Source organism: Haliotis rubra, unplaced genomic scaffold (genome assembly GCF_003918875.1).
Source record: "Haliotis rubra isolate DU_JTF1 unplaced genomic scaffold, ASM391887v1 Scf286, whole genome shotgun sequence".
Classification (NCBI taxonomy): Eukaryota; Metazoa; Mollusca; class Gastropoda; order Lepetellida; family Haliotidae; genus Haliotis; species Haliotis rubra.
This window is the reverse complement of record NW_025766953.1, coordinates 576239-864596: the sequence shown is the minus strand read 5'-3', so window position 1 is coordinate 864596 and position 288358 is coordinate 576239. Positions and strand designations below refer to the sequence as shown.

The window sequence follows — 288358 nt, the reverse complement described above, 5'->3', positions numbered from 1 at the left end:
CCGATCCCTACTGGTGTAAGTGTTAATCTGTTAATCCAGCCAATTGTCTTAAGTCTACTCCCGTCAGCCAAACAGGATAGCATATACGTTAATAAATATGTTTGGACATCATGTGAATCAGAGGGCTGGTGAATGAATGACTGATACACCACTGTGGATAATTGAAAGCAGATGTGACGTTAAGGAGAATTGGCCACCTCAGTCACACGTTATGGCCGAGTGTACATTCTGTACAGATTGGTGGCTGATCTTGGTTAATAGATTTGCATGTTTATGGTCACTGTTGGGATTGTATATATGGTGGGAAGTAGATCAATAACACATCATGAAGAAATCTACGTTCCTGACAGAATGTTTTCCATCACAAGGGATAAGTATTTTAATGTCAAAAACAGTGAAGGATCTTTTTAATGTTAATTATCATTTAATTATTGAATTCTTAAAAGAAATAGAATACATTTTCATGATATGTTTTGTATATAGATCTACATTTTATTAATGGTAGTTTAAATTAGCAACTTAGATTGAATTGTTAGTGGCTGTATCCTCACAGGGGTTAAAGTTTTGTAAAATTATTGTCCTCCTGTGGGGGTACGTACGTCCCAAAACATTCAAGATAATTTATACTTCCCACATTTTTAAACGTAGTGTTTTTGTAATTTTAAATGATGGCTAGATTTGACTACAGTCGCCAGCACCTGAGGGCATGATGTGAATCCAGCTAGGGTCCATGTAGGTAGCAAAGGTACTGTAAGTCCCCATGGACCCTAATATGGTGATCTATCTTCAGCTGTTGGCGATCTATAACCCGTGTTTTATATTGTACTATCTTCTTCAATTAAAATATTTTAGATTTACCTTCCAGTTTTATATTCATATCTGTGATACTCTAGGATTTTTACTGTTCGACTGATTTACTCTTTAAAATGTTTTCATTTTTATTGTATAAATTGTTTTCGGCTGAGATATTGCCGATGTGACGTTAAATATTAACTCACTCACTCCTGACAGAATGCTTTGGGCTAATCAAGTGGAACTGGCATATTTTAGTGTCTACGATCCTTCATATATGGGGTGGTGACTGTTAGCCATCCAATAACACATCTACATTCCTAACAGATTGCTGGTTATTGGGGATAATCTTGCGAGACAGATCACGTCTACGATGAAGACTTCATGTATGGGAAATAGAAATGCCAATAGCATATCCACATTACTGACAGATTGGTGGCTGTCTTAGGAGGGTCTGACAGAATATGTCAAACGATGTCATCGTGACCCGTCATGTTGCGTGGTTAATCTAATGAGATGGCCAAGGCATCAACAGAATTGTCAAAAATGGATGTCGACAGGGCGATGTTCCATACCGGGATAAGATTACAGGTGACAAAACCCTTTTCACATTCATAGGAGTCACTATCAATTAACTACGCGGATTCACATTGGTTTTCACACCTCAATGAGTGAGTGAGTTTAGTTTTACGCCGCACTCAGCAATATTCCAGCTATATGGCGGCGGTCTGTAAATAATCGAGTCTGGACCAGACAATCCAGTGATCAACAGCATGAGCATCGATCTGCGCAATTGGGAACCGATGACATGTGTCAACCAAGTCAGCGAGCCTGACCACCCGATCCCGTTAGTCGCCTTTTACGACAAGCATAGTCGCCTTTTATGACAAGAATGGGTTGCTGAAGACCTATTCTACCCCGGATCTTCACGGTTCCATACCTCAATGAACCGAAAGAAATATATAGTCAATCCTTATAATACCACCATAGAAACACTTATATGAATTAAATCACACAGAAATAACGAGATTGATCAACATTCCAGGCGAAGGAGAACCGATGGACCGAGTTGAAAAAATGAAATAAAATCCGAACACATGTCACTTGTTTATCACAGGGGAGCGAAATAAAACATGCCAGCAATCCTGCAAGAACTGTACGTATGTCGTTTCATTCCCTCCCGGGTGCAGCTGCCGAAATGGGGTTTGAGCCATTATGAATGTGTGTGAATATATGTGGTTCATGGGTCACTGCATGTTGAAATCCATCTAGACAAATGCCAGATTTAACATACAATGAAGTACATTTATCACATTACAACATATAGAGAGACTTTTTGCCGCAAAAACACTTCACCTCTCATGCGTGGTAAATATAACATCGAAAAGCCTGTTAATGTTCAAATAGAGTGTGCCGCTAAATGAACATCTCCTGCGCTGGTTCGTGAAGGGTATCACAACAGTTCAAAGAAAGTTACTTAAATGGAACATTATCTGTGCTGTCCTTAGATATAATAGGAAAACGGACTTTGATTTAATGGTCACTCTCAGCGATATATTGCCTAACAGGGAAAGTGTACCACCGTGAGTATGAACTCCCGCTGAATGGGAGAGACACTGAACCTGCTCTGCAGAATAAGTATTTAGTGACGGGCATGTTGTATTGATTAGTGTGTCGATGGGTGTAGACACATGGGTTACTGGACATGTGTAAGGTCATGCCTGCATACCTGTACCCCGCTGCGACTGTATGCCTCCAATGACGAGATCACGTGTTCACTCAAGTGTATTGGAAAACAGGTCACAGATATCGGCAAACACAAGCTTCGAAAGGTGCATTTAGTCTTTTCACTTTCCGAATAATAAATGCCCTATTGTCGTTTTATGAAGTGACATTCAATAACATTACCCCAAACGTGTCTGAGAAAAGGGCAATAACACATAGAATGTGCACTTACATATTTCATTACATTTGCAAAATCATCATTGGTGCAGTTGGGTCTTAAAATCGATCATTAAGCTAAGCCAACATCTGTATCGCTTTTGCTCTTTACATTTGACGCAAGATATGCTTCTAAAGGCCTGCGACGTTGTATCTTGTATGGTTTTACTTAAGGGGTACACTGAGCCCAAGATAGGAGTTTGGGAAATGTTGCTGACATCTGATACAATTTGGCGACTTTCTCGTGGATCTATCACACATGAGTACGTCATTCCTTTTGGCGATTTCTGGAACATATTTTGCCGGAACAGAACGTAAATCTGGCGCTTGAAATCAAAATTGGGACTGAGTGTCTTCTTTGAGTTCCACTGGTTTAGCCTTTCGTATCTCTCTTTCGAGTGAGATCGAAGAAACATGAACATTTTATTCTTCAAATACATTAAATTAATACCGGTGTAACCATGAAGCAAAAACTTAAACGGTTTACTGAAGGTAATATACTCTTTATTCCAATAAACACTGTGTATACAACTGTGTTTACTAGGTGCACATGTTTGTTTTGATTAATTCGCAACTTACATACGAAAATCATTGTATGGCATGTGTGTGTGTAATTTATGGCATATTTTAGTCTGGTTATAGGCATCTGATAGATTGTTATGGCAGATATTCAGAAAGATTATAAGCAGATTTTGTGATGTCATATTGTCAGTATACAGCTGATGTTATCGAACAGTCTCCTGTTTCTTAGGACTGTGTAATCGACTGTGTTACCCTGACACTGTCAGCTCACCAAAACATGTACATGTACAGGCTTTTCTATTGATCATTACAGTCATCTGCCCATCATTTTGTGTATAAAGCAGAGACCTCTTTGTTTATGGATGATTGTGAAAGTGTTCAAATCTTTCGAAAACCAAATGATATTTTCAATAAATGCTGAGTTACAGCGCCTCATGAGCCGGTTTAAGAACGTAGTGGAATGGGAAGACCACATCACTGAAGACGTCCAAGTTACTACTGCGACTGATTATTATATGGTATCACAAATACAGGGAAAGGCAAGTCTGCAAATACACAAGGTACAAGTAAAAAAGGATTTGCATCCGGCATCAGTTGTGTCACAGAGGTCAAATTTGGAAATGTCCTCAACATTCCACAAAACCTGAAATCTTTACTGAGGCCTTGAATGTAACGCTGATCAAACAACGTTTGATGAAGAGTTCTGTGAAGCTCTTTGAAATCTTCGTACACGTAGACAGGGCATGCTTGATTGTGCATCAAAAGTTTGAAATGTAGATACATAGCCTTGAGCTGCTGATATGATGCTCAGCATAAAAGGAAAGTTGAAATCGTCTCTCTTGTCGTTCAATCTTGTGGATAGTATTTTGTCAGTGTGAATCTTTCTGACTGCTCAATATAAAACATACGGCAGGATGGCTTGTCGCCTTTATGTCTCGTTAATGCCGGTAAATCTGTGAAAGGAAGGGGAGTGACTATTTTGGGGTTATTGATCGTGATCAGGTCAGTGGTATACTTAAAACCTCTTGGCCACATTCCCCTGTATATATTTTGACAAAGCACCATTATTTTCATTTTTTTCACATAGAATCTTGAACCGAGAAGTACTAATTATTCTCCACGGGCACCACATTTAATAACAAATACCCCATAAATATCACCGCTTTTTGTGACAAATACTCTGTGAATACCACCACGTCTATTGACAAATGCCCTATGAATAACACCACCTTTTGTGATAAACGCTCTTTAAATACCAACCACGATTTGTTTAAAATTCAACTGATACGACATAATATAGCTGGGTTTCCAAAGTTGTAAAAAAGCAATCAAGTCCTTGAGATTTTGAGAACCCACAGAGAAGTAAGTCAAAATATTTTCAACACTTTCTGTGAATGTAAAGAAAGTCCTCCTTTGATTGCTTTTATGATAATGATTGACCTTAAAGAGAGAGATTTTCTGCGCATTTGATAAATTTATTGCATTTAAATGGACGTGTATTCGTACAGGATACACAACATCTAATGTTTCCCATAGACTTCTTAACGTTATATTTTTTAAAAACCATCCATTCCATGCACACGTGAGTACAGTCTGGACTTTATACTACAATAAAAACACAAATTCCGGCTAACTTATCCTCAAGATCCTGTCCACATGGTGCGTTAACTGTTTTCTCTCTGCAGCACTATCCATCCTATTGACAGTGGACACGACATAGCCACAACCTCATTTCAAAAACAAAGAGCGAACGAGAAAGGAATACGACCGCCATCTTGTTATTTCCAGACAAACTTCCGGTTTGACAGAAGCCTTGCTGACCTTGGTTACCTTGGTTGCCTTGCGTTGCACGAAGGAGACCACAGCGAAAGGCTAGTGTAACGTGGTCGTCATTGAAAACTGTAAGTTCCGATATTGGTGGGATAATTGTGTTCTCACTAATCAGGGATGTAGCATCCGTACACCTTAGACCGTCGTCATGAAGTCCGTTTTACGGTCACTGTCCGGAATAATGTAATGGAATTCTAAACAGATTTTAAATTGTCCTTCCAATTTCACTGACTCCAGTTGCCATGGGAAGCAAAAGCATAAATACGTATTTATGACACTGTGGAATTATTCATTTTCAGATTAAGAGCCACATTAACCTACATTCCATCGCAAGGGGGTCTCTGCGTTGTAGTTCCGTTACAGCAGTTCGGATATCAATAATGAGATATCCCTGTTTTTGGTACTCAGGCTGTACACAACGTCTCTGTAATGCAGTGAAGCGCACACAACATCATCATTTTATATCAAACGTTGTGGTACTATTATTATTGTCGCCAGATAAAGTTGAAGATTTTAGTCCAGGTATTGAGGTACATATTTAGTAACAAAAGTCAATTTATATTTTATGACAATGAAACAGAGAGAACAGGGAGAACTTAACCTACTACGTGCAAAAGAAGGTACACACTTGGAAACTAACACCATCGAGTAACAGTGATTAAGAAACACATCTATAATTTCCCGTGTCGAAGAATGATATATGATGTTAGAGCATATCCTGAAGACTAAATAAGACACAAAACATCTTCAGTGTGGGTCCTCTTTAAAGTTGAAGGTCAAACCAGATCTGTTCATCTTCTGTCTATTTAAGCATTAAAAATCTCCACATTTACCCCTAGATCACAGGCAGATGAAAACGTGTAACCGTTTTGTATCAGTAGAATTCAGGTGGTAATAGGTCTTGCGTCCCCTAGTGTATATCCATCTATCGTAGCGCCTTGAGCTTTGGTATTCGATACCATTGGCGACTGTCCAAATATTTGCTAATTCATTATCATGTTTTCTTTCGTCATTGTGGTTTGAAATCGGTAATCGTGGCTTCGACCATGTGTTGCAGAAACCATTTGTTTCATTCGTTAAAAAGCCAAAGGTACGATGTCAAGGGGCACATTTCTCACTCTTGAGAAAACTATAAAAAAATGAAATTAGGAGCAAAGTACAGCCAATCAATTTGTTAAAGCACCCTTGCCAACGTCAGTGAAGAGCACTCACACGCACTTAAATGTCTAGCCACCAGCTGAATGCTATACTTCGCACAGTTTGATTGCGTTTGTATATTCTCCCACAATAACTCGTGTCATTACTCGTCGTTATTTGTTAAGCTATGTTTGTTTTCATGTTCAATTGTTACTAATGCCATGGTTTGAGGCTTGGGTAACGCTTGGTCAATTATTGAACATTTCATTCACAATCATACTTATGATTTTGTCAGAAACACAAGGATGCTCTCTAAACCTAATGTTAAAATCAGAAACGTTTACCATAAGATTGTTATCTGAACTAAAAATATCGATGAAGCTTTGGATACAGGCACTCGTAATTTTCTCTTGAGCTTGCCAGACAATCTTATTTTATTACAAGAATGACTCAGTCATCGTTTCAAAACGCCAATTGACGTGCTGATTGTAAATAGATTTGTCCATTTAACAACCCCAAATGGCAATATGACAAAAGTGTGCCAAAGACCACTGTGGGCGTTTTCATGACACACAAACCTGTCCTCATGACAGACAGCTATCAGACTTGGAGGGATGGGCGTTGTGTTCACTTCCTCAATCGGCGTCCATCATCGTTGTAATTTGACGGTAGTTACGAGGGGGACAAAAAGCATCTATATCACATGTGGCCCCGCAAAATGTAATTTGCAGAAGTGACATAACCACACCAGATCAATAAGCTACCATTACTGAATATCATCAACTTTGCCACTGCAATCATTTTGTAGACAATCTCATTTCGCACTTATCTAAATGACAAACGTTATACAGATGTGAGTTTGAACATGCGGAAAAGCATTTTGAATTTAGTTAAGTGTTTTTGTTGTCTTTATTTTGTCAATTGCGGTTGGTCGGATGTGTTGTGCTGTGCATAGTGCAGAATTGATTAAAACTGAATGCCACATTGTGAGTGAGTGAGTGAGTGAGTTAAATTTTACGCCGCACTCAGCAATATTCCAGCTATATGGCGGCTGTCTGTAAATAATCGAGTCTGGACCAGACAACCCAGTGATCAACAGCATGAGCCACATTGTGCACGTTGAATCACCGTCATATATATTCCTGGGAGTGGGGCTTGTCACTACGGAGGTAAGATGAGGGGATGTTTAAAAACCAATTCCTTACTGAATCACGACAGTCATCCAAACACTAACACTACCCAGAACTATTGTGTTACACTCATCGTTATAGATTCTCAACATGCGGAACCGCTTTCTCGTGAAAATATCTTGTAAATGGCCTTAAAGTGGCGTAAAATTATATGCCCTCTTTTACAGATATAAACAATATAAACGGCCTACAATTTGTACTTTCCCACTCATACTTGAAGCAGTTTGAAATGTGGACATACTCGATGATTATTGGTACATAAATAACAACATATCTATAAAGAGAAAGCCGAATTTTTTTTACCATGTGCATGGACTTTATACAGATGTGACCTCATATATGTTGTTGTAGATATGATAGAAACAAAAGAGACTGTGTCAAAATAACGTTTAACTTTTGAAATATCAGAGCCATTAATTTTTTATCGAACCACCGGCTAATTTTGAAGAATTTTGAATTGCAGATGTCAAGGGGGAAACAGACTTCCATATCACACTCATTCACATAATCAATCTACTTTCCTCAAATGTTGCTCTTGAAAAATGATGATGAAATCAATCTGGTCATATCATGGCTTGTCTCTGACTGATGAATCCCTTCCTGGCGAAGAAGAGGAAGTCAAGTCACGTGGCTAAGGGAAGACACTGACAGTACAGATTACCCCTAAGTGACACGTCTTCAGTTCAAGCTATTGTTTCGACAAAGCAAGATACCTCTGAAGCTTGGAAATACGGGCTAGGTTTGGAAGACTTCGAGATAAAAGTCAAAATGGATTTTAAACATGAAAGGAGAACTTGTAATGAAGGGAATTAAATGAAAAAACTTAACACAGCACGGCGACTTCGAAATGCAATCCCCACAACTTCGGGGAGAGCTTGGCACAATTAGATGTCTGTCATTATTAATGCTCCTGTATGACGGAATGGTTCTGATCCCTGCTGGAGGTAGTTGCCATACTGAAAGTGAAAACACGACCCTTCTGTCGACACTGACCTTAACAGTCTGAGCACCGTGAAGGTGTTCGATTGACAATTGATAATTACAGTGACATCAGCAATATTGAGGTCTCCGTAAATGGAAAACGATGGATTCCGGTCAAATGGAATGGTGTACTATTTTCATGAATCTTTTACTTCTGCTATGGTTGTAAATGTTATTTTGCAAGTAATCTGTTATTGCAAAGGTTTTGTATCATTACCAAACAGTAATCATAAACATTGAAGCAACACAAAGTAATCATCACAGAAGTGCAGAGATATGGCCCAGGTTTATCCTATGTCGTTATGCGTTCGATCTATTCAGTGATGCCTTAAAGCATACTGTACAATTGCATTTGTATCGAGTTGCATATTAAGCGTCAATTCGTTTTTGGACAGTGGATACATTTTGCAGATGAAGCCAAGCCTTATGCACAATCAATATTGTTTGAATTCAGACGATTATACAATATGTGTGTTCACCATGTGATTTGTTAAAAGTACTTTAATCTTAAGTACGGAGGTTAAGAATATACAAACAGTACGTGGAACTCATTGTCAAGTAACCAGTACTGCATTGTGAACATACAGGTCGTTCAGTGTCTTCAGTGAATTTCCCTGACTTGCTTGACATGTTCACCTTAAAATCAACCATATACTTCAATTTCCATTACAGTCGTATGAATGCTTTATCTCGAAAATGCATGATGGAGAATTGTAGTTATAGGGAAGTTTTAAGTTTGGAATAATGTGTCTTTAATAGCTCGAAGTACGTTTAGACATATAATCTTGGATGAAAATATCCTAAAGACGTTTGATGATAGATACAAAACAGTGTCCATTGCCAGTTTCTTACGACCTCCAAGCGGAAGAACATCTGCTGGAAGAGACGAAGGAAGTATGAATATCAGTTATTAGAGAACATATTGCCTGTCTATGAAGAAACAACTGAATAATATCAACATCTGTATAACGTTTGTCATCTGTTGCAATTTAGATAAGTGCGAAATGAGATTGTCTGCAAAATGATTGCAGTGGCAAAGTTGATGATATTCAGTAATGATATCTTATTGAAAAAAATGCGATTGTCGAAATTGCATTCGAAAGGCGATAATTTGAAAAAGAGATTCGATTACTTGTCCCACTTAGTTTGGCAGGGCTCCCAGTGGTTGTGTGTCAGCACTGGAGATGAACTCGGCTATGTAGTTGTAGCTGCTCGGCTGTGGTCTATATGTTAGACTGCAGGATATGCGCCTGTCACCATCATCATCATCATCATCATCGTCATCGTCGTCGTCGTCGTTGTCGTCATCATCAGAAATATATCTTCGGGGAGATTGCAATGGAAAATAGTTCCGAGGAAAAACTCTGCTCATAATGCATGTAGGTTTCCAAACTGCATCCGAAAGATCAAATCAAAAGATCTGGGTCACACTTCAACAACCGTTCCCTGATGGAGTGGATTGTTGCTCATGCTTTCGGTCACTGATTTTTGTGATGTTGTTGATATTATTTGGTGTGGTGTAAATCACGTATTCTTCTTCATCATTGGCACCCGTGAAGAGCCACCTCCTCGTGATGGGTGCTGGGTAACGCTAAGAGCTCTTCAACCCCCTGTGTGGATCCGGGGGCATATTTGGTCCACCAACATGTTTGCCGTGCGTTGCTCCCCTGTGTCGGTGGAGGACGGGAGCCTGGTGGTTGAGGGCACTGCTTCAGGGAACAGTGTTCCTTTGCCCAATACACCACTTCGCTCCATACTTCACCTAGACGGGTGGTTGAATGGGCCAGGTTCAATCAATCGGCTGGTCATGTCGAGCCCTGTGCATCACTTGCATTTGCACAAATTACATTATGAGCTCTATTTTCGACTTTAGGTCTTGGCTCGTTTTGATTATAAATCATCACTCGATTTTGAAATATGTCCCATTTAAATTGCCTAGAGTCTTATGCCCAGAAGGCGATATCTCATGGGCTAATCTGGTAGATTGATTAACTGTTTAATCTTTTTGCTCGAGTATATCATCCCAGTATCCTTGGCGCTGCAAGTCGGAGATCCACTTGTATATGGCATTGTCTTTATGACACTCCGTGGTGGGTGGGGAGTTGGGATGATGAATCTTTTATACATCAACATGGATCTCGAAACACCCTTGAAAAACCCCATCAACTTGACAATGATCATATTACTAATGAAGGCTGTGGACCTCGTTAAAAAGTTGAATACTGGCCGAGATTTCTAGTTCTAGAATCTCCAGACAGGCAACCCATAAAACTGAACCCATTTGCGATTTCAAAAGGAGTGTATTGAATAGCAGGAGATGTTAAGAATATCAAACGTATGAGATCCGGGTCACTTCTAACTGAATGTGCCAAAAGACAGCAAGCTACCAACTTACTAGCTGTTGATACATTGGCTGGACTTTCTGTTTCAGTATCTGTCCACAGGAACCTTAATTCAAGCAAAGGCACTGTAAAAGGACCGTGATCAATCCCTAGATGATATGTCTGAGCTTGACATAGTTTGTGAGTTAAAAGATCAAGGTGTGACACATGTGAAACGTTTTACTCGGCGTCAAAACTCAGAAATAATTCAAACGAACACCTACTTGTTTTCTTTCGTCATGCGTTATCCAGATATAAAACTGACTCTTTTCGATAAAATGAAACGGGTAGAGTATCAAATGGTTCCGATGATCCCATCAAACTTTATAATAAGTTTGGATCACTTGAAGGGATGGATGTTTCAGAGAGCATCCCTCAGAGAACAACAAGTTTGTCGCCAAAACGTAATGGGCGAGCGAGATCTCCAGTTAATCCACCTAAGAGATGAATAGTTCTCAACCTTTGATTCAGTGGAATTGTAGAGGACTGAAGAAAAACTTCAACGAAATACAATTACTCATACAAGATCTTAAACCGTCAGCATTATGTCTCCAAGAGACATATCTTAAAAATACAGATAACTTTAATCTGAAACAGTATAGTGATTATCATTCCTTTTCTCCTCTAGGAGATAAAGCTACTGGAGGCGCTTCTATTTTGGTTCATCAGAGCGTCAAACATAGCCCTGTCACTCTAATTACGGATTTGCAAACTGTTGCTGTTCGTCTGACTTTGCACATGGTGCTGACATTGCATATACCTCCCTCTTCAAATTCTCAACAACTAAATCTTCAAAATCTGTATGATCACCTTCCGAAGCCATGTCTCATTGTGGGTCATCTTAACTGACACAACCCGCTTTGGGGAAGTGTCAACACAAATACTAAAGGTAAAATCATCGAGGAATTCATATCCTATAATAATGTATGTACTTTCAATGACGATTCAGCCACTTATTTACATCCAGCTACGGGAACATATTCTTCCCCGGATCTATCACTTGCTGATTCCATTTTATATAATGAATTTGAATGGATGGTCCATGATGACCTATGTGGGAGTGATCACTTCCCCACCACTCTCAAAACAATCAACCCTGGTGATGATCCACCTTTATCAAGACGGCACTTCGCCAGGGCTGATTGGTCATTGTATAAAACACTATGTACTGAACACTTAAAACATGATGTTTTTGCGAACAGCGAAGATCCTATACAGTCGTTTACAGATATACTCAATGACATTGCTGACCAAAGTATACCCAAGTCCTCTACAATTCCACATATTCGTAAACCATGGTTTACTAATGAGTGTAAACAGGCTAGAACGTGTAGGAAGAAAGCTGAATTTTTTTTCGCAAACATCCTACAGTCCATAATTTAAATGCCAAGGCTCGACGCACTTTTAAACAGACTAAGCGTCAGTCTTGGAGGAACTATGTTTCCAAAAGTAATTCACGCACACCTCTTTCAAAGGTGTGGAACATGATTCAACAAATAAAGGGCAAAGGTTCCAAATCAACTGTCAACCATCTGAAGGAAGGTGACTATTTATTAACTGAAACTCTCGCCAATCATTCTTCGTCGTCAAATTACGTCCCAAAATTTCAAAAATATCAGAAACAACAAGAGAAGAAGAGAATACATTTAAACTCCGACAATGGCGAAGACAAATGATTATTTTCATTACATGAGCTCCACACTGCCCTTGAGCAAGCTCATGATACAGCATCATGGGGTGATAATATACACTACTATCAGCTCTTGAAGCATTTGCCTGAATCATGTTTAGAAATCCTTTTAGAATTTTTTGATCAAATATGGACTTCAGGGAATTTCCCAACTTCGTGGCGTAATGCTGTTGTTGTCCCTATTCCAAAGCCTGGCCGGGATCATACTGATCCATCTAATGACAGACCAATGTCTTTAACGAGTTGTGTTTGTAAAACCATGGAACGAATGGTAAATAATATATTAACATGGTATTTGAAACCAATAACCTTATTACAAATATTCAATGTGGTTTAAGGAAAAATCGTAGTACCATTGATCATTTGGTACGACTAGAATCCTTTGTTAAAAATGCAACAGTAAATAACAACATGCAGTATCGATATTCTTTGATCTCGAGAAAGCGTACGATACCACCTGGAAGCATGGCATTTTAAAGGTTTGACATGATTTTGGTTTGAGGGGTCGTTTAGCTCTTTTTACATCACAGTTTTTATGAGACAGGCAGTTTCAAGTCCGAGTGGGTTCAACCCTGTCTGACCATTACAATCAGGATCAGGGTGTCCCACAAGGAAGTATTTTGTCTGTCACATTGTTTAGCATTAAGATCAACAGTTTATCCAAGGTTTTAAACGATTCAATCGATGGATCAGTTTTATGGATGATTTTAATATTTCTTGTCGTGGTAAGAATATGCATACTATTGAACGGCAACTGCAGTTGTGCCTTGAAAGCGGCTTTAAATTTTTTAAAGTAAAAAACTAATTACCTACACTTTTGTAGAAAATATAAACCTCATAAGGACCCAGAACTATCTGTAAATGGCACTCCCATCAAAGCTGAAAAGGAGGCCGAGTTCTTGGGCCTAATTTTCGACTCACATTTAACTTTTCTTCCGCGTATCAAATATCTAAAAAATATATGCCTGAAGGCGCTTGACTTGTTGAAAGTCGTTTCCATCCAGGTTTTATTCCTCAAAATGTTTCACTTTTTATTGTATAAATTGTTTTCGTCACGATATGGCTGAGATATTGCCGATGTGACGTTAAATATTAACTCACTAACTCACTCACTTCATCATTATCCTTATAATCTGCATCCGCTTCATTGCTTCCTCTTCCTTAGCATCTCTAGTAAGTAACTAAGTAAGCAAGCAAACACTGAATATTGGCTTGACACATTGAATACTAGAGGTGTTGATGATCGTTTCTGCTTTGTCTAGACTCGCTGAGTGCGTATGACGGAATGACTTAATCCCAAAGACAATATTCAGGTGTAAACGGAAACTAACTATAGATATTTGTAGTCTAATAAAGGTTTGCCGCAGTGTGATTCATTGTTTGAGCTCGATTTTGTGGAGCCTGGTTTCGAATCGATTTTGTTCTCTTGTTCATCTGGGATGCCCTGAATTGTCTTCCTTCAGCATTATGGATATACGAAGTATTGATCATAAGATGGTAATATCTATTTAACTGAAAACTGAGAATAAAAAGGAGATTCATGTATAATATGTTTCTCATCTCCAATTCCATTAAGGTTATTTAGTAAACATATTCTCCAATTCCCAGGCGTGCCGGTGTGTCGAATAACTGGAATTAAATGACAATGTAAGGAACGTCTAAATGTTGCTATAGCATGTCCATACCTTTTCCAACAATACCATACGTGCTTTACATAATACAGTAATGTATCGGAGGAAGATAAAGATTGACATGAATATCGGTATTCAATGTATAGCAACATCAACGTAAAAGAAATGTAAATGGGATCAGCCATATTTACCATGTACAATAGCATTTGGTGTTTTTGACTTATAGATTATAGAACATCTTACAAATTTACATAAACCCCACACGTCTACCCCTTTTTAGTAATATCTGACTTATTTTCATATCACTTTCAAGAATACGGTCTAGCCTTCTTCTCCAAGTACGTATTCCCACACGTATCTATGTCGAGTGAAGATTCATTAGGTTAGATAGTGAATTAGGTACACAAATATTGACTGTTCTTTATCCTTCCCGCTACCCTGTTCGTACCTTATTCATTGTATTGAAGGAAAACAGAAGTCTTTGTGAACGTGAATAATTTGCTGAAACCACTGGATACATCCTTGTGTGTAGGAACTATGACACAAACTGACAATGACCTTGGAAATGTCCATGTTATGGCGTAAGGTTGAATAATAATTCGAGATATGTTGACAATATATCTGAAGAATGTTTAAAACGTTCCGACCAAATGTTATCAGTTCCGGGTGAATAAGTGTCTTGTAGAACTTGAATGCCCTCAATAATTTCATGTTTGTGATAGATGTGTCCAGATTGTCTTAGTGCGTGACTGATTCGCTGAACCATTGGCGGAGGTAGTAGTAGCAGGAATAGCAGCAGTAGTGGTCGTAGTTTAGACGTAGTAGTAGTATTAGTAGAAGAAGTAGTATTAGTATTAGTATTAGTATTAGTAGTATTAGTATTAGTAGTATCATTATTATTATTATTATTAGTAGTAGTAGTAGTAGAAGCTGTTGTAGAAGAAATTTTACCTTGCCCAAGAATTTGGATGCAGCATGTATAAATGTATAATGTATACATGGCGAGTGATATTTTTCTTCTTGCTTCGCAGGACAATTGGATTTATGCCAGGGCGACGATGAGGTTCACGGACATCCACATTCATTTTCGGCAACGCTTTTGACGTCCTACACCTTAACTTGGCTTGATGATGAAAAGGCATGTCGTTTCCATACAAACAGTAACGTTAAAAAAAAGTGACAATATATTGTCAACACACCTTTCCACTGACCGGTTTTTGTCGCCGGCTCCGTCAACCACCCTTAGAGCGTCCAATCAATATGTTGCAGAACCAAGGACGAAAAATGTCATTCAAACGAAATAGAGACAGAGGGGGATATGGGCGAGGGAGAGGTGGGGTGAGGGTGAAAACAGGCACGGAGAGAGCGGGGAAGGCAGACTCAGACAGGAAGATGGTGGGGTGATCAGCGTCAATAAGGGAAAAGGCACGAAAGTTCAATTCTTCCAAACATATTTGTAAAATATTTGTATAAATATCAGATATGTAAGCTCGTGAACATTCACTGTATCTTTGGGGCCCGGTCATATTTGATCCAATTTGGTGGTATTGAGTGAGTAAGTCAGTATAGTTTTACGCCGCACTCAGCAATATTCCAGCAAATGGCGGCGGTCTGTAAATAATCGAATCTAGACCAGACAATCCATTGATCAACGGCATGACCATCGATCAATTGGGAACCGATGGCATGTGTCAACCGAGCGTGACCACCCGATGCCGTTAGTCGCCTCTTACGACAAGCACGGATTACTGAAGATCAATTCTAACCCGGATCTTCACGGGTCTCGTGGTATTGGATTCTTAACGAGAAAATATACTGATTCTTTATCTGCCCTTTTTGAACTGGTGCACAGTCTATTCGACATTTTTCTTTATAATGAAGCAACTAATGAAGGTCTGGCTTTCTGCCGGAGGTTACAACACAAAAAAAATGTGTTCTTTCCAATGGATCTGTGGAAACGCGATGTGGATGAAACAGATATACTCAACAGTTCTTTGCACAAGACATACCATGCAGAGTAAGCAGAAGAACTAAATGGATCGCATTACAGTGTACAGAGAGTTATTTGCCACAAAAACATCTCTTCAGTAATGTGTGAGATCTAACATCAAAAAGCTTCTAGATGTACACAGAGAGCGTCTGGCAAGAGGATCATCCCCAAACCCTATGTAAGGGTATCACGACTCAACCACAGTTCAAAGAGTGTGATTTAGACAGAATAACATGAATAGAAGGCCGAGACTTTCCCTGACAAAGGACTGTCGTGATGTAATTATCAGTCTCTCCGCTTTATTACCTAAGTGGGAAAGAGGTCTGTGACCATCTTCCATATCTTCAGTCAATGGGAGAGATATCACACATGCTGTGAAGATTGTGTATTAAACAGCGCCTTAATTGTATTGATGTATGTGTCGAATCGTCTAGACATATGTGATACTAGACATGTTTAAGATCAGGCTTGTATTGCTGTGCTCTGCTGCGACAGTATGACTTCAATGGCTTAACCCAGAGTGTACGATCAAGAGTATTGTACAACCGATTGTTGGCATTAGACCGGACATATCATTTCCAGATTTTTCTTTCTAATTCACGACACGATCTAATTCCTAGGAACGTTTAAGTGTGTCTGGAATGCAAGTTTCACTACGATGCGATTGTTGCTCAGCAGTCCTCGTTAATGATCGGTATTATTCGGTGTATTTCGTGAAGCGTCGTGGTCGTTAACTTTGTCTTGCTCCCCAGGATTTATTCACATCCAAAGATGATCATTAGTTAGTGAATGAGAGAGTGAGTTAAATTTATAGTCAAATATCGTGACTAAAACAAGTTACAAGTTCATGATAAATATAGTTGGATTATAAAAACCTGCCAACGAAGGATGGTAAATACAACTAAAATATCACAGAAACAGAATTTAAATCACAAATATATTCTTGAGGACTTAGATGCTCATTAAATCCAATTTGCTCAATGATGTCGCAGTCGTTCGTTTATTCACGATCAAGCAAGATAAAATATGAGCCAATTATTTTTCTTATAGAACTTTCAACAAAATACATGTAATTGAAGGAGAAGCTTCCGTTAGTGTGACTCAAAGACGGTATACATGCAACTTTAAATGTGTGTTTTTTGGTTGGTTTTGTTTAGATAGGCTTCTTATACTTTTGCAGTATACTAATTGCAGGACAAGGTGAAGTATTCTTGATTTCGTTTTTTAAGGCACAGTTACACAGTTCTTGGACAAACTTCCCCAGGAACTGGTACTTACGTTGTTTTGAACTTTGAAGTAGAACTTTGCAATATGCTTAGCACTATTTTTTTATGCTTATCAGTCATGGGAACAACCTTGAACAACATCAGATGTAATAAAGAAGTTTAACAGATACAAAAGCAGTTGTTAAATAGTTTGCTGTTGTCTTTAAATTACAGATAGTTACTCTGTGGGTCTGTATAAAGCGAACACTATTCAACCAATGCAGCCTGTTTTCTTAGCGCTGCTTTTTTTCTGTTGACAGATTCTCAGTAAATGTTTGCCTTATTGATTTGCTGTGCAAAGAAATACTTCACTCCTAGTTTTACCCCAGGCCTCACGCCTAATATTATTGTTATACTTTGTATCTGTATAAAGCGAACACTGTTCCACCAATGAATCTTGTTTGATCTCCAACAAGAAAGACAAGAACATGCCTTTATCAACTCTTCGAGTTCAAAATGTACCACTTTGAAAGTGTTTGATATTTACAATATCGGCACGGTTCTTCACATTGAGTTTCTGACATTCAACTGTGCTATTTAGTGAATACCTAACGTGGTCAAAAGGCATCATGTTGACTGCGATTTGATGCAAAAACCTGTGGACGTACAAGGATGCATCCTCATCGGAACATGAATCATGGCAGAGTTACGTAGTTTGACCCCGTCATCCAAAGGTTCCGCCAAATCAGTATGACGGTAGCTTTGTATCTCGGAGAGGGAACTGATATCTCCGTGATATCGCATTGTGAACTTGTCAGTGACAAATCCATGTACAGCTTCAGATGAAACAATCCTGATCCGGAAACCCCTGATAAATTTATTGTAATCACAAGTTGAAAACGCTATTGCTTTAGTAATATTATTGTAGTTTGTCAAGTCTTGCTGGACGACTTCAAGACTCAATAGTCTTTGATTGGAATACGGTTTAAAAATAAGGTCTTTCATAACCAGAATTATGGCATTTAAAAAGTCATTGTATTCAGCGGGAAAACCCAAAATAACACTTTGTTTATTGAAAGCTTTCTAAGCTGTTCTAATGTCTGCAACATTGTTATCTAATTTTGAATATCATTCCATAAATAGTTGACATGTTTACAATACCAGAATAAGTGGTTGACAATCTAATTCTTTACATTTAGTACCCACTGGAGACTGTTTATATCCTTCTTGAAAAGATATTTTTCAACAAGAAGGACCCTCTTTATTATTCTGTACTGAGTGAGTACCATCTGTACATCTAAATGATATTTCGTTAATATGTCTCCAGTCTAAAGCTTCGGAACTATCTTTTTATACCATTTGACGTTAGCTGAAGTCACCTTAAACTTAGTCTAATAACACGTTAAAGAAGTGTTTTGATCCCTTTACACCAACATGGAGATGGGAAATATTATATGGTAAGATTGGCTGACTTCTTGGCAAAGCATTTTCTTCAACAAGACAGTTCAAATAAACCTTCAGTTGAGTTGGGTTTTACGTCACATCGGCATTATTCCAGCCATATAGTGACGAGAACAAGTTTGCATTGTAAGTACGTACTCGGAATGAGTTTTATTTCAAAAGCATATATTCATTACATTGTCATTTAAAAACCGAAAAAGTCATAGCACCAAATTTATAAGCAGGCAATTCGTTAGTCACATAACACAGTTACAATTTTTAGATACAGATCAACTTCCCTCAGGTAGTTCACTATCAGATGAGCGCTCACGCGGGAGAACAGATCTTTCAGATTTGCTGCATCATAATGTGAGTCCCTTGCAGACGACAGGTCCACACAGTCAAGCAGAATATGCTTGATGGTGAAAACCTCATCGCAGGCGACACACATGGGGGGTCCATCCCCATCCGACTTAAGCAGATAGTCATATGTAAAGCCAATACGACATCGTCGTAAAATTACTCATCGCGTCTTGACTGACAACCCAAGTAGGTATAACGAATTGTTGGCTTCAATTCATACAGTTTATTTCTTCCTACTTGAGTGTCCCACCTTTTTTGCATGAGGTCCCGTGTATAGCTTTTGATAGTGGGTTTGAAATCACTGTATGGTATCAGCAGTGGAGATAAGGACTTGTCAAGAGCTGCTTTAGCTGCAGCATCGGCTTTTGTGTTACCTGCTATGCCGACGTGACCCTGAAACCAGCAGAGGACGATGTCACATTGGAGTGATTCTGCTGTTTAATGTAGGTCAATGCTGAGAAGATAGCTTTGGCCTCGGCAGTGAAAATGGAACTGTTGTCGGGAATCCTAGAGGAGACTGTCTTGGATCCAATGACTGTAGCACTGGCAACTTGGCCCTCATCCTTGGATCCGTCTGTGAAAATGGATCTATGGGTGTCATACTTGGAACGTAACTGATTTGTTGCGGACTTTTTGAGTTTAGTGAGGGTAAGATCGACCTGTGGTTTCACCATTTGCCAGGGTGGTGAAGACGGGAGTCGGTAAGGTGCTATGATATTGAGATCAATTTTAGCTGCGCCCATGATTATGCAGGGCTTTGGGAGTTGATCATAGAAGTTCTGAAGATCTGATAGGTGGACAGTTGAGGAGGGCGGAAGATAGAGTAAACATAGTGTAAACCCTATGTTCAGAGTCATACGGACAGCAACAGTTTGTAAGTTGGTGTTAAGTGGAACAGGGCTATGGAGGATGCCCGGCTTCACCAGGATAGAAGTGCCTCCTGTAGCATTTACACCGGGAGGAGAAAAGGAGTGGTAGGAACTGTACCGACGGATGTCAAATTTATCAGTCCTTTTTAGGTAGGTTTCTTGGAGACAAAACGCGGATGGTTTGAAGTCTTGAATCAATAACTGTAATTCGTTATAATTTTTCTTAAGTCCTCTGCAATTCCATTGAATCATGTTTTGTGGATTCATGGTGCTTCCACTGGTGACATGTCACGTGAACGTGAGAAAGCGTTTGATGAACTCCTATTGGTGTCAGGTGGAGATGAAGTGACCTCCATATCCAGAGGGCCAAAGGAGTTATGGACCTCGACGGGGACCTCTGAAGGAGAGGTGGCCTTTGGTTTTGTGTTTGGCAGTTGCTCAAGCTGCTTTGTCTCCCTAGCCTCTTTTCCCTTTTTTGCGCGCAGTTTCTGTTTCTGGTTTTGGCATTGTTCTGGTGTTTGTGATTCAGAAGTTTTGACTTTTGGCTTTGGAGATGGAGTGGCTGAGATGGGATGAGTTGTGTTGAGTTGAGTTGGCTGAGAAGACATGACCCATGTCAGTTCGGTCTGACATGAGATAGTTGCAGTAGTGATAGAAAGACGGGAGACAGCAGAAGAGTAGGTGATGGTGGAAGGGGCTGCAGTTAAACTTGCAACCCTCTTCTTAGCTTCATGAAAGGAGACATTTTCTTTGTGCTTGATCTTTAGGATCTCGGATTCGCGTTGCCACACTGGACAAAACTTGGAAGAGGCCATATGGTTACCACCGCAGTTTGTGCACTTCACTTCCTCAGTACAGTCATTGCCCTCATGCTTGTCACCACAGCGGTAACAAACAGCAGAGGAACAACAGGACTTGGATCCATGTCCAAACTTTTGGCAGTTGTAGCACCGGAGCGGATTTGGGACATACACCTCCACACCAATGCTACAATAACCAGCTCTAATCGAGTCAGGAATCTTTGCTGTATTTTGAGGAGATTCAAGGATTGTTGTCTCCGAGTACATTCTATCAGGAGAGAATCAGATCGGAGCTTTGTAACATTGGCTACCTCTCCGCAGATACAAGCGATACCTTTGGAGATTGCAAATGGATTCAGTTGCAAAGGTTGCTTGTCACAAGCTTCAATGATCAGGAAGCGTGGCCAGTAGTCGGGTCGGAAGGGCGTACTTTCGTCAGACGAGTTGTTGTCGGAATCCATGTGTCTTCGTTTTGAACCGGAGTATTGGGAAGCCATGTCGTAAGGAATGTGGTTCGGCATCCCCTCTCCCCACCCACCATGGAGTGTCAACAAGGACGATCTTATATTGCAGCGGATCTCCAAGCTGCAAAGACCGGGGATAAGGGGGTGTTATACTCCAGCAAATTTGAGATAAAATGCTGTAGCTATCAACCAGATTAAAGGTCAGGATGGTTCGGTCCATGACAATCAATTGGAGATAGACGTACAGAAATCGGAGGTCAGCATCACCAGATTTGCCCATGAGCCACCGCCTTCTGTGCATGGGTCTGCAAGGCTAATTTGTTTTGGTAGAATATCAGTTAACATTTTGAACATGGCCAAAAGTGTTATGTATTACCAAATTTTGTATAAACATTCCATGCACAGGGCAAGGCGTGCCAAGCCGATTGGTAGAATCGGGCCTATTCTACCACCCGTCTAGGCAAAGTTAGGGTCGAAGTGGTGTGTTGGATTATTGAACACTATTGCCGGTTCCGTCATCCTCAACCACCAGACTCCCTTCCTCTGCCGACACAGGAACGCAACCCACGGCAAACGGGTTGCCCAATTTGGTCGCCTCTTACAACCAGCAATGGGGTGCTGTGGACCTATTCGACCCCCGCCATTGGCGTTACCCAGCACCCACCACGAGGAGGTTGCTCTTCAAGGGTGCCAAAATAAACCTTCAAAGCATTTCTAAGTGCATAAAAATATAGTGGATTGCATTTAATATTGTACGTATTTCTGAACTCCAGAAGAGATACAAGCTTGCCTTCAGTGTTGACAAAGTCATATATAAATTTTACTCCCGCTTCATACCATTCCCGAAAAAATATCGATTTGTTTTCTATTTTTACATTGTCATTGTACCACATTACTACGAATAAACATCTGATCGGGTTTTCCCAGTTTTACAAAGGTATACACTCCACGCAAGAAGAATATCTATCCTTAATGCATTATTAATTTTTGATAACACACAATCCTTAACATGCACTGCATCCATTTAAAAAATGTTACCAGGGTTGACAGTATTCATAACGAAAAGTAACATAACTATTTTGTAAATTCAAAAGTCTTTTAACCCAAGAAAGTTTTTGAGCATATATATATATATTCTATACTCTATATACTTTAATACCACCATCTGGAATATTACAAATAATCCTTTCCCCTTTAACTCTCGTTTATCACTCCATATAAATAGGAAACATATTGTCTGAAAATTATTAATTATAGCATTTGCTGACATTGATATCGTTGCAAAGAGATGATTAGGTTTTGGTATCAGTAGTCTTCCCAGAGGTGTTAGAATTTTACACATCCATAATATCATTAAGTTATCAATCTCTTTAAATTTCACTTCATAATTATTATTTATCATATTTTCTAAAGATACATCAAAGTTTACCCCTAACAGTTTTAATGATTCAGCCCAAACCGCTTTTACATTCTTTGCATATTTTCAATCTACTTTCTTTATCCAATCCAAATCAGCTTTGTCTTATCAATATTTACTATCAGTATACCTTAACATATTGTGCAACAATTTAAATGTCTTTGTCACCTTTGAGCCAAATGTCTTACTGGCATTACTCAGTTTTGTTCAAATGTAATGAACGTGTGATATGTGTTAGTTACGCATTTGAGAAATATTTAAACTTTGTCCACTGACCTTTGAACCTCGAAATATGTTACCGTGGAACATGTCAGCAGACAAACGTTTTTGTCAACTCTAATATTAAGTGAACATCCTTCGAAGAGTACAACAGTGATTCAAAGGAATAGACTCCGGCTTTATGTGAAGTGATGGTCACAGATCAAACAGCTGATGTCTGAAGTCAGCACCACGTTAGGCATTCCACCCACATCAAGCAGCCATGATGTGAAGTTCAAAGCCGTGTTAATGCACTCGCTCAATTATTCGGAGAATCTATGCATTCTATAGCAATGATTTAATTATTCAGGAGCCGTGCCCCCAAAACAGTGTTAATGTTTTAGACGCTAAGTGAGTTATCGTGAACAGTACGTATATTTTACTAAGCAATATAATGGATCACAGGAGTACAAACCATCATCCCACTCAACACTCACAGTCCGTTTAGGTTTACAGATGGCAAATATATGTCAAAATGTCTGAAACAATACCGCTGACTCATACAGGTTTCAAAGACACATTTTCCTACACTGAAACATTCCTTTCAAAATATTCGAAATGAATGAAATTCTGATTGTCGATATGTAAACACATGCAACAGAACTCATTAAAGGTCTAGTCTGGAATTCATCGACCTAATTATGTCGTAATTCAGATAAAGTAATTGTTACAATTTTTTAAAATCAAAGACATCAGATGAAAAGCCTTTATTCAAGACTAAAGCGTACATTTATTGAAATCTCTCTACCCACCGCGTTAACCCGTAATTGATTCCTAATTCAAACCGGCGCACTCGCTCTTTCCACTTACTACAGACCAGCGGTAGGTAATCAAAGAGAAATTCATTGGCGAGATGAAGGAGTGAAACCCTTTTGACTCGGTGGGATTCTGGTGTTACTAAACACCTTGCGTTTCTGGTGTCAAGCCAACAAGCCTAGCGCCTGGTGCTGTGAACGTCTTTGATACTAACGATTGACCTGAAGTATGCAAATCATTTATAGTGTTTTCATTATGACAATGTGGTATAAATCGGAATTTATTGCCTACAATGGCTGTGACTTGCCAAAACTTTAGATGGTCTTGGTGAAGTGAAGCAGTTTTGCGCATTTAGCAAAATGCTGAAAAGCATCATACTTGGAAGACAGCCTAGAACACCGACTGGTAAAAAGTGCCATTGAAAGATTGCTGTTGGCAAACAAGAACATGCATCGTGACTTTAATGATTAGTTACTGGTGGAAGGTCCAATTAGATTACGTTAAACTCCGCTCAGTGACTCGGGATTCATATTCGCCGTTGATAATTCAGACCACAGTCATTAACATTTGTGGACACACTCGAATGTGTGGTTGTCTGCATCATGTATATTGAGTATTCACCTCAATACTTCTGACAGAAACTACAGAAGGGTGCTCTCTAAGCCCAAGCTATGTAAACTGTAAAACGTTATTTACTCAGTCATTTTCTAACGTAGACATATCAAGAGGTTTATAATGTTGCTTTATGCAGCTGAAAGTATATACCGTCCATCTGACGACATGCGATTTGTTGCCCACACCTAAACGTGAATTAAAATATTTTGTTCCAAGATGACAGATATGAGAACAAGAAAAGATCGCCTTAACGTGTGGCCTCGCAAAATGTAATTTGTGGAAATGACACAACTCTGCTGATCGATAGGATATCATTATTGAATATTGCCAACTATTGCCAGTGCAATCATTTTGCAGGCGATTTTATTTCTCTATGATATAACTTGTTATAGAAGTGAGCTTGAACATGCATCGAAAAATACTTTTGAATTAACTAGAGGGTTTGGTCTGATGAATTGAGGAATAGAGTTGGTTTGATGTGTTTTATCATGCAAATACTATTGTGATTGCATGTGCCGGGTGTTGTGTGTCTGGAACCAGCGTCAGATTATCCTCCATCCAAACTCCATACTATGGAGCGGCATTGCTTTCTCGCCTTCATTTAAAGCCGCGAGATAAAGCGAGACGAGAAAGCGCATACGCAGGGCGGGAAAATGATAGGAGACGAGAAAGCGATTTGTATATGTCACTTTGGTATAGCGTCTTGCTATCTCGTTTGTAGCTCTTTTGCATCCGTAATTCAACGTGATAAAGCGACGTCCCAAATCATACAGATTGTCCTATTATCGACAGACAACTCATCAAGGTACATAAAGTGAGTGAGTGAGCGGGTTTAGTTTAACGCCGTTTTAGCAAGATTGCAGCAATATCACGGCGGGGGACACCAGAAATGGGCTTCACACACTGTACCCATGTGGGGAATCGGTCCATAACAGCCCTGGGGTGGGTTCAAATGTGTCGCAGTACGTTTGCAATACAGTAGCAGCGTACATCAAATATTCACTCACGAACTCACTCATGCATTATGCCTATCACCCACGGAGGTTAATTATGTATACGTGTATTTCGTTCGATTTCCATGGTGGTTTTGATTCGCTTTTTGCTGTTTGGTTACTTTTATGAATTTGTTTGCTCGGCCGGTAATTTGTACGGTTAATATTGTTTAAACATTAATTTTAATTAATTAATTGGAGAAAACTGTGTAATTACTTTGTAAACGTTCATTGTGTCAGAAAACATATTTGTGTGACTATCGTCTTATCATTTTTGTGGGAGATATATACATGAGGCAGTATGGGTTACACAGCTCTATAATGGCAGGGGTCACCACAACCCTGTGGTCATTCAAACCAAGTTCCTAAGCGTGTCACTTCCCCACCGCCCCAGTATATCATAACTATTTTGAGTGAGTGAGTGAGTGAGTTAGTATTTAACGTCACATCGGCAATATCTCAGCCATATCGTGACGAAAACAATTTATACAATATAAATGACAACATTATAAAGAGTAAAATCTGTCGACGATGGACAGTAAAAATCCTAGAGTATCACAGATATGAATATAAAACTAGAATGTAAATCTAAAACATTTTAATTGAAGAAGACAGTACAATATAAAACACGGGCCACAGATAGCCAACAACTGAAGGTAGATCACCATACTAGGAACCATGGGGACTTACAGTACATTTGCTTCCTGCATGGACCTTAGCTGGATTTACACCATCCCTTCAGCTATTGGCAATTTTAGAGAATTTAGCCATAAATTAAAATAACATATATGCTACGATTAAAATTAGTGTTATGTTGAAATTAACTATATTGGGACTTCCGTACCCATAACTATTTTGAAGAATGAATCCTGATATGTGTGGTCATAACGATTCGTCATATGGTTATTGTTTTGGAACTGTTCCTGTTATCAAAGTAAACAGAACACAGGCTAAACCACATTCTGTAACAAAATCAGTATAGAATTTACATTTCAAAGTTAATTCAGTGGTGCGTAATACCATCATGGTTTGCCTAACATTCATTCACTTGACAAGGCGTACTTCGTACGAGTCTGTCAATGGCGATTTGTTGCAGTCTGTCCCATTCCTCTTGCAGCGCCTTGCCATGTGTAGAGGCATATGATGTTGACAACACATCTTCCTATCATGTCCCACACGATTTTATTCCGACAAGGTCTTGGCTCTTTGCTGGCATGCTATGAACGTTGTCCTGCGGATGATTCGTACACAGAGAGCGTTATCGTCCCAAAAGACAAAAGGTCAACCCACGTGCCTTGCAAAACGCACAAGAAAGGATGTCAGTGTGATGCCATCCAACTGCACAACCAATCCACCGTCAAAACCTTTATAACATGGCAGGTGGACATTGGCTTGACGTTCTTTAAGGTTGTGCAAAGGGAATCAGGATTCATCTGAAAATATTATCCGCGAACTGCTACAACAACGCCAATTTCAACGTTGTGCAAACCAATGGTGTCTGCAGTCGGTATGAACTGGAGATTAACAACATGTAGACGATCTACAATCCAGCCCGTAACTCTTGCTCTATTAGTCTGATAATCGTTTACGACAGGATGATTTGCTGTTTGAGTTCGATATTGTGGAGCCTGGTTTCGAATAAGTCGATTTTGTACTCTTGTTCATTTGGGATGCTCTGAATTGGGTCTTTCATTATGTTATCATCGAGTTCGAACTTTCCTTAATTGTATTTGTCATAAACGGGCATAGTATTTGAACGTTTTTCAGCGAGTTTTTGGATTAATTTCTATAAGCATTGTTGATCGTCGTAATAAGTGAATTCTTCAAACATGTTTTCTTAAGAAATCTGGTAATCCATATTCCAGTATCTTTCGAAAAGTATTTTTAAAATTTTACAGGAAAGCAGTTTATTATACTTCATTCATATGAATCGGTTCGTATTATCTATGTACGGTTGCAATATCTAATTTAGGAGTATCTGATATAACGTGTCGTTCCTTTCTAGTTTGGTTCTCGCTAGTGTGTCTGAGGCCAATAATCCCGTTATTTCATTTCCATCATCGGTAATAGTTTTTGTATGTAAGTATATTCGTTTATATAAGTTCGTTTATTCCAAATTGCACAAATAGTTTGCTGATTATTCTCCTTAATTTTACCATTTAATTTGATTTCTTAGAGAAATGTCTAAAAATACTTTGCAGATTCGTCAATGTCTTTGACTAAGTAACTATAAAATGATTGTTGGCATGCGACAGTTTCTCGCAGGACGCTTTAACAAGTAAAAAAGAACCTAACTTGCTTTTTATCTACAACCTGACCGTATTCATCAACATTCTGGATTCAACAGCAAGACATTCGACAGGGATGCATCCTGGACACTCGAGTGTACTAAGACACGCTGAAGGGTCCATCACATATTGCTCCCACTACTTACTTGACCCACTCTATTACCTTATGTGCTTCAATATATTTTGTTCATTGCTCATTGATCTTGTGTGTCAACTTATAGATCGCACAATTTACTTCTGTTCGAAATTTGTTGATTTTGTATCCCGTTTCCATTTGGAAACCAGCTCCTAACACTGTAATCTAGAAGTTATCTGAAGCTTACCTATCTCTACGTTTTGAGAGTCAGTCAGGGGTTTCCTGTATCTTGTCAGTATCTTGCTCTGGCCGCGAGTCATGACATCCACCTATCAACAGGAAAGGGAATCATCAATCAGACACGAGTCGTGATTGGACAAGATTGATTCCATCACCATTTGACCAGAACACCATCATGAGGGAAGCAACTCAAGGAAGGGATGGAATGAGCGAGATGGGTGTCGTGTTCATGCTCCATCACATTGATTGTTTAAGGGTCAAGATATCACACAAAATCAGTTGACCTAATATCACATGGGTTTGGAATGTACGTCTATGGGCTTTGAGAAAACAGTTTCATCCTTATCACCCCAGAAAGACGGGATTTACTAATTACATCAAACTTAAACAAACAAACAAGTTTATAAAGGTATTGCCGGCTATACTTGGTCTTCGACTAGAGTGATACGGATAAAGTTAATGTGTGTGAACTTTATAGTCAGCCCTGGCGTAAATCGTTTACTTCTGTCCTCAGAATCGAGCTGAAACAAATCACTCGTCATGTTTATACAGTACAACCAGAAATTATTGAGAATTTAAGATTGTAATTTATATATTTTTTCACTCATTACTCACGTATTAAATGTGAATATTAGCAGAACATAACTCCAGATTCAAAGACAGGTGAACAGTTAGTATTTTGTCAAGTCACCATGGGCAGCAATGCAGGCTTCAATGCGGCGGGGCATACTACTGATCAATGAAGTTAGAAAGTTGTGGTCCATGCTGTCCCAATATCGGACCACCTCTTCTTTCATTTCAGCAATATTTGTCAGATTTTTCTTCTTGACACTTTCTTTCATAAGTCCCCAAACATTTTCTATTGGATTTAGGTCAGGGCTATAGCTTAGCCAATCTAATAATGTCATATTTTGGGTCCGAAACCAGGCCTGTGAATGCTTTGAACGATGTTTTGGGTCGATGTCCTGCTGGAAAATCCAAAAATTTCCACAGAACACGCGAGCAGATGGAAGTAAATGTCCCTCGAGAATATCTGTGTACCGCTCACTGTTCATATTCGCTTCAAATACACAGAGGGGCGTTGCCCCTAACACAGATACGCCTCCCAACACGTTAAATTTCGGACTGTCCTTTGGGCGCTGATACAAAGGTTTTTCAGTTTGTTTGGTCCAGAATTTCAGTGTATTAGGAAACAGCCACACAGAACTTTCATCTGAGAAGATCACATTGATCCAGTTACAATTTCTATGCTGTAAGCACCAGTTCAACCTTCGCTCCTTTTGTTCAGGTTTCATGATCGGTGATGGAATTCCTCGACTTTTCTGCCAACCCATTGCATGCAGCTCAGTTCTAATTGTCTCCTTACAGACAGCCACAGTCCCTCTATCAATCATATCCAGCCTTAAGTTTTCTAAACTCCTTCGTTTGTTTTTAGAAACAAGAATACCAAGCCGCCTCCTGTCACCGACAGTCAATTTTCTGGGCCTACCAGCGCCTCTCTGGTGATCAATGCCATATCCATTTGCAATATTTTTCAAAACATGATAAACCGTGGACAAAGGGATGCCTGTTCGACTTGAAATCACTTCAGCTGATCTGATGTCCTTGTTATAATACTCTAAAATGAACTTCCTCTTCTCTAAATCATCCATATTGAGGATCACTGAAAATGTCGTCTGCTAGCAAGTAAACAAAGGGGGATAACTCTTCACAAACTAATTAAAAAGGATTAACGGAGTTGTCTCTCTTGAATGAAACCAAGGACTTGATAGCTAGTCAAGGTTGTTTATACTAGAAATCCAATTAAACATATTACTAAAATTCTCAATAATTTCTGGTCATACTATATATGTTGCATCCACATGCATCTTAGGCAAGATATGTTTACTACTACTTTTGCCACCACTATTATTACGTCGACTACTGCTATGGTTTGATCAATTTAGGGACCGTTCATAATTTATGGCTATGGGGGTGGGTGGGGATGGGGATGGGTATGATGTTGTGGGGAGGTAAGGGGTCTTCAATCTTTACTGGCAAGCCAGGGATTCAGTTCGTGTACACATTTGAACCCACCCTGGGTGTTTTATGGGCCTTGATGAGTTAATAGGGCAATCTTTATGATTTGGGACTTCGCTTTTTCACGTTGAATTACGGGTGCAAAAAAGCGACAAAGCTATAACACGAGATAAGAAGACAATATACCAAAATGATATACAAAAGTCGCTTTCTCGTCTCCTATCATTTTCCCGCCCTGCTTATGCCCCCCTCTCGTCTGGCACTATCGCTTTCTCGTGGCGTTGATTGAAGGCGAGAAAGCGATGCCCCTTCTCGGCCACCATACTATGGAGTTTGGATGAAGGATAATCTGACGCTGGTTCCAGACACACTACACCCGGCACATGCAATCACAATAGTGTTTGCATGATAATACACAGCAAACCAACTCTATTCCCCAATTCATCAGACCAAACCTTCTTGTTAATTCAAAAGTATATTTGATGCATGTTCAAACTCACATTTGTAACAAGTAACATCAAGGAGAAATAAAATCGCCTGCAAAATGAATGCAATGGCAATAGTTGGGAATATTCAATAATGATATCATATTGATCTGCAGAGTTGTGTCATTTCCACAAATTACATTTTGCGAAGCCACACGTTAAAGCGACATTTTCTCGTTCTCGATCTCGTATCTGTCATCTTGTAATAAAATATTTTAAATCACGTTTAGGTGTGGGCAACAAATCGCATGTCGTCAGATGACATGATTTTATACTTGTATACTTCCTGCAGTATAAAGCAACATTTTAAAACCATGTTGGAAAATGACTGAGTAAATAACGTATTACAGTAACTGTTTACATACATGTAGCTTGGGCTTAGAGAGAACCCTTCTGTAGTTTCTGTCTGAAGTATTGAGGTGAATACTCAATACACATCATAATGCAGACATCCACACATTCGAAGTCTCGTGCCATGTTATCTGTAACAAATGAGCATCGCAAGTCCATAAATGTTAATGAACGTGGTCTGAATTATCACCGGCGAATATGAACCCCGAGTCACTGAGCGGAGTTTAACGTAATCTAATTGGACCTTCCACCAGTAACTAGTCATTAAAGTCACAATGCATGTTCTTGTTTGCCAACAGCAAGCTCTCAATGACACTTTTTACCAGTCGGTGTGCTGGACCGTCTTCCAAGTATGATGCTTTTCAGTGTTTTGCTCAATGCGTAAATCTGCTTCACTTAACCAAGAGCATCTTATGTTTTGGCGAATCGATCAAATACACGTCACAGCAATACATTCCGATTTCAAACCACAGAGTTATGATGAAAATACGATAATGATTTGCATACATCAGGTCAATCATTAGTGTCAAAGACGTTCACAGCACAAGGCGCTAGGCTTGTTGGCTTGACACCAGAAACGCAAGGTGTTTAGTAACACCAGAATCCCACTGAGTCAAAAGGGTTTCACTCCTTCATCTCGCCAATGAATTGTCTCTCTTTGATTACCTACCGCTGGTCTGTAGTAAGTGGAAAGAGCGAGTGCGCCGGTTTGAATTAGGAATCCATTACGGGTTCCCACGGTGGGTAGAGAGATTTCAATAAATGTTTGCTTTAGTCTTGAATAAAGGCTTTTGATGATGTCATTGACTTCAAAAAATTGTTAACAATTACTTTATCTGAATTACGACATAATTACGTCGATAAATTCCAGACTAGACGTTTAAAGAGTTCTGGTCCATATATTTACATATCGACAAGCGGAATTTCATTCATTTCGAATATTTTAGAAGGAATGTTTCAGTGTACGAAAATGTGTCTTTGAAACTTGAATTAGTCAGTGGTATTATTACAAGCATTTTGACATATATTTGCCATCTGTTAATCTAAACGGACTGTGAATGTTGAGTGGGATGATGGTTTGTACTCTTAGTGAAATAAACGTACTGTTCACGATAACTCACTTAGCGTCTAAAACATTAACACTGTTTTGGTGCACGGCTCCTGAATAATGAAATCATTGCTATAGAATGCATACATTCTCCGAATAATTGAGCGAGTGCATTAACACGGCTTTGAACTCCACATCATGGCTGCTTGATGTGGGTGGAATGCCTAACGTGATGCTCACTGTTGATATTGGGCGGAGCACGGTGGATGAACTTCAGACATCAGCTGTTTGATCTGTGACCATCACTCTTTGCAGTTTCATGCTCCAGCTCATATAAAGCCGAAGTCTATTCCTTTGAATGTCTGTTTTACACTTCGAAGGATGTTCCTTTAACAGAAGGGTTGACATGTAAACGTTAACCTGTTGAAATGCCCCACAGTGGTTCAAGTGTCAACGTTAAAATATATCTCAAACGGAACATATGCGTAACTGACGCATATTACATTTGAAAAAAATGAGTAATGCCAGTAAGACGTGTAGCTTAGGGTATAGTAAAAGTGACAACGACATTTAAAATGTCTGCACATTTATCAAAATACAATTACATTTTCAGCACAGCTAACAAAGAAATAACCACGCCTAGATGTTCACTTGGGCAAATCGCACAAATTGACAATGCGATATCACGAAGAAATCACGGAAATATGAGTTTCCTCTTCGAGACACTAAGCAACCGACCATACTGATTTGGCGGCACCTTTGGATGAGGGGGATCAAATCGCAGTCAACATGATGCCACTTGACCACGTTATGTATTCACTAAATAGCACAGCCTAATGTCAGAAACACAATACGAAGAACTGTGCCGATGAGGTAAATATCCAACTCTTTCAAAGTAGTACTAAGTATAACAATAATATTAGGCGTAAGCTAAGCATATTGTAAAGTGCTACTACAAAATTCAAAACAAAGTAGCTACCGGTTCCTGGGGAAATTTGTAAAAAACCCTGTGCAGCTGAACTTTACATACGAACTCAAGAACACCTCACCTTGTTCTGCAATTAGGTCAAACGTATAAGAAGCCGCTCTTACACCCCCACCACAAAACAAAACAAATCACATTTCAAGTTGCATGTATACTTGCATGTATACTTAACGGAAGCTTCTGACCTTCATTTACATGTATTTGTTTTAAAAGTTCCATTAAGAAAATGGGTACATCTTTTATCTTGCTTGATCTTGAAAAAATGAATGACAGCAATGTATTTCAAATGTACATTGAACGAATTAGCATCTAAGTCTACCACAATTTATTCGTAGTATATCTGTGATTTTAAATGATGGTAGAGTACAATCGCCAACGGCTGAAGGGATGCTGTTCATCCTGCTAGGGTCAATGCAGGTATCAACAGCACTGTCCCCATGGTCCCTAGTAAGGTGTTTTACCTTCAGTTGCTAGTGAATATTCTACAGTCCATTTTTATATTGTATTGTTCTGAGAGAAATCATATTGTAGAGACTGGTGCTAGCTTTAAATTACGTTTCTGTGAAATTCTAGTTGTTTGTATCATCCTTCGTCGACAGGTTTCTATTACTTAACTTATTTATCCTTAATTTGTAACTTGTTTCAGTCACGAAATACTGCCGATGCGACTATACGTTTTAACTCATTCACTCACACACTAACTAATGAGCATCGTGAGATGTGAATGAATCCTGGGGATGAAGACGACGTTAACGATCACGACACTTCACGAAATACACCGAATAATACCGATCATTAACGAGGACTGCTGAGCAACAATCGCATCGTAGTGAAACTTGCATTCCAGACACACTTAAACGTTCCTAGGAATTAGATCGTGTCGTGAATTAGAAAGAAAAATCAGGAAATGATATGTCCGGTCTAATGCTAACAATCGGTTGTAGCATACTCTTGATCGTACACTCTGGGTTTAGCCATTGAAGTCATACTGTCGCAGCAGAGCACAGCAATACAAGCCTGATCTTAAACATGTCTAGTATCACATATGTCTAGACGATTCGACACATACATCAATACAATTAAGGCGCTGTTTAATACACAATCTTCACAGCATGTGTGATATCTCTCCCATTGACTGAAGATATGGAAGATGGTCACAGACCTCTTTCCCACTTAGGTAATAAAGCGGAGACACTGATAATTACATCACGGCAGTCCTTTGTCAGGGAAAGTCTCGGGCCTCTATTCATGTTGTTCTGTCTAAATCACACTCTTTGAACTGTGGTTGAGTCGTGATACTCTTACATAGGGCTGGGGATGATCCTCTTGCCAGCTGCTCTCGGTGTACATCTAGAAGCTTTTTGATGTTAGATCTCACACATTACTGAAGAAATGTTTTTGTGGCAAATAACTCTCTGTACACTGTAATACGATTCATTTAGTTCTTCTGCTTACTCTGCATGGTATGTCTTGTGCAAAGAACTGTAAAGTATATCTGTTTCATCCCCATCGCGTTTCCACAGATCCATTGGACAGAACACATTTTTTTGGTGTTGTCACCTCCAGCAGAAAGCAAGACCTTCATTAGTTGCTTCATTATAAAGAAAAATGTCGAATAGACTGTGCACCAGTTCAAAAGGGCAGGTAAAGATACATTTGTTGGTCAAGAGTTTCGTGATATTTTATCTTTATTTTATGCTGATGATCTGTGTTGGTTTGATGATAGTGTGATTGGTCTATAGAGAAAAATAGATGTATTGGAGCAGTTTAGTATCAAATGGGGTTTGGATGTCAATTTAGATAAGACTGAAATTTTATTTTTTAGAAATGGTGGCAAGTTACGGTTTTCTGAAAAATGGATGTTTGGCAATAAAACTATTAAGACATCGACCTATTATAATTATCTTGGGTTAACGTTGTTTAACAGGTTATGTTGGTCAAAGGGTATTGAAGTTCTTGTTCAAAAAGCATCAAAAGCCCTAGTATCCGTTAAATAATTAGAGCGTAAGTTTCAGAATATTTCTTCTTTAGTTTTATTCAAGATATTTGATGCTCAGATTAAGCCAATCTTACTCTATTCTAGTGAAGTGTGTGGTCATTCAAAGTTTGAATGCATCGAGCGTTTTCATGTTAAGTTTTGTAAATATGTTATTGGTGTAGGTAGTTATGTCTCTAATGTTGCTGCACTTGGTGAATGTGGATGATATGGCTTATTTGTCGATTGTCATAAAAGATATATTCAGTATTGGTTAAAGTTGTTATCAATGCCTAATCATAGATTTCCTAAGCAAAGCTATCTTCTGTGTAAATCTTTACACGACTGCAATCTTGTTACATGGGCTTCAAAGGTTAAAATATTACTGTTCTCTTATGGTTTTGGATTTGTTTGGATCTCTGAGGAAGTTGGTAATTGTTCTTTATTTCTTAGTAAGTTTGTGCAAAGGGTTAAAGATTGCCACCAACAAGATTGGTTTTCTAAAGTTTGTGAATAAAATAAGTTATGTTTCTATCAAGAATATAAATCTCTACTGACAGTTGAATATTATTTATCCACTCTAAAGGATCGCGAACATAGAAGGCTTTTATTTTTTGCTAAGATCTGGGGAATTGCCTTTAATGATAAACGTTGGTAGACGTTGTGGTATTGTTCGCAATGAACGATTTTGTAATTTATGTATGAATGGATGTATAGAAGATGAATACCATTTTCTGTTAATATGTAAAGTTTATTCCATTTTAAGACAAAAGTATATTCCTGAAAATGTCTGGAAACATCCCTCTATTTAAAAATTTAACATGTTATTAAGTTGTGACAAAGTGAATATCCTAATTAACTTAGCAAAATTTGTAAAAGAAGCTTTAAGGTTAAGTAGTACTTAAAAGGTGTCTCTAACCATTTTGTCACTTGCATTATTATTTTGTGAGTTTTTGTACTTGGGCCTATGGCCTTTATACGGAATAAACGTTTGAATTTGAATTGAACACATCTTTTTTGGTGCTGTAACCTCCAGAAGGAAACCACATCTTTAATATAAGCTTCATTTATACACAAAGAAAATGTCTAACAGACTATTCACCAGTTCAAAAAGGGCAGATAAGGAATCAGTATAGATTCTCGTTGTAGAATCCAATAGCATGAGGTGGGTTCAAATCTGACCCTAAAGGTAAAATATATCTGAAGTTACCGTGTCAAATATTTTGGGAAGAATTGAACTTTCGCGTTTTCTCTTGTATTGAAGCTCTCCCCCTTTTTCTTTTACCCTCTCTCTGCCTCTATCTCCCCTCTCTTCCTGTCTTTCTTCCAACCCTCACCCCATCCACTCCCTCTTCCCCTCTCCTCTGTCTCTCTTTTGTTTGAATGTCATTTTTCGCACTTAACCCTTGGTTCCGCAACATATTGAATGGATGATCACATGGTGGTTGAAGGAATCGTCGAAAAAATACTGGTCAGTAGCAGATGTGTTTACAATATATTGTCACGAACATCCTTTTTATACAAAACGAGCTATTATCATAGTTTTTTACGTTACGATTTGTATGCAAACGACTTGCCTTTGTTAACTGTTGTCACCATCATCAACGGATTTAAAGTTAAGGTTAAGGTGAAGGTGAATGTGATTTTGTCTGAGCATTAGTCGCGATATGTCGTGTATATCCTCATTTTCTGTGTATTTGAAGCTTCGAAGGAAACTTGAGGCGACCAATGGTGATCTGCGGAGAGCGATGTCTGAACCTGCCTTCCCTGCCCCCTGTCCCTGTCTGCGAGGAAGGAATAATCAGTCTTTGGAACAGATTGATTTCATCGCCATTTGACCAGAGCAGCAGCTTGAGACATTAGATTGATGGGGCGGACGGAGGGGATGTCAGGTACATCCTCTTATACTTTGACACGTTCCCTGTTAAGGCCAGATAGAAAAGTAACTAAAACATTATACTAAATGTTGTTGGATTCGCATTTGATAAGGTAAAGTTTAATATAGACGAAACACAACAACGATTAAGAATATTGGCAATTTCGGAGTGTGTCCCGAAGATGTTTAAGAATATATTACGCCGTGCTGACCATTCGAAGTTTGAATATCTTAAAGTTGATAAAGTTGTACACAATGATATCGGTTATGCAATATCAAATCATACAAGAACGCAACTTACTGCTTTGCCTCTATATGTATAGTGCACATTTAGTTATTGATTGAGGTTAAGTTTCAGATGAATGTACAGCTGAAGCATGTTGATGTTCATGTGTTTCCATAATCTTGGTACTATTGCAATTTGGGAATAATTACCATGGATATAAACCATGATATTTTCTTGAAGTGTGTACCTCTATGGATATTTTTATTATTACATTTGAGAAGATGAATTAGAAGTTCGCAAGGGACTGAAAACACATTATCAATCTTGGCATAATTTGTTTTTGTGTGATCTGACTTAGGACCTAAGTAAGTGCGGATTAATTCAATCAGGAGCGCAAATGCGTTTTTTCGACAAAAGCCTTGAAGTGTCACATTCCTGGGTACGACACTGATTTCGATTTAGCTGAAATTGGTGGGCTAAATTGTAAGTAAGAACAGTTTATCATTCTCCGTGTTACAAAAGCATCACAACACTGTTGCAAATCCAGATAGAATCAAGCATAACTCATGAATATGAATCATTTATGATGACAACATGTCTGAAGGGTATTGTCATATACAGTGATAGCCAACACAGGAACCACAATTCCTTGCGTTCCACGGAAGTGCCACGCACCACGTGCACTTTGACTCACTTTGAGGTCAATGGTTAATAGTGTTTGTTCACATACGATTACGACAGGAGTTATTCCTCGTGGTTTAATTAATTCCAGTTCCTCCATAACAATTACCTACTAGACGAATCATGTACCTGCAGACAACATGATCCGATATGGTAATCATGATTGTCACGCAAGGAAAAGTAATCTTGATTGATTTGCGCAATGTAGTGTATGACAGTGCTTGCTTGAGATTGGTACATCGTGCCATGGCTAGCAAGAACCTGTGTTTATAAACATCATAAAAGATGTATTATACAGTTACAAATGGGCCATTTGAACTTCTATGCTTAAACTGGAATTATAACCGTCCTTGAATTTCAGTTTGCTTGAACTGGGTCAAGGCTTTCAGGACATGAAAACCTAAATATTTCTATTGAATCAAATTAGATGCACCTTCTCACCAATCTGGATAAACGTGCCAATTCATTCCTTCTCACCGGTCAGGTTAGTGTGTATTCTGTTCATGGAATATATATACACTCCCCACCCCACCCCCCCCTCCCCAAAGCTTTTGAAGTAATATTCGCCAAAACGTCACCAAGAAAGTATCCAAATCAAAATACACGTGCACGTAAGCGGAAAAGCATGCAGTATCGATCACTGTGAAAAGGCAAACGTTGTGTTTCATTTTGCCTAGGACCTCTATGTACATTCGGGTTTCTCACTTGCGTCATCGTCTTGCCACAGCCGTGGAGACTTCTCGTTTGAGAAGATGTTTCGTCCAAACTGTAAGGAATCGATTGCGTGAAGTAGGGATTCGACCAAGAAGGCCAGTGGTCGCCCCTGTTTTGAGAGACTTCCGTCGGCGCAATCGCTTGCTGTGGTGTCGTAGAGTCCGGAACTGGAACCTTAGAAACTGGAGGCGAGTCTTTTTCACCGGCGAGATGGACGACAGTGTGTTTACCGAAAGATGAACGTTTCGTCCCTAATTGCATTGGACAGGTCGACAGATTCGGTGGTGAAAGTGTCATGGTGTGGGATAACATATCCAGCACACAAAGATCTGATTTACTGGTACCCTTGAAGGTCCAGGTTTGAATTGGTCTTCAGTAACCCATGCTTGTCGTAAGAGGCGACTAACGGGATCGGGTGGTCAGGCTCGCCGGCTTGATTGACACTTGTCATCGGTTCCCAATTCCGCTGATCGATGCTCATGTTGTTGATCACTGGGTTGTCTGGTGATCCAGATTATTTACAGACCGCCGCCATATAGCTGGCATATTGCTGAGTGCGGCGTAAAACTAAACTCACTCACTCACTGATTTACTGGTGGTTCAGGGGAATTTGACAGCAAATCGGTACATCAACGAAGTCCTTGCACGTCACATGCTTCACATGATGTGTGGTGAAGATACATAAAATAGGAATTGAGCGAAATCTATTTTAGGTCAACTATAAATGAAGCGGAAACAGATTGTTAATTATAAATATGATATTACAACAATAACAACTTACATCGTGTGGGGACACAAGTCATTGTGCTGTGTTCCGTTTTTTCTTACTGTTACTGTGATCTATCTACGGCTATGATCTGAATAATGTTAAATTAATGTTTCTGCTCTACAATGTTTACATGTCTACATACATTTACATATATGACTTATAGTTTGGTTGTGTTTAAAAATGTAAATGGTCATGTGTTTTTGTCAGGAAAAATGTGATTAGAAAGAGATTGCTATCGGTTAGGAACTGTAACTATCATTAACAAACATCTTAACTATTTTGGACTCCGCTTTATTGCGAGGTCTGTAAATTCGTAATCAAACTGTCCGAAGCATCAACATCCAACTAGTAGCTAGCCATTTCAGTCACTTTTAACACTCTGGATTGACATAGTCTAGCACACTTGGGTACTTTTCCCCAAATCGATCTAATGTACTTTCGCCTCAATTTACTGTTATTCAGTGTTTTGCTCAAGGATGAGAAATATCTCCCATGACGCGGATCCGTTTCTTCCCTTTGCGATCGCCCAATGTTTCCAAAACACATGTGATGGTTCTAAACCATTGTGGCACAAAGAAAATACGGTAATTGATTTACAAATATTAGGTCAGTCTTCAGTTGCATCGACTGTCACAGCAATGGGCAATGCGACTGTGTACTTTACACCATGAAACACGAGGCTTAGGAACACCGGAATTCTACTGAGACTTAGCGGTTTTATTTCTCCATCTCGCTAATGAATTGCTTCCTTTTGTTTACCTGCCCGTAGTCTTGAGAGTATTTCTGGAATCCTTTAATGCTTAGGTAGGAACAAGAGACTAGGAGACCGCCGGTTTGAGTTAGAATCTATGACTGAAAAGTCCTAGACAGATGGTCGTTTTAGTATTTATTGCCATGTCTTGAATACGTCGTTGAACAATATGGCTTCAAACTATTTCAGGAACCTCGATCAAGTTATAAGTATGATGGTTTGCAATATGAAATTATTACGTCTTCAATGCCTAGGTTGCTCAAAATTTTCATGCTGTTGTCCATTGGAACAGAAAAACATAATGCTACATGTTACTTACGAAAAACGTTACATTTGAAAAAGCAAAACAAAGAAAACCGTCAACAGGTGGAATCATGTACCCCACTGTAACTGATGACAAAAGTAACAATGGTTGACGGTGAGTGTTTATGACCTCTGGGTTCATGACCTTGATCCAAATAAATATAAACAAAAGTAAATTTTCCTTGAATACGTTAATCACTGTGACGGAAGCGAAATGAAAGCTGGAAATTGAAATGATGGCGGAGTGTGTAAGGTAGCCGGCATCCATGACAAGAAAGATCACATTCAATTATCACATTATCAACACTGGAACTGATAGTCTTTCTGGTACAGAGTCGGGCAACCATTGTCATCGACGTTTCGGTCAAACCGGAAGTTCGTCTGGAAATAACAAGATGGCAGCGAAATTATTTCTTGCAAACAGACTGATGTTCTTGAGATATGGAAGTGGTTATTTCGTGCACATTGGCAACAGACTAAACGGCCCTGTAGACAAGAGACGGAAAAACTACGAACATGAAGAACGTTAGTAAGAAATGTTACAAGAAATGCCAAACACACTATAGAAACTCGGCTATAGCGATGACCAGAAATGGATAATGGGAATTCGGTGAAGTTTAGAATTGCTAAACGTAGCTGACCTTTATGTGTGTGTGTGTATGTATGTGTGCGTGTGCGTGTGTGCGCGCGCGCTCGCGCGCGTGTGTGTGTGTGTACGTGTGTGCGTGCGTGCGCGTGCGTGCATGTAAGCATACTTCATATTCAACGGTTGCATCCAATAGCGTCCAGTAACGCATTGGTCACCTTTGGTATTTCGGAAATACATGGTTACCCTGTCATGAAACATTAGTGTCATAACTGATGTTCAGGTGATTGATATTAGTTTCACTACAGTTTTCAAGTCCAAATGAGTCTTTTTCGACAAATAATTGAGACAGCATACGTTCACGTTTAATATTCGAAGATCCCTCGCAATTCTACTATACCCCAAATATAGAGTTGGATATTTGTGTAAGTTATAGAGTTACTAGGTTGGGATTATCTGACAATCCTACAAGTCGAGGTGTTCGCCTTTTTGGTATCTCACATGTTGATTAAAGGTTTTAGACCTAGACTGGAAACTGGCATTATGTTTCAATTTATGTTTTCTGGTTTCTAGCTTTACAAACGTTAAGGACAGAATGTTTTGTATTAGACAATGTATTGTGAATTAACCTCAAATGTATTGCTTACAAACATGAACTCAATAACGACATACGAAAACAATTACTTGAAATGGCTGAAGATTCAGTTATGTTTTTTTCTGACGAGAAGACCTTTCTAAACATCGGTATATTCATATCTCACTATATTTATGTTTCAAGCCACAGTACGTCAGAGATATCGTTGGCGATTCAGTGATTGTATTTCAAAGTGTCCAGATACTCCTCGTTAAAATTGAAAATTTTATCAAATTATATCTTAGAGACAAGAATACCTTAAATTACAAATGCCTTTGATTTGAGATTAAGGCGCACACAAAATAGTGATTTTTAGTTACACCAAACCAAAACTACACATTGTCGCAACAAACATGGCACCTGTATGCGTTTAAAGGTGAGTTATTTAACATATATAAAGGGAGCGAAATTGTGGCATTATAACAATTTAATGTAAGGTTTTGGTCTTTAGCACTAATAAAAAAAATATTTTATCATAAATGCTGACAACAACGTGTGTCTTTGTTAACATTTGCAAAGGCTGACTACATATTCAGGTTAGCTACCGATTACTCTCACCATTTTTATAAACACAGAGAAAACAAAAAAGGCCCGTGTGTCTTGTACTTGACATAATCTACAGGAACCGCCAACATAAAACCAGAACAAAAACTGGTGGATTTTTCGTTCCTACATCCAAATCACGCCTACACAGTGGTTGACGGTTTGAAATAGAAACAGATGACTAACATTTCAAAGCAACTGTGACCCACATTCAAAAGTGGACATGACTTACATACTTAGCTATCCTTGACCAACCATGACATTGAACCAGGAAAGGATGTACTCCGAAACGATGTGCTCCTCATAATATAGAAGTTGACATCCATTAACACTCTCTTCCTTATTGAACCAGGAAGTCATTACTATGGAGCTCAAACAAGCGGTCTGGTATTTTCTGTAAAAATAAAACGTCTCTTCGACTTCAGGTCAACATACCGAGCCATGAAATCATCAAATGAAAACAACACTGAGATACATTGTGTGGTTATCCAGTCACAACACGCATACAGCAAAGCCCATGGGCAAAACACATAATGAGTCTTAGAACTATATGCGTTACTTCCCCGTAACTAGTTGAAGGCAAATAGGATTGTTGTGTTCCATGGAGTACTACTTGACCTTATATGATGGTCCCTCTTCAAGATCGACATTATTGAGCATTATTCTGATCACGGTGCGATTCTAATAAACAGACATTGCATTGTATGTTTTGTATCAGTGTTCTCGGTATAGAAGATATCATATGGTGAGTGAGTTGGCGTATACACTGCATTTTAGCATTATTCCTGTCAGACCACGTCTTCAGATCTTGACCTTTCAAATATTTCTCTGTGGAAAAGTAAGCCTGACAAATAAGAGTACATACGGAGTAGACAGGTACCCATCATTTATCATGTTACGAATAGAATCCCCGAGAACATTCACAGATCGAACTCAAAACAAATTTAATTAACTTTGTAAATATAACACTTTGCTGTCGGATGTACACCATAGACGCGAGTTATATACTACATGTACTTTATCATAGATGCCTGCAACACATTATCTTGTACCAAGTTTTCAACACTAACATATTGTTCTTCTTACATTAAGGAAGCATTGTCATTGCGTTCTTTATACATATGAATCTGATTGTCAAATGCCACTATCTTATAATTACACATGTTTATTTGTATTGTACGTGGGCCTAAGGCCTTGTTACGAAATAAACGTGATTGCAGTAAATAATCCGGACCAGACCGTAAAGTGTCGGCCCCATTTAAGTTACACAATCACATTGAAATAGAAACTGGCTGAGTAATATATACTAGGCACATAAAGAAACTGTGCATACACAAATTAAAAATCTAAATTTATCAAACCTGTGTAGACACATAAGGCTTTAAACTCAGAGATTAGTGACCTGTATCCAACATGCATGCACGTGCCACGTTCCGTGACGTCAGTGGGTTCGTCCTTGAGACGTGCAATACGTTGTTTGGAAAGTTCAACCCCTGCCCTTGCGATCGTTCAAAAAAGTAAACGGGTATTGAAACGCATAGCATGCCAAGGCTCACGTCTGCACAACGTCATGAGGCCATTGGGATGGTCCGTGGGGGAATGTCTCAACGACAAGTGGCTGCACATTTCCACTGCCACCGGAACACCATTTCTGCACTGGTGAGACGCTACCAGAACACAAATGACGTCATCGATAGGCCACGTTCTGGACGTCCACATGTAACAACGCCAAGACAAGACAGATGGATAAGGGTGACCCATCTTCGCCACAGGCTTCAGACTGCAGTGATGACTGTCAGAACCACCCCAGGACTTCGCCGTATCCACCCCAACACAGTTCGACAACGTTTACGTCATCACGGGATCAGACCACGACGTCCCGCCATACGGCCTATCCTGACATAACGTCATCGACAAGCTCGCCGAATGTGGTGCCGAAATCATGTCCGCAGACCCTTGTTTTGGTGGAGAAATGTTGTTTTTACAGATGAGTCCAGGTTTAACATTTCCCATAGTGATGGACGTCAACGTGCCTATAGACGCGTGGGAGAACGTTATGCATAGGCCTGTGTCTTGGAGAGAAATCGCTTTGGTGGTGGTTCCTTGATGATTCTGGGTGGAATAACAGCACGCCAAAGAACTCCTTTGGTGATTGTTCAGGGCAACTTAACTGGTGTGGGCTACAGGGATCAGATTCTTCGACCTGTGGCAATTCCTTTTCTTCAACGTCATGGCCCTGGGTTAACATTCCAACAGGACAATGCCCGCCCTCATACGGCAAGGGTTGCTATGGATTTCTTGCAACACCACAACGTTGACTTACTGCCTTGGCCTGCAAATTCACCGGATCTCTCCCCGGCAGAGCATGTTTGGGACGACATGGATCGACGTCTACGCCGTCTTCCTCATCCGCCAGATAACGTCCTTGACCTTGCAACAGAACTTGAGAGAATCTGGCGTGACATTCCACAAGCCTTCCTTGCACGTTTGATAGGCTCTATGCGTCGTCGATGCACTGCTGTTCTCAATGCCGATGGTGGACATACCCGTTATTGAGCTTGTGACATGGTCGTTTGACCCCTGTCCCGCTTGTGGACTCGTGACGTCATTGTGATTGACTTTTCAATTGAAATTCTCCCGACTTGTTATGGTCTCATGATCCCTCCATTAAAGTTTATATGTACCTTTGACATTGTTATCGTACTTATCAACTGGGATAATATTTTGACAATGCACAGTTTCTTTATGTGCCTAATATACATTTGCTTTTGACCAACATGCTGGTTGGAATGAATTCTATTTTTCTGCAAAGATATATCTTTTATTTATGAATGTTGGCAAATGTCTGCTCTTCCTAGCTATTTAATATTTCAATGATAATGTAAAAATAATATTACATTTCCTAAAGCCATGCAACTTCATTATAGTTGAATCTGAAAGGAAATCGGACTGACTTAATAGAATCATTCGACTATGACAAATATACATGACGATACACTCGGTTTTGCAGACTCTTCTCCCATGAGCCATTCATTTGCTGTGACAAATTTGCCTCTGGAAGTAACACATGACGATACACTCGGTTTTGCAGACTCTTCTCCCATGAGCCATTGCATACTTCCAGTTAATATTTGCTGAAACACTAAAACAGTTCCATTATAATTTTTTTATAAATATATGAACTTTCCCATTTATGGTGATTTTTTTATTCACACATAGTGTCACAAATCGACAAAATAACCTTGATGGCATGGTTACAATTATTTCGGTTACTACTGTCAGATATTCAAAACAAAAATGTGAAAACCCTCAGCCATATGAATATTCATCATGAAGCAATTATTTATCAAATTATGTAAACATTATTTTAGAGGTGATATATAAAAACTGGTTGTTGGACAACATTTATTACACTTTGTACTAGATGTCTTGGAGTGAGCGAACAATGTACTATGATCTAAAGCATGAGTGTTACTTAGTTCTTGGTTATATTACAAATATTCTGCCAATAATGTAACTGGCATTCCATATCCACTATACAGTTAGACCAATATGTCTTAAAATAATGGAAAAGAATAATGTGTACTGGCTATTGTGCTACGAACCAGTGTTGTAATCTTACAGCAAATAAAAACAAAGAATTTCATTTTTCAACAAAATTCCATGTCATGTAGAACATGCCCATGCCATTGATTAAGTGTAACTTTTCATTGGAAAGCATGTTTTGTCATGGAAACTGAGTAGGGTAACCTGTTTAAACTGTTGACACACTGAACCGTTTGATTCCCCACATGTGTGCAAAGTGTGAAGCCCACAGGATTATGTTGTTGGAATAATGTTGACATCAAGATATTATTGATGCATTATACCAGATACCTGCCTGTCATATTTATATTTTTTAGACTTTCACCTCTCCGGGCTGACAATAAAATCCACTGTAAGATATCAAATGCAATCAAACGATTAACAATCTGCACTGCACATGTCAACTCCACCCTTATTGTGCTGTGCCATGCAGAAAAACAATACCAGCCTTTAAATGATGCCATTAAACAAAGAAATCCATGTAACAAACTTACCTCGACTAATGAATGGGCCAGCCTGAAGACGACGCTGTGACAACTCTGCATCTGTTTGGCAAATATTCACGTGCTGTTCATGCAACATTGCCTTAGTGCTTTAGCAGTCCATAGTCTGTTACATGGCATAGGTTTATGATTCACACAGCCAGTGTCGAGTATGATTATCCACGGCATACCCCATGTAACAGTGTTATCGCCATTGCCGAAAAACGTTGTTTGTCACCGGAAGTACTAAACAACGTAATCTCTCGCGAAGTGCCGTGACCTACTTACGGGCCCTATTGCTAAAAGCGGCGTAAAACCAAACTCAGTCAGTCAGTAAGTAATGCTATCAGCATTTGGATTAGTCTTTGGGTCAGTCTGCATAACAGGCGTAATTCGGGTTCTGATGATGAAGATTCCGTGCCAATTGGCTTTTACATCAAATTTAGATTTTTCCTACACTAATTATATAACCACAAGACGTGTGATCGCATATTCGCCATCAGGTAAATGTCAGAAACACAAGTGAAGAACAATCCCACAAAGAAAGAACAATCCCACGAAGAACAATCCCATATGCATGAGTGCTACAGTTTTACGGATCTTAGGATTTCAGTTTAGAAAAAAGAAGTTATTATTCGTCACATATTTTTTGTGTGAAAAAAGACACTTTGAATTGCGTATATGGCATTGACAACCATTTGTTGTTGGCATCTTCGGCTTGTGGTGTTCGCGTTCACAAATGGTGGATGGACAAGATACTAGTCTGTAAATATACCTGGAGTAAACAATTTTGACAGCTTCCGTCCCTGTTGCATACCTAAAAATACAACGTCATCTAAAATGATGAACATATGTAATTAGGAATGTTATCATGAAAATTAAGACAGCTGCAAAACGTTTTTAGTTGAGGTCCTCGTTTGAATACTATGGCGTTACAGGTACCTACTACAAATGCATGGCGCTCGAACCTTTCAAAATAGGAAAACTGTAATTACAATGTGCCGCTTGTCTTAGTGAAACGTCTATCACAGTTGATCAGTCTGATCTCACGTCATTTACCTTAAGTATGCTGAGAAAACTCTCTGTGAAATCATGGACTTATAATTCTGTGAAATCTCTGTGAAAGTTTGTGATAGAACATTTAGGCAAGACTTTGGCATCCCAACTGGCCACCGCCTGTGCCACAAAACAATCACTCCTTTGACTCCATGATCCAGTCAGCTAAGGCAACGCCATCCCTCAAAGACAATCGGTCGTATATCAACGTCGATACACTGTTGACAAGCAGGGACCAATCTGGCTTACAAAGATGGTATCATATCAGCAGCCAACAACACGTAATCCAATCCAACTGAAAGTTACGCAACTCAATACAGTCATGTTCATCGTAATCAAACCTATTCAGATTCCACAGATGAACTGGTGAATTATTTGCCTTTTATGGTTACATTTTCCATAGGTTATATCAAGTATCGCTACTTCATGAAGGGATGGTGGGGGCGTGATTGTCTTCTAATAGATAATCAAGTACCTGTTTGATTGACACAAAATACATATGCCTTTCATTTTCGGAAAAAGAACACTTTCTTTCTTGCAGACAATATGACAGTGTTTATAGATATTAAAGTTTTGTAGCTTTTGTGTTAAAAGAAATTTGAAATCAAGCCTTCACATTGGCATTTCTGCTACAATTATGACAGGGTGACTTTCCATGTTTGGCTGGACGTGGTAAAAACAGTACATCATCCAGAATACATGCACCCAAAATTAGATCAACTGAGATGTCTCACACAGAACACATGTGTGCAACTGATTACAACAATTTTTTTCTAAGGCTTTTCAAACAATATGTCTACATTTAGAACATAAAGATTGCCTTTTTCAACATAAAACATAGTTTTGGGCGCCGTGTTGGTGCCTTAAGGTTTTCTTGTGATTATACTGTAATTAAGAACTAACAATAGCCTTAGATTCTGTAGCACTATACGCCGAGTGCAGCTTTTGGTACAGCGCCGTTCACGGCACAAAGACATTCAAGCCAAACACTACATGAAGACATTATATTTCTGCCGCAAGTTCTTTCCAGATGAATATCACAAAATAATCTAACAATACAATGATTTCAATATCTGTTGTAAAACATGTCTTATTTAATTTATGGGGGCAATTCATAACTCTCTTGACACAGAGGAACACAATAGTTCTGACAATACCAATTATCTATTTTTCTTCATAATCTATCATGTTTGAGAGTTTAGTTTAACGCCACTTTTGTGGGTTTTGTGTTATGTGTGTCATAACGGAGAAAATCCCAAGTGACGCAGCCGTTTTGGATTCGAACCACGATGAATAAAACCAGCAAATTACACGACTTGACTTTCAGTGTCCTACTTCTCTCCACCACTACCCTCGAATTCCAACAACTCAGAACATAGCTGGTTGCTTTGCCTTTGTATTAAAACCATCTCCTTCTCCAAACCCTGCTACTCCTTCAGGAACAATTGAAATATGTCACCCCTCTCTCTTATCTCATAGGCTAATTGGCAGGTAGCCTATCGAGACAACTGAAAGTATTACATGTCTGTCTTTGTAGGCTGTGCTAATCCGATTGCCACAGAAATAGCAACTTCCTCATACGTCTCTCATTCCTTAAATATTTGCTTCCCTTTTAGAGCCAGAATTAACTATAGTCGTGGTAGCTTTGTCTGCAGGACAATTAAGAATACAAAACCAGTTTCCACGATTAAAAGTATTAAAACTTTAGATCCGAATAAAACATGCACAACTTGAGTGAGTGATTTCTTGTGTGTACCCATGGATAACAATGTATGTTGCTTTTCCAGAATATGTGAGAGTATATCTTGTGAGTCTTTTCTGATGGATATTAGTAACAGCAGATCGAAAGGTTTGTAGATTTGAGTGACCTTCCTTGGTTGTTTACGGTGAAACCCTGTCCCAGAGCTTGACACGCTTGTTACCATCTTGGTGTATAGAACTCCGTTGTGAAGAGCTGTTTTACAGTTGACGATTTACTTCCTTCGATCGGACGCCTTCTTCGAACTTGTACTTGCCCTGTACGAACGGGATACCCATCGGAAAGACCAGCTTCCATGAAAGACTGATTCACGGATTCAGGATCTTTCACGACATTCGGTTGCGACAAAGTCTGGACATTAGTATTTCAATACAACTTGTTACGTAGTCATTGATCTTAAAATAGATGACTGATTTCACAGTGTGGTTCTTTTAGAACCGATTCCTGGCTTAACTTCATGTTTCAACCTTGGAATCATTAGCTACAGAGGGGACACCAAGAACTGAAGCTTGACATTAAGTACTCACTTGATCGAAACGGGGGACAACCATCGGAACAACGTGAGTCTGGCAACCATTTTGGCACCCGGCATTTTATAATTATTTCCCATTGAACCAGAATCTCGCAACGAAAAGTGTTCTAATGAAGTTACCATGAACGTCCATTTTGACACAGTCATAAACATTCAGTGCCTACCTGAAACACTTCACAACATAATGCATGTCATGAGATCTCAGAACATGGACCAAAAAGGACTTTATTAAGTTATCAGTGATTTACAACATGTGAAGGTAAAACTCGGTCATAGCAGAGTAACAAGTGCCAGACAACGGAAGCTATAAGTAGATACGTTCATTGTATCGAAGGAGCATAATCATTTGTTTTATAACAGAGCAGGAAGAGCCTCTAACAAGTTGATATCTATTGTTTACAAACCTAGACATGTGAATGAAATAACTTTTGTTCATAGAAACCCTGACAAACATTTCAATATTGGGCCAAACGTACGTGCTGAAGATACCCTTGACCTCTTAGAAACCTGCACTGGAAAATAATGTGATTACATGTACTTTTTCCATGTTGCGAATCACTGCAACATCCCTTGGGTCTACGGTCATCAACACTACCATGACCTGTGGCGGCTGTCAGATCATGAGATGAAGTTACTGAAGAGTTACAGTTTTTCACAAAACCAGTCATAAACATTGATGGACACGTTCTTCACTTGGCACTGACCGGAGAGTGATATCACGGAAAGACACATTTACCATTACTGAAAGCCCAGATCATGGATTTGTTAGGGATGTCAGATATAACCAGACATAAACAGTGATGGAAACGTTTTTCATTGAAACATGGAAACACTCAGCCTGGTCACCCAATGTGACCAGTCACTGACCACTGTGTGCATATGTTAAAGCTTAAATGGTAACTGCGTTTCCAGGACAGCCATAATGATCATGAACCCTGATAATTAAGGGGTGTAACTCCAGGTGTTCATGCTATATCCGGCGTGTCTTCTGTTAGCGAACACTTGACCTTGAGTGTGGTTTAATGAGTTACAGCAAAAGATCGTATCTTCATTGTAATCCGTCTCTCCATCCGGAAAAAAATCACAAAACATAAATCGCCCATCGTCATCATCAGAAATGTTTGTCTGAGCAGCAATGAAAAAATGTACTACATCCTTACATTATATTTAATCTTTAGTAGAGGAAGCGTAGAGTATACACAATGTACTTTAGAGAACCTTCAAAGTAGAATGTCATCAGAACTTTATTGTTACCATGTATGCTTATGTTTTCTGGAAGGTCTTAATAACTATTTTACGTATTTGAATGATACGATGCTCAGATATTCATATCACGTTTATGTCTGGCGATTCTATAAATCTACAAATCTGATAGACATTTGGTGTCAGTATTGATTTCCATTCAGCTGTTCAATAAAATTTAGGCAGATTCTCGAGACTGGTTAATTATTCTATATAACCGACCCACTCCCAGGCATGTGGAAACGCGGGTAAGTGTGAAGCAGATGCACCAAAACTACCACGAAATCAGTGATTGATAACATGCTCAACGATCATAGAGATCAGGATTCGATAACACACCATCAACCACTTCCCCAAGTCAGACATTACAATCCATTCAGACGTCTCATATGACAACGAAGTCAACGTTAGAACAAACCAAACATTACAGGTCTTGTTTCTTAACTTGGGTGACCAAAAACTATAATATTTTGTACAAGATAAAGCCAGACGGTTTGCGGGAACGCTTGTTCCAGAAACCACAGTACAATGTGTGTTAGATCAAGAGGTATCGGGAGTGGGCGAAGGCTTACGACTCTACCATCAAAGTCATACCTTTTCCTGCTATAAGGTTGAATTTAATCAAACTTCATTCAGAAAAAATATAAGATGTACCCTAAATTGCTTTGGTGAACGACAACATAAATAATTCTCAATGCAATTATATTTCAATACGGCTGCCATTAAGTAGTTAAATAAAAAATGGTCGTTTTGACAACTCCCGCGGGGAGAGAAGAGGATATCACGGACAGATATCAAATACTTCACAACACTGACACTTATCGATAATCAACGAGAGTTACTTAAAGAACAAACATGTCTTTATGGAAACATCTAGCTTTATATTCTTCTTCTCAGACACCTCTCAGTGTCTGCAGTGAAGATATCGAATATGTCACTTCATTAAACGACATAAAGGAACACCTATCATCGCATAATGGGGTGGCACTATTTTCACAAGGATGCATTACCCTGCTAATGCCTGTAATCGGTTTTCCAATACACTTGAGATAATACTTTGGACTTAGCCATTGAAGTAATACGCTCGCAGCGGGGTATGGCAATAGGGGTCTGACCTTAAGCATGAAGCTTGTCTTATATACCATGAGTCTGGAAACTTCACGACATAGATCAATACAATTTACACGCTGACGGATACTTTCTCTGCACAGCAGGTATCGCTGCCATTCAATGGCCACACGATAGATGAAGTATTTTTATAGTACTCTGACCCTCTGTGACAATAATCGTTGAGACTGATCATTAAACCAAGACGGTCCTTTTTCTTGTTGAATCTTGAGCTTTCATTCGTGTTCTTAATCACACTCTTTGAACTTGGGTTGAGTCTAGATACTCTTCACGCATCAATGTTGATGGTGATCCTCAAGCCAGACGTTGTATGTGAACATTTAGAAGCATTTTGATGTTGTATTTCACACATATTATGGGAGAAGTGTTTCTGTGGGATATTGGGCTTCCATAATGTTGTCTATATGCTCTGATGTAAGATATTTACTTCTTTATCTATTTCATCAGCCATCTATCTTGACGTACTTCTACGTGCTGGGAGGATGGCTTTCTTTCTTGGTCCTGTTACAGTTGCAACGGGAATAAGTTTTGATTTGCTACAAAGATCCAAACAGTTTACCAGTGAACGATATTGTAAACAGCTTTAGTTTCAATAGGTGCTACATTATATTCGCATAAATTTGGACTTTTTAGCATTCAGTCATGTGGAACGTCCTAAATGTCAAGGAAACAATTCAAACATTAAGAAATCAACAACTGTGATTTGAACCTTAGATACCATCGATGTTGTGTGGTTTGGTTTGGACCGGACTATTTACCTACTTTGAGATGTTGCACGTGACTAGGTGTCCAAGGTGATATGGAACGTAGATGTAGTGTAGGTGTAGTAGATGGGTGTAGATATTCCATCCCATCGGCACTATTACGGTCATTCAGTAATACTTTGGTAAAACGCACTAGCACTTGACATCTTCAACCTAAAGTTTACAAGGATATGTGGATGCACAAAACAATAACTACAGAAGCTTACCCCAGAGTGTGTTCAGATATCACACCTATGTCGGTTGACGGTCTTCCAGCTTGATCAGTTAGTAAATAGTAATTATAAATGTCTTGGGTGTAAATAACACAAGTTATCAGATCAGGGGCAGAGGTATTATTCATGTCATTAGACTGTGACGTAAAGGAAAGCAATGATGTCAAATTTTCATTGCAATTATTTGTTCATATCTTTATCTCACCCAAACGATATCCTTGCGGATGCCGGTGTGGGCGATGAGGAAATATGTTTGACATTACATTCTTATTCAAATACTGAAAGCTATGACGGGATTGTTTGTTCTGTCAAGGAAACAAAACGTCCCTGTACCAGGTAGGGAATATATGAAATGATATCATCAACACAGCGCACATCTCGGCATTTATGGGGGCACAGGGAAAGTCTACCCTGGCCACGGCACCGCAATACGCAGGGGGGAGTTGTGTCCCTTTGGCAAGCAAGACCCCGTGAATGTTGGTACGGGTTCCGATTCTGCCTCCTAATAAGTTTAGGTCATTGGTTTCTCAAAAACGCCGATATCACTTTGGGCTATCCTCCCATATCCTCCCATATCGATACGACTACTATATGGGCTACTATACTAGCCACATAGAGAAACTGTGCACACAGAAAATTCCATCAGAATTGGAATACAACACAGAAAAGACAACATGATGTAGACACTTTATAAGCTGAAGTATCGGGCCTCAACAATATGTCAAAAGAACATGAACAATATCCGTAACGATGACGTCAGAAGCTCAAAATTGAGTCGAAGTCACAAAGTCAATAACGGGTATGACCATCATGCGCGTGAAGCACAGCAGTGCATCGACGACGCATAGAGGCTACCAAATTTTCCAAATGAAAGCCTGGGGAATGGTTTGGGACGTGGTCTCTGCCGTCTGGAACCTGTGTCTGATATGAGTCACCCGAATCCATCTGTCCTGTCTTGGCGTCGTTACTCGGGGACGCCCAGAACGTGGGTGGTCGGCAACGTCAATACTGTTTCCCTAACGCCTGACCAATGCAGATATCGTGTTACGATGGCATTGGAAATGTGCTGCCACCTGTTGTTGGCTCATGCCTGCTCGAACCACTCCAATGGCTTCATGACGTTGAGCACATGTTAATCTTGGCATGATGTGCATGTGACTTTTCATGTGAATTTGTGAACGTTTGAATGACCAAAGATCAAGCTTTCGACAGTGACATCAATTTCTGAGTTTCACATGTTGTGTGCAGCTGCACAGGCTGCACGTGCAGTAACACATTGCAAGTCCATAGACGTCACGTCGCCTGGCACCTGCATGAGCGGTTGATTGTCTCCAATACTTGCTATGTTCACACCTTTATTTATGCATAAAGACGCTGTCTGCCTATCTTTATATTTTCTGTGTGTACAGTTTCTTTATGTGGCCAGTATATATAGGCCACTGATCAAAACTGAGTTAAACCCAACTCAATCACTTCACTTTTATATCAACAGTGAAATGTCCAAAGGCACAGATATTGTTTTTGTTTCAAACTTCGGTGCCTCAATTACCTCCAACAGCGATCAGCATGATTTCATTTCAGCCAAAACAAAAAACAAAAAATACAAAACAGAAAAAATACACACTTAACAAATCTTAGATGTCTAATTGTGCCAGGATCTTTCGCTGATATAGGAATTGCACATCGGAGTTTGGCGTTTTTATAGCGATGACCTCCTCCTATCTAATCCCCTTCCCAAATAGACAGTACTGCTTTCATGTTTAAGAAGGACCAAGTTTACTAATGTTGAGTCGAACTAATCCTGTATGAAGTAATCACGAGGGCAACTCTAATCTGGAAGTCATCTGAACCTCATCTGCCATTTCAATTTTTTAGAAGTATCCTGGTTAGTAGAAGATTGAACTAAACTTGAGTCACCCAGGGGTAATCTGTAGTGGTCCATATCTTCTCCTGCCCACGTGACATGACTGCCCCCTGTTGGAGAGAAGGGGAATCATCAATCAAACACGAGCCTTGATTGGACCAGATTGATTTCATCGCCATTTGACCAGCGCGCCATCTCGAGGGAAGAGATTGATGAAAGAAAGGAGGGAAGAAAGGAGTGTCTGGTTCATCCATCCTGCTTTGGCAAATTCTGGGATGACAGATTTGTAGCCATGTTTGTGTTTATCGAGTATGATTTATTCTAAGCTGCTTGTAATCATAAAAAGAGGTACAAATGATTTGATAACCAGTTCTTCATGATGCCAATGTTATAATTTGATGCCACTTTGAGATCGATATCGTGTCTTGGGTTACCTCTCAATCAATTAGCTCCAGTATTTCTGATCAGTAAGCCACGGAAACAAATCACACGAGAAAATCAAAGATAATATCTTAATACATTTATGTTAGTTATTGACATTTGCAGTTTATATAAGCAGTACGAAGCAGGTTCAAGGATAATTTTTATGCTAATTGACGAATTAGAAATAACGATCCTGAAATTAACTCATTTGTCCTGATTTAAGATCCGGGCAGGCATGCACGTTTGCCTACTTCAGAAATTGTCAGGTTTCCCCAATAAAATGCTGCTTCTGGTAAAGTTAGAGTGTGACTGAATTGGTTAATGAGAGGCTGGGTGGCTGGATGGGTGGTCCGATTCAATTGGGTGGTGACTGAGGGATATTATGATTGAGCGGTTTAGTGTTCTGGCAGATATGTTCTAAGAGGAGAGTGAAGGAGGTTGACATCGATGGTAAAATGAGTGGATGGTTGCGTGTGTGAAGCATGGAGTATTGGTGCATATTGATAGGCGAGTGAAACAACGTCTAGATATGTTTGTGGGCTACGCGAGTGATCATATCATGCAGATGTTTTAAAGAAAAGTCCACGAGGGCTCAGGGGTTAGTGAATGAGGATATTCATGTACTGTCAATTCATTTACGTGTTTTTTCTTTTAGTTTGATATTTTATGAAAGTTGCCACTTGTGGTCTTAAGATGGATTGAATGCCTGCATTAGGTAACAATGAATAGGAGTAGCCTTGTTTCATGGACGGACCTTTAGTTAGGCGAATATCGTCTGACCCTGTAAGGCACTTCACTAGGTCAACCTCGCTCAACAGCTTGAAGCTGCTGGGTGCACGTTATTGCGATAGATTTTACCTCGATGTTTACATATTTGCATTTGGAACACAACGAAGTATTTCAATGAAAACATTTGGCACCGTATTGATTTCTCGCCTCATCTATATATTATAATTGCCCTATTATTTTTCAACGAACCAGATCAAGATGATCTTATTATATAATCATACTCGTATTAAACTGTAATAAACATAACTTTCAAAACTAGGCAGGACATAACTTAATTATCGTCTTTCTGTATATAAAGCCATATCAACTTGACAACAAGGCATACTATCTTATCACTATTACTGATTGATCCATTGCGATGTTTATCTTGATAAGCCGAACCATATGAGACCGCCTCCGTGGTGTAGTGGTTGGAGCGTCCGCCCGGAGAGCGGAAGATCGCTTGTTCGATCCCCGACCACGTCATACCAAAAGACGTTAAAATATGGTACTAGTTGGTCCCTGCCTGGCGCTCGGCATTTATGGGTACAACAAGGACTGGTCGGCTTGGAGTCAGTATAATGTGTCTGAGTGGGGTATTCATGCTTCACTGAGGCATGGTACCTCAGTGGGCTAGCACTATAAAACCAGCTTCAGCCTGGGCTAGTACAAGCAGCCACACATACGCATACACACGCATGCACGTCGTCATATGAGCGAAATATTCTCCAGCGCGACGTTAAACCCAATTTCACCTCACCTCATGGAACCATATTAGGAATCCATATTTATGTAAATGCCTTAAAAGTGATCTTAACGTGGAAGTCGGGATATTTCAACAATGAATGTCAGTACTAATTAATGAACACGTCTTTTGTTCTTTTCATTCCTAAGATGCTTCGCCAAAAGATCAAAAGCGCCAGCAGTACTTCATCTTTACGTCACACCGAAATGACGTCACTATTACATTCACGTCAGTTGTCATTGCCTTGTACAGTCTCCTCCGGTGCGATGAAACCTGTTTCATGGTTGCAGTTGCATCAGTCGGTTAAGATCGCTGGTAGAAACATTACCTTCAACGTTTTCGACAAAAACATATACCTCATAAATTGACTCACAATTAAACAGCGACACGGCAACAAGGCTTAAGTCCACAGCCCCACAATGCATCTGTGGAATATCACTTTACTAGTCAGCTAATCTAGACGTACTAATCTAATCTTACATTGGAAGTAAAATGAAAGGTTCATATTGTCCCATGTGGTATACGAAAATCACAAATTTAACTGAACTAGTGAAGAGAAGATGTTTAACGTGAACGTAAACAGTCTTAACATTTTATCATTTGTTTTATTGGTAACTTGTATTATAACGTAGGGGGAAGACTCGTCGATAGAACAGCACATCAGTTAGCCCAGAACAAGGATTGTTAGTTTAGGTTACCTTACAACATTGTTTTCTATACAGTATACACTGAAGCCTCGTTAATCCGGACGGTTGCGTTTCTCAGCAAATTCGTCCGGATTGCGATTAGTCCGGACTACTGAATCAAGACCCAAGTTCAAGCAAGAGTTGCTTCCCTTACTATTACAAAAACGACACGAATCTGGATAAAACAAATAAGCATTTAATGTAAAGCTTATGAAACAATGAATAGCAAGCACAACAATAATCTATAGTCATAGCAAAAAGTTGTTTGTGTTCGTTTAACCTTCCTCATTGAATTCATCACATGAATAATTTTACCGAGTGACATCCGCATGTTGATCCGACGTGTCTGATCACGTCCTTCCACAGCACAGGTGCGGTAATGTCTAACAAGCGATCTATTGTAGTATGCCTTGAATGCCGAATTATTCCTGCATCCATCGGTTGAATATGAGACGTGGTATTTGGTCACGTTTCGCAAAGTTAGCGAAGCACACTTGTGACTTGCAGCGTTGTTGAGAAGCAAAATCACTTTAAGTCCACGTGACCGCATCTGTCTGTCAAAGAACATTAACCAATCGCAAAATAGCTCACTTGTCATCCACGCCTTTGTATTGTGGTGTCAATCAAAGTGTAAATGTACAGCATCTTCAGTCGGGATATTTTAATGTCTAATTATTTGTTTTGCGCCTCAGATTAACCATCTGTAATGATCAATTCTGGCCTCTCAGAAAAGAAATACGGTTCGCTTTACCCTTATGCTTGAACTATAGCTATCTCGTGGGGTATGTCATGGAAAAATTGGTATAGTGGTTTAATAGTTGCTTTGAATAGATCATGTATTACTTATGTCATAGCCAGCTAGCTCTGTGTGGAGGAAAGCCTCTTGTAATACAGGTCCTATATACTGTTAATCATGAAATTAATACGTCACGAATTTAATGCGAGTGCGTGGGTCTAGTCTAAAATGCGTAACTAATCCTTGAACGTCTTAGGAAACTAGACCATCTTTACCAAGATTGTCAAGCAATCTCCCCTTAACATGCAAAACTAGCTGTGGAATCTAAAACAGAAACACCATGGCCAGCCCGCTAACCAAGGCGACGATATAACACAGTAAAGAGCGGCACGTCTTCCATGTCACTAAAGTGTTAGTTCCTATAATTGGAAGGTAGCCTATATGTAGACAGTCACAAACATTACTTGTCTGTCACTGATAATCCGCAGTCGCAGAAATGCTATATATACTTAGATATAAGCTTTTTTGTCAGAGTTATTGGTTGCAATTGGTTGATCCTGACACACATTCTGTAGAAGAACTAACATCCCAGCAAAGTTTTAATCAAGAAATAAAACAAAATATACATTCAACAGAGTTTCGTTGCTTTTGGAAAAAATTGACTGACGACGAGTCAAGCGCGAGTGTTCACCTTTACAAGCGAACATCATAAGTTAATTATTCCTACCTTGAATGCAGATCAACATTGCATTTGGGTTGTTAACATATGTGGTGCTGACTCAAGTTGTGACCCAAACATGCAATTGCATTTTCAAGTTGCATGACAAAACCCATCAAACCAATCCAATTCCTTAACAAATGGGACCAACACTTATTTCTCCGATTATTAAATCAAGATTGCCATCACTTGCACGTTCGATCAATGAGAACTGAAATAGTCTGCACAATGATTGCAGTGCCAGCAGCTGAATTATGTCATGTTTTCAAATTAGATATTTTTGAGGGGACATGAAGGATGTTTTTCGCCCTCTGAGCCATCATCTTGTGGCAAGCGCTCGTTGTGCTCATTATGTTGTTGGTATCTGACAGGAAATGGCAGCACAACAGCCACCATTCAACGTCTTGCAATAAACACCTATCTCCTGACACCGCATCGTTTACAACAGATTTTGTCTCGCACTTGCCAGAGTTAACTTGATATGACCCCTATGCTTATGCTTGTTTTCGGAAATATATATTATTAATTAACTCTGCAAAAGCCATTTTGATACTTTCACTTTACAGAAAAGGTTTTCAGACTCTTGATGTTGCTATGTTAGAAATATATTGAATATTCGCAATTCGTGCGAAAACAATAGACTTAGTGTTGTTTTTGAGATTCCGTTTATACTGCATCTAGCTATAGCTCCTGACTAAAGCATGACGGTGATAATGAATGAAGTGCTCAAAGAACGACCTATATCCAACTACTCCAAGCCTGACATTTGCATTTAAATAGAAACGGAACAAGAATTATGCCAGTTTGACTTTGGACTTAAAAACGATCTTGATTGAAAATATTCTTTTTGAAAAATATTCCTTCCATGCTTGAAGTTCAATGAATAGTAACTCTTTTATTGCATATGTTTTCTCATGATATATTTCAGTGCCAGGAACTATGTCTCATTTTCAGTACTTCAACATGCATAATTCAGAGGCTTCTTGGGACGCATTTTCCTTGTCTTAACACTGCTCCTCTGCAAACCCACCAAATGTGTTCGTGTCCTTGAGTTCACAGCGACTTTGACACTCAGTGAACATTCCCATGGGCGCCAGTGTTGGTCCCCTTCTTGCAGATCTTATCCTCATGAATATGACTTGTCCAAGATGTTTCTGATATCGCTCTGTACCCACCAAATAACCAATTCTTTCACCCTATTTACCAACCTGAACAAGAAATAAGGAGGATAGTAAAGAACCCTCCTCATTTGAATATTTACATCTATGTCTAAAGACATAACACTCTCTAAAAGCCTGTGTAAGATGAGGGAAGACTTCAACTTTCCAGTGGTCAGTTTTTCCTTCGTCTCGAAGAATATTTGTGCAGATCCAGCTCTTCCTATCTTCATTTCACATAACTCCTTTGGAGATCTTCCGACTCTTGCTCAAAAACTGTTTGATCAGGGTTTCAACATTCAAAGTCTCGATAAAGTTTTCACAAAATTAAAATCCCAGAGAAAACTAAACTCTTTGAACCTACATCAAGATTTTCACAGCAGTGACATGGAATTAGAAATGGATAATTATGGTGTAATGCTGCTACGTAACACCGAGAACACAATTATCACATTACCAACATTGCCCTAATAGTTATATCGATCTATCGATCTGTAGTAAGTTTGAGCCACCGATGTCAGCAAAGGCTTCTGTCGAACCGGAAGTTCGTCTGGAAATAACAAGATGGCGACGGTATTCTAATCTTGTCAAACGATCGATGTTTTTTCAGAAGAGGAGTTATTCGTGACCACTGGCAATAGCTAGATGATCCTGAAGACAGGAGACGGACAAGGACTCATATATGCAGGAAATATATACTATTAAAAAAGAAACGCATAACCCAGAATTCTGTTGCGAACATTTTGTACAACTCGTCCACAATAGACTTTAGTACATGAATTTTTAAATCAGTTTAGAAAAAGGAAATGTCTATACAACCAAGTGGATAATTCTAGATAGCGGAGACGTTGAGCGCGATGGTGACGACGTAGCACGATCCCGACGTCGGGTCTCCTGGCTCTCATGCTCAGTCCAGTCTCTCTCAACCTGTTCCGTACTGTTTGACCGGATATCCTCCGAAGTCCAGGCACCCTGGCTGATGTGCTCTCACCCGTGGCAGTACGATCACGCAAATGTAGTACCCGGATGTACCGATCTTGGGCTGCAGTGGTGACTCGAGGTCTGCCTGTACGGGGAGGGTCATTTGTAATGTCTGTTTGGTTGTAACGAACTGCAAACCGTGATATCGTGCTCAGACTAACATTCAGACACCTGGCAACAGAAGATGCATTTTTTCAAGCGTGCATTCTTTCAATGGCCATGTTCTATGTTGTAGCGTCAAGACGTGGCGTAGTGATTTGACCTTGAAACCCAAAACGAATGACGATTTCCGAAAGTAATCTGGATTTTTATAGCCAGACAGTGCATGGTCTTTGCTGCACTGGATTTATGTTGCGTTGTGGCGATGCCTTTTCAATGCTTGTAAGAAATCTCCAAAACAATTCAACATTTTCAGGTAAAGTCGATTTTTTACATGTGCAATTGTGTAAAATTATGTTATTAACTTTGTTACATATTTTGACGATTGTTTGAACACAATAGGTAATTAATAGATTTTTGAAAATACAAAACGCCTATGCGTTTCTTTATATTTTGTATAGCATAATATTTAACGTAAGTCATAGATTTATATACACTGTGAATGTCACTGTACACATTGAATCGTCAGTGTTGGGAACATGCTACCCATGGGATTAGAACCTGACCTTCAATGATACTTTGACATTTGAACCAATGTGCGAATTAATCATTTGGCGTTTTTCACGAGAGGAATATATTCCAAAACAAATATTTGATTTTGAATTGAAAGATGGATTGGTTAAAGAGAAGGGGTTCTGGTCAATCGAAAGTCCCCAGTGATTCAAGTCCTTCAAACATCATCCCATTTGATGGGTATACAGGATATTCTTTCTAATTACATTTAAATTCTATTGGAACGTTACAACATGACGTGATGGTTTGTCCCAGGTATTTCTGTAAAGTTCAATATTCATGTTTTTAGAAACGAATAATGCAACGTTTAAAATATGTCTGTATGATATGTCCATGGCAGATCTGTCACAAAGTAAATATTGTTACAGTTTAATAATATAGTTTCAAGAAAGATGTAAGTCATTGATGGTACCAGACATGAGGAAATTTAGAAATGATGCCCAGGATTGACATGGCAACAGGATAATGCCCGAACTAACACGGCTCGGGTTGCGTTTCGTTAACAGCACAATGTTCAGGTACAGCCTTGTTTCGTTTTCCCTATTAGAGAGAATGTAGTTTTCCCGATTTGAAGATCTGGATTGCTTGCAATCGCATGAGTTATGTAAGTTTGTGAGAGAAACTGTGGCCAACATTTCAAACTGACAACATGTCAGTCTCCATGATATAGGAACAGGAAGTGATTACATGTAGCCTCAACCATACGACCTTTCCTTTCAGTTCCGAATTACTGAAACGTCACTTGGATGGCAGATCATCAGCTCTGACCATGACCTTTAGCCGCTATCAGATTCTGTGATGACTTTACCGAGATATATTGTGTCATTACCCAGTCATAACACACAAGCAGTGCTTAGTGTCACGGCCTGGCCGAAGAGATAAACAACGATGGACACTTTATTTACTGACCACTGGCCTGAGTGCTCCCGAAAGCCTGATTACCATACATCAACCCAGAGGTCAGAACATGCTAATTGTTGGTTTGAATAGCTGGCACTCTCTTACTAGAGCAAGTGTCTGAATGGAGATGATGTTGTTCTTGAACTACAGGATTCAAAAGACAAATGGAAGAAACATTATGATGTTTACTGTTTGATTGGGAAAACTCCCACTTGTTGGTATTCTCAATCATTGATCACGTCTTGGTCCACTGTTCGCATGATTGGTCATGCAAATAAGCTGTTTTGCATCAATACTCCCGTTGTAGAAGAGGATGGATACGAATGAAGCCTTATACATTGTTTTCAGCAATATCTCAGAGGGAATTCGCATGTCTGAAATTAAAACTGGGTCGATTACATGTGATCCCGTCCCTCCGTCACATTCTATGTTGGGGAAACCTGGGAAAGATGTCTCAGCAATAAATATTTATGTACCACCTTTTCTTTAGCCAAAAAATCATTAATGCCACCGTATATGACAACACACTACAAGCCAGGGTACACACTTGCGCTCTCGAATCTGACGTCGACTCATCCACGAAGTACTTGCTATATCATGGCAAAGACGACTCTTTACAATATTGCACCAGCTTCAGTATTTAATCTAAGAGGCACTGACGATACCATTAAGAAAATATATGGATATGTAATTGAGTGCACAATATTGGGTACTCGTGAAGACCCAGGTTAGAACTGATCTTCAGTAACCCATGCTTGTCGTAAGAGGCGACTAACGGGATCGGGTGGTCAAGCCTGGTTGACACATGCCATCTTATCCCAATTGCGTAGATCGATGCTCATGCTGTTGGTCACTGGATTGTCTGCTCCAGACTCGGTTATTGACAGACCACCGCCATATAGCTGGAATATTGCTGAGTGTGGCGCAATGTGGCGTTAAACAACAAACAAACAAACTACAATATTTGGAGGGACATTGCTTTATAACATGTCCAGTCATTAACACCATCGGTTCCCAGGACACTCAACCAGCCAATGTAACCACAAAATGACCACCATGTAACTACCCAATGCCAGTGCCAGTCATGTGTTACTAGCATCAGTCAAATGGTATATGTGTTTCCCATTGCCATTGTGAGTGAGTGAGTTTTACGCCGCTTTTGCAATTTTCTTGTAATACCAGGGGCACCTGAAAAGGGCAAACGCTTTCATCATCAGTCTACTTTTTTCAGCAAATTGTGTGAAGGTCGGATGCTACTGATAGAGCAGGACATGGTTAACCCTCCTCGCGAACATCTAGTGTCACCACTGAGTTTCAGTGGTCATATAATTTTCACAACTATTTTGCCATTTACGTCTGCCATTGTAATCTGTCTAAAGCCTGCTTTTCCTCTGGCATTGACGTTTGTAAATCACCCGTCGCGACGTCCTCCGTTACCGAGCACGATACATTGAGAACGGTGTAATGGGCTACAGGAAGCCACCAAACCTTCATTGCGTGCTACGTCCTCGAAAAGTGTCACAATGGAAATATTCAAAATAAACTTCCTCCTGAGCTACCGAAAAAGAAATATTTTACCGTGTTTTGCACCAAAAAAATCTAATTTGAAAAATGCATTTAGTAAAGTCTTCTTTAACGAAACACATCAGTCTATGAGAGTGAGTGTGTGAGTTTAGTTTTACGCCGCTTTTAGCAATATTCCAGAAATATCACGCGGGGAACACCAGAAATGGGCTTCACACATTGTACCCATGTGGGGAATCGAACCCGTGTCTTCTACGAGACGAGCGAACGCTTTAACCACTGGGCTACCTGGTGGTTATACGGGTCGGACGTGTATTTGCAGTGCTCCCTGAAAGTGCTTGAAAAGTGCCCTAAACGTAAGTCAGGACTTGTAATTTCACTCCAAAAACGTGTACAAGTGTATGCAAGTACGATGGGATGTGATAACGAAACATTTCGAGCCAGAATTGGATGCTTTTTAAGCGTATTGATGGCCTTAATGTCGGTGAGAGCGAGACGAGCCGCCATCCGAGTTCATGGGCTGCACGTGCCCGCGGGACTTAGACTCTATCTTCACATGGTCCTGCTCTTGTCGTTGCTACTCGTCCTTTCCAACGATATTGAGTCAAACCAGGTCCACGAAGACAAACAACTATCGAGGGAGAGGTTTGTGATTCCGAAACATTAAAAGAAATGAGGGATATGAGACGGGAGACACAGAAAAATTTTGAAAAACTTTTCGGTCAAATAAACAAATTAGAACAGGATGTGGTTACATTCACAGAAGAAAACGAGGAACTGAAAACAACTGTGAAACGTTTAACAAATAAAATTGACCATCTGGACAATAACTCAAGACAGAACAACATAATACTGTACAACATCAAAGAGACATCTGGAGAATCAAACGAAGACGTTACAAATAAAGTTCTCGATGTTATAGAGAACAAAATGAGTATCACAGACATAAAAGAATTTGACCGTGTCGTTCGCCTTCCTTCGAAGTCACGTGGTGCCAGACCGGTGCTACTTACCTCGACGGAAAGTAACCTCAACTTCCGTCACAGGATTATAAAGGATTTTACAGTCGCCAAACTTCTTAAAGGACACGGTATCTCCATTTTACGATTTCACAGAAAAGTACGGTCTACCAGGTAAAACTCAAAGGATTCATGACCAAGGCCAGGAACGAAGGTAAATTCTCTACTCTTAAAGGTGATAAAATCCAAATTGAAAACAAACTTTATCGACTAAACGATACTGAAGATGAATTAGTTCTGTTAAAAACATTCCCTCTTCGATCTCCTAATATTGAAACCTTGAAGTAGAATGCCAGTTGTTCTTAATTGTCACCAAAATGGTGCCGTTAGACACTGAATCTTAGGATTAAACTAATTAGAGTCACGTTTAATTCAGTTTGATTTTTAAATGGAAATGTGAACTATGCTTAGACATAAAGCAATAAAACAGTTATATTCTCTGGCAGTTTGATTCGTGAATCAGCTGATGCTGTTACATTATATGACAGCAATCTGCGTGACCCGAATATTGGTTTATGGCCCAAACAAATAAATAAAATGTTCAGGTTTTGCTGCACACAAATAAGAGTTCACCGCCAAACTTTGTATTTCGTGTCTCGACAATTGACAGATACTGATATTTTTAAATGAGTGTCGTGTTCAAACAATGAAATATCCATGTGCAATTTATTAACTCAACACAATATATTAAGACATTAAAAATATATGAATTATATTATGTTATGTATAGGACCGAGGACAACTGGTATGAGTTAAGGACTACACTGCTCTTTATTCATGTGCCACATAGTAAACTTTCAATCGATGTCGGACTTCCTTAGCAACACTGGCACACAATGTCATTTAGAAAATTACCAAATGTAACAGATGTTATATTTGGGGTTACCCTTTACAGTAAAGTACAGATTCTAGTACTTTTGGGGGTTGAGTCCCATCCGGGATTCGAACCCACATACTCGCAAAGGCAGCCACCTTATCACTATCACACTGCAGTCTAAACCACATTGTGGAAAGGGAATGAAAAATACATAGATCGATTGAATTAGGTTCATTGACACAGATAGTCATTTCTTACACAGAGGGTGTGGTCATTGGTCACTGATCACAACATCGCTGTACGGATTATAAGAGGATGGTTTATATACGGATTGTGTATTATGTCTTCATGTTTAGTGTGTATGTATTATTTCCTAGCTTCCTTTAAAGCATGCATCAGGTTATGTGAAGTCTGGACTGCGTGCAAGGCATGGCAAGGTGGAGATGCTCTTCTGTTGGAAGTGATCGGTAACACCGAGAGAATTATGTGCTCTTGTGTTGCCCTACTGACACCAACAACGACGGGTGCCTCCAGGATGCCGTCACGGTAGTACTGCCCAGTCACCCGTCCGTGAATAACATGTAAAGGTGTTCTGCCAGTCACAGAGATCCCACCACACATCATTACAGAGCCCCCTAGAACTCCTGCAATGATGCCCAGGATTGACATGGCAACAGGATAATGCCCGAACGAACACGGCTCGATTGCTCTGGATTGTTCAGGTACAGCCTTGGCCTGCATATTTACCAGATCTTTCCCACATGTATATGTATGGGATATAATGGAACAACATCTACGCCGTGTACAAAATACGCCAAATAACGTTAGTGTGGCAGCAGGGTTGCAGAGAATATTTTTATAATCATGAACGAACGGTATGCAAAATTCTTCTAAAGGAATATATTATAAACTTCTGAAGCGCTCTCCCAAATTTGAACAATACTTATTATGTTCTGATTATATTTCTAAACCGATCCTTAAATTTAGAACATGCAACCATAAACATCCCATAGAAACTGGGAGATGGCAAAATACCCCAAACGAACACACATTTTGTAACTTATGTGATTCACATTTGATTGGGGACGGGTTTCACTATTTATTCAAATGTAATTATCTTGCAGACATACGTAAATCATAGATAAAGGAACCTTGTTGTTCCTGGACGAATTTGTCAATGTTCCGCCAACTTGTTTCAAGTAAAATATCTACCCTTAAAATGTATTCAAGTCCATTAAGATTGTTTGTTAACACTGTATAATTTAGTCATCTTATTGTACATTTTGTATATATTCTGTTGCTATACTCATGCACCACCGATGGTGGATTACGTTCAGTAATAAACGAGTGAGGATGTTGGCAAGCCATTCCACAAGCCTGCAATGCCCACTGCTGTTCTCGTTGCTGCAGATTAACATTCCCGTTATTGACCCCTGCTCCGCATTTGGAATCGTAACGTCAGTGTAAATAGCATAAAACATGCTGTTCTGTCGTGTTCTTATGATCTGAATATACACCTAGTACAGTTAACATGGACACATTTCATTGTTGTTATATTTTATAATTAAGATTGTTATACTTTTACGATACATACTTTCATCTTGTGGCAAGTATATGTAAGCGACACGAATGTGGGAGCAGAAATCCTCGATTGGGGTTGTTTGTCAACCCAAGGGACAAGCCAAGGTAATTGTCTCGATTAACAAACTTTAATACAACGGATTAACATTTCAACTAGCAAACTTGATAAGACTCTCGGGATAAGGTGCAAACTTTACACTTGAGCTTGTTTTATATACAAGAAAGACCAAAGTGTGTATTTAGTTACTGTTTGAAAACCCGAGCTAATAACACTATTATGAGTGAGTGAGTCTAGTTGTACGCCGCACACAGCATTGTATATGCTGGCGTTCTGTAAATAATCGAGTCTGGACCAGACAATCCTGTAATGAACAGCATGACCATCGAGCTACACAATTGGGATACGATGACATGTGTCAAACAAGTCAGCGAGCCTGACCACCCGATCCCGTTGGTCGCCTCTTACGACAAGCATGGGTTCCTGAAGATCAATTCTAACCCGGATCTTCACGGGTAAGCAACACCTATTTAAGGGTGAGGTCCGTCTGCATGCATCTCGTCACGGGTATGGTTATAAGACATACTGAAAACTCTCGACCTGAAGATTCTGGAAATGGTGGGGGACGTCATTTGCACAGAGAAAGACTGCGATGCGTGAAGATCCCGGTTAAAATTGACCTTCAGCAACTTCAGGGGTGGACATAACCCATTGCCCGACGCCCGAGTCCAGTGTTTTTTTCTGTCGGGCAAGCAAATTTGTATATCACACTGTACCGGTGTCCAGTTGATATTCCAATGTTAATTATGTTGTTTATTGAAAAAGTCAACAAGAAAAGAGCCGGTATAGTGGAAAAATTGTCAGGGCAAGTGATTTTACATGTGCCACTGTATCGGAGTACACTAGCAATTTTAAAGTTATTTCCACCCCTGGCAACCTCTGTTTATCGAGTGGTCAGGTTCTCTGACTTGGTTTACACATGTCATCGTATCCCCATTGCGTACATAACGATGCACATGATGCCAATCACTGGATTTATAAAAACCCAATCAAACAAAAGACCAAGAGATACGGCGCCTTTCATTTCCGCGTCAGTTTGATCTTGTTACTTTCGAAACTGTAAAAGAAAGATAAAAACCTGAGTTCCCACTTTTGATTTGAAAGCCTATGAAGCTCTTGTCATATTTCGGTATGTTTTACGTGAACCGCAAGGTTATTACTTTCTCACAAAAACAATATGTGGTTTCGTTGGGGTATAGAAGAGTCACCTGAGATCATCGATAAAAAACGGTTTCTTCGACTACGGCTATTACACGCGACTGTTGTCATAAAAGCCCTTCTATTAATAGGGCGATCAGTGCACGGTATTTTCTATTTAAGAACAGTTTTCATGTTGAATTGCTTATGAATAATTTACAAGATAATTAAAACAAAAATATCAAAGCCCCATTCTACAATACATGACCCTCGAGAGCGCGAATCTGTTTCATGTTTACTCGGGAATGATTCTAATCAACTCTGCACTGTTTCTCCCCAAGCGAGAGAGTGAGACTATCGAAATAATTCACACATTTCACGAACTCGACTACAACACATCTGAAGACTAAACACGATAAAACATGATCACATGTTAACCTAATGGCTCGAGAGACCGCACATGTCACTGTGTGGAGAAGAGCTCTTCTACCGGAAGCGATCAATGAGCCGGTTGTCTCCCTTGTGTAAATACTCTAGTCACTTCGATTCAGACGGATATGGTCAGGATTCAGGTTGATAAACTACGACGGCATAAACGACAAGTTAAACTTGGAACGTGATCTGTTCACCGTGAGTTCGTATAATGAGAGCAGATCGATTCTCTCCAAATAAGAGCATATATTTAAAGGAAAGCGGGAGATAATACCGGCATGTTTGTATTGGTACGTTTGCGCATAGTAAATGTGATATCCGGTTAATTTGTGGGAACGGAAACTAGCCATATCGCACAGCTAATGTTTGACGCTTGATTTGATCCCGAAACAGCATCAGAGACAAACTGGTCTTGAAATGACGGAAAAAGTCGGCTGACTCAGAATATCGATGACAATGACCAAGCATAACGTAATTGAAGAATTAATTATCTACTTGCAACAAATGCATATTATAGGGTGGAAAGACGTGAGTTGCTAGTATTATTGTAATAATAATGCTAAAAATAATAAAAAAGATAACAACAAAGCAACGACGACATTGACGACGACGACGACCACGATGATGATGATGATGATATATCCAATTAAAAATCACTTCCCGTTGCGAATCAGATTGACAAGATAGCGTATGCCGGAATGATTTATTCGTTATATTCTGAATTAGCCTGTTATGGGCCAGCAAGTACTGACTATGTCTGCCCCTCCGCCTGTCTAAATGTCAATCAAAGTCACTGTTGTGTGAATTCACTTTCTTTGATAGGATTTCGTTGGAAAACACAAACCCCCTTTGATGATGCAATATTGTTCTTTAACACCTCAAAGGTTACAATCATAGTGCGGAGACCATGCATCTCAGTCCCACATCGTACTATCACTTAGGCTGTGGTGTGTGGGAAGATCAATACGCGACAACTGTAGGTTCCACCAGCTAGTATTGAGTAAACGATCCATTCATATCATTCCCATAGCTATTTAGCCCTTCACGCCCAATGGCATCTGATTCGGTCGGTAATTGAGCCTTGTTTCTCTCTGGCTTTGATGTTATATATTTTCTTCAACGCCACTTTAAACCATGTGTTAGTAATAACACGTCCTGTCCCTAAGGGGGAACATACAGTGCTGGGTCGTACTGACTACATGTGTATTAGCTTGAAGAGATTTCACATTGTGTATTTTGCGGGCTTCTAACTCCTCCAGATCCGTTGCCAAAATCTGATTAAGCAGATATGATATGCATGTATGTATGTATGTTGAATCTCGACTGATTGGTACTGGATGGTGTCCCCCACCGTAATGTTGCTGGAATATTGCTAAAAGCGGCGTAAAACCGAACTCACTCACGGATTGGTACTGAGAAAAATATAGACGTGCCTAGAAAACACATACATTTCCTGTCGGTCTGTGATCAACGTGATCACTGGTACTAAGTTAATTAATCAATTGGTTAGTGTGATGACAATGTGTGTATAGATATGTAGTTAAACATTTCTTTTGATTGTTGAGTCCGTTAAACCTCACTCTTGATCTTTTGGTAGCACGTTTATGAGCATGACTTTTTATTGTGCGAGTGAAGTTTCCAGTTGCAAGAACCACCTTCGGCAGTTCGAGACAAAAGGGTAAATTTGTACTCATTAGGGCTTAATTCGTCTCAACCGAGTTCGAGGCATTGGGGTTCGACTGTTTATATAAAAAGGGATAATATTTGGACTTCAACAAAAAATGACGAAAGGCGTATTCGTTACTAAATGTCAGTTCTCTCATTAGATACATTTCATACTAAAAACAGCGAACGAATTGTTGGTTTTTTTATACTATTATTTATTTTTTTTTAGAATTGTTCATGTTGAACTATTAGAAGAAAACCTGAGGGACTTCTTGATCACGCAAATAAGCCGTACCTGTACATTTAGCGGTGTTAGAAGATCAAAACATGGAAGAGCAGAACAAAGTCTGATCCTTATTTGTATCGATACATCTTATTATTTTCAAAACAACGACGAAAGGATTGTTCATATCTTCAATTTCCCTGTGGGCCAAAATGACCTCTTCATGTCTCTCTCTTACTTCGTGTTGTTACCCATCCGAGCCCTCTTATGTCCCACATCAACACCAGATACAGCTTTAACATTTTCACGTCGTCAGAAGGTGATGTGTTCATTGTCTTATATACAGCCAATTAACTTAATCACTACTTCATAAACTATCTAGGAGTGGATCAATACATCTCTCACTCTATTTGATTTCTCTCTGTAAACAGTGAATCCATTTCATGTTGTTTATATAGTACATATGCACGATATACTTATTCTGGAGTTCTGTTTACACGGCGTATCCATAAAGTGAATGATTGAACGCCTTTACTATTGCGAGTAATAACCTGTTTGTGGTTTGAATGAAATAATACGTTCCAGAAGATGTTCGCCAAAGGTTATATACATCATAAACGTCAGCTAGATTGGTAAGATATGTATTGCAGAGAGTTTCGTTCCTTCCTAGTCAAAGGGATACTCGTGCACGTCTGTGCGTGATCATTTTCCTAACACATTGCGGCGATGAGATGTTTCTTGCTGTACAACATTCACTACAGTCATTGATCTTAGAACCTCAGACGACCACTTCAGTTATTCCCCTTAGACCAATATATGGAGAGTAATTAACTCAACAAGGAACTGACATTACACAAGTCGATCAATATGAATCATTGAAGAAGCAGTTTGCGCGTAGAGAGGCGGGAGAAGTGTATCGTCAGAACCAGTCAGCGACATCTCCCATCTTCCATCTCTCTGATTGGTCGGTTTCTTCCTGTGATGGCTCCAGATCTGGGCAACGTGCGAAGACGAATTGTGTCCTCCGCAACAGCCCATCAAAACTAGTTACTCCTTCGGAGTACATAGTGATTCAGATATTAAACAGTGGCTTGACTACATCGCACTGAACTGAAAGTCACCAACTAGCCTCATGCTTTTAAGTGTTTTGTTTGTTCTTCTAACCAAGTTGCAAAGTTTGTTCTGTGTTCGGACAGCCCGGATACCTTGTCTTAAAGGACTTCAGAAGATGCTATTCCCCTGTAACACTTGGGATTGTGTAATCATATTGTGACCATTTCACTCGTTGCTGTATGGATTAAGGCCGAAAGAAATCATGTGTTGAACGGTTAGCTGATCTCTGGTCAATGAGGCCTCGAGGTACCACAGCCGTTATTCATGATCTGGATCATTTTATACTTTTGTAGCGTGTACATTCGAGACAGGGATTTTATCAACGTCAGGATGTAAATCCTCTCTGAGCTTGTACAGTTCACTTCCGGAACATTTCGGGACGATGATCCACAGAATGTTGCCAGTTCCCCACCTCGACATCACATAATGGCAATAGGATGGAAACATGGCGTCTTTTTACATTTTCTTCTTCTTCTTTACATGAAAAACATTCGCGAGGTTTTTTGCACAGGGGCTAGCTCTCACAAACCTTACGAAGTCCCTTACGTTCTGTCGCCGACCAAACTATCCTCGCTATACACGGACGCTATTGATAAGATCTACTTAAACAAGCCCTCCGGAACACATGAAGCGCATCCTCGTCATCATCGTATGTTCAGTAAAAAGTTTCACAGCGGGAAAATTAAAGATTGGAATATCCAGAAGGAGTTAGCAGCTGACGATGTTTTGTATATTGGTGGTTTGTTTGAATTGAGCGGAGCCACCAACGCTGAGAACGGTCTTTCCGAACTGCGAGCAGCACAGCTTGCCGTGAAACATATCAATGAGTATGGTGTTGTCCCCGGATTCAATTTGGAGCTACTTTATAAAGATACAAAGGTAAGATGGTCAACAAATGATGCTGTTTAAATGTTGATGTTGGTGATGTGGTGTCTCGCCCTAACCTTTGTGTATCCTACTTGGATGATGGAAACCCGTGACTTGTCTATTCTACAGTTGTCATTGTCATTGAAACCCGTGACATATCTATTCACCTCTTATTGTCATGGTCTATTCACCTCTTATTGTCATCCGTGAATTGTGAAGTGTCGTTTCGACATATTTTCTCATCGAAACCAAGATGCATCTATTCGACCTGCAGTGTCCATTCTAGTGCTATGTCATGGAAACCCGTGAAGTGTCTGTTCGACCTATTTTCTCATAGAAATCCGTGACGTGTCTTTTCTTATACCGACACAGAAACCCATTCGCGCGTCGTGTCGGTTATATCGAGGCGCTTCAGTCCGGATTTCCATTGACCTCAATGTCGACTATGACTTTCTGTATCTCGAAATAAAGGCTATTATGGACTTCGAGAAATGTGTCCACTTTATGAGTACGTTTATATCTTATCTTTTGTCTGTAACTTGTATAATAATATATCCTTTATCTAACATTTATCTACCCTTTGTCCATCTATCTGCCGCTCTATTATAATAACACACTACCATGTATCTACCATATATACCCATCCTCAGTATACCACCTATGTTTCGCGGCAGCACAGATATAATCTCACTCAATCACGTCTTTAGTCACTTACAAACGATAAGGAGACAATACTTTCATTTCATCCCTCTCACTATACGGGTTAAATAGACGCGAGACGATCTGAAAGGTCTTGGTAACCAGCATTGTTGTGTTATTCTCCCTTTACGAAGAAATATACGACATGACAGATTCCTCCTACAGCTTACATGAGCTACAAGATGAATGTCAGGTGTGTCTACCACATATTTTAGTAACCAGCGTCCATCTCGGACAATGTGAGAGTAGGACAAATGTAGCTAAATCCATTTTCATTACCAACAGACATGAGCGTATGATCTTTGGACGGGAGGCTATCTATCTTATTTAGTATGAAAGGAAACTGCCATTGCCCTCTTTGTTTAGCTATCAGTGCTAATGTGCCAAATACTGACTAAATGGCCCAGCTTTTTGTCAATTACAAACTGTCTCCCATCCATCACGCATAAAGGTCAATATCTGTAAGGGACGCTCCTTCTCAAGTGGGAACATTGTAACCGAGGTCAGGTGTTCAAGAAGCTTCTGAAAGCAATACCTCGTTCTTAACGGCGATTATGATTGACATGTAAGTCTCGCAGACACAAAGTGTACATGGACATGCTAGGGGATGGTCGTCATCGACGTTAATTATACGTCATGTAAACTTATACTTTGCTCAGAGATTTGCATTAGCATCAGGTAACAGCAACGTCTACAGACTCTCTGGTTGTGCGTGTACTTAGCTCATAACTAACAACGTCATCTCACACGTAGACTGGGTTCTGTCTAGCTCAGTGTCAACGAATTCCAATGATCGGACCAGTTATTGTAGCGTTGACGTCAGTTGCGTGTTTCCGCTTTAACAGATTGGGTTTGCATGGTCATAGAACATAATGACACGTTCTTTGAATGATGATGGGAATGGTACTGATGACGATATTCGTTCATCTCGTCCATGGATATGACGTTGTCAAAGGAATGAGTGCGTGAATATTCCAGCAATATGACAGTGGAGGAAATGGGCTTCACACATTGTAGCCATGTGGGGAATGGAACCCGTGCAAACGGGCGAACACTTTAACCACTAGGCTACTCCACCTCGAAAAGAAGCTACAAGACTGACGAGGAAGTGATGATGTTATTCATTTCTTATTCTATTAATAGTAGATATCAAGCCCCAATGACAAAATATCAGTATTTTATAATAATCACATAAACACCTTTAACACTTTATTATTTGAGTTAAACACCTGATCGAACACTTAATGTATTCCATTTATTTGTCATCATCATTTAGTAAACACTACTTTAATATCACACCTGGACCACCGTTGCAAAGGCATTATCGCTTGAACACAATCATACTATTTCCAATGCTAAATCGTGCACGGTTTTGATAATGTCGTTGGATACAATAAGACTTTTCCCCTTGTTCGTCAGAATTTGGACACCATCACTTCCTCTGCAGTAGGTTTACATCATCACTTCCTCGTCTGTACGCTGACATCATCACTCCATCAGTCGGTCATTTTAACATCACTTCTTCACCAGTCCGTCATTTTTATCATCATCAATTCCACATCAGTATCATCATCATGTTCACCAGTGCACTGACTTCATCATTCCGTCAGTCGGTCATTTTGACATCATCATTTCTTCATCAGTCCGTCATTTTATCATCATCATTCCACATCAGTATGTTTCTTCATCAGTAGAAATCATCCGGCTACGCATTTTCATCATCACATCAATTCCACATCAGTATCATCAGTTGGAAAAGTTAACATCATCACTTACTCGTCAGTACGCTGACATCATCACTAACGTCGTTAGTCGGTCATTTTAACATCATCACCTCGTCAGTCAGTCATGTTTAACATCACTTCTTCATCCAGTCCGTCATTTTATCATCATCAATTCCACATCAGTATGTTGACCATATCACTACCTCATCAGTTGGAAAAGTTAACATCATCACTTCCTCGTCAGTACGCTGACATCATCATTCCGTTAGTCGGTCATTTTAACATCATCACTTCGTCAGTCATCATGTTCATCATCACTTTTCATCAGTCCGTCATTTTATCATCATCCACATCAGTATGTTCACATAATCACTTCCTCGTCTGTACGCTGACATCATCATTCCATCAGTCGGTCATTGTAAAACCGAACTCACTCACGGATTGGTACTGAGAAAAATATAGACGTGCTACTGAGAAAAATATAGAAAACACATACATTTCCTGTCGGTCTGTGATCAACGTGATCACTGGTACTAAGTTAATTAATCAATTGGTTAGTGTGTGATGACAATGTGTGTATAGATATGTAGTTAAACATTTCTTTTTGATTGTTGAGTCCGTTAAACCCTCACTCTTGATCTTTGGTAGCACGTTTATGAGCATGACTTTTTATTGCGCGAGTGAAGTTTCCAGTTGCAAGAACCACCTTCGGCAGTTCGAGACAAAAGGGTAAATTTGTACTCATTAGCGCTTAATTCGTCTCAACCGGGTTCGAGGCATTGGGGTCCGACTGTTTATATAAAAAGGGATAATATTTGGACTTCAGCAAAAAATGACGAAAGGCGTATTCGTTACTAAATGTTAGTTCTCTCATTAGATACGTTTCATACTAAAACAGCGAAAGAATTGTTTGGGGTTTTATTATAATTATTTAAAAAAAAATAGAAATTTGTTCATGTTGAACTATTAGAAGAAAACCTGAGGGACTTCTTGATCACGCAAATAAGCCGTACCTGTACATTTAGCGGTGTTAGAAGATCAAAACATAAAAGAGCAGAACAAAGTCTGATCCTTATTTTGTATCAATACATCTTATTATTTTCAAAACAACGACGAAAGGATTGTTCATATCTTCAATTTCCTGTGGGCCAAAATGACCTCTTTTCATGTCTCTTACTTCGTGTTGTTACCCATCCGAGCCCCTTATGTCCCCCACATCAACACCAGATACAGCTTTAACATTTTCACGTCGTCAGAAGGTGATGTGTTCATTGTCTTATATACAGCCAATTAACTTAATCACTACTTCATAAACTATCTAGGAGTGGATCATCACATCTCTCACTCTATTTGATTTCTCTGTAAACATGTAAATCCATTTCATGTTGTTTATATAGTACATATGCACGATATACTTATTCTGGAGTTCTGTTTACACGGCGTATCCATAAAGTGAATGATTGAACGCCTTTACTATTGCGAGTAATAACCTTTTTGTGGTTTGAATGAAATAATACGTTCCAGAAGATGTTCGCCAAAGGTTATATACATCATAAACGTCAGCTAGATTGGTAAAGATATGTATTGCAGAGAAGTTTCGTTGTTCCTTCCTAGTCAAAGGGATACTCGTGCACGTCTGTGCGTGATCATTTTCCTAACACATTTGCGGCGATGAGATGTTTCTTGCTGTACAACATTCACTACAGTCATTGATCTTAGAACCTCAGACGACCACTTCAGTTATTCCCCTTAGACCAATATATGGAGAGTAATTAACTCAACAAGGAACTGACATTACACAAGTCGATCAATATGAATCATTGAAGAAGCAGTTTGCGCGTAGAGAGGCGGGAGAAGTGTATCGTCAGAACCAGTCAGCGACATCTCCCATCTTCCATCTCTCTGATTGGTCGGTTTCTTCCTGTGATGGCTCCAGATCTGGGCAACGTGCGAAGACGAATTGTGTCCTCCGCAACAGCCCATCAAAACTAGTTACTCCTTCGGAGTACATAGTGATTCAGATATTAAACAGTGGCTTGACTACATCGCACTGAACTGAAAGTCACCAACTAGCCCTCATGCTTTTTAAGTGTTTTGTTTGTTCTTCTAACCAAGTTGCAAAGTTTGTTCTGTGTTCGGACAGCCCGGATACCTTGTCTTAAAGGACTTCAGAAGATGCTATTCCCCTGTAACACTTGGGATTGTGTAATCATATTGTGACCATTTCACTCGTTGCTGTATGGATTAAGGCCGAAAGAAATCATGTGTTGAACGGTTAGCTGATCTCTGGTCAATGAGGGGCCTCGAGGTACCACAGCCGTTATTCATGATCTGGATCATTTTATACTTTTGTAGCGTGTACATTCGAGACAGGGATTTTATCAACGTCAGGATGTAATCCTCTCTGAGCTTGTACAGTTCACTTCCGGAACATTTCGGGACGATGATCCACAGAATGTTGCCAGTTCCCCACCTCGACATCACATAATGGCAATAGGATGGAAACATGGCGTCTTTTTACATTTTCTTCTTCTTCTTTACATGAAAAACATTCGCGAGGTTTTTTGCACAGGGGCTAGCTCTCACAAACCTTACGAAGTCCCTTACGTTCTGTCGCCGACCAAACTATCCTCGCTATACACGGACGCTATTGATAAGATCTACTTAAACAAGCCCTCCGGAACACATGAAGCGCATCCTCGTCATCATCGTATGTTCAGTAAAAAGTTTCACAGCGGGAAAATTAAAGATTGGAATATCCAGAAGGAGTTAGCAGCTGACGATGTTTTGTATATTGGTGGTTTGTTTGAATTGAGCGGAGCCACCAACGCTGAGAACGGTCTTTCCGAACTGCGAGCAGCACAGCTTGCCGTGAAACATATCAATGAGTATGGTGTTGTCCCCGGATTCAATTTGGAGCTACTTTATAAAGATACAAAGGTAAGATGGTCAACAAATGATGCTGTTTAAATGTTGATGTTGGTGATGTGGTGTCTCGCCCTAACCTTTGTGTATCCTACTTGGATGATGGAAACCCGTGACTTGTCTATTCTACAGTTGCCATTGTCATTGAAACCCGTGACATATCTATTCACCTCTTATTGTCATGGAAACCCGTGACTTGTCTATTCACCTCTTATTGTCATTGAAACCCGTGACATATCTATTCACCTCTTATTGTCATGGAAACCCGTGAAGTGTCGTTTCGACATATTTTCTCATCGAAATCCAAGATGCATCTATTCGACCTGCAGTGTCCATTCTAGTGCTATGTCATGGAAACCCGTGAAGTGTCTGTTCGACCTATTTTCTCATAGAAATCCGTGACGTGTCTTTTCTTATACCGACACAGAAACCCATTCGCGCGTCGTGTCGGTTATATCGAGGCGCTTCAGTCCGGATTTCCATTGACCTCAATGTCGACTATGACTTTCTGTATCTCGAAATTAAGGCTATTATGGACTTCGAGAAATGTGTCCACTTTATGAGTACGTTTATATCTTATCTTTTGTCTGTAACTTGTATAATTATATATCCTTTATCTAACATTTATCTACCCTTTGTCCATCTATCTGCCGCTCTATTATAATAACACACTACCATGTATCTACCATATATACCCATCCTCAAGTATACCACCTATGTTTCGCGGCAGCACGATATAAACTCACTCACTCACGTCTTTAGTCACTTACAAACGATAAGGAGACAATACTTTCATTTCATCCCTCTCACTATACGGGTTAAATAGACGCGAGACGATCTGAAAGGTCTTGGTAACCAACATTGTTGTGTTATTCTCCCTTTACGAAGAAATATACGACATGACAGATTCCTCCTACAGCTTACATGAGCTACAAGATGATTGTCAGGTGTGTCTACCACATATTTTAGTAACCAGCGTCCACCTCGGACAATGTGAGAGGAGGACAAATGCAGCTAAATCCATTTTCATTACCAACAGACATGAGCGTATGATCTTTGGACGGGAGGCTATCTATCTTATTTAGTATGAAAGGAAACTGCCATTGCCCTCTTTGTTTAGCTATCAGTGCTAATGTGCCAAATACTAACTAAATGGCCAAGCTTTTTGTCAATTACAAACTGTCTCCCATCCATCACGCATAAAGGTCAATATCTGTAAGCGACGCTCCTTCTCAAGTGGGAACATTGTAACCGAGGTCAGGTGTTCAAGAAGCTTCTGAAAGCAATACCTTGTTCTTAACGGCGATTATGATTGACATGTAAGTCTCGCAGACACAAAGTGTGCATGGACATGCTAGGGGATGGTCGTCATCGACGTTAATTATACGTCATGTAAACTTATACTTTGCTGAGAGATTTGCATTAGCATCAGGTAACAGCAACGTCTACAGACTCTCTGGTGGTGCGTGTACTTAGCTCATAACTAACAACGTCATCTCACACGTAGACTGGGTTCTGTCTAGCTCAGTGTCAGCGAATTCCAATGATCGGACCAGTTATTGTAGCGTTGACGTCAGTTGCGTGTTTCCGCTTTAACAGATTGGGTTGTATACTCATAGAACATAATGACACGTTCTTTGAATGATGATGGGAATGGTACTGATGACGATATTCGTTCATCTCGTCCATGGAAATGACGTTGTCAAAGGAGTGAGTGCGTGAATATTCCAGCAATATCACAGTGGAGGATACCAGAAATGGGATTCACACATTGTAGCCATGTGGGGAATGGAACCCGTGCAAACGGGCGAACGCTTTAACCATTAGGCTACTCCACCTCGAAAAGAAGCTACAAGACTGACGAGGAAGTGATGATGTTATTCATTTCTTATTCTATTAATAATAGATATCACGCCCCAATGACAAAATATCATTATTTTAAAATAATCACATTAACACCTTCATCACTTTATCATTTGAGTTAAACACTTGATCGAACACTTAATGTATTCCTTTTATTTGTCATCAACATTTAGTAAACATTACTTTAATATCACATCTGGACCACCGTTGCAAAAGCATTATCGCTTGAACACAATCATACTATTACCAATGCTAAATCGTCCACGTTTTTGATAATGTCGTTGGATACAAAAAGACTTTTCCCCTTGTTCGTCAGAATTTGGACACCATCACTTCCTGTGCAGTAGGTTTACATCATCACTTCCTCGACCGTACGCTGACATGATCGCTCCATCAGTCGGTCATTTTAACATCATCACTTCTTCACCAGTATGTCATTTTTATAATCATCAATTCCACATCAGTATGTTCACATCATCACTTTCTCACCAGTGCACTGACTTCATCATTCCATCAGTCGGTCATTTTAACATCATCATTTCTTCATCAGTCCGTCATTTTTATCATCATCAATTCCACATCAGTATGTTCACATCCACTTCCTCATCAGTAGTTGACATCATCATTCCATCAGTCGGTCATTTTAACAACATCACTTCATATCATTTTACAATCAACCTCATCAGTTGGAAAAGTTAACATCATCACTTACTCGTCAGTACGCTGACATCATCACTACGTCGTTAGTCGGTCATTTTAACATCATCACTACCTCGTCAGTCAGTCATGTTAACATCATCACTTCTTCATCAGTCCGTCATTTTTATCATCATCAATTCCACATCAGTATGTTGACCATATCACTACCTCATCAGTTGGAAAAGTTAACATCATCACTTACTCGTCAGTACGCTGACATCATCACTACATCGTTAGTCGGTCATTTTAACATCATCACTACCTCGTCAGTCAGTCATGTTAACATCATCACTTCTTCATCAGTCCGTCATTTTTATCATCATCAATTCCACATCAGTATGTTCACATAATCACTTCCTCGTCTGTACGCTGACATCATCATTCCATCAGTCGGTCATTTTAACATCATCACTTCTTCATCAGTCCGTTATTTTTATCATCATCAATTCCACATCAGTATGTTCACATTACACATCGTCATCAGTAGTTGAAATCATCACGGCTACGCTGTATCTTTACGGTAACATCACTAATGCATTTAATTTACCACTTTACAAACAAATAAAAATAAAAACAAATGGCTGTGAATAATTGTTTTCATTAGCTTCTTCATGACACATCACCCTCACCTGTACACATGTACCCCACCCACAAGCCAGATTTTCAGACATGAAACAAAAAAATACTCCCCCACAACACATGAAACGCCCTCACGTCTTCCCTCCTTGTTGGCATAACGTCTCTCTTTGTCTTCCCTCCTCAGCGTCACGTCTCACACTGTTGTCCATACATTGATTTTCACGTATGCCTCTTTATATGTAAACACTAGCTGATAATAGATCCGTTGACTGCTGTATGTTGCGGCGCTGGTACTATATTTAAACACTGATAGACGTCTTAACGATCTCTCCCTGAAGAGAGTTTCTTTCAGAGAGGATTATTTTGAGAGATAATGGTTAGAAAAAGGATTTGTAACTTTTATTCCCAAGTGCTGTTGACTGCAATACACCGTGGGCACTCGTATCTAATTCTTCGTATTCTATAAGGATATATATAAGTTGTGAAAATATACTTACTGTGCGAAAAATGTGACAGCGATTTGTCAAAATTGCGCGATTAAAACATTCGAATTATTTAGCCAGCAGAACAAACTAAATTGTTATATCTCACATGAGAAGGTTGGATATTAAATACCGATTATATTGAACGGATAAACAGCACTGCTTTTTGGGAGTGGAAGGCAAATACGGAGTTTTTCTTGCCCCAAAGTTATCACTGACGACAGAACTCACAAAGTAAAGAATACAGCATAACGTTGACATCATTACTACCTCATCTGTCGGTCATTTTCAACATCATCACTTCCTCATCTGTCGGTCATTATAACATCATCACTTCCTCATCTGTCGGTCATTATAACATCATCACTTCCTCATCTGTCGGTCATTATAACATCATCACTTCCTCATCTGTCGGTCATTATAACATCATTACTACCTCATCTGTCGGTCATTATAACATCATCATTATCTGTCGGTCATTATAACATCATTACTTCCTCATCTGTCGGTCATTATAACATCATCACTTCCTCATCTGTCGGTCATTATAACATCATCACTTCCTCATCTGTCGGTCATTATAACATCATCACTTACTCATCTTCCTCATCTGTCCGGTCATTATAACATCATTCACCACCTCCCCGTCAGTTCGCCGACATATCCTTCCTCATCTGTCGGTCATTTTATAACATCATCACATTCCTCCATCTGTCGGTCATTTTAACATCACCACCTCCCCGTCAGTTCTGACATCATCACTTCCTCATCCGGTTACATCATCACTCCTCCGTCAGTTCGCCGACATCATCACTTCCTCATCTGTCGGTCATTTTAACATCACCACCTCCCCGTTAGTTCGCTGACATCATCACTGCATCGTTAGTCGGTTATTTTACTTTATTTTTACCGTGTTAATTTTAAGCTATATCGTATGAATGAGTCATGAATCCTGAGTTGCTTCGGTTTACGTATGTTTGGGAAGATTGACGGGTCCGTACTATCGAGATGTCGCTATAGGTGGTCTGCACCACCTACAGGTAGTTCCAATCACAACCAGCTGTTGTGTATATTGTGTGAGGATGTGCGCGACGTCAGTCACTGAGCAGGACGTCGGAAATGACACCCACAGTCATCGTGAGGTCAGCGTCACACCAAGGTCACGGTAACTTGTGACGTCGTGTGCATGTGTTAACTTTATCTGAGCTATGGAGATAAGCCGTTTTGCTTATGATACAGGATTTTCAGAAATTGTTATAAAACGAGTGTAATTGTCTTAAACCGAACTTTAAGAACTTTCTTTTTCACTTTTGTTTCAAAGCAACCCAGGAAAATGTCATGTATTACTAGCGAAAGGACCCCGTTCGGGTTTCAGTGTAGAACAGGTCCCCAAGCAGCCTATGCTGGTCGGTGGGTGCTACTAATAATTTATGGATCGGGTGGGCAGGATCGTGACTTGGTTGAAAGATGTTATCGCACCCTAGGCAATACTCCAGCAATATCACGGCGGGATTAAATGGCGTCACAAACAAACCCGGTCTTTGGTGTGACTGGCGAACACTTTAACCACTAGGCTACTTTCAGCGCCGCTCACTCTCAAACGAATCTCTATGAATGCAATTATTGACGTGATAACGGACACCCAGTCGTTGTTGTAACCGGCTTCCACCTGGTGTTAACCGTATTATTTGATACCTCCAGATTTAATACAAAACTGAAGCCCCTTAACCTTTTATCCAAAAACGTCAGCCACATTCCACCATTATCTAAGTTATTAATGAAACACATACTACTGGTATAAAAACTAATCGAACTCGTCCAGAATACCAATCCCGTTGATAACCATCTGTTATCGGGTACTGTGTCATTAATGTACACTTGTAAGTCTGAGCGTGTAGGTTCTTATTAACTGCTTAGAGTTAAATTACGTTTTACGCTTGCTTCCATTCTGGACTGGGTTGATATATATTAGATATTCTAACAACTCTGCAAAAATAGTTTTATAACGATTTCGTTGAAAGACAAATAACGTTTCACAAAAATGCAATCTCAGTAGTAATGAGGGGGTTGTGTTAGCGTTACTAAACTTCTTTACGAAATCAAAATAAGTACGAAAATGAGAATATAAGCGAAATATGCAAATTGTCTTGACATGCCATGGAAAAAGTACAATTTTGATCTAACACCTTGATCTCCCATTACAATCAGGTGTCATGGTATTTTGTATTTACCTTAGTTACAGGGGATAACGGCGCACGTATGGGCATCATAAATCACCCTCAAACACCCGGTGTCAATAGTGTTTCGCATTGGTTTTCAGACCTAGCATTTTATGAGTTAATTCTTTCCGTTTGATAAGATGCCGATGCATATTGAGTGTAGATTGCAGCTGTCTCCACATCATTGATGTTGGAAATTACAGTACGGCGACGTAGCACGTAATGCGTTAGAGGACACCATGGTCGTATTGTTGGATTAATGCTATTACCGTCACAATACCGTGGCAGGTTACACATTACTTCCACGGTGCTGCGTTTCAATGGTTATTTTTTACTGTTGTTAACGCCGACATTCGTACATTTATTACGTCTGGGGGCGCAATCATTTGTCAGTGATCAGGTATTTAAAGTAGATTTATCGATCAAACTAAATTTAGATAATACTCCTGAAATTTTTTCTCACTTGAACATGTAGGGCACATTTAGTGGACTCGTGTACTCTTGATGTACTGCGGCAATATGGCGAGCGTCTTGTCAGTTGTCAGACATATTATGAAAGCATGGTGTTTTTATATTACCTTATTCCGTCAAGAATAAATGGAATTATACATTTTGCAGTCTGTAAATATTTATTGATGCCAACAGTATTATTCTGTTTGATACTAAGGGGCGGTGAGGTAGCCTAGAGGTTAAAGCGTTCGATCGTCACGCCAAAGACTCGGGTTCGATTCCCCACATGGGTACAATGTGTGAAGTTCATTTCTGGTGTCCCCGGTCGTGATATTGCTGGAATATTGCTAAAAGCGGCGTTAAACCTAACTCATTCACTCACTTAATGAAAACATATAAGTGATATGAGTAACGTTGAAAGGAGTGATAAATACTCGAATACGAATTAGAGACAAGCGGACTACTGGTCATAATTCACCGAAATGCATTGTCGTAATCGCTATTTCATTAAAAAGGTGTTTGAATTAACGAACCTTTGCTTATTTCACTATCAACGAATTTCCTCTAACCCGACATCGATATGTCTGACGTTTATTTTAAAGAATTTGAATGGCTAATTGTCTCCTGGATTTCTTGTGGAAATCGATGATTGTATTGGAGACACCGTGAATATTTACGCAAGGTCAAATGCATGAAGGTCAAGTTTCTGACTTCTCAAGTCACCGCGCTGTCGTAATTCCCATGGGAATACTTTCGTAACTGTCAATAAAGAGTTCCTTGTTCGACCATAATATATTTTCTGAAGCAATATCCCACAGTAAGTGCATTGGTCGATCGATCGATCTCTAACCACCTATACAGTGTTTTAGGACACACCAAGCAAACATGGCGAGATTGGTATCAAGGGTGCTTGGTTTAACAAATGCCAATATCACATACATGAAGGTCGATATGATCTGTTAGTGTGGTCAAACGCTCGTGTTATCTTTGTAACATAGACCTGTAACATGGTCTTGTTGTTTGAGCATCACTTGACATTTCATCCTCTTGTCATAAGCAGAGAGCGAAAAGGACAAAACGCATATTGGAGAGCGTAGTGTTTGAAGAAGGTATCTTTCAAATCTGAGGGCCACGAATAGCGAGAGCCGTAGTTCGTAGACTTGAAAATGGCGTTGTTTTGTCAAAACCTGCATTATATTCATGTATCTGTAAATCACAACGTGTTAGCCTGGTAACGATTTATCGATCTATCGATGAATCAGAAACCATCCAGTGGCAATGGATTGAGGTAAAATATCCGAAGTTTCAATCAATGCCATGTATGACATCAATTGTACTGAAAGACGTAATGATTTCGAAAATATATTCACTTTTCAGTTTTTTTCAATCCAGATTATACCCACATGCATTCTGAAAACGCTGATTTCACAACAGACAATTATAAGAGGTGCCTTCCTCTTGATCAACACCGTTAAAAGAAGTCGCTTGAATCGCGGACCTATAGGCCTACTATTCCAGCAGTTACTATTCCAGATATCTATATCCAGGGTATAGTGGTTTAATTATCATACTACTATTGCAGTAGTAACAAACCGCTTGGTATTTTAGATACTCTTGGGCAAAAGAAAGTATACTAAATTGGATGTGACAAACCATTTATGGACGTTATCAAAAGTAAACGTTACTTAGCTGAAAACAATCGCCACGATGCCCCAAACAAGCACAACTATGTTACACTTTATAATCATTCAACCATTTTTGGCTCGTTGCATGTGTGCCACCATCAAGCATCGTGCTTCTTAACTTTGCTCGGCTGTTTATGTTTCTCATTCTACATGTATAAAAAGGTCTCGTTCGAGTTCCTCGATTCATCATTCGTTTTTATCTGTCTTCGTAATTTCGCTGATTTTGGTATAAGGCAACAATGCAGTAGCACCTGCACAACACGTGCTGTGCAATCAATAAACGTCATGCTTCTACTAACTGTTAATCCGGTGATATTTGTAATCGTTGCTGTAATGGTGCATATCGCAATTGTTATTTGTGACAAGAAAAGATCAATGAAGATGTGGAATATATTTAACGTTGGTTGGGTGGCAGTCGGAACTGACGTCGAGCCACTGATCAAGTGATTGAAGACAAAGCTATTGAGGCAAAAGACAAATATTTGTCCCCAGGCTCATACAGCGCCCACAGCACCGGAACCAATCATTGCTACTTTAGCTCCATGTAATATCTTTTCTGACATGGTTAGGTTTATAATCATGTTTGATCATGCAACGCATGAACCATTGCAGGGGAGACTGCTGTAAACTATGTAAGTCTGGCAAGGCCTTGGTCTGCCAAATGCGATTGGTGACAGTCTCGGGTCATAAACCATGGCGAATAGGTTAATCTGCTATGAATTTTAACGGTTTCTAGATCGGCTCATCCAGAATTAGCCATTCCTTAGTAATTTGTTGCAATTGCTTGGTGTATTTATATGTTGTGTCAGGGATTGACGCACACCTTTGTATCTGTGCGAAGAACAAGCAGAAATAGCAATGAGTGATTGTGGTTCTACGCATCTCATTACAGACATTATAGCGCCATATCACGGATGGGGCAACAACAATTGATGCCATTCATTTCTCCCCAAGGGGAATAAAAATTAGGTCTTAGAAAGAATAATTTTAGTCATACAGATTTGAGGTAAGAATGGTACCGTTACATGGAGTGGAGGTGGAGTGGTATCTGGCATCATTTTCTGCCTAAAATAAAAGAATGAAAATATCCTTTATGCCGCAATCAGCGATGATCGATCAATGCAGCCTGCAAAAAGTGTACATTGACCAGACAAACCAGCGGTTCACTTAAATGTGCCACACTGTGTATTTGGGCATAGCCTTATATTCCTATGTGGATAACCCTTATTTTGACAAGGTCCTTTATAATGGAGTGTGTCAACCTAGGGCTAACCTTTGAGGTCAATTTACGAGGTAAACCTCGAAGGTCAGTCTTTAAGACGACCTTTGAGGATCGCTATGAGTCATTCAACCTACGACCTTGTAAAATAATACAAGCAGTTCAGGATATACCATGTTGTCACTTGCCCTTTCTATAATGCAACTCAAGATCTCCCACTGTTTTTTAATCTCGCACCTCACAGGGGCTCGTTTTAACGTCAAAAACGTTTCAAAGTTCCTTGGTCGCTGGTACTGTTTCTTGTAAATTTACATAATTGTACGAGACTATGCGTTGGTCTGTCGTGCATGGTTACTAGTCACTATGAAATTCATTGGTCTTGAGGTTCTAAGGAAGGTCGTTTACTGTTAATTAACAGTATTGAGGTGATTCCAACGTCGTGACCATTACCCATTTACAAGAATACCTCGCCCAGCAGGTGACGGGGCTTGGAAAGTGACGCCCTCTGAATGGCGGTTGGTAATAAAACATCAAGCAATATGACCCGTTGTAAAAAGCTTTAGACCTAACTGCACTTAGAACAGCGTACGTCTTCAGCATACAGTGGACTCTGTGTAATCCAACACTCACTGGGACAGGGAAATATGTCGGAGTATACAGAGTGTCGGATAAATTAATGTCTCCTTGCTTGAATACTTTTCAAACAGCACCATACATTGTAACTGGCTTATATCATGGAATTAATGCATAATAGTTATTTTCTTGGTAAATAAAGGAAATAAAACAAATTCTGTATTTACATGTTCATGTATATTATTGGATTTTTTATCTTCAGTACAATATTCATACATGTACAACTATCACAATCATATTCACACTTTCATGAAAACGGCCATTCATCCTATGCTTGACAAAACATACCTAGGTCCTCACACTGGCCACTCAGCTTGTAAAAACAAAGGTACAGGCGTTCTCACACTGCTAATTACCTCCCAATTAGCAGGTGCTGGGACCAAAGACACCACCAGTAACAGGATGTTAATTGTCAACTGGCCATTGACAGGTTGATTGTCTATTTTAGTCCAATATGTGGAGAGGATGTCGGATTGTACAGAATAATAGTGTCATTGGGACAAGAAAATGGTGTCGGAATTCGGAATGTACAAATGTCGGATAATTCAATGTATAAATGATGATAATATAGAAGAACGCTGCCGGAACCAAAAAAATATGTCGGAATTCACATATTGTCGGATAATTCAGATGTCGGATTATACAGAGTCCACTGTATTTAACACAGGGCCGCCACACTAGAATGTATCGTGTCCACACAATGAACGAATGAAGTTAAGTGCTGCTAGTATTTCAGTAGTCTGGGCGGTACCTCATATTTCGTGGAATTCGTGTAATGGACCTGCGTCATTTTTTGTTACCTCCAGCGTCATGATGACGCACCGACATACGACAGAAATATTGTTAAACCCAAACTCTCTCATGGACTGTTGCCAGAAGGTTAGCTAATCTGGAAGGCACCGCAGTTTTAGGTATCACCAGAACTAAATTAGAGAGTGAGTGAAGGTTTAACAAAATCCGTGCAATATCACGGCGTGAGACACCGGAAATCCGGAATCGAATCGAATCGGCGTCACGAACAAACGCTTTAACCACAAGGCTACCCAACAGCCCACTAGATGATTAAGGTGGTTTGCCGCTCTCAGCAATATTCCAGCTATATGGCGGCGGTCTGTAAAAACATCGAGTCTGGACCAGACAATCCAGTGATTAACATCATGAACATGCAGTTGGGATACGATGACATGGTCAACCAAGTCAGCAAGCCTGACCACCGATCCCGTTAGTCACCGCTTACGACAAGCATGGGCTATTGGTGAATATCCTCACGAACCCCCACCAGATGAACATTTAGTTAACTTGTATCACACTTAAAGCTGCAATGGTGGAACGTTGGCCGCACGCGTCAGAAGAGGTCGACCCATCTCCTGTAGTGCTATCTACAGAGTGGATGCATCCATGCTTCCGGGCCTGTAATTAGATGCGTTATCAGAAGCAACGTCGTTACCCGCGTCCCTATTACCCCCTACCTCAATACATCTTCCTGTCTCATACTCCCCTCACTTATGACCCCTCCAAATGTCTTGTATGTTACCCCATGTCGCCCGACAAAATATCTCCAATCAATCTGAAAATCGTCAGAAGAAAAGTTACCAGTCCCGTAACACCAGCTTCTGTTTCCATTGTGGACGTATTATCTGCATAGAAACTCATCGGATTCTCTGGACAATGTATGATTACATACAATGGCTGTGCGGGCAAATATGCACCCATCCTTATCAGAGACAGATAACTAATTCTGTTTCAATACCAAGATGTGATTTATTTTCAATTCTCGCGAGATCTCATCTAAGTCTCGTGTCGTCGCGCGCCGATCCTAAGGCAATCGAGTGAAAAGATATCAGGGAAAAGTGTGATATCTCTATTATGGCAATAACTAACGGCTTTCTTTTCATCTCCCACAGCTCGCTCTGTTACACCCCGTCTGGGAGAGGGGAAGGGACAGTTTTTTAACTTCCCTTGGGTTGCATGGATTTGATTATATTATAGATTGAAATTAAATTTCCCGTCGCTCTCAATATTTCTCATGGCTTAAGGGAAGTAGGATTGAACATTTGCACAGTATGTTTGTACCGATATTGCGAAGCATTATGCTGATGATGCAGGAAAAGGCACTGTTCATACAATCTGACTGACATGATGGTCAACGATTCCAGGGCAACTGCACTTCATTTGCACACATAAATTAATTCCTGTGTGAATAAAACAACAATATTTTGAAGGCACAGAAGCAAGTTTAATCAGAAAGTGTTTGCCTTTGATGTGTGTGCAAGAAGTGTGATGTAGTGACCTACATTAACTTCATTGCAATACGACATCGTCATGGGTGAAACTGTAAAAACAAGACAGAGTAAATAATATATTCCGATCAGATTCAGTTCATTTTAACTTGGTCTGGTTACAGTAGTTCTCTAAAGGTCGCCAAATAGCACATTACGTAAGTAACGGTGTCACAACACAATATATAATATATAATTGGTGTGATAAAGTCACATGTCATATACATATGCATAATATGATCCATTATGCAGATACAATACTGGCTGTCGGCATATTGACCACCTGGGTCGAAAATGCATATCAGCCATATCAGCCCTGCGGCCGAAAATTCACTTAAGCCGTATTGCCCGGCTACTGAACTGGTACGGAATGAATACACGCAAACGCTCGAAACTTCAATAGACGGAACCTAGTTACGTCCCTTGACCTTGTACATGATAAAAAGGTTATAACATGACAGTTTTCCTTTCGCCAGTCATATCCTCCCGAGACTACCACATCAGCCCTCGGCCTGACTGTCATGTAATAGCATCTTAATGTAAGACCAAAAATAATATCACATCAGACGTGGCAACTTGTAAACACACACCATTTGTAGGTCAGTGCGAGTGTCTGTTTCCTCTCAATAATCGGTTTTATGCCATAAAGCTGATTGATAAGCAATGGGCATGATTCACCGGACAGATCAGCACTAAATTCTTGCATATTTCCCCTAGTACACAGCAGGTAAGCGATTCATAACATATTGACAATCACCGCTTCATCGTCGCTAATATTCAGTAATACCTCTGTGAGACAAACTGAAAGGTTCAGATTCTTAGTGACCTTTCAACTATTATGTTTTAAATGTATGCTTCTGTCTCGATTTATGTTATGAATGCGCTACAGTTCCAAACTTGAAAGAACACATCGTATAGGTTCGATCCTTATCCGAGTGATATTGACCATTTAATGACGTCATCTCACTGAACGGATTAGTTGCGTGACTACATAAACACTGAACAGGTTTCTTTGAACAGCTTACACATTTCTTTACAACCGATCCTAAACCACTGAAACTATTCTTTGTTTGGTCCATCGCTCTATATCAACACACCCAGACCAAGTCCAATAAGCTAAAACATAATCGCTTCCTATAAGACACCCTTTGAAGAAACAATCCACCATTTTTATAACCACAAAGACGATATTATTCCTTACACCGATCCTTTAACAGATCAATAGAATTCTTCACGTCCCCTCCAGTTCTTGATTTACCAGCAAACGCCGCTTACCAAGCTTTCCAAAGGATTAAAACGGTTGGCTTCCGAGTGTTTCCGACGTATACAATCTGTACCATATGAAACGGATGCTCCATCATGTGATATGAGAGAACGGTTGATCAATATCTAGTGTCCGAGGATACAAGCACTCTGCTCTCCAATGCCCACAACATCAAAGCCTATGACAGTATTGACAAACCCTTGCACGATTCTTCTTGGTTTACATGTGGCTGCAGTACTTTGGGAACATTGGCATGTATAGGTAGTCTGACAAGGAATTGTCCGTACTTACCGACGTTGGCTGTTTGCGGTGTTTATTTCCACTTTGGTATCTAATAGGCATAAATACCCAATCAATATGCTTGAAATATAGTGATCGCAGACGTTTAGAAACTGCCATGCAAATTAAATATGCACTTAAAATCTGGTTTTGACTCTAAAATGTTAACGTCATTTAAACGTTACTATTCTGAAAACGGTCGCCAAAACAACTCAAGAACAGCACCATCCATTAACAATGTTTCGTTTGTTTCACCTTTGGCCGCTATCAAATACGGGTGCATTCTTTGTGTCGTTTTTTTTGTATTGATAAAAGTTATACAGATAAAACAGAAACAGTGAGTTAAAATGTAAACCTAGGTCGACAGTAAGTAATTCTGTGACTGAGGTATGAATAGGCTAGAAAGTAGAGGATGGAGTTGAGACCAAGAGACTCGGGATCTCGTGAAATCATGGCTTCAGTGCACTATCATGATTAGATAAGGTGAAGAAATATGACTTCTGTGACCGATTGGCTTGAGTTGTGTGTCATCGTAGCCGATCACCAGTGTGCTTTGGTGCACTTACACTGGTAACAAAGGAAAACTTACTCACTCATTCACAATGGCGAGTTAAACATTTGTCTCATACACACACACGCGCGCGCGCATGGACACATGCACATACTCACGCACGCACGCACACACGCACATGCACGCACACACTCTCATGCAAACTCACGTGACCACACAAAAGCAAGGGCATTCAACAATAACGCCAATTCCACAGACATTAGCTCCAAAGGCGACTGCAGTGATCTTAGCTGCTTGAAGTGCCCTTGTATTTGAGAGCGATACCTGATTGTGTGGAAACACCACACTTCATCGCTTAAATGTTCCTTCTTCAAAGCCGGTTCACACACTGCGAGAGCCCTTGCATCCACAAATCTGTCGATATATGTCTTGCCAAGGGATATCATCATCGGCAATGGTCACACTGAACATGGTTCGTTAGTTCCTAAGTATTTCATTTAGTTTCACTACGGGAGAAGACTAGAGCCGTTATATGCTTGACCATGTTGAACGCCCAATGGCATCCAAACTGTTGATGAGCTGTAATTCGTGATTTGGAAATGATGCTTCTTCTTTGCCTGATATTGGTTGTATTTGCGATGCTTTGCAAGTAGTAGAACCGAGCATGCTAATCATTTCGAGAACACCTGCCATCAGCACCGAGTTTCGGTGATCCTGACATGAATTTTAATCACTGTTTATCACCCTGACTTTTAGATCATACCATTCCCCGCCTGCTTTACAAAAAGGATTAAAAGTTTACGACTCATTGTCGATCTTTTCTCCTTCAGTTGAGCCGCCATCATAGAATTGGAATACTCTTCAAATTCAACTCACTACAAAAAGCACAATCCATGTAAACATATGCCCCTCCATTAAAGGTTCCTAAATCTAAGAATACGCACAGACCCGTAATCAATAAGAACACTTAACATCAAGGTCGAAATTCTGGAATTAATCTTTAGCGAGAAATAAATTCAGTGTTGTACACGTTTGCAAAACAAGCAGTTAGGGTCAAGTTAGTTTGTTCAAATATGCCGTACTAAAATAAATAAGAATCGATAGGTTGACGAGCCGGAGAGGTATTGTTAACAACCAACCACCAGTGCGGTATGAGTGTTTTCTTAAGGTCGAGATATAATCCATATAACCGTTTCTCATAAGTCGAAATCTCATCAGAGATTGGATATTACAGCTATGAGCAGAAATTGCGCGAACGTTGCCGGAAATAAAGTGACATTATTGGAATTATTTTCTAGGTTGTCCGAGGTAATCTTCTGGCTGGTCAGGGCACCTTAATGTTATCACATCCTTATGTTAGAGTCAGTGAAAGCAGCGGACGGAATCTTCAGTCGTTTACGTGACGCATCTATAGCTAAATACGGCTACCGACCTTGTCTGCCTGTACGGTTCTCGCGTAGAGTAAACTTCAAAGTTGCTGTTGGTCAGTGGTGTAATCCACGACAGCGCCCCCAGACAAGAAATATCGATATCTATATAGAGAAATTGTGTTTGATACTGTCCTAAGTACTCTGTACTCGATCTTTGTCGTGATTTCCTCGACTTAACCTGAAACAGTTCATTCATATCGTGACTGTATATGTTACACAATGGCGTGCATTTGGCAGGTCGTGTGCCCAGTGCGTACTATGTGCATTACAGCTTGCATGCAGTGGACAAACATCTATCTGAATGAAAATAATTCTCCAAATATTTCACGAAATGGGCAACCAGTTTGCTCATTTCTCGCAATAGCAAGTAATTGTTCTTCCCAAAGCACGTAATTGAAATTGGTATTGTACATGTTTTGTTTTCAATAAAGTACACTCTACTATTAAGTGAATATAGACGGTGGGGTAACCCAGTGGTTAAAGCGTTCGCTCGTCGCGCCGAAGACCCGGGTTGGATTCCCCACATGGGTACAATGTGTGATGCCCATTTCTGGTGTCTCCCGCCATGATATTGCTGGAATATTGCTAAAAGCGGCGTTAAACCACACTCACTCACTCACTCACTATTAAGTGAATACAAATGTAAACTGTAATAAATAACAACCAAACAAATTTGTGATCCTGTATGTTGGCCTTCTTATCTGACAATATCTTCTCACCACCATGGAGAGTTCCTCTGTGTGTGTCTACTACTGTTTCCTTTGTGACCATGCACTTGCCGTCCTTTTTCGTCACTTTGGCAAGTCCATCAATAGAAACAAGCGAATACTGAGTCAAGAAGTGGTATCCTTGTTTGGCATTGCTTGTCCAGTCTTCCATCGCTTGAGAAAGTCAATGACTTTCTGTTCATATTAGGAGGACCACAATCAAATACGTAATCATGCACAATCGCATGTGAGAAATAACATATTTTGCCAGAACTTATACTTATATTTAACTATAAAATACCTAATGTACTGCAATGGTTCTTGTTGTACGTAGGTCGTGTAACCTTAATGCATGAGACCCCTGAAGATCCGGGTTAGAATTGGTCTTCAGTAACCCATGGTTGTCTTACGAGGCGACTAACGGGATAGGGTGGTCAGGCTCGCTGACTTGGTTGACACATGTCATCATATCCCAATTGATAGAACGATGTTCACACTGTTGATCACCGGATTGTCTGGTTCACACTAGTGCTGGTATTGGCATAAAACCTGTGACACGATACATCACGATACTAAAATTTTAATCACGACGATATATTGCCAAAGTATTGTGCACTGAAGCTGCGATTTAAGAAATACACTTCGCTCTACCACCATGTATAGTGTAATAAAACACACTTTTGCCCTGAACTATTATAGTTAAAGCACGAGGACGCTTGCGTCCGAGTGCTTTAACGTTATAATAGTTCAGGGCGGAAGTGTGTTTTATTACACTATACATGGTGGTAGGGCGAAGGGTATTTCTTTTCTAAGATGCCAAACTTAATACTTTCTAAAGATAATTACGATTAATTTAAGGCAGAAAACAAACAACGGTGTCGGTGACCTAAATTAAGAATCCTCGCACAGGGCCAACTGGCGCGCTGTTCTATTGATGTGTCTGCCCCCTACGTTTAGACGAACGTTACCAGAAAAAAACAAATGATAACAGTTAGATGACGGTTTCCGTTCGGATTAAATATCTTCTCTGAATTATTTTAATTACATCTGTCATTAACGTAAACCATATGGGGCAATATGAACGTTTTCTTTCTACTACCAGCGTAAGTTTAGATCAGTACATCCAGAGGAAGTTGAGTAGTCAAGCGACATTCCACAATTGCATTGTGGGAATGTAAACATTGCGAACGTTACCGTGTCGCTGAAAACTTGTGAGTCGAAATGACACATTTTAACCGTCGTAAAACATAAACGTAATGTTTCCACCAGTGATGTTAGCTGCGTGAAGCAACTGCAAACCAAGAAACTGGGTGCAACGGTGCAGTTTACTGTAGGAGGCCGTACGAGGCGATGACAACTGACATGCATCGTGACGTCCCTTACATTGTGACGTAATGTAAAATGGTTCGATTACGAGGGGGCACACTACAATGTCGCAGTGACGGGACAACGTCATTCAATTGTTACGTCATCACAAAACTATACCTTTATTGTCTGATAATGTCTTGTTTTTTCGATTGTTCTAACCGCTAGGCATCTTAGAAACGATACGAATCCCGATACAAGGGTGGCGATACGATACGTATCACGGTACTGAAATCTTTAATTCTAACACCAACTATAAAACACCTTAAGATAAAAACAAAACTATTTGAAAGTATTTAGTCAAATTCAGACAGCGTTTTTCAATGTTCATTCGGAAATGAGATAATTAAGTTTATACACGGACTTTGTGAATGTTAATACAGTTCCTGACGCAAGAATTTCCGAGACTAATGAAGCGAAAATAAGCATGCATATATTTTAATCATCAAACAAAAGTAGGTCTTTCTTGTCAGATATCGCGATTCGGCAATATTCAAAGTGAAACATCGATGTATCGTGGCTCATTTTAAGTATCGCATCGGGATATACGGCAATGTAAAACTTTGTATCGATTCACTGTATCGGCGGCCCATGGATCAATGCATCGATGTGTATCGATGAATCGTCACACCACTAGTTCACACTCAATTATTTACAAACCGCTGCCATATAGCTAGAATATTGCTGAGTACGGCGTTAAACAACCAACCAACCATCTTAATGTATGATGGCTTGTTGTCGCGAGGAACTTGTACCATCTCATAGAACATGATATTACATATTTAAAACTGGACTTGGCTTTCCAATTACAAACAAAAAATTGAAATGGAACTCGTTTTCATTAAAAAAGGGATATAAGATCTTCCCAGATAACCACAGATATAGCACAGTGTGTCAAACTCTAATATGGGGAATTGTGGTAGTTCTATTTTCAATACAACCGACAACCAAGGGAGATCCCTCAGGATTGAAAGCCTGTACTGGAATACCGATCTGTAAGTGCTCTAATGTTACGATTGTGTCACTATATTCCTTCAGATGTTGTTAATGGCACAGTGGGAGGCTCGATTCCTAACATCGAAATCGGCTTAAACCTGGACTTGCTTACTCTACTAATTATGCTCAGTTTTCTCTTTCACTTAATCCAAAGTTGCGTCACTTAGCTGCTGCTTTCCACCCACGTTCAACTAATTAGCGTGATTTAATCAAAATACTAGAATCTGCGGAAAGATCTACTCTTTTACTATAGTTTACCATTTCCTCTATTTTATTCCATCATTGAAAGTTGTGTCCCTTGGCGATCAGGATCCGCTTCGTGCGCGCCCCTGTGTTGCTATTTCTCATTTCAACTGACATGCAGTGATAAATTGTTAGAATCGACTTCAAACCCTCGTTCCTGGTTCAACCATTAATAATATATACGTGTCGGGTACTGTGAGCCATAATCATACACTGCATCTTCATCACCGATCTCTCAATCACGAGTTGCATCAGATATATGTGTATTGCAGACATAGATCACGATGGTGTTTGTTTTTCTCTTGATTAATGACGTCTTACACGTCAACGATGTTGCTGCACGTTTAATATTGATGGATTGCACACCGATTGCATCTCAACAGACACATCAAATGTAAACGCAGGTCAAAAGTCTGTTCAGAAGTTAGCCTTTTCAATGAAACAGGGGACGGAAGTACGTGGTCACGTCTCAAGTCTCGCCATGATCTCATATAAAGTACTGCATTCCTCACAACTTGTGATACATAATTCAATATCAACCCACAAATCTTTTCTGTACTAAAGAAACGCAAATATATTCATCTCGATAGTGTTGCGATTAATACATATAAAATAACATTTATGAAGGAGAGAAATGAAATTATCATTGACATGTTTTATGGCAAATGTCACACATACCATAATTGTCTGTAACTTGTATTTCTCAACCATATACCTGTCATTCAAAATTAGATAAAGAAATATGAATTGGTTTCAACCGAGTCATCCATATCTGTTCCAGATCCTCGGAATGGCTTAGTACGATTTAATTACAATCTCATCAACCCTCCCCCAGCAAGTGCCCGGATATTGCCCGAAGCAACCCCTTGTAACCTCTCTCCCATTTATGTGAGGAGAACTCTGAACTACACATTTACGTTACAGGGATATAGCCATGGGCCAGAGTTTTATGCCTTCGGTTTAAGAGGGACACTTAAATGATCGCTCAATTTACAGAGGTCGATCATGGAAACATTTTCAGATTTGATTCAGTTTGATAGAAGATGTGTAAATTTACGGCAGAGGATGAATCTGTCATTGTCTCACATGTTATAACTTTCCATTAACAATGATGCGCCTCGTGGAGGTCCACGGAGGTCTATTCTACACAAGTATCTAATCTCCTAATGCTCCAGTCCTTTCGCTGAAGGTCAATGTCAATGTCAGAACTGATGTTGAAAGGCCTGAAGCAATTTGGACTATGCAATAATTTGGTCCCTGTTGGGAAATATGAAATATTTGGGGAAACTTTGTCAACTCGACATATTGTTATAAAGATTAAGTTTACTATCCAGGGCCTAGATTTTGGTAGCTATCTTAGCGCTAAGATAGTCGTATGTTCATGTATGGCACTTACGACTATCTAAGCGTTAAGAGAGCTTCGAAAATCTAGGCCCAGAGGTTCGGAAATCTAGGCCCAAACATATATGTAAATCCATCTTATCGTTCAAGTTTAAATACAGACTAAGGTCTATCGTAACAGTAGAAGACCTTGTGGATAGGACCCTTAAAATTATGGTCTCATTTTAGCAGTTTACATATCTGGGATGACTCGATGCATTGTCAATGATCCGTATTACGTCGATTACATGAGGTTTCACAAGATTAAAATATGTCATTGTCGAAACATACCCCAGAAAACTATGAAGCAAACCGATTCATTTCACAGTGCCAGTTTTAATAAGAATTCTACCAGTGTTCCAGCAAGTTGGTTAATAAATAATGGAACACACGATCCTGATACACGATCTTATTGCTGTTACAAAAAAGCAATAATGTGTTTGAAAGAAACATCTGCATCTAATGTACTAGTCATTTATTCACAGCGCCTTCTCACAGCTGACAATTTCCATAGGACCTGTAACGATAAACAGACTCTAACACAGCATTATTTAGACAATGTTTGTGAACTCGGTTACCACTGGAGGTAATTACAAGTAAACGTCCCACCTGCTACTCATGTCTTAACAAAATGTAATTGCTCATTTTCAAAACGGAACGTTTAGAGCAATGAAGTGTATGCATATTCATGAAATGCCATCATTCAATGTTTTTTCCAACACTGGAGACCTGTCATCAATGGCACAAAAGCCTTCATTCTGCTCGTTCTTGTAATTTGTTAGAATTAAGGAATCATCATGCAACCAGCATTAATCACTTTGGCGAATTGAACAAAACGTATGTTCAAATAGAACTGTTTCAGCTAGTATTAAATGCCAATGAATTCGTGTATAGTGTGTGTGTCGATTCATTTCTATTTCACAGGCAATGCGTGAATCGCTATATGGCTGCAATGATACAAGTGCGGTGTAACTGTTACTCATCACTCATTGAGTGAATCTCCTGTCAGCAACTATAGCGAAACGTGTATGATAAAGATGACTATAATTTTAAAAAACCCGACATTCATTATCCAAACATTCAAGCTGCAACATATGCTGAAAGTCTTCTTTAGGCTACACCTATGTCTACATGTTATTATCTAATATTAGTCTTCATTAAAAACGATTCAATTGTCGATACATTTATAGACAATAATTTGCCTTGTTCCATGAAGATCAATACATAAATGTCAAGGAAAAATATCTACCTTGTGAAACAGTGTATGCTTTCACAATCTCGCACTAATAGCTAATTTCACACTGATTGTAGTGCACGCCACGGTAAGTTTAGTTATGTAATTGTCAGAGCTTACAACAATTCCAATGAAGGTCTATTCGTTTCTAAATCACACTTGCATTTACTTGATTGCTCTTTGTGATGAATGTACGCGACTCACGAACGCCGAATTCCCAATTCCCATATCCAAACAATGTCCATCAACGAACATACAAGCTCTGATGCTAACAATATTTCACTTGCCGAAACTAGAGGTCCCAGCTGTGATGCTCGACAACTGATGCTATGGGTAGCCTTCCCCTTCTGTGTTGTGTTCGATAACAGAACTGAAAGATTCCCTGTGACTAGTAACTGTGGATCTTAATGACTGTCGTTAAGCTAATGGCATCGCTAAGTTTAGTATTGTTTCCGTTGTGACAGAGAAGAAGATTGGTGTCTGTTGATTATGAATTGGCCAATTTGCTTTATGTGATCTATGTTAATTGACCTGCATTATCTCATGCATGATCAAGAGATCATATGCTAAATATGTTATATTGGCAACGCATAGGTCGACGATGAATATGGTGTATTCAATCGACCTAGGTATTAAATTCAGCTTTCACTTGGTGCGAAATATTAATAATGAGTGTTGGACGAAACGCGATGTCTTAACCCTTCTGAATCGCTGGTGATAAGGTGCGGAGTAGATCTGACGTGGGTTTCATTAATCTGAGAGAAGCACATCATGATGGATGTCCAAGGCATTTGTACTTTGGTGAAACCCACAAGGACGGGCAGAAGAGAGATAAACCAGCAGTCATAATCAGGACCACTCCTGGATTCGAAAGCACAATCTTAAGATTCCTGCAAGCCTCCGGAACACGACGCACAGAACCTCACACGTACAAGAAGGCAGCAGTTGCGGCAGTATTGTTTTCTACTAATACAACATTGATATAAATTATGATTAGTCTTGATTAGGGGAGTACATAACTCTTCATCATTAAACACCAGAAACGCACTGACAACGATCTCTAAAAACAGAAATCGTCTCCATAATGAATTCTTGCTTTTCCTGTGTTCCAAATTGCATTACTCTGAGAATGTCGTGATGTCCATCTGACGTTGACGTTCCAGTGTCATCAATCACTCAGGTACAAGCAGAAAATACGGTGATCCGAATCCGGATTCGTTTCCGTTTGGTGATTTTAGACTTCACATAAATCGTCAGAGGACATGGGGAAAATGTCACCGATGTCCACCCCAACCTTTGTTTGTGAAGCAATTAGTCGTTGGACTGATTGCATGGAAGCCAGCAGTGACCTTTCCCATTGTACATCCTTCTACCTACGCCGTCGTTATAGCCCTTACGTTGGTAGCTCATTATCACCCCGACCATCACGTACCTTTTTATCGCTACGAATAGTTTCTTCTCCTTAACTGTATCTTCACGGTGTCTTTGAAGTCTGCCAATTAGTGAGTATATATTTTGCTAATGTTTTTTTTTGAAGGATACGCACAAAAACATAGTTTGAAGGAAAGAGCATTTTTTTCATGTCCCGAAGGCAGTCTATTTTGACTCGTCGTCAATGTCTCATGTGGTTTTGCTATAGTCAGCCGTTCTCTACAATAGATTATGTATTGTTTCTTACAACGAGTCTTGTTCTCTGCTACATGTGTTGTACCTTACAACAAGCATTGTTCTCTACTACATGAATTGTTCCTTACAACAAGCATTGTTCTCTACTACATGTGTTGTTCCTTACAACAAGCATTGTTCTCTACTACATGAATTGTACCTTACAACAAGCATTGTTCTCTTCTACATGAATTGTACCTTACAACAAGCATTGTTCTCTTCTACATGAATTGTTCCATACAACAAGCATTGTTCTCTTCTACATGAATTGTTCCATACAACAAGCCTTGTTCTCTTCTACATGAATTGTTCCATACAACAGGCATTGCTCTCTTCTACATGAATTGTTCCATACAACAAGCATTGTTCTCTTCTACATGAATTGTTCCATACAACAAGCATTGTTCTCTTCTACATGAATTGTTCCTTACAACAAGCATTGTTCTCTTCTACATGAATTGTTCCATACAACAAGCATTGTTCTCTTCTACATGAATTGTTCCTTACAACAAGCATTGTTCTCTTCTACATGAATTGTTCCATACAACAAGCATTGTTCTCTTCTACATGAATTGTTCCATACAACAAGCATTGTTCTCTTCTGCATGAATTGTTCCATACAACAAGCATTGCTCTCTCTTCTGCATGAATTGTTCCATACAACAAGCATTGTTCTCTTCTGCATGAATTGTTCCATACAACAAGCATTGTTCTCTTCTGCATTGTTCCATACAACAAGCATTGTCTCTTCTACATACATACAACAAGCATTGTTCTCTTCTACATGAATTGTTCCATACAACAGGCATTGTTCTCTTCTACATGAATTGTTCCATACAACAAGCATTGTTCTCTTCTACATGAATTGTTCCATACAACAAGCATTGTTCTCTTCTACATGAATTGTTCCATACAACAAGCATTGTTCTCTTCTCTTCTACATGAATTGTTCCATACAACAAGCATTGTTCTCTTCTACATGAATTGTTCCATACAACAAGCATTGTTCTCTACATGAATTCTACATGAATTGTTCCATACAACAGGCATTGTTCTCTTCTACATGAATTGTTCCATACAACAAGCATTGTTCTCTTCTACATGAATTGTTCCATACAACAAGCATTGTTCTCTTCTACATGAATTGTTCCATACAACAAGCATTGTTCTCTTCTACATGAATTGTTCCATACAACTACAAGCATTGTTCTCTTCTACATGAATTGTTCCATACAACAAGCATTGTTCTCTTCTACATGAATTGTTCCATACAACAAGCATTGTTCTCTTCTACATGAATTGTTCCATACAACAAGCATTGCTCTCTTCTGCATGAATTGTTCCATACAACAAGCATTGTTCTCTTCTACATGAATTGTTCCATACAACAAGCATTGTTCTCTTCTGCATGAATTGTTCCATACAACAAGCATTGTTCTCTTCTGCATGAATTGTTCCATACAACAAGCATTGTTCTCTTCTACATGAATTGTTCCTTACAACAAGCATTGCTCTCTTCTGCATGAATTGTTCCATACAACAAGCATTGTTCTCTTCTACATGAATTGTTCCATACAACAAGCATTGTTCTCTTCTACATGAATTGTTCCATACAACAAGCATTGTTCTCTTCTACATGAATTGTTCCATACAACAAGCATTGTTCTCTTCTACATGAATTGTTCCATACAACAAGCATTGTTCTCTTCTGCATGAATTGTTCCATACAACAAGCATTGTTCTCTTCTGCATGAATTGTTCCATGAATTGTTCCAACAAGCATTGTTCTCTTCTACATGAATTGTTCCATACAACAAGCATTGTTCTCTTCTACATGAATTGTTCCATACAACAAGCATTGTTCTCTTCTGCATGAATTGTTCCATACAACAAGCATTGTTCTCTTCTGCATGAATTGTTCCATACAACAAGCATTGTTCTCTTCTGCATGAATTGTTCCTTACAACAAGCATTGTTCTCTTCTACATGAATTGTTCCATACAACAAGCATTGTTCTCTCTTCTACATGAATTGTTCCATACAACAAGCATTGTTCTCTTCTACATGAATTGTTCCATACAACAAGCATTGTTCTCTTCTACATGAATTGTTCCATACAACAAGCATTGTTCTCTCTACATGAATTGTTCCTTACAACAAGCATTGTTCTCTTCTGCATGAATTGTTCCATACAACAAGCGCATTGTTCTCTTCTGCATGAATTGTTCCATACAACAAGCATTGTTCTCTTCTACATGAATTGTTCCATACAACAAGCATTGTTCTCTTCTACATGAATTGTTCCATACAACAAGCATTGTTCTCTTCTGCATGGATTGTTCCTTACAACAAGCATTGTTCTCTTCTACATGAATTGTTCCATACAACAAGCATTGTTCTCTTCTACATGAATTGTTCCATACAACAAGCATTGTTCTCTTCTACAACATGAATTGTTCCATACAACAAGCATTGTTCTCTTGAATTGTTCCTGTTCCATACAACAAGCATTGTTCTCTTCTACATGAATTGTTCCATACAACAAGCATTGTTCTCTTCTGCATGAATTGTTCCATACAACAAGCATTGTTCTCTACATGAATTGTTCTACATGAATTGTTCCATACAACAAGCATTGTTCTCTTCTACATGAATTGTTCCATACAACAAGCATTGTTCTCTCTTCTGCATGAATTGTTCCATACAACAAGCATTGTTCTCTACTACATGAATTGTTCCATACAACAAGCATTGTTCTCTTCTACATGAATTGTTCCATACAACAAGCATTGTTCTCTTTTTCATGAATTGTACCTTACAACCATCATTGTTCTCTTCTACATGTATTGTTCCTTACAACAAGCATTGTTCTCTTCTACATGAATTGTTCCTTACAACAAGCATTGTTCTCTTCTACATGAATTGTTCCATACAACAAGCATTGTTCTCTACTACATGAATTGTACCTTACAACAAGCATTGTTCTCTTCTACATGAATTGTTCCATACAACAAGCATTGTTCTCTTCTACATTAATTGTTCCATGCAAAAAGCATTGTTATCTACTACATGAATTGTACCTTACAAAAAGCATTGTTCCCTGCTACATGAATTGCTCCTTACAACAAGCATTGTTCTTTACAACATGAATTGTTCCTTACAACAAGCATTGTTCTTTACAACATGAATTATTCCTTACCACAAGCAATGTAACTTGTAAGATGCTCTGCTCATTACAATGTGTTATGTTCCTTACAAAATGCTCTAATACTTACAAAATGCTGTGTTCCTAACACTATGCCTTGTTGTTTACAACATACAGTGTTCCTGACAAAATACATTGAGCCTTAATGGACATCAGTATCGCTCCGTATTTTAAATCCCCAACCAGCAAACGGCTATGACAGTTCAAGTCAGCATGACCAGACACCGGCTGTTTTATGACAGATCTGCATATTACAATGCCAATAACTCGATCAGTCATTGGGGCGTTATGCCACCAGACTATTGAATACATTAATGGGGCTGAGGCGTATGCGTCCAAGTCGCAGGTGCACTATTACCATAATTAGCTGATTAAACTGCCTGTGATTTGTATTTACACCCAATTACACCATGTCGAGAAATGCAGACTTCGAGTGACATCAAGAAGCCGCCAGAACATCCATATGGAACGAACTTCATCTGTGACTACATATTCCATTCAGAGAACTTTCTGACATCTTGAATGCAGCTTAACATAATAGATGGTGCGACCAACATACCTCCATATCCTGTAACTGTGATATATACTCATGCTAATAATGGTTGTCACCCCCTTCAATTTTTTTAATTGGAGAGGGGGTGTGGGTTGGGAGGGGGGTGACAACCATTATTGGCATGATTATATGTAAGAATATCAATACCCAAGAGCATAATCGTCCTTACTACAGGCAAGATGTCCACACTCGAACCAGTCATCATTCATAAAGAAACAGCTCACATTCATCGACAAGTTACTTAGAAATCTATTTCTAGACTAGAGTCTGACACTAGACAATGTGAGTCTGCAGGTTGAGAAAATACAAAAGTTCATTCTACAAGAATAGAACGATTGTACAGAAATAGTCCCACATGTCATTGTATATGTTATTGACATTTTCCAACGTAAGCCGGAACCGTTTTGGATGAACACGCCCATGTAACTCACGCACACCTGGATACGTAATGAAACTTCTTTCAGTAAGTGAAGTTTTTCAGAGAGCCAATGGGCAATGTGCAGGTTGATGTTTTTTTGTGTATGGCTATTTTGTACTAGTTTCCGTAATGGTGAAAAAGTTTATTGTGGTAACAGTCATGCAACATATTGATAGAACTTACTTGTGAGCTCGAATCAATCAACCATGCCCTGCGCAATAGAATTACTTGTATGTGGGTAGCTTTTGATAGTTCGTGTATTTATACAGTATCGGCATGGAAACAATAAGGTTCTGGGAGAAGGAGGGAAAGCTTGTGTGCTTTAAATATCGAGTAATATTTCCCGTCTGGGATTGACTGTTCTAGCTTATCATATTGTTTGTGTTATATAAGCATACCGTTTATAAATCTGTGAGGGAGGATACACTTACGGAAAACTTATGGATCGGGAGGCGAGAATATGGCTTATGTTTGGAGACAGTAATCAATTCTCACAACAGCATCTAAGCTTCGCAACTAAGAAAGTGAGTGAGGGAGTTGGGTTTTACGCCGCTTTTAGCAATATTCTAGCACTATCACGGTGGGGAACATCAGAATAGCGCTTCACACAGTGTGTCCATGTGGGGAATCGAACCCGGGCCTTCGGCATGACAAACGAACGCTTTAACCACTAGGCCACACCATCGCCCCTAGTAAGTGAGTGAATAATGCAGCTTTAGAAAGTATTTGTTATGATTGATCGAATGGCCTCAACACTGCATGTTGAAGTTAGACGATTATAAATCCCGAACCCCTTCACTTTTCATACCATGACGTGAGATAAGGACGAACACACATTTAATAAACACCCCACGTAAATTGATATACCGTATTCTTCCGCCAGCCTTAGATGTCCCGAGATCCTTGATTAGTAAAGGGTTGGTTGATGCAACAATATGCAGTATTAATCACATCACAAACTTTTAAAGTTTATTGATAAAGGTTTCATATCATTTCGTTGCAATTATAAAGCAATATACGTTTTAGAAAAAAATATTTTGCTTTTGAAGTATGACCTGTAATCAATATCTCCGGCGACCATGGATTTGAAGCGTTAACTAACTAAACTATATTTTCCCGTTAGGAAATGTTCGTGTGAAGTCTGTCTTGTGTGCGCCGACTTAGTTGGGTAGTACGGCTATTTTGGAATCAGTGGTAAATGGCAGGACGTCACGCAACGGTAACAATTGCAGACATTATCACCGTACTCGGGAAATGGTTCTTGGCACACCGGACTGGTGATTACCAGGTTGGCAGGGACCATCGCCAGTGTTGGAACAGTCGCTCCTTTCACCAGTACTTTAAGTAATCACTTCCAACACTGGTATCTCTATGTGCGTAGTCTTCATGGATTTGAACTCTGTTATTAAGTTACGAGAGTTTATTTGATGATGTTAATTAAATTCGTAATAAGAAGCATATATAGTGACGTTTGCGTTTTTAAAAGGTCCAGAGACAAGGAGAGTTGTAATTCCAAAGAAACTACGTGAACAAAGTGAGAGTTTGTTTAAAAGGGTACCGAACAACAAACGAAAACAAACCCAACAAAACTGATAAATAAGCCAACAAAGACCCCAAACAAACAGCAAGAACAAAACACAAGCAGTTTGGACATTTTGTTATACTGTAACGTAACTGAATGTAGCTTCAGGCATAGCATGGATGTTTTTCATTGATCATTAAAAACGCTGATTGCTGCAACATACGTATTGCCACTTTCATCAAGAATACTAGCGGACTATTACATCTGCACGTATTTTCACTTCATGGCACCATGCGTTTGAGAATAGTATTAAGCTCACGTCATTGACATTGCTTATATTCTTCAATGCCTTCATTATCATAGAGGCATGAGCTTGATATTTTCTGAATTGCTCTGTTTAACGGTTAAGTATGTTAAGATAAACCGAAGTCAACAGAAAACGATGTCACATCGCTAGTTCAATGTGGTGATTACCTCGTTGTAGCAATGTGCTCATGGTGCCCTGAGCGGAAGAGTTATGATGGCCTGTCTGCACATTCTACAGGTTGGGGTGCTGGAATGACTATTGCAACTACTGTCCGATGCACTTCACCCTTTGCGCGCAACAATATTCACGTTGTAATAACGTTAGGTTTCCATATAGTACATATTGTAACAATTAGTGCATGTATACTACGTCATGATGAACCAGGTACACACCAGTACATACGACTTGACTTCAGTCATGACTTCATACATCACCAGGCGACGTCGCAATATCCCCAAACCGAAATGCACATTTTATTAGGAATATGTATAAAAATATTTACGACAATTAGACTTTCGTTCTATTATCTATCAATACTACATATGGTCAATAATGTTCATCCGAGTGTCACCGACATGACATTCCGTGAACCAATCTTGGATATATTAGCCATATCATTTTATTGCCGGAAAATGTTCCACCACAACGGGTATTTGATCTCCTTGAGTCCTGTAGGCGTCTTCCGACACCACATCACCCCAGCTGACACCTGAAACTGAGTCCTCGTGGGTACGTATCTACTGCCTGGCGTCCCTGACTGATTTCCAGGCCAAAGGCTACGGATGCAAGACAATTCCCAAAGTCCAACTCATACCGAGCAGAAGCGGAAGGGGGATCTCACGCGCCGCTAGAGGGCAGGTCAGAGAGAAACTCAGGTATCTTTGTCGCCACAGCGGACTCTAGCTGTTTAAAATGGCGGCATGATCGACTTCTGACGACACACCAACTTCCGTTTGACATCCTCTGAGGACAATGGACTATTAGCAAGAGATTGCTCGCAATAATTTCTGCTTCAAGTACATGATTGATTATATTAATTATAAACTCGTGAGACATTTGGATCCGCAGTGCACGTCCGGGGTCTCCATTATAAAGATTCATATTTGGGTTCACTGGTTCTAGGCACTTTAAGTAGGTTTAGGCATCTTAGAAGCCTTCCGATTCTTTGACTTGGAATATTGATATCTAGACAGTTAAGGTTTAAGTACTGCTGTGACGATTTCTTTGCACTGGCATTGTATATAGCAGGGAAAACATAGATTCGATCTCCTACGTTGTGATAATAAATCACAGGCAATCCATGCGTACGTTTCTATTCGATCTGAGTAGAGCCAATGATAAGTCACCCCCATACAACGTATTAACGTATTTGATATTACAATTTCTCAGTAAAGTACAGATTGTATTGTTAGGTTGATCCCGGCCCGGGATTCGAACCAACACTCTCAGAGTCAAGCATCTCTAAGCACATAAAGTCAGCAATCAAACCCACTGCGCCTTCGCAGCTTCCACAAAACGTAAATCTCCACACAGGTTCAGGATGAGGAATGAGATTCCTATCACCTTCCTAAAAGTAAGATAATGCTACATAGTTTGGGGTCCCATCAGGAAGGTTTTCCTTTACTAAATTCCCGTCATATATGAAGCGTGTATGTAAACCTTATATTGTATGACCCAGCAAAAGGGTGACCTTAAATTCCATCTCTGATCTGTATCAGACTCGTGTCATTTTGACCATTATCTTTGATTTGTGCAGGGACGGTTCATAGTGGAATGGTTCCTACTGATTATTGGCTTCAAAATGAAACATGGAAAGGAGACGGCACTAAACCTACAGAGCGAGCATCACGTCGCCATGTTAATATTGTTCTGTTCACAGAACCTTGCTGTGATTCATATATAATACTCATCTCATAAATATAAGCAATAAACCCCTTAATGTTCCATGATCAGAAGAAGTCCCAAACCACTGTACGAGAGTGGATATATCATTACACAGCATGAAGACCCTGTGGACATCTTATAAATAATAATTTGATTCGTTGATAAATGCATCAGTTTTTGTTACATTGATACGGCTTCGAAGCCTCACACTACAGTAAATATCTTTCACATACTTAATAAAACCAAAGATATTAACAAGTTTAGTACCTCATATCAAGTTTAAAATACATTTTGCTGCATCGTTGTGTTATCTCGGGATTAGTCTACAAATCGAATTCCATTTAGACACTTTTATTACGTTCAATTTTCAAAATCCTTATCACTCAATACATCACCTATGCTTAGATTTCGAGTCGCATTATACTTAAAGCGTCTTTTTATTCAAAACTCGAGTTATTCAGGAACGTATGAGTACTTCACTTCAGGATCGCTGGCACTTTAATGACATTTACCGTTATCTATGACCAAATAAAATGTACTTTAACCATATGACGTGTTCAATACATGAAAGGAATATGTGGTGGTATGAAACATAAACGAACCAGGCAATATAAACAGAAGCCTCACAAATATATTACAATAAAGATAACATCGGTACAGCCTGGATTGTCGGGTTATCCCACGGGAGATAAATAGGCAGGTTTATTTCAACACGTGGGATAATGTAACATGGCTTATTAAAGAAACACCCCGAGATTTTTACCCGAAAACCTTTTCCTTACGTAAAAATCGCAAAAAGATAATAAAAATAATAAAAAGTTCCTTGATAAGCTATTGGTCTCTTATATCGTGAAATGTAATGCTATCTCCTGCCTCGCTGACAAAAACTTGTCGGGCCCCCATACAACCGTAATCGGGCCGTGACTGATTGGGATGATGAAAAGTATGATATGTTTCGGATTACACTTTCTCGGTAAAGTGAGTGAGTGAGTGAGTGAGTGAGTGAGTTTAGTTTTGCGTCGCACTCAGCAATATTCCAGCTATATGGCGGCGGTCTGTAAATAGTCAAGTCTGGACCAGGCAACCCAGTAAACAACATCATGAACATCGATCTACGCAATTGGGATACGATGATATGTGTCAACCAAGCCAGCGTGCCTGATCCCGTTAGTCGCATCGTACGACAAGCATGGGTTACTGAAGATAAACATATTAACCCGGACCTTCACGGGTACGGTAAAGTACATATTCTAGAACGGTTTAGGTTTGAGTCCCATCCGTGTCATCGTATCCAAATTGCGTGGATGGATGCTTATGATGCTGATCACTGGATTGCCTGGTTCACACTCGATTATTTACAGACCGCCGCCATATAGCTGGAATATTGCTGAGTGAGGCGTTAATCGACAAACCAACCAACCAACCATGCGTGAGTACTTGTATGACTACCACAATAGACTGGCACCATTGCACACACAACTAGCGAACCGCCTCCGTGGTGTAGTGGTCAGAGCGTCCGCCCGGAGAGCGGAAGGTCGCGGGTTCGACCCCGACCGCGTCATACCAAAAGACGTTAAAATATGGTACTTGTTGGTCCCTGCCTGGCGCTCGGCATTAATGGGTACAACAAGGACTGGTCGGCTCGGAGTCAGTATAATGTGTCTGAGTGGGGTATTCATGCTTCACTGCGGCATGGTATCTCAGTGGGCTAGCACTATAAAACCAGCTGGGCTAGAACAAGCAGCCGCACATACACATACACCCGCATGCACGTCGTCATGTGAGCGAAATATTCTCAAACACGACGTTAAACCCAATTTCACCTCACCTCACAACTAGCGGAATAAAATAGGTTCTCCAAAGGAGACGTGTCATGACCGCATGTATTCTCACAATTGTCAGCAGTAAACATTATCAGACAAGAATGGTCTCTTTAAGACTACCATAGTGAGTCATTTACAAGACAATACATTCGCATCGAGCACAGGACGTCTAATGGCCGCGTGAACATGGTTGGGGGAATTTCCAACGTTGCTAAAATGAATCTGTGGCGGTTACAAGGGTTAGTCACCAATGATCAATTGACCGATCAGTGAAAGGTGATTATGAAGACGTGTCAAATCGATGATGAGGTAGGGGGCATGGGTTGATGTACCCTCAATGTTTGTTTATGTTCCCTGAGCTCGAAGGGTGAGGGGAACATAAACAAACATCGAGGGTACACCACACAACACGACACCCCGAAGGGCGAGGGGAACATAAACAAACATCGAGGGTACATCAACCCATGGGCCCCGAGGGACCAGTGAACAACGTATTTATCTTACCGAACACCTTAATGTTAATTTTGAGTTGTTTGAAGCACGGGTATAACTCTTTTTGTAGCCATCGCTAGATTTTGCTGACAAGAAAAACAGATTTAGAGTTATCTCCCTCCATCGATTTGCATTCGCAAAACATCGGTAATTTCCGTACATCATACGTGATTCAATGTTATTCGAGATATAGAATTACTACCACGAAGTACCAAATGAATTGCCATTGACAGCGGGGTACATTGAAATGTTACTCGCTTGTAAGCTGTGTACATTGAAAATAGTAGAAGAGCGCTCAGCCAATAAGAAAGCGACATTAACGTGTGAGGTAAGATAAAGATTGCTGCAGACTGTCACTGTCAATTTAAGCACTGATCTAGTCAGTAGTTTTGGTGTGCATTTCTTCACGTTGCATTAAAATTGATTCTCGTGGGTGTTCGAAGCCAGTATTGTGCTTCAGGGCCATGCAGAAAACTATCTGACTGTTCCCAGTATATACAACAACCACTGAGTTCAAAATTATACGGTCAAACTGATCCGAAAAAACCTTCTATATTCGAGGTGCTCGGAAATGTTTCGGCATCTTTTACGAATGTTGAAGTAGTCCGTCAATTTGTATGCCATTTGAAGAAAACTGTCTCTTGGAAAATGTATAAAACGTTAAAATGTGTCGTTCATACGCTTATGAATTATCAATTTCTCTTTTCACAAATTACTTTTTCAATGTAAAACGCAATAGGTAAATCTATGTATTGAACACTAAGATTATAGCGAGGGGGAGGGTAACATGTTGCTAAAGCGCGACAGTTTCTGTGTCGTAACGTGGTCCGTTTATCCTGGGTGCGAACCCCGGTGTCATCGACGTAGCCGTGATTGTTGACTTCACCCGACGGATGAACATTTTTGACTGTATCACTAGAACTTTCAACAGCATGAAAGCGATACAATGTCTCCATGTGATGACTTCATAACAGGATAACACAAGATTCAGTTTTGGTATTTTGTCTGACATTAAATCATTTTACAGTGATGTTACGTAAAACATCACACTTGCCTCAAACAGTGAGTGAGTGAGTTGAGGTTTACGCCGCATTTAGCAATATTCCAGCAATATCACGGCTGGGGACACCAGAAATGGGCTTCATACATCGTACGAATGTGGGCAATCAAACCCGGGCATTCAGCGTGACGAACGAACTCTTTCCCCACTAGGCTACCCCACCGCCCCTCAAACAACACATAGCGTTATGTTTCTCATTTCCTCAACTTATTATCTGTCGACCTAATTGCAGATCGTCCGACCTACAATACGCTCTTAATACACCATATCCCCCAAACACTGTCTCGTATGGTTGATCCACACTTACAAGTCACATGGAATTTGTGTGCAGAGCGGACACAAGTAAAACATATCTGATGTCCTAGTTGTTAAGTAGGGACATAGGAACCGTAGGACATCTTTATCCAACCAGTCCTGACGTTTCAAGCCTGTGTCGCCCCTTCATCAGATCCAAGGATCCCCTGAGAATTGTAAGTAATTCCCGGGCATTTGCAACTTGATATGTCAGACTGATTGTTGATATTGGTTCTTCTGACCCAGACAAGGGACTACGGCATGTAATCTAATTACCAGATTTCTGTCGCCAAGTGTCTCATTCCACTGGACGTGCAACAGCTTCTGCTTCTGCCAATTCTGGTCAGACAACGCCAACATTTGATGTTTCTCGTATGTGAAGCACTTGGTGATTGTATAACACTGACGGCATGAATCACATATGTCATCGATGTCAATAAGCTCATATATATGTAAAATAGTTTGTCACGATTAAATAATGGTAGTAACGCTCCTACAGAGAATAAACATTCCAAAGCCAGTGAAAACAGAATAAATTGCGGTCGAACAAAACAGGCACGTTTCCTTTGTCTGTTGGAAACCTCTTCATTTAGGGTTTGTTGGTGCTGGTAGGACAAACTGTGCTAATGTAGAAGTTTTTATAGCGACATCGCCATGCCTTTCTGAGGTTCTGGTCCTTTCCTAATACAAGAAGTAATATACGGGGTAGTAGAGGAGTAAAATGACCACTCCATTAAGCGTCTGTTATTAATCTTGCTGATGGATTTTGCACTCGTGGAAGATGCGAAGATTAATCGTCATAACGTAGAAATGTGAATTGAAGCCATCGAACCCACAAGTGTGCCTAATATTGTTTATTTTATTCTATGAATATGGAAACCGGAAACTCAGCAAATTGATTTAGCATGCTCAACCATAACCATGTGTGTTTGGAATATCATGTCATGGTTCTGAAGAGAAGCCCAAAGGCAATGTTGCATAATGCACGAAACATTCAATATGTTTCCTTTAAAAAGAAAACAATTAAGATACAAAAATCCCACAACATCAAAATGTTATCGTGTACAATATTAGCATATGTATTAGAATGTAAAATTTGCTGCTCGGAAAATTGATACTTTTGCATAACACGGCTCATCGTTTCTACATTGAAGACACAATAATGCATATGTCAGTGTCTGAAATACATTATGGTAAAGGTGGATCCCATCATTAGCGAATGATTGTTTACTGTTCCATAGAGCCAATTATGACCATTCTGTTTCCGAAATATCTCGGCAGTATCGCTAATTGAGTTGTTGTCATCGGTTATACGTGTGCCCTCCCCGCCTTGCAAATATAGGACATCCGCTATGGTTGTATATGGTGGTAATCGCAGTCTATATGCCAGGGTTATTAGCAACAGAGCTCCAGGGCCGCTTCATGCGACTACAGTAAGTGGTGGAGGGGTGTTCATGTTAACTACGGAATCAAGACGCCTCACTCTGGGGCATACGCTTCTGAAGTGATACACTGTTTTGATGGTATTTTCAGATGAAGTTGTAATTCATTTTGGACGCATTTGGGTGTTGTTGACATACTATACCCAAAATATACCAATTCTATCAGACTATCAATGAGGTGTTATTTTGATGGGGCTGAATCACGAATAACATCATCTTTATAGACGCTACTCGCTACAGGGATGCATGTCATCATCTTTGATGAAGGTCCCAAACAAGCGCTGCAGCTAGATATAGTTGATGACGTACAACAGTGACTGGCATGATGCACTTAAATAATTAGTATTCCATCTACTACGTCTAAAGCAACATCTACTACAGCATATTTTTACTACCTCATCTATTTCGGATACTACTCGGTTAATTTTACAGCTACCGTTGCTGCAATTACATCTTCGGACGCTGCTACCACCCCTTCTGCCACTGCTGCTACAACTTATTTATAACCTCAGATTCTACAGCACCACCACAACCACCACCACCACCACCACCAACAACAACAACAACAACAACAACAACAACAACAACAACAACAACAACTACTACTACAACAACAACTACTACTACTACTACTACTACTACTACTACTACTGCTGCTGCTACTACTGCATCCCCCAGAACTAGGTATTTAGTACCTCACCTACTACTACTACTACTTCTACAAGAATAACAACTACTACTGCTACCTACTAATTACCTGCTAACCCACTACTACTACTACTACTACTACTACTACTACTACTACTTAGCAAAATACACTTCAACAAATAATGATTTTCGTAAGAAGCGTTTAACGGGATCGGGTGGTCCGGCTTTCTGAATTGGTTGACGCATGTCGTATCCCAGTTGACTGATGCTCATGCTGTTGATCACTGGATTGTCTGGTCCAGACTCGAGTATTTACTTATTTACAGATCACAGATAACTGGAATATTGCAACATACAAACGTACTGCTACTACTGCTACTGATTCCGTGAAGGTCCGGGTTAGAATTGATCTTCAGTAACCCATGCTTGTCGTACAAGGCGACTAACGGGATCGGGTGTTCCGGCTCGGTGACTGGGTTGACACATGTAATAGTATCCCAATTGCGTAGATCGATGTTCATGCTGTTGATCCCTGGATTGTGTGGTCCAGACTCGATTATATACAGACCGCCGCCATATAGCTGGAATATTGCTGAGTGCGGCGTAAAACTAAACTCACTCATTCACTCACTACTACCAGTACCACTACTACTACTACTACTACTACTACTACTACTACTACTACTACTACTTCTAAAGCGTTCGCTCGTCACGCCGAATTCTCGGGTTCGATTCCCCCCTGATATTGCTGGAATATTGCTTAAAGCGGGGTAAAACTAAGCTCACTCACTGATAATAATAATAATAATAATCCTACCATTGCTGCTGCTGAACAGTATTGCAGGAATGCTTCGGCGTGTCCGCGTGACGTCGAAGGACGCACGACGTAATGCATGCCCTTGACTTTTACCACGGCGGAGAGACACACGCTGCTGACAAACCTCAAAGCACCATCAGGGCGAACCCACGATCAAAGGTTTCTGGTGCGCCCAAGGGACGAATCGCTGCAGCTAATTCCTCCGCCTTTGACCACTGGGCCAAGTGTGCCCCCTCGCTACTATCGCGCCTCCTACTAATTATGAAGATGTGAATTTCAATAATAACAATAACGATTTTACCGACATCAATAATTGCCACATATTCTGGTGAATATCTTTTCAGTGAGTAGTTGTTTTGGGATTTTGACTGTCACTTATTTGTCAGTGGTAACTTGCAGCGGTGGTTCACTGTATTTGTGAATGTATACAACGATCGGGTAACCCAAGGAAGACTTAAATATATTTTATGATTAGAGTACAGAGGCCTGCAGTTAGGGGCACGATGTGCACAAGGTACTTAAAGACCTGTATTTAGATGCAACGTGACAGAATCCTTGCATACCATCACCAGAGAGCACATCAACATTTGCTACTGATGATTGCAACAACTTCATGCACTTGAAACTGAGTCAACACAGCGTCACATTTCAAAGGGAGATGGACTCGCATGGACCAACGTTTTGATCAGCTACCCAATAACATGCAAGTGGTCGACAGTGTTCTGCCACACAGCGAACAGACATTTTTTTCTGATTGCAGCAAGACGTCATCACTCCGTGCCTGCCACCATGCTCAGAAATGACCCGCGGAACTGTTGCCTTACTTTTCTACTCAGTTTCGTAGGGCTGGCCTCGGAGACGCACTTGTATCCCACTGACAAAGGCAGACATGTTTTAAATGGGATGAAGTTCACGTCAATCGCACAAAGCAGGATTGCGCTTCAGTACTTTTCACTGATGAAATACTGTCTCGTCTTCACAAACTGTCGTGCACGAGTGGAAATTTCAGCATTCCAACGCATACCTGACGACCATGGAGAGATTTCTGTCATTTGCAGGATACGATGGAGGTGTATACTACAGGGGTGACATTGAGGATGCATACGTGATCGGTGCAATCATACACCGAACTACCATGGAACCATGGACGACAATCCACGACCCCATCGTGAAAAGGTTGTATATGGCTACTAAGAGCAGAAGACCGTTGTTCGCATGGAGTGACCAGTCCGATCATCTGATCTGAAACTTATCGAATACATGCAGAACGAGCTGCAAGTCGACGCCCTGTCTTTCTAGCAATTCGACAGGAATCCGACAATGTCCTTACTTGGCAGCCACCCAGGCGCTTAGGAATATGAGTGAGTGAGTTCAAAGTTTACATCACATCGGCATTTTTTCGGCCATATACTGACGAGAAACATTTGGTTTAACTATAAGAAGCATAGGAATATGATACACTGTTCCATACCGTGATCGCATCACATGGATCGTTGTTGTTTCCTTGGACGTTGAACGTCTTGTGTGATCTTTTCCACGTTTCAACTTTGGTCAGAGACTTTCATGTTGGAATCATCTTTAGTGACATAAAGACTGGTGTAAATGACAACGGACTTTGGTCCATTACAATTATCGTTTTGCAATGTGGTTATTTTAGCACAATTTGACGTATACTTCTTCACGTACTGTTCCTTGGCAAATTGAAAGGTGTAGTTAGCATCCATTTCTGTCACCTTCACAGTGCTGGAAACATGCATTGACGAGATAAAAGAATGGATGACATCCCATTATCTAAAGCTGAATGGAGACAAAACCGAGTTTCTTATCATAATGCCCAAACCATTCGTGTCATGACATTGTATTACCAGATTTCCACATCGGCAACCATAAGATCAGCCCAAGCAAACAGGCCCGAAATCTCGGTGTCATTTTCGATGCAAACATGACACTTGAGTCTCACATAAAGTCTGTCTGCAGGAAATCTTATTTTCATATCCGCAACATTGCCTTGGTACGAAAGTACATGAACAAAAGAACCGCCATCTCCTTCGTCCATGCCTGTGTGTTGTCACGCATTGACTACTGTAACTCACTCTTGCGAGGTTTGCCATCATGTCTGATCAAGAAGTTACTAGTTGTACAAAACTCACCAGCCCGATTCGCAACAAGAACAGCGAGACATGATCACATCACACCAGTTCTCCAACATCTACACTGGTTGCCAGTGCCACAGCGGATCAAATACAAAGTTGTCCTGCTTGTCTTCAACAGTCTCCACAATCAAGCCCCTCAGTATCTCTCCAGCATGATAACCAAATATCAACCTGTAAGATCTCTTCGATCCTCTCACCAGTTTCTCCTTCAGCCACCTGCACTAAAAACCAGTCGCCTCATCAGCCGTTGTTTTCAAACTGCCGGACCAAACTTGTGGAATCAACTCCCACAACCCCTGAGATCTAACCATGACCTGGACTCATTCAAATCACAGCTAAACACTCATTACTTCCGTGAAGCATACACCAACTAACTTTCCATCAGAGTCTCAAGCGCTGCAGAGCAGTTTATTTCTGGATATGGCGCTATATAAGTTTTTCCATAGATAGATAGATAGTTAGTTAGTAACCCTATGTACCATCAGACTTCTACTAAGAGTACTACAGAATACTACATCGCCAGACCCGTGAAGGTCCGGGTTAGAATATTGATCTTTAGTAACCCATGCTTGTCGTAAGAGGCGACTAACGGGATCGGGTGGTCAGGCTCACTGACTTGGTTGACACATGTCATCGGTTCCAAATTGGGCAGATCGATGCCCATGCTGTTGATCACTGGATTGTCTCGTCCAGACTCGATTATTTACAGACCGCCGCCATATAGCTTCATTATTGCTGAGTGTGGCGTTAAACTAAACTCACTCACTCACTCACTACATCGCCACTACAATTACTCTATCTACTACAACCACTACTAAGTTGTTCCCTCCGTTTGACTTCATTTGAGACCGACGAACTGCTCACTAACACAAAATCTAACAAATGCAACAAAAGGAAACTTTGCATAGTCTGGTAGAACAGCCAGGTGTGCGAGGTGTACGTGTGAAATTGAAATTTCACTGCACACGCTTGTCGATTACCTGGCTGTTCTACCAGCAAGTGGTCCCCCTCCTAAGATATAGCGAAAAGTGACAGCAAAATAATGATCGTTTGTTAAACAACATTTTTATTCGGGTGTCCAAAGTCATGAGACAACTCATCAGAGTTGGTCTGTCGATTTCATGTGACAGCAAAATTTGTTTTTGTTGCAATTATTAGATTAGTTAGTGAGCAATTGATCGGTCTCAAATGAAATCAAACGGACTGTAGCTACCATCATCGTCACCAGAAGAAGAAGAATCATACGTATTTAAGCATTCCGAAGACTGGGGAAAAACTATTTTAAAAATTCACGTTATAAAATCCCCAAACCACAACGCATGCAATGCCAATCTGCAGCCCCGACGATGACTGACCTGTCCCGCTGTCTAACAACCTGCCTGTACGGGGTCCATCATTTCAATCATTCACCCTTCGGATGCCCACCGTTAGCGTAAGTGCGAAATACGTCGGGTGATATAATGAAGTCGTCAGACAGGTGGGTTAGGATGAGTTAATCACAAATATGTCAAACATGATAAACTGCCTTATACATGATCGATACATTCACAGAGTAAGCACTTCATGGAATCCTGCGGATTACACGCCATACAATCGTTTTAACACTATAACACCTACATGATTACTCCGAGTGTGAGGGCGAGAGCCTAATTACATGTCCACACGGAGTACATACAAGCTGACGTCCATGATTGATGACAAGTCAACTGGGTGGAAGGGGATTTTTTGACATATACCTAAATCTTATCTGCAAGGTCTAGACGCTATCTTATTAAATATCGTTCCTAATCTGCAGTTATGTATGTTTGGATAAATCTCCCGGAGGAATCGATGAGAAAAGGCCACTGGTTTTCAAAATGATCCCAAACCTCTAAGCACTTACATATTACTTCCAGAATTATGGTATGAAACAGTTCGAAAAGTGAGACCATCCAATAAGACCCTTATAGGCTTATAATGACTTACTGGATCTCAAGCTACAGATCTCACATTGAATATATATTCTTTTGAGTACTGATCAGATTCAATTAAAATGACAACAAATAATATTAATAGTGGTAATGATAATATTTTGAAGAAGGCGGCGATGATGTGAACGGCATGGTGGTAATAATTATAATGATTATGGAGTTGATATTGATGATAATCATCATCGTCAAACATTGTGAACCATAAAACAATGTTTGATCGATCCACGTGATAAGACCCGTCTCACTTCCCCTTTTGTATAGCGATAACCCGGTTCTTGGCAGCCTGAGGGGATCTATGTGTGATAAAACACGGTGCGTTTGCCATATGGTAGGATTTCCTTGTCGCCAGATTGTATCATCATTGCTGTATAAATATTTCATACCAAACGACGTCATTTTCCGGCTTGATACCATTGTTATCGTGAATTGTTATCGTGATCTGTGCTTTGTTATGTACATAGTGGCGTGCCACGCTGAAATATTGGCAGATTTGTCTTACTGATGTAGATTATCGTCTCCATTGCTGGGCCCACCTTCAGGAAGCGGTTTTAAGTGAATGATTGCGGCTTTAAGAATTCCTTACTAAACCCGATTCCCATTCTAGGTTAATTCCAATTATGAATCTTTGAACACACAATGCCATTAGAAAGTGGTCAAATGTAACATATGTTATATATGGGATTACACTTTCTTAGTAAAGTACAGATTATAGTACTTTTGATGGGTTGAGTCCCTACCGGGATTCGAACCAACACCCTCAGAGTCAGGCACCTAATCGCCAGCACACAAAGTCAGCCGCCTAACCCGCTCAGCCACCGAGGCTTCCACAATTATAAATCTTTGCTTATCAGCAAACATCAAGGAACAACTTCGACTAGGCTTGCCTTATACGCCAAGACGACACGCCCTGTTCAAAGCGACATTAAACCAAACTCACTCACTCACTGGTGAAACAAGAGGGACTAATGTATTTTCGCCTGGGACCCGTGAAGATCCGCGTTAGAATTGATCTTCAGCAAGCCATGTTTATCGATATCTAGCAATTCCAAGGGAAGAACGTGTTTGTCAGTTGTGTAACTCACCTGCGGCTGGTGACGAGTTTCACTACTTACTGAAGTGCGAGGCTCTTCATCAACAGCGGGTGCAGCTGATTAATAGTTATTATTATGTCTGGCCAAATTTGATAAAATTTAAAAAACTAATGTCAACAAAAAGTCTTAGAGAACTGAAAAACTTATCCAAATTTATAAATGTTATCTTCAAAAAGTTTATATCCATCAAGACTTTTCGTTTAATGCATTTAGTCTTAGAATTTATAATCATGTATGTATGTACAGTTCTTATATACTCTATATCAATAATCGAGTAATATATTTGTACACAAATAGCAATGTATATAGCCGTCATGTGCCTTTTAACCATATGTTAATATATATGTATTCTCATGTACTATCGTTGGTGGCGTTAATGGGTGAATAAAATGAAAATGGTATACCTTAAGAGGCGACTAACGGGATCAGGTGGTCAGATTCGCTGACCTGATGCATGCCATAATCCCAGTTGCTTAGATCGATGCTGATGGTGCCAATCACTGGATGGTCTGGTCCAGACTTAATTATTGACAGACCGTGGCCATATAGCTGGAAAAATGTGCGAGGCTTTAAAAACAAAATAACCAAACAATATTCGCCTGACGCAAACTTCATCCTCCCGTCAACCTATTATTTGCCCATACTCGTCAATCAAGCTGAACCTGCCATCAGAAGATACAACGGCCGGTTCCATGGTGCCGCCGTCACCCCTGGTATCATTCCTGATCAGGAGAGATCCTCAGTACAAAATATCTGTTGTGAGAGGCCATTAGACTTGGAGGCTAATTGCATATCAGTGTTCTGGATGGCCTGAGTCGAGGTGACGGGGTTTGAGGGTGGGGAGAGCGAGTGAGTGAGTATGGTTTTACGCCGCTTTTAGCAATATTCCAGCAATATCACGGCGGGTGACATCAGAAATGGGCTTCACACATTGTACCCATGTGGGGAATCGAACCCGGGTCTTCCGCGTGACGGGCGAAGGCATTAACCATTAGGCTACCTCACCTAATGGAAAGAGAGAAGGGGTGGGGATGTGTGTGTATGTTATTTCATTCATCATGAATCATATAATGGATCGTACAGTTCTTCGTTGGTGATAGTCCTACTTTCAGTCATGATCTAGAATCAACACATTTATATTGTTATGGTTCATTCATATTGGTCACTAGAATCTAAACACAGCTTTGTTAGCTTTGTGTAGCGGTTTCATTATAATCCCGAGCTCGGCAACATTTATACCTCGTGGCAGTTTTACACGGGTCAACAGTCCAAACTGAAGGCGTGTCTCGTATATATGTAACACGAGCAAGAACAATTTGAACAATTGATTTTACATTTGCCTTATCTTCCACGCTGCAGGGTGTGATTGATTGCCAGCTAATTAGGTCTTTGATCGTCTTTTCTGTACAGTTCCCTTCGAAAATAATCCCCATCGACACAGATGATGTCGCTTATTCCTGTTGTATACGGGCTCCTATACGCCGCCAACATGACCCTCTAGTATACCATTCTAGAGGATGTTTGCTTTGAGGAGTAGTGTACTTCATAATTAGGATGTGTGATTAGATATTCTTCTTTTCTTTAAGGTTTACAAAAACCCAATCATGGAGAAATGAAACCAGTTGGCATTCCGATCGCTGTTTTTGCAATCTTGATTTCCCTTGTTGAGGATTTAATCAAACGTCTTTGTTGCGTACAAAAATGTTTAATCTGCATTTATTGCATTTCATTGACGAATTGAATTGGAAAATGAAATTGATATCTTCGTGTGTAATATCTATATACGTATAGACGCTCTTTCATTCAATGACTTTAATTATATCATTTTTTTATAGTAGGTTATCCAAGTAATTTCATAATTGTCATTGTATTATGTATTATAGTTAAATATGTATATGTATGTAACTCCTTGTATATGGGCCGGAGGCCTTGAATACAATAAACTTGACTTGACTTGACTATAGTATGTAACAGAACCTAACATATTCATAATCAAGTATACGTATATATTTGGGGTATGAATATGTTCAGTTTGAATATACCAAATCTTAAGTTCATATATATGTTGTCATCTGTCATCCACATTGTTTTGTTTGTGAGAAAAATATATTTCACCAGAAGAATATAACGAGGAAAAAATGCATGTCTTCTAGGGCGACTGACATTTTCTCGTCCTGTAACGATAAGCAGAAAATATCGCATAAACCTTTTGTGAGCCTCAAACTAGGGTAATAATGTTTATTAATATATATAATATTAATATTTATTCTTACTAAAAACACAGTCACCAACATAAATTAAACCCCTTTAGTTTTTTCTGAAACTTAAACACAATAGCCACAACCTCAAAGGTCATGACACACGTGTGTTTGATTCGAAGATGAAATATCGTTGCTTCAGATGAAGGACATGTAAACATGCCGTCATGATACGCCCATTACCACTCACTGATGTATTGATCTTCTGACAAAGTCCGCTGGTGTAACTGTTCTATGCCAAAGAGATCCTTTTGAAATATTTGTAAGCACTGAAAAACCGCCTTATCACCACACGTGCCCTTTATTTGGGTTTGCTTGGAAATTCTCGATGTGGCTTGTGAGCGCTAAAGGGCAAATACCATTGACAGAACATTCCCATAAAGGCTTGACAAACCGGATCTAACCGTTTACGATGACAGCTGGCTTAGGCAAATTGTTTGAGAGTAAACTAATGGCTTACTTGCCGAATTATACTCAATGAGGCTTTACGTGATAATGAAAAATTAATAGAGACAATCACGTCAAAGCTTTGACGTTGTATGAGTGAAATGTATATGAATTGAAATTGAGGTCAACGACCATCTGTTTTAGTCGATAAATGCGCTATACGTATTTGGAGTTATCATTGACAGTGTTTGCAATAGTTTAAAACATATTGCGATAATATTGTCTTGGTATATATCGCATTTTAAATGTTATTGTGTAAATGTCCTTGCATTGTTTGCCGTTTGATGTTTATGGGCAATGGGTATTTGGGGAATGTTCAACTGACGATTTGTGGAGGTAAACTTCGGAATAACAGGAATGTGGAAGAGTAGGACTGGTTTCATTTCTCTCGTGTCTATTGATAATGGAAATAGTGAAACATGGCGTCTTGTTATATTAACGTCAGCCCGTGGGCAACTGGAAAATCATCATATCTCTATATTTTTAGTGAAAGGATTCTATTCCGTAAAATAATTTTGGAGAATACATCAATACGCCTTTAGAAGGACTCGGTTAATGATACACTGTAGCTCATGTTTTCAAGAATCACGGGCTCTTTGATGTCACTCAGAATTAATTTACGTTGTAATGTGTTCAAATATAGTTGCGCTATTTGTAGAGCGAGATTGTTTTGTCGTAATATTGTGCACTTTTACGTTCATGGAGATGATATTGAAGCTGTAATCGTAGGACGAATCTAATTAGAAAGCGGCCAGAACCAACAAACAAATGAAGTCACGAACGTTGACAATGGCAAGATGATATCACGCATCCAGACAATTCAGTTCTTATGGTAGAACAGTAAAGATCAGAAATAATTGGCATTCGATGTTTTTAAACGTATTCGACTTAATAAAAGTCAAATAGGCAAGGAGATGCGTTAAATGTCAAACGAAAAGTGAATTATTTCACATTTTGCAACAGGTCGTGAATTTCTAACGACAAAAGTTAACGTGTGTAGCTGTGACGTCACTGCGGTTTAAACTCGTTTCAGTACGCCATAGCGTTGTATGACGTTGTCAGGTGAACGTTATCGCATTTTAGATTGATCAGTGAGGTAAAAATGTATGTGTGGGCCAATTTTCAGTATTTATCCCTCAAGGCGGTAGACATCACCGTATTTTCTTTCTTATAGACTGGCGTTTATACTCCGTTTGTTGTTAAAACAACAGGCGGTGGCGTAGCCTACTGGTAAAAGTGTTCGCTCGTCACGCCGATTCCCCACATGGGTACAATGTGTGAAGGCCATTTCTGGTTCCCCCCGTCGTGATATTGCTGGAATATTGCTAAATTTCAATATTCACTCACTCACTTTTAAAACAACAGAAACCAAATATATATCTCACTCGATGGTGATATATCAGTGTAACGGGCCTTAAGTTTTCTCAATGATTCACAATTGTGTCAGTAAATCTTTTACAAAGTTTGTGAATGTCAAATCCAAATTTTAAGCTTACAAGCTTTTTTTTGTACAGCTTATAAACCGTATTTGTAGGCAAAGCTGTTAACATGATGAGAAACTTCTGAATATTCCACTATAGTTAAGTAAACAGTTTTCCTTGTAGTGAATGCGTCCGTTTACCTCGGCTCCCTTGTGTCAGTATTGAAATATTGCTGACTGCGGTGTAAAACAACATTCACTAGCTTCACCTCGCATGAGATACCCTTCAAATTTAAGGTTAAACTATAATGGCTGTATCTATGTATCGATACGGTTTCACATGACGGTATTTACTTTGCTAAAATCACTATCATCACATCATTACACACAAGCCACATTAGGGCAGTTACACCATTGGCTTAGTACAGTGCACATGTATCTATTTGTGCAACTGTAAGAAGAAGACGCTTTAACCACTAGAGTGTTGTAAACAAGGGTCTAAACTAAATAACATACAACAGGTAGGAAACGTGATCACATATACACAATGTTTTGTCAAAATATCTACAAACACGTGAATTTATCAAACATACATTTCCGTAAACAATATATATATTATAAATCAACATTCATTGTTACCGATAAAACGACGCAAGAGAAAAATATCCAACTTTCGGGCGAATGAACCTGTAACTTCGGTTCGCGGGCTTCTTCTGGTATTGACCAGTGCGAGGGCTGACCACAAGCCAAACAAGACTTTTAACATACGATGGCCAGTATCGATCTGGGCGTCGTGATAGGAAATTATCTTTCTCAATATCTTCACTACCCTCCACGCCCAAGGGAGCAGGTTTGACCAACCATTTAATGAATTGGGATGGTTTAATAGGATCACTCCCTTTATGCCCGTTGTCTTGGGGCCATGGTATCCTCTACAACCTTTCACGGACAAGATAACGTGAGAATAACTTCTCAGGTTCTTGTAACAAACAATACGCCACTTATATAATGATGTACACCTTCACCAAGCACACAGTCAGTTATTACAAAACGTGTCATGAATGCGATTCTCGTGATAGCAGGTATCTACCGGCTCGCAACATCAGTCGACGAGGTATCTGATTTTAACGTTGGTAGAGACAATCTGTATCCGCGTAATTGGCAAAGTTAGGGATCACTTTTACTGACCCGCGTTCGTAGGAAACCATTGCTTTGATGTTGATGGTGTTTAACGGCCACCACATGACCAAGATGTGTATAATAGGAACATAGCATAGTTGCTTGTCTGTGAGATGGAATTCAAAAGAAAATAATGCAATGTACATCGTGATAGCCATATTTGTGGAAGTCATAGCCGGTGATAGCCACATTAGCTGTACCTATTAGTCTCTGATAGAACGGCCTCATTGGGTGCCAAAAAGGTGCGAAATGGTCATGGATTCCAGAGTTTATACACATCGGGATGCGGTATAAATACCTATACACCTTTCCTTAGCGGCTGGGTGTTCGAGATTTAACGGTAAGACAGGGATTTATTGGTAGTTCATTTTAACACCGTGACAATGTTATAACGTGAATCTGTCGGTGGACTACCATAGACTTGGTAAATGCTCCTTCCCAGTAATGGAAGGAGATGATGCACGTTTAGAGATGATAAACGGGTTATCCCAAACTTATTCAAACAGTAAACCGAACATTTTGTGATACGTCGCGTTGCCTTCATTTCGTTGGGGTGAATATATTTACTACCCAGACTGCCTTGATTCAGGTGACAGGAAACAGGTTATATATGTTGAAAAAACTCAGCTTCAGCCTCTGCTGTCTACCTTCCACAACTCCAGAGGTGCAAAAGAGCATTCCCTTTCTATGAAGATTACAAAGAGCCTCATAAGACTCTTGCTGAAGCGTTGTGGATCGTGGGAATAATGTTCAAGTCGGACTTTCGCACTTGTTTTATGATACACACGTGGAGGACATATCCACGCTTGAGACATTAGAAACCCAAAACATGTCCAATGAAAGATTATTTTTTTCTAAACAATTGTTCCTGTCCTTTTAGGTGAAAGGTGAAATGCCTTCACATGTGTTTGTGAAGGGGGCTTCTGGTAGAGCGGGATAAGCTAACATCTTCGAGAACACCTGATGTGCGTCAGATCTCGTAATGTCCTCCACATATCCACCATAAAACTTGAATGTCCTCATCAAACACGCGTGAAGGTTTTATTGGTTTCGTTTACTTTTACTAGGTGGGAACATCATCAGAGAAATTAAGTCAGATCATAGAATTCGCTTAATGTTTAAATTTGGTCATTCCGAGAAGACATGTTTACTCTTATGCACAATGAAACAGACCAGCAAGGGAGAGGGGCCCATTGGAATGTCCTGTCCCAAACTTTTACAGAAATCTTGACCATGAGGAAGTCGAATATTTCAAATAATATTTTGTCATGACATTTCAGATGATGTTTGCTTTCAATTTTAACAAATCAGTTGCAAACCCTTTCTCAGTTCATTTGAAGGGCATTCCGAAATACACGAAGACACACATATCTGTCACTACTTTCGGAGGTAAGAAGGACGATCTCTGGATTGTTGGAATGGCTACATGGCAGTGATGGTGTCAGGGGGGTTACGAAATTGTCACGAGCTTGAAAGGAGCTTGTTTCAAGGGTTGTATGTTGATTAGGATGATATGGGTGCACAGTTATCTTTTGGGGGAAATATTATACTGGACTGCAAGAATCAATATAGGACAAAGGCTATTAATCTGGATATTTCAACTGTTCACCATATTATGCGGCTCCTAAAATAACGTAACGTACTACATGTGTATTTGCATTTCACAATATATCATCTTCGTGTATGTACTGCCCACGTTTCGGTGTAAAATCTTTATTTGATTACATGTCTAATGACAAAAATGTAATGGACCAATTCTCAAAAATGAATACGAAGTACAAGCATCGCATTGCTATATGACAATATGGTTTAATTGTAAACCTGAAAAGACAAAAATCTTAATTTCTCACTACTTCAACAATATATCAATATAACGACATCTCCGTAAATTAGGTCATGGACGCATGTGGGCTTACTCTATGTGAGTTACATCTGAAAGTTACACTCAAAATTTGAATTAATACATAAGCCATCAAAACGTTACGAGGCTGATGATGCTATCCTAAAGTCCAACAAATAACTATGATAATCGGGTTAAACACATCACCATCGAATATCCATTTCTTGTTATATTTGTTAGCCACCGACAAACGTTTTCAATTTATAATTCGATTGGCTGCCGGTCCAGGTGTCATGCAGGGTTGATGTCTTGCCCATGTTTCCTTAAAGGAGAATCCGAACGAAAAAACACATTTGATATATTTTAAAGGATATTATAAAAGACACATTCCGTTATTAAAATTGGAGAAAAAGTTTGTAAAATAGCAATAAAAACACAAAATACGTACTCGTATTTCCGCCTTTTACGGAAACACCCGACAGTTAATGAGCTAAGATTTCAAAGAAAAACACATCATCTGTTTTATGACGTTGTAAATTCATGTAATACATACATACTCCTTCCATAGTCTCAGGATACGATGTATGTCTGAGAATAACGTTTGTCTACATTTAATAAGTTCAGGTTTACCTGGAAGTAATTTTATTCATGCAGTGTGTCTGAGACTACGTTTCATCAGCATCTACTGAGTATATCTAAGGAAAGAATCGCGTATTGTCTTCGTCTTGTGCTTTCTCACTGCCGCAGGGGTCATTGGAACTGTTTCGTGTTTGCTGTAGGTTATCACATGAATAATGATTATCATAGGGATAATGAAATACATAGCTACGGTTTTCATTTTGCAGCAGTGACACCGGTGGATCCCCGTCTGCAGGCAGTAATTGTGTGCTAATGTGTTCTATATCTATTATATAGCATTGTCTCGGAGAAACAAAATACCTTCATCCTTTGAGTCCATCATTGGCAAGTTACGAAGATTAGGAATTAATATGAGAAAGTGCATCAATATGTACTTGATGGTGTATTGATGCATGGCAAGCAAATTTACAAAGGCAATTTTGAGATAGGTGTGCAGCGAGTACGCACACCAGTTGGTACTTCTCCATAAAGAATTGTACAGAGCACAGAGTTATCGAAATGTTCGCTTTACAGGTTTCTATTCATGTGTTATTGGGGACACAATTTATAGAAATGAAGTAAAAGGACAGGTCAGTGAGTGGCGCATGGGCGTATTGGGGTTAACGTCGCTTTTAGCAATATTCCACCAATATCACGACGGGGGACACCAGAAATGGGCTTCACACATTGTACCCATGGGGATCCGGATCTTCACGTTTTTCATTCCAGAGGAAACTAACTCCTGTTTCTCATATTGAAGTACGTATTCTATTTATCTTTATATTCGTTTCAAGAAGGAATGATGCTCTTACTGTCAAAACTTCACAGAAAATTATCTGAAAAGGATTGGTGTTGTCGTGATGTAACGTTATCAATCTATGCCGTGACGAACGCTAGATAACGTCATTTTCGATCGAATGCAGCGTTCTGACATTAAGTCACATTCAATGGAATAATTCAGTACACTTCTAAATGCGCAGATGCAAATCTCGGAAAGTCATTACACTCGATCGTTTAACCCTTGTGTGTGAAATTGCTGAAGTAATCCATGGACCTCATGATGGGGATAACACTAAATATCCCTACTCTTCTTATACAAACAGTTTTGGCTCAGTAATTACAGTGAACAGACATAACCGTAATGGTTGGAATATGTTGATCTCCCATGTAATACCGAATGGAAGCTGATCCATTAAATGGACACCATTAAATGGAATGAATTTGTAGTTTTTAAAGACAGAAATCCATACAAATCCATGAATAAACTGTAAAACGGATATCCACCTTTGGTTCTAAAAATACAAAAGAATAATCGTCTCAGGTTTGGAAGACAGTGAACAACGTTTATATGCAAATATCACTGAAACTAACGATGTGTGTTAGGAAACACCCCGAGCCAGCCCTTGAACGAGTTTTACGCCGCTTTTAGCAATATCCCAGCAATATCACGGCGGGGGACACCAGAAATGGGCTTCACATATTGTAACTATGTGGGGAATCGAACCCGGGTCTTCGGCGTGACTAGCGAACGCTTTAACCACTTTTTACCCCACTGCCCCGTCGGCTAATGAAGAAGTGGTATTATTTACAGTAGATATGATACTTAACAGCGTGCATTTATCAAGAGGCATCACGATGCTTGTATATCATCACTACAGGCAAAGAAACTCACATGCATCAGCTTGTGTGTGACGACCACTTTGAGGCTGGTACATGGTGGGTATCATCGTGACTCCTACACACTGGTAGCGTGTAATGGTATGTGAGATTAATATACCTAATAAAATTCGAGACGGTGGACAGTGGCTCTTGAAACGTTGAATCAAACATAAAGGCTGCAACTGGCGCCCCGATAAGCGACAAGAAAGTTTTCACTCTTTCGGAATGAGTAAGTAAGTGTTGTTCCATACCGCACTCGGAAATATACCTTAGATGTATCATGGTGGTCTTTCAGTGACTGGGGCCGTGGAGTAGTCTAATGGTTAAAGCGTTCGCTCGTCACGCCGATGACTCGGGTTCGATTCCCCACATGATTACAATGCGTGAAGCCCATTTCTGGTGTCCCCTGCCGTGATACCGCTGGAATAATGCTAAAAGCGGTGTAAAACCATACTCACTCCCTTTCAATGTCAACCTAGTGGTTGATAGTACGAGCATCACTGGCAATCGACCCTCCTTGGGATTCCAAACACTGATACCCGAGGTGTCTCCTTGTGAGCTAACGCTGTCGCACCGTGACTGTCAGTGGGTGGTAATGATGGCTCCTATTTTCATGCAGAGAGGTATCCTTGATAAAAGTCGGATCTGTGATTGTGCTGTGCCTCTAATAACAATGGATATGTAACATGAATTGAAATTATTATCAAATCTCAATTCATGAGTACCTGTGATGATCCGGGTTTGAATTTGTCTTCAGCAACCCATGATGAGGCAACTAGCAGGACCTTTGGTCAGGCTCGCTGACTTGGTTGACACATGTCATCGTATCCCAATTGTGTAGACCGATCCTCAGAATATTGATCATCGGAATATTGGTCCAGCCTCGATCGCCGCAAAATAACTGTAATACTGCGGAGTTAGGCAACAAACAAACAAACAAACAAACAAACTCAATACATGAGACCTTTAACACCGAAATGCATTCCATTCCTGCAACGATTACCAATACACCCTTCACATACTTCAGTAATAATACAATATAGTATGTACCTCAGTGCTTTCTTTATAAGTACGATTCTATTCCTCACAATATGTTTCTTTCTATTACTCTATCCAAATGATATACATTTTCAAAAGAAAAAACACAACGTCTTTGACAATGAATGTAAACATCAATGAAACCCAAAGTCACGAAAAATGTGTCAGTGCAGATAGTTCCAATGGATACATGTGTTTAATTGTCTCGAGTACAGTGTTAGTGTTTTCAGTTTTTGCCTTCCTCTGTTGCCTTCAAAGGTTTCTGTGGTGGTAATGTAAAAAAATACCTTTGGATGAAAATTGCTTGGTTTGGAATTAAAATCATGGAAAAAGCACACAGAAAACCTGGATAGAATCGGGACTTTGGTCCCAAGGCGCCAAGAATCTCTAGTAATTTTTAATTTGAATGACGAAATGAGTGCAGGCAATATCGAAATGCACTAGAAGCATAGGCGGCAAAAGATCGCTGTCATTTTCTAATTTAATGATCGATACTTCTCTTCGACGGTTATTATAGGTGAACTCGTCGTAGTCTCGTTCGACTGGTATTCTTATCACGAGGTTTGCCACTCAGGGAAATCAGTGTATTTATTTAATTGCATTTGTATCGAGACAGAATGACCAATAAACTCCCCTAATGCACACCAAACCCTCGAAAGGTTACTCAATACTTATTAGGTTATCGCGATATTGTTTCGCAAATTGGATGAAATGATAGTTTCTCCCAGCAGATACAGTCGTACTTCATGAGTAATCAACGCAGGAACCTCCCCAAAACAATTAATCAACAGAGGGATTCTGTAACAACCCTATATAGAAATCAAGTATAAGACATAAATTAATTTCTGGTACGACCAGTGTTGTGTGAGATGCCATTGTGATGGCCCCTGTCTCTAAATCACGAGCTAATACTTCGCCATTAGAGTCAATGGTCCATTTAAAGCTGGACAGGCCAGCAGTATAACCAATTCCAGCCTTTAAAAGATGTCTGGTGTGTATGAATAGGGTTTGAACTAGGTACCACTTCCACGGACAAAGAACATCCTTCGATTGACCTAACATAGCAAAAGAGTTAATTTGATCCCCGATAACTTTGCCAGCAAGGAGAAGAGGTTTATTCGATTGGGTATCCAGGACAAGGCCATTGAAACGTAAGGTCGCCACTATATCACAGTGGATTGGACATTGGCCAGTGTTCCTCCTGACAGATGAACAAAACCTTCTTATGGACCTGTATGGATGAGAGGATGAAAGAAAGCTTGGGGTGGGGACAGACAGCAGCGAATGTAGGTACAGAGATTGGTTGGTTGGTTTGTTGTTCAACGCCGCACTCAACAATATTCCAGCTATATGGCGGAGGTCTGTAAACAATCAAGTCTGGACCAGGCAATCTAGTGATCAACATCATCAGCATCGACCTTCGCAACTGGGATACGATGACATGTGTCAACCAAGTCAGCGAGCCTGACCACTCGATCCCGTAAATCGCCGTAGGTACAAAGACAAAGGAGTCGGACGTTCCTGAACCATGAGAAGAAGTTGACGGTGGGATGACAGCAGATTCTGTCTTTGATACAGTTAATCATTTGCACATTCTTGTAACATTATTTGGAAGTGGCTTACATTGCCTTGGACATTATGGTAGCTCTCAAGTGCACATTGTCTCCGTGTAGCTATTGTATAATACAGGAGTGTCCTACATTTCGTGTCTGAATGTATATATAATGTCTTCCAAATGTTCTCAACTCACATTGAGTGTTGGAATATCTTGGATTGTGCGTCAGTTTCATGCTGATTCAGATTTCGTATCTATGTGCAATCAATAAACATCTGGTTTTCGTTAAGAGCGAAGGTTTATGATTAATATGTATTCATCAATCGTAAGCTTTCGTTTCAGAATGAGTAAGACTCTTTCAGATTCTTTGTACAAGTTGATCAAATTATGTTTATGATTCATAAACGATCAGCTTTTGAAACAAAATTAGGAATAAATGTACTTTTAGCTCTGTACAGTTAGGGATCTGTAATTTAATTGTAGTTATTTTGAAAGTTGGATCAGCCAGTATCAGTTGAAAAACATGAATGTGAATGTACTCGAACTCTTTAGAAGAATATATTCAATTCAAGTCAACTGAACATAGGCATTAACTCTTTTGAATATAGTTTTTAAAATCTTTCCAGACAATTCTGGAGATTGCTTAAAACAACATAACGCTGACTATTGGCAGCATGGTAACTATGACAACGGCACCATATGTTGGTGACATATTCTACGTTACGGCAGGGCCATGCGTGTTATATTCAAATTCAATTTTAATTTCACTTTTTAAATGTTCTACAAACATATTTAAGGCGTATTAACCAGACTGAACAAGTGGCCAGGTTCCTTACATCTGGCCTATGGATCCCTTATAGAAAAAATAGGAGGATAATTATTTTGGTCCGACCTGATTGCATTGTATTCACGTTCATGAAGGGCCAGGGGATCCTTTCAAAGAACACGGTCGATTACTTTAAAGGAACATTTAAGTCTTTCAATACTTTTTCCCTGACACAATTAGTACAGATTTCGCGATCCGGCAAAGACCGTGCAATTCGATATGGACATCTATTTAAAATGTGCCTGTTCAAAGAATGTATTTTATCTCGGAAGACGCTTTTCCTCCAGTCGGTAATTTGCCACGATTCAGACCGCTGTGCCCGTGGTTAGACCTGTGTTTGTAAAGGATCGCTTTTCACTGGCTTGTTCATCCGGGCAAGAGAGGTCTTTTTGATTGGACGATACGGTATGAAGAAGATTGTTCCGTGTCGTGCTAAGTCAACACCACTAGGGCACTCGTCTTTTAGATTCAAAACCGTTTTCTTGAAGGTAAATGTTTACCAAAGCGACTGGTAAAATTTTGAAAGCACGAACGGCTGGTTTCATTTCTCTAAATCCTTTTGGCTTTGAACAATTTCTCGACAACGTCATGTTCGTGGATGAAATGAGATGGCTATAGAATTTCTTATTGCATCATGGTTACTTCCTACTAGGCAAATGTGAAGAAACCCCAAGACGGTAGCTAAAAAACAAAACGAATATGACTTGTTCAGTAACATGATTCACAGGTATTGTCAAGGCCTTGGAATCGTCATCTCATTAACGTCAACTCTAAAAGGATTCTGTGTTGGAACACTGGAGGGGTCAGTCACCTTAGGCATCTTGCCCTGCGCACGGTTACTTCCCTTGGTCGTGAGGAGATCCCTTCATCGTTTGTTCGAACCCATGTTCGCCCCGATCCGTACCCAGTGTTTCATCAGAGTGGTACTTTTTAGAGTCTTGACTACCATTCCGAAGCTAATTGAATTATGGACTGAATTAGTATAATCAGCGGCCTCAAATCCATCCCTCTGACAGATTGTCATATGAAATAGATATATTGGCTCTGTTAGTATTTTGAGGATTCAAATTATGTTATACCCGTGAAGATCCGGGTTAGAATTGATCTTCAGTAACCCATGCTTGTCGTAAGAGGCGACTAACGGGATCGGGTGGTCAGGTTCGCTGACTTGGTTGAAACATGTCATCGGTTCCCAAATGCGTAGATCAATGTTCATGCTGTTGATCACTGGGTTGTCTGGTCCAGACTCGATTATTTACAGACCGCCGACATATAGATGGAATATTGCTGAGTGCGGCGTAAAACTAAACTCACTCACTCACATTATGTTAACTGTTGTCTCGACATATCTGCGTTCGTTACTTCGTCTACAGGACATTTTGGCACCTTAGAACTGATTATGATCCAAGACATATGCATAATCTGTAGATTCATCTGTGTTTTATATTTTAACTCGGGCCGCAGTTGGCCCAGTGTTATAAGGCGCTGCAAGATGCCGGTTGCATAGACCTGCATCCCCCTAGATAAATAGGATGCACCGGTCGTGGGTTCGAATTCCCGATTCGTGATCCGTAAACACAATACCTCTATGTTTTCACTCAAATAATTGTATCAGGGAGTTATCTCAATTCGCTGTGAGTTGTGCTCCTTAGGGCTTAAGAAGCTGGTGATGTTGTGCATGCACGCAGGTATCTCAGCACTTATTCCAGGTGGTAAGACCTGTATTGCATTCCTCCCGAATCCTCTGACACACCGAGTCCAACTCAAAACTCAAACACACATTCACGATCGTATGGCTCTGTGCCTCCAGCCAGCAATAACTTTACACACCGTGATTAAATTGGAAACACAAGTCTTAAACACTGGTCCTAAAGACTCTGTATTCCACACACGCTCACAACCATCCCTTCAGACCCATCACAACTGTAAATATCCTGCTTTAATGACAGTATTGTTCTTGATGCTGGTAAAATTCTGTTTGTTTGAAAGCTTTGTAACATTATTGTTCCTAAAAGATAGTAAGCATATTTACGTGCGTCCCTGGCTGTTGAGTGTAAGTGAATTATCTTGTTCCTCTGCGGAATCAGTCAAGGGTTTGGACGCATCTTCTCAGAAAAGCTAATGTAACTCACAGATGCAACACATGTTATATTTGGAGAGCAATATGATGGAAGATGCTGGTCACAATAAAGTGAATCATCTTTTGAAGGAATAAAATAACCGACAGAGAGGAGACAAAAAGATTAATGATATTTTTGTTTGAAAGCTATATGAAGAAAAATAAGACGACGTATTGTCGAGCCATGAATTGGCAAGACATTTGCATGGAACGTTTGTTGAGGTTTCTTTGGGGTTGTAGGTGTAGGGAAATGTGCGCCAACATGTTCATGACTTTAACACAAGTACCGCTAAACTAATATGACCATTTTAAGAACATTGGTTGACGTTCTTCACGCAGCCAAAGATACATTCTCTTTAGCGCCACACTAAACAAAATTCTAGCTAAATGGCAACGGTCTGTAAATAATCGGATCTAGACAAGACCATACAGTGTTGATAATGTGAGCAACGATTTGTCGATTAACCAGGTGAGTGAGAGTGAGTGAATATTGTTTAACGCCGCATAAGCGATTTTGCAGCTATTCGCGGCGAGAGACCGGGTCACCAAGCCTCGCCTATCCGAAACATTCGGTCACCTCATACGACCAACTCCAACCCGAAATGTCCAAACAAGTTTTAGGTATACCCGCCATGACATTGCTGGCAATAACAACAGCGTATTTCCACACACATTCATTTACCCACTGGAACTATATAGTTAACCATACAGTTGTGAACCTCCTGGTTACAATAGGTATTCAGCAACTCATGGTTGTGACACGTCATCTTATCCCAAGATCGTAGATAGGTGGTTATGGCGTCAATCACTGGACTGTCTGGTCCAGAATGTAGTATTGACAAACCGCCGTCACATAACTTGGAAAGTGATGACTGAGGCGTTAAACAATCAACAAACACAAGTCCTGTCCCTAAACAAGTAAACAGTTTCTTGTGGCCTAACGTCTAATCAGGCGCATGCCTGTTTTTGGCTGCATGGTGCTTAATATGATATTTAAAATTTCTCATCTATTTTGATAGAATTATGGCTTGATCTTAACAGAAGATAATTAGTTTCCTTAAATTATGGAAGATGTCAATACGTCCCCTTGGGTCCTAGCCTCATATTACCAAGACTGAACACAACAAACAAACTGATCAGCCTCAACAATCACCGCAGTGATTTGATTAGTAATAGAGCACTTTAAAGATCACGGTTCCAAGCTAAGGCATGAAGTGAGGTTTGGTTTTAGAACTTTGAAACATGTCGTATTTTTAAGATGGTTCACCTCTTTTACACTCGAGTTCTTGATGCAATCTACCATTAATATTTTGTAGTGCAGTCAACGTCATGGGTCAAACAGTTAATGTTATTATTTTTATGACTGTCGGTTTCAATTAATACGGTGTTTGCATTATGATGACATGAAATATGAACATTTATTTGAACGTTGTTAGAACGTGTGTATGATTATACACGATATGAGAAACAAAGAACTAAAATAGTTTTGAAGAACAAAATATTTCAAAGACGTTTTGTGCTTGGCTAACAATGAATTCCAAACTCTTGATTTAATAAAGTGTTATTACATAAATTTAGTTGAATTATAAATTTATGAGATTTATATATTGAATACAATGCCATTGTATTGTGCTCATTATAAGATATTCTTGCCCGAAAATTAAATAATTCTAAAATTGATTGGTTTTCTTTAAAGATTGATTCGGTTTTATGAATAACCCCCTGTATTAAACCGTCTGCGTACAGCCTCAAAGAAATCGTGATTGATTACTCTCCCGACAGGCATTTTTTGAAATACAATCATGATCTGGATAGATTAGGAAAACATTGTAACCGAAGACACTGGCGCCGAAAGAAATATTATTTTTCCTCCTTGAGGATGCTTACTCGCAAGTGCCCAACAATTTTGAGCCAGTGCCTTGAAACAGTGGCAAGAGACAAATGTATGAGGCAATAATCTGCGAGGGGCATTTCGATCACGAGCGGAGGACGAGAGATGTTTTATTTATGTCCTTAATGTGCCATAACATACCACATCAAAGTTATATAATAACCACATTATGTGCATTGGTAATAAAACCGTTATTACAATAGCTCACGAACTGAAATATAACTGCAATAAATTAAGATGACCATTTTGTTTTAAATGTTTGGTGAACCTTTTGTGGCCCTAAGATGCAACTCGTTACATTTGGAAACTATTTATATTACACCCTTGCAGTATAACAATATAAAACGGTTTGGTAATGGAATTTATTTCGTGCACAAGCTGCCAACTAGCTAGCCTGAGCAGATTCTTTTATTTACAGAGCGCCAGGATATACATGGAATATTAAGCACTCTCTGAATAATTTCTAACTGTGTACGGTAATGTTGCCTTCAATCATCATCATCATCATCATCATCATCATCACAGCGTAAGCCTAAAAGATGCCAGCCGATTGAATCGATAACCGATTATCGTTTCGACGATAACCGTCGTTTCATTGTGTCATCACCTGAGTGTTGAGCTTACTTTATTACCCTGCTGACTGAATCGATAACCGATCATCAGTCTTGACGATAACCGTCATTTCATTGTACTATCGCCTAAGTGTTGATCTTGCTCTATTATCCAGTGCACTATATTTTATTTCTGTTATGGTAAATATTCTGGTCTGTTATCTCATTCGCCACAATAACTTCTATTACAAATAAAGTGTCGGGTTTTTATCCCGAATTCTTTCATTTAATCGAAATGGAACAGCGACCTGGGTCCGTTTAGGTCTTTCTGGTTTATGAAGCTGACACGCCCTGCAATGAGGATCAATGCAAAGGTTAGCTAATTCATTCGCACCAAAACATCTGGCATGGCAGCCTCGAATAGTACACGGAAGTATGCGTTGTGATGGATACCCTTGTGTTGCCGTATGGCATTTACGTTTGAAGTTTGTACCAATTTTAACTATTTTAAGCGTTAAACATTGAACTATCATTTCTATGCAAAAGTGCTATTAATTAATTTAGAGACATCTAATATGTTCGAAGATAGCCCCTTAAGTTTTATAGGGTTGGGTAAACGTGAACAACCCAGATCTATTGGAATATCGATATGATTCCCTGACAGACTATGTCGATCAGTTTTGAAGCTGATGTATGTATGATCGAAGTTTGTTTTTTTAATTGTGTCGTATCCGACATCCGAAAGCTAATCATGTTTATTTGACAATCAAGTAGAAATGATGGCGGTAGATATTAATCCATGTCCATAATACTTCCTGGTCTGAGAGGATCAGAAGGTGTTCTGTTGATTGACCAGGGTACAAGGTTGAAATGACACTGGTCAAGTCAGTCGAGGAATTTTTGGACACTATCAGCAAAGTAATTAAAGAATTGTTGACTGGTATTTTGTGTGAATATAATCTCACTGTGTTCCGAAACACGGAAATGACATGCTGAAAATCCCCTTGCCAAACTAGGGTCAACAACTGGTCAAGGCAGTTGGATGAAGAAGATCTCTTCTTATATTAGGGTTGTAATTATGACAGATGCTTTAGAAGTATTAATTTGTTTACGGAAGAGGCGACATGTATGATCCAGCTCTGTTATTGCAGCATGCTTATAGATGGAGACAACCGTCATGTGTAGCACAGTCGTGTAGTGGTTAGCAAGCTGGCCTCTCGCGCCAAAGGCCCGGGTTCGAATCGTTGGTGGAGACACCAAAATATGTGACCTGAGTCTCATACTGTGTTGTGTCCCTGGGCAAGGCACTTCGTCCACATTGCAGTCAGTCCACCAAGCTGTTTAACATGGGTACCTGAGAAGCGGATATATGGACCTATACAGTCGCGCGAGGCTCTCATATTTTAGTAGCTGCTTTGAATTCCTTCAGGGTAATAATGTAACGTCAGAGAACAGCATTGCGTTGGATCCTAGTTGCAAAATTAGCATTATTATGATTATATTTATAAATCTCTACCAAAATAAGAGTAGAGTGTATGATATCGTAGACTTGTGTTTCTGAATCACTGTCTAAAATGCTGAAATCTGTCGAAAAGACGCGCGTATTCTGAACGGTGGCAAATCAAACCCGATTCTGTACAATCAAACACGGGAACATAAGACACAGGTTAAAATAAGGTTTGGTTGTTGTTTAACGCCCCAATATTCCAGCTATATGGCGGCGGTCTGTAAACAATCGAGTCTGGACCAGACAATCCAGTGATCCACAGAATGAGAATCGATTTGCGCAATTTGGAACCGATGACATGTGTCAACCAAACCAGCGAGCCTGACCACCCGTTCCCGTTAGTCGCCTCTTACGACAAGCATGGGTTACCGAATGTTCATTCTAACCCGGACAGGGCGATGGGGTAGCCTAATGGTTAAAGCGTTGGCTCGTCACGCCGAAGACCCGGGTTCGAATCTCCACATGGGAACAATGTGTGAAGCCCATTTCTGGTGTCCCCCACCGTGATGTTGCTGGAATATTGCTAAAAGCGGCGTAAAACCAAACTCAGTCAGTCTAACCCGGACCTTCACGGGTCAGTCATGATAAGAGCAAAAATGTGAAATTGAAACCACGATCGTAGGCTTCTGACACACCAAGCTGATTAAACACAGTAAATTTCAGAAGGTTCGACGACAGAGTATAAAGAAAATTAATAAATGTCATGTCAATAAAAAGTATTTGTAAAATATTGTGTAAAATTGACGGGAAAAGTTCACACGTGTTTGATATTCGAGCTACGTTATAGTGAGACCATATACATGCGCCATTATTTTAGTTTTCAATGCAAAATGTTTTGATGTCATTTTTCAATGCACGTGTTGAACTTAAAAGAACACCGTGTTTGGAGTTGATGTTGCTTTGAATTGGCAAGGTTTGGAAAGCAAGGTTTGGTAAGATGTTTGGCATTTAGAAGTTGGTAGGGTAATACACACTTGATATTGATGTGCAACTTCTTTATTATTTACACACGACGTTTCAGGGCTAATACTTGCCCCTTCATCAGGTGAATGACAGTCAATAGTTACAGAGGTATGTATAGTATGTACAGGAAGCCACATAGTTGTTTTTACAAACGTATATATAGTACGTACAGGAAGCCACGGAGTTGTTTTTGTAACAGATTGGTGAGGGGATTAAGTTAAATACATACTGTTTGTACAACATGTTTACATAGAGTGAATGACCACAGATGGAAGCCAGTAATGGATATACAGTGATAGAGATTAGGTGATTTAGATGTACAATAATAGAAATTAGGCGATTGGATGTACAGCATGTTTTGGTAAACACTATTGTTTGAGGGAAATTAGTTAATGCACCAAGGATTGGGAAGGAAGACTTCCTGGTCCCTATTCAACTCCGGTTTGGAACGTTTGATGTGGATAGCTTCCATTAATTTCCGTTTGCGCCAATTGTTAATGTTGACGGCTAAGATTTCTGTGTGTTGCCAGTTGATGGTATGGTCAGTGTTCAGAAAGAGCTGATTTTAAGTCTGATTTGTTGACAGATGTTTTGTGCTCTTTTATCCGAGTGGCAATAGGTCTGCCAGTATCACCAATGTAAGTGTCACCACAGTTACATTCCAATTTGTAGACACATCCTGTTGGGTTAGGAGTGATGTTGCAGCTGCCTTTGCCATTGGCTTGTAGTAAAGTTTTCAGTGTTCTACCGGATGTAAATGTGGTGTCAGTTCTGGCCGTTTTCTTCAGTAGTCTGCTGAGTTGATGGCTGATGGATCCCACATAGGGGATGTTAATAAGGATCCAGTGAACATTATCAAACACTGTATGGTCTTGTCTACATCCGATTATTTACGGACCGTTGCCATTTAGCTGCGTCAAATCGTTGCTCACATTATCAAACACTGTATGGTCTTGTCTACATCCGATTATTTACAGACCGTTGCCATTTAGCAAATCGTTGCGTCAAATCGTTGCTCACATTATCAACACTGTATGGTCTTGTCTAGATCCGATTATTTACAGACCGTTGCCATTTAGCCGCGTCAAATCGTTGCTCACATTATCAAACACTGTATGGTCTTGTCTACATCCGATTATTTACAGACCGTTGCCATTTAGCCGCGTCAAATCGTTGCTCACATTATCAAACACTGTATGGTCTTGTCTAGATCCGATTATTTACAGACCGTTGCCATTTAACCGCGTCAAATCGTTGCTCACATTATCAAACACTGTATGGTCTTGTCTAGATCCGATTATTTACAGACCGTTGCCATTTAACCGCGTCAAATCGTTGCTCACATTATCAAACACTGTATGGTCTTGTCTAGATCCGATTATTTACAGACCGTTGCCATTTAGCCGCGTCAAATCGTTGACCTCATTATCAAACACTGTATGGTCTTGTCTACATCCGATTATTTACAGACCGTTGCCATTTAGCCGCGTCAAATCGTTGCTCACATTATCAAACACTGTATGGTCTTGTCTACATCCGATTATTTACAGACCGTTGCCATTTAGCCGCGTCAAATCGTTGCTCACATTATCAAACACTGTATGGTCTTGTCTACATCCGATTATTTACAGACCGTTGCCATTTAGCCGCGTCAAATCGTTGCTCACATTATCAAACACTGTATGGTCTTGTCTAGATCCGATTATTTTACAGACCGTTGCCATTTAGCTAGAATTTTGTTAGTGTGGCGCTAAAACAGAATGTATCTTTGGCTGCGTGAAGAATATCAACCAATGTTCTTAAAATGGTCATATTAGTTTAGCGGTACTTGTGTTAAAGTCATGAACATGTTTGCGCACATTTCCCTACATCCACAACCCAAAGAAACCTCAACAAACGTTCAATGCAAATGTCTTGCCAATTCATGGCTCGACAATATGCCGTCTTATTTTTCTTCGTATAGCTTTCAAACAAAAATATCATTAATCTTTTTGTCTCCTCTCTGTCGGTTATTTTATTCCTTCAAAAGATGATACACTTTATTGTGACCAGCATCTTCCATCATATTGCTCTCCAAATATAACATGTGTTGCATCTGTGAGTTACATTAGCTTTTCTGAGAAGATGCGTCCAAACCCTTGACTGATTCCGCAGAGGAACAAGATAATTCACTTACACTCAACAGCCAGGGACGCACGTAAATATGCTTACTATCTTTCAGGAACAATAATGTTACAAAGCTTTCGAACAAACAGAATTTTACCAGCGTCAAGAACAATACTGTCATTAGAGCAGGATATTTACAGTTGTGATGGGTCTGAAAGGATGGGTGTGAGCGTGTGTGGAATACAGAGTCTTTAAGACCAGTGGCATGTCGGCGAGTGAGTAACTTGTGTTTCCAATTTAATCACGGTGTGTAAAGTTATTGCTGGCTGGAGGCACAGAGCCATACGATCGTGAATGTGTGTTTGAGTTTTGAGTTGGACTCGGTGTGTCAGAGGATTCGGGAGGAATGCAATACAGGTCTTACCACCTGGAATAAGTGCTGAGATACCTGCGTGCATACACACCATCATCAGCTTCTTGAAGCCCTAAGGAGCACGACTCACAACGAATTGAGATAACTCCCTGATACAATTATTTGAGTGAAAACATAGAGGTATTGTGTTTACGGATCACGAATCGGGAATTCGAACCCACGACCGGTGCATCCTATTTATCTAGGGGATGCAGGTCTATGCAACCGGCATCTTGCAGCGCCTTAGAACACTGGGTCAACTGCGGCCCGAGTTAGAATTTAAAACACAGATGAATCTACAGATTATGCATATGTCTTGGATCACAATCAGTTCTAAGGTGCCAAATGTCCTGTAGACGAAGTAACGAACGCAGATATGTCGAGACAACAATTAACATAATTTGAGTAAGTTTAGTTTTACGCCGCACCCAGCAATATTCCAGCTATATGTCGGCGGTCTGTAAATAATCGAGTCTGGACCAGACAATCCAGTGATCAATAGCATGAGCATCGATCTGCACAATTGGGAATCGATGACATGTGTCAACCAAGTCTGACCACCCGATCCCGTTAGTCGCCTCTTACGACAAGCATGGGTGAAGGTTCATTCTAACCCGGACCTTTACGGGTAAGACATGATTAGAGCAAAAAATGTGAATTTGAAACCACGATCTTAGACTTCTGACACACCAAGCTGAGTAAATTTTCGAAGGTTTGACGGTTGAGCATTAGCCAAAGAAAATTAATAAATGTCATGTCAATAGAAAGTATATGTAATATATTGTGCAAAAATGACGGGAAAAGTTCACACGTGTTTGATATACGAGCTACGTTATAGTGAAACCATATACATGCGCCATTATTTCAGTTTTCAATGCAAAATGTTTTGATGTCATTTCAATGCACATGTAGAATTTAAAAGAACACCGTGTTTGGAGTTGATGTTGCTTTGAATTGGCAAGGTTTGGAAAGCAAGGTTTGGTAAGTCCGACAGATCTGTTTTATTTAGTAAGGCATGTACATAGAGGTGGATGACCATTTGGAGGCCTTAGCCAAAGTCAGATAACCAAAGTGTGAAGATGGAGCGTTTCCTGGACCAGTGATGCATTTGTGTGATTACAGCGACAATCAGTCATTGTCTCTGTCAGTTGCATATCGCTACCAACTTCAAATAAAACTGGGGCGGTGTGGTAGCCTTCGCTCGTCACGTGGAAGACCCGGATTCGATTCCCCATATGGGTACAATGTGTGAAGCCCTTTTCTGGTGTCCCCCACCGTGAAAGCGGCGTAAAACTAAACTCATTCACTCGGATAAACGCCACAATATTTTCGTTGCGTTTCAGAATTAATTGTTCACTTGTGACATCATCCAAGACTTGATAATAAAATTATATTCGGGTGAGTTACAATTGACATTTCTTCACATCTATCGATTTGCCCATACTGCATGAGTAATGCAGTGTAATTTATCTGGCTGATCTGCCACACACACTGATAAAGAATCCAAGATTTAGTATTGTCTATGGAACTATAACGTCATATGATGTCTTGAGGATGTATGCAACAAATCATTGTCAAGAGCCTCACTAGTTCAATTCAGTCGCACAAGGTACATGCGAGTGAATTATTTGAAATCAGAAACCACTTTTGATGCTCTATTTCAACAAGACTGAGTGATTAACGTCAATCACACGCAATGACATCAAACGGGGATTGTTGTAAACAAATTACGAATATATAATGCCATTTCTGTTATTGGAATGCTAATTTGGAAACATTAGATAAGAACGAAATGCTACCAAAACCAGAAATACTTAATTAAACATGTCTGTCACGAGAAATACTTTCAACCGTAATCTACTTATTCTGTAAGTATCCAACGGAAGACGGGAATACATCTTGAAATAAAATCCTTTTCCTACATACGTCCTACTGAAATCCGATATATCCATTCTTCGCAAGAACGGGATAATGATCACAGATGATATATTGCTGTACAAAAATAGATGGGACGTCCTTTCACATTTCCAAATGTCGTGTATCTTCATATGACAAGAGGTTTCCTCCTGATAACATACAAGATTAATTTGTTACGCGGAGAAAAGGTGCGTTCCTAATAATCAATGACGAGCGAGTCAAGAATTCTCAAAAAGTGTTCACAGATTGTTTGCAATGAAAGAAACTTATCAAAATGAGTCAACATGGCCAGTGTTCCATGTTGACATACAGTCTGACTTGTTTCGCCAAGCCTGTCCCCCGTTTCGGTGGCTTTCCAGTTATTGTAAAAGCAGCCTGGGTATTATCGGAACATATGTATCACGTGAATCATCCAACATCACTGATATGTTGACTTAAGACAGTGTTATAAACGCCGAGAGGTCCATCAAAGCCACAACTGACCAAACCTGGACTATCGCTACCTCAAATAAATATTTAGACGCCCGAAGCTCTTTCAGAGAACACAAGATCATGGTGGCGTTGAAGGATAAACATTTGCTTAGGAATGACCATGACTGTGGAGGAACAGAAGAATCTCGACGATTTGATCATGAATCAGAAATGCTCTCACACAGAAGAAGTCCTGAGCTGTTATTGGACGGGGAATCTGGCGTATGTCATCATCAGGTCAGTTCAGCATCTCATCAACCAGAAAGAGTTATTCATTTGACACTGAGGATTTAGCGTCTGTTTTTGGTGGTAGCTTATTTGACCACAGACTCCATAGTCATCCAGTTCAGCTTAAATATTTTTAAAGTGCACCTCGTTTAAACCGGACCGTACTGTCCACAGTAAAGTCGTTACGGACCTCAAAAGCACTACGATTGCCGTTCACTGAATAATTTAAAATAATGAGTGAGTGAGTGAGTATAGTTTTACGCCGCTTTTAGCAATATTCCAGCAATATCGCGGCCGGGGGACACCAGAAATGGGCTTCACACATTGTACCCATATGGTGAATCGAACCCGGGTCTTCGACAGGACGAGCGAACGCTTTAACCACAAGGCCACCCCATCGCCCACTTTAACACAACATTCCCGCGCAACACTGTTGATCAGCACCGACCTACACTGCTAAACTGTAGGATTAACGAATGAATGAAGTAGAATTTAGGGTGATCTGGACCACAAAAGGTCTGCTTTATTTATACTCCGTCTGATGTACATACTCCATGGACACACTTTATGGGATTAATAATTCATGGATGATGAGCAATGTCCCTTTGATAGATAAGGACGTTACCGGCAGTAAGTTAGGGCTCAAGAAAACCAGCTCCTAACTGACAGGGCTTCATTGCAGGCTATTCCTTTTGATGTGCTGCATTAGAATAGATCACGATTGACCTTCGTTTATTTCATTTTAACCTGTCACAATATACACATCGACAAGACATAATTAAGAAAATGGGAAACAAAACACACAGAAATGTGAATACGTTGTAAAGATCGTGTTTCTGGAAGGGTGAGTGAGTGAGTTTAGTTTTAAGCCGCTTTTAGCGATATTCCAGCATATTCCGGGGGGAAACCAGAAATTGGTTTTACACATTGTACCCATGTGGGGAATCAAACCCGGGTCATTGGCGTGACGAGCGAACACTTTAACCACTAGGCTACCCCACCACCTCTTTTCTTGAAGAGGTTTTAGCTGTGAAGCATAATAAGTAAAAGCGACCACAACATTTTCATAATCATGAGCTAATCTCTTCTCAAAGCAGGGTGCCTTCGGACTATATGATTCCAATATCAGGAAGAACTGACCCCTGAACATTCGGGTTAGAATTGGTCTTCAGCAACCCATACTTGTTGTAAGAGGAGACTAACTGGATCGGGTGGTCAGGTTCGCTGATCGATGCTCACGTGGATCTTTGTCCAGACTGGAATATTTACAGACCGCCGCCATTTGACCATTTTCTACTTGTACAACAATGTATTTACTGCTATTGTACGATGTTGGATAATTTGGTAACCCTTTTATCATGTATTTGTAGACACCCGTATAACGATGTTAATTCATTTTAACAAAAAGTTGAGTTAGAAATTTAATTACATCCATGTTGAAAATGTGAACCCCATAGGGATTTCGGTTAAGCTTGAGGGTCACCAGCAGCATGATTATGCTTTTGAGGGACGACTTAATGGATTGTACAGTCAGACTCCGTAACGTCAGTGGTTAAATGCATGCCACCCTATCCCTTAGTTGTGGATCGATGCACATGGAGTTCATCATCACCTTGTCTGGTTCAGACTGTTGTCATATTGCTGAATTTGTTGTTGAGTCTCGGATCAAACGACAAACAAACAATGAAAATACATGTATTTATTTCATGACAATAAAGCTTCATTAGTTGTTATCTTGCCTCACACATAAATGTCGTTTTCTGATTGGCTGAGCGCTCTTCTATTATTTTCAATGTACCCCGCTTACAAGCGAGTAACATTTTCTATGTACTCCGCTGGGAATGCCGAACTCATTTGGAACTTCGTAGTAGTAATTCTTTATCTCGAATAACATTGAATCACGTATGATGTACGGAAATTACCGATGTTTTGCGAATGCAAATATATGGAAGGGAGATAACTCTAAATTTGTTTTTCTTGTCTTGACGTCTGGTACTCCATACTATCACCCGACACATGTGCTTCAAACAGTTCAAAGTTGAGGTTGTTCGGTAAGATAAATACATTGTTCACTGGTCCCTCGGGGGCCATGGGTTGGTGTACCCTCGATGTTTCCCTATGTTCCCCTCGCCCTTCGGGCTCAGGGAACACAAACAAACATCGAGGGTACATCAGCCCATGTCCCTCTCGAGAACAGTGAACAACTTATAGTGTGAAATGGTTCATGTTAGTGATCTGGACAATGGTCAGTGTGTGACGCCGATGAGAAATTGTGTGATTGAATGTCTCTGGGGGATTAAAAAAAAACTGTACATATCTTCTACTTTCGGATTTTTATTTACCGAAAAGCCAATTGAAATGAATCAGTTATTGTGAGAGACTCTTTGAATATACCATTTGAAGATAGAAATTAATTTCATGTTGTCATAGATCTATCTTCTCTTTGACCGTTTATCATTATCATTAAATATTTTCATGACGAATTGCCGTGTTTGAGTGAAAGTTTACAATACAAAATCTCAAATCCACAATTCCAGCTGTTTTGTGGCTGTCGACTACTATTTAAGCTGATTGACTTGGGCCGTGTTACCTTCAACCCGATTTGTTTCTGGAAATTGTTTGCCTTTTTTCAATCATGATTAGATTCGAAACTTAAAGCCATTTAGCGATTGATGAAAGTTCGACGTTGAATTATTTTGTTTGTTTTGTTTAACGCCAGTCTCATGAATTAGCCAGCTATAAAGGTGCGGTCAGCAAGCATTCCAGTGATTGATACAGTGAGCAAGAAGTAAGAAGGGTGCCAGGCAATCCGTACAATAACGAAGCCTGACTAATCGTATAAAGTTTATATTACTACAATCACTGGTTGCAGAAGACAAATTCAAACACAGGCTCTTCACGGGCCACATCACAAGAAGGAACGTCGTTTGTTTCTGTGTTTCAACATACTGATTGTCCAAGGGGCACTCCGACCCAGTGGCCTAAGGCCTTACTGTCATCGGTTACGTTGTTTGTACTGCTGACTGGAAGGAGGGTAAATCGATTTATCGCGAAATATGTCGATATGGCTTTTTTTGTGATCGCAACTACTGATTTCCTTTTAATATGATGCACTATCACCTGTGTATTTCACATTTCCTTAAAGACGTCTTAAGGCGCTATATTCCATGTGTATAGTTATTATATTTATCGATCCATGATGATCGGGGTTAGAATGGGTCTTCATGAGTGTCGAAAGAGTGACCATCGAGATCGGGCTTGCTGACCTGGTTGATTTTTGTAATCTCATCCCAGCTGCGTCGATCGGTGCTTATGCTATCAATCACTGAATTGGTGTAGATTATTTACAGACCGCCGTCATACAGCTGGAACTTTGAATCAAACAACAAGCAAACAAATATTGTACCTATCAGGATATCGTGGTCATTGCATGGTCCGGATCATAGAGTCTGTACACCATACCCTTGCTCGTGTGTTTAACTACTTGTCACTGTAATCTTTCATCCGTGAAGCTGACTGACCGTCATTTAACTGGAACGTGAAGTAACTGAAAGACTGTTCAAAGTGCCCAACTGATGTAAACTAGAAATGGTTCAAACCGACTCTGAATTCAGCTCAATGACTAACGTAGTAAGATTGTGAATGCGTATCAAGGTATGAAGACATCGCCTCGGGATCGCTTTGCTAGCATACCTAACGTTATCATATTCTAGAGACATTTGTTTTGGATAGTAGTTCAACGAAACTTATGAACAAATGTCTTGTGTTGGTTCCACGATCGCAGAACGACCAGAGTCGTTATCTCTTGGCATCTGTGGGACGTGAGAGAGCTGTCAGCTTGATCAATACACTGCTCCCACTGCCGATACTCAACACCTCATTCTCAGCCAACATTAAATCTGATAGCGCTGGACAAACTTGCAACGTAGTTCAGCTCATGGACGTAAATTGGTCTGGTCGCTTTCCCCATTCCATCTTTTACAGAACTATGCACAAAGTAAAAGTGTGCATCTCTGAAACCAGTTTTTGTCTGTGTCCTTTCCAGCCCGGATCAGGTCTTTCCGGAATTCCGTACTCTACAAGGGTTGGTAACGCTTACACGAACCAAACATATTTACTGTCATTTTGATTTATAATACAAGCGACCAAACCATACTAATACACATGCGAAATCTTTACAAAACGCTGAATCCTTGTTACGATATAGACTCTATCACGAGAATGTGTTTAGACATCACTATCAATTAGAGATGATATTTGAGCTGCACTAGTTACAAAAAGTTACAAAAAGTTCAAATGGAAATTAGGTGTTCACCAAAACACAACTCAAAATACGGAACTGCATTATTCAGTGGTTCCAATGAAACATTTACCATAGTTTTGTTTTCTTTGTTATTCCAGACACATTTGGAGTTTTGTGGGTTTTTTCTAGACAACAAGGGCGGATAACTCTCAAAACACTTTCTGTTGGCGTCATTCCAACTTGCTCATTAGCTGAATTAAGCATTTTTACCTTGAAAGGGGCAGGTAACTCTTAACACCATTTCTGTCGGTGTCATTACACTACCTTCGTATTAGGTCAGTGCCGGATTGTCGTATCCGGCAAGGGCGGGTAACTCTTAACACAGTTTCTGTCGACCTCATTTTCCAACCATATTGGGCCAACAACGTATTTTTGTACCCGGCAACACAGACTAGTGCCAGGTACAATACTTTCCAGCTCTCACTTCAGGTCATAACCAGATAATTGTACACGATAAAGGGAAAGGACTCTAACGTCAAGCACCGAAGTGATATCACGGTTCTATGTATAAAGCTCAGCTGGAGAAAGTCCGATTGGGCAAGATGTGAAAGTGAAAATCCAACAAAAACAGGTATGAAAGAATAAAGAAACCCAGTTCCCTTACTAATCATCATCTTGACATTAAATATTAGCGCCATCTAAACTCTATGGAAACAATATCTGGCTATGATTACACAATCCCAGATATAACATATGTTGAATATCTGGTTAACAGTCACTTGTATCACAGACTGATGGGGTGAGACGGTTTGGTTAGAATTCCAAAACAATATGTGTGGAAATGTATTTGTACTCTTAGCATACACAAGAATAGGAGGGTGGCACCAAAATTGAAGGTCACGGAATAAAAGAGGGTTATGAGTGAATTCTTCAGGATTGACCGACTCATGTTTTAAACATGGAAAAAATCACTTTAATTGCTTTTGCAACATGAGCTCGAATATTCCTTCGCAGTAATAACTGTTTTCCTATGATTGATGTGCACGGATCTCTACACAACCATTTCAAATGTTCATATGCCCAAAAGCTCAAATGCTCGACCAGACTTTTCAGTCATCAAAATTACATTCGTTGCATTTATAACATAATCTGTATATCGCTTCAGTTGGGACATGTATTAGATATAGTGTCAAACGGAGATAAATATCACTGTAACGCCAGACTTGGAACAAGATGTATTGATTGAAAAGAAGATTAAATCATTATGTTCTTTTATGATGTGTTTTGTTGAACCGTTTGTTCGGAAAAGATCATTTGCAGTTATCACTGACTAACGCTCGGCCGATAGACGAACCTTTTTGTTGTCCTTTGGTCTCTAATTTCTTGTAAATTACAGACTTCTGACCAAAATGGCTTTCCTAAATCGGTTATTGCTCGCAGGATCAATCTTTTACACTTTCATTTGTCTAATTTTCACTTTTCTATTATTTTTTGCCTCAAACTACCGGAAATGACAAACTAATAACGCCAATTCAAAGAAAATTGCTTAAGTGAATTTGTAATGATTTTAAATCATTTGAGTGGCAAGCGCGATGTCAAGGGAGAGAATAATTTGTCTTCATCCGCGGCTTCAGATGGTGCCACGCTGTTCTGCCGCTCCTGATAGTCAAATCACCATGGAATTGCATCCCTAAAGCAGTTAGCGGATTAGCTGCCAAAGTATGTCTTATGATGTTGATGCATGGCTATTTCAGTAATAAAAATACTAAAGTTTTAATGAACCGTAAATATCACGAAAAACACCCCGTGACACGATCATGCGACATTGTCACGGTATTTATCTGTTTAAAAACATCTTGTCAATGATTGAATCTTACGAAAATTCTTTCCTGAAAGAGAACTCAAATACGGTGATAACGTCAGACCAAAGCTGTGTTTTTTACTTTAATAAATATGCTTAAAACTTTACATGTCGTTAAACATTTCCATTAAAACAGTTCGACACTGATATTAACCAGTCGTAAGAGGCGACTATCGGGATCGGGTGGTCAGGTTCACTGACTTGGTTGACATTGGTTTCTATATAATTGAATATTGCGGAGTGCGGCTTTAAACAACAAGCAAACAAACAAATGATGTTAGTAGGTATTGAGTGTTGTTTTGTTGCTTGGAATGGTTAAGTTAACTGGTCTAGTCCGGATACAAACCGTTTATCCATGTTTATTCAACCTGTTAGGCGGTCATGGATGGAACCAAAATGTCAGTCCAAATCCATGACAGCGATACAGGTCACAGTGTTTGTGAAAGGTGAAAACACAAATGCAAATTTGAAGACATGATACATGTACTTTTTGAATTGACATGTTTCACGGTTTTGGAAATATTTTCTTAGTGTTTGTACTAGGGCTGGGACGGGTTATGATTTGGCCCCGGTACCCGTCTCAATACCGGACCCGTTATGATCATGCGACTAATAGATTAAACAATGGAACATATAGAGCTCTCATAACATACGAATTATACGAAACGAGTGTCCTTCCTATGGTATCTGACCGAGCGAAAGCGAGGTCAGAAACCATAGGAAGGTCACGAGTTTCGTATAATTCGTATGTTATGAGACCGAGTGTGGTATTTTATTTATTACCCACGTCTTGCATGCACTGAATTGACAAAATAGCGTATTTTTTTATTGTTATGGTTTCAAACCGAAACCGGTTTCATAAAGAGGTTGCGGAAGAATGTTGTTCTGTAGTACACTTTTTGTATGATGTCACACTGTAATGACGTCATTACGCCTTGCTCGTCTGCCCCTTGGTAACCGACGTCACGATGCATGTCAGTTGTCATCGCCTCGTACAACCTCCTACATATAGCACCCCGTTTCCTAGTTTGCAGTTGCTTCACTCGGCTAACATCACTAGTGGAAACTTGGCGTTTATGTTTTTCGACACCTATAATGTCTCAGTTCGACTCACAATTAAACAGTGATACGGCAACGTTCGCAATGTTTACATTCCCACAATGCATATAAGTTGTAGAATGAATGAATTCACGTGTTTGTTATGAATGACAAGGTACTTCCGTCACAACTTGACCTAGCTGAGAGGTCATCGGTTATCCAATCAAATCGTTAGCATCTCAGGTCAAGTCGTTAAGACACAGGTCAACGAGATACGACACTCGTGTGACGTACAAGATTAGTATGCAACTACCCATACATTGACCACGTGGGTAATAAGTTATTCTTCCATGATTATAAGGTTGTATTGTTTTTCAAGATTTAAACATTATTTACAGTCACCTGTCTTGAATACTATACATGGTTAAGATATTGAAAAACTCGAAATTTTATCCTCCGAGCTGAGGAATATATTGCCACTTCTTACAAATGATGTGAGGAAATAACATAACGGGTATCAGTGTAGGGTAATAAAGGGTGGAGTACCCGGGTAGAAAGTTTGGACCCGTCCCAGCCCTAGCTGGTACTAATCGTCCTTACGAAACCTGTGGGTGTTCAAATACCAGAAAGTATTTAGGGAGAACAAAATTCAGACAATATGATCGCTTATGCAGAGTTTCCTCATTTAATGTCAATATTGTAGATTTGATCTTCAGCAACCAATGCTTGTCGTAGGAAGCGACTAACGGGATCGGGTGGTCAGGCTCGCTGTCCTGCTTCACAATTAACACCGTATTACAATTTCATAAATCGATGCTGATGGTGTTAATCACTGGATTGCCTAGTCCAGACTAGATCATTTACAGACCGACGTCATGTAGCTGGAGTGAGTGAGTGAATATGGTTTTACGCCGCTTTTAGCAATATTCCAGCCACATCACGGCGGGGGACACCAGAAATGGGCTTCACACATTGTACCCGTGTGGGGAATCGAACCCGGGCCTTCGGCGTGACGAGCGAATGCTTTAACCACTAGGCTACACCACCGCCCCTCATAGAGCGGGAGAATTGCTGAGTGCGGCCTTTAACGACAAACACAAACCTTGACATTACCCGTTCTGTACATGTGTTGAATAAAATAATGTATGTACTGTTCCAGATCCTGATCGTATGAGACATTTCCTCACATTACTTATTTATGTGTTTTAATGTGTTTGATGGACCATAGCACATGAACATGTGCAATATGTGTTTACTTGAACTGATATTTAGAATTGGCACTTAATTTTTAACTAATACCATTCACCAAACAGATTATATATTCCTATCTCATATTTTTAAAACACATTTAAGCCATTATTTAAACAAGATAATACATTATTCCTCCGTGACATAACCCATTAAGAAATTCGTAATGTTTTTGGACTTATTCGCCGAAGTTATCTCAGGCCTAGTTTCGATTTTTGTACATAAGTGCTGTTAAAGTGGTAGCGTCTCCACGGTTTTAACACAACAAACATATTTGAAATCGAAATTGCTTTTCCATTCCAACAAAACTCCGACTTCTACGACACAATCACAAACATCAATCAGAAAGTCCAGTGTGGAAGTGTTAGTATCGATCAGCTTCAGATCGATCACACTAGTAAAGAGGCTTTCTCTGTCCATCTATCACGCCCTCTGATTTACTGTTAGAAATCATGTAAATAATATCATTAGGGAGTTTTTTGTCCAAAATTGTGATTATTATAGTAAGAGTTGCATAATAGTCTAATGGCCACAAAACATATCGATAGCAAGGTCAATATTTTAATTCTGAAAGGGATTAGCAAACGGTGATTCCAGCAACCAGGGAATTAATCTCTTTTTGTGTGTTTCAACATGTAGTTTATGCTTGTATGCGTTCGTGCAAGTGAATTAGAACGTGCATAAGTAACTAAGTTTTTTAAAGAATACATGTGCATCACTTGAGAGCTCTGTGGTTCTATCGCGTTACTTGAATGCAACGACTATGAATACGAAATTCTCCGTTGATAATTACAAACTCATTCATAGCCAAAAAGACTGATTGCTTCGCCAAAAATCATTGCTTAAGTGTTCTACTTAGAGGCTTGTGTTATAACCTTGACATAATTATTCGTGACCCATTTACCTGGCTATCGACGTCGACCTGTTTTAGTATTCAGTGAATGAGATTACATTTTAAAATTATTCCGCAGTCGTTGCCTTGAAGGATGTAGAGTGATGATATCGATCAATTCCGTGAGATATATGTGCCTTACATGTGATATTCATGAAATATGTCATTCTCTTCACGCATTCGAATTTGTCAATTTACTCGTTATCACCTGACCTTTGAGCTCATCATGTATTAACGTACAATGTATATACATGTATATGGCTATTGATCGACTTTGACCTTTGTTTAACTATAGATTGATTAAACAAAATTGTTAAATATTTGAATCTGTCGATGTTATCAACGTGAAGTAAACTGGACCATTCCGAATCCATGACCTTTGTCTTACTTATCACGGGGCTTTAGGACGACCCTAAATCTCCAAACCCTAAACCAAAAACCCAAACCGAAACTCAATCCCAAATCCAAACACCAAAACCTAAAGCAATACCAAAACCAAACAAACCCGAACCAAAACCAAAACCAAACCAAATCATAATCCTTAACCAAAACCTTAAACCATAAACTAAACCCAAACCCAAACTAAACCAAACCATAGCCCAAAACCTAAACCAAAACCCCAAAGCATAGCCCCAAACCTAAACCAAAACCCCACACCAAACCAAACCATAGCCCAAAACCTAAACCATAACCCCGAACAAAACCAAACCATAGCCCAAAACCTAAACCAAAACCCCAAACCATAGCCCAAAACCTAAACCAAAACCCCAAACCAAACCAAAGCATAGCCCAAAACCAAAACCAAAACCCCAAACCATAGCCCAAAACCTAAACCAAAACCCCAAACCAAACCAAAACCAGGCCCCAAACTAAACCAAAACCCCGAACCAAACCAAATGAAACAAAACCAAAACCCAACGCACACCATACCCAGTCCAAACCAACCATAACCCTGAACCAATCCAAACCAATCCATAACTCCAAAACCAAACCCCAAACCAAACCAAACCAAAAACCCGAACCGAACAAAACAAAGCCATAACCCAAAACCAAAACCAATACAAAGCCCCAAACAAACCAAAACCTCGAACCAAAATAATGAAATCAAAACCAAAACCCAACCGAAAACCGAGCCCAGCCATGTCCAACCCAGTCCAACCCAACCAATCAGCTGGCAAAAGACCTGTGTGTGTATATAAGAGTTTTGGCCAGCACCATCATGCTGACATCAGTCCACCACCAACTGTGGTCATTACATGGGATCTTTGACCTCAGCAGTAATTTCCGATTCAGGCGGTAGTCGATATTGCCTCGCTATGACGTGGAAGTGTCTAAATATCAACTTTGGTCAAATTCAATTAATGTTTATTCTAAGTAATTGCCCTGAAGCGATTGCCAGAGCTTTCCTAGACTTTTACGTGACATTTGACCTTCATAGATTTATATTAGCTTGAACAGATGTGACTGGTTATCTAACTGGCTTTGACATTCGCAGTCTACGGCCAAATCTACATCAATCTGTTATCCGAACAGCATACGACACTCCGGAAGCCCGTGGTCATCGGTCAAAGGCAGAGCTATTGACTGTACTGGGTTGCCTCCCTTTGTTATTCCAATCCAAGATTCGCTTTCATCATGTTCCACTATTCAGTACAAAGGCTGTGTCCGTTTGTTTTAACAAAGTGGTAATCCCCACGACCCCACTGTGACTTTCCTTGTTCAACGTTTGACTGGTCAGTGAGTGGCATCCAATACATTATCACCCTTGTATTGAAATAGCTTTCTTGTCTCGGGTAATGCGACATCTGTAAATTAGTTTGCTGGCCTAGTGGTTAACGTGCAGTCACAAGTCATTCCTAGCAATTCTAAACAGAAAGAAAAACAGGAGCACAAGTCAGCAGCAAGAAGTGCTAAATCCTTCTTATTTAAGTCATTGAAATTTGACGGAGGAGTTCTCTCCAATGACGAGAGCGTTTTACATAGATAGCGAGACTGGTCAATGGCCTTTATTGTTCTTGTCACGCTACCCTTGAAGATGAAGACAACCGGAGATAGTTGCCTGTGTTGACTGTGCTTACATCTGCTGTACTTTGGACTATTTCCGTGCTTCAGTAAATTCAATAGCTTCAAGATGAAATATATTTCACTTATGACACGCAAACGAAGAAACAAATATTAAATCATGAAGGGTATTGATTTTGGTTATTAATATAGATGATTTTTACATTTTGAAATATCAAGGGTCGTATGATTTTAGTACGAATGGGAAATTTAATTAATCTGCTGACCATCTTCATATCACTCAATGGAATATGACACTAATGAAATATGTTTTTTCTCTGAAAAAAACTGAAGTGAACGGGAAACCGTTTTCAAAGGCTTTCGCAGTTTCACGTTGCCCTTGTCCCACATCGGATCTAAAATAGGTTTTCTGATGTTGATAGCAGTATCGCAATCCGAGATATGATCACACTGCCATCACCATCTGTATAACCATAAGGTACATTCCAAATATGACCGCCAGCGTCGCTGCTGTAATGTTCATAAATGGTTATCCCTATTACCTAATTCGTTATCATCATTTTTATTCATTATATATTTAGTTCCTATTGTGTTATATCTGCCGTAATAAATATACGTTATATCGAAGTATGCCTTTTTGCAGTCAGAATCATGCTCTATGTAACTGGCATTTTTGTACTTGGCATCATATACATTTGAGTTCCTTGTTAGTGTAATTTCAAACATCTTCACTTCTTTAAAACAATTGTTACATTATGTAATTTCAGGGGGTTTAAAATGACCTTGTAAAGATCACTGCCTCTTTTTAAAAGGGCAATAACCGCCATCTGCCTTATGACATTTTCACGACTTCTTCTCACACGAAAAACTAAATGTGGAACTACTTTTGAATTTGAATGACTTTTCAACCATCTTGCACTTGAAAAAAATCATGACCATTAACCCTCAAAGAAGAAAAAATACACATAGCTCGTTTTAAAGTCAATTTCAATCCTATGTAAATTATTTTCAATTACGCAAGGTGTATTACAGCACCGCCTTACGTCATAGTTCACAGTCGTTAAATAAGCCACGCCATGGGCTTCCAACAACCTTGAAATCCAACTGTAAACGAAGTCGGTATCGATTCTCTTAAAGGAGCTTACAGCTACGAGATCTACGCAAGAGAAGTGAAGTCACGGATGTGCTACTTGTTATCTGCTTACTGCCGGTACGTGACAAACACATTGGTTAAGAACGTGACAATCACGCTTGATGATGCTGTGACACGGGTACAGTATTGAATCACACAATATACTGTATGTTCATACATAGAGATTATTATATGAGTGCCCATGTCATACACGAGTGCCTAAATGTTGGTATTTCCCGAGCGAGAGCGAGGGACATACCGATATTTAGGCACGTGTCGTAAGCATAGTATGATATGGGCACGAATATAATATTCTATTTATTACCTAAGTCGTCAAATTGAGGAAAATAAACCCAAATCTACTTTAAAACATAGGCTGGCTACCCGCCGTCTCCGCATATAGAACGCAACGTCACAGAAGAAACGTGACGTCATAGCATTGCTCATGACGTCACGTCATCATGACAAAGTGATATTTTGCCCTAGGGCATCGTATGAAAAATATGAACCCCGATATTTTTGCCCTCGTAGTTAATAAAAGTTAATATTGTGAAGAAAACGACTGAAAAGTCTGTGGAGTCTGACCACCCGACCCAGTTAGTGTCGCCTCTTACGACAAGCCTGGGTTGCAGAAAACCAGTTCCAAACCGGCTGAAATGTACTTAGTCCCATAGGCGCGGTGGGAAAGCCTAGTGGTCAAAGCGTTAGTTCGTCACGCCGAAGACCTGAGTTCGATTCCCCACATGGGTACAATGTGTGAAGCCTACATGTCTCTGGTCTCCCCCGCCGCGATATTGATGGAATATTGCTAAAAACGGCGTAAAACTAACCGGCCAAAGTAAGTGTCTATATTTGCTGGTGGTCATGACAGTTTTAGCTTTCGGAAGATTGATTAAAGGTCACATGCAGTTACATAGGGCAACTCTTTTCACACACAACATGCTTAAACATCAGTCAGCACAAAATACAGGCGATACCCATGTCGTGCACGAGCTTAAAGAGTAGCGCGAACTTGAGGCACATGTTGTGTACTTACCGGTGTTTCTTAAAAGCAATGTCATTATTTGTGTGTGATATAGATACACTGTCAAGTGTGGCACGAACACAGCAAACAAGGTGAGCTCCTTGTCGTGCACGACCTTTTCGTGGTACTAACACTGAAAAACTAGGCGAGGTCCTTGTTGTCCACGAGCTTTTCGTGGCACTGTAAGTTAACACTGCAAATTAGGTGAGTTCCTTGTCGTGCACGAGCTTTTCGTGGCACTAACACTGCAAACCAGGTGAGCTCCTAGGCGTGCATGATCTTAGCGTGACGCAAGAACTGCAACACTGGTGAGTCGTGCATGAGTTTGTCGTTCTACAGTTTGTATCAATTTATTGCACAATCATAACCCTTGTAATATAACGTCATATGAGGTTCCTTGTCTGCCTCCCTTACTCATCAAATACCAAATTGAATTCTAATATCTTTAAACCTTTCATTTTGAAATGCTTAACAACCATATTGTATGCCAGAACACAGCGATCGTTATTCTGACTGTATTTTTCCCCCAATAAACATTTCAAGTCAATCTTCTTTCGCAAAGTTTCCTGTCCAGTTTAGCACCCAAAAGACATTACCCTAAGTTGTCTTTGCAGTGTCCTTTATCGTTTCGAAGACCACGTATACCTTCGAGACCAACATCACACAGAAAACATCCACATAATCCCAGACGCCGAAATAGATTAATCATTGCAGTTTTCAAACTAGTGAAATGACGTCACGTGACGGGCACAGCTAGGGGCTCCATTTTCGCTTGTGTTTGAACTGGTCAAGACAAAAGTCGTATAATTTCTGAACAAGCAAGTGTTAGGTTAGCTCCTGGGCGTTGCAAGAAGAAACACTGAACTAATCACATCAGTCGTCAAGCACTCACGTCAAGGGAACGCTTGTAATACATTTGGCAAATAAATTCGATTGGAATGGTTCTTCGTGCCGAGGTTTTCGTATTTGTGGTGAACCCCTTGTGTGGACGGACAGATACCTTGTGTAATGGCGATGCGGTCTTTGTGATAAGGAATAGCGGCTCGCAATTATTTTACTCGCGGCATTTACGATCGATTGCCTTTGGAAGTGTATCTACTCTATCTACACGCAGGGGCAACGTTTATCCCTTGGACCACCCAATAGGGAATGCCGGGTCAGAACAAGCACCAATTAGCCCCTCAAACGTGTAAAGTGTTCAAATAGTCACACGTTTGACCAGACTGGTTGTACATGGACACCGACGGCGTGGATCGTCGCGCATGATATCAACCACTAGATGGCATGGCCCAGATTCGATAATGGACACGTAGTGGAAATGTGGCAGGAACATATCATGTGGCTTAAAGGAGTGAGTGAGTTTAGTTTAACGTCGCACTCAGCAATATTCCAGCTATATGGCAGCGGTCTGTAAATGATCGAGTCTGGACCAGACAATCCAGTGATCAACAGCATGAGCATCGATCTGCGCAATCGGGAACCGATGACATGTTTCAACCAAGTCAGCGATCCTGACCACCTGATCCAGTTAGTCGCCTCTTACCTGGGTTAAAGGAACACTCATTCAGTTGGTCCAACATTAATGGGTACAACAAGGACTGGTCGGCTCGGAGTCAGTATTATGTGTCTGAGTGGGGTATTCATGGTTCACTGCGGCATGGTATCTCAGGGGGCTAGCACTATAAAACCAGGTTAAGTCTGGGCTAGTACAAGCAGCCGCACATACACATACACACGCATGCACGTCGTCATATGAGCGAAATATTCTCAAGCACGAGGTTAAACCGAATTTCACCTCACCTCACCTCACCTCACCTCACCTCAGTTGGTCCATGTCTTGTTTGTTTGTCTACCGCACTCAGCAATATTCCAGCTTCGTGGCGGCGATCTGTAAATAATCGAGTCTGGACCAGACAATCCAGTGATCAACATCTACGCAATTGGGATACGATGACATGTTTCAACCAAGTCGATCCCGTTAGTCGCCTCAAGCTTACGCTACGCATGGGTTCTGAAGACCAATTCTAAAACCCGGATTTTCACGACCGTTGGTCAAGGTCGTTGTTGCAATGGATGTTTGAGGGATAGATGGCGTGATTTAGCTACCTCAAGAATAATTCTCCTTACCTGGCCATATCTGGATTTATATAGCAAGAAGCATTTCAGAAGAGTGAGTGAGTATGATTTTACGCCGTTTTAGCAATATTTCGGCAATATCACGGCGTGGACACCAGAAATGGGCGTCACACGTTGCACCCACGTAGGGAATCGAACCAGGGTCTTCGACGTGACGAGCGAACACTTTAACCACTTGGCCACAGTCCTGCATTTCAAGAACTATTTCGTTATAACGAAATAGGCAAGACATGATATCAGCATAATGACTTTTTAAAACAAATGGTTTTCTGTTTGGCAATATGTTTAATAAGCAGATTTCGAACGTACAACAACAACAACTTGCAATTAAAGAATTTATACTCCTAACATCAAGCACTGGGATTCAGGATTAACACTGTTTCCGCTAAAATATCTCTATTCAAACTTCAGCATTTCTTATAACTGAACAGTCTTTTAATATCTCGCGTTCATACTTTAAGTGTTTATGTCGTAAGATCCGGAGTTTTAAAGTCAAAGTTTTTCAAGAAGTCCAAGAATTTTACCCATGTGAGGACGGTTCATCTCAAATGTGTCCTGAGATTGATTACAACCCATCGTGCAATATCAATAAATAAGTATTTAAAAATTGTTCAAACTATGGTTGATTAAAGTTTTAACTTCCCATTTATCGGACAAGACAGATTTTCTCCTCAGATAAACACGCCAATTCATCACGAGGCGCTCCCCTGCAGATGATTGGCTTTGTGATTCCGCCACACGGCCAGCACAATCAGAACACAAAAACGTGTTCAGTGTTGTCCTTTGCTGCTCACATCAGTTCATATTACACAAAGTTGATGTATTATGGCAAACAAGATTTGAGCTCCCATTTGTCTGCAATTTCCAAGTTTTGTTGATCATGAAAACATGTTTACTGATGTTCTCGTTATAGGTTTCAGGAAAGTCGTATGAAGTTTGATGGCCGGAAATGTTACTTTGAATATGCTTTTATGGTGTTTTCAACGGGCTGCCGAAGAAAGTGTCACCAATTATATGTTTACAATGAATCCTTCATCATCCGTATACGTGTTATATTTGTACAGCGAGGATACAGCTTTTTTGAAGAATGGGTGCATTTTGTGATCACAACATGTGCCGAATGATTGGAAGCAATTTGCGTTTGGAACTCTGGTTGTTAGTGGTTATATAACCAAACGATGATTTAGTTATAGCGTTGTAGACGGCCCTACCAATCACCTATATGACTTTAAAATGTATAAATATTTGGAAGGCAAAATAAAACCCATACTTCAACAATATTTCGGTGCGGTACAGCGTGTCAGCTTACTAAGGATACAGACTCAAAGTTGTCGCTTGTCGAAAACATTCGACACTTTGGTGACACCCTCAAGCCTTGTCATGGTGTAAATAGACTTTGGTTAGACTCATTCTTTGAGTGAGTGAGTGTGTGAGTTTGGTTTTACGCTGATTTTAGCAATATTCCAGCAATATCACGGCTGGGGACACTTGAAATGGGCTTCACAGATTGTACTCATCTGGGGAATCGAACCCGCGTCTTCAGCGTAACAAACTGAGATTTGTGGAGCGTACCCTTGCTATTTAGGAATACTTGAAGTGAGCTGCTGTACCTAGGGACACTTGAAAAATACAATTATATGACTGTTTAAATGACGTGATGAATATTTACATAAACTGAATTTAATGAAAACAGTTTATCAAATCAGATATTAAGACTTATTTTCCATATTTTCTACCATTTTTTAAAAAACTGGCGAAGGGTGCTTCTATTCATGATTACCTGATCCAACGTTTCTTTGCGATGTTCTGTATGCGCCACTGAATGTTTCCTATTGTTCCAGTGTGACCCCGGTATTGGAACTGATGCCTTCTATGACCTGATATACCGGAAGCCGAAGATGACAATGGTTATGGGGAGCGCCTGCACTGAGGTCACTAAGATACTAGCCGAAATAGTGCCTTACTGGAATCTCATTCTTGTAAGTATAATGAAAGTCTCACACAAAACGAGCATGAATACATGACACGTCTTTATGGATAACAACTTTTTCATTCTTTACACGACGTTTCAGAGCTAATTCTTGCTCTTTCCTGCTGAATGCTGAGTGCACAGAGTGAATACTTATAGATAAAACATGTTTACACAACGCAAGGTAGGAGATTGTACAACGATAACAATAATGATGAAAGATCAGGAATTAGCTCTGAAACGTGGAATAAAGAATAAAAAGAAGTTGTTATCCATACAAACGTGTCATGTATTCACACAAAACAGTAAAGACACACACATGTTTACACAACGGCAACACCATCACATCGGGTAAATGAATTCGGATATTGTAATGTATCATTAACAACTAAAAACCGAAAGTCACGTGAACCTCAAAGAAATAATATATACTTATGATGTACACATCGGGATTACATTTTGGTTCGGTCTATGGTTTGAATCGCTGACTCTATCAAACAAATGTTTATATTACAAACATTTTAAAGCGCAAATAAGTTTGGAGTGGTACCTCTCTCAGATAACAGTGACTGAGTAAAGAAGTTCCCAGTTGCATTATCACGTTTTGATGTTCATCTGCTGATTTATTTATAGAAACTGGACGCGTTACTAATATATCCAGAGAGACTATGCCAACTATGTGATTTAAATACTGTTGAGGATGAGTACCATTTCCTTCTTGTTTGTCTACTGTACTCAGATCTTAGATGAAAATATTTAACCAAATCATTTTTTATAGATATCCAAACGTTATTAAATTTATATCATTACTAACAAGTACACACATTTTAATACTTCAGAATTTATCAATGTTTATATTCTATGCAACATTACAAAGAAAGAAAAATAAAATTATTTTTGAAAAAACGTAAAAAGTTACTACTCGGGCGATTATATATGTATGTATGCTTTATGTACTATAGGCCTGTGGCCTCTTCAGTAGGAAATAAAGTTTGAGTAATATAGTTTGGTCTATCATATATCTGTAATTATAATCTGCGTTGTTCCCGTAGTTTACTATGGGTTCAAACTCAGGAGCAGCAGTCACTAGTATTTGTTTCAATAACCTGATTAAATATTATCGCAATTGTTCTTAAGGATACCCATGACTGGTATCGTGAGATCGTTGTTGTCGGAGTCCACTTATAATGCGTTATAAATTACGGGGTACTCATTTGTACAAATTATGGCACAGCTGGAATCGACAACAACTAAAATCTCCTTTCCACGATAATTACAGAGGCTCCCAAATGTTCAGTGGTTGTGTAAAAAATCCATCGTTTTACCAACGGCTCAGTGATAAGACTGTAATTTTGCATTCGAGATTGCCTCTGAGCGGAGGTGCCATTATAATGATACAAGTAGAACGAAATGACTACTTTCATATTGATTGCCTTGGAGCTTTCTGAGACCAATGCATACTTAAGGAAAAAGGAACTGTAATCGTATAGATGTATTAGTAACAGAAAATAGTCATTTTAATGACGGAACGATGCGTCAAAGAAATATCTCTGAAATGTTGTTTGCACCAAGCACATATATAATCGAAAAGTTGAATCAAGGTGAGATTTAAATGAATATTGCTGTGCTCAAATATATTCCTCAGATACAGATGATACAGATATGGTTCTGAATTCATTAAGGTTTGGAGGGGGGCGGTGGGGTAGCCTAGTGGTTAAAGCGTTCGCTCGTCACGCCGAAGACCCGGGTTCGATTCCCTACATGGGTACTATGTGTGAAGCCCATTTCTGGTGTCCCTCGCCGTGATATTGCTGGAATATTGCTAAAAGCGGCGTAAAACTAAACTCACTCACTCACTCATTAAAATTTGGTGACTAACCAGATGTTATGGTAAAGATCTTGGTTGATGTATGTCATCATATCTGGTTTCTGTAGATAGATCCTCATGATGTAAAACACTGTCCGATCCAGACTCAATTATTCACCCACTACCGCGGAACATTGCTAACTTCCGCGTTAAACAACAAAACAATCCTAAACACTGGTTATTGCGACGTTACACACTTCTAGAACGCCGCCTTGTGGAAGCTCATTGTAACCTGTGGTAAGGACTGACGCCTGATGGAACTGACAGACATTCGATGGAAGTCACACAATGACATATAGAATGAAAATCACAAATGATGGAACTGGTGAAACTGACAGGCACCCATGGAACTTGCAGACGCCTGATGGAACAGATCGACTCTCGGAAGTTGGTGTACATGATGGAAATGACAGATGCCTGATGCAACTAAAGATGTTCTCGCTTGACAGACGCTTGACAGACCACTTTATAGAACCGATAGACGCCAGAACGTCTCCATGTGGGAGCATGCACATATTTAAATATATAGATACCTAAGTGAACTACCCGTGAAGATCCGGGTTATAATTGGTCTTCAGCAACACATGCTGGTTCTATTAAGAGGCAACGATTTGATCGGGTGGTCAGGATGGCTGATTCGTTCACACGTGTCATCGTATCCCTATTGTGTAGATCGATGCTCATGATGTTGATCACTGGATTGTCTGGTCCAGATTCGATTATTTACAGACCGTCGCCATATAGCTGGATTATTGCTGAGTGCGGCGTTAAACAACGGCCAATGAAATGAAATGAAACATTATGGAACTGACACGTATATGCTGGACGAAACTGGAGGATACCGGATGGAAATGGTATATACCTACAAAATAATATTAAATAAAATACATATTGTACTCCTAATTATACAGATACCTTGTTCCTAGTAATACCAAATCGGTTCAGGCGACAACATTCACTGGCACTGAGTTGAATATGCATTTGTAACCGTTGTAACGTAGGTTTGAATGACAGATTCATAACGGTTGGAACCTTTGGTCTGTCAACCCTGATAGTTGGTTTCTCCGACGTGTAACCGTCTAAGACTTGCCTCACTTCGGAATTCCATCCTGACTTAAGACTACGGCGTGACATAACTGCAAGAAAAACAAACTTCAAAAAGCAAACAAACTCACTACTCCACTGCACAAACCTATCACACTGTGTTGTTCAAGCAGAGAATGGCGGCAACAAACGTACAACACTTACAATACTTAATGCTACAAAACCAAGTCGAGACATTCCTCGTTTAAAGTCTGTGAAGAAATACAAGTAATGAAATTTCAGAGCTGTCATTTGGTTGTACCAAACAATGATTGCGTAAAGGCAAATCCAAACTAATTAGATTGAAAGCGTTAGGTAGACACGCTCCCCCTGATGTGTGTTGTCGATTTCCTTTCAACACTCAATCTTTAATTTCAATCCTGACAAGGAATCAGCATTGCTATTGGCTTTGCAACAATCACTCCGTCTTGAGACTGTTGTGGAGGAGAAAATAATTGGCCGTTGACAGTAGGTCGCGAGAGGTCCTCGTGAGTCAAGTAGATACTTTCCACTACCTCCCTCAGCCTCAGGGACCAGTTTCACTGAGAACCAGGGTGTCCAATAGAGCATGCCTCATACGAAATTCGGGGCGGTGGGGGCAGCCCAGTGGTTAAAGCGTCGCTCGTCACGCCGAAGACCTGGGTTCGATTCCGCACATGGTACAATCGCCGTGATATTGCTGGAATATTGCTAAAAGCGGCGTGAATGTAAACTCACTCACTAATGACAAATCCCGGTACTGAATTACGCAAGATCATCTTTGAACGACCCCAATTGTGTGTATAATATAGTTTTTGCAGCTTGAGTTTTTATATTCGTTGAATTTGACAGTTGTCATGTCCGTGGGTACAATGCGTGAAGCCCATTTCTGGTGTCCCCCGCCTTGATATTGCTGGAATATTGCTGAAAGCGGCGTAAAACCATTTCCGGAAATAAATACGCTAATGTTGACATGATGTGGATATTCATGTTCAAGTGTAGTCAAACACACTTATGTCGAACTTACGTTTGTCTCGAAGTAAACTCAGAAAACCTCTGTTGTGTCGAACACGAAAAAGTTACGTAGGTCCCTTCAACTTCGACCCCACGGTGTTAGGTAGTATGGCATTGTCTATACAAGTGTTAATTGTGTCCGTTAAGAAAAATGAACTAAAAGAAAAGTATATCAGGGAGTTGTGTAAACGGGAAACTTGAGATCAAGTTAGATTTTGAATTCACAATGCTATTTAGGACGTAGTCAAATGTAACACATGGTATGTTTGAGATTACACTTTCTCAGTAAAGTACAGATTCTAGAACTTTTGCTGGGTTGAGGCCCATTCGGGATCGTGCCTCAGAGTTAGGCACCTAATCAGCAGCACACAAAGTCAGCCGTCATGGAGCCGTGCCATTTACACTGACCAGAGGTGTTAAGGTAGTGCTTCGCAACAGGGGTAATACAGAGAACAACCGTGCAAACAGCTGATGATGTCATTGTGATTGCTAATAACTTACCTGAATGTAGAGTTATAGTGAAGGTGGTGGTGGTGGTGGAATTGGGTTTAACGTCGTGCTTGAGAATATTTCGCTCATATGACGACGTGCATGCGTGTGTATGTGTATGTGCGGGTGCTTGTACTAGCCCAGACTTAAGCTGGTTTTATAGTGCTAGCCCAATGAGATACCATGCCGCATGAATACCCCACTCAGACACATTATACTGACTCCAAGCCGACCAGTCCTTGATGTACCCATTAATGCCGAGCGCCAGGCAGGGACCAACAAGTACCATATTTTAACGTGTTTTGGTATGACGCAGTCGGGGATCGAACCCGCGACCTTCCGCACTCCGGGCGGACGCTCTAACCACTACACCACGGAAGCGGTCTTATAGTAAAGGGGAGGTAAAGGTGATGACTACTGAAATCATCTTTGAATACCGGCTTTGTTGTTAAGAGACCACATTACTTACGCTTATAGAAAATAATCCTTGATAACGCATCATAGTAACACAAATAAATGTATTACATAACTGTGGTTGTCCAAAAGACATAGCACATCATTTACCCGTGAGACCGTTATTCTGACCGTCCCGTGAAACATATGTGAATGGTAATTTAACTGTCATACATCAAACACTACACACACAGTTTCCATGTTCGAGAAAACAATGTCACATTAGTATACGATGATTCGTAGCAGCCTGCTCCAAGCCTCGCCCGTTTGCTTATTCGGATAAATGGAAATCGCAGACACAAATTGATCGCTGTAGAGAGTCACGTCCCTTTGGAACGCCAGAATCCTACGATCGCACGTTAGAACTGTCCTGGTCATGGCTGCGAGTTTGTCAGCACCAACATGGTAAACATCTAAGAACCGGCATCATTTCCAGCTTCCCTCCACACGCGGTAATATAAATAGAATGATGATCAAAGTGGCCACGTACCCAACTCACTCACTACCAAATGGTAATCGAGTGTACGTAGTTGGAGCTCAGTGCTTGTTTTCTATGCATTCAGGATCTGGTTTGCTTTCAACTGACTGGTCTCTGTGACGTCATCAGTATATTGCTGACCCTGGCATAAAATAACAGTAACTTCCTCATAATTCAGTACCGGTAACCTTTAATCGATCTTATCGTTCATCGGAAGTCAGTCCTTATTTTGTGAGTCGTCACAAGGATAAGGTAGCTTTGTGAAGCAAGACCGACAAGGTATAGTTTTGCGTTCCCTGGTCTGTTTCCTTAATTTGTAGAAAAAAACACAGCTCCGGGGTTATGTTTGGCTATACGTCATACTAACTCCTGGGAGTCTCATATCAAGTGAACCAGGAAGTCATCTGTAGTTTGAGGCAGCCGTGGTGTCAGTATTAGACGTGACGTCATAAAGAGTGCCGGTACATCTTTACATTAAACCACTTGGTTCAGCAGGTTGGTATTCTTTGTAACTACCCTGTATATGCACAATATGCTGAGTTTGGCGATCCGATTTAGATGAAAGGGGATAAGCTTTGATTCATATGTGAAGTAAAGCGCTACATGTACGTGTTCTTGTGTAAAATTTGTTTATGATTAATCGGCTTCTCCTATCAAAGAAAAATTGCCTATTTGGAAGAAGTAACTGAAAGATTACTTTTATATCTCTCAAAGATTTAATGGTGAGCTTTTTAACAAGGCCAATATTCACTACTGAGAATATCACAGTCCTACAAGTATGCATCCAAACCTTGTTCAACTCTGTTAACCATTATTTGTAGATGATAACATGACAATAGACCTTAACAGATATAAACATTCTTCATTATACCTACGAGGATGGTTTAATAACAAACATGGTGTCACATCCTCTCACATCATCTCAGAATGGGATTTCGATAATATTTATTGATCTCGTTTGATAGAACAATCTTTTCTGATGCAACCATAAATAAAATATAAAAAGATAACTGTCAGCAAACTTATTTCATGTGGTCCACCGCCTTGTCAAAGTAATACAGGAGTTGTACGATGCTACTCCGCAAGAGGAGATGTAAGGCCGCAGTGTAAGCATATTACATTTTGCTAGACAAGGTTTATTACATTTGGCGCAGAGACAGAGACACCGCTTAGTCAATACCGCAACATGACATTGGTGGGGACGAGCTGTGCACAGGTAATGACATCAGAGGTTCCGGAAATGGTAAGGTAGACGGCTCACTTTGGTGTCAAGCCTCCAGCTGTGTCAAGATGATGATGGTATGTTTTAGTAATAAGCGACAAGGGTGTCCATATGTTGCAGTATACATCAGTTGTCTCTCCCTCGTGTCACTGGAAGTGGGTTGCAGGTGAAACAGAGACCTGGTTCTTCTGGGTTGAAAAGTGGACTCTTTGACATTTCTTCAGAAATTGGATTACTGCTTCTTGCTTCTGTGTTGAATATGGAGTTACTGGAATCTTGCGTCATCGAGAAGACGTTGTGAAATGACGACTTTGTAAGATAACTGATTTTCGACTATATAACACAGAGAGAGGGACATAACGAGTTTGGAGAGTGTTTGTTTGTTGTTGAATATTGTACTGAGCATATTGCCGGTTGTATGACGCAGTTTATAATCGATTCTGAATCAGACATCCAGTGACTGATATAATGAGCATTGTCTTAGATTGCCGATGTACGATGACACGCAATAGACGAACGCCCCGAGTAAGGTTATATGACTTTCCTGTCGCCTCCTTGCATGTGTAACATTCCAAATTCAAAAGTCTAACTCCAAATTTCCCAATGACTGTTTGAACGCACCGTTCTTGTACACAGTCGTATCCCAAGTCGTAAGCTTGTCGTTCCCTACACGTGGCAAGATCGGCTGACTCAATTCCGAGACTAAATTGTGATCCCTGATCTACCAGAGACAGGCTGTAACCTGGGTGTGTGGTTAGATCAGCTGACACCATAAGTGAGGTGAGGTGAAATGGGGTTTAACGTCGTACTTAAAAATGTTTCGCTCACATGTCGACGTGCATGCGTGCGTATGTGTGGCTGATTGTACTAGCCCAGTCTTAAGCTGGTTCTATAGTGCTAGCCCAGTGAGATACCATGCCGCAGTTAAGCATGAATACCCCACTCAGACACATTATACTGACTCCGAGCCGACCAGTCCTTGTTGTACCCATTAATGCCGAGCGCTAGGCAGGGACCAACAAGTACCATACCTTAACGTCTTTTGGTATGACGCAGTCGGGGATCGAACCCGCGACCTTCCGCTCTCCGGGCGGACGCTCTAACCACTACACCACGGAGGCGGTCGCTGACACCATAAACTGAAATACGAATTATTATTCTCCATAGTTTCATCTCACCATGTGTCACTGACTGAGTGAGGCTGGGTGGTCGTTTATCACATTTGTGAAGTCTGGGATAACAAAATTGTTCTGAGAACCAACAATGCCTAAACATTACGATCATCAGATCCTGGCACGGAATTGACACGTAACTCCATCGAGCAAGTTCCGGCACAGACCACCAGGTCTCCGTTCCCAAACACACATCTAACGCTGCCATGAATGACTGCAAATAATGTGCAGAAAATATACAGAAAAAAAACAAAACGTTAGTGTGTATGGATTTACGCTGCTTTTAACAATATTCCAGCAATGTAGGCTTCACACATGTAGAGACATGTAGGCTTCACACATTGTACCCATGTGGGGAATGGAACCCGGGTCTTCGGCGTGACGAGAGGACGCCTTAACCACTAGGCTACCTCACCGCCCCCAATAAAACGAATATATGAGGCCATTTATAAAGGCGAAATAAAATAAACGAAAATATAGTTTTGGATGTATTTGATATCGGTGCCATTCTTGTTCTTTGGGACTTACGCATGCAGTGTTTCAACAACTGTTGTCAGCCCAGTATCGTTTTGATAACGCTTGAAATTCTCGATCAATTCCAATTATTTAAGTGGATTCTTTCTTTTGCCTGGCAGTTTACGTGTTCCTCTGACGTCATTGTCAAAGTATGAAATGCCATGTCTATTACTTCAAGTTTATTCCCCCACTTCATCAGTCTCGATATTGTGTAATTCTCGACCGTATGAAGATTACTCGAGACATTTGTTTGATGACAGTCTGGGCGGCTGTTCAAGCGTGTTGATCCCATTACTGTATCCCCGATGCACTGCAAGCAACACGGTGCTTTCAAACCCAATCAAAGGCTGTTTGATTCTGTGTGATTTGTAGATATTTAATCTCGACATGTATCGTCTACCCCTTCTGAAACGAGTTCGCTGGTAAGTGTCAAAGTGTGCTGGAGAGGAGACGCCTTATTAACAATCACGGCCAATAACGGCGACGTTAGTCTTACCTTCAGAGCCTGGAATAGAATATGCCCCTTTCACTGACCACCGTGGTTTCATGTCTGAAAGTTATAATTGAACTTTCAATCCTGTGGTGCATGTTTTAATCCATTTCACTACACGATGAAGACATCTAGGGAAAGTGTCACATTCTTGCACAGATATCGACGCGAACTGTCACCCGTGTCTAACGTTTTAACTGATTATTTTCTTTTTAAAACTTTTCAATGTTACATTTACAACCCCAATAACTAGAGATGTATAATTAAGATACACGGAACAGTTCGAGTTTTTGAACTTTTGGAGAATTATGAGCTTTTCCGTGATGAAAGTTTCACGGTTTCTCTGTACGTGTAATAAAAATCACTTTATTCAATATAATAAGTTGAACAGTCACATAAAAACATGCTCTCAAAAACTTTTAAACGGACATTTTTCGCTCCTTGATCACTAATGTAATCTGTTACTTGATGTCCAAAACTTGAAAGTTGCAAGTTGACGAAAAACGCCAGATCTCACGATCAGTCATTTAAATGCTTTCGATTAATTTCGAGACAGATTTTTTTTCAGTTTCACCAACTGAGGAATTCTATTGGACCAGAAATTATCTTGATCAAACTTGTCTTCTTCAACTCGGTATGAAAATGAGCCCAGAGAATCACTGAGAGTGTTTCCGTATCATTCCAGCTGTTGACATCCTCAAAGAGAGTCCCCGTTAAACACAGTTTTGACTGACAGAAAACGTGCAGATATCTAATCTCCAACTTCATCTTGAGGAATTAATTTTTTAATCGGATATTGGGCTTTTGAGCTGATCCCTAAGAGTACAGAAGATCACACGCATGCGCTGTTCATGGTTACCAAGCAGCCATTGTGTATCGTTTGTCCAGTCATTCTTCACTCATTCCCAGTTCACGCGCTTAGGCGTGACATAGATATGATAAATTTCCAATTAATGTTTAAGAATGTAACAAAAACAATATAAATGGCATACATCTATCGATCATACAGCAGAAGATACAAAGTAGACGTTCTCAGAGAACTACGTTCAGGATCTCAGGACTGAACCTTGTTGTAGCCGTCCCTTTAATGTCTTTGTTCCTTTCGTATGCCAAATGTGCCCTTGATTACTAGTTTCACTGGTTGAAGTGGCCAGCCATAGTATTTCGTTTTATAAGCAGGATGTGTTTTTTTGCATCCCACGTCACCCACAGTGCCAACGTCGAAACTCCGGCGTCTCGAATCTCACTGGAAACCAATGGAAATCGGGCACAAGCTTGATCAGTAGAAAACATGTTACCGGGTCAATTCATCACATGAGTGTTAAAAAAATGAAATGGTCCGGACCTGTGTTGAGATTAGTCAGTTGGATAAATCTGTCAAGAGAATTCGTCGTGGTTTTTTTGATAGATTTTCTCAAATGCGAATCGAATGATGTTATTTATCTGTTTGAACCCGGATGTTAACGTTAAAGGTTCCAGATACGTTTCTCTTAAGCGCATTCCATGGAAGTGTGCATTGGTGCAGAAAAGCCGATCGAACGCTTTTAAATTCCAATAACGTGACTTACACAATGGAGCTTTTCGAATCAACCGACCGATATATGAATGAATCACTAAAACACACACTTCGCATCGGCAGTGGAATTATGCTAATATTGCTTTGGGGGTTACATAGGCACGTTCAGTGATGAAATGAGTCTATGGGCTAATGCTCGTTGTTGAACGCTTGAAGTTATTACTATATTGCATTTTGTTGCAAAATTGCCGTGACTTACACGTATGAAGCTTTTAATATCAGACATAGTGTCATTTCAAACGCTTTTGATCTGCTTTTGCTGGCTTTTGTAAAATTGTTAAAACTTTGTTATTTGACTTGGAAACTGAAACTTTAGAATGTGACTTTTTTGAGTGGCATGTTTAGAAGTTGGATGATCAGATAAGTATAAAACTTTCTGGATGAACAACTTCCGAATAAAGAAGTTGTTCATCCATAAAGTTTTGTCTTTATTTAGAATGTGAGTTGTAAACTTGAAACTGTTGGGTATATAGGTACACTTAACATCTAGTTTGTTCAGGGTTTTTGTCTTTTACGGGGGTAATCAAGATTATACTACCCGTGGCAGCACACGAATGAAGTACTAATTAATTTTAAATTGTGTAACCAACAATGTTTCCAACAAAATGATCCGTGAAGAATCGGGTTGGAATTGATCTTCAGTAACCTATGCTCATCTTAAGAGACAACCAGCGGATCGGGTGGTCAGGCTCGCTGACTTGGTTGACACATGTCATCGTATCCCAATTGCGTAGATCGATGCTCATGCTGATCACTCGGTTGTCTGGTCCAAACTCGATTATTTACAGACCGCCGCCATATAGCTGCAATATTGCTGAGCGCGGCGTAAAACTAAACTCACTCCAACAAAGTGATATCATTGACGATGAACGAAAACTGAACATTGTGCTAAAACTATGTAACGCTTCATCTCTTGTAGATATCCCATGCTGCCACGTCACCTGCTTTGAGCGAAAGAGAGAAATATAATACGTTCTTCCGCCTTGCGCCAGGGGATTCTTCTCTCAATCCTGCTCGGCGCATGCTCATTCAATACTTCCGGTGGAATACAGTTGCTACACTGTACGAAGATAAAGAAATATATTCACTTGTAAGTAGAAACGGCTTGTATTTATAGTATCCATAGCATATATAAACATATTAATATCAAAGGGAGGGAATGGTGGGTGAGAAACATATTTTGAATAAGGTGGAACATGAAATATTTTCAGTTATCAATTGCACACAAAGGAAACACAATTTGAAGTGACAGGTAACATGAGACACTGTTTCTCTGAAACTAGGACAATAAATATCTGACACCGATATACATAATAGTTTCGAGAAATTGAGCGAGTGAACTGGGTTTTACGCTTTTAGCAATATTCCAGCAATATCACAGCAGGGGACACCAGAAATGGGCTTCAGACATTTCACTCATGTGCGGAATCGAACCCGGATCTTTCAGGTAACATGCCAACGCTTTAACCACTTGGCTACCCCTGAGCAACGTTGAGTGAAATTAAACTTCAGGGCACTGTTAGTGACAGCCCTTTCCCTTTTAACATAATCTCATTTGACATTTAACGCAACATACTTCATTCTGTGGTGGAGAATATTTGTATGTAGCTTCGTCATTCACAAGTGAAAAACAACCCTTTCCTCTAAAAAACAAAACAGATAAACAAAACGAAACAAAACAAAACAATAAACAACATTATCTCATAACGGTTTCATGTTCAATGCGACAAACACATAACCCAGTGTACATTAAGAAACACGTGAGATGTTAACTTAATAATCTCCTCTAATGTATCTCTAAGAATATTTTGACATATGGCATTAACGAATCATATTTAACACGAACGTCATGATGGGCGATGAGCGAGGTTGTGTGTGTCGCATGTTGGTATCAGATACCTTGGATGGCCATACGTGTAGGGCTGATCTTGTTAGGCAGACATCTATAGCGTTTATGTATAGTTCTCATCTATCAAGTGCTGACTGACATGAGATTAGTAAAGATAATCGTGAGAGATTCCTTTGCTTCCAATTAGCCGGACAACATGGTCATCCCGTGGTGGTGACCGCTCGGACACCGTTGCTTGTTAGGCCGCAAGGTCATTAACCGGTGATGTATTCCTACTGGGAGTGATTTACATCAAAGGTGATATCCTGAAATCTCGAAGACTTGAGTCACGAAGGACCGAACAGGTTCAGGGTATATACTTATAGTTATTCTTATATTCTTTAGCTGATTTGTTTAATATACATACAGGCACAAACACACTACCCATCTGTTGTCTTTTGCAAATATTTCGATCCTGGTTGATACGAACATGACATATTGGATAATTTAGCTCGATCATGTATTCAAGGAACTGCGGCGGTTAAGATGTTCCAGGCAATTTATCTGTAAAACGTTTGCAATTTTTACATATAATGTGGGTATCTAGGTTGAACTGGGGAAATCTGCCTCTGAAATATAGAAAGGTTAATATAAGATACATTCTAATGTGAGATACAGTTGGCACTGACACGAGAATGCATGTGATTCTGGTAGTGGTGATGGTGGTGTAAGACACTGTAACAGGAAATAGATGATACCTTGGTTCCAACACATATAAACAATGCCACCATTACGTCACAGCATATGGCAGCTTTATGTGGGTACAAAGGCAAGAGGGACGAAGGCCATGGACGCATGCCACATTGCTGAAACCATGAACCTATACAGCGACTTGACCTGGGTGCCGTTGTACAAATCAACCTTAGCGCTACGTCAGTCGTAAGTCTGTGTTAGGGTATGGGAGTTACGATCACCTTAGCGCTACGGTCGCTTTGTACAACGGCACCCAGGACAATAACTGCTAAGTCCAAGATCTGTTTAGGTCTGTTCCAGTCGACTCTGTTCACTAACAAACCTCAGCTTAGTGGACATACCGTACATCCAACAGCGCCTTAGAAACAGAAATACTTAATACGGAGACTAGCATACATATAAAAACAGCACTGAGATATCGTTTCGCCACTGGCCATCTGTAGCCAATGTTGTTGGGACGGATGGTGCGCATGCAACAAATACGTCATAGGTACTTCTGAGTATGGTCGAAGAGATATCATGAGCCTGAAAATCAAAATGTTAAATGTGATAAATAACTGTTAGTTGAAACAAAACTTTACATGTTACTGTCAAAGGTACTGATTCATTTACCAAGTATACCACATCATTGTATCATGGTCCTAGTTCATAATATAGGGACTCAGGGTTAGCTTATCTAAATGTGGAAAATCCAACAGAAATGATTCTATTTCATAGATATAACACGTCATACTTTAATTCTGGAAACTCAAAGTCCAGAAACTCTCCGCACTGTGGCCAGTTTCTGAGAAAGGATTCTACAAACTTCAACAAAATCCATGAACATATGCTAAGGATGAAAAAATAAATTTGTTTTTCGAAATTTCAAAATTTAAACGACCTCGTCCATGAGCGAGAATATTTTCTTTTGCTCAAAATGAATGTGTTTTTTTCGTGTTTTTGAGGTTGTAAATGAATGAAAACATGTTTATATGTATCATGACACAAAATTTAATTATTTCGCAAGTATCATCACTAGTTTTAGAGATGAATATATGTTAATTCATTCTGCCTTGGGACTGAGACTGAAGGTCTTTTATACCACGAGACAAACACGAACAGCGTAGGAATGTTGACCCAGTTAGTCTTAGCGCTGGGATTGTCAACATGTTAGCATGGAGTGTGTTTTGTCGACTTTAGCCCGGAGGAAGCTAAATCAATTACAAATCACTTCTTCATCACCTTGGGTTTGTTTTCCAGGCAATGGACGATATCGGTGACGTGTTCGACAACCACAACATCTCTACCGTCGCTGCTCTGTCCTTCACGTCGAAGAACGAAGTGCCTCAAAAAATGAAGAGGTTGAAAGTAGGTTTCATTGCTTTGGGTGTTTACTGACACAGAAATTAATGGATTTAAAGTGAGGCGGCGTTTGAAAACATGCGAATAGGTCAGTGAATAGTGTCAGCCTCTTACAAGGAGGTCATTGACATACAGAGTATCAGACGCTGAATATAAACAGACATGATGTAGTGGTGTGAGTTCCAGCGCGAAGGGTTCAGGTCACGAATCAGTTGAAGTTAAGCAACGTCGACCTCGGAGAGTCCTTGGATGGGTGACCGTGTTTGGCAGCTTGACTCCTGAGAGTTTCTAGGACATCAGTGCTGCCACACAACGAAGCACGTGTGATAAATGTGGTCTCACCTTAGGATAGTGAGTTTGTTCAAATTTGCCTCTGTTCACCCAGCAGTAAATGGGTACCCGGTGGGATAAGTCATATGTGACATAACCCTCTAGCGCCTTACAGGCAGCTTGGGTTATCCGGGTTAATAATAATCAGATTGTAGCGCTTTGAGCGTGCCCCTCCGTGGTGAAGAATTCAGCGAATTACAAATGCCGTTATTATTATTAATGTCAATGTCTTACAACAAGCTTAAGGTCATTGGCAGGACGGAATGCATGATACACGCAAAAATGTTCCTGTGCATCTTGTCAGTGTCTTACGAGAAGGTCATTGACATACAGAATATCACTTTCATACAAACTGTTACTGTCATACGTTATGTCAATACTTCACAAAGAGGTCTATTATACACAAAGTGTCATTTTCAAGCAAGATATTTAAAAAAATGCTCATTTCAGTGTTTTACAACACGAAAATGCCACATAAAATATCTGTTATATATACTCCAAAATCATACCGACATTTTCTATGGAAAGATGTCTTAAAACCTAAAACCTGACAATGTCATTCAAAGAAAACCGTCTAGTGACTAGCAAACATTGTCCTCCTTCTTAAAAGGGGCTGTGCTGCAGTACTATTTTTAAGAACTGCCACGTCGTTTTCAATTACGCAAACGCACTTCAAATATTGTCTAGCACATCGCTGTTTACTGTCACACATATGTAATAATACGTAATAATATAAATAGGCTTTCTTTTAGACTTACTCTATATCTGGCATTCCATCCGCTGAATCAGCAATGAGTCTACACCGTGCATTATTACCTACCTCAATAAAACTGGTGTTATGAACAAATAACGATCAGACCGACATAACGCCCCAATTTGGTAGAATCAGTTTGATTTGTACTGAAACTTAAACAGAGATTACTCGACTGAAAATAAGTAGAGGATGTTTTGCCGCCTTATCATTGCACTAATCCTTCCATAGATGAATTATCTCAGCATCTGTAATCAGTGGACCCGACGGTTATTAAAAGTGTATTTATATATGTGAATAGAAACCTACCCAGGTAAGCTCCTTTCTGAAAAATATGTATAGAAACACCGCACTATACGCCTCATTGTATGAGTAGCACTGCGGGTCGTGTAGCCTCGAATGCAAATAAACTTGTCACTTGTCTAAGTAGAGATGTGTTTATGTGCTATTCATATGAATACCTGTACGCAATGTGATAAATGTGTCTGACGTTTTCAGACTCTCGACGTCCGGATCTTGATCGGAGGATTTTCGCAGTCTTCTGCGAGGCAAGTGTTCTGTGAGGTTTGTCTTGGTTTACAAAGATATCAGTACTTTCTAATACACACCACCCTTTCCTCTGTGTGACATGTTGACAGTTTACGATAGCTGAGTGAGTGAGTGAGTTATGTTTAAGACCGTTTTCAACATTCAGTGCTATTAAGTCGTGTCAGTATGAAAATAGAATGTAGCGCACGTTTAACGTACGACTACTTGAAGAGCTGACAAACACCTGATTCCGGGTTGGGCATATCGGGGAATCTAAACCCGCAACTAGCAGATCCTGGAACGCCCAAGGGAGGCAACTCCACCTAGCCTATTTTTGCGGCCTTGGAGTTGTGTATCCTGGCCACAGCTGAATACCTGTACAATATGTTTAAACTCTGTATTGAAGAAAGTTATGAACACTCTACATTAAGGATGTCTTGTCCGGATATACCAGGGTTAGGTTTTAGATGCTCAAATGTAATAAGATTAAAGCAACGTAAAGTCACGTGTCTTGTCCCCCGAGTACTGTATATTTGCCGTACTCTGCCCCTGACTGATATACAGAGGTCTCAATGATTGTTTTATGCCGCTCTGAGCAATATATATTCCAGCTGTGTCCTTTGAATAGGCACACCAGATGTTGACTAAATGGAAATAATCCACAAAGTCTGGGAACGATGACACAAACAGTCACCCATTTTGACCACCCGATCCCCATTTTGATTGGCTATTACGCCAACTCCACCCAGTAATTATATGCACTGGATTTATATCTGCGAGTATATAGGTAGTGTCACATTACAGCATAATCAATTTCTACTGGTTGTATATATTATAACTGAGGGGCAAAAGAAACTCTACCGGCTTAACGGATAACAACTTTTTGGTTTTAAATCCCCCGAGATGTCTTTTGCCCCATATCGAACAGTTTGCTCCCTACTTTTTTGTTGAATGTTGACATAACTGAGTACGCGAAAAGAGGGAACAGCTGGAAAATTAAATAACTATTGCCTTAAACATTTCATGAATCTTATATTCTGTATTAAAGTCAGATAAATGATACTTTGCTGCCATCAGTAATATCGATATACTTGTGATGTGAAAGTTGGGGATAATCAGAAATCGGCTTCACACTTTGCACATAAAGTTATCCCCACCCCCAGTTGAAATAAGTAAAGATGACGGAGAAAGAAAAATGTTTTGGCAGTTTGCAGAAATAAACAGAAATAAACGTATGTTTTTGCTTGATACAGGCCTACAAGCTGGGCATGTACGGTCACCGCTACGTGTGGCTTCTCGTCGGGAGCTTCCTAGACACATGGTGGAACAGCACAGACATCAGCGGCTGCACACGACAACAACTACGGGAAGCAGCGGAGGGATACATCATCGTGTCCAGCCTCAACAACCTCATGGGCGATACCATGTCTGTGGCTAATCTGGTAGGAATCTGTCCATAATAATAATATTCATACTGGCTGACTTAGAGGTCCATCCATGGTATAACCCAGAATATGTACAGGGTGTCATGGAAAGTGACCATTCTAAAAATCTTTGGAATAGGATGGCTTATATACTGCAGCCTCTGACATATCCAGTCCAACGAACCGGAAGTTATCGATATTCAATTTTGGATGTTATCGTTTTGATAACACCAATGAAAATATGTATATCATTGAGTTCTCTGTCCACCCCTACAAAAATATAATTTAAGATTCAGATTTGGATCTCACTTTCGAAATGTCACGCTTGCATCTCAAGTACAAAATTGTCAATTCACCACAAACTTGTCCAATTCACCATTGTTCTTGGTGGCTTAGGTTTGGTACTTCCCAGACGAGCCTCACCAGCCTGGCTGTGATCCCTTTGCTTGATATATATTTTCTAATTAATAATAATGGCGATGATGATAAAATGATAGCTGCTTGTTTGTCCGTCGACGGAATCTTTCAAATGACTTCATTCACATGATAGTCGTATCCTTCGGGTTACCCAGTCACAGATGAAAGGCCTCATCTCCATCTTCAGTTGAGAACTAGGTTAAGGGCAAACCAAATCCAATAAAGACAATAACCGGATGGTTTGTGCAATTGATTAGTCGTAATGAAGCACTGAATGTAGCAAACTTGATCATAGATTCCTGATATCCGACAAGACCTCCACTGCATCTGGACCAGCGAGATGTTCCTTTATTTGTTCAAGAGCATCACTCAGTACTGCGCCATTGCGCAGGAGGTCTTATGCATTATTCGCGTCATCACACTTCAGTTGGTGTATTACAATCTCACACGCATCTATGATTTCCCTCATGCTATGAGATCCGCTTCCTGGTTCTCATGTCCTCAGCGGGCAGTGTTTCTTCTGCAGCTTCTCACATATCAAAGACAGTAATATCTTCCATGTCCGTGATAGTTCTGAAACAACAGACCATATAATAATGGCGTGAAATACCGAAGTGTGTGATGTACACTATGCAACAGAAGATGCGTCAGGAACAGTTCCCAGTGCACATGCAGGCGTGTGAGGTTTAAACCCTACAGGCTTCATTCGATAAGGACAACAAAGGCTTCAGCAGCGAATGTCTTCACTTGGAAGATAGAAATTAATAAGTTGATATTTGGAACTCGGTTAATGATGCCTTTAGGGTGCCCATAGTTTGACGTCTACACTTCCGTGTTGATATAAAACGTTTTAAGGGGTTATAGCTTGGGGATGGGGGTATGAAAAAAGGTGTAACGAAGGAAGGGGTGTTGATAATATTTATATTTTTTTATCATTAGATTGTTCATATTCATCTTGTATAAATGTGAACGTTTATTTAGGTACTTATCATTTATTACAGGGTGCGAGCAGAATGCGATAAAGACTAAGACAGACTTCTCTCACTCCCTCTATAATAAATGACCTAGACTAACGCTTAGTCCCTGACTATATATAATTGTGATAGTAACAAATAGACCCATTAAAGTAGAAAAGGAGCCCCATAGAGTTGGGACATTGAACCTAGGGAAATCTAGACTTGCTTCATTTAAGGCTTTAGCATTGCTGGGAGGGTTATGCAGTAGGGAAAATAATGTGGTTCAAGGACAATGAGATCAGACTCTACATGAATGACTACTTTATATTTGATATTCTCTTTGAAGGTAGTTTGTATTAACATAAAACAGGAATGCGAGCAAGGGGACCTGTGCCTTCGTCTTATGCCACCTGATATGCACATACAAAGAGATACGCCGTTATAAAACAGTATACATCCTCCTGTTGAGCCCAATATAACGAGATAGCTCTCAGTAGCTCTGACATTCCACTTACGTCGCAATACACTCCGAGACATTATCGCACGGCTTATTATGATAACATTCCAACATATTTCCCCATGTGTACCACTCCAGAATTGTTTGACTGTGTTTCTAGACAACAGGGGAGTTTCAGCGCGAGTACTGGGAGAACAACGGGTCCGCGCCAATGAGCATGTATGCCAGCACAACCTACGACACCATGTGGACGATAGCGTTAACACTGAGGGCGACTCTTGAACGTGCTGACACTGGCAACGACAGCCTCCCCGACCTCAGACAGCTGAACTACTCCGACATGCGCCCTGTCAAGGACGCCTTCATGAAAACCATTGACGACCTTGGCTTTGTCGGAGTCTCGGTAGGTTTGGGTATGGGTGCGTATGCGTGCGTGCGTGTGTGTGAGTGAGTGTCTTCCCTCTTTGCTAGATATATATTAATTTTTCTTATCCATAATAATAGCGATGATGATAAAATTGATAAAAATAGCTGCTTGTTTGTCCCTAGATGGTCATGTTTCAAATGACTTCATTCGCATCACAATTGTAGCCTTCGGGATACCCAATCACAGATGAAAGGCCCCATGTTAATCTTTAGTTAAGAACTAGTTTAAGAGCAAACCGAATCCAATAAAGACAATACCCGGATGGTTTGTGCCATTGATTAGTCGTAATGAAGCCCTGAATGTAGCAAACTTTATCATAGATTCCTGATATCCGATAACACCTCCACTCTGTGTGTGTGTGCTAAAAAATTAATCAAAATGGTTAATTGGTATTTGATACGAATATCTTATTTTGTGTTGGTCCTTAATGTAGGTGTGTTTCCAGATTGTTTCTACCTTATAATGTTCTGATAGTCTTTTCTTTTTTATGTGGTCAAATCAATTTTTTCTAGGATTTACTTTCTTTTGGCCGACTGTTAGATGTGGCTGTGGTCGTGGTTGCAGGCTAGGATGTGGTAAACAAGGTTGTTTATGTGGAGCTGGGTGTGGATTATTAACATAGAATGGGAGGTTTTACGCCGCTTTAAAAAAACAATCCCACAATATCACGGCGGGGGACACCAGTAATGGGCTACAGACATTGTACCTGAGTGGGTAATCGAACCCGGGCCTTCGGTGTGGCGAGCGAACGCTTTAACCACTAGGCTAACCCCGCCCCATATAATGTAGAATTTAATGTAGAATTGAATGCGAGTGTTTATGAGAGTTTTAATGTGAATACTCGCGTGTATTCCATCAGTCAAAACTGGCAATCTGTCAGGTGAAAGATCAGACTTTATATATTCCTACAAAACTGCTTGTTTCTTTTGAAATATACAGCAAGGACCCAGCGCGCTCATCAATACAACTTAACGCAGCCCAACCTCCTGCATTGCTGGACATTTAATCAGTGTGGGCACTCAACCCTACCTCAAAGAATAACCAAATGATCATAAGATCCCTGTATTTTGCAAATTGATCAAAACAATAATTATCTTATGGAAATCGCTCTTACAAAAACCGACTATATATCAAGGATACCTTTCTTCAACAAAAAGTAAAATCCAGACAAGCGTGCATTATTTTGCGTGCAAATAAAAAACATCTGAGAAATGAAAGCCTTTGTTAGCATGTTCCTCAGCCGTGTAATCGGCGCATGTCTGCACCGGTGAATAAGATCTTATATACCATTCCAGTTTTATATTTTTAACAACTATCTTTTTTATCTCACAGGGCCCCGTCTCCTTCAAAGGCTCCGACAGAGAGAGTATAGCAGTCATCTATCAAAACCAAGGTAATTGTCAATACCAATGATACGGGATCCATGCCATTATAGGAGAAATGTGTTATGCAATATCGACTTGTGTCTTACGATGAAATCATCTGAACAAAACACCGCGGCAGGAAGACTGAGCGTGGCTGTTAAGCGCTCCAGTACGCTGCAGGTTTCACAATAGATTATAGATTATTTTCAAACTGACCCAGAAGCATTAAAAAAACCCCAACTTTATTGCGCTCTCTTGGGCGCCTATCACTAATTCGTTCATCTTCCATGCATCCCTAATCTTCTCTCTGTGTATGTACATGTGAGTGAGCGAGTTGAATTTTACGCCGCTTTTAGCGATATTCCAGTAATATCACGGCGGGGGACACCAGAAATGGGCTTCACACATTGTACCCATGTGGGGAATCGAACCGGGTCTTCGGCGTGACGAGCGAACGCTTTAACCACTAGACTACCCCACCGAACCGTATGTACATGTACTTGCATGTGTGATGTTAACAGCCGTACGGGGGATTCTGGCAAAGTCACGAACTAAAATAGCTTACAGATGTACATATATGCTCGTCATTAAGTTTAACTCATCTGAGCGAATGGAAGGGGAACTAAATCGCGTTTTCGTTGCGTAACAGTTTTGTCGTTCTTTTTGAAGTTTTCTGTTAATGTGTAGTTTTTAGTACTGCAGCCAGCGTCTTTTAGGCTACATATGTCCTGTTTACGTTTTATGTATTATTTGTTATCTTGTAAAATAAAATGAATGCTTTGGTTGTTTGCTGTTTAGAGCCACTTTGAGCTATATTCCGGCTACGGGACAATCGTCTGATTGATTCATTGAGTTTAATTTTACGCCGCACTCAGCAATATTCCAGCTATATGGCAGCGGTCTGCAAGTTTTGGTTGATTGATTGATTGAGTTTAGTTTAGTTTAGTTTTACGCCGCACTCAGCAATATTCCAGCTATTGGCAGTGGTCTGTAAATAATCGAGTCTGGACAAGACAATCCAGTGATCAACAGCATGAGCATCGATCTACGCAAATGGGATACGGTGACATGCACCAACCAGGTCAGCGAGCCTGACCACCCGATCCCGTTAGTCGCCTAGTATGACAAGCATGGTTTACTGAAGATCAGTTCTAACCCGGATAGTGTGCAGGTGGTTTGGGCTCTGAAATGTGTTTACTGTTATGATAGGTCAAGCCCATATGTACATTTGGTTTCGTCACATCCGAATTGCGTCTGTTCGATACATGAGCGATTCCATGGTTAACCTGATGAGTCTCGTAACATGTATGTAACTTTGATGTACAATAATTGGGTGATATTATTACATGTACATATAACTGACGTGAGAATAAATATTCAACCTCATTGCAATTTAAATCATACAATCGTAATGGTTTAATAGCTCTGTTCAGCATTCACGTATCCTACACGCAGCAGAAAGAAAACGTCTTTTTGGATACATGTTTTACTGTTCATTTGTACACGAGCTGATCTGTCATAACGGTATACAAAGAGTATATATCACACTGAAAGTTCAAGAACAGCCCAGTCTTTGTTATCCCCTGTTATCTGAAACGGTGGATATAGTAATCAGCTTGATGGCCCTTATGTCCGTCCACGTTCATTTTTCGTCCGGATCATATCTGTAATAGTTACTCTCTCATGAAATCCCCGGGGGGTCAGCTGAAGCATTTTGCTACTGAAAAAACTTTTATTTTTTTCTGTTTCCATTTGAACAAGGTGGACTTTGACGAGGTTCATAGTGGTGTGTTTGTACTAATTGGAATTTGGTTTGAAACTTTGCACACTGAGACACCCCATTGTCAGCGTGTGTCTATTGCTATTTACGGAATTTATTTTTGTTCGTTTCCATGGCAATATGTTTAACTCTGTTAATGGCGTTGGGCTTGTCCGGACCATATCCCCAAATCGACTTGATTTGCACACACGAGATCAGGGTGCCGTTGTACAAAACGATCTTAGCGCTAAGGTGACCGTAACTCCCATACCATAACATAGACTTAAGGTAGTGTTAGCGCTAAGGTTGTTTTGTACAACGGTACCCAGATTGCCAATTGGTATCATTCACTGTATTATTAGTTTTCGATTTTCTGTCCATGGAAACAAGACTGCTTATGTTATCATAACTGTACATCACATTTTTGCATATTTGTATAAAACATTTCTCGTCACTATATGGCTGAAATATTGCCGATGTGACGTTAAATATTCACTCACTCACTCACTCACATTTTTGCAATTTTATTCATATTTATATCCATGTAATTGTAACAAATCACAATGTATTGTAGCAACTGTGTGACGACCGCTAAAACATATCTTTAAGACAAAAACGACCTGACATGCAAAATGAAAAGTTCTGAATCCTAATCGTTTTGTTCTGAGAGCTAAATAACCACTCTTCTATACGGATAGGCAGATTATATTGAAATTCCCTCATCAAGCTGGACAGATCATCCGAGACTTTATGTAACAATCAGAAAAGTTCTTCTTTCGAATTTACGGGGGCGATGGGAGTGGGACTTCCATCTGATGATGCCTCTTGTGTTGCATCTGATGATGATTCTTGTATCTGTACGTCTTGTCACAACAAATTAAACATAGTAATTTGGGAGAATGTATGGTGGTTAACTTCTTCCGAGTAGTATATTTAATTAAGGTACAGCATAAAAGATCACATACCAGTATATAATAGTTGTATGAAAATAGGTTTGGGATTAACTTTGAAAGTGTTTATTTTAGATGGTAACTTTACACGTGTGGCAGTCCTAGAACCCAACAGTGACGAGCTGGACTTTAACTGCAATCAGTGCCGTGACATCAACTGGCAAGGTTAGTACACGTTACGCACTGTTCGTAAACTGTCACGGACATTTTCAAGGTTAGTACACGCTACGCACTGTTCGTAAACTGTCACGGACGTTTTCAAGGTAAGTACACGCTATGCACTGTTCGTAAACTGTCACAGACTTTTTCCAGGTTAGTACACGCTATGCACTGTTCGTAAACTGTCACGGACATTTTAAAGGTTAGTACATGCTACGCACTGTTCGTAAACTGTCACGGACGTTTTCAAGGTAAGTACACGCTACGCACTGTTCGTAAACTGTCACGGACGTTTTCCAGGTTAGTACACGCTATGCACTGTTCGTAAACTGTCACAGACTTTTTCAAGGTTGTTACAAGCTACGTACTGTTCGTATACTGTCATATATGTATTAAAGGTTAATACAAGTTTCTCACAGTTCGTAGACATTTTCGAGATTAGTACATGATGTGTACAGCTCGTAGACGGTCACATATATTTCTAGGTTAGTACAAGCTACACACCTTTCGTAAACTGTCACAGACTTTGTAATCGACTTTATCACTCAATTCAGGGGATATGAAAACAAGGGAGGTGGAGCTGGATTTATTCTTTCATTTGCAATATTGCATTAATATTGCCACAAACGTACAAATATCTAGGTCAGGGGTGATAGGTTGTACACGATATTAAGTAATGGTTATTCTTGTTTATTGACAATCATATGACGTCATTATTGTGACGCATCGATCTCCATTGAAATATACAGCATACAACTGCGTTACTGAGTCTCTCGGTCTGCAACTTGACTGATTGGGTGCATTGCGTGAGTAAAGTCATTACGTTGCCGCTCTTCAGGGGATGATTCTAATTAAATCTATTGCCTTGCTTGGAAAGAATACACCCAGGCGCAAAGGCCAATGACTGATCCAATGATTGTGTGAAGCAGCGCTGCTTTGCTTACCTAAACAGGCTTTCTTTGAAACCAATCATCGCGCAGTCTATGGGTAAAACTTACGCCTGAGACCGAATCTTAATGTGTCGTCTTTAAACATTTTAAAGATTTGGTACTGCACTGGTATAATGAACAACGTCGAGTTGCTGTATAGAGTTGTTTCCCTTTGCTGCCATGATCTTGATATATTTCTTGAACTAACGGTAAAAAGTCTCATTATAAACATTTTTTCCCAGGTCATACGAAGACGGTGGATGATTTAAGTTTGCATTTATTTAGTTATTTAGACACAAAAACACGCACCCAACCCCCTTACACCAAAACCCACCGACTGTTAAGAGCGGTCTACAATCCAAAATTACACATTTTTTGTGAGTGCCAGCATTTTTTTAAACTGGTTACTTTAACAGTTATCCTCACTTGTCTGTCTTCCCACAGGTGGGCGTGTCCCACGGGACAAGAAGATCGTGTGGCTGAGCCAGAAGACCATCGATCCACTGTTCTTCTACGTGTCGTGCGTCCTGTGTGGCTTTGGAGTCATAGCCGCCATTTTGTTTCTCACGTTTAATCTCCACCACAGGAAACTCCGGTAAGTAGGGCAGGCTCATCTGTACAGTTCTGTACACTGTACAGACAGTCGAATGTCGTGCCCGATGCGACCCAAGCGTCAATGGCGCTACAGGTTGCAGTTCCTATAACGGACCAGATTATATATCTAAGTTTGTCTCCATCATACATGTGGACGTGGATTTTATTTAAGTGGTGAATGTCATTTCGAGCTTTCCTTCCGCACTTAGCAATATTCCAGCAATATGGCGGCGGCCTGTACATAATCGAGTCTGGACCAGACAATTCAGTCATCAACATCATGAGCATCGATCTACGCAATCAGGAACCGATGACATGTCATCCACATCAGCGAGCCTGACCACCCGATCCCGTTAGTCGCCTCTTACGTCAAGCATGAGTTGCTTAAGACCTATTCTATGACTACACGTTTTGCAAAGATGTTGTCTGGTAGCAGCAAGACGTCCTTTTATACTGTTATAATGGTACAACGTGGTGGTCGGTACTGTGTAACCCAGACTATCTCGAATTCTATTTGAATGTATCTTATCTAACATCTCTATTTACATACGTTGCCGTGTGTGCCTTTTATTGTATTCATCTCTTTTCCATGAATGTATGTATGCCAGTTACTGCAGGCTATATGGGCACGGGTGTCCTGGCTGTGCAGGCTAAATCCCACTTCACCCCGTTTATGTTTGTTAACACCATACACGTGCTCTCGGGTTTCATCAAAGTACTAAAACCTCTGGAGCCCCGTTTCCCAAAGGGGTCGCTGTGCTACGAATGTCATAACCCCTATACATAGATTTGACAGTCCTAGGGTTGAAAGCGTTTTATGAAGCCGGTCCCTGAGGCATGCATCGCTTCGGGCTGATTTTGTCACCCCTAGGGTAAAAATAGACTAGTCCACTAGCTTAGACATGACGCAGCAAGGCTTGAGTGTAGTGGAAGGGGCATACGCGAACGTCTGAATCTGGAAAGACTTCTTGGATGGCACAAATAACAGCAACCTCAAAGTCAGTTGACAGTTCTACTCCAAATGTGGTCAATCTCAATGTCTTGAGAATGTTGAATTGACGCACATATACTTCTCTAGACTTCTTGTTTCATGTTAACAATTCAATTCATCTTTCCAATGCTCTTGAAACATATTCTCAGACGAGCTCAGTATTTTCAAAGAGGTGTTATACCGTCCCTATTCGCCTACAGTACTTAGTGAAGGCGAGTTGGGATGTAGGCGTATTGCAAAGTATCGAAATGAGAACCAACCGGTCAAAGGGTTCATCACGGGCGGATACAGCTTTTTGAGAAAGAGGGGGCGGTGGTAGGGGTGGGTCACACTCTTAAGAAAGGAGGGGTGCACACCTCATTTTCACGAGTTTCAATGATCATTTAATAAACTTTCAGGACAAAACAATAGGGGGTGGGGTGTGTGTGTGTGTGTGTGTGCCTATGTTTATTATGACGTAAGTCAGCAAGACATCCTTGTTTACTAACTGGCAGCAGTGTTTAAAGTTAAACCATCTGTAAATAATGTTGCTATTCTGAAATATGTTTTATGCAATTGATTTTAAATACAAGTTTGAGTTTATGACATGTTTGTAGATATAACAACTGGTTCAGTTCACGATATGGTGCCACCGTAAATTTAACTCTCATCTGTGACGATACGCTATGGAACTAAATGAACAACCTCATAATGAAAGTGCGTACAAACAACATTCAAAGGTTTTTCAATTCAACTGTTCACCTATTACTTTCTTTGAAATTCTATTGATTTCTGTATTAACACAAAATACCTCTATAATTGTCTTTAACTTCCTAAAACTTGAAAAACCGTCAGTTCAACTTCACATTTGATAATTGGTCTAATGGATACATTGCTAAACGTTCAATTACTGTTTGCGGCCGACTCGTATATTTGCCTAAAACGCCATTAATAAAACTCAAACAGAATGATTTGTTAAAGAAGAGCATGATAATCTGTCATACGGAGACATTCGGTGCGGATGTTCCTATCTGATTAATGAAAACCAGCAAAACTGATTGAATGGAAAACTCTCTTTCCTTGTTTTTGTCGCCCCTCAGTGTCAGAACAGCTCCTTGTCACACTCCACTGCGGCTAAGCTAAAACAATTGCAAAATAAAAGTGATTTTACTGATCGGATTGAAACATGTACGTGTTTAAATTACAATGATTGATACCTCTTCTTCACTCTATCGCCCATAAACACACAGTATAATCATCTTCACGCATCTTGTCTGTTCATTAAACATCAACGCGCTGGGAACAAAAAGCGAAACAGTTACTTGGCGTAGTGATTAACTTTGTGAAAGAAGACGATCTTCTTTCGAGGTTTTGTTACATGCTGGCCTTCAATGGCAGAACCGAATAATTTCAAATTACATTCCGTTAAAAACAGGATCAAAGAAATTAGAGATTCCCTTGTTATGCTGGAATCGAGTTTTCCATGGATGTGACTAACCGCTATTCCTCTGCTGGTCTGAAGGTATGTACGCTGGGCGATAGCACCGCGTTATGGATTATTGATCATTAGAGATGCAATTCTCAGGTCTCTCTGTAATCAAATCACTATAGGCTTAACAGACCCGAAGAACGTGATTTCCCACAACGCAAAACAATCGTGTTAACTACCATCAGAGTTTTGTATTTGAAAAAGGAGTATTTTCAAATCACTTCTCAAAATCACACGCATATGAAATCAAATTGATGAGACGGGGTTTGGCGCTATCAGAAATTTTCTTTGATTGAATTGGCCATGTTAAAGGATATAATTCTCTCGAGAGTACTGGCATAGGAACCTTTCTTATACAATGTTTATATTAGCATCTAACAATGTTGACTAAGATGAGATATTAGATAGTTTAGACTCCGACCTGGCACGCCTTGCACGTGCACAGTCGGCACGAGGTCAGCGAGACCCGTTGAGAGTTCTTGGAAGACTTGATAAGGCTGATCATTATCACAGCGCTTGACCAACCATCTTTCCTCCATTCGGTGCACATTTTACAAAAGAAAGAACATTAATCATATTTAGTTGCGTCCATCGCTGACATTTTCAAATTACCTTTTGAAAGCCGTAGCGCTTATGATTAATGGCGGACTTGCACGCATTTTGAAATTGGCTAAAACTGTCCTTTAGGGTATATGTTGCAAGGAACAGAAAACACGAATAATCCCCGACATGTCTGGTACCGTGGTCAGGGCCGTTAGTTTTAATTATCTAGAAATATGCTAGCATGACAAAAACGTCTTTTGTCAAGAATTCTCAGTTGTTACGTTTCTTCTCAGAGTTAATTGTGGTGTATGAATCTGAAAGCTTGAACTCTCTGTACATTTGGACAGAATTCTAAATTCTTAAAATTCACAGGCATCATTATTAAACGCCCATATAACGACTCACGGCGCAGGGCAGTGATGGCAGCAAAACGTGTACTGTGGTGAAAAGAAGCGACGGGAGAGACAAAAGTGACACGCATAAATGAATAATTCTGAACACTGCAGCTTTTGGTAATGGTTGATAATGGCTGGAAACAGGTGCGTTAAATTCACTATTAGCGATAAATCAAGACGACCTTTTCACACCTTTAAGGTTCGGAAGTATAAAAACGCACACTGAATATCGTGAGCGAAATCCTTCCATTGACCAAGGAATGACACGCGCTTCGGTAGAGTTGGTAATCAAAATGCAATTTGAAGTTCATACATGCAAATTCCAATGGTGTTTCTTTATAATGACCACTCTAGTGGTGTATGCCTTGTGCAAGGCAGTCGGCATACGTCAAGCTAGCACAAACCTATAATGTTTTCTTGGAAGAACATACAATAATTATTGCATATTTTCTACACACGAATTTGGCAAAACGTTACATCGTTGCACTGGCGACTGAGAATGGATACTGTCTGTTTCGGATACTAGAACGGAAAACAATGGGAGCGTACATTAGTGCGGTGGGTCCAATTTATGTTTTCATATAAACCCTGTAAGTAACTGTAGTTGTAATACGGAATGGGAGATACTGCGTTTCCATTGCCCCTTCCGTCTGGTGCCAACATTGATCTGAGCATATGGATATCTGTGCATGTCTTGACCATGTTTTCTTGTTTCCAGTTACATCAAGTTATCTAGCCCCAAACTTAACAACGTAGCTGTGGCTGGCTGCATCCTCGTCTACTCGGCCGTCATCCTCCTCGGCATGGACGACGCCACACTGGACTGGCACATCTTTCCCTTTGTGTGTACGGTACGTCGCGACTGTAGATTCCTATCTTCTCTTTGTGTGTACGGAGCATCATGGCTATTTCCTTTCCCCTTTATGTGTACGGTGCGTCACGTCTGTTTTTTTTCTTTCTTTTCGTTGAAACCGTAAAGTTCCTAGTTAGAACTGACCTTCAGTAACCCATGCTTGTGGTGAGACGCGACTAATGGGATCGGGTGGTCAGGCTCGACGACTTGGTTGTCTGGTCAAGAACATGTACAGACCGCTGCCATAGAGCTGGAATGTTGCCCAGTGCGCCATTAAACAACAATCAATCAATCAATCTTTCTGTGTGTAGCTACGTCTTAAACTTGTCAGGCATTACACCACTCATCCCCACCACCACCACCCCAGCAGCGTTCGAAATAATCGCCGGCCCGGAGGCGCAGCGTCAGTTGTTATTGTATCGGGCCGGCAGTTTCAAATATTTGCAGGCCCTTGAAGCCTTCAGTAAATTATCTGTCAATGTTTTCTTTTTTTTCCAACTTGAATATGGAATCTGGTATTTCAGCGCTTTGCGCGTAGGAATGTCAACACCAGTCTTTAACAAATAAAAACGTCTTTTAGCGCCATAGGCTTCGCTAACTGAAACAGTGTGAAACTGTGTACAGTGTAGTCTATTTTGTATTTAATGGTTTGATTTTAACAAAATGGGCCTGCAGATTTCACTCAGGGCCTGTAGATTTTAAGCCTTCAGGCGGCGGCAGGCCCTGATAGCCAACGGGCAAATTAAGGTATTGCAAACACTGCACCCCAGCCCACATTCTACCGTCACTTTTGTATTAGAACTTCATTCGCCTACCTGCTCTTCCCTTTTCTGTGTACTGGGCATCATAACTGCATTTACATGTATGACAAGGTACTTCAGCTGCTTCTACCTCCTAACTGTTTACTTCACTATACAATCAAGTTCTCAAAATGACGATTCAGTTATGACGAGGTAAACAAGATGATTCTATACAATGTTGGAGATTACGAGTCGTTACGTATTCAGCACATGAAGAATTACTGAATACGCCCTCATACCCTCAGGCTGAGAGTGACATCACCGACTCCATCAACGTGTACATGTATACAAGACATGCCAGATGCTTCATTATCAAGAAGAGCCCGTTCTCATGTATCAATGTGCAAACTCCTCCACACTGTCTGGTGTAAGTCATCCATCTCTGTATACAGTCCAATTATGATGTCAGGTCCACAGTTGACATGTCATGACGCCCCCGGAAGGAGGCACTGTGGGCCTCGCCTGTATATGTGTCGACATGTATGTACGCCTACATAAGTCTACATGATTGTCCAAGTCTCCCAAGAGAGTCTGTCCGAGCTGCATCAGGAAATGTACTTCGCAATCTGTTTTTGGATCACTCATGATCATTCATGAACTTACTGGCATATTGAATGGGTGCCCTTCTCGAAGCCGTTACTCAATTTTCTATTAAGCAAGGTGTCACGTGTCTGTAAATGTGTCATGTGTCTGTTAAAACTGAGGCATGATTTTTCATTGGATAAGCACTATAACCTTAAATATACCGGAAGTAAGAGCGGTGTCCTTAGGGATGTTTCGTAGTTGGCTCTCTTTCTCAATGTTTTTGATTATGTGAATCCGTTCTGCACTGCATTTGGTTTTCATTATCACCACTGACCTACAAAATCAAATTCTAATTTGCCCCAAGGCGGGATATGGTGATCATGCTGTTCTTCTGCGTGTCTGCACTACGTATGTAGCTATGGGGATTCACAGTGTAGAAATGAGCCGGTTAGTCAATTCAAGAATCAAATATCATGGGTTTGAAACCAAACTTCGTACTCAGGATTATCTTTGGTTTATCAACGCCATGTCAATATTCCTGACTTATTCAACACATACACATATCCTGATCCTAATTTCTTATAGTTGTTGCTCAAATAAACATAGACTGTATTATGCAAATTTGCGTAACATCGTACAAATGTACAGACACACCCCATGTCTGCGCAGTTAACCGTTATTGTCGAATTACACGTCTTGACTGCAAGCACTCTTACATTTTAATCCTTCTCTTTAATTGGTTTCCATGTGACTACACCCGTGAAGATTCAGGTTAGCATTGGTCTTCAGTAACCCATGTTTGTCGTAAGAGGTGACTAACGGGATCGGGTGGTCAGGCTCGTTGACTTTGTTGACACATGTCATCGTATCCCAATTGCGTATAGATTGATGCTCTTGCTGTTGACCACTGGATTGTCTGGTCTAAACCCGATCATTTACAACAGACCGTGGCCATATAGCCTGACTGTTGTTGAGTGCGGCTTTAAAGAACAAAAACAAACACACAAAAACCAAATAAACTCATGTGACCATTTCTGATTTCTCTGCCGAACCGCTCTAAACTACCTTAGTCGGGTCAGCGCACGGAGACGCGCTGTCGAACCGCAACGTCGAAGCGTGCCCCGTTGACAGGCGTTAATTGAAGCGCACGTATAAATCTCAACTGCATCGCCCATCCATCAATTTATGACTTTTTTATCACGTCAGTCAACAGTGGCGATGAGTTTATAAACTACCCCAATAGCATGTCTAGACCAATATCAGTCTACGTCCAATTAATGTCAGCGAGTTGTCAACACCGCTGTTCCATGTCGTTTCGGATAAAACAATGTAAACACTCACACAAGTGAAAGGGATAAAATATTTGCACTATGGTATATTTTATTTATTCATAGTCTGGCGCTGAATACTGTCAGATTATACATTCACACTTGCACGAATATGGCACTTTGTGGTTTTTGGTGCTGCTAGTGGCTATTTTTACCACGCTTTTATGTGAACGTTACCACTAGAGTGTTTGATGTAGGGATTTCTGGACTAAATAACTGAATTCTCCAAAAGGACGCGTCATTGAATTGCAATAATTTGCGTTAGGATGTCCGGCGCTAGTTCGCTCTAAAAGGCAATATAAATATTTTATGACATACATTCACGTTACATTGGCCTGTCTTTGATTTGCCTCAGAAACACGACCGCGTTTATGGAGCAATGTAAATGTTTCCTTGCATTTGAAGAAAATCGAAGACAGGTGATGGTTTATAATGAAGCATGAATGACATAATTTTAATCATACAATTATCTCATCATTTAACACCACATAAATATTTGCAGGTTTGGTTTGACATTTGGGTCACGGATAGCACTCTGGTTGAAGGCAATGACACTAGCCAAACACAATTGTCTCCCTTAGCTTTGTCAGGATCCGTCCGTCGTGGATGTGAATCTCGTATTCAGCTAATCATAATTTATGGGCCTTCAGAATAGCACTGTAATCGTTGTTTCACATCTAAGGTGCATACGTGGAAGAGCAGACACTCGGGGCTGTCATGAGTGAGTGAGTGAGGTGGGTTTTACGCCGCTTTTAGCAATATTCCAGCAATATCACGGCGGGGCACAACAGGCGGGCCTATCATGACATACCACTCAAATATTGTAAACTTTCTGGTTGTTGAATAAAGCTTGAGGATCTTTCAGTTTAGTCCGAATAGTCTTTGACAGACAAAAAGAAAAACGACATCACTGAAGATATGGTTCTGTATTATAAAAGACAGATTTGATGGTTTCGACTTTCAAATTTTGAAGTTACCATTAACGTATGTATTTCTGTCTTCAGACACGAGCGTTTCTTCTAGCTGCTGGTTTTTCCTTGGCGTTTGGTGCCATGTTTGCCAAGACCTACAGAGTACATCAGATCTTCACCAGAGCCAACAGCGGACTCGTCAAGAGCAAGGTAAAACCCTAATTACATTTGACATTGTCGAGTGTCCGACACGACTTCGACAAGACAAGTCTCACCGACTGTGATGATTGAGGTATTTTGGTTCATAATTTGTCTCGGTTGTCGTCGTCACACCAAATAATAGATGATGGTTGAGATGACATGACTGTACAGTGTTACTATCCCGAACTGTGTCCGAAGGAAAACATCTCCAGTACCCCATGTTTAAAGTTTGATTACCTCACTTATTAAAATGGGAATCGGATGTTGATTTGGTGTTTTCTCATCACAACAGTCACAGGTTCACCTGGTCCAGTTCCTGTCATTGCATGCCATGGTATATCTGCAAAAGCTCTTTGGCATAAAACATTATACATGCTCGCGTATATTTTGTCTTTATGTGAAATAATTAAGACAAACCGAGGATTTGTTGGAGATAAAAGATCAAATCTTTGAAGGGCTTTTAGAAGTGGAACACATAAGAAAAGCAAGATTTATGGATGTCAAGGTTTTTGTTGAGACAATAAAGAAGCTGACATCCATAAATCTTGCTTTTCTGATCCATGAGGGGTCCATAAAGGGTCAAAGAATGGAAGGTCAAAGTTCAGTTCTTCGCGGCAAAACATCCAACTTCGATTCCCATTGATAGTGTGGACATATTCTTGGTGTATCCCGCGATGGTCTTGATTGTGAACGATAAAAAAGATTCAGCGTAATAACCACTAAACAAACAATCACGGAACATTATCATGTAATGTTATCATGTAATGAACGTTATCATGTAATGTAATCATGTAATGAACGTTATCATGTAATGTAATCATGTAATGAACGTTATCATGTAATGTAACGCTAGTTATTTCGAAGAAGTTTATTGTTTTGAACATTATTTTAGACGCATTTTTGCTCTGGGAAGATTAAAGTATTAAGAACACCGTTGCTTTTGTTGTACTGTTAATGATATTACAGTGGGACTGTTGAGCATCATGTTGTGTATGTTTCAGCTGCTTCAAGACAAGCATCTGCTGTTCATTATTGGAGCCCTCCTTATAGTTGATTCTGCGGTTGTTTTTGTTTGGGTGCTGGTGGACCCAATGGAGCGGCGTATCACCAACCTTACACAAGAGGTACGTGGCTATCTACCGTTTTCGTTTGTTTGTTGTTTAACGCTGAGGAAGGAGTGAGTTTAGTTTTACGCCGCACTCCGCAATATTCGAGTTATATGGCGGCGGTCTGTAAATATTCTACTCTGGACCAGACAATCCGGTGATCCACATGATCAACAGTCAGGCTATATGGCCACGGTCTGTTGTAAATAATCGGGTTTAGACCAGACAATCCAGTGGTCAACAGCAAGAACATCAATCTTCGCAGTTGGGATACGATGACATGTGTCAACCAAGTCAGCAAGCATGACCACCCGATCCCGTTAGTCGCCTCTTACGACAAGCATGGCTTACAGAAGACCAATTCTAACCCGGATCCTTACGGGTCGCCTGTCAACCGACTCACAGACTAAAAGGGTCAGGTCTTGTATCGTTTCAAAATTGGTTTGCGTTGTCCATATTTGATTATTTTAACAGGTCATATCAAATCCGACTTCACTTACTATGTTTCATGAAAAGCGTTTGGGACCGGAAAGCCGTGCCGGAATACGGAATAGACAGGTGCCGGTTTAGACAGTGTTTTAAAGATCATAATATCGCTGTGAAATTGCAGAACTAAAGTTTTATACCGGTTTGACAGTGTGCCGGATTAGACAGATGCCGGTGTCGGCAGGTTTCACTGCATTCTTTTTTTTCTCATATCCTAATTCTTGCTTGTGACCATTCCTTATACCACACATCTTAACTTGACATATATACTCTTTAAATATCCACATATACATAAACCTAATCACATACTTCACGAATGATTATTATTAATAAACAAATGTTCCTAAACTTCGACCTGCGGGAAAGTTACCATTAGTTTCGATTACAACCCAAATTACACATAGTCTGTTTCAGATGATACCAAATACTCGATGTGTGCGTGTCTTTAAGCACATATTAGTCGAACAAAAACCCAATATGCGTGCTAAATGCATTATAAGTTTGATGGATCGTTCAGCGAAGGCCGTGAATCAGCCCCATTTTTATCAAAACCTCATTGACCTTTTTGCACTTGGACAAGAACATGACGTCAGCTCAACTGTACCAATACAGCATAATGGCTTAGAGATCGTTGCTCAGCTTACAATACACATCAGGAATGATCCCAATGAATCGATATTCGCCGTCTGAAAGGGTGAAGGAGCATTGACGGAGATTACCGATATATTCATCGGGACATGCACGATCTTACATAATGTGGACAAAACGTAATGTTTACGATGTGGAGAACATGTTCTGTCCATTTAGGTTCCAGAGCACCAGACAGTGAGATCTAGCATTAATCTGACCACCTACAGTTATCATTGTACAAGCACAGCTCCCTTCCCAGACATAGCGGTCTCATCTTTCAAACCTTCTGAACTTTACGTTCCATAAATTTAACCTTAAGTCCATTTTTGTATTAACCTGGCAATGGGCCCCGTCCCACAGAGCGATCTTAGCACTACACTGATCATAAATCTGTGTTAACGAATTTAACGATAAACTTAGCGCTAAGATCGTTTTGTGGAACTGGTCCTGGTTTTGTTAATTATGCAATCAATCTGTATACATTTATACAATATATATGTAATAGTATATATAACGATGTGTTTACCGACATTCTCTGTATTTATTTGTGCTGTGCAGCCTGCTTGGTTGTATTTGTTGATTACGTTCAATTAAATTGTTTATGTTATAAAGTTGAGATTAAATTTTAATTTTGTGTTTAAAGAGTCAGTATGCAAATAAATGAATAATATATGTGTGTCTATTGGATAGGCCATGCCTGGTTTTGTCTCAAAACAGGCAAACAATTAGACTGCTTATATTATTGTAGTGGAATTATAAACCACTGTGGTTCAGGACAATGTTAGCCTTCTTAGAGTGAGTCAGTGAGTGAGTATGGTTTTACGCCGCTTTTAGCAATATTCCAGCAATATCACGGCGGGGGACGAAGAAAATGGGCTTCACACATTGTACCCATGTGGGGAATCGAACCCAGGTCTTCAGCGTGACGACCCAACGCTTTAACCACTAGGCTAACCCACCGCCCCCTTCATAGACGTACCAGGCTGTTCGGAGGTACACATCTCAGTCGTGTAGGAGTGGAGGTAGCCTTGTGGTTTAAGTGTTCGCTCGTCACACCGAAGGCCCGGTTTTGATTCCCCACACGGGTGCAATTTCTGGAGTGATGCTGGAATATTGCTAAAGCGGCGTAAAACACGACCCACTCACTCAAATTCACTCACTCTTACTGACCCACTCACTCATCCTGACCCACTCACTCTGCCTGACCCACTCACTCATCCTGACCCACTCACTCATCCTGACCCACTCACTCATCCTGACCCACTCACTCTTCCTGACCCACTCACTCATCCTGACCCACTCACTCTTCCTGACCCACTCACTCATCCTGACCCACTCACTCTTCCTGACCCACTCACTCTTCCTGACCCACTCACTCATCCTGACCCACTCACTCTTCCTGACCCACTCAAGATCCGCTGATCTTGATGAAGCATTCATCCTGTTTATGAACCTTGTCAGTGTGGGTTCGTTGGTTTTGTCTGTTATAATATTCCGATCTACTTGTGTCTCTCCTCCACCGCATGAGTGAAACACAGAGATATGTACTTAAATGAAACTCGAACGAATGTCATCAAAGAGCTTGCTTACTGTAACATTGTCCATTACACATACAAATATGTGCATTGAATGCCATAATAACATAATAACATGAACTCATGGGGTTTCTAAACGTTCAAATGGTATATCTATGGTATAGTGTTCATCGTATGTATTGACGTCTGAATCGGCCTAATTACAGTATATTACTGACTGGTTGAGTGGCCCAACAAGATTCCAGCGCTCACAATCAAGCATGTAATGGCAAGTATTGTATAACAGATAATCGAAGTTTCAATACCCTGAAGGTTCTTACGATCCAATTTCTTGAGTATATTAGAACATGAAAGACGCATTACAAATGTAACGATATCTGACAGAGGCGACGTGTAAACGCTGAGAAAATAGAATTCGACGTCTTCATCTTGAGAACAATGCAGATACTGACACCATTTTTCTGTCCATTGACCCGTAGACAGCGTGGGGTTTTGTCTAGTACACCGTCTAACATCACCATTCACAGCACCAGGTGCTGATGAGAGGCAGATGCCTCACAAGAGAGTTTCAAAACACTTTTTACTCCAACCGTGTTTGCTCAGCCTCGGCTTAAGATTTAATCAGCACTGAAACGCCAAGAGTTGAATCCTACAAATTGATTTCAGTTTGGCTTCCGACTCTTGGTGCCTCCGATTAGGGGTCCATTACGTCAAGGGCTCACTCCCAGGTCGCTCAGAGTTGGAAGCTGGAATTGTGTCAACATCCTTATTTCGTTTTAGATTTTTTGCCAATAAAGCCAATTTAGAAATCTAAATGACCTTCTTGGACATGAAAGCCCCCATCGTGGGATCCACGTGCTTGGCCCGAATGCAGCCAGTGATGACCAGATCACTCAATGGCCATTACAAACAAACCTCTCCTTTAGACCCTCAGGATGAGCTTGGGAAACATGCGCCAATGTTTGTGTAGAAGTGCCTTCTACTAGACGAAAAGGCCACGATTATAAATATCAACACCTGGCAAATTGGCCCAATGGCTTCCGTTGGTTGTCTTTCAGCTTTCTTTGATAAGAACATTGCTCTTTGGAACGGAGTAATATCAGACGAGGGGTTGTTCCAGGAGGGATAGTCATAATGTAATATTATATGCACAGTCCACATGGTGATACGTTTCGGGTTTTCTGTGTGGGAAGGAAGAAAGTACTGTGGACATTTAGCTCATTGTCAATCCATACGTGACATTTGTTTCAAAGGTCTGATAGAAAATAATGATAAGAAAGAAACGCACAGTAGACAAGCTCGCCAGGGATCAACATTTCATTACATTAATTCACAAATCTATATATCGTGTAAAATGAGAATCGGATGGCTACAACGGTTGTAGGTTCATGATCTTATTAGAATGAATGGTCGTCTCGGAGGAATTCCTCACAGCTGGGTCGGTATTATTGGTGTACCGTACCCACTACCTCTTAGTGGTACCCGTGAATTCAGCTGCTGTCGTAGAGACGAAAAACGGAACCGGGTTGTCAGGCACGCTGCATGTCATTGTTTCCCAATTGCGTAGATCGATGTTCACCATGTCAATCACGGGATTGTTCGGTCCAGACTCGATTATAGCTGGAATATTGTTGAGTGCTGCGTTAAACAAAACTAAAAGAGCTCCGTAAAAATGTTCAAACTAACCTACAGACCGTGCGACCTTTCAAGCGGCTCATTTCGCAGCTTTTAGGTGTGGCAGATTCTGTGTTCCTGGGTTTGAATCCCAGTTCGTCCTCATCCTGTTTCCAGGTTAATCAGTACCGTGTCTTTGCTCGTTCGTTTCATGTAAAAATCACGTCTAAGATCTGCATAACTTCCTCAAACATCAAACTGACAAATTATGATTGAACACAAATTCAAATTGTTACTCACAATTACGATCTCGTACTTGCAATTGGTCTGTCCACGTATGGACATTACAGGTAATTCAAAACCACGGTCCCATTCAACGAGGTTATCTACATACGACAATTGCAGGCCTATGTTAAAGTATAAAAGTTCCGAACACCTTACAGCCGAACGGGGCACTCAAAGCACAAAATGTTAGTCAAATCAGAACACAAAACAAGTTTTGGTTAGGTGTTTGAGTCACATCCCCTGGTTATAGCTAAATCCTGAAAATTGTACAAAGTGAATAGCGAAAAACTTATTTAGTCCTTCATATATTTCAAAACAGAATCAAATAATATCCACTGACTAATGTTTCAGGCATCCCAGGATGACGAAGATCTCCTGTATCTCCACCAGCTGACCACATGCCACTCCCACCACCTGGAGAAGTGGATGGGAGGATTCTACGCATACAAGGGCTTGCTTCTCATCTTCGGGGTTTATATGGCTTGGGAGACCCGGAACGTCAAGATACCCGCCCTCAACGACTCGCAGTACATCGGCATGAACGTGTACAACGTCGTCATCATGAGCATCAGCGTCGTCGTGCTGTCCAACATCCTCTCCAACCAGCCCACACTCGCCTATGCCATGGAGTCATCTCTCATGTTTCTGTCCACGACAGTAACGCTGTGTTTACTCTTTGTACCCAAGGTGAGACCCAGGGCGCTTGGGGGTAGGGTAACGAAAAAACAATTGAATACAAGAATATATATTCTCCAAAATATAGAAACTATAAGTGAGCTCGACAACAGATTCGAGTCAAGGTACCTTTATCGACTGGAATGCAAAACGGTCAGTGATAATAATAATAATTATTATTATTGGATATTTATATAGTGCACATATCCACGCACATGCTCAAGGCGCTGGTAGTTTTTTCCTTCGATCATTGGATGTCAATCTCAACGGCACATCTTATTATCAATCTCAAATCCCTGGGGAGCATAAAACTCTTGCAGCCACTAGGCGCACCAAGTTATTGCGGCTTTCCCATCCATACTAGGTACCCATAATAGCAATGAGTGTCTGGCATTTGAGAACCCAGTTTGTTCGACTAGGCACAGTCTACTATGGCCATTACGGAGTTTTGTTTCAAACGTTATTCCAAAATGAAACTGCGTAAATTTAACCTTTTATTTTCCTCTTTTAAATAACTGAATCACATTCCAATACAAACCATTGTCATTGTTAAGCAATTTGATATTGTTGATGTATATGCCACTATGATCGATTAGGAATTTCATTTATTTCGCTTAAATGAATCTTTTCCATCAAATCTGCTCTTCAAAACAAATAATCTTTCATTGCATGACATATTTATTACAAACGTATGAAAGAAAAGGTAGTCTTTAACTTTTGAGTAAACGTAGTTATAATTTATATTCACTAAATAAATCGTCTGAAGAATATGAAAGTCTCATGAAAGGTCATCAATGTTTTCGGTACTTGTTTGATATACACGATTTTCTTGAAAGTGTTGTCTGATCATCTCAGGCTGGTCAAGGCCTCGGCCTAGATTTTCGAAGCTCTGTTAGCGCTAAGATAGTCGTAAGTGCCATACATTAACATTAACTTACATTATCTTAGCGCTGAGATAGCTTCGAAAATCTAGGCCCTGATCAGTGTCTGAGCTGAACCTTTGACCACCGTTTTCTTTCCGTAAATTAAATGTGTGTTTTCATGTATGAACAGATCTATGTCATCGTGTCGTCCAAAGGAAACCCGGTCATCGCGTCCTCCGGGATCCTTGTGGAAGCCAACACAAGGCGGTTCGTGTTTGACGACCGGAAGGAGATTTACTACCGGGCGGAAGTACAGAACCGGGTGTACAAACGGGAGATGATAGAGGTAAACACTGGACCCGGTCTGTGTGTGTTATAGTCTCGTCTGATGAATGTTTGCCAACAACACACTGGCTCAATTTGATATGTGCTTGGTTTCATTCGGTCATCCTGATGTGAGTTAGATTTTCAGAAAGTCGAGAAAATGTATCACATGTTCATTTGGTTGCTTAAGCTGATTGTGTCAGGTATATATGTTTAATCAGTTGGAATGTACTTTCAGTGGTGTATCATTTTTCAATAATAAAGCAGCGACGGAAAATAGTAGTCCCCTGCTCCCAAATTAATCCCTCGAAAGATAGTGGTGAAGGTACTTATTCTCCTTACCGAAGATCCGGGCTGATAAAGAAAACCGTAATCATTCACTGACCTTATGACTGAAACCAGTGACACTCAAAGCACAATTCATCCCAAGAAACAAACAAACAATAAAAATATACTGAGGGAAACAAATAAGGGAACAACCCTTCATGGTGTTCCTTTATTTTCATATTTCCTCCCGCATCGCTATTCAAAGCTGCTGATCGAAACCGGAAAATATTAAAGGAACGCCTTATTTGTTTCTCTCAGTATAATTTTTAATATTTAAAAAGTAGCAACAAATTCGCACTTGCTATCGGTTGACATCACGACAAACTCGCTAGAATTTTAACACTCCCGCTGTTCAGTCGTTCAGACTTAATGTGATTCACACAACACGTATTAGAAACTATCTTGGGCGATGATTTGTTTCCCCATAATGCAAAATGATATATACGTGACTCAGTGGTTTCAACCATCTCATTATATATATCCTGCCCGGGGGGTTGTAGTCTTACATATCTCTGGTATTTGACAGTAGGTCAAAGAATCTATATTTGACAGCCTTTTATCTTCTCAGGTTACCCCAAGAGCGAAATCAGAAATAAAATTCACATTCTCGGCATTAGCCTTCAATGGTTTCGTCTTATTTTCCCTCAAGCCTCTATCCAATGGCTGTCTGGTGCAGGGTAATTAGTCTGTCACGTCAACAACTTGTAATTTAATTTGCGTTTATATAATGCTTCTTTCGAATGTCGTGGAAATGGTGCAGTGATAATGAATTGTTCAGGTTGAGAAATATGTCGGCTTCTTTCAAGTGATCAGCTTCAGAACTGTTCAAGATGTTTCGAGATGCATTGCTGTAAGCATTCAGACGTTAATGGGAGAGCTTGAAGCTAATGCGCAATAGTATGTACATATATTGCAGTTATATATACATGTACAAATGATATACTCCAGGGACAGCGAACAAACACCGGCAACTGGTAATACTATCATGAAAGTTGCAGTGGTTCCTCGTTAAATGGATTTCTTGTGTTCCCGCCTGATATTGCTGGAATATTGCTAAAGCGGCGTAAAACCATACTCACTGGTATAAATGGAAACCCTGCAGAATATGTATCGAGTGTACTATTGTTCGTAGCAAGCACAGTGTTGATGTTGTACCGAGGAGACAAATAACCCGAAGTCCCAACTGATATGTCAGGATACTGATGTTGGACTTTTTGAAAGGCTTCGCTGTAAACAATCTTATTGTCGTTGGTGATAACGATTCCAATGGTTTGTCGTGAGTTCCAACACTTTTATGCACGGTTAGAGACATCATGTTGGTAGGAGGAAATGTTTTACTACAATATCATCATAATCTGAATATACAAGTTTTGATAAAAGCACTGGCTTGTCAGACCAAATGCCAAGGTCCAGTTCTTCAAATGGGTTAGTGTGTGTGGCCTACTTCTGGCGTTCCCCGCCGTGATCATGTTGGAAAAGTGTCGAAAATAGCCCTCATACTCACCAACATAACAGTTATATAAAAATTGCCTGAAGGATTGAGGTCGCTTTGACCTATTCCGTTATGGAGCAATCGTGCGAATCACCTGATCATAACTCATTTTCGGCGTGATTTTATTTCTGACTTAAATGATAGTTTGGTGTATATGTCATCATAATGGTTGGGGAATTGGACAATGGAACTTTTGCTAATTGTACTTAAAACATCCTACCCATGTGAGGACTTCGGATCCTGCGTTACCAGGGAACGCTTTGACAACCTGACAAACCCAACATCCCAATGAAATAAGGGAAACATGTTTATTCAGTTTCTGTTTAGGAACACAAGGTACCATGGTCCTAAACTTGTAATGTCAAATCGTTACTATTTTCTACGTATCATATCTGATTAAACTCTCAGACAGAGTTGATGGATGGTCACACAAACGTTGTCCGCCCACCATGCTCCTTTGTCTGACCAGAGACCTGGATGACCTTGACTAGGCTTAATGGGATGAACTCGTACTTATTTTTGTACACATTGGAACAGACATTTCCATTAACTCTGTGACGTTTAGTAATCTATTACATATGGCCTTTATATTGGTTCAATCATTTCAGCATAGACAAATATCGGTATGTTAGTTCCTGCTCTCTGTTTTGTATCACAGTGGCTCGTGTTGTGCGTCAATATTAGAACGCTACGGAGAGAGTACTTAGCATTACTTTAGATTGGTATATACACGAGGTACATAAACAGATGTCATGATTGGCTTTGTTGACCAAAGTTAATTTAAAAAAAACAAAACAAAACCTCAAGGCCAGAGAATAACCAGTCTCTATATAATCGGTCGATTCCATTTGGGGAATGTAAACGACCTCGAAACTTATGAAGCAAACAGGGCCATCGTATTGCCCGTCTGTGTTCTCATTTACCGGCTGTCCATATTGTACACTGAGAGGCGAAAGAAAGCAGAACAAGTTTATTTTTATGTAATTGAAAATCGGAAGAACATTTGTTGAATTTGATTATGTCTGTTTAGCTATCACTCACTATTGCGAAATGTAATCTGTAGCTTGGAATATTTTGTGTAAAAATAAATTGGTTCAATGAAGTAAGATATGAATTTGCAGCCAAACGACCCCTACCATATTTGAAATGTCGTAAGAAAGGAAATTAATAGATTTTCGAAAATGAAATGTCTGGGATTCTCATCATCATTTGCGCATTTCGCGAATATTTTTTTAATACTTTTTACACGTTTTACTCCAAGTTATATGGAAAAAATACCCAATGTTGAATAAGCCCAAGCATAATTCAATTTTAGGGTGTAATATTTCTAACTTAATATGTTTTCCGGCTTTCTTTTCATTAAAACTCTCAACACCTAAACAGGTTGGGAAACATACTTTTCACATCTTAAACACCAGACGGTTCAGCTGTACTTTAAACCAAACTCATTTCTATATTGTCGCCACATTTATCAAACAGATCAACCATCCCTGAAGCCTGTTATGTTAATCCCCGAAAATATTTTGGATGGAATAGGTGGTCAATTGACAAACTGAACTTCTTTTCTAAAAGTGTGTTTTATGTTTTCTGCAACTTTCGCTGAGATTTTGCTGATGAAATTAAATCAAGGTGTGAAAATCCGCCTATCCGGCCGGCATCTGTCCCGGAGTCATTTATGTACATCTCGTAAGCAGTTTTCTCAGAGTAAAATAACTAAAATTACTAAAATTAAATTGTAAAGCTGAATGTCTTGATAAACGGTGTCACCTGCTTACAGATTCTCATATAATGCGATATACAATTTATTTAAAGACTTTTGAGTTTGGTTTAACCGAGGATTCTTTATAAGAATTCAAACTGAACTGAACTGTTCAGATGGACATGTGGTGGACAATAGATCTCTACCTACGTTCAACAGGCAACAAGGTATATATAACCTGCCTTGGAACTAAGAATATTAATACAAAGCCTTTGGCGGAATGACACAATAACCCAGCAATATAAGTATGCCCAAAGCAAACCGTACAATATGGCAGTTATGATTATTGAAGAAGTCGCAGTCACAGTAGCAGTCGTCGTAGTCGTAGTCGTGGTGGCAGTAGTCATAGTAAAATGACGGCACAAAAATCCTGATCACTGGAACCTGCCCATTTTCCAGAAGGGATAACCCTCCTCAGTGGAATCAGAAAACTAAACTCACAGCTTGACGGATATCTGCCTTACATCTTGTCATTAGAATGAACGAAAAAATAAGAGTACACATTTTCTGTAAATCCTTACCGGCAGCAAGATAGCAAGGTACTTTTTCATATTCGGATTTCCTTTTTTTCAAAACTCATAGGCCACAAGACTGTCTGACTGAATTGAACTCTTGCTATATTCAGCGCCACCATCATTTTCTCAGTCTTGAGGCGGGAATTAGACATCTATAATTCCCGGAAAATCCGGGGTTATCGTTTGAGTCAAGCCGACCCCTTCTGCTCCACTCTCATCACATGCCCCGGAGACATCGGAGCTGTTGAGAGCTCGTTTCTGGTATTTTTGGAAAGGAACAGCCCGGTTATAAATACTCCGAATATCAAAGTTGGTCAGCGCCATGACACAGGGAATCAGATAGAGTTGAAAGCAGTCAGTGCTGTAGATTCACGAGACTGGTTTTGTTGAGCTTAAAGTTAACTTAGTGCCAGGTACAAAGGGACTAGATATGTAACAGAGTCTGGTAATTGTTTTCATTAACGTTCTTCCCATTTTATTGACAGTGTTTGAAAAGAGTATAAAAGCTTCATGCACACGGGAATCAGACTGATTTGGTGTGACAGTCACTTGGTACAGTTGGACATTCAGGATCCAGTCTGCTTAATTGGCATTAGTTATATGTGCAGAATAAATGTATGGCATTGTTATAGTTAGCCATTTGTAGTTTTATATGTACAAGAAGAAGCAAAAGTATCATGTTTCTCCATTAACAATACCAATGTCCATATTTAGATCATAATACCCTACAGGCGTTCGGGATAATGGTCTATTCTATATGATAACATGAAGCTTTCGGGAATTGATTGCTTTGGGACTGGTGCCCCCGGTTGGAACTGGATACACTTACCTTTTGGAGATCGCTTGGCATCATCACTCTTTAATAGTGATTAATAACAGGCATGCTTATGATATCATCGGAACTGTACAATGGAGTCTGCTTTTAGCCGAACTTACCTGGAATTATGGAATGGTTTAGTCTTCCTTGGCTCGGACACTTAACGTGAATACATCGAGACGATGTCAGTTCGTTGTCCAGGCAGCACCTGGATAATGTCCATGTCCTAATATAAACACTACAAAACGCTTGTCTCAAACTATCGCTCAGTCGAAATATATTTTGTTGTCGAGGGAAAAAGAGGTTTCGCTGTTAAAGCTTATTCCTCCGCAGACGAAAAGTGTCACTCGCCATCGATGGGTACCAGTGGCATCTTGATGAAGACAGCATTGGATATGAAACGTGTATGATTTAATAACTGGCACTTGAGGGAAACATCCACTCAATTAACTGTCATCAACTTCTTCAGAAGGCCGACGTAAAGCCATCATTAAAATATTTCCATGTACCTGCCTGGACACAAGGTTGTCAATTGGAGGTATTTGAATTGTCTAAGGTAGTTCTACGGTTATGTATTATTATATGACATATACATACTGTGTGAGGGGCGGTGGGGTAGCCTAGTGTTTAAAGCTCGTCACGCCGAAGACACAGGTTCGATTCGCAACATGGGTACAATCTGTGAAGCCCATTTGTGGTGTCGCCCTCCGTAGTATTTCTGGAATTTTGCTATATGTGAGTGAGTGACTATGGTTTTACGCCGCTTTTAGCAATATTCCATCAATATCACGGCAGGAGACACCAGAAATTGGCTTCATACATTGTCCCCATGTGGGGAATCGAACCCGGGCCTTCAGCGTGATGAGCGGACGCTTTAACCATATATAGGCTTCCCCACCGTCCCTATTGCTAAGACAGGCGTAAAATAACATTGGCTCATTAGGCGTAAAACAACGTTAATATCATGATTTGTCACTCAGAGGAATCAAATTGCAAAGAAACACTTTACAATGTCGCACCATTTCTCCGCCGTAATTTGTCCTTTCGTTATCAAATCAGCACGGGGGCGGAACTCTCTACAGAGTATACGAGAAACAAATTGCTAGCATGGTCACCCCACCTAAACAGTGGAACCTTATGACAGTTTCAGCGTGACATTGCTTCGAGAGAGTGGCTTCCTCAATATGTCCTGGGATTTTATGAGACGTGGTTTCTGTGCTCCAAATCAAACTGTTGGTGTTTCAGCTGGAGCAGGAATTGATGCGACTGGAGCGGTTGTTGGAGATGCCGGTGGAGCCCTACCCACGTCTCACAGAGGAGCTGCTGTATCTGTTGCCGGAGACAGCCGTGGATGGCACACCCGACACACGGCGACGGAGGGCGGATCTACTCAGGTGAGATAACACAGTGAGGTCACTGACAAGGACAAAGACTCAGCCCAAGGTCTGTCGTAACCTTTTGGCTTGATCTGAAAAGGATGTCAGAACAATTTTAGGGACAACTCGTGAATTAGTGTTGCGAAAATTTAATTTTTCTGTGTAGAGTCAAACGAATTCTGTCGAACTTAAATACGACTAGTGTAAAGTTACATTATGCAAAGGAGCAATCACAATATGATATCGTTTCTGAGAGATAAGTTAAGTTCATGTTTTCCGACCCGCTATATTCGGATGTAGCCCTATGACAAGTTTGCTTTCTCTAACTGATCCAACCCTGAGAAACGTTCGGATGTTTTGCCCCTACCTCATTTTACCTTTATAACATACCTACTGCAGAAGTAAAGATCAAGGCTATTAATGGAAGCGCAAATACGGTGATACAAACTGGAGATTGTTTAACTAGAAATTGCCGTTCCAGGTCCATTTTATTCGACCTCTGATATCATTGTACGTGACAGTAAGTATTCTACTAAATCGCTACGCGTTCCCTTAATTTTTCCAACAAGTATATATACGTAGTCTGTATTTATATTTCCAGTGGCTGTTCAATATCAGACGGGGGATCTGTATCTTGTGAAATTGAGGAGAACCCAGAGGTTACGGCTGCCGTTAAACAGGAGGAAGTCTTGCAACCAGTGGAAAAACGTAACAGCTTCGACAAAACTGAATCAGCGCTCAAGAAGATTTGCAGGATAAGTCGAAGTCTCAGTATTGGTCCTGCTAATTGTCTTAAACCTAGGCTCAACCTCCCGAAGCCTTTGTCTCCCTGCTCCAAGAGATCCAATATTCTTCAAGGAATTTCAAATGCATCGCCTGAAGGCCCCTGCTTGCAGTTATATCCGAAAAGACGAAGCGACAGTGCAATAGAACTACGAACAGACAAACCCGCAGCTGCGTTGTCATTCAGAGATATTCAGTGTATACAATCCTTCAAAAATAATTTACAGTTGAAAACTTCAGAAAATACGCTTGTGCCAAAATCTCCAAGAAATATGCGTCGCTTGAAGAACAATACAAGAACCAAGCCATCAATTATAGAGGAGAATGAGGACTGTTTAGAGGAGTGTCCGTTTTCTACAGGTGCTACTTTGTTTATACCGAGCATATCTAATAATCAAAACAACTCCACAAATATCAATTGTTCGCACTCAAATAACCCCTCATTGACATTGACGAAGATGTTTCAATACAAAATCAAAATGGCGCCAGGTCACGTGACGTTGACTCGGCTTTTGTGAAAAACCGTTCCCTCTCAAAACTGAAAAGTACAAAGACGATTATTGAGCACGAGAGGCGAGTGCGGATTCGCAGATTACAAACAGACTTAGTCAAAATTCAGAAGGAATTGCAGGACTTAGATGAACTTGAGTATGAAGTATCCCAAGTGTGACTGTGTGTGTATTATGCTTTTTATGTGTGCCGTACATCTTCTTAATTATATTTATAAGGACACCAATGCGTTGTGGTATATCTTCTTACGTATCCAGCAGATTCAGAAGAATAGTTCAACAGAGTTATTATTACGCACATGGAATCAGGCTGGTTCCTTTGTTTGGGCTAACACAGATTATGCTACACTCATTCCTACATCTAACATCGACAAGGCTAACGGATCATTCAGTCAGAATCTAACGTCGATTAGGAAAACGAATCACTCGGTCATCCATGTAACATCAATTATTTAAACGGATCACTCCACCATACATCTAACATCGATTAGGCAAACGGATCACTTCATTTATACATCTAACATCGATTAGGCAAACGGATCACTTCATTTATACATCTAACATCGATTAGGCAAACGGATCACTTCATTTATACATCTAACATCGATTAGGCAAACGGATCACTTCATTTATACATCTAACATCGATTAGGCAAACGGATCACTTCATTTATACATCTAACATCGATTTGGCAAACGGATCCCCCGGTCATAATCTAACATCGATAGGCAAACGGATCGCCCATTTATAAAATATCGATTGGGCAAACGGTTCACTCAGTCATAATCTAATATCGATTAGGCAAACGTATCACTCAGTCATATTCTAACCTCAGTTGGGTTAAGGGATCATTCATTCACAATCTAACTTCCATTAGACTATGGGATCACTCATTCATCCATCTCACATCGATTACTCTAACGGATCACTCATGCAAGGCTTAGCTTAATGGAACCGACAGTCATACATCTAATGTACGTTTAACGATCACAACTTTAACTTAAACATATCGGCCAGGATAGATATAACCTAATGCCTGCACAATAGGGCCTGTGAGTCTTGCGAAGCGCTACTTTCGGTACTGAGCTCGTTCCCGGCTCCCTTTGCGCGCGCCAACTTGCGATATGCGAGACGGGGCCCAGCTTACTTCCGGTACCAGATTTCCGGTGACAATCGTATATTCAAGATCCAGGGCCCTTATTCTTGAAACGTTCGTAGCTCTAAGCATTCTTAACTTTGATCGTAGCCAATGTGTTAAGAATGGGCTTAAGAAGTTCGTAGGGCTACGAACGTTTGGAGAATAGCTAGCCTGTTCTGGTTCCAAATTGCGCGATCGCAAAATATGGGTTTACTAGAACAGACAAGGTATACTACCAGGCTTGGGTGTCACAGCTGTTGACAGCCGTAATAATTGGCTAATTTGCGGAGGGTTTTGTTAATTTCTTATTCTTGCAAGGATTATCAGTGACAACTGACAACCTTTAGACCATTCGGAAAGGCATGAAACCTTGTTTGTCACCGGAAGTACTAAGGTCTCACGAAGTGCCGTGACCTACTTACGGGCTCTATACCGAAATCAGCAGTGTGAACAAAACACTCTTCTGAGGATAATCAATGAAAATATCTCCATGAACAGTTGGACTTGTTTCGGGACTGTTTGCATTGAATTTCCTTGTTCACGTGATCCAAGTCCGCAACAAATACTCTCTTAGAAGTTAGTTAACTTAGTTTGTAAGATGCGCTTCAATACACCCATTACGTGTTATAGATACCACTATTGTAGATTTGATCACACTTGGACAACCGGCTCAGCACATAATACTCATTACAATGTGTGAGTGAGTGAGTATGATTTTACCCCGCTTTTAGCAATATTCTGGCAATATGACAGCGGGAAACACCAGAAATGGGCTTCACGCATTATACCCATATGGGGAATCGAACCCGGGTCTTCGGCATGACGAGCGGACGCTTTCACCACTTGGCTATTACAATATGTAGACAACTGTTCCAGGTTTTAGAGTATGACCAGCGTTTAAAAATGATTGTATGCATGTTCGGAATAACGATGTCTGAACATAGCGGCTAAGACATTGGTCATTTTATTGGGAGGCTGTTTCCGATTGTCTTATCGTCAAATAAAGATAATTCTATATGTACTGCAAACACCATCAGAACTGACACGTTATTTACAACGGACATCCTTTTTAATTCCCATATCAGTGTGAAATATGGGTATACGACAACCATGTTGCCGCTGCAACTGTAACGGATTTCCAACGGCGTCAAACAGCATCGTCAACAATCACGCCTGTCGCATCCCATTGACTAAAACGAACTTCTTGGTTAATATAATAGTCTGATCTTGAACACAGTGGCGAGACATTGGACTATTGCAGAGGTCGCCTTTGTATTGGTTTTCGATAATTGGAATATTTTGGAAGGAAACTGTTTCAGTATATTTGACTAGATTTGATGGTTTATGCTCAGCCTGGATAAAGGAATGCTTCGGAGCCTTGATTAATACCGCTCAATTATCGCACAGTCTAATCGTGATATAACGAACCCAGACTTTTCAGTTTGGTATTCCCGAAGATCTGTATCACTGAGTGAGAGAGTTTCGGGCTCTTTGAGTGAGTGAGTATGGTTTTACACCGCTTTTAGTAATATTCCAGCAATATCACGGCGGGGGGCTCCAGAAATGGGTTTCACACATTGTACCCATGTGGGGAATCAAACCCAGGTCTTCGGGGTGACGAGCGAACGCTTTAACCACTAGGCTACCACACAACATCTCTTTTTGAACATGAACAAACAATAATTTTCACTTAGTACGTTATAACCAACCATTCTCTTAAACTGATTTAGGATATCCTGATATGATTAATTGGATAGTATCCCCATTATAACACCTTCGCCAAGATGGCAACGCACTGCCTCATACAAGCAGTCCTGGCACTATGTACTAATCGATTAATAAACACTATTTCCTTCAACTTTGGGAAAATTGGCGTTCCCAAATTTCAACTGGTTCACCATTACTAAGCCTGATAAATAGATGCTATGTCCCAGTGACGGGGATGTCCTTCTATTGCGAGAGTAATTTACATTTAAGTAATGAAGCGGTCTAGAAATCCAAATCAGTTTAGTTGCAGTTCTGGGGAATTGGTCAGTTTCCCCACTGTCCTACTGAGGGTCATGCCAGCAATACGCCGCTCTCCCAACACTGAGCAACGAAAACCAATTCATTGATTGGATTATTAATTGCAAGAATGATCCTGAAAAGTACCATTTGGCATCTGTGGCTACGTTATTGATAACCCGGATTTGTACCCCTATGGGCGTGAAGATGCAATTATCTCCCTTTGTTGTGGAACTATCTTCTAAGGAGGCGAAAATGCTGATTCTGAAATTACTGTGCACAATTAATAGAACTGGACGCGGCAGAGGTGAGACCATCCTGAATGATGTTGTGACAAGAGAGAAAAACGGCTTCATAACAGTTTTGCATGACTAACACTTGGCCTAATTATTTGACACTAGGTCAACAGATACGGTTTTAATAGCTCAGTGGCCGACATGTTTGACCTACTTTGAAACCAGTGACTGAGTACGGAATCGGTTCAGCATACGAAGAAGCTGAAAATGAAGCTGTAAACGATTGAAACATAAATCAAGTTGAAGGTGTAGGTTCAATTTTAGAGTAGGCCATGCATAGTAAAGTAAAATAAAATTATAAAGTTTCTAAAAATGAATCAGCATTAAGTGTACAAGCCAAAGTATCGTTTTAGATAAAAAGAGTATGTGACAATGTGTTTTGTGGCACGAAAAGTATATTCATCAGTCCTAAAGCATAATGTCTTTAGAAGATGTTCAGTTTAATTGTGTCTATAAAATTCAAAGAGCCCGAAGGAATGGTGGGGTAGCTTAATGGGATCACACTGAAGACCCGGGTTCGATTCCCCACACGGGTACAATGTGTGAAGCCCATTTCTGGTGTCCTTTGCATATTGCTAATAGCGGCGTAAAACCATACTCACTCACTCAGTCAAGGAGCCCGAAGCCTCTCACGGAAACATCAAAGCAGTCATCATTTCACTTATATTACAATGAAGGTAAATGTAAGCAAACTATGTTTGACTGAATATGATTCATTCTTTTAGTGCGGTTATATACAATATGAAATGTTGATCAAATTACGAGGCATTGTCCATAACATCTGAAGTGTGTTCTCACAAATATCATAAGACAGGCAGACAGAAACACGAGGCTTGATGACGCTCCCTGTTGTTACGATCGCATATCTTTCCCGGAAAATTTAATCAAGACGATTGCAGCCTTGACAAGTTGTATTTAAGGATGGAGCAGATTTATTTACATGAATCGGTTTATGCTTCTGAGCTTTCATTACATGAAACTTGATGCATCTTTACTCTGACATTGCTCGTGGATGATATACACAAATGTACACAGTGAATTCTATGTAAGGTCGATTACATGTATGGTTATCTGTTTTACAAACGTTGAACTACGTGAGAGGCAGTTCAATCGGGAACTCTTGAAAACAAAATAAGGAATCAACTCCCATCACGGTTTTGTTTTACTTTGATTCCCAACGAGGAAGAAACTAGATTTTCTTTTAAAACTTCAAAATCGCGTCGCTTTTCTTGATGGGAGGGTAATTTTTGCAGGTTGCAAGGGAGGTTTAATCAAAATTCGAGTTAAAGTAAAAAACAACAACAAAAAACAAAACAAAACGAAAACGTAGAACAGAAAATGATACACAGATAAAATTTGGCCAGGTCAGATTTTAGTTTAAGGCTAACAGGAGACAAGACAAGACTAGTAATTTTGTATGTTCTGTCAGTTACTTAAAGGTCACATGCAACCAAACAATCAAACATAATTAAAACACAATTATCACTTATTCATGACATATAATATACATTGCTGGTTATGAAAAAACATATAAACAAAATTATAAGCGTACAATCGCAAATCAAAAGTGCAATATTGTATACTTCGGTTTACTTCCCAAGAAACGAAGCAGCTGGGATACCGAACCCAGTCAGAGCGGGTGGGTGTGCACTCAAGTGTAACGGCTGGTTCATTTGCAGATGCCCTCACGGGTCATTGTGTGTGTATATATAGAGATGTTCGGTTTTGTAAATACATGCTCATTTTTTGTGTATAACATTTTGCAATCAACAGACATCATAACATGTCATGTGTTCAAGTATCACACCTGCCTGTCTGTGTAATTACATAATGTGACAGAGACCGAACTTGGGCTATAAATCAATGCGTTTTGTTTATGGTTTATAGCCTGATAAAGTTCAAATTGCATGTGGTCAGTGATAGCAGTTGTGTATTGAATATTGTCATTAGCAGACATGCAGGCAGACACACAGGTGTCAATAAAACAAGACATTGAGTTTAGTCTGTGACAACGACATATCTATATCACAGTTAGAAATTCTGTCAACGCTAAATAATGGCATTGCTTTTAAGTATTGAACTGAGAAAGTGTCTCGGTAAGAAGAACGTGTGGTGAAATAGACAAATGAAATTATATAAACAGTTAATTTACTGTCATAACATATAAAAAGCTCGCGCCTGTGAGATATCAACAAAACATTAGAAAAATAGCTCACACCAAAGCCTTCACCGAGTATTCACCGGACAACCGCTTCCAAGCTGCGCGAACCTACTTCACTGCGCACGTGCTATAAGCGCAGCCCAGCTGTGGAAACCCGTTTTCCCCAGAAAAGTCGGGGGAAAATTAGTGAAACGTTTGAACTCCGATTTCGCGCGTTTTTTTCATCGCGTTATTTTTCAACTTTATAAGTTGAATTTGCATTTTTGACGATTTGTTTCGGTAAGTCCATACCGAAAGGTATCAGAATCTGCAAAGTTGTGTTTTACGTTGCATGTGACCTTTAAATCTGAACCCCAAGTTGGACACAATTCTGAAAAAGAAAATATTCATGTAAGAAAAGCTAGAAATGTAAACAACGAATGTAGTAGGAAGTTTGTAAACATCTACCAGTATCTGGGCATGAGTCTGCTCTTTCGCCAAACACCCTTTCGATTATTACGAACAAACTCACTTGTTTAAAAATTATAGTTCCGAATGGAACGTGGCTAAAATTCATCAGTCTGAATGAAACCCAATGACAACGCCACAGAAATGTACAGATATGCACTAGTACAATCTGAACATGGTCATGAGGCGTTACCTGCTAAGTTGCGTCATTTTGGATAGGAAGCCTATCATCTTAAAGAGATCCCGAGAGTGTACCTCGGGGAAACATGAACACAAAGATGAACATCAGAACACAGTTGAAGCCCCCGACGGTACATAAAGAAGTAAGCCAAATATGTCCTTATCTAACCACAATATAAAATCAGATGTAGACAGAGGTGAATATTTGTTCAGCTTTAGGCTATATGGATTATATACAACGAAACTTGTCGTCACGCGACGCCGTTTCACTCTTACTGCAAGAGCTTGAATTTTAGACATTCCACAGATTGGCAAAGCTTCCAGTTGTACAAGGCTGATGTTGCTGGTATATAAACATTTGTCAACACTTCATTCTTATTTACAGGTACGATAATGATATTTATTACCACGGTGAAGGGTGACGCTGAATATTTGTGTAGCTCAGACTCTACATGTTGCCGTGCCATAGCACCAGTGTTGTTGACTGTGGCGACAAAACCCTCATTGCATAATAGATAACAGAGGTACAGATAAGCTGTGTATCTGCGTAAATTACGCAAATATTTATGTGAAAACTCAATTCCTATTATGTCTATTGCGTACAAGTACGCTTGAATTTTTGTAAATACTCAGTAAATGCGATCTTACATGCGTGCACACAAAAATGTCAAATCTTAGCTTGCGTACGTGAGGATAGATAAAATAACTGAGGTATATTGACAGGTTCTATTTCAGGACATGAACTTGACAACTTGCATTCTTTCTCATATTACAGATCAAATATAAATAACAAACACTAACATTTAAACTTTATTATATTTTTAAAATTAACGGAAAATGGCAAAATACCCAATTGAGCCTGAGTGAGGTCAGTACAATATATTTGGTTACTCAAAGGAAAATTAGGATACCCAACTGAGATTAACAGAACCGAGTACATAACTCAATGACCAAAACATTATCTGTAGCTCTGATAGATATCGCTACAACTGTTTATTATCATTCTATTTGCAACCGAGTTCTCACAGTATGTAAAATTCAGTTTTGACAGACTTTGGACTTTTCTGACAAACATGCTGCCATCGTTCTGAGGCCCAGAATGTTGATACCAACACCGGATAAATGATAGCCCACGTTGAGACAACTGTTCATAGCATTTTCCAATTCAGACAACAGTCCTTGTAGAAATTAGGCCCTAGACAGTTTATTAGTATCTCCCGAACACGGAGCTTGGCGTTAATGGTCGATTTTGTCACAATACGACCTCCCCCCGTCCAGAATGGAGACATCATTAAGCAAGTCAGTGGCGTTGATTTTCCCGCAAAATTAACGTGAGTTGGCCACGAAATGTCGGCTGTACGACGGCGCGAGCGCTTCCTCAATGTCAATACTCCTAAGCTGGTACTTTAATTGAAAGAAAATTTGGAAGGATATCGGTGGATTTTGATCCATTGGTCCAAGGCTTACTGGGTGGAGAAGAGCTTAACTGGTGTTACTGGCAATCTCTTTAATGATTGCAGGATATATTGTGATTCCTTAGAGCACAGAGCCCGAACAGAGGCTTGTTTTGCGCCTGCCTGACTTCGAACAAAGGTTCGAGAAAGAAGTTTGAAAAAGTTCCCTTTTTTGCTTCGAGAAGTAGGTTAATTGCTTGGTTGTAGACAATGATGCTGTTTTTGTCGAATCAATCGTATCTCAAAAGACCACTTCTACAGACATGTATATCATAATGCATGGGCTAAACATCAGGCATACACTCAAAGGACATCAGATAAAAAGGTTATACGTGTAATTGATGGTCTCGTTTAATCTCGTCAGATTCGTCAGATTCCGCGAATGCACAGTTAATAAATGATCAGGACGACCCGTCCAGTACATCTTGCCGTTAATATGATGTGCAGTCTGTATGTCTACAGTCTGACCATTTCAATATATTACATGGTTCTGTTCCCGTGAAACACGTATTAGAATAAAAACTCAGATATCTGAATTGAAGCAGTTACATTCTTGTACATGAAGTACATATAGAACGGAAAATTGACAAGAGTGAGTAAAACATATTTTGCAGTTGTAGATATAACCACTCCAGAGACTTGTGGATACCTGGCGACACTACTAGTTTTCGCCTTGTCAAGTTACATATGCAAGTTCTACATTATTTGTGGACTCTTTGTTGGCAACACAATCGATGACCACTGATAACTATCACCCCAAGCTGCTTCAAGTGTGGTCCTGCTTTTCGTACACGTGTCCCAGTAGTCGCAAACAATCGTCGTGCCTCTTGTGAGTTATGTCCCTTGCGTGTGTCTCAGGATCTGTTTTATCGTTGGTTCGAATCCCAGAGCGGTCCCAGCTATATTGGTCTGGTGGTACCAAACCAATGGGGGTGGTGTCACAAACTTCTACTACCTTCGTGAAATTGTTTCACTCAATTCACTCAATTCACTCCAACACGTCCACCTCATTCACCTATGCTGTCTGATGTAGAACGGTCATGTCACACACTGTAAAACATGTCCTTTCTTCTAGACACAGGTATAAATAGGTACAACATATGTTAATGAAAAGTTACAAAAGTAGCAAGGAGTCGATAATCAAGTGACTAGTATAAAGATATGGAAATAATACAATGTCACGCTTTCCTGTCTCTACCCGAGGATCCAGGCTAGAATAAGAGACGACTAACGGGAAGCGTTCAAAATAATCGCCAGGCCGGAGGCCCAGCGCCGGTTGTAATTGTATCGGGCCGGCAGTTTCAAATATTTGCAGGCCCTTGTGGCCTTCAGTAAATTATCTGTAATTTGTTTGCTCAACTGAAATCTTTCCCACAATTTCTTTCTGTACAAATGTTCGGGAATCATCCATGATCCATCATGTTCCGATAATTTACAGTTTCACTTCCTGGTATTTCAGCGCTTTGCGCATAGGAATGTCAACAGCAGTCTTTAACAAATCATAATTTCTCTCTGCGCCATAGGCTTCGCTAATTGAGTTTGTAGAAACAGTGTGAGACTGTGTACAGGGTAGTCTATTTTGTTTTTAATGGTTTGACTTTAACAAAATGGGCCTGCAGATTTCATTCAGAGCCTGTAGATTTTAAAGCCTGCTGATGGCCAACTGGCAAATAAAAGTTTTGCAAACACTGCTAACGGGATCGGTGGTCAGGCTCGCTGACTTGGTTGACACATCGTATCCCAATTGCGTAGATCGATGCTCATGCTGTTACTGTCTGGTACAGACTGAAATATTTCCAGACCGCCGCCATGTAGCTGGAATATTCCTCAGTGCGGCCTTAAACAACCAACCAACCAACCAACCACGTCTCGACGTCTACCTTCCCAAACGGTGACTTCGGATAAATTCGATGTGACTTCACGGAAAACCCGGAAACAAATGTGGATGTTGTTTCTACCCTGCAGTCAATCTAAGCCGCCATCTTACCAGAGGCGCTGCTACTGAGAAAGATAGACGTTGGTTTCAAGCCAGAAAAAATCGGCTCATTCTCGCTATCACATGACAGGCCAAATTAAACATAGTGATTGAAAATGTCTATTTCCTCTCCTTGATGGGGAATTACGGTGGCTCTGGAGGGCATGTCTGACTCAAGACAGCCTTATGAATAACTAGTCTAATTGCCCACCAAATACAGGTAACGTATAAATAACGACGAGTGTTGACTGGGAGGTAGTATATCCTGCCGAAAATAGTATCGCCTTGGTCTGGTAATCGCGGGTTATCTCCCTTGGGTAATTTGTCTGACATCTTGTTTTCCCTGGAGCTGTATTCCCGTCTATGAATGTCTTAAGACGTATATGGCCTTTCTCGTCTATATCGCGTGTTTCAGACACCACATGGAAAAGATCCTCGGACCTCTTTACCATCAGGGTCAGTTCCTCGGCAAACTTTGATACTTGGGTAAGCAAACCATTTGACCAAGCATTGCAAGGACACGTCCAGGCGGACATTATTGGTTCCAGTTGTTCGCGAAACAACGAGATTGCATTAGTTAGGCAACTCAACATGTTACTTATGCAATGCGCTGATCAGCTTGGTCTTGACAATATTGGACTCTTTCGCTCAGGCAGCAACATAAGCTCCTATTACGTCGGAACAACTTCTTTACAATTTTACATTAAACACCCAAAAAATCGCAACCCGGAAATACTCGGACCAAATACTCCGAAACCACGTTATTCTGACAACCCTCAGGCCCGTGAAGGTCCGGGTTAGAATTGGTCTTCAGTAACCCATGCTTGTCGTAGGAGGCGACTACCGGGATTGGGTGGTCAGGCCAGCTGACATAGTTCATGGATGTCACCGTATCCCTTTAACATAGCTCGATATCCGTGATGCCAGACATGGGAATGTCTGGTCTCAAATCGATCATTTACAGACGCCATATAGATGGACAATAATGGCGTTAAAAACAAGAAACGAACAAATTCTTGACACTCTCTGACCACTAATACCACCAACCTTCTCACAATTTACTCTGATCGTTCCGAACAATCGCAGATAGGTAAAATGTTTTTGTCAAATAGGGGCATTATCGATGGAAATTGAAGATGATAGATGTGCAGCAAGTGGCAATGATTTCTGACATAACTGATATACAGGGAATAGGAATCAATGGCGCAGTTTCCTCAAATAAACAGATCTGCGTACGACAAATATTCTTTAAGCTTGGTAACTGGGATATAAAAAGCGCTCTTTTTTTTAACAGAAGTGTTTCGAAAACAGTTGGAATCGTAAAGAGGTACTATTCTCAGGAGTAGCCAAGTCGATCCGTTGTCATGTTAACTTCCTGGTTTGATTATACAATTGACAAATTTGAGCTCAAGCCAATTAAAGGGGGTCGTTCTTGATATTCAACTGATGGTTTCCTTTACATCATATAAAAGTCCATATGTCGACTGACTGACACTCCAATATGCATCTTTACCCGGAAGGCGTACCTAGAAATAGAAAATGTATTGATTTTATCAGGTCTCATTTAAGGACATTTTCGATATCCAGGTTAACACCTCCAGCATCAGTCCATGGTTATATTCGTCAACGGTCATATCGCAAGGCACCTCTTTTTCATTCAAGCTATTTCGAAAGTTTCGAGACTGACATGGTTGACCCGTGCTGGAGGCAAGCCATCCCCAAACTCTATTCATGAATGAGGTTCACGTGTCATTCCCCCGAGCTTTAGTCCATGGTTATTTTTGAAAGTGATCATATCGCAGTTCCTCATTTCACAATAAAGACTATTGAAGCCTTAAGCTGTGGTCCAGGAATATATTCATCAATGGCCGTATGCCATAGTATTGCCCCTGTCGCAAATGACAGGATATTTCGTAAAGACCTCTTTGGCCCAAAGGATTTCCAAAATGTATTTAACTTGTATTTGCAAATCAAATCTCCCTTGTATTCATACGAATGTAACTTAGAACTAGACATTTCGGTTATTGCATGTTTTGGGAATTGCAACGACACACAATTTATACTCACGGCTAAACCGATCCAGTATGTCACTAGGAAACATTTTTGAATCTTTGAACATTTCCTACGGCTAATATAATTCAAAGCCCAACAAGCATGTTTCCGCTTTAATGCAGATTCTAGCTATTCATGTGTGTTTGCACATGGCGTAAATCAAAATTTTACATTTTTCGGAAAGACAAAAGGGGTTTGAGTCACTTGAACGTCTGATGTATGTCTGACACTTTTTCAAGGTTTTCCGTAACTTAACTATGACATTTCCATGGTGTCAAAAAGGGTGCTTATCAACACCGTGCCCCAGACAGAAGTACGTGAGGTCTTTCACGATGAAGCCATTAACTACCCTGTCCTCACATGTTAGATTTGTCTCCTGTGTGATCATTCTGCAAATATCCAAATTTGGTTCGACGTCGTTTTCCAGAATATTAATTAATGTCGGGACATGCATGTTAGTGTGTGTGGCTGTATGTACCAGTCCAGAATATTGCAACGCGACATGGTCGGTGCCTTGAACCTCAATGTCATGGATACTGTTTTTACGGTTGTAACAACGTGTCACTTCTTTCGAAATATAACTGATACCTCATTTGTCTGTTTTCCATCTGAGGCTACAGCGCCCGTTTGTCCACGAGGAATAAGGTCCGTAAGTAGGTCACGGCACTTTGCGAGACCTTAGTATTGCCGGTGACAAACAACGTTTCATATCTTTTCGAATGGACTCATGGTTGTCAGTTGACAGTAAGGACCCGATAATCCTTGCAGCAATAACAAATTTCCCATTTAAACATCCCCAAATTAGCTAACTGATCCGACAGCCAAGCATGGTTGTACACTTGGTCTGGTATAGTAAAGCCATATTTGGCGGTCGCGCAATTTAGAACCAGAACTGGCTCGTATACGCTTGTCACCGGAAATCTGGTACCGGAAGTAAGCTGGGCCCCGTCTCGGATATCGCAAGTTTTGCACTCGCAAAGGGAGCCAGGAACCAGCTTAGTACCGGAAGTAGCGCTTCGCGAGACTTTCAGGCCCTATAGGCTGAGTGTGTCCTGAACATTTAAGTCTGTTTTATTTCAGTTAGTAAGGTTTTGTCGACCTGGCGCTCATCTTCATCGTGTGTATTTCTTCGATGTATCTGTCTTTTGGGTTTGAGAAGGTTGGTTTGTTGTTTAACACCGTACTGAGCAATATTCCAGCTATATGGGGGTGTTGGGGTAGCCTAGTGATTAAAGCGTTGGCTCGTCACGCTGAAGACCCGGGTTCGAATCCCCACATGTGTGAAGCTCATTTCTGGTGTCTCCCGCCGTGATGTTGCTGGAATATTGCTAAAAGCGTCGTAAAACCAAATCAGCCAGTCAGTCAGTCCAGCTATATGGCGGCGGTCTGTAAGTAATCGAGTCTGGGCCTGATAAGCAGTGATCAACGGCATGAGCATTGATCTACGCAATTGGGATACTATGACATGTGTCAACCAAGTCAGCGAGCCTGACCACCAGATCCCGTTAGGCGCCTCTTACGACAATGCATGGGTTACTGAAGATCAATTCTAACCCGGATCTTCACGGGTCGGGTTTGACAAGGAGGAAGTAGAGTAACCCAGTTGTTAGTCGTTCGTTCATCATTCCGTGGTTCGGGTTGGATGATCCAAAAGTACAGTTAAAGCAGGGGATGTTCATAATCTTGAAGTCACGTCCAAAGATTCTTGTCGTCAGTGAACTATAATACATTGTCACTCGTTGTTACGTCTGATCCTTATTTGTAGTGAGTCAGAGATACAGACGAAGGAGGCTCAGAGGTCCAGGACGGAGTTGTAGAGAAGGATGGCGGGAGTTCAGACGGAGCACCATTCACAGTGTAGTACTCTCTCCGTATTTTAATCAAGTACTCGTGCTTCCCTCTGCCACAGAACCAGATCACGTCCCAGATAAACCAGACTTTGAGATTGTCTTGATAAGTTGAAGAAAAATATTTAATCTGCTGCGCTTTTTTTCGACAAATGAGACGACGTCCTATCCAGTCGCCCTGTCGGGTCTCATTATCCGTGATGGATTAAGTCGCCTGATCACATTTAATCAGCGGACGCCGAGGATACAATTCCTTTGCTCTTCGCCCAGTTCCACCACCCGAGATTGAAACATGGCGTCAAACTTTGGAATCCTAAACAAATTACCTTTTCTAATGAACAAGCCCGTGTTTATTTCGCATCTATCATCCCTAAGGGGGCGAAAAACATCAAACGAAACATGTACGGAATAAGCGGTCGCTTTTATAGCTGTGTTTCTGCTAGAAGGGGACCGACAGGGAGTCTTATGTAACAATATGACAAGGCAAGATGATTGACGCCGAGGCAAACACACTGCTAGGCCAAATCTATTCAGTCAACGTTAAGGTTTAGTTACCTCGACGAGCGGCGCGTCTATATTCACGTGGGTAATGATCACAGGGTGACACATATGTAATGGGACATCGAGCTGTATCAATTTATTACACTGTAGCTGGTACCAGGGCATCGTCAACAATTAGTGGAGTCCCCACCAGAATGACTACATAGAAAAATGATGAATACGTTACCTCTGCAAAGCGACAACAGTAGAGGAAATCGATGACGTCATCAATCTTGTTGACCTCTTACTTACGTGTGCCTGTGCGGAGAGGCAAGATTGAAAACTATCGAATTTCTTATGATACTGATGGTGTAAACACGTACGAATTTAACAGAAAATTGATTTTAATTTAAATGTAGATATATGAGTTTATATATCTGACGTATAAATGTAAATGCCTCATATAATTGACAGTGTTCATAATACATTTTCATAAAATTTAATGATCACAGGATGCCATAATTTTGAAACAACTGGGATATTAAAACTAACATATCCCACCACTAATATCTTACAAAGTTAAGGTGAGGTCAAATGGGGTTTAACGTCGCACTTAAGAATATTTCACTCATATGACAAGGTGTATGCGTGTGTATGTGTGGCTGCTTGTACCAGCCCACTGAAATACCATGCCGCAGTGAAGCATGAATACCTCACTCAGACACATTAGACAGAGCCGACCAGTCCTTGTTGCACCCATTAATGCCGAGCGCCAGGCAGGGACCAACAGGTACCATATTTTAACGTCTTTTGGTATGACGCGGAGGGGAATCGAATCCGCGACCTTCCGCTCTACGGGCGGTCGCTCTAACCACTACACCACGGAGACGGTGTCTTACAAAGTTTAACTTTATTCACACTGGTAATCAACTTATTGTCACTCCACGGGGAGGGGCCATGGGGTAGCCTCGTCGTTCAAGCACGGTTCGATTCCATGTATTGTTGCCCGCCGAGCCTCTGCTGGAATATTTCTGATAATTTTGCAAAATCATTGATACCTCAATCGTCTTAGTTTTTTCTATGGAACAAGCTCAGTAACAAAGTTATATTTTCCAGTGAGAAATCTCTCCGCTGCAATTTAGTTTTTTTCCAAGACGCACAGACAAGCTACATGCATGTATATTTGGACTCCATGTATAAATGAGAGCTAAGTCGACTTTGAGAACTCATTTTTCCTGTCTAATTTTAATCACTTCGATGTTTTCGATTTCATCTGATTTCCTTTTACGGGACGAAAATCCTTGTTTAGCTCCAACCTCATCAGTCAAGTCGGCGAAAATACATTTGGACATTACCACAATGGGCCCAAAACAGGTAGGTGCTATGTACAATGGATTTTCAGAGGCATTTAGACGCCAAGGTTGCTTTGATGTTTTTGGTTTCCATTTTTAATCAATGTCATTTGGCGTAGAATAACAAATTCAAAGAACTTTTCTCGATTCGTTAATTAATTCTGTCTGGGGAATACAAGTGAGAAGACATCACCATATATTTTCGGTTCAGTGATGGACGGTGTTGACAGGCGCTCTATGGTCCAACACGTCGTACTGGACAGGTCAAACAATACATTAACTTCATGTTTGTCTTAAGATCGGTTCTGGGCAACACAACCGAAGTGCACCGGTTTTTGTTTAAAAGGTAAATTGAGGATGGAATAGTCGTGTTCAACAACAACAACAACAACAACAACAACAACAACAACAACGTCTTTATTCGGCCGCAAAGAAATAATGGTGTAGTTCCGAGTACAGCAATTCACAAATCAGGGTAAGTGGGTAGGTTGGGTGATGAGTATTTTAAATTATACCACTAGGGTATGTTATGTCCATTGTTCTGGCAGGTTGATTTTCTGTGTATCAACCTTCTATCTGCACGTGCAGAGGTTGATATGTGGATAACAACCTTGGCGGTGCAGGAAACGCGCGTGCAACAAGCAATGTACGATTCCATTAGGGCGCCCACGTGGTACACACAGTACACACACACACCCTCTGCGGGTGATATGGTTCAACGCTCGCGCCTGACGGCTCGAGCGTTGAAATCCATATCACCCTTGAGGAGGGTGCTAACGTATACATATACAGTCAAATCCTGATGGGTCGAATGCCGGCGTCTCGAATATTATGCATAACTCGAAGCACCTGTCGGTCCCGACCATTCCCTGTTATAGTTGTCATCATTTTATTTCCGGTTACACGAATTCGTCTCATAAACACACACGATGACTCGAGAAGGAAATTTGGTCCCATGAGATTCAAACAACAGCAATCTTGTATCCATAAGCCGAAGTCAGTCAATGAGAAGTTCATTGGTGTAGCTAAACAATCCACTTAACAAACCAGCGCGGCTCACACCTTTCCGCCATTGCCGGGAGAGTTCAAATACTGTTGTAATCCGACAATTTTCGACAATTTTTATTACTCAAAAAACCACCTTTGGTGGTACAAGAGCATATTTTAACAACAATTTATGTACAAAAGGGTTAGCATTTTTTGCAACTGTATGATAAAATTCGACAAACATTTCTTATATCTAGTTGTCGTTGGCGAGAGAACAAGAACTAATTTAGATATGTTGTTAAGATATTTTGTGGTGGGTATATATTGTTCACGATATGAGTTAAGTGCCGGACATTTAAGAATATAGTGTAATTCGTCACCGATTACACTTAGATTACAAAATGTACAATATCTTTCATCCCTCGGTATACTTTGCCATCTTCCAGTCTCAAATGGCAGGTTTACATTTAAAGTTCTAAATTTTAAAATCGGCACAGAAATATATTTCGGTAAAAGTAGGTATTTTTCAAAAGCAAGTGATTGTTTGTAATGTTGATAATACATTCCTTTCGGGCTAGATTTGATACTTTCCCTCCACTGTTGAATAAACTGGTCTGTTAAAACTTGTCCAGCTTTCAGAGCTAGAGAAGACGTGGTATATACCGAGGGATTTACAAATACATATGATAATCAATCCTATCTAGTAAACCCTTGATATAGTGAATCCAAGGATCCGACTTAAAATTTTTATTGTATTTATTTAAACTGTAATTATATAACACATGGGATAATTTAAGTGTATCAGTATATGTTAGTTTGTGCCAAAGGATAACATACGTTGGTATATTTTTATAGATATTGAGTTCTGCCAAGTTCGCCGTAAACCATAAAATTCGGCGTACATTTCCTTAGTCCAGATGCAAGTTTCAAGAAATTTTAGATGTATATTCTCTATTAGGTCAAGTTTTTCAAATCCCCACAATTCTGATCCATAGGTTAAAATAGGTGTTATCATCATATCAAATGCCGATAATAAACAATCTAAGGGTAAATTCAAATTTCTTGATTTTTTCAGCAGGCTATACATAGCCTTTGTAGCGTTTTCGGTTATAGTTTTTATGCTAGTTACCATTCTTTTGTTTCTGTGTAGTTTTATACCAAAATATACATAACTGTCGACTAAAATAAGATTTTTGTCCCCAAATTTAAATGTCATTTTTGATTTAGCCGCTGGGCCCGAACCGAATACTAAAATTTTGGTTTTTGATACATTTACATTGAGTTGCCAATTAGTGCAATATTCATAGAAGGAATCAAGAGACTTTTGTAGGGCTTTAGGAGTAAGGGCAAATAAAACAGTGTCATCAGCGTAAAGTAACAATAAAATTTGCAGCCAGATTTGTATTTCATTTTCATTAGATAATTCCAAGTTAACTCCTTCGCAACCATTTTCATACAGATTATTCTCTAGATCATTTAGAAAAATTGAAAATAAAAGTGGCGATAAGTTCTCTCCTTGCCGTACCCCTTTTTGACATGGGAAATAATCGGATGTACTGTTTTGTGTACTTACTGTTGACTTAATGTTACGATACATACTTTTTACAAGCTCAAGAAATCTTCCATGTATACCGGACTTTTGCATCTTCGTCCATAGACCGATTCGCCAGACAGTATCAAATGCTTTTGTGAAGTCGATGAAGGCACAGTAGAGCTTTTGCCTTTGTGATGTCAGTATACTATTAATTGTCCGCAAAATAAATATGTTATCGGATGTTGTAAAATGTTTTCTAAAGCCTGCTTGAGCGGGAGTAATGATATTGTTTTGTTCAAGGAAAGATGTTAAACGCGAGTTTAGTATAGAGGTAAAGAACTTTCCAACACAGCTTAAAACAGTTATAGGTCTGTATGAACTTGGGTCAAGTTGGTCAACCTTATTTTTGTATACTGAATGTTATGTCCTGTCTGCCCTTCAAATCACCACTCGTGAAGATCAGGGTAAGAATTGGTCTTCAGTAACCCATGCTTGTCGAAAGAGGCGACTAACGGGATCGGGTGGTTACACTCGCTGACTTGGTTGACACATGTCATCCTATCCCAATTGCGTAGATCGATGCTCATGCTGTTGATCACTGGAGTGTCTGGTCCAGACTCGATTATTTACAGACCGTCGCCATATAGCTGGAATATTGCTGAGTGCGGCGTTTAACAACAAACCAGCCTTACCATCACCGCGATGGACAGTTTATTTGACGTGTACTGTATTTTCTCGGAGGTTTGAATTTATCTAAAAAAACCCATATCATATATTACATTTCATAATTTTTCTTTAGTTTTTTTTGTTTTTCTATATTTGTATATTTAATTTTGCATTATATTTTTACTTTACATTACAATAATTCTCACCTTTTTATGTTTTTCTTTTTAAATGTAGTCCTTGAAGATTGCTTTTTTGCCTCCAAATATTTTCCCCTAGGTAGCCACTGTTAAAAGTCAAGACAATATTTCAATTATCCCAAATCAGTTAAAATAAGATCTTTTTTTTTTGTCTTGGAAAATATGAAATGCACGAGTATCACATTAGGAACACGTGACCTCTCATCTACGTGGTTTGTCTGACCGGCATATGCAGAATGTGAAGAGCAATACACTTAAGTAAAAGCATTAGTCTAGGGATGTACTTAAGACACCCATAGACATATATTTTGTTAGTTTTTTCTTCACAAGAACGAATTTAGATTTCGACGTTTTCGATATATCTGTATGGAGCCGCGACCACAACCACTATCATCAGTTCCAACGTTGTTGTCTTCACCGTCACCACAGCGTTCGTTGAGACTATTAGACGTGTCAAGACAGAAATGTACTTGGTTTGGCATGAAGTTCGTAAACTCTTTACAGTGCTCACAGTATAGTTCTTTCGCAAAGCCGAATCCTCGCACGACAGTATGGAGCGATGGGAACGTTCACAGACACAGTCGAAAAGTGCGGTCATACGAGTTTCACAGCAATCGTGAGACAGGCGATCGAGAAAATGGCGGTGCAAATGTCAATCGAGTTAATTAACAGTAAAAACACCCAACTGAAGCACTCTATTGGGTTGGTTGGGTAATCGGAAGCACAAGTCTTGTAACGTTAGGCCTTACAATGAATGCGACGTTACGTTTCGGTCGATACTTACTATCATCACATCGGTTGATAACGGGCTTAGTGTCCACAACGCAACGTAGCATTCGTAAATAAAGAAGTGGTGTATCCATAGAATTATCTCCCTTGTTCTACCGATGACCTAGCTAACAGTAAGATTACACGTTTTTCGTATGCAAATACATCTTTCAAGATTGTCCTTAGTTTACTGTGTGCAGTTCAAGGAAGTGCGTTCAGATGATTAAATGACCCAAAAGTGCAATTCATCCAATAGAACTATTTCAGCGTGCTCATTTCTGGACGGGGTGAGATTGAAATCTTGGGGCATTTGAAACTAAGGTCAGACAAGGAAAATGCAAAATGCACACTTGGGGACAGCGTTAAACCGAATCCTGGAGAATGTGAAACCAGGTTCAACAGTTAACTGGGTATGTCATCGAACTAGGGTCATGTGGTAGCATATGAACCATGTTTTAATGTGAAACCTTATTCTGTGCATTTCGTACCGATATGTCATAGGTTGAAGTTGGGAGGTTGGGAGTCGTATATTGTACTTGCTTCCTGATATATGACATATTTCACGTATTGTATGTTAAGCTGTCCACAAGAGCCAGGTAAATGATCGCCTGAAGCGTAGAAATGAAACAGCACATCCTAGTAATGCTTGATGGCCCAGGTCGTCACGATATGGCTGAGATATTGCCGATGTGACGTTAAATATTAACTCACTCACTCACTCACTCATTGATGGCCCAGGTGTATGTATGAGCAAAATGGGAACCTGTAGTCTAGTACATGTGTACGAAGCAATGGTAAGAATCGAAACAATTACGTTCTTTACAAATCTCAGTTCACTTTGCACAAACAACACAATGCAGGGGCAAAAGAAAGTATACCGATATTTTTAATGTAATTGAAAATTGAAAGGAAATTGAAATAACTGTTAAAATATGTCTATAATACCATCTCTCGTTCATACAACAGTCTGTTAATGCAGTCTTGGCTGAGTAAAAACTCACTGGCTCTGTGACGACTGAAGTAAATAATGAACTTGCATCTTGATGACCCTGTCATATTAATATACTGTATATTGCCAAAAAGTACATTTATTGATCTTTCAAAGATAAAACATCTAAAATACAAATGATCAGTTGTGTGTTATGCGAAAAAAAATGATTACATTCCAAGAGATGATATAGCTGATCGATCGCAAGCGTCGCAAGTATACAACAGATCACGGTGGAATTTGATGAAATACTTTGGAGGGTAATGTCACCAATTATTTTTAAAATGCATTCTGTTTTTTTCCAATAGGTTAGAATGTAAGTAATGACGAAATGGAATTATTTATTATAAGAGAGCTGACCTGTTTGCCCCTAAAGCCATCGATTACTCGATAAACCAGACTGGCCTTATTGAAATATCCTCAGATAATCAGCAGTTGTGTTTCATACAGGTTGCGACACTTTACACATATGTGAGGACTTTTGATTGACCTGGAATTGAATTGGAATTGAAAAAAATCATTTTCGCCGCAAATGCCTATTACATCAGGAAATGTTGTTTTCTTCCTGTGGTGTACAGGTGATGACAACGCAACAACTCATCTACTGCTATCTACACTTTCAAGGATGCGCATTAAATGGTGAAATCAGTGAAAAACTAGTTTGGTAGCTAGGGTTGTGAGTGAGGAAATAGCAACAATACTAAAGCACGTTCGTTGATCATGGAAACAGTAGAGATGAAACGTTACAGGAGCATGTACTCAGAAGAAACATGGAGGGAACATTCGCGATACACTGGGGGAACTTTCGTTGAGATGACACATCACGGAGACATTCGTTGAGATGACACATCACTGAGAAATTCGTTGAGATGAGACATCACGGAGACATTCGTTGAGATGACACATCACTGAGAAATTCGTTGAGATGAGACATCACTGGCACATTCGTTGAGATGAGACATCACTGGCACATTCATTGAGATGAGACATAAATGATAAAATCGTTGAGATGAGACATGACTGAGACAATGGTTGAGATGAGACATCATGGAAACATTCGTTGAGATGAATCATTACAAGAACATACACTCAGATAAAAACATGGAGGGATAACTCGTTGAGGTGATACATTGCGGGTGGATTCGTTGAGAGGAGACTTTGCGGGAAATGCGCTTAGATGAGACAGTTAGTCACTAAAAGTCCACAATTGATCAGCAATGGAAACGTTCCATATCCTTATTTCCAAGTCAGCTGAGAAAAGTACACGAAACAATTTTCCCCCTCCGCACAGGGGATCAATTCCACGTGCATTATTAACCCCACCACAATCCAACACAGTACGACCCACAGCAGTTGACGAGGAGAATGGCACTCCATTTGATGATCAGAGTTCATGATTGAACGAGATCTTGTGCTTTATTAGATAAACTCCAGCCAAGAGCAACTCTTATTCATATCCGAAGGGCGACAGCAATGCCGGTGGGGATATCAGCCGTATTCTCTCTCACTAGACCGCAGCAGTCCGTGGCCACCGTTGTCCCATACATCACAATCTCGACGTCGAGTCACCGCGGGGTGTCATGGAGAAGGGTCACGGCAAAGATCTACGGAAAAGTAGTTCTGGAAAGATGTGTTTGAGCTACGTGTTCCAGGTAGATACATAAACACATACTGAAACAAAACTGATAGTGTATTCTCTTTCCTCTTCTGTATTGGATAGACCATCGGTTAAAGTGTTCATCATCAAGAAAGATTCGGGTCCCATATGGATACGATGATTGAAGTCCAGTATTGGTCATCATCTTCTTATTGTAAATGGCGTAAAAATGGCTCAGACATTAATTTTCTGGGCACGGCTGACCCCGTTGTCTATGGGGTAGACTAACGCTTAGTCTCTGAATGATAGTAACAAACAAACCCATATAAATTAAACAGGAGCCCCTAGGAGACCAAAGATTCAGAACCTGAGGAAATCTAGACTTGCTATATTTAACACTTTAGCATTGCAGAGAGGGCTTGGGAGTAGGTGAAATACATGTAATGTGGTTCAGGGACTGTGAGACAGACTATCTATAGGGCCGCAATTGAATTTGGAGATTTGGGTTATTTGGGTAATTTGATTGTGGGTTCGACTTCCGGATATGTTTCTGGATTTATCAACGCTATACCCGTGCTTGTTGGTTTCAACGATAAACCTTTGACATCTCCTTCACGTCGGGCCATTATATTCCATAGTATCATTTTATACAATTACAAGTTGTTATTATGCCCAAGAAAAGTTTTTAAATTATCATCTCCTTCCTTGTTTCAGGAACCCTGAGGGGGCGGTGGGGTAGCCCAGTGGTTAAAGCGTTGGCTCGTCACGCTGAAGATCCCGGGTTCGATTCCCCACAGGTGTACAATGTGTGAAGCCCATTTCTGGTGTACCCCGACGTGATGTTGCTGGAATATTGCTAAAAGCGGCGTAAAGCCAAACTCAGTCAGTCAGTCAGGAACCCTGAACACTGTTTTCTCATAACTTTCAAACACCGCTAATGGTTACGCGCGACTAAACGGGCCAATAAAACAATCTACCCAAGGTGAAACGGAAGTCGTCTGTTGATGATGAGCAGCAGATAAGGTGATCATGGCGGGAAGACTTGATGTCGTCTGGTACAGATTCCAAGCGAGACAATAGGCAGCAGACGAGGCTAAATCTTGGAGGATCAGCTGACTTGAGAGCGCAATGCTTTATGGCTCCCAGGAGATCAAATTGTCTCCGATCATTGCCCAATAAAGCATCTGATAAGGGAGCCACTTACAGTATAGGACGATACGTATGTGGCAGCTCATAAAGTATATGTTCAACTTTGATGAGTTTCAAGGCAGGTCCAACAGAACAAAAGTGAGTGAGTGGGCTCGAGTGAGTGAGTGCAGAGACCATATAATCTATTATATGGTCTCTGGTGAGTGCATGTGTGAGTGCATGTGAAAGTGCGTGCGTGCATGCGTGCGTGAGTGAATGGGTGTGTGAGTGCGTGCGTGCGTGAGTGAGTGCGTGGACTTTAGGATGAGTGAAACAGAGAAAGGATGAGAGGGTGCAAGGTGATTGGTGGAGTCAATGAGTGAGGGATTGACTTGGTTTAACATAGTTAGGAACGGTTTTTCAGTTAAATCACGACGTGTTAATTTCATAAGGGAGATAAGGGAGGGAGAAGGAGTCGAAACCTTCGCATTTTGAAGACATTTATAAACTTTGGTGAATTTGAAGCGTTCGGATATGTACCTTCACGACAGTGGCAAAATATATATATATACATTAAAACTGTCTCGTAGAAAGTTCGTGAAAATGTTTATGGAAAGGACATCAGGTTATTTTATTTAACAAACAATGTATATCGTAACTCTTAGTGTGACATACGGAGTGGGCCAATGGTCAACGGCCGAACTGTGTCCAACTGCGCCATATCCATGAAGGACCGCCGAAAACCACAGCCTTAGTGGCTTGCCTGTCCGATCTTCCAACACAGTACCACATATAATTCCCTGTAAACTACTCTGGGAACAAGCTGCTACCAAATGATTTTCTCAATCTGAATACCCATGACATATAAAACTAACATGGAATTAAATATAACTGATTATCTGAATCCTTTGGATCCAGGCTTGTCAGATACTGCGATGTTACTTCCTTAAAGCGACCGAGATTTTCTCAAACAACATTCGGTGCTCGTCATCAATGAGAGATTACTGAGGTTCAATCACTTTACTTGAAAATCGAAAAGCAATTTTCGCGTTAGCGAACATGTCCTCTGGCTAAAAGTATTTTGTTAAGAATTAGTGCCAAATTTTAAACAACCGTGTGCGTGAATGCGTGTTCTGTATAAATATTGAAACCCATTCATTTCACAATTAGTTGGTTTGTTCGTGTTAAGTTGGTTTTGTTAAACAATGGAGTGATATCGTGTAGCAGTATAATGTTTTTATTGAAAATATACTATGTCGATGTTTCGGTTATGAACACGTGAGTGAGTTTGGTATCACGTCCAGTTGGACAGCATTTCCTTGTATCACTGATACCCTATGGGACTCAGTACTCGTACTGCTCTCATTCGCTCTTTGAACAGTGTGCTTCGCCGGGTGGCCCTCGATTCCATTGTGACTGCCCTATACTCAAGCCTATCCATTTCTGCCGTTTCCGTAGGGGTACATGTGAATGGGTGTCACGTGACCGGAAACTAGCGACACGTGCATATCAATATTACGTTTATGTGAATGAGTTATAAATCATTCTTCAAAATAATACAGTTATTTTTATCATGCGCATATCAGAAGTATTTTTACAGTCTACACAAAGAGGCCTATGAGCGCGATATGCTTCACACGATATCACCTTAAAAGTTCAGTTTGCAGTATCTTATTCGATATATCGCCATGTTTAGGCTACATTTGGGACGGTACCTACTCTTGCTGTGTCTGTCGGTGTTCCAGTTGAGTCTTATACAATGTATCAATGTGGCACTGTTTCCGACAGAGTTTGGTCAATGAACCAACATGATTGCAAGATCAGATTACTTACACGAATCAATCCCAATACAACGATAACGTCGTAAATCTGTGTCTTACTTCTCATTCTGTGGTTCCATTGTGAACAATGACATTCGGTGCTGATCCCTTGAGTAAAACTCTGTTTGTAGATCACGGTTATCTGTTCTTATATCTGATAGTGACCTTGACCTTGGTTTGAAACCGTCACTGACACAATATAACAGATTCGATCGCGAGTTGATGTTATTTCTTCAGAAAGTGTTGGACCGTTAACGTCGCCTTCTTTGGCGGCCAGTGGACGACTTCGTCAGCGATGCAAGAATCTTATGACTTTGTGTGACGTTTTGTCGCTATGAGGTTTTATTACGTTAGCTGAAGTCATTCGCAATAAAGTTTTCAAACACAGTAGAAGGAACGCTATATCATAGGGTATGCAAAGAATGGCAACAATGCCTATATTTGGGCATATATGGTGCTGTCTCCCCGCTGACACGTGGGATGCCGAGCGATGTCATGTGACACATGTCATGTGACATGGCGGATGCCGCAGTCCTGTGTTAAAGATACATCTCGTTACATGAGATCTTCAAAATCTTCTCAAGGACAGAAATCTGGTACACAGGCAAACAGCAAACCAGCACATGGCTCTTCGTATGTACGGCTTTGGATGCGAGGATGTCTGGCCCAAGAAGTTGAAACGAGTAGGAGGGAACTTTGAGTTGAGTCATTATTCCTAACAAACACGCTAGATGACTATTAAACTTAGAAGTCAAGCTTTTGCAAACACAAAGTGTGTGGCTGTATGTGTGTCACTGTGTGTGTCACTGGCTTTGTTTGTTTGGCAAACTCGACAATATTCAAACTGTACGACGTCGGTGTGTAAATAATAGAACCTCGACCAAATGACCCAGTGATTGAAATCATGAACATCAATCCACAAAATTGGGATTCAAAGACATGTATCTACCGAGCATGGTAACCCGATCTCGGTAGTCGCTGAAAACCCGAATCTAATCTTCATGGGATTAAACGAGGGGGAAAATTGATGCAAGGAAATACACCCAATGACGTATGCCTTCCGTGACAGCTCAATATTGTATAACGACCTCACTAGCACGATGTAACTTAGGATTCATTCTAACTGATGTTTCTTGTACAACCACGTCACAATCACTCACACCCACTAGCTCACTCCATTATCCGTCCTTCAACCTACCCACACAATCACTCACTCACTGACTCAGTCACTCACTCACTATCCGATTCACCATGCGTATGTTTTTACAGTTGTGTAACCTGGTTTCCCTACAATCATGCGTCCTGGTTTACTTTCGTCGATCAACGCCAGTAAGTTCTGTCATGTCTGCCTTCGCCGGTTCACAGAGCAGACTAACATGGACTCGGCCGTCATTGTTGTCGCTTTCAGTGATTCCACACGGGACGTGTCACTTCAGATTGGCAGCACAATCACCTGAACACCAACAGTCGGAAGTTCTGAACGTAACATTTGGTCGACCAGCAATAATCACTCCAGTTTGTTTGTTTACAGCCGCGGGTTGCAGGTCTTCAAAGATGAACGTGATTCTAATAATGTATTAACCTGTCACTGCGGCCTCAATAAACCGTTGTCGAGACATAATTCTGCCAATAGTTTCACCTGAATAGGTAAATTATTCTTCAAATGATGCAGTCTTGTTTCCAAAAATGTTTTGGCCATCCTCGGAAAAGCAAAGCCTCTTACAATACTGAGAGAAACGTAATATCCCGAGCACTTGAACAGACAAGGAATACATAAGATGGGGGGAATACTCCTATTATAGCTTCTGGGTTTTCTCTTCCAGACTCGATTATTCATTTATCTGAATGTGGCGTAAGAATTCCATCAACTTGCGAGGTATAAGAGAGATTTTACGAGAGCTTCGATTCCCCAAGCCGCAAACTGTCTGTATCTTCACATCAGACGATCCTATATTCGGGTATGTCAAACTGACATAAGTCTTCACATTTACCTCTGAGATGGGCATGTTGTTATTTTCCTTTTGAATCTACAGCGTAGTAGCTGTTGAAGACCACTGTGGTGTCTTGACGCGGCAGCATGAACACCCGTGCTTTTAACTCAGAGCCGCGGCAGATGGGTGATTATCTCAGTTGGTGAGGTTGTGAGATTATGTCAGTTGGTGAGGTTGGAGATTACGTCAGTTGGTGAGGTTGGAGATTATGTCAGTTGGTGAGGTTGGAGATTACGTCAGTTGGTGAGGTTGGAGATTATGTCAGTTGGTGAGGTTGTGAGATTATGTCAGTTGGTGAGGTTGGAGATTATGTCAGTTGATGAGGTTGGAGATTATGTCAGTTGGTGAGGTTGGAGATTATGTCAGTTGGTGAGGTTGGAGATTATGTCAGTTGGTGAGGTTGGAGATTATGTCAGTTGATGAGGTTGGAGATTATGTCAGTTGATGAGGTTTGAGATTATGCCAGTTGGTGGGATTGGAGATTGTGTCAGTTGGTGAGGTTGGAGATTACGTCAGTTGGTGAGGTTGGAGATTATGCCAGTTGGTGAGGCTTGAGATTATGTCAGTTGATGAGGTTTGAGATTATGCCAGTTGGTGGGATTGGAGATTATGTCAGTTGATGAGGTTGGAGATTATGTTAGTTGATGAGGTTGAAGATGTCAGTTTTTGAGGTTGGAGATTATGTCAGTTGGTGAGGTTGGAGATTAAGTCAGTTGATGAGGTTGGAAATGATGCCAGTTGATGAGGTTGGAGATTATATCAGTTGGTAAGGTTGGAGATTATGTTAGTTGGTGAGGTTGGAGATTATGTCAGTTGGTGAGGCTGGAGATTATGCCAGTTGGTTAGGTTGGAGATTATGTCAGTTGGTGAGGCTAGAGATTTTGTCAGTTGGTGAGGTTGGGGATTATGTTAGTTGGTGAGGTTGGATATTTATGTTAGTTGGTGAGGTTAGAGATTATGTCAGTTGGTGAGGTTGGAGATTATGTCAATTGGTAAGGTTGGAGATTATGTCAGTTGGCGAGGTTACGTTTTGCTGCTTCATCATGGTGACAAATGTTCTGTCAAATCCAAGTTCAGCTTTAGCATGTGTCTTGATTCCAAAACAACGATCAGCAAATCCCTATGCGGGTATACGACACAGTTACGTACTGTGAATAAGAGAACCTACAAGTCGACTGGGTCGGATGTGCATACGTGTTTCACGAGAATTTAAAACGTCCGAGTATCAAATGACCCATCCAAATCAGGTAAACGAAGAAAGGCCCACACTCGACTCGATACCTACCGAGATTCACGGTAAAAGTCAACAGCATTAGACAGCAACTGATGAATCTACTTCAGCATCTCTCGGACACATCATTTTCCGAATGATCAGTCATTTGATCAATGATGCCTCCACATGTTTAGAGACATCTTCCCCGTCTCGCTGATGGTGTCTGTTTATTGACGTGACCAAATGAGGTAGTTCTTTGTATACATTCTCATCTAATGATGATATTCACATACAACAGGTTATACTGCAGAGCAGTGAGAACATATACGCTTCATAGCTGTTAGTGTTAAAAAAATAAGTCACAGGTACTAAATGAAATTCTGTAGACATCCTGTGAAGTACAAAACAGGGACTTTCACTTTGTGTGAGCTCAATGAAGTTAAAAAACACCGACGTTCATTCTGTGTTACCCTGCCTACCTTTACGATCACCCTAGACCCGTGAAGATCCTGCTTAGAACTGATCTTCAGTAACCCATGCTTGTCGTAAGAGGCGACTAACGGGATCGGGTGGTCAGGCTCGTTCGCTTGGTTGACACATGTCGTCGGTTACCAATTGCGCAGATCGATGCTCATGCTGTTGATCACTGGATCGTCTGGTCCAGACTCGATTATTTACAGACCGCCGCCACATAGCTGGAATATTGCTGAGTGTGGCGTAAAACTTAACTCACTCACTCACTTACGATCGTCCTCACATACACTAAACGCCAAAAGAAACGTTACCCTCCTTCCTTAATGACGGAGGTACCTATCTTCAACTGGCGTTATGTTGCGTGGACGTCCACTTCTTGGTCTGTCTACGGTGACCCCAGTCTGTCTGTAGCGCTGAATAAGAATAACCGTGATACGGTGCCATCCGAGGGCGTTGGCAACAGTATTGCATGTTGACCCCACCTGCACCATCCCAATGGCTCTTTCTCAGTCTTTAGCTGTTAATCATGGCATATTTCTCGTACTTGTGTATCATATCATACATTCTAGTCTCTCTTTATACCCTATAGAATCATTCCACATGTGAAATTGATTCAAATACTGCTTGAATAGTGCTACGTTTTGGTGATTGATATTGCTTTGTGTAAACAGAAACTGGAAAAACTGTTAACCAAGATAATTTTAGATGTTCCTAACACTTTTTCACAATATCAAAGACACGTTTTACTTATTTTCACTAATGCAAATCAGCAGAAAATGTTTTAAAAGACTGAAATCATAGGAATGATTATTTTACAATTTTACACACTCTACAACAGTTGTTTCTTGCTGTAATAGTTGAATAATGGTGACTTTAATGCTTTATCTTTGTCTCAAAGCAGAATTTTATTTCAACCTGTCTTTTGGACATCTAAATCACTGTTATTAGTTTATTTCGTTTAAAATAGGACAATTTAACTCTTCTGAAAAAGATGCATTTCACCTAAATATGAAGGCATTTGAGAATTATTTTTCGTGATTTGCATAAAGCTGTGTTGTTAAGCTTTCTTCTAAACTAATACCTTCTAACATATCTTTGCTAGTTTTTAAGTAATTAATAAAGGTAGGAGGGTAACGTTTATTTTGGCGTTTAGTGTAGTTCATGTTGACCTTAATGCGAGTCCTGGAGATCTTGAGGATGCACTCGCCCAATAAGAGTTTAAACTCCAATGAGCTCGTAGAGCGTAAAAGTAAATTCTTAATGAGTTAAATACTATTATACAGAAATGTTTCGTAACACTGTTGAAATCTATAATATCCAAACAGCTTAAGCAAGACGTAAATGCGCCCATGCTTATATGAAAACTTGCCAAATAGTTTCACTTTAAGTTTACTTTACTTACATTGCTTTTCAAAATGAAATGAGTTCAATGTTTAATTGTTCATTTCTTGAAAGGGCGGTACCATTGATCCTGTTGGCATCAAGTGTTCAGTCAATCCTATGTAACACAGGATCGCTATTTCGGTACTTGTGAAAATTAAGACATTGGTTGTTTTTATATACAACCGATTGGTATCGTCGTCGATTCAATATAAGATTCTTTAATTGGATTCAGTCGAGTTCACTTGAAGCTTACGTCAGTCAGAGCCAAGTCCCAGACTAATCGCCCCAGCTGGAAACCCGGCCAGATTAAAACACGGACTCTGAAAGGTCTAGATTGCAATTGACACCCCAGACTAATTTTAGTGGACGAGAACAGCGGAATGTGCGTTAATCGGATAAGTAACTGCTCTCAGTACTAGCCGAGCGCAACACATCTGTCATCAGCGTACAGCAGGTTAACCCATGCCACAGTAGACGTACACTCTGGTGGGCTGGGTATTAAAGGGGGGCTACGATCCTCGGGTTGGTGATATTCGGTTCTAGATACAGAAACTGAAATGAGAGAGGGCGATACTGAATTAGTGATGTATATTTAAACGAGTGCGTGAGTATGGTTTTATGCCGCTTTTAACACTATTCAGCAATATCATGGCTGGGGACTTACGAATTGGGCTTTACACATTTTACCCATTTTACCGAGGTCCTCTGGGTGACGAGCGAACACTTTAACCACTCGTGTGTCTCACACCGCTCCTGTATTTGAACGATGTACTCTTGCTAGATTGTATCACTTGGATATCAAGAAATGTTATCAAGCCGGAAACAAAGTGTTTTTAATTAACTCAATCATTCTGAGTCTGCTAATACCACGGTCTTGTTTCTCTTTAAGATATTCGGAGGATTTGAGAACTAAATCTTCAGAAACCACATTGTGAGTATGCTTTTGTGAAAACTTGTTATTTTCTCATTCCGTTTAAACTACCGATGATTCCAATTTTGGTTTTTAAGGAAACCATTTTTTACAACTTTTGCAAATTTGAATAATACACCTTTAGGTGGTTCTGAAAATGGGTGTATTTAGCTTTGGTTGAATTGATAGCTACCCTTAATCACATTCGCAACTGTGGGCATGCACGTCGCGTTTTCTGACAACGAACTGGGAACTGAGCTTATTGGAGTTACCTCCCTTCAGTCGCCGCGCCTACCACATCTCGCGAAACTGTAATAAGGAATCTCGAGCTGATAAACTCAGGCGGACCATGAGTATGTTCCAATTTTAACTCGTTTTATTAGTCGGGCTAGAAGATTTGAGCATTTATCAGTTAAAATGTGTTTTGCAACCCAAAGTGTGGGTGAGTAAAATATATTTACGAATGTGTAACATTGTTCCAACCATTTATACAGCAGAGGCACCCGTGAAGAGCCACCTCCTCGTGGTGGGTGCTGGGTAACGCTAAGCGCTCTTCAACCCCCCGTGTGGACCCGGGGGTATATTTGGTCCACCAACCTGTTTGCCGTGGGTTGCGCCCCTGTGTCGGTGGAGGACGGGAGTCTGGTGGTTGAGGGCACTGGTTCCAGGAACAGTGTTCCTTTGCCCAACACACCACTTCGCCCCTTACTTCACCTAGACGGGTGGTTGAATGGGCCCGGTTCAACCAATCGGCTGGTCATGCCAAGCCCTGTGTATGTATATTTTGATACAGAAGTTTTAGACATTTTGTAAAATGTTTTGTCAGATGTCTTGGCTTATGATTATATTCAAATTCGAAAATATTTCAGTTTTGTAATTTGCCTAGAGTCCTCTGCCCAGAAGGCGGTGGCTCATGGGCCAATCTGGTGGAGTAATTATTTTATTATTCTGCTGGAGTATATCATCCAAGTATCCTTGGTGCTGCAAGTTGGAAATCCACTTGTTATTAGCATTGTCTATATGATACTCCGTGGTGGGTGGGGAGCTTAGATGACGAACCAATATACCAACAATCATGGATTACCAAACCCCCAACAAACAAAAACAAACGTCCACTGGAAAATGATGATCAGCAACGACCCTCTATACTCATTGATTACTGGCCACGTTTTTTGGTTATCGAGTCTCTTGACAAGACTCCTTTAAAATTAAATCCATTTGCAATTTCAAAAGGTGTTTCTGGCATTGCAGGTGAGGTGAAAAACATCGAACGCTTGCGCTCAGGATAGCTGCTAATTGAATGTAGCAGAAAACAACAAGCTACCAACCTGTTATCAACTGACATGTTTATCGGAGTCCCGGTGTTAGTTTCTGCTCACAGAACGCTGAATACTAGCAAAGGTATTGTTCGAGACCGTGAGCATCTTCTAGTAGACAAGACTGAGCTCGATATTGTATCCGAGATGAAAGATCAAGGACTATCTTACGTCAAACGTTTTACAACTCGGAAAAATAATGAGACTGTCCAAACCAATACCTATCTGTTTTCATTTTCAGCTCCAAATCGTCCAAAGTCAATCAAAGCAGGCTTCTGCAATCTGAATGTTGACTTATATATTCCAAATCCTCTGCGCTTCTTTAAGTGTAAAAAGTGCGGACATGGTGTTAATACTTGCACATTGTCTGTTACATGTGCTCACTGTGCTGAGAATCCACATGTAACAGAAGATTGTGACAGTAATTACAAAAAGTGTGCAAACTGTTCTGGAAGTCATTCGTCCTTTCCTAAATAATGTCCAATTTGGAAAAGGCAAATGGAAATTAATAAAATCAAATTTTCCAGAAACGTCAGTTTTGCTGAAGCAAAAAAGATTGTCAAATCTACTGAACACACTGAAACGTACGCCTCCGTCACCAAAACATCTGAAACGTCCTCAAAAGGAACAACTTCACCAATCATGACTTCGTCAAGCTCATGTCAGACTGACCTGACATGCGTGAATACAGATATTCCCCAGTCTATCTCTCCTGAACAGTCTACTCAGACAGATACATCAGTTTCTACCGAACAGATCGTATCTCCTGCAACCAACACTCCTTCTCAGTCTGATAGAAATGAAAAACTAACTGCAAAATCGAAATTCAAGACAAGAACAGAAACGTCCAAATCAAATCGAACACCTAAAGGGTCAGATAATAAAATAAAATTGTTTAACAAGTTTGGATCACTGGAGGAAATGGATGTATCTGATCACACCAATCCAAGGGCACATAGCTTGTCGCCCTCAAAGAAAGTGCGGGGTAGATCCCAATCAACCCACCTAAACGATAGTCCATTCCAAAAATATAGTACAGTGGAATTGTAGAGGATTAAGTTTGTAGAGGATTTTAATGAGTTACAGCTATTAGTCCAAGATTTTGCACCATCAGCTTTCTGTCTGCAGGAAACTTATCTGAAGCAGACAGATATTTTTAATTTACGTCAGTTCGTTGCATATAATTCTTTTTCACCTCCGGGTGACAGGGCCACTGGAGGGTCTTCAATACTTGTTAAGCAGGATGTTATCCATAGTCCTGTAACACTCACAACTAATCTCCAAGCCGTTGCAGTGAGACTTACTCTTCACGTTACCTTTACACTATGCTCTCTGTATATTCCGCCTTCTTCAACACTCCAGCAGTCTGATTTTCAAGCTCTCTATGACCAACTTCCTAAACCTTGTATTATAATGGGTGATCTCAATGGCCATAACCCGATCTGGGGTGGTACAAACACTAATAACTCAAAAGGTAAAATACTGGAAGATTTTATCTCCAATAATGATTTGTGTATATACAATGACGATTCAAGCACTTATCTGCACCCTGCAACCGGCACCTACTCTTCTCTAGATTTGTCTTTTGCAGACTCTAACCTCCTAATAATGAATTTGATTGGTCAGTGTTTGGACACATACTAGATACATAATAACAATATTTGATCATCTATATATTCCTAGAAATGCCTCCATCAACACGCTCAACATGACCAGCGTACCGAGCTGAGATGATAAGTAATACCTAAGCGACAATGTATCACTGTTCAAAGTGACAATACCCGAGAAAATCTAATTGTTTTCACACCTTATACTAGTAATTGGTTGTTTACGGGCTGTCCCTATAAGCGGCCACCGTCCTGGTTCGGTTGTCCCTGGTGGCCACCGCAATTAACAATTGCGTAATCCAGAGAGCGGCCACTCAGGGAATACACCAAAACAATGTCTTTTGGGTTCTATCCATTACGTTTTGTCGGTTCAGTTGAACACCAGATGATGATATTTTGTTGATTGTAGGAAGGCATTAACTCAGAACTTTTTTTTCTAAACGATGCATAGTTTGGTAGTTTATCCATGTATATTGTGGTATTACACAGATATGACATACTTAAGCAGCATGCGCAAATATATTTAAGTCATTTGACTGCACCCCCAAGTATTTACAATGTCGTATCGGAAATATTTCTTGTCCTGCAGCAACAACAGGTGTGCATAGTCTGCCGATTTCAAATAACAATATCAACCGGCATACCATGCAGATTTTATGTGGTACAGGAAAAGGTAGGCAACGGCTTCGTGTCCAAGCAAATATCTGTTGTCAGAAGAATTTTCACATGACTGAAATAACTAAGATACGAAAAAAAAAGAATTATATGCATGAATGGGAGGCTGGGTGATCTACGATAAGGGTTACTATAATTCATTACAACTGACAAAATTCTATTAGAGAGGGGTAATCATAATTATCAAAAGGAGCAGGTGCCCACTCTTTGCACAGATCAGACTTTACAGGGATTAAGTTAAACAACATGTAGGAATGCATCAAAGGGATTAACATCAACAACTATATAACATGTCATGTATTCTACAACAACTGTAGGATAGCGGTAATAAAGCAGTGACAACAGGAGGAAGTCAAATGTCCAAGAGGTAGAAAATATACATGGCTGGAATGCTCTGCTAAGTTGTTGCTATCAGTTCATTGTATGCAGATGGGATGAGATATCCTTCATCTCTGTTGATGGAGGGCTTGTGTCCGCGGATTTGAACTGCTTAAGTCATGTTGATGAGAGAGAGAAAATGTTTATTAAAGTGTCACGTGCTTTTGCAATAAAATACAGTACATTACATTACAGACATACATTAAACACAAACAGCACCCGGCCATTTGGCCTCTGAGACACTAAAATCACAAGCATTATCACAGTAATACAATAAAATAAGAGAATACAAATAAAACACACCATTACATACATTCCAGATTAATAACATGATATTTTAATCACACAAAAGTTATAAAAGCACTTCACCATATTGACGTAAACGTGCACACTCACACGCAAACACGCAATTATGCACTCACTCAACCCCTCACGCAATCCTGCATTCACACACATCGTACAATCACGCACTCACATACACAATCACAGGCTTACGCTATGACATTCTCGCACAAACATGTACACGTACATACGCAATAACGCACTCACGCGCGCGCGCGCACACACACACACACACACACACACACACACACACACACATACATACATACATACATACATACATACATACATACATACATACATACATACATACATACATACACAGGTGCACACATACATACACAGGTACACACATACATACACATACATATACACACATACAGTTTACTACATACTGCACGCACTCAGGCTGTTTTTTGCTTTATCACACTCTACACACCTTACACACACATATATCCCACATGAACAGACACAAAACACATGGATATAAGCATATTAAAATATGTATACTATATATACTATATCAAAAGTGAGGTTCTTCTTCTCGCCATAAGATGCATTTTGGAAGCAAGTAGAAGGTGGCATTGAGGATTTTGCTTTAAAAAAAAATATTTGTCTTTTTTTTTTCTGCATAAACGCATGATCTATTTTCAGGGCCAATTTAAAAACGTGATGGTGAAGTGGGCTTCATCCTCGATATACAGGGGCCAGAGTGGACAAAGTCTGTCATTTAGTGGGATAGGCGGCTTAGCGAATCTACCAGTCTCGATGCACATGAAGGACTTGTGGTGGTGTCTTAACATCGTATTGGTTACATAGGGTTCAGGGCATAAATTGATACCAATGGAAATCAACAACCAGTGAGTTGATATCATGTTCATATTACAATGTGAGTTGATATCATGAAATCGAACACCGATTTCGTTATGCAGTTCAGTTTATAGTATAACCCACCTCACAAATCCATTAAAACAACATGAGTCTACCTCGGCGAAACATCAAAGGATTTTCACTGTAATACCAAATGTCGTCTTAAGGGGAAGACACCTAATCCTGATTCGATTATTGCAAGACTGTTTGAAAAATGGCTTCCTTGTGGTTTCAAGAGTACACATCTGCAATATACAATTCAGTGGTAAACCGTACCAAAGGGACAACGGGACTCATGTCAGAGATGACTGCAACTTAGCCCAATGAAATTCATGTTATACAGAGTGTGAATAAACGATGTATAAAGAAATCAGTACGTCTTGATAAGATGTTAAAATATGCCTTGTAAGATTTGTACGGCGATCTACTTCTGGGAACCATTTCCCCTCCCACTTGAAGTTGAAGAAAGGAGAAAACAACATCATTTGAAGAAAGTCCATATTAAATTATCCAAAGATCGTGTCTAATTTGATAATTAAGATAATTCTGGTAGTGAAATAAAAAAGTCTGCCAGAAATTTCTTCGGGAAAAAATAGTTCTGCCAGAACGTCTGCGGAAAAAAAGATTCTGCAAGAAATTTCTGCAATAATGCATTTTCAGAGCCAATTTGTGAGCTTATGAACACGTGAGCGCACTAGCACATGAACTTTTTGGTTTCATCTCCTCGACATCTTTCCAATGATATAAAATTGTCTTTGTAGCTCGCTTCCTTCTATGTGTCAAGTTAGGACTCGCTGGCCGTTCCTAAGTTGTCCCACCCGGCCTTCAAGGTTTTAAACGATTCAATCGATGGATCACTTTTTGTGGATGATTTTAATATTTCTTGTCGTGGTAAATATATGCATACTATTGAACGGCAATTGAAGTTGTGTTTAAATAAAAAAAATAAATGGTGTCTTGAAAACGGCTTTAAATTTTCCAAGTCCAAAACTAATTGTCTACACTTTTGTAGAAAAAAGAAGCCGCATAAAGACCCAGAACTATCTTTAAATGGCACTCCCATCAAAGTTGTCAAGGAGGCCAAGTTCTTGGGTCTAATTTTTGACACCCATTTAACTTTTTTGCCGCATATTAAATCCCTTATAACTGAATGCCTGAAGGCCCTTGATTTGTTGAAAGTTGTTTCCAACTCTAAGTGGGGAGGGGATCAACTTACCCTCCTCCACCTATATCGATCATTGGTCCGCTGGAAACTTGATTATGGCTCCATCGTATATGATGGAGCCTGCAAAAGCAACCTAAAACTACTTGATTCTGTTCATCACCAAGGCCTGAGACTTTGTATTGGGTCCTTTAGAACCTCTCCTATTGATAGTCTCTATGTTGAGGCTGATGAGCCATCCCTTAACCAACGTCGTATTAAATTATCGTTACAGTATATAACAAAACTCTATTCTAACGAGTCTAATCCTGCATTTAACAGTGTTTTCAATCCTCTTTATGAGGATTTATACAACAGAAAGTCTTCTCGTGTTCCGCCTCTTGGGCTAAGAATTAAAGCATTCATTTCTGCTGCCGGCATTGAGCTGGAAATATATCTCCTTCCCATCTTCTTTCTTCTCCTCCTTGGCAACTGGTGAGACCTGAAGTTGACCTAACTCTGACAAAGTATAAGAAATCTGAAACTAATGAATTACAATATAAACAAGAATATAATCAATTAAGAAATACAAATAATACATACAAATCCTTATTTACAGATGGGTCCAAGGATGGTGGCGCGGTAAAGGTGCCTCTGTCATTGGATCCAGAACAATATCTTCTCGACTACCAAATAACAGCTCTATTTTCACAGCAGAAGCTAACGCCATATTAACAGCTCTTAAATATACTCATGCCAATAATGGTTGTCACCCCCCCCCCCCCCCACACACACACACCCTCTCCAATTAAAAAAATTGAAGGGGGTGACAACCATTATTGGCATGAGTATATACATGTATTAATAAACACCGTAAATATAAACAATACATCATCTTTTCCGATTCTCTTTCGTGTCTTCAGGCTATTAAAAATCTTTCTTGTAAACATCCACTTTTGTTAGAAATTATTGAATTGTATAATGAGTTTGCTACTGGCCAATGCGACATCGTCTTTTGTTGGTTACCCAGCCACGTTCGCATTTCTGGGAATACAATGGCTGATCTTGCTGCCAAAGCAGGACTCAATAAATCTGTGACACCACTTCTTATTCCATACTCTGATTACAAAGCTAGCATTAGAACCTACATCCGTGATCTGATGCAAAAGAAGAGGGACACCCAAGTAGGTATTAACAAATTACATGAATAAAACCCTTTATCGGTTACACTTGGGTTGTCAGTCCAGATTTGAAGAGGTCATCATACGACGATGTCGTATTGGCCACACACGATATACTCATGCATACCTATTGAAAGGTGAGGATCCTCCGTTTTGTATCCCTTGTGATGAGTGAACCACGGTCGAGCATGTCCTGCTTGACTGTGTTGAATTCTCCATCATAAGGGAAAAATATTTCAATATCAAAACAGTAAAGGACCTTTTTAATAAAGTTAATTATCATTTAATCATTGATTTTGTAAAAGAGATAGACTTGTTAAATGAATTTTGATATATGTTTTGTAAATAGATAAGGTTTTATAATTTGTAGTTCAGATTTTCAACTTAGATTGTTAGTGGCTGTATCCTCAAAGGGGTTGAAGTAGCGTAAAATTATTGTCCTCCTGAGAGGGTACGTAAGTCCCAAAAACTTTCAAAGTAAAGTTTTCACGTACCAAGTTTTTAAACGTAGTATTTTTGTTGTTTTAAATTTCGGCTAAATTATCCTACAATCGCCAGCGGCTGAAGGGATGGTGTAAATCCAGCTAGGCTCCATGCAGGTAGCAAAAGTAATGTAAGTCCCCATGGTTCCTAGTATGGTGATCTACCTTCAGTTGTTGGCGATCTATAGCCTGTTTTTATATTGTATTGTCCAACTATTGCTATTAATTTTAACTTTCCACGATAGTTTTAATTCTAATTGTGATATTCTAGTTGTTTTACTGTCCTTCGTCGACAGGTTTTTATCATATAATTATTCCATTTCAATGTCAAATATGTTCTCGTCACGACATGGCTGAGATATTGCCGATGTGACGTTAAATATTAAGTCACTCACTCACTCATTACAGCAGATAACACCGAGAATTAACTCCAAATAGTGTACCCAGTGCGAAAGTCGATCCGGTATTTGTGCTACCAACCCTTTAACCATAGCCTTCAATCATGGTAGAACATAGAAGTTGTACAGACCTTATGTTTCACATTGGGTGTATTATATTGTTCAGAGTAGGATCGAGAAGACAGTTTCGTCATCTAATGTGTAGGCTTACTGAAAGACAGTTATGTGTGTAGCAAGATCAGCCATATATCCATTGTATATTACCTGTGGTTTAAAAGTGAATGTCATTGTTTACCCCACTGTCAGTAATGTAGCTATGATCCCGACACAGCTGAAGTAAGTGTTGACACATTTGTTTCGAATGAAATTTAGCGGTATCAAATGCTCAATGTCACATTATGATATGAAACATCTACGAAGATATATCACCTAAATAGTAATTGACGCCTCTTTTAGCAATATTCGAAAACTATCACGGCTATCACGGCGGGGGACATCAGAAAAGGGAATCGAACCCGGACCTTATGCGTGACGAGCGAACGCTTTAACCACTAGGCTACCCCACCACCTCACATTATACATCAGGACACAGTGAAATGAAATGAAAAGGTTCTAAGCGCATGATTACGTGTAGACAAAGTGTTATGTCGACACCATAATCATGTTCACCATCATTAATATGAGAATAGATCTCCATGGTAACAGCCACAGACACGGAGCCATAACCTGTGTCGTACCCCTGTCGTCATGGTAACATTATCTGCTTGACTTCAGGGCAGGTACGAAGTGGATGGTTAATGCTTATTTTATAGAGTGTAAGGGTCACTGTGACCCAAAACTGACCTGATACGTTGTGATGAGATGCACAAATGGCGACCGCGTGTTGGAGTATCTTGGGCGGTAAATCTAACAAGCTCGTTATGGTAGATTTGACGAAGAAGTCTCTAACGTGTTTTTGGAATTCATAGGCTTCGAGCATTTGCCCCAACCACAGACATTCTATTCCCGCAGTTCAGGGCCAATTTCCCATATTGATCGAGTCTGTAATTATTTTTTAGTTTTTCATTCGACTATTTCTTATAGAATAATTATGGTAGCTAGGTATAAGGATTTTAGGTTTGAATATTTACAACTGGTATTGCTCATGAATGTAAAAACGCAGAATAAGAACAGATAGTTAAAACACGGTTACGGTTCCGTCTTGTATTCCCATGACAACACTAGAAACGAGCTGAGTAACCTTAAAGAATAGGCATACCGGGGGTTGAGAGAATGGTCATCGCCTTGAACGTTGGATCAAAATGAGACATTTTGTTGCTCGCTGTGAAGACCTGGGATGCTTGAATGGAATGCTTGGGTTGGGTGGTTGGTTTGCTGTTTGAAGCCACACACAGCAATATTCCAGCTATATGCCGGCGGTCTGTAAATAATCAACTCTGGACCAGACAATCCAGTCATCAACAACATGAGCATCGATCTACGCAATTATGATACGATGACATTTGTCAACCAAGTCAGTGAGCCTGACCGATCCCGTCTGTCGTCTTTTACAATAAGCATGGGTTACTGAAGACCAATTCTAACTGGGGTCTTCACGGGTCGATTTCTTGGGTGCGCATATATCTGCATATACTTACACGCACTGTCTGGTCAGCGTGCATCTGTGACGTCATCTCACACACCAGCAGAAGACTTGTAACACTGAGTCAGGTTTACAGAGCTCAGATTATTTAACACTCTCGTTCCAAACGGAATGGATTACGAATACGTATGATATGTATGATGCATAGATACATAATATAAATGCATTCCATTAACATATACGCTATCTAATCACATTTTAACAACTTCCATTATATTCAAAACTAACAAAAACTAGAACCTGATGCTTAATATCATCAAATATGTTTAACGTTTACATCAGTCAGTAGTCCGAGGTTGCTGCCATTTCTGTAATTCCTATCATTATCAGACAAAAGAGAATACATTAACAGAAAATCAAATGCAAGTCTAGAACGATTTGGAAAATCCAGATTACCTCAGCTCTGAAACTGAACACTAATATGATTTTATAATTTCTATCTATTTCTCATTCCATGATTAATCACAAGATAACTGTACCGGTAGGTCAAGGACGTGTCTGGGAAGATCATAACTCTGCAGCCCTCGTCATGTTATATACTTGGTCTTGCGTCTGACATGCCCAAATCATAATTCAGCTTCTGATTATACCCGCAGGATCCGCTGACCATTAATTCAGCAGCTAAGCCAGATGCCGGTGGTACTAAAATCTCAAGGCTTCATTAGGCTCAATGTCGTATGTTGCATAAATCAGTCCTGTGCAATGGTTTATAGACAGTTGTCATGCAGTCGAAATACCACGTATTGACGCGGTCGTGGTAGTGTCGTTACTGTCGCATATCGTTGTCTTCCCGTTATCACATCCATTCCCTAAAAGTAGAACAATACCTGTGAGTGAGTGAGTTTTGTTTTACGCCGCACTCGACAATATTCCATCTATATGGCGGCGGTCTGTAAATAATCGAGTCTGGACCAGGCAAACCAGTGATCAACAGCATGAGAATCGATCTGCACTTGTGATAAGTATACATTTATACCGTTTTGTGTAACTCTGGGTTTGAGAATTTATCTTCGAATGCGTTGAAATTTGCTCAACTGATTGGCAGAAAAAGATAGGCTGCCATTGTTCTTGGAGGCTTAAAAGAAACCAGCAAGAATGGTTGACTCGATGGTGAGGTATCAAGGAGGTGTTTGGACGATGAGTTTGCAGTGTTGTGGCGTTCATTTTCATCTGAGTAACGTCTTGATATCATGTTTTACCTGATCCAGTTTTCTTTAACTCGTCAGGATATTGGTATGATGGCACATTCAAATGAGAATATAATCTTCTTATGAATTTGCTAATAATTACATACAAGTGAACATCCTAAATTGGGACAGTAATGAGATTCTAATTCTCGTCATTATGAACATAATCAGCTCATAACGAGCAGTTCGTAAGAAACTCGTATTGCATGACAACACGAAACAATTATTTCAGCGCCTGGTGGCTAGATGTCACCAAACTATTTTTCAAACCATATCACACTGCATTTGCGTTCATTTCGTATGTTGCTGAAGGTTTTGAGGATTGAATTCAACGATTGTTCCCAAAGTGTCTTCTAGCTGTTCTTGGGAGTTAGGGTAGCCTAGTGGTTAAAGCGTTTGCACGTTACGCCAAAGACCCGGGTCGATTCCCTACATGGGTACGATGTGTGAAGCCCATTGCTGGCGTCTGCCGCCGTGATATTGCTGGAATATTGCTAAAACGCCCCGTAAAACTATGCTCACTCACTCTTGCGGTTCTTCCGTTGATTCATAACAACTCCTAACATTCTCTTGGCTAGTGAACACTTTTCATTCTTGCTCGTGCTGGAAAGATACGTGGGACCTGGCGATTTGCACGGAATTACCATTAACAATGTTTAATATTCATATCAAGACTGATGGTTAATCCGATGATGAACTGATACGTGTTTGACAGTGTGGTGAATGTGTGAGTATGCTGATGTCTTTGGACAATTGTCTTTAATCAAATGGAGCCCACAAGATTGAAATGGACAATGGCGGTTACCAGTTCTTGAACAGTTTGCCTAACTGGGCGTTTTTACACTGCATCTGAATCTTGGAGGTCGTGACAGTTTTGTCAAAGAGCAAAGTGTTCGTAAATCACACGGATGATGAGAAACAAAACTTGGGATAGTGGAACCTTAGCTATTGTGAAACTACGATCTATTGGCAAATGAAAAACAAGACACGGTGTTATCATGGTTAAACATATTTGCTGTATTCTGCAATGATATTCGTGTTGTGATACATATTTGATTTGATTTCACATATGAAGGCAATTAAAACTGACAACAAATCTTGCATCAGATTGCATCGTAATAGCTGACTACTGCTCTCATGTATTGGATCAGCAGATATGTGCCCTGACTGGTGGATAACAAAACCGAACTTGTGGCAAAGGGTTCTCGCCGTTACCACAATCATAGCTGGGTTCTCAATAGCAATAGCTTTGACTTTTATGTATTGTATGGACAGTAAAAGTGTGACACACACAATCATAGCTGGGTTCTCAATAGCTGACTTTTTATGTATTGGATGGACAGGACTGAATATTGTTGTAAATTGTTATGACGTGCCGTGTAACTCCCACAGCTATGTGTGACACACACAATCATTGCTGGGTTCTCAATAGCTGACTTTTGTGTATTGGATGGACAGTAATGTGTGACACACACAATCATAGCTGACTGAATATTATTTGTTCTCAATAGCTGACTATCTGTGTATTGGATGGACAGTAATGTGTGTTATTATTTTTACGTCAGCTATCGTTTATAATGAATCACTAATTTCAAATTGGGCATTTAAAGTGTCCTTTGTAATACAATATCGCCTCACACTAATTTGAATAAACAATCATAGCTGGGTTCTCAATAGCTGACTACTGTGTATTGGATGGACAGTAATTGTGTGAGACTACACACAATCATAGCTGGGTTCTCAATAGCTGACTACTGTGTATTGGATGGACAGATGTGTGACATACACAATCATTTCTGGGTAGCTGACTACTGTGTATTGGATAGACAGATATGTGCGACACAAAACATTGCTGGAGTTCTCAATAGCTGACTTTTGTGTATTGGATGGACATGTAATGTGTGACACACACAATCATTGCTGGGTTCTCAATAGCTGACTTATATATGTATTGGATGGACAGACTATGTGTGACAACACACAATCATTGCTGGGTTCTCAATAGCTGACTTTTGTGTATTGGATGGACAGTAATGTGTGACACACACAATCATAGCTGGGTTCTCAATAGCTGACTACTGTGTATTGGATGGACAGCTATGTGTGACACACACAATCATTGCTGGGTTCTCAATAGCTGACTTTTGTGTATTGGATGGACAGTAATGTGTGACACACACAATCATTGCTGGGTTCTCAATAGCTGACTGTTGTGTATTGGATGGACAGATATGTGTGACACACACAATCATTGCTCTGGGTTCTCAATAGCTGACTACTGTGTATTGGATGGACATATATGTGTGACACACAATCATTGCTGGGTTCTCAATAGCTGACTACTGTGTATTGGATGGACAGTTATGTGTGACACACACAATCATTGCTGGGTTCTCAATAGCTGACTACTGTGTATTGGATGGACAGTAATGTGTGACACACACAATCATTGCTGGGTTCTCAATAGCTGACTTTTGTGTATTGGATGGACAGATATGTGTGACACACACAATCATTACTGGGTTCTCAATAGCTGACTTGGTGTGTATTGGGTGGACAGATGTGTGACATACACAATCATTTCTGGGTTTTTAATAGCTGACTACTGTGTATTGGATGGACAGTAATGTGCGACACACACAATCATTGCTGGGTTCTCAATAGCTGACTTTTGTGTATTGGATGGACATTAATGTGTGATCGTGTATCATCATTCGACACCGCGGAATCATTGGTCAGTTGTCAATGGCTGTCTTGCGGACCAGATGTAGATTCCCCACAGATTGTCTTTGATGATTACCCCAAACTACACTGTTTGATAGTGTCATGATTGTCACCTTCGATGTATGGATACGAATAATCACATTTTTGTTCTGTCCATTGTAATTCCTGCATTCTGACTGGTTGCACTGGTTACGAGTTACAGCATTTCATTTCCCAATAAAAGTAAAACATTAAGCCGCGTCCACCAAAGCGGACTACTTTTACCACTGTGGTTTATCGGGGAATCCCATCAATTCCCACTCTGTTTACCCGTGCACAGGACATCATAGCTGTGTACCTACATATTCAGGATCGCAATAGCCCTCTTAATACCAGAAGCCGAACAGGAATGAAGCAGCATATCTTTAGGGCCTGGTTTTCCTATTCTCACAAACGACATGGGTTATTATAGACGTTTCCCCATGAAACCATGGACCGTGTTTGAATGTGGCGGATACTGACCGGATTGTCTGATCTGTAACACAGCGGGAATAATTGCTGAGTGCTCAGAAACCAACAAACATCCAGGGCATCGTGTTCTTCTGTGGATTTCTTGAGCGTAGATTAACAATAGGTTTCTGCATACATCGTGGGTTTCTAAAGACAAACATTTAGTTTATGTTAAAGGGGTGTTATTTCTGACATATTCGGTCAACAGACATGACTAGGTTGATATAAACATGAATCTGACTTCGGGGATTTAAATAGTTCTTGTGTTTACAGAATGCCACAAAAGCCAAATTTTGCCACATTGAAACACTGTATTCAATAGATGATTACAGTCGGTAACGTATGCTCATATTCAGGCGGATCCGCAAACAATTAATTAAAAAAAACCCATAAGGTGAGACCAATAAAGCATGTTAAACAGAGGGGAATTAGTGATAGACTGCAGATAACTGTATTGTAGACATTTAAGGCTGATCTTTGGCTGCTTCTCGATCACAGAAAACACTCGTTGACAGCTTTCATTTCATTTTCTTCTAATTTTCAAACTAAAAAGTCCCGATTGAATAATCAGTTCGAAAAAAGTAACCCGAGAAACGTTTACAAATCTATTCATCCTTACAAGGGACGAGGAACCGGAAGAAGTCGAGTTGCTTCCCTTTGATTAATGTTCCGGTGGGTTGCGATGGCGCGACGTCATATTTGACTCCCGTATAATATGTAATAAGACAAATGAGAATTTAGGTTAGTTTTTCATCTCCTTGAAAATATATCTCCCTCAGACACCAATAAACACCCATAAATCAGACTAATTCAGCCCAAATAGGTTAACTTAACTGACAGACATATACATCAAATCCTCTGCCAAAACCCAGTCTGGGTTAAGAAATGGCTTATCGTATATTATCGACACGGCCACTCTACACAGACATACACAGTTTAAATGATATATACTTAGTCGAACCTTTTGGAATGTACTGACTCGAGCTGGAGCCCTGTGACAACCTGTCACTAATCATACTTGTATAAACATCCGTACGCTTCTTTAATTTATCTTTTGAAGCAATTTATATGTTTCCCAAATATTAGGCCACCAACCATGTATATAAATTTACTTTAAATACAAATATTCTATCATGGAAGGGTTTAGTTATCAGACATCGGAGACGTATTGATGAAAGGAAGTTCATGAATGATTTAGGAGGTATAACGTAACGAGTGAGTGAGTGAGTGAGTTGTCTTTAAGGCCGGATCTGTTTTGTCGAGGGTCGGTACGTCAGTTTCATATTTGACGGATCACTTTCTTGAGTGAGAGTGTTTGGTAAACCCCGCTTTGAACAGTATATCAGGTACATACGCCAGGTCACCATGTTCAGTATTTAAATTCTGACTGACTGAGTTTGGTTTTACGCCGCTTTTAGCAATATTCCAGCAATATCACGGCGGGGGACACCAGAAATGGGCTTCATTCATTGTACCCATGTAGGGATTCGAACCCGGGTCTTCGGCGTGACGAACCATCTAAACACATTTTTCAACATGTTTAGCTCTTAACATGTCCATATGTGTTTTTGTAGCTTACAGAGAATATGTACCCTGTACCAATTGTTAAGCGTAAACTGGACGAAAATGAGGCCCGGGGCTAGCCATGTAAAATAGCTGACAGTGTCATTGTGACGTTGGGCGTTACATACGTTATAATCCACTGTTTAAGCAGGACGGGTTGTGGTACAGACCAAACTTAAAAGAAAACAGAATTAGCATTGATATGATCCCTCACCCCACCCGCACCCAAAAACTAAAAAAATAAAGTAAAATAGAAACAAAATTGCATGCTTAAAATTCCCCTTCCCTACCAAATGATGAACGGTCGCCGATGACGGTCACTTGTCAGTCTGGGTGAGGGTTTTTAAGCAAGGGTCTTTTTAAAATTGATATCTGAATTTATCTCTCTCCATCAGTTCCAGTTGTGCATTTCCAGCGGACATTTTTACACTGAGGTCTACCCCACCTCTCGTCCGCTACTCCACACCTCGTCCTCTACCCCACCTCTCGTCTGCTACCCCACCTCTCGTCTGCTACCCCACCACTCGCCTGCTACCCCAACACTCGTCTGCTACCCCACCACTCGTCTGCTACCCCACCTCTCGTCTGCTACCCCACCACTCGTCTGCTACCCCACCACCTCGTCTGCTACCCCCACCACTCGTCTGCTACCCCACCTCTCGTCTGCTACCCCACCACTCGTCTGCTACCCCACCACTCGTCTGCTACCCCACCACTCGTCTGCTACCCCACCACTCGTCTGCTACCCCACCTCTCGTCTGCTACCCCACCACTCGTCTGCTACCCCACCACTCATCTGCTACCCCACCACTCGTCTGCTACCCCACCACTCGTCTGCTACCCCACCTCTCGTCTGCTATCCCACCTCTCGTCTGCTACCAATAATTCTTGTGACTTAAGTTCAATATGTCGGCCATAGAACTGTCTCTCGACTTGACTTTCCTCCTTCAGTTAGGACAGGACTTCAATTGTTACTTCATTGATTCTGTGTCGTCTGGCTGGTCTCGCTCACGTCGATGGTGTATTACATCCCTGTACAGCCCAACAACCGTCGCACTTCATGTCGCGAAAACTGTATCCTTGTTGAACAAATTTGAAAAGACCAAATAGTAAGGACTTCGACAAGTCTATGTGAATTTAAATGGTACAGTCTGAGGTTGTGTCGTTGATGATGTTGGTGAGATGAGGAGAGATGGGTTTATCGTCGCGCTCAAAATTATTGTGTGTTCATGTGTGTGTTCGTGTTTGAGTGTGTTCACGTGTCCGTGTGTGCGTACGTGTGTGTTCGTGTGTGTGAGAGAATGTGTGTTCGTGTGTTCACGTGTGTGTGTTCGTTTCCGTGTGTGCGTGCTTCCGTGCGTGTGAGAGAGTGTTCATGTGTGTGTATGCGTGCGTGTGTGTTTATGAGAGAGAAAATGTGTGTACATGTTTGTGTTCGTGTATGTGTGTGAGAGTGTGTGCGTGGATCCGGGTGTTCGTGTGTGTATGTGTTCACGTGTGTGTGTGTGCGCGTACGTGTGCGCGCGCGTGTGTGAGCTTGTGCAAATTAAGGTTTTATAGTATTATCATACTGAGATACCATTCACAGCTTGGTAGAGCTACACAGAACCCTCACTCTGATTCAGTTAATTCTTTCTTTACCTCCGTAATACCGAACGCCAGACAAGGTAACAAGTGCCATCTTTTCTTATGACATTAGCGGGACTCGAACCACTCACTCACCTTCAGCTCTAGAACGAAGTGAATGTGTGAATGTGTGTTTACTCCGCACGTAGCAATATACCAGCCATATACACATGGAGGGACACACACAATGTACTCCGACATGCCAACGCACTAACCACTGCATGGATTAAATAAAACTTCAAAGAAATATACTTTGAAACCTGATATAAATATTTACTTGACTTTGTTTGTCATGTTTTCAATCGGACAACAAATTGTCATTATTGAGGAAGCGTGTGTGCTGTCAGAGTTCAAGGTCTCCAAATTTTGCCCAATAAATGAGAGTAATCTCCCTTCGATTAGAGCCACCGTGATAATAAACACATTCCCTTCACTCTTTCATTGTCGATGTGGTAAGCCAGGTGTGTCTTTGTGCAACAACACACAAGCTACAAACACAGACAGTTGCACTTTATATGGTACCATTTATGGTACCAGAGGTGTCATAAGTGTTAAAACATTTGCGCCAAGAGATTCCCTTTCGCTAAACTAAGCCCCGAGTATGTACTTTTTGGGGATTCTTTCACATCCATTTCGCACATCTTTTTTGTATATATTTAAAATGTATATGTTTGTCAGGCACGTGTACAAACTAGTATGCAGCTCTATGACCTTTGTTCTCCATATTAAATGCCTATGATCGTTGCCAAAAAAAGCAACAAAAACAGCCAGTGTTAAATTGTTAATACATAAATATGCATACACATGTTATGAATTATTTCATGCATGTACGCTTCTTATAAACTGAACTAAAACTAAACTATAAGGGCAAACCCATGGACGAAAGTAAATATTGCTGTAACAGTCAACGTAAGGTTCTATTCGAACTGTGATAAACAGCATGCTGAAATTTAACTGTTAGTGTAATAGCATATAACTGATGTACTTTGTACTGCTCTGATCAGTGAACATGTCGCTGTCAATGACATGATGACGTCATCATGACATCATGACTTCAGGGAATAATTGGATGAATTATAATTTGTATATCCTTATTTGCTTTTAAACATTACGAAAGCTAATACAAACGATTATTCCACACTCTGAGATTCTGGAATAAGAGACAGATTCAACATAAATAAATCTACATACAAACTGCGTCCTAATGAAGTGAAGAAGAAGAATCTTATTCGTATTCATGGCCTCGTGGCCAAAAGTGTGTGTACATAATTTCAGTGCTCATGGACATCAAAGTGATTATTTACATATAATACAAATTCCATTGGTAGATTTCGCTTCAAAAAGATTGCAAGATTTTTTAAGCATTCTTAATTTTGCGGAGACATTAACAAAGTAAACCTTTCATGTGTGGGATAGGTATAAAAATAACTTGGTAACAACAGTTTTCTGCTTTCATTATAGTATGGACAAACCAGTAAAAATTGAAATTCATCTTGGATGACATTATAATTACATTTTGCACACTTCAGTAATTCAATATTTTTACATTTTTATCACATTGATATTGCTGTACATTAAGATTATGGCTCATATACACAGAATATGTAGTAGATCTCTATTCGGGGTAAGTTTCAAAATGTACAGCTCTGGTTCAAGAACAATCTTGTAAGCACAATAATTATGTAGAAATAATGATGAGCTTAATTTACTTTGCCATATTTGATACTGAATATCTTTACGTCTCTGTCTGAAACATTGCATAAAGCAAGTTAAATCTCCACAATCTTGGGATCGATACGTATGAAAAACCAGTCTCCATTCACAAGATACGAACATGTGACACCCAACTGACACTACTATGATCGTCATAATATGACTTAAGCATTAAATAACATGTCTTTGGATAGCGGTTAATAGCATTGTCCAGTATTTAATGCATCTATAAACATAATTGATACATAGCATTCATCTTCCAACTTCACAAAGTATAGCGGTACTGGATACAAAATTACTGACACCGGGATATTTCTTAAAGGCACTATGTCACACATTTTCGACAATAGTTTGGGCCTATATTACATATATTGGGGCATATGCACTCACTTTTGCTTCCTATTGATGCAATAAAAGACTTATTATCCCTTACCACTTGCCTGAAATCGATAATTGAAACTTCGAGGCGAACAGCTTCCAAACAGACAACACTTGCCATATATGGAATGTAAACAATTGCTCCGTACATCGAAAACTGTAGCACGCGGTGTTGTCGAACTGGTTTCAATCACATGTTTGATCGTAGAATATTCGTAAAGAGCCCTGCAATGGACATGACTTTATGGGGTTCGCTTGAAATAATGTTCGGTCTGTAGAAAACGCGAGAGTCGATTTAATGCAACGTTGCATTAATTCATTAGAACTTTTTCATTTAAGATGAGTAATGTTTTGGGGAATAAATTAGATAATAGCTTCCCTGAGGGCTGATAGTTAGTATTATTGAGAGAAATGCATAATTTATTTTTAGAGAAGTGTTGTGTTATATAGTGCCTTTACATAAAGAGCTGTGTAACTTGTCAATGTCATCTCTTACAGTATATCCCCATATATCAGAACCATATAAAAGTATTGGTGTTATTTTGGCATCAAATATTTGAGTAATTATATTCAGTGGGATTAAGGGATATTTCCTAATAAGCTGATAAAAGGGAAAGCAGGCCTCTTTAGCTTGAAGGGCTAATGTTCCACACAAGTCTTGATGAGAAGATTATACCTAAATATTTATAATATGATACAAGATTAATCTTTTCCCCACCATAAGTCCATTTCTCCATTTAACATATCCTCCATTTCTAAACTCCACAATACATGATTTATCCAAGTTTACTTGTAAACCCCATTTATCACAATACGTTCTTAGCAAATCAAGTTTCTTCTGCAAATCAATAACAGTGTCATCTAATAATGTTACTTCATCAGCAAACAGAAGTAATAGGATATCATCAGTTCCATCTCTCACAAATATACCTCTTAATCCAAAGGTCTAAAATTCTTCAATTAAAAGATAGAGACGACAGCGCTAAGAATACAACCCTGGCGAACTCCGGATGAGGTTGTAAATACTTCAGTTTTAAGGTTACCGACTCTAACACAAGCAGAAACCTTTTCATACATATTGATACAGAACATCTTACCGTGAACACATTTTCTTAATAAATCTACGTTTCGACTGTAGAAGGAATATATTATCGACAGTAGAGTAAACACTGAAGAAATCTGAGAGACTTGTGTAGCAGATCATTGAGCTCAAGCCATATTCTAATCCTGTTCTAGTCTTCTAATATATATGTGAAATGTTTACCCAGTGTGTTTAATAGTGAAATTCCACGATAGTTGTTTTGATCTCGGATACCAACTTTCTTATGAAGCGGTACCCGTGAAGGTCCGGGTTACAATTTTGATCTTCAATAACCCATGCTTGTCGTAAGAGGCGACTAACGGGATCGTGTGGTCAGGCTCGCTGACTTGAGTGACACATGTCATCGATTCCCAGTTGCGCAGATAATTGCTCATGCTGTTGATCACTGGATTGTCTGGTCCAGACTCGGTTATTTACTGACCGCCGCCATATAGCTGGAATATTGCTGAGTGCGGCGTAAAACTAAACTCACTCACTCACTCTTATGAAGCGGGATTATCATCCCTATGTTCCAACTGTCTTGAAAGATGCCAGTATCTAATACAGAAGTAAACAGAAGTTCCAGATATGGGATAAGAAATGGAGCATGTTTGTAAAACTCAAGTGGGATCCCATCAATACCTGGAGATTATCCTGTTTTGGGGAGCTTAATAGATCTCTCGATTTCTCCTCTAGATATTGGTTCTGATAAATTATCAGCATTAAGACATTCCTCACACTCATTATATTCATGGTTAGATAAAACAATTTCCACTGTTTCATCAAATGAAGTCTTAATCAGCGAGGTGACAACAACCAGTAAACACATCGCATCACTGCTTCGTTAAGATCCCTTTCTTTAAATTCCCGAAGGTAGACAGGTTCAAATGCTGATTATATCATTTGTGTCGATATTTTTCTTGCTTATTGAAGTCATTCAGAAGGCTCAAATAAACTTAAGCAATTACGTGTATCGTCAAAACACAACATCGTCGTGGGACAGTGATATGATGAGTTTCCAATTGGATTAAGGGCTATCAATCAAACAAGTATTTCAGCATGCGATAGGGTTCAGTTTGTATCCTGAGGCATGTATTCGGCTGATTACATTACATAACCGTGATCGTGCGTTCCACTTCTCGGCACGTGTTCAAAGCGATGTTAAACCCAGCCCGCCCGCCCGCCCGCCCGCTCGCTCGCTCCCTTCCTCCCTCCCTCCCTCCTGAATTGCTCACTCACTCACTCACTCACTCACTTGAACGCTCACTCACTCACTCGCTCACTCGCACACTCGCACACTCGCACACTCACTCACTCACTCACTCACTCATTCGCCCGCCTCCTTGGTGTAGTGGTTAGAGCGTCCGCCCGGAGAGCGGAAGGTCGCGGGTTCGAATCCCGACCGCGTAATACCAAAAGACGTTAAGATATGGTACTTGTTGGTCCCTGCCTGGCGCTCGGCATTAATGGGTACAACAAGGACTGGTCGGCTTGGAGTCAGTATAATGTGTCTGAGTGGGGTATTCATGCTTAACTGCGGCATGGTATCTCAGTGGGCTAGCACTATAAAACCAGCTTCAGTCTGGGCTAGTACAAGCAGCTGCACCTACACATACACACGCATGCACGTCGTCATATGAGCGAAATATTCTCAAGCGCGACGTTAAACCCAATTTCACCTCACTCGCCCACTCACTCACTCACTCACCCAACCACTCATGTAGCAGCAGGAATGACAAGTTATTGTAACAGAAGTTAAGCACAGATACACCAAGTCAGGGCTCAGGGACATGACCAGTTAGAGAAGAGTGAGATATACTGAGGAGCAGCTTTCATGACCAGTTAGAGTATACGTAGCCGCGGGCATGATTAGAAAACTATTGACATGCTCGGAGAAGCTGCAGGCATAGTGTGTGAGTTAGTGAGGTTAGGTTTACGCCACTTTTAGCTAAATTCCAGCTATCACGGACACAAGAAATAGACACACATTGTACGCATGTAGGGAATCGAACCCGAGTCTTCGGCGTGACGAACAAATGTTTTATTCCCAAGGTTACCTCACCGCCCCAACAGGTATATTCAAGGAGAGTTGCAGCAGGGAGTTCAAAGACCAGCCGGCATTACCAGTTAGAGTTGCAGCAGACATGCTCAAAAACAAGTGCTCAGTGAAACAGTGAAACAACAGACATGCTCAGAAAAGCAGCGGACATGCTGTCAGGGGCGTAGCTACCATTAGTATAAAAAGCCCGGGCTTACACATGACTTTTGCTAAAAAAAAATGTTTTCTAGTTCTTGCCAAAATTACCTACAAACACATCATCAGAACAATTTAAAAAAATGGTAATACCTCTATATCTCTATGAATCATATTGACTACAATATTCTTTGATAACAAAGCATTACCAGTACAGTCACTGTACTATGTACAGTAAACATGTTATTCTTCACATCATAGATTTGAAAGATGTCTTTCTTTCAGTGATTATTATTTTTCCATCGACATTAATGTGATTGCTTTGTTACAGTGAGTATATGTGAAACATAACTGAAGTTATTTACAATCGCCCTTCAACGAAACCGTGTACGTTACTCCCTGCTGTAGTCATTGTGCAGGTCTTTAGGCACAACCTGTCGGGCTTACACGGAAACGTGTACGTTACTCCTTTGTGTAGTCATTCTGCAGGCCTTTAGGCACAGCCTATCGGGCTTACACGGAAACGTGTACGTTACTCCCTGCTGTAGTCATTGTGCAGGCCTTTAGGCACAGCCTATCGGGCTTACACGGAAACGTGTACGTTACTCCCTGCTGTAGTCATTCTGCAGGCCTTTAGGCACAACCTATCGGGCTTACACCGACACGTGTACGTTACTCCCTTCTGTAGTCATCCTGCAGGCCTTTAGGCACAACCCATCGGCCTTACAAGAAAAAACTGGCTTGCTACGCGCATGTCAGTGAAACAGCGGACATGCTCAGAAAAACAGCGAGCATGACCAAACAGAGTAACAACAAACAGATGCTCGGTGAAACAGCGGGTATGATGACCAGAGTAACAAAACATGACCTAACAAAAACATGCTCAGTGAAACAGCGGGTATGACCAGATAAAGTAACAACGAACATGCTCAGTGAAACAGCGGGTATGACCAGATAAAGTAACAACGAACATGCTCAGTGAAACAGCGGGTATGACCAGATAAAGTAACAACGAACATGCTCAGTGAAACAGCGGGTATGACCAGATAAAGTAACAACGAACATGCTAACAACGAACACTAAGTGAGAGCAGTGAAACAGCGGGTATGACCAGATAAAGTAACAACGAACATGCTCAGTGAAACAGCGGGTATGACCAGATAAAGTAACAACGAACATGCTCAGTGAAACAGCGGGTATGACCAGATAAAGTAACAACAAACATGCTCAGTAAACAGCGGGTATGACCAGATAAAGTAACAACGAACATGCTCAGTGAAACAGCGGGTATGACCAGATAAAGTAACAACGAACATGCTCAGTGAACAGCGGGTATGACCAGATAAAGTAACAACGAACATGCTCAGTGAAACAGCGGGTATGACCAGATAAAGTAACAACGAACATGCTCGGTGAACAGCGGGTATGACCAGATAAAGTAACAACGAACATGCTCAGTGAAACAGCGGGTATGACCAGATAAAGTAACAACGAACATGGTACATGCTAAAGTGAAACAGCGGGTATGACCAGATAAAGTAACAACGAACATGCTCAGTGAAACAGCGGGTATGACCAGATAAAGTAACAACAAACATGCTCGGTGAACAGCGGGTATGACCAAATAAAGTAATTATATAACAACGAACATGCTCAGTGAAACAGCGGGTATGACCAGATAAAGTAACAACAAACATGCTCAGTGAAACAGCGGGTATGACCAGATAAAGTAACAACAGACATGCTCGGTGAACTGCGAGTTTGACCAGATAAAGTAACAACGAACATGCTAAGTGAAACAGCGGGTATGACCAGATAAGGTAACAACGAACATGCTCAGTGAAACAGCGGGTATGACCAGATATAGTAACAACGAACATGCTCAGTGAAACAGCGGATATGACCAGATAATGTAACAACGAACATGCTCAGTGAAACAGCGGGTATGACCAGATAAAGTAACAACGAACATGCTAAGTGAAACAGCGGGTATGACCAGATAAAGTAACAACGAACATGCTTAGAAAACCCCCCAATTATTTATTGCCGGAGATACATTCGAGTGTGACTCTCAGCATGGTAACTCGAACAGCGGACGAAATCAGCTATTTGACGTGACAAACAAGTGACGTCACATTAGAGATTATGGCGTCACGATGTCATACAGGTTGACCAACCGACATATCTCTATTTTCAGGAGCCGGTACTGGCCTTTCAGGTAGCTAGTTTCTTCCAGCACTCATGATTAATTACAAAAAACGTGTCAAAACATCCAATTGTTTTCTATGAAGCGAGGAGCCAAAATGTGTGTCAGGGTAAGATAAGGTTTGCTTCTGGGATTCTACTTAACACTTTGACAAGACTTGCAGCTGCGCAGAAACATATTTTACTTTACAGAAGCTTATTCTTTTTAAATGCCATACTGTTCACTACTACTTCATTGAATTCAAAAAAATATACCTAGTCAAGATGCATTGGCAGCATTCTTATTCAAATTAAAGAAACGTTTAAATATCACTGGAGGAATTAAAAATGTTACTCCGTCAGTTAATAAACAGAGTACAATTAAAATTTTATTGTGTGTGTTCATTTTTCTGTACATGATCAACAACATAAAGGTCGGTTTAAACTTCCCCCACTTCACGTATACAAAAACACAGTAAATATTTTGATTGCATTACTTACATGAAAGGACTCTGACCTTTTACATTCCTTGGCTTAATTCTGCTACTAGGTGTTTTTGTCTAGAAAGATCAAAGGAATGTTTCCTAATTACATTGCTGAAGACACAGAATGGCGAGGGAGACTAGGTAATATATAACTACATGTTGCAGTGTAAAGCCACCTTATCGAGCAATTACCGCAGGGATTACAAACTATACTGACAGCCGAAAAAAATATACAATTTCAAAATTGAATTGCTGATACCTGACTGAACCACTTGCAAAACCATAGATAAATACAACCAGATGTTTAACCGAGTGTGATAACTGTCAAATGCAGCCGTCATGTGCGAAGAGGGATGACCACAGGCATAACTGAATGAATAATATTATTGAATTCATATTAATGACAAAAAAAACAACAACACAAAAAACAAAACAAAACAAAAACACATAGATAAGATAATACATAAATACTAGTATATAAAGAAATGAGTGAGTGAGTGAATAATGTTATTGTATTGATATTAATGACAAAAGATCAAACACAAAATAAATACATATATATATAAATATATAAAGACATGAGTGAGAGAGTGTACTGATATTAATGACAAAAAAGAAACACATAACAAATAAATATATGAATATATAAAGAAATAAAGAAATGAGTGAGTGAGTGAGTGAGTGAGTGTGTGTGTGTGGGTGGGTGAGTGAGTGAGTGAGTGAGTGAGTAAGTGACTGAGTGTGTGTGTGTGTGTGGGGGTGAGTGAGTGAGTGTGTGTGTGTGTGTATGTGTGTGTGGGTGGGTGGGTGAGTGAGTGAGAGAAATATGCGAGGGTGGGTAGATGGATGGATATATAAACCAGAACCAAACTGCCTAAAACTGAAAGCAGAACGGCGAGAGCTGGTATATGTACGATACGGATGAATGCAATCCGAACCGATGTATCCACCGCCTTCAACTGCTCCGTTGTATACCCGGTACAACCAACCTGCTTCTCCGTTACAGCTTGCAACTAGTGACATCTTCAATAGGAAATACGTTGGGTCGAGAGCCGTCAAACAATATAGGAAGGTAGTATGTATCAGAGCCTTCTGGCACTCACAGGGACCAACGGTGGCAGAATAACGTGAGACTAGGTTTGCAATGGATTGCCGGCGTGTCCTTGGCGCGTCTCAACAGATAGGTGACAGGGGTAGTATCGTCATTTGGGTGATCGCATGGCGCGTTGCCCCTCGTTCGAAGTTAGACCGAGACTGTCAACCAGAGGGCTCGGATGGTCCCTATCAATGTACTTGTGGAAGCTGAGCTGTGCAGTGATGGAGCGCTGCGTCCTCCTATCGTCAGGTAACTGACACGGTGTACCATATTGATCACAGAACCCACACGACACTTAGCAACTATCATATCAATACGTTACCTTGGACAGCAGGCCTTCACGACACTATTGACCATTTACTATCTCTGGGATAATCTCGATTGACGTATTCGACCAAAACTTTCGATCAACACACAAAAACTGGTTAATGCTATGAACGAGAATTGCAATGCTTACTGCATGAGACAAATCCTTTCGTAACGTTCCCTTCTTGGTCGTCAAAGGATAATGGATTCGAGTTTCAGATTCCAACGTATCATGCTAATTCTTGGTTAGTCAGATCCATATCCGTGTAGTATCATAAACATTGTAAACAGGTTCTCGGGCTTTCCTCCCATATAGGTATGATATAACTGGAATAATATACACTGTGGACTCATTTCATGAGTGTTCCTTTCATCATAGGTGTTCATTTTATTATAGTTGTTCATTTCGTCATAACTGATCATTTCATGGGTGCTCCTTTCATCGTAGTTGTTCATTTCATCATTGTTCCTTTCATCATTGCTGTTCATTGCATCATTGTTGATTTCATCATTGTTGTTGATTTCATCATAGATGTTCATTTCATCATAGATGTTCATTTCATCATAGATGTTCATTTCGTAATAGATGTTCATTTCATCATAGATGTTCATTTCATCATATATGTTCATTTCATCGTAGTTGTTCATTTCATCACTGTTCATTTCATCATAGATGTTCATTTCGTAATAGATGTTCATTTCATCATAGATGTTCATTTCATCATAGATGTTCATTTCATCATAGATGTTCATTTCGTAATAGATGTTCATTTCATCATAGATGTTCATTTCATCATAGATGTTCATTTCATCGTAGTTGTTCATTTCATCATTGTTCATTTCATTATAGATGTTCATTTCGTAATAGATGTTCATTTCATTGTAGTTGTTCCTTTCATCACTGTTCTTTTGATCGTAATTATTTCTTTTATCATAATTAAGCTCATCCTTGTTGTTTATATCATCATTGTTTTGCATTTGGTTTTTGTAAGAATCTGTATCTACCACGTAGAGACTATGACCACGAAGCTTGTGGAGCACGTTACTGTCATGGCCTTCTTTTAGAATATAATTTCATAAACCATTTTGACTAACAGCTGCAGTATACATTTTATGACTTGTGTAATGCGATTTTGTAAATGTCTCATTATTAATTCTGTAACAGATAAAGTTACAAAGCCAAGTGGTAACAGTTGGCATGGTAATTAACCGATGTCGTGTGCCGGAACGTGAATTTCAACAGTGTATAGAAATATGTTGCAAGAAATTAGCTAATATATTTATTTAGAGTTTTTTCTCCAAGTCACTTGATGTTTTCGCATCCGTTTTGTAACATTGGCAAATTTGAAATACATATATATAACCGCACGTAAAGTAAACGTAATTAGCAAAAAATATTCAACATTTGATGAAAAATGTACGCATCGTGATGTTGCTTGTATTTCACTTAATAAGAGGCGCGTGTAGCTTGTTGATAATGTGGAGGTATGGATGCGTCATAAGATTAGGATACTGTGACAGATTTATGGAACTAGTTGGTATTTACCGTAAAGCCTCTTTTATACGGACATTTTTAGTGTGGAAGCCATGGATTCCCAACCATTACACAGGGGAATATATATGTTACAGGGAATGTGTGAAACCAGGCATTTCACGTAATCCCTGAAATTTCCAGGGATTTCATGAAATTACTGAAATATGAGCTCAGGGATTTCATGAAATCCCTGTAAGCCCTTATTGAAATAGAGAACACCAAATGTATAATGCGAGTACATAGTATATGCTGATAAAATTCATTTGTTGGGACAAGATGGAGTGTTATCATACAAGCTATTACACTTCATTGGCACTTTAAAACATTTACAACGTATTGATTTACACTGGTTAGGACAACAGTTACGTTTCTGGAAACCCTGACCACCACAATTCGACTCGAAAATCACAGCTGTGTGGAGAAACAGTTCTTTGTCCATTGTCACATCATTCGTAGAAAGAAGACGCTGCGGACAGTAAAGTTTTAAGCTACAAACATTTATTTCACACATTCACTGATATCCTAACAGGGAATGTGTGTAATGGAACACCATAAAAATCAGTAATTTCATGAAATCCCTGGAAATTTTAGGGAATACATGAAATCCCTGGGGGTCACAGTGATTTCGCGAAATCACTGACTCTTTTAGGGATTACGTGAAATCCCTGGTTTCACACATTCCCTGTAACATATACGCAAAGGGACATTAATCTATAACTAATCATACCGATTTCAATTTGATAGGGAACGGATTAACAAATGTTGAAATGAAAGCCACCCTGTGGACATCTGCTGTGTATTCACAGTGACACGTAAATGTAAATGTTTGAGACTGGAACATACCAAACAGTGGCGAATCTAGGGCAGAGAGTTTGATCTTTCATCGATCCACGGGTCACTATATCAAGTAATATATTTACATCCGAGTGCCCTTGTGACACATCAATGCCAATTTTCACTTGTTAGGTACCGGGATTATATACTGCGCGCGCGCGCGCGCGTGTGTGTGTGGTGTAGTATGTATCCATGTGTGGTGTGTGTGTGTGGCGTTTGTATGTATGTGGTGTGTGTGTGGTTTTTGTATTGTGTGTGTGTCTATGTGTGTGGTGTGAGTTTGTGTGTATGTGTGTAGTGTGTAGTGTAGCGTAGTATCCATGTTGGGTGTGTGGTGTTTGTATGTATGTGGTGTGTGTGTGGTTTTTGTATGTCTGTGTGTCTGTGTGTGTGGTGTGAGTTTGTGTGTATGTGTGTAGTGTTGTGTAGTGTAGCGTAGTATCCATGTTGGGTGTGTGGTGTTTGTATGTATGTGGTGTGTGTGGTTTTGTATTGTCTGTGTGTATGTATGTGTGTGGTGTGTGTGTGATATGCGTGTGTATGTGGTGTGTGTGTGTGTGTGTTGGGGATTTAATACAGATAGGATTCCCAAATACTTCACTCTATCATTCAAAAACATAGTTTTACATATTTTACAATTAAAATGGTCTTCTTCACGAGACCCTTCTCGGGGTAATTTATAAACAGCCAGATCGCATCTTTACGACGTGCGACCCTCTTTAAGACACTGCGATACTCAATCCATTATTTAGCTCAACCACCGTGAAATATGAACAAGTGTTTGACGTGCTGCTTTAATGATGGCAATTAAGATATGGGGTTTAGCTCCGCAAAAAAAGATGCTGCGAGTAAATAATGCCCTATGTTGTTAATGAATATGCATGTTTAAAACCGAACTGCTATGTTTCGGGTTTTTCAGTAATCAACACGAAGCCTCCCTTAACACGAACACAGATGGCAACTACTCTGGCCGGTTTCTGAGCAGACAGTCTTCAATGAACAGCTGTAATGAAATTCGGACGGAATCGTTGTACCCAGCCATGCAAAGAAACACTTCGTCAGAACCGTACATCCCTGGATAATATAACAGACGGACCTGATTGAAGAGAGACGATGCTATTGCCAAGCTGTAGATATTACAGATTTTAGAAAACTCTTTTTCAAACACAAAAAACAACATTTGGTTTAAATACAACCAGATTACACAAGCGATGTAGTGATCAGTTTGCAAAGAACTGTGGTTTGTGTTTGATGGCTAATTGTGGTATAACATGATGTAGGTTTTTCAAGACTCTTGGCATCAGCCATATGGCTCGTTTCTCTGTCATTAATATATATGAAGTATAGTTGTCTCTCTGGTCTAATGTCTGCAAAGTCAATGTCTAGACTGCCTAAATTGTTACTAGAACCAGATTATAGACTACTGTCCCTTGGTAATGCAAGTACCTAGTTATTACAATGTGGACGCCGATAATCCTATTCGGTCATTCCTGAGGCAAATGTGTCTTCTGCATGGTACGTATCATAGATGCCGTTATTAAAGGGAGCTGTCTGGATAACCGAGGTCTTAATGACAGCGTAGTTTATAGATAGTGCAAAATCAGGGTTCTACCCTGCAGTGTTTCGCTTACAGCGAATGGAATATTGGGTTAGCTTTTTGTGGAAAGATAATCTTGAGCAACTAACAACGTGGATGTTTACGAGACGAATCATGGTGCATAAAACAAGGTTATATATAAGCCGATTCTGGGATTAGAATCAAACTTAAGCGTATACTGAAACACTCAAGGGAAGCAACTTTGCAGAGTGAATTAAGGTTCTTCAGACAATGGGGCAATGCAGGAACCACTCACAGTTTATACATTTTCTTATACATAATTAATCTTAAGTGAGAGTGTTTTTTACACAGCTTTCAACAATATTCTACTAATATCATGGCAGGGGACACAAGAAATGGGCTTCACACACTGTACCCATGTGGTGAATCGAACACAGGTCTCCAGCGTTATACCACCGCCCCGCAATATTTAAACAATTGATAGAAGCACATTATCATCCACATGTAACACAAAGGCCTTAGGCGGACGAATAAGTGGTCGTCTTCCTCTACCTTTGTCATTGCAATGACCAGTGAAGTTCCGGATTAGAATTAGTAACATACGCTTGTCGTAAGAGTCAGGCTCGCTGACTTGGGTGACACATGTCATCGTATCATAATGGCGCAGAACAATGCTCATAATGTTGATCACTGGATTGTCTGGCCCAGATTCAACTGAAGGTAGATCACCAAAATAGGGACCATGGGGACTTACAATGCCTTTGCTATCTGCATGGACCCTAGTTGGATTTACACCATCCGTTCAGATGTTAGCGATTGCAGACAAATCTCGCCATAAGTTAAAATAACATATATCTAACGATTAAATAATGTGGTAGCTTTAAATTTGCCTTGAATGTTTTCGGACTTACGTATCCTCTGAGGAGGACAATAATTTTACAGTACTTTAACCTCCTTTGAGGATACAGCCACTAACAATCTCAGTTACTAATCTAAACTACCAATCATAAAAGTACATCTGTTTACAAAACATATTAATCAAAATTTGTCAATCAATTCTATCCCTTTTAAAAGCTCAATGATTAAATGATAATTAACTTTAATAAAAAGGTCCTTAACTGTTTTGACGTTGGAAAAATCAATACAGTCAAGCAGGACATACTTGGCCGTGATTTCATCATCACAAGGGATACAAAATGGAGTGAATGAGGAGTAGCTTTTAGCAATATTCCAGCAACATCACGGCGGGGGATACCAGAAATGGGCTTCACGCATTGTACCCATGTGGGGAATCGAACCCGGGTCTTCGGCATGACGAGCCAACGCTTTACCCACTAGGCTACCCCACCGCCCCTACAAAACGACGGACCCTCATCTTTTAACAAATACTCATGATTATATCTAGTATGGCCAATGCGACATCGTCACATGATGACCTCCTCAAATCTGTATTGACAGCCCAAGTAAGTATAACCGATATTTGGCTTTATTTGATGTGATTTATTGATACCTACTTGTGTGCCCCACTCCTTTTGCATTAGATCATGTATATAAGATCTAATAACAACTTTGTAATCAGAGTATGGAATAAGAAGTTGAAGATTTGTTGAGTGCTGCCTTAGCAGCAAAATCGGCTATTGTGTTCCCAGAATTCCAAAGTGGCTCGGTAACCAACAGAGGACGATGTCGTATTGGCCAGTTGCAAGATCAATCTATAATTCAACTATTTCAAATAAAAGTGGATGTTTACAAGATAAGTGAAGGCGTGAAAGAGAGTCAGAAAAGATTATATAATGTGCATATTTAGGGTGTTTTTTAATATATTTAAGAGCCGTTAATTTAGCGTTGGCATCTGCTGTAAAATAAAGCTGTTATCCGGTAATCTAGAAGGTGTTGTTCTGGATCCAATGACAGAAATTCAAATTGAAATATACATCTTCGATCTCTTGAGAAACAATACGGGTAGGCGACCTGGTCTACCGTGAGCCATCGTACATGGACAAAGTGGTACGACGATATGAATACCGGTAATGTTATCAGCTTTGGCTGACACTACAACATAAAATGCTTCAAGATAATTCTGTGTATATGTGTGTCTGGGTATGAACAAGGCCGTTAAATCACGGTTACCCACTGAACATCTTCACCTGGGTAGCATCAGGGCCCCGTTCCTCAAAGCGATCGTAGCGCTACAACAGTCGTAAGTCTATGTTAAAGTATGGGAGTTACGATCAACTTTGCGCTGCGATCGCTTTGAGGAACCGGCCCCAGGTCAACACGTGGATGACCTTAGGGGTCAAGGACACGACAGTCTGGTTTTAGATTTCAATGTACATGTTACATGCTGCGAGTAGATTGCGATCTGATTTCCTGGTAGTTCTATTTTATCAGTTCACATATTGACAACATGCATATTGCAGCCTGAAGGGTAAAGCTTTGTGTATATTAGTTCCGATTTCAGAGTTGCGTTATGTCACGGTTGCCGTAAGAGCTTTTGTTACGTACGTAATTCCAACGGCTTCAGGACTCCACACAGTACACGAAACATCAATTATTTCAAAGTCGTACGTACAAGGCTATGGAAATATAATACAGCAACGCCGTATAAAATCGAAGGATAGCCAAGTGCTTGAGTTTTTGTTAATGATTTTACCTTGTGATTTAAAAAAAATTTCGTGCAACAATTAAGGGGCACATTGATACTGCCCGCCTAGCTTTCCTAGAGATTGATCTGACTGCGGTGTGGGGATTATCCAGTTTTTCGCAATATAACGATCATATTTCTGATATCATTTAGATTTTCTCTCAATCTAAGAGCTAGAGATTGTTTTATGCGCAAAATTTGGTTACTTTATGAAATTACCCTAAAATGTGGAAGGGAGCATTAATTGCCCTTATTTTCTAGGCACGTTTGATTTTATAAAGGAAACAAAATAGGTAAATACTATTGATTGAGGATTTCGCTCGCTAACCAGGGGGCTTATCGGCACGGATATCGCCTGCTTCATTGTATCATGTCAAGAATAGAAAGCACAGTGAACACTTGTCTTCGTATCACAAGACGGTGGCGTTATCAGCGTTCTGTCGTTTCCGATTCCTACGCTTGCCTTTGAAGATTACTCAGATGATCGGTTGGTCACAATGTGAGACCGCCCGTGAAGATCAGGCTTAGAATGGGTCTTCAGCAACCCATGCTTGCCGTAAGAGGCGACTAACGGGATCGGGTGGTCAGGCTCGATGACTTGGTTGAAACATCGTATCCCAATTGCTTAGGTCGATGTTCATGTTGTTGATCACTGGATTGACTCGATTATTTACAGACCGCCAACATATAGCTGGAATATTGCTGAGTGCAGCGTTATATACAAATAACCAGCCACATTGTGAGACTTTGTTCATTTAATGTTAGCGAAAGGACATACACGATATTTTCTCCCTGATTTACAGGGGTCTTAGTTGGTATTGTATGGACTGAATGTAACGTAAATTCCACTCACTCACTTGAGGCAACATAGGATATGTAGGTTGTTCCCTCTCTGTGAAGATGGATCAGTTGATTATACCATCTTAATGTGTTCTGTGACTGTATCAACTCCGGTTGAAAGGATGTTGGATTTAGGATCAATAAAATATATGCCAGGAGAAATGGGATAGCACTACATGCACCAACATATTCGAATTTATCCATATGAAATTTTGGTCTAATGCAATATATTTCTTGAAGAACAAATTTATTTACGACTCTAACATGCCCATAAATAGACCAATCATCACGTACAACTGCATATTTGAAATATGAACCCTTGGTTGTGTAAAGGAATGTGGAATTATATACAAAAGGGGAAAATACCAATTCCGTGTCTGACACCTCCGTAAGAGAAACGTTTTGAGTGAGGTGACGCCGCTGGGAGCCTTGGGAAATCCACGTGCACATAAAATGTGACGTCACTATGTTTTTTCTATCCACAGGCTCTCCAGTGGTAGTAAATAAATCTAAAAAATGATTGTGTAGACGAAAAGTATTTCATTATCAGAATATGCAAAATCCCAGAGGCCGAAGAAAAAATGTGATTTTCAACGCAGCTCTGGTCTTACACCTTTGAAGGATTCCGGCTTTGAGCTACGGATGTTTTAGATTCGTTCGGTTTTTTTCGCTTTCAAAGGTTAACGCTAATCTGTTTAAGTGCTTTACATGTTTGCCCTCAATACCTCGAACACTGTTTATAATCTACTTAGAAGGAAAAAAGAAAGCCATCATTAATATCGTTTTAAACATTAGTGTGAGTAAACTCAAGGCTGATTTCACACCTTTCAAGTAACTTCTCCTGGAAAGTCATCCAGAGACCTATATCTGTCTCGGCTTCAATTGCAAAACTAGCATCATAACCATTAATCATTATAAAGAAGAAACACGCGATTACACCGACTGGCCTCGTCTTTGATATGAATCCGATATACCCTGATTATATGAAAACACTTTGATGATGGAGTTTACATGGCGTTACAAATCGCCCACAGCAGGCATTACGTTGAAACGGCATGCACAATGAAGGCCCCAATCCAGTAATGCGCATGCCAGCAAATGAAGCCTTTGTGATTGGCTAATGCCTGTCGTTATTTTCAAAGAACTGCATCCTGTTCAGACTGATAATGAAAAGTTGCTTCATGCGCTTGGCTCGCCTAAGCAGCTCGAGTTTCCCATCCGTAATATATTTATCAATGATGCCATCCTCGGGGACACAGCTCTTTGGATGTGACTGATGGTATGCCCCCCTCCCCGTCCCCTCGCGCTCTCACAAGGTTTCCGTAAGAGGCAAGAGCATACGTAGCGTTGGAATCCGTCAACGATTTAATTATCAGCGATAATGAAGTCCCTGGTGGCCTTTAATGGGAACTGTTTAGTGTCAAAATGCTTCACCAGAGCAATGATATGCAAATTTAGTCAAGTTCACAGATTTTATTACCCAAATATCCCGTTTCTTATGGGACGCTTTTTGAGAATGAAGAGCTAGCAGATACGCATAAACAGCAGCTCCGTTCCATTGTCATTTTGATGGATAAAGAGAAAAAAGTGAATCTGACAGATGTCTGGAGCACATGTTGCACATCACAGAAGTTTGTCACAGAGCATTGTGTCACTGTCAGCCTGGTTATTGTCAGCCTGGTTACTGTTACATTGTTTGCTGTCGTGTTAATAGAGGTGTGGGTGTTATTTTGCAGCTTTGTCAAACTGCGCCGAAAACATGTTGCTTCCATGGTTCAGTGTCTTGTCTTTCGGTAAGATGCCATGGCCCAAGTGTTCACTGTCTGTTGCTATTTGTCATAACATGATGATTCAGCTACTTACAACCTATATTTCACTTTGTCTAAATACCATGATCCCATCCTTCACTGCATCGTACTTAATTACAATATCACAGCCTCTCGTTCTTTGTCATAATTCCACGATCCCACTGTTCTCCTCCTCTCGTTCTTTGTCACAATACCACGATCCCACTGTTCACTTCCTCTCGTTCTTTGTCATAATTCCACGATCCCACTGTTCACACCCTCTCGTTCTTTGTCACAACACCACGTTCCCACTATTCACTGCCTAGTGTTTTGTCACAATCTCACGGTCGCACTGTTCACTTCCTCTCGTTCTTTGTCATAACACCACGGTCCCACTGTTCACTTCCTCTCATTCTTTGTCACAATACCACGATCCCACTGTTCACTTCCTCTCGTTCTTTGTCACAATACCACGATCCCACTGATCTCCTCTCGTTCTTTGTCATAATACCAAGATCCCACTGTCCACCTCCTCTCGTTCTTTGTCACAATACCACGATCCCACTGTTCACTTCCTCTCGTTCTTTGTCACAACACCACGGTCCCACTGTTCTCCTCCTCTCGTTCTTTGTCACAACACCACGATCCCACTGTTCACTTCCTCTCGTTCATTGTCATAATACCACGATCCCACTGTTCACTTCCTCTCGTTCTTTGTCCACAATACCACGGTCCCACTGTTCTCCTCCTCTCGTTCTTTGTCATAATACCACGATCCCACTGTTCACTTCCTCTCGTTCATTGTCACAACACCACGATCCCACTGTTCACCTCAACTCGTTCCTTGTCATAATACCACGATGCCACTGTTCACTTCCTCTCGTTCCTTGTCATAATTCCACGATCCAACTGTTCAAATCCTCTCGTTCTCGTTCTTTGTCACAATTCCAAGATCCACTGTTCACATCCTCCCCAGTTCTTTGTCACAATACCACGGTTCCACTGTTCACTTCCTCTCGTTCTTTGTCACAATACCACGATCCCACTGTTCTCTTCCTCTCGTTCTTTGTCACAATACCACGATCCCACTGTTCACTTCCTCTCGTTCTTTGTCACAATACCACGATCCCACTGTTCACTTCCTCTCGTTCTTTGTCACAATACCACGATCCCACTGTTCACTTCCTCTCGTTCTTTGTCACAATACCACGATCCCACTGTTCACTTCCTCTCGTTCTCCTCTCGTTCCACTGTCATAATACCACGATCACCATCCCACTGTCCACCTCCTCTCGTTCTTTGTCACAATACCCACGATCCCCCACTGTTTTTGTCACTACCACGATCCCACTGTTCTTCCTCGTTCTTTGTCACAATACCACGATCCCACTGTTCTCCTCCTCTCGTTCTTTGTCATAATACCACGATCCCACTGTCCACTTCCTCTCGTTCTGTCACAATGATCCACTGTTCACTTCCTCCTCGTTCTTTGTCATAATACCACGATCCCACTGTTTCCTCCTCTCGTTCTCTCTGTTCACCTCCTCTGTTCATTGTCCAATACCACGATCCACTGTTCACTTCCTCTCGTTCTTTGTCACAATACCAATACCACGATCCCACTGTTCACCTCCTCTCGTTCTTTTGTCATAATACCACGATCCCACTGTTCATACCATCCCACTGTTTTCCTCTCGTTCTTTGTCACGATCCCACTGTTACTCCTCCGTTCTTCATTGTCCAATCCACGGTCCCACTGTTCACCTCACTGTTGTCATAATCTCCTCACTCTCGTTCTTTGTCACAATACCACGATCCCACTGTTCACTTCCTCTCGTTCTTTGTCACAATACCACGATCCCACTGTTCACACGTCCACAATACCATCCCACTGTTCCTTCCTCTCGTTCTTTGTCACAATACCACGATCCCACTGTTCACTTCCTCTCGTTCTTTGTCACAATACCACGATCCCACTGTTCACTTGTCTGTGTCACTTCTGTTCACTTCTCGTTCTTTGTCACAATACCACGATCCCACTGTTCTCCTCCTCTCGTTCTTTGTCATAATACCACGATCCCACTGTTCACTTCCTCTCGTTCTTTGTCATAATACCACGATCCCACTGTTCTCCTCCTCTCGTTCTTTGTCATAATACCACGATCCCACTGTTCTCCTCCTCTCGTTCTTTGTCATAATACCACGATCCCACTGTTCTCCTTCCTCTCGTTCTTTGTCACAATACCACGATCCCACTGTTCTCTCTCCTCCTCGTTCTTTGTCATAATACCACGATCCCACTGTTCACTTCCTCTCGTTCTTTGTCACAATACCACGATCCCACTGTTCTCCTCCTCTCGTTCTTTGTCACAATACCACTTCTCCTCCTCTCGTTCTTTGTCATAATACCACGATCCCACTGTTCTCCTCCTCTCGTTCTTTGTCATAATACCACGATCCCACTGTTCTCCTCCTCTCGTTCTTTGTCATAATACCACGATCCCACTGTTCTCCTCCTCTCGTTCTTTGTCACAATACCACGATCCCACTGTTCTCAATCCTCTCTGTTCTCCTCTCGTTCTTTGTCATAATACCACGATCCCACTGTTCTCCTCCTCTCGTTCTTTGTCATAATACCACGATCCCACTGTTCTCCTCCTCTCGTTCTTTGTCATAATACCACGATCCCACTGTTCTCCTTCCTCTCGTTCTTTGTCATAATACCACGATCCCACTGTTCTCCTCCTCTCGTTCTTTGTCATAATACCACGATCCCACTGTTCGTTCTTTGTCACCTCTCGTTCTCTTGTTGTCAATACCACGATCCCACTGTTCTCCTCCTCTCGTTCTTTGTCATAATACCGCGATCCCACTGTTCGTTCCTCACTCTCTCGTTCTTTGTCATAATACCACGATCCCACTGTTCTCCTCCTCTCGTTCTCCTCTGTCATACCACGATCCCACTGTTCACTTCCTCTCGTTCTCTGTCATAATACCACGATCCCACTGTTCCCCTCCTCTCGTTCTTTGTCACAATACCACGATCCCACTGTTCTCCTCCTCTCGTTCTTTGTCATAATACCGCGGTCCCACTGTTCTCCTCCTCTCATTCTTTGTCACAACACCACGATCCCACTGTTCTCTTCCTCTCGTTCTTTGTCACAATACCACGGTCCCACTGTTCACTTCCTCTCGTTCTTTGTCACAATACCACGGTCCCACTGTTCCTCTCCTCTCGTTCTTTGTCATAATACCACGACCCCACCCACTATTCACTACCCTAGTGTGTTTCTCATAACGCCACGATCCAACTGCCTATTACTGACATTAACACTCTGATTCTACTTTTCATTGTAAGTTGTTCATTCCAGCCATAACACATCTCAACCCTAAGTCTGTCATTTACTCTAGATCTGGTAACTCTTTGTGAAGCAATGTCGACTGAGAAAAATGTATTACATTTCTTAATAGGGCGTATAACTATTAAGTCTGGTCGATGTGTCGTTTGCGTCCTGGCGACTGTGTAAACTGGTCTCCTTTCAGCTTAATGCATTATTTATAAAGGAGGACAGGGGTATGGGTGTAATCCGAAATGGCCGCTGGGTGCAGTCTAGACCTTCTGCCACTGATAGTTTATTGCAGCCTATCTCACTGAACCAAACAACGCCACTGAATTGTCAGAAAGTGTTTCACCTACGGGTGTGTATTCAAATTGCAATAGTGATATGGCTGACTTCGCCAACCTGATTTTAACTGTGTTATGTGCAGACGGTCATGATATTTCTCAAGAGTTTAAGCTCACGACAAGGGATCACGCAAAATTCCTTTGAGTTAAAGAGGAGCAGAAACTTCGGTGATGGCAATTGGTATCCATACAGCGAGACACGTTTGTAGACTCGGGGCAGTACTTTCGCTCTTGGAGAACAAGCACTCTTGTCTTCGTATCCACAACACTGACGACACGTTTGACGACTCCAACCTCTATGTCATGCAGGATCAACTCGGAGAACAAACACGGGTCACTGGGAGATATTCTGCCAATGTAACCATGGTGAATCAAGGTTTGACGACTCTAACCTCTATGTCGTGCAGGATCAACTCGGAGAACAAACACGGATCACTGGGAGATATTCTGCCATTGTAACCATGGTGAATCAAGGTTTGACGACTCCAACCTCTATGTCATGCAGGATCAACTCGGAGAACAAACAGGGGTCACTGGGAGATATTCTGCCAATGTAACCATAGTGAATCAAGGTTTGACGACTCCAACCTCTATGTCGTGCAGGATCAACTCGGAGAACAAACAGGGGTCACTGGGAGATATTCTGCCACTGTATCCATAGTGAATCAAGGTTTGACGGCGAGGAAGACACTTGTACCACTGATTCCCTACAGGAGAGACAAATATGATGACTAGGGTATATCCTGGTCGTATTTCCGTGAAGGTGACAAATGTACATTGGGAATGGTCCCACTGGTAATCAGTACGGGGAGAAATGTATTACGTATGAATCTTGTAGTATGCCACGGAAGACAAATCTAGAGAGATCAAAGACCTACACAGAAATCCCATTGGGGCTGAGAGTACTGCTGCGATAATTTAATAAGTAAATAAGTGTCGGAAAACAATCTAACTTGATATGGTCACACGCTTGACTGCCCAACTGCAGCAAGAATCAGTTCAGTAAGGTTAGATTAATCAATATTTAATCAAGCCGATATTTTGTTTGTAACAAAATTTCAAGAACAAGTAACATGTAATGTATCCAGCTTGCATCTGAACAAATAACAGTGTGAAGCACACGCTGTTTGTTCTATCCTCATAACATGAAGTACAATGGACTCCTATTCTGTTTCATTTCTTCTTTGATCTTGATGTCATGATTCTGCATTCTCAATCAATAGTGATGTTTAAGAGTAGGAATCGTTTCAAAAACAATAGCATATAGTGCTTAGTAATTTTTAATAAGCTGGCAATGTTCAAGCAACTTGAACGCACGCTAGGAACTTATGTAACTTGTTCTTAACCCATCGAAAAACTGTGTTTCAACAATATTAAAAGGACATTTTATTCGGAATCACTTTTCGCTCCCTTACGTAGCACACATGACCTGTTGCTTTTCAATAATAGCAACGTTGGGTTTTGTGACTTATATCTGTAATTCACCACCATACCCCTGGGGAAGCAGAAGACGATCTTCACACGTGTTGTCCTTGTGGAGAATACATTCGCGACCATCGGCGTAAAATATTCTCCACCGCCCGTTGACATGTAAGCTGTGGTAGTGCTTCTGATATTTATGACTTTCACTTGGATTCAGGTAACTATATATGTTGATAGTGCAATAAATAAGTAACGAAAAACTATGGTCTTCAGCTAATGACGCTATAGAAAACCAAGCGAAAGCTGAAACAGACCCTTGAGACGACCAGCTTGATTTATGACAACACTGAAACCAGAATACCCCCCTAGTGTATTTGGCGTCTCAATATATAGTTTTTATATGAGTCTTTAGAAAAGTCTTTGAGCACGTCGAATGTTTTGGAGAGTATCATAAGCGGAATAACCGCTTTTCAGACATGAATATTAAGCATTACTTTCTTGTCCACCTGTGTTTTATATGCATGGTAGATCTTCAGTGTGGCAGAGATGGTTGAAAAGCTTGAATAAGTCAAATACCTTTCTTTAGTCTGCTCACAAGTGTTATTCTAACCTGCTTACATCTTTTTCTAATCTCACATCATAAACTGTTTGTACCTTATCTCTCTACCTGTTAGTATCTAATTTCCTAACCGACTTGTGCGTCAGTATCTCCTAGTCTCCTAGTCTTTTGTCTGCTAACCTGCTGGTGTCTCATCTCCTAACCGACGTGTATCTGACCTGCTTGTATCCCCACATATAGGCAGCTTGTATCTTATCTGATACTTTACTTGCATATTCGTCCGCCTCTATTTGATCCCCAATCCTACATGTGTTTCATCTTGTATCCTCCTTGTAGATCATCTCATAACCTACTTGTTACCAAGCCTGTTTGGACCATACATATTAGCCTGATTGCTTTCCGTCTGTGAACCCGCTTGTGTCTCTCTTCTCAACCTGTTTGTATCTCGTGTCTAAGGCTGCAAGTATCCCGTCTATTAACCTGCTCGTATATCGTCTCAGTGCCTGTCACTAAAGGTTCATGTAGCAATTCCAGCGAGCGTACTTACGGCTAGCCTGTATGTAATGGCATCAGACGATTAACGGTTATCAAGATAAATGGCAAGCTAGACGTTTATTGAGTGTGATATTAGTGTTGAATTCCCCAACCTGTTTCTCGAGAAGCTGCTACCGTATAACCAAACCAGAGCAGGACATTGTAATACCATTCTGCGAAACGACACAACATATGATATACGTTGAGATAGGATAATTGTAGAAATGAGTGTACAACGCAATTCTCGCCGCCCGGGGATCCAACTTGGTCGACTAACGAAGCTGTAAACAAGCTTGGGGATAAAGGTTAGCGGATCGGAACCTGATATCCTCCCCAACAAGCTTGATTCCGGAGCAGACGAAACTGGTCTGGCGGTTCAAATGCATTCTTGAATTATTCATGGCTGCTTTAATCCAATTTTAATCAATCGACTGGAAACATTCTAATTTGGAAGGAAGCAAGTTGATGATTAAATACCACAATACCTCTATCGTATGCGCCATCTTGGACGCAGGGAGAAAAATAAAAGAAGGTGTAGAAAAATGGTGAAAAGCCAGACTTACAGATTCGCTATATACGTCAGGGTCGCGAGACAGTTTTATCGTATTGGCACACGTGGAATTATTCATACGACTTGTGATATGTCATACGTGGTTTTAATGTTTGTACAATACTGAGAGAGAGGACTCATTGTTATTCAGTTGTACATAGACAATGTCACGCAATGTTCTACGCCGATAGCACAAATTCATGGTAACTTTATTATTGATTGAAAGCATATCTCGTCATTTACGATGCAGTGACGTCACGCTTTTCCACGACAACCGAGACAACCATCTGGAGACGTCATGACCTCTGTCTGCGTGGATGACCTTGATGAATTTTAGACCCTGAATACCGGCACCCTTGCATGCAGACAAAGGGACATAAAACATTTCAATTTCTTAAAACATTTTTAAATACGTTAAGATTATCACCAGTTCTCCTGAATATTTTGATTTAAGTTTTTGATGCCTGTTTATAGTTCCATTAGGTTATGGACATTAGCATGGAATGTGTCGAGCATTGGCTGAGTAATGCTACCTCCTATCATGGTGTCTGTCTGGAAACGAATTATTCAGACAAAGGTTCACAATGATTTAACAGTATCTTAAAGTTCACAAAGTTTACTGCATATCATGGTTTGAATACTATTACTGAAGAGGTGAACATTTTCTGTGCACTTCCTATCAAGATCCGCTCAAATGAGGTCAACAAGCTGTAACTCCTTACATCGATACTTTGCCTACATGCTGAAAAGCATATTACCTAGCATTCCCAACACCTGAAACTGTTTGTCCCCAATACGTGGGTGGTCGTGTAAACGAACCTATGATATTTTACCTATGTAATTTAAGTGAGTAAAAGTGGTCTGAAGCTTATTCCAAGAAATACATTATATATTTATGAAGAGAAAAACATCAGTGATATCATTTTCAGACGTCACCGTTTTGAAGATTAGAGGACGATAATACGGGCGTATGTTTACGTTCGTATCAAATTCTTAATATTGCAAACCATGCTTTGCAGTGTCATTACATATTTTGGTCCTTATGATATCACGTAGTGGAGATACTGCAACTGTATCACTGACAGTTGAGACCAGAACAAAGCTCAGAACACAACAGATGACATCAACCAGATGGTATTGCATTATATCACCTGATCAGTATAGATCAATATTGCAGTGAGAAAAATTATATTTACTGTTCTTTGAGAAGGCTGGTTGCCATTTTGTAGAAGCTTTACCAATCAAAATGGGAAGCCATTTTGTTATCATTGGACGGTGTGATGTTGTTGTCAAAATATGGTTCAACATATTTGTTTCATTACCGACCAGAAAGAATACGTTTCGCAAACAGACGTCAGTAAATCTTCTAGACACTGTTTAAACTAAAGCCATGAAATATTGACGTATTGTAATATACGAAATGGATGTATGTTGTGAAATGGCCAACCTTGAATCCTAATCTTCCTTAGCCTTTTATCAATATGCTACGAGTACTGGGGACAGAAAGAGTGGTTGCTCGTGATTGATTACTTAACAAGGGTTGTGTTTGAGAAGAGGCTGCTATGGCATATCGATAACATATAGTCTACGATTGATCAAGATTTTCGATATTGAAACCACCGATAGATGAAAGATCTAACTGTTACATTTTCAATCGTGACTCAGAGCATGAAATCAAAAAGTATCTTCTTTTTAAGTAATCATATGCTGATAGGTCATTTTGATACAATTTACTCTCTTCTTTAATATATAACCTTTGGGAATATGAAATTGGATTCAAACGTCTAACATATGGATTCATTCGATATCCTGTCTCGGCCTTTAAAATAACGCTGATTGCATCGCCCTGTCTTATTATTTCTATAGGAGAAAAAACCCCGATGCAATCAATCGTTAATAAATCAAATTAGATTTTTAAAAGTCGGTGGAACACCTCGGCAACTAGAAATTGAAAATTGTAATTTTATCTTTATCGTCTACTATAAGTGTCTATGTACTTGTGTAACTGAGAACCACAATATGAATTCTTAAAGCATCGATCTACGCCTGCAAAGTTATTTTCAAGTGTTCCTGAGTGTCGTTGGTGTTCAATTACATGTAGTTTTCAAGTCAGAATATATTTGAAAGATATATTCCCAAAGCTACTAATCCATACAAAAATATTGGACTGTGGGTATTTTTTCCAAAACTTGCCACCACACTTTGGTTTGATCAGTGTAAAAAAATATTTCAGCTGGTCTAGCATGTACACTTACATTAAAAGTTAACCAAACTTAAAGTGACTAAAACTGAACTCTCTTTTGTATGCAGAATTACGAATTTATTATGAATTTCGAGGAAGTGGAAGTCAGATCCGCAATCTGCTGCACCTGTATTTTGTAAATCCACGTGTAAAAAAACATTAATAAAATCTTTTTCTCGTTGTTTAACGCCGCACTCAGATATGATCCAACTC

The 288358-nt window shown here is 40.2% G+C and overlaps 1 protein-coding gene and 2 long non-coding RNA genes across 3 annotated transcripts; all 3 read left to right on the top strand.

Moving 5' to 3' along the window:
- Positions 1 to 72444: 72444 nt before the first annotated feature.
- LOC124281614 (gamma-aminobutyric acid type B receptor subunit 2-like) lies at positions 72445 to 212079 on the top strand. The gene is made up of 18 exons (XM_046717548.1): positions 72445 to 72672; positions 77439 to 78023; positions 163312 to 163449; positions 174698 to 174868; positions 177599 to 177706; positions 179280 to 179345; positions 180563 to 180751; positions 182724 to 182966; positions 184323 to 184383; positions 187139 to 187228; positions 188596 to 188746; positions 192861 to 192993; positions 196653 to 196769; positions 197762 to 197884; positions 202768 to 203103; positions 204145 to 204300; positions 210434 to 210582; positions 211166 to 212079. Exons 1-18 carry the CDS (start codon positions 72445 to 72447, stop codon positions 211863 to 211865), a joined length of 3744 nt encoding a protein of 1247 aa, XP_046573504.1. The 3' UTR covers positions 211866 to 212079.
- LOC124281629 lies at positions 159599 to 160277 on the top strand. Its single transcript, XR_006899948.1, has 2 exons — positions 159599 to 159642; positions 159949 to 160277. It is a non-coding gene; the product is annotated as an uncharacterized LOC124281629 (long non-coding RNA).
- Positions 212080 to 245364: 33285 nt separating the features above from the next.
- Positions 245365 to 263072, top strand: LOC124281635. The gene is made up of 3 exons (XR_006899950.1): positions 245365 to 245379; positions 251043 to 251060; positions 262955 to 263072. It is a non-coding gene; the product is annotated as an uncharacterized LOC124281635 (long non-coding RNA).
- The last annotated feature ends 25286 nt before the right edge of the window (positions 263073 to 288358 follow it).

Coding starts and splice junctions, on each gene's coding strand:
- LOC124281614 (XM_046717548.1), top strand. CDS start 72,445: ATGTTCAGTAAAAAGTTTCACAGCGGGAAAATTAAAGATTGGAATATC. Junction 174,869..177,598: donor ATAAAGAAATATATTCACTT/GTAAGTAGAAAC, acceptor TTTGTTTTCCAG/GCAATGGACGATATCGGTGA. Junction 182,967..184,322: donor TTGGCTTTGTCGGAGTCTCG/GTAGGTTTGGGT, acceptor TTTATCTCACAG/GGCCCCGTCTCCTTCAAAGG.